Here is a 283,744-nt window from a genome sequence, read left to right on the forward strand (position 1 = left end):
GCCCTTGGGGGTTGAAACAGATTCCCCTCCCTGATCTGAAGAGCAACCCATTCCCCGCCTGGGAAACCACGAAGCCCGGAATCTAAAATTACCCGCCTGTGCGGCTGTGGCTGTGATATGAGCCATTCTGTGGCCTTTCATGTTCCTAGACGGCTGTGCATGACGGGGGAAGTGACGGCTTCCTCCCTGACGTGTCCCAACATCCCCCCCCCCCCACTTTGCCCACCCACAACCCGCAGCGTGATTCTCAAGTCTTCAGAGAAACTGAAAGATTTAAAGGAAAACAGAAGGTGGGGGTGGAGGAGGAGGAAGAGAGCGAGCCAGAATAAACTTCTTTGTGTTGTCATCTGACTGCTGGAGGGGGGGCCCGGGGCAGAGGCTGGGATCCCCAGACATCTGGTAGCCGAGGGGAGATGAGAAAGACCAGGCATAGACAAACTCCGGCCCTCCAGATAATTTGGGACTACAATTCCCATCATCCCTGACCACTGGTCCTGTTAGCTAGGGATGATGGGAGTTGTAGTCCCAAACATCTGGAGGGCTGGAGTTTGCCTATGCCTGAGAAAGACTCTTAGAACTGCAGAGGGCCATCTAGTCCAACCCCTTGCAATGACGGAATCTCGAACCCACAACCCTGAAATTAAAGAGTCTCATGCTCCACTGACTGAGCTATCCCTTTATGTTTTCTTCCAATGGCAGGAGTCTACCCGCCACCCGCTGCCAGAGGTAGCCGGCTCTACTGTCGAGCAAAGGGAGTGTTGTGGTAGGTTTGGGCCCCTGTTAATTGTGGCCCTGAGAGATACAAGCATAATACTGAATCAAGCCAGTGACCCATCTAGTTAGTCTAGCATCCTGTTCTCACAGTGGCCGGCCACATGCCTGCAGCAAGCCCACAAGCAGGCCCTGGGTGCCACAATATTGTCTACACTGACTGGCAGCATCTCTCCAGCACGTTCAAGCAGCGGTCTCTCTCAATCTTACCCGTAAGGTAAAGGTAAAGGGACCCCTGACCATTAGGTCCAATCGTGGCCGACTCTGTGGTCGCGGCGCTGATCTTGCTTTACTGGCCGAGGGAGCCGGCGTACAGCTTCCGGGTCATGTGGCCAGCATGACTAAGCCGCTTCTGGCGAACCAGAGCAGCGCACGGAAACGCCGTTTACCTTCCCACCGGAGCGGGACCTATTTATCTACTTGCACTTTGACGTGCTTTCGAACTGCTAGGTTGGCAGGAGCAGGGACCGAGCAACGGGAGCTCACCCCATCAAGGGGATTCGAACTGCCGACCTTCTAATCGACAAGTCCTAGGCTCTGTGGTTTAACCCGCAGCGCCACCCGCGTCCCTTACAGGAGAGCAAATCCTGAAGCCATCTTGGCTCGAAAACATTTCCTTGACAGAGGGGAAAATATGGGAGAAACTTTCCCTAGCTGTAGTTCTTTCACTTACAAACCCTACAAATCCTGTCTTAAGGGCGTGTTTTGTGTAGGCCTGTGACCTGGATTGAAGAACTAAAGTTATTTACCATCATAAAAAAACGGCCTAGTCTGGCCAGGTAATGCCTTTATCAGGTCTCTCGGCAGACAGGAGAGAAGCCATACTCTCAAATTTCTGTTGTAAACAGCCTTTTTCTGTGATGTATTCGGCTAGTCTTAGTCTTCGGCTAAGGGCAATTTCTGAAGTCTTTAAAGGGCCTTGTACGCCTTTGTTCTGAGCCTCTCGCCTCCTTGCAAGGAGCAGAGGGGGCTCTGTTGCAACAGGGAAATAAAGATCTCCCTTGCTTTTGCTGGATCCTGTCTCCATCCATTCTTCTCCGACCGACAACGGACTTAGGGGACCGAGAAGTCCCTTGATGGGGAGTTAAGGCTGTCAAAGCCAACCCCAATTTTTTCTATAACGCCACCAAAAATCTGGGCCGGTGGAGGAAGAGGTGAATGTATAAAAAGCACAGAGGTTCCCACTCTATCTTCCCCTTGCAGGATCTGTTCTTCTCCGACAGGGCCTAAAATTAGAAATCAGGCGGCAGGGTCGGTTTCTGGGGGCGCAGGGTGGTTTACGTACGCCTCCGACTGTGGCTTGCCTTTCATGCCTCTCCTGAGCCCGCCGTTCTTTCCTCGGCCCCTCTGAAGTGGTTGACACAGGAAAGCTTCCCTTCCACCCGAGGCGGACGCCCCCCTAGAGCGAGAGACGCTAAATCCCTTCAGCCACAGAGTTTGCCTCCTGCCGTGTGGGGTTTTTCAAATCAGTGCACGCCATAAAGGGGAGTCGGCGGCTTCAAGGCCTCCCTCCGCTGTCGGAGGCAGCGAACTGGGAATCAGAAGTGGGTGGGGAAGGAAGGCGCTGCTGCAGTTGGGGGCTGCTTGGGGGCTTCCCACCGGGGGCATCTGGCTGGGCACCGCGAATTGAGGGTGCTGGACTAGGTGGGCCTTTGGCCATAGCGGTCAACTTACAGATTTGAAAATAAGGGACCAGCAGCCTCGAAAATAAGGGATCAGCAGCCAAAATAAGGGATTTTGCTATTGTAAAGAGTTACATACATTGGTAGGAGTGACAGATGCTGTCAATCCGGCATGAGGCGGCTGCGGTACCGCGGTGGCCGCTGAAGCGCAACCCTTCTGCGTCCCTCCCCATCCCCTCCTCTTCCTCCTCCCTCAGGCCGCGCCCTCAGCTGCTGCCACCACTGCTGCCGCCGCCTCCGGGCTTGCGGGCGGCGTGGGCAAGAGTCTCTCTCCCTGCCCCCCTCTCCTGGGCGGGGAAGGACCGATGGAACTCATTGCGCCAGGACGACGGCGTCAGCGCGCTCTCTCTCTCTCGCAGCGGAGGACCCCGAGCCGCTGGTTCCCTCCCAAGCTGGGCAAGCATGAAACCCGGGAAATTTAAGGGACATCATCAATAAGGGACAGCAGCGGGACACGGCGCTGGGATAAGGGACTTTCCCGCCAAATAAGGGACAGTTGACAGCTATGCCTTTGGCTGATCGAGCTGGGGTCTCCTTATGAGTAACAGTGTCCTCGAGCCTTGGCTATGGACCTCCCCAGAGGAATCTGAATGACCACGATCAGAACAAGAGGCTTGACAAGATGGGCCTTTGCTCTCATCCCCCAAGGCTGTTCGAACCATAGGATCATGGAACTGTAGAGTTGGAGGGGACCCTGAGGTTCAATCTAGCCCAGGGGTCAGCAAACTCTTTCAGCAGGGGGCCGGTCCACTGTCCCTCAGACCTTGTGGGGGGCTGGACTATATTTTGGGGGAAAAATATGAACGAATTCCTATGCCCCACAAATAACCCAGAGATGCATTTTAAACAAAAGCACGCATTCTACTCATGTAAAAACACGCTGGTTCCCAGACCGTATTTAGAAGGCAATTGGGCCGGATCCAGCCCCTGGCCCCTAGATTGCCTACCCATGATCTAGTCCAGGGGTCAGCAAACTTTTTCAGCAGGGGGCCAGTCCACTGTCCCTCAGACCTTGTGGGGGGCCGGAGCATAACAGTTTTTCCAGGTCATGTGGCCAGCATGACTAAGCTGCTTCTGGTGAAACCAGAGCAGTGCATTGAAATGCTTTTCCCCGAGGAGGGACAAGGGACCGACTGGTCGTTTCAGTCCCTTCTCCCTCCTGGTTGAAAAGCCCGCAGGAGTCACGCGCGGCTCCTGTGGGCTTTTGCGGGAGGTGGGGGAAGGGGAATTCCGCTACCTCCCGCAAAAGCAGGGAGAAGGTCTTGGAGTAGACCTCCCAGAGCTGCGGGAGTATAATAATATCCCCCCCCCCCGAAAACTAGGTGCGCCCTATGAGCCGGTGCGCCCTATAGGGCGAAAAATACGGTACCTTCCCGCTGGAGCGGTACCTATTTATCTACTTGCACTTTGACATGCTTTCTAACTGCTAGATTGGCAGGAGCAGGGACTGCCAACCTTCTGATTGGCAAGCCTTATGGTTTAGATCACAGCGCCACCCACGTCCCATATATGGTACACACCATATATTTAAAGCACGTTGAAAGCACATCCCCAGCCACCAATCTTGGGAACTGTAGTTTACTCCTAATTGGAGCTACAGTTCCAACACCCTGAACAAACGACATTCCCCAGCATTCTCTGAGCGGGCATGCTTTCAATTTACGGTGTGCAGGCAGCAACAGCGATGCTTTGTCAGACCGCTTCTTCCAATGGTTTATCCAGCTTGTTTGTTTATTTGTTCTTTTTTTGCTTTGTTTACGTCCTGTGTACTAAAAGCAAAGTTGTGGATAGTTAGGCGATGAACGTATACAGACAGCAAATTCAAATAACTGAAGATATTCATTAATTCATTCCATTCATGAATCACTTCCCATAAAACATCTCCATGCGGTCTCACAATAAAAACAGCCATCAAAACAATTATGCCATTTCATATATTAAAAATAATTATAACAATATATTTTTTAAAAACAACAACAACAATTAAAAGCACTTTCATATGTAAAATCAGCTTGAAATCTAGTGTGCCTAGGACTCAGTAATTCTCTGAGAGTCGGGGCAGAATACTGTGATCACCTCCACGTAGTATATACTTATAATAATTATTACTATTATAAAATATTTCCTCCAATAAACTCAAGGTGCGGGTAGTTCTTTTCCCTCCACAACAACCCTGTGAGATAAGTTTGACTGAGAATGAGCAACTGGCTCAAGGTCACACACAGAGAGCTTCAAGGCTGAGTGGGGATTTGAAACCTGTTCTCTCCCAGGTCAGTGGAAGGCTAAACATGTTGTGAATAAATAAATAAACATGGCTTTGGGCATGTGCAGAGTGCATTTTCCTGAGCTCGTGCTGGGTGGCATACAATAAATAAGAAAAGAAAAAGAAAGCAGAACAAAAACCTCAAATATTTACCAAATAAATGGAAAATAAGACATAAAGCCATTGAGTCAAAAGTTCTAGAGATACAAAACAAACAAACTTGGCTCACAATGGATAGCTCCAGTTGCAGATAGGTAGCCGTGTTGGTCTGCCATAGTCAAAACAAAATAAAAAAATTCCTTCCAGTAGCACCTTAAAGACCAACTAAGTTAGTTCTTGGTATGAGCTTTCGTGTGCATGCACACTTCTTCAGATACACACTAATGGATAGCTCCGTCACTGAACTCTTGATCTGAGTTCGAGCTCCACGTTAGGCAAAAGATTCCTGCAGGCAGGCAGGCTCCAAAGTTAAAGTGCAGGGATAGACCCTGATGACATCATTTATGGAAAGGGCTGGGTAAACAGAGAAATCTGAAAGTATCACAAAGATGGTTCTGGAGAAAACTCCCTTGGAAGACTGTTCTGTCACCAGGGAGCCACTCCTGAAAAGGCCCCGTTCTCTGGTTCTCACCAGCCTCACTTCATCCAGCTGGCGGCACTCAGATCAGAGCCTCCCAGGAGGATCTTAAGGTTCAGGGAGGTATATGGTCGCGACTTGCACCCACTGAAACACACTGTACATCCTCAGGATAACTTGCACCTCTCCTTACCCGAACAACACTCTGCATGTGCTCAGGGGACACCTTAAACTGTCCGTACTGAAATGCACTCTGTACATGCTCAGAAGCATGCCCAGTGCTTCTTACTGCTATGTAAGTTCTTGAATCTGTCCCTTTTGAAACGCACCTTCTGCATGTGTCCATTTCTACATTGAAATTTACTCTGCCCCTGCCAAATTTCAGGAAGGAAATTGTACGCAGGGAAACGCACACATCCGTTCTTCCGACTCTGATGATTCTATGAAGGCAGAGTGCACAGCCATCGCAAGCTCCTCTTCCTTTCTCTCCGTTTGCAACACCGATTGTAAGCTCCTCGGGGCAGAGAGCTGCTTTGGTTCCACCATGCCGGAGCAACAGGACAATAAGGCCTGAGCTGCAATCCTGAGAGGTGTGTGCGCTTGGGGGGGGGGAGCAACCGCCAGGGCTGGGCTTTTGCGATCCCTCGGCACGCACCCGAGCCTTGCTGGGCCCAGATCCTGCATCCCTCTTGGAACGGGCTCTCCCCCACTGCTATGGGCCTTGGGCTCAGCCGCTTCAGTGAGATAATGTCTGTGCAAAGGGACCTGTTTGCCTTGGCAAGGGGTCTGTGAGCTTCCTCCAAGCTTTCCGCCCAGCTCAGCTCAAAATGCTCTCCTGCGTGTGGCTGTTTCTGACTCAGGCTGAGAAGGAAGGGAACAGGATTGGGAAGCCAGGAATTTTTCCATGGGGGGGGGGAGGACAAAGCTCCTGGCTGCGCACTGGGTGGGGCGGGAGGGTCTGTTCAGGTGAGGCCAGGTGAGTGTGAAGTGAGGAGGAACACGGTGAGCTCTTCTCCCGCCCGTCAGGCGGCAGCCAAACAGGTTGGGCCTGTGTGACCCCACCCAGTTACTTCCAAGTGGGGGGGGGGCGTTGAGCAGGGATAAGGGAGTCTACACCACCCTGCCCGGCATGGCTGGAGAGTTTCCTTTGCATGGATCTGAGCCTGGGCACTTTGCTGGATCAACCCCCCCTCCCCATCTGCACCCCACCACCAGCTGTGGGGCAGGGTCCGTGGTTCATTCAAAGCACGCCTTGCACTCAGGAGCCTGGGCTTATTTCATATTGCATAATCTAAACGACTGCTGACGCACATTTAATGCACATGGCTTCCCCTGAAAGGAGTTGGGAACTGTAGTTCACCCTTCACAGAAAAGGTCCCAGCACCCTTTAACAAACTACAGTTCCCAGGATCCCATAGCCTTGCACTCTAGAATCATATACAGTGGTACCTCGGGTTAAGAACTTAATTCGTTCCGGAGGTCCGTTCTTAACCTGAAACGGTTCTTAACCTGAAGCACCACTTTAGCTAATGGGGCCTCCTGCTGCCGCTGCGTGATTTCTGTTCTCATCCTGAAGCAAAGTTCTTAACCTAAGGTACTCTTTCTGGGTTAGCAGAGTCTGTAACCTGAAGCGTCTGTAACTCGAGGTACCACTGTAGCAGGCAAATCTTGAAGATGGTTTGTGGATATGACCGCCTTTCCATGTGCCTCTGACCCCCCACCCCCAGTTTTGCAATTTCTTGAAAATCATTCTGGATCTGTTTGGGCCCAAAAAGTTTTGAAGGACTACTTTGAGATAAACATGAACACTATGGTGGAAAAAAGAATTATTTGGGACGCAAGCAAAGCCGTGATGAGGGGGTTCTTGATACAACAGAATGTTGTAAAGAAAAGAACACAAAATGAGAGGAAAGATAAGATCTTGGAGAAAATTAAAGAGTTAGAGAAGAAGTTAAGATCAAATCCGAAGTCACAGCCGATTCTGAGAGAAATTAAACTCCATCAGGCACAATATTCTAAACTGATAAACCAGGAAATAGAGTGGAAGATTAAACTTATGAAACAAAAAACTTTTGAATCGGCAAACAAATGTGGGAAACTGCTGGCTTGGCAGTTGAAGAAGAGACAAAAGTTAAATATAGTCACAAACCTGGAAACTGAAGGAAGAAACATTCAGAACCCCGTGGAGATTAGAAAGTGTTTTCAGAAATATTTCAAAAAATTATACACTCAAGGGCCGCAGGATGAGGTTGAGATTAAACAATTTTTGGAAAAAAATGGACTTAAAAAACTGTCACAAGAAAATAGATCACTCCTGAACAGCAAAATAACACGACAAGAGATCGAACAAGCCATTCAGAACATGAAACTGGGCAAATCTCCAGGGCCAGATGGCCTGACCTCCAAGTATTATAAGACATTAAGAGACTATTTGATACAACCATTGATGGAGGTCAGCAATGAAATTATGGAGGGAAAGAAGGCGCCGGAATCGTGGAAGGAAGCTTTTATCACATTGATACCAAAATCAGAAACTGAAAAGACACAACTCAAGAACTATCGTCCCATCTCCCTTTTAAATGTGGATTACAAAATATTTGCTGACGTTTTGGCAAGCAGACTTAAAAGAGTTTTAAATGAAGTAATTCATAAAGATCAGGCAGGCTTTCTCCCAGGTAGACACATGTTTGCTAACACAAGGAACATTATTGACATTTTAGAACTTTTGCAAACAGACATAAATACAAAAGCAGTGTTAATTTTTATAGATGCGGAGAAGGCCTTTGATAATATCTCTTGGAAATTTATGAAGGGAAATCTAAAAGAAATGGGAGTGGGACGGGGTTTTGAGAATGGAATTGATGCAATATATTCAGAACAAAAGGCAAAACTGATAGTTAACAATGTGGTTACAGAAGAGTTTAAAATTGAAAAAGGAACACGACAAGGCTGCCCAATTTCCCCTCTGTTATTTATTTCAGTTCTGGAGGTGCTCTTGAATATGATCAGAGGGGACCGGTTGGTGCAAGGGATTCAGGTCAAAGCGAAACAATATAAACTTAAAGCTTTTGCAGATGACCTAGTTTTGACTCTGCAGGAGCCAGAACCTAGTACGAAAAGAGTATTGCAATTGATTCAAGACTTTGGTCGGGTGGCGGGATTTAAACTAAATAAACAGAAAACTAAGGTGCTGGGAAAAAATTTGACAGACATAGAGTCAGAAGAGTTTCAGAGAGAAACAGAATTAACTATGGTAAAAAAAGTAAAGTACCTAGGGCTAAACATAACAGCAAAAAATCTGAGTCTATTTAAGGATAATTATGAAAAATGTTGGTCTGAAATTAAGAGAGACTTGGACAGTTGGACAAAATTGAAGCTTTCTTTGTTAGGCCGAATTGCTGCTATTAAGATGAATGTATTGCCAAAGATGTTGTTTTTGTTTCAAACATTGCAAATTGTGGACAAGACGGAGTGCTTCTGGAAGTGGCAGAGAGATATTTCTAAATTTGTCTGGCAGGGCAAAAAGCCCAGAATTAAGTTTAAGATATTAACTGATGCGAAAGAAAGAGGGGGCTTTGCCCTGCCAGACTTAATGCTGTACCATGAAGCCGCAGCTTTCTGCTGGCTAAAAGACTGGCTACTTCTCGAAGACACTGATGTATTGGATCTGGAAGGTTTTAACAATGCTTTTGGTTGGCATGCATACCTATGGTATGACAAAGTTAAGATCAATAAGGCCTTTAAAAACCATATTGTCAGGAAAGCAGTATTCAACGTCTGGACAAAATACAAAGACTTATTGGAAAACAAAACTCCGAGGTGGCTTTCCCCTCTGGAAGCTAAGGCCCGAAAAAGACCCAATATGGAGGCCAAATGGCCAAAATATTGGGAAATATTAGAAAAAGATGGAGACAATTGGAAATTGCAGAGTTTGGAGAAAATGAAGGATAAAGTGCGAGACTGGTTACATTACGCTCAGATTAAAGAAGTCTTTAAAAATGATAAAAAGTTAGGGTTCCAGGTGGAGAAATCGAAGTTGGAAACAGAATTGTTAGAACCAAAGACTAAGGTATTATCAAGAATGTATAACTTGCTGTTAAAATGGAACACACAAGACGAAATGGTTAAATCGGCTATGATAAAGTGGGCACAGGACATTGGGCATAACATTATGTTTGAGGACTGGGAAAGGTTATGGACCACTGGGCTGAACTTCACCGCATGTAATGCTCTGAAGGAAAATGTAATGAAAATGATATACAGATGGTACATGACCCCAGTTAAACTTGCCAAAATATACCATTTGTCTGATAATAAATGTTGGAAATGTAAAGAAAATGAAGGAACATTCTTTCACCTCTGGTGGACTTGCCCTAAGGTGAAGACCTTCTGGGAAATGATATATAATGAGTTGAAAAAGGTATTTAAGTATACCTTCACTAAGAAACCAGAAGCCTTCCTCCTGGGTATTGTCGGCCAGAAGGTGTTAAAGAAGGACCGAACATTTTTTATGTATGCAACAACGGCAGCAAGGATACTCATCGCTAAGAACTGGAAAACTCAAGATCTACCCACACTGGAAGAGTGGCAGATGCAGCTGATGGACTATATGCAATTGGCGGAGATGACTGGCAGAATCCGAGACCTGGGAGAAGAAAGGATTGAAGAAGATTGGAAGAAATTTAAGATTTATTTACAAAAATATTGTAATTTGGTTGAATGTTAAGAAGGATGCTTGATCATAAAATAATTGACCACCACTAAATTAGACTGGAATTTGATGATAAGTAAGATTAAGGAAAATATAAACCTTTTGGAGAATTGCTAGATTATATTTAAATGAGTGGAAATAAGATTGTAAACAAGATGATAATTTGCTTGAAAAAAATTTTCAGCGATGTAAGTGGGAGCAGGAGACGTGAGGAAGTCCAAAGAAGTTATGAGATTTTGTTATGATATAACTAATGTTGTTTATTATTTGTGCATTTCTTTTATAAAAAAAACAAAACCTTAATAAATATATATATATATAAAAAGAAAATCATTCTGGATCTGTTAATACAAAACACATTTGCAGTATGTTCAGAGCCCACAGAGAGGAAAGAATCCAGATATCCTCTTCTCAACTATTTGCTGCCAATCTTCCAGGCTTTGGTGTCCCAGGAGTCTTCTCTCTGCTAGCCCCTCGATCCCCAAAACACAAGGAACCCAATCTCATTTTGCTTCTAATGTGTGTGTGGGGGGGGTCCACCAGATATCCTCCCCTCGCCCCACTCCCTCCATTGTCAACCACTTTTTGGGATATCTTTGGGAGAAGAAAAGGTTGCAGAGTAAACATTACACAAATCCAGAGTGGAGCCCCTAAAACGGTTGGGTGGTATCTGGTACATCTCCTTTTGGCAATTCCTGCAGCCAAGCTGGAGCCAAACGTCTTGATCTGCTTTCCTCTGGACCACATCAGCGATGCTAAGAAGGGATGCTAAGAAGGGCAGCCCAGGACCCCCATACACCCTGCCCACCGCTGGGAGGTCACTTCGTGCTTACAAGTTCCCACTCCCTTCTCAAACTCCTAGGTTGCATGCAGGACTCCAGATTCCAATTGGATGATCCTGGTCAGCTTCCCCTGATCCTTCTTTAACCCTTCACAGACCCAATAGCAGGAGTTCTGCTGCCCAGTTGTTAAACCATGTAATCACGCAGCCTTTCTCAACCTGTGGGTCCCCAGATGATGTTGAACTACAACTCCCATCACCCCTAGCTAGCAAGGCTACAGCTCAGGGATGATGGGAGTTGTAGTTCAACAATATCTGGGGACCCACAGGTTGAGAACAAGTACCCGGAGAACGCGGATCAGACTCTGAGCAAAGAAGTATTTTCAAAATCTCTCAACAGAGTCCCCATCTGCACGTTAATTCATTTGACGCATGTAAAGGTAAAGGTAAAGGTACCCCTGACCATTAGGTCCAGTCGTGACCGACTCTGGGGTTGTGGTGCTCATCTTGCTTTATTGGCCTAGGGAGCCGGCGTACAGCTTCCGGGTCATGTGGCCAGCATGACTAAGCTGCTTCTGGTGAACCAGAGCAGCGCACGCAAACGCCATTTACCTTCCCGCCAGAGCGGTACCTATTTATCTACTTGCACGTTGACGTGCTTTCGAACTGCTAGGTTGGCAGGAGCAGGGACCAAGCAACAGGAGCTCACCCCGTTGTGGGGATTCAAACCACTGACCTTCTGATCGGCAAGTTCTAGGCTCTGTGGTTTAACCCACAGCGCCACTGTAAACAGTCACGGCTTCCCCCAAAGAACCCAGGGAGCTGTAGTTAGTTAGGGGTGCTGAGAGTTGTTAGGAGACCCCCTCTTTCCTTCTCCCCAGGAATTGCAACCCTGCGAGGAGAACAGAAGTCTCCACAAAATTCCCAGCAACCTTTACAGTTCCCAGGATCCTTTGGGGGGAAGCCACACTTTCAAAAGCGGCATCAGAATGCTTTGTAGTGCAGACGGGGCCTAAGTCTCTTGAAGCAGAAATGTAGCCTTTTGGACTTTGAAAGCAAAACCATCCCCTCCAGTTCCAACGGTCCGGCTATGCATACCAATGCTGGCAACCGCCTAATCTCGCCAGTTTGAGTGGGCTCCATAGAGGCCGCTTATTCACTTTCTCGCAGGAGGAATCCAGGGCCTGCGAGCTCGCTTGTTCACCTCTGCCCTTCCCCTCCCTTTTTCCTTTCGTGCCATGCCTTTCTAAAAAGCTGCAAGCTGCGCACAGGGTTATTTCATTATTATTGATTTGCAAGAAGCAGCTCTGGAGAGCCTTTCCAAAGGCCAGGCTAGGTTCTTGCTCCAAAGGAACGGCTGCATAAATACAACAGGAGGGGGGAGCGGTGGGCCTCCACGTGGCCTGTAGATGGTGCTTAGGGCGTGTGCGCGCTTGGGGCTGATCCGGAGCCAGATGGCTTCGCTGCGGGCTGCATCATCCAGGCCAAGCGCTGCGGCGCAGGGGGGGGAGGAGAAGGGGGTGACCAATCCTTCCCCCTCCCCAAATGGGAAGTCGTGTGTGTCCCCCCCCCCCACTTTCCCCTGCCCCACCGCCTGGGGATTAAATCATCCTTTCCGCTTGCAAACTTCTCTTCCGCAGCCTCGGATGATTCAGCTGTTCCTAGGACTCTCCTCAAGTGACCGAAATGACGCCCCCCCCCCAAAAAAAACCCCTACCCAGACCGGATCTCCAGTTTCCCCTCACCCCAAGTTTGCAGAAGCCCGTTAACCCTTGCAAAGATTCCCCGCAAAGGGGATGGAAAGGAGGAGGGGGTGGAAAGCCTTTGCAAAGAACCCAGGCGTCCGGCGGATAAAGGAGGGGGGAAATAAAAAGGAGAGAAAGGGATCGGATGGCTGCCAGCTTTTACGACCTGAAATAACCCTCTCCCCTCACCCAACCCACCCAGGCGCTTAGGAGGCGGGTGCGGAGGGATGAAGGGCGGCGGGTCCCGCCAGTGGGAGGCGAGGGATCTCCCGCTCCGTCCAATGGCGAGGCGGCGCAGGCGGGATCGTCCCCGCTGCCTTGGGAAGAGGAGGGGAAAAATAGGACGCGAGAGGATGAGATGGCGAGGGGAACTGCGCGAGCCAGGTGCGGAGAAGGCGGGGCGCCGGGAGGCTCGGGGGCGGGGCTTGGCGCAGGTGGGGGCGGGGCTTGGCGCAGGTGGGGTGTGGGGGGGGGTTACACGGGCGCGCAATGTCGGGGGTGGGGGGTGGAGAGAGGGAGAGCCGGGGAGGGCTGGCCTCCCTTTCCGGGTTGCGGGAGGCTAAGGTCGCCTGGCGCAGCTGGGTTGCTAAGCTGGAGGGGGGCGGGGGAGGAAGGACAGGTGAGCGGGGGGCGTGGCCAGGGCAGGTGAGTCGGGAGGGGGCGCAGAGAGGCGGAGGGGATCGTGCGCGACACTCCGCCGCCGACACCGGCCAGCGCAGGCACGCGCGCCAGAGAGATCTCGGTACCGATTGAAAAGTGTCCGCGGAGCGTCCCGAGAAACCCGGCCGGGAGGGGGAAATATTGGGGTGAGTCCGATCCTCCGCGGCGGGGCGCCGATCCTCCGGAGATGGGGGTTCTGGGTCTCAAAACTGACCCTCACCAGGAATTTGGAAATCCACCGCCCCCCATTTCTCCTTCGAAACTTTCCCTCTGCTTCCCGGAGATTTAAACGCACACGCGGGGACCCCGAGAGCAGAAATCGAGCCCCACATAACAAGCTGCGTGGGGTGGCTGGGTGGGAGTTTCCTCATGGCTCTTTTTCCTCTCCCCCTCCCCAAATCCTCCCCACTACCCCCCCCATCACCTACTTTCCCCAGATCCCTTCTCTCCCCCCCCCCCACATTTCCCAATAAGAGGTGATGTTAGGACGCAAAAAGGCACGTTGGGGATAAGATCAGGGCAGGCGTGAGCCGTTTCCCTATCCCAGTTTTTTAAAACCTGATTTTGTCGGGGGGGGGGGCGATCTTTTGGAAGTCACGCCCGTTTTCTCTCTCCCTGGCTCCATACCAATGATTGAAGCCGATTGTTTGTATGGGTATTTGTTTCTGTGGATCGAGAGTTATGTTTCTGGGGAGGGGGGCTGTTCCCCTCTTTTGCGGGGGGGGGGGATTACTCCACCATTCCAGGCCTTTTTGAGAGTGGATCAACTCTGCCCCTCCTTTGACAGGTTCCCTGGTTACTCCCCCACCCCCTTCCTTCTTGAGTTTGAAGATTCCCAGCTTGGGGGGGGGGGGCTATTTTTACCAATTGCTAAGCTTGTAGACGTCCAGAGCATTGAAGGATGAACTTAGGGGGTGCTTGGTTCGCAAAGGTTTCCTGGCAACGTGGCTGGTGCCAGGTCTGGGCCTTGGCGACATCAGAGAGGTAGGGATCCTCTCCCCTGTTTATCCTTTGCCCTCTCTGCGCCGTGGGTTGGCACTGCCCTGGCATAAACTGTGCGCATGTTTCTGTGTGTAGTTCCCCCCCCCCATCATATGCCACCTGTACCCCCTGTCACAAAATCTTCTTGTCCAGGCAGGCAGGTATTGACTCCTTGCCAGGGGTGGGAAAGGACGTCGTTCAAATAATGGTGGAGCTGGTTTTAATTGTTGGAGCTGTTAGGTTTGAATAGGGGTAAGACATGACCGTGGCTTGTCGTCGTCCTCGTATGAGCTGGGGATGGTGCTAAGGGCAGGTGGGCATGGTTGGAGGAGAGCGGGCAGTGCCCAGTTGCTGGACTGTAACCTGGGGAGGGACTTTATTAGGACGAGAGCTTCCTTGTTAGCTAGAGTTGCTGTCAGGCTTGTGTCTTACCTTGCGGTTTCTGCAGGATTCCTTGCTTCCGTAGGGTGGACCCCAAATACCTTACCCCACTGAAGCTAAGACCCAGCTATTCTTGTGTGCAAGAAGGAGCAGGGGTAGCATCTGTGGCTTCGGCGCTGCCAGGGAGGGAGGGGCCCAACTGGGATCTCGTCCCATGTGCATCCCCGCTTCCCACTCTCGTACCACCCGCAAGCAGGGAATGGATGGCAATTGAGCAGAAAGCTGTTTTACCCGCTTGGCACACGGACATTGAAAGCAGGCCTTGTCTCAAATGCAGAAGTGCCCTTTGGAATCCAAAGGGTATGATTCTTAAGGTGCCCGTTTTGCTTGGGTGCTGTGTTAATAAGAACTGAGTGGGTGACTTCTTTTTTCTTCCCTTTTCCCTTTGGGCAAACTTTACTACTTGGACTCTGCCCTCCAGGTTACACCCAGCCCCACTGATTACCCTTCCCTCCCTTACAGGGCTGTGTCTAGAGGTGTGCTCACCTTGGCAAGCCTGGCACAGCCTGCGAGTTTCCTACAGGCAACTGTTTGGCCGTTGTGAGAACAGAATCCTGGACTAGATGGGCCATTATGTCTGAGCCGGCAGCCGGCTTCCTCTTCTGTTCTTATTGGGAGCCTTGATTCTTGGGGTGGGACTTTTGCTAGGGATTTTTCCTGACCTTTCGGCTCTCCCCACCCTTTACAAACTTTACAAGTTTGTAAAGTTTAGGGCAAAAGGGGGGGGGGGCTTCATTCCCTCCCTCCTCCACTTTCAGTGGAATGAAATGCAGCTTATGGCCCAGACCTTAAAAAAAGCAATATTATTGGTAGCACTACAAAGAAAGTGCTTCACACATGTTAAATACTTCCTACTTTTAGGAAGTCTGCTTAACATCAAAGTCGATGCGGGAGAGTTACAAGGACGGGGAGAAAAAGAAAGGCAAATGTGATAATTTGAATCAAATAAATATTTTATTTTCAAGTACATATATTTTTTAATGGCTCACCCAGTAAAACTTTCAAATTGATTGTGATATGACAATGGAAGATTCCTTAGTTACATATTTTAAACTAAGGAATCTCCTGTCGCAGCTGTGGTGGTTTCCGAGCCTGACAGAGTTGATCCTTGAAAACAGCCCTTTCCCACTTTTGTTTCTTGCAAATTCAGCCCACAAGAAAGAGACATCGTCCTCTGCCCCTTGACAATAAAACTATTCCATCCGTCTTATTTCAGCGTACAGAATAATATGGCCAAACGGGTCTGATTGATAAGACTGATGAGTATAAGCTATTATGTTCCAATGTAGAAAGGTCCTTTTTGTTGACTGGCAATCTCTCCTAGGCTGGTGGGTCTGGTTAATGACACAGATTAGCAACTGGGAATCCAGAAATTGGAAGTGGTGGTTATTCCTGGAGACTTAACGCAGGGTGTGATCTTGCCTGTGTGGCATCAGAATATTGTGGGGTCTTTGACAGCTGTGTGTGTTTCTGTGGATCCGACGTTCTCTTCTCCCTTATCACAACATCTTAATACTTTTTTTTAACATCATTGAAATATGGATAGCTCAGTGGTAGTGTATCTACTTTGCATGGAGAAGGTATCGGGTTCAGTTCTTTGGCATCTCCACTGCTACCAGTGTTTTCCAAACTTGGGTCCCCAGCTGTTTTTGGACTACAACTCCCATCACCCCCAGCTAGCAGGACCAGTGGTCCGGGGTGATGGGAATTGTAGTCCAAAAAAATAACGGGAGACCCAAGTTTGGGAAACCCTGGTGTACAGAACTGGATGTACCAAAGGCCGTTTGCTATGTTCCTATAAGTCTTTGCTTCTTATGCCGGCTGGGAGGTCCTTCCCCCAGCTAGATTATTTTATCACTCTGATTTTGACTTCTATGTTTATATTATCCTGTCTAAGTATATATATTGTGATTTCTGTTTCACAAATAGGATGCTCTTAATTGTTCTAAATGCTTCAGTTGGACACTGCCCAGAAAACCAGAGAACAAGTGGTGAGCCATATCCAACTAGGTTATACTCAAAGTAGACCCACTGGCCCAATGTTAATCACGTCCATTCGTTTTGCTGTGCCTACTCTGGGTATGATTAAACTTGGATGCAACCCATAACCAGCTGTTCCGTCTCTGCGTTCTGTCCTCCACACCCACACAACACTCACTGCCCCAGACGGGATGTGGGTCACGTCCATACCATAAATTTAAAGCACTCTTATGCCCCTCTTCCCCCCCTGCCCCAAAGGATCCTGGGAACTGTCAAGGGAACTGTAGCTTTGTGAAGGTGAGAACCACAGTTTCTAGGATTGACAGCCAAACCCGCTTCCCTGGGAGCTCTGATAATTGTAGATCTGTGAGGGCAAAGAGGAGGGGTCGCCAAACAACTCTCTGCCCCCCGAGCAAACTACAGTTCCCAAGATTAACAAGCAATCTCCCTTCCCAGGGAACTCTGGGAACTGTAGCTCAGTGACCTAAGGGGACTTCCAGCCCCCTTAGCAAGCTACGGTTTCCCAGGATTCTTTGGGGGAGGCAGCCATGGCTGCTGCTGAAGTAATAATAATAATAATTTATTATTTGTACCCCGCTCATCTGGCACGAGAGTATGGATCGTAAGCTCTTCTCGTGTGTAAAGGTGGACACACAGTTCTTTGCCCACCTGCGTCCCAGAGGGTGACGGTTCCCGGAGGCTGCCTGCGGAGGCTGCGAGGCGAGCCAGCCTCACCCGCCTGTTTGCGCCGACCCACCTCCCTGAGGGCTCTGAACCGGCAGCGCAAGGGTGAGCAAGGTGGGGAGGCAGCTAAGAATACACCTGCGCCATGTCCCCGGGTGTCCTCCTTATGTGCTGGAGGTGGGGGAAGGGGGGGGGGCTCGTGAGGCAACAAAGTGGATTGTAGGTTGGTGTGTGTGTGTGTGTATGGGGAAGAGCAATAAATAGCAGGCAAGGACGTGAGGGCGACTGAGAAGGTAAATGCTCGGATTAAGGCATCCCAAAATTAAACTGAGCCCCCCCCCCCAGCACCTCTTTGGTTTTACCTCTCCCTTCTCAGTTTTGTTTTGTTTGTTTGTTTGGTAAGATTTGTGCACCGATCAATGGTTTTTAAAAAAGAAAAAGCCTCAAAACGGTTTACAGAAACAGTCAAATGATTGAGAAGACCGATTAACGACAATGGTTTAAAACATTACAAAAATTAAATTAGAATGACGGAACGCTGGGTGGTATTCAGCTATGCTTTATCCATTATGCGTGATTAAAGCTCATTAAGTTCAGTGGGTGCTTGTGAGAAAAGCGTAACTGAATGTCACTAGCTTTTTCGTGATGATGGTGTTTTGTGCTGCCTGGTTAGCCTTTCCTCTGAGCACGTGCGGAGTATCAGATACTTATTTGCCTCAGCCACCAGCCTGTTCGTGTGCGAAGATGTGCACCTATAAACACAACTAAGCAGATGAAATTGCCACCAATATATAAGAATACAGTATTCTGTTACCACCAGCTCACTTGCAGGGTATTTTGCTGTAAAGTCCTCAGTTCATTTGCATGCATTAAGTCGTTGAGGGAAATGCAGATTTTAAAATGAACCTCGGAGCATGCGCTGAGTTCCCTTCCTTTATTCTCTGATAAAGAGTGGGTGTCGACTAAGCATGGTTTTGAAACAGCTGTGTTGAAACCCAGTTTTGCAGCTGCATCACTGTTTAAGACTCGCACTTATTATTTTTTTCTAATAAAAAGAAGAAAAAGCTCTGGGTTGTGGGAGGTGGGGGGTTACACTCTGGCCTATTTCTGGCCCTGCTTTTCGCTTGGCTGGGTGGTCTCGTGGGTTGAGTCTTTGGGGACTCCTTTCCTGCTTCTTGCTCCTGCAGCCCGGGCAGAAATTCAACAGGTGCAGCATTCCTCTCCCCACCAACCCATGTCCTTCCTGACAGTTTTGCTTTTTCTCGAAAAAGGTGTAGTATCTGGGTGTAAATATGACTGCAAAAAAAAAAATGAAATTGTAGAAAGACAATTATGAAAAGTTATGGAAGGATATCAAAAGAGATTTGGATAAGGTTGAAATTATCTTTGTTGGGCCGAATTTCAGCGGTTAAGATGAATGTATTGCCTAAGTTGTTATTTTTGAAAGTTTTGCTTTTTCTATCTGTTAAAAGTGTGGGGGGGAGGGTTTGCTGGTGACCCCAAATGCCAGGCAAGGAGGTTGGGGTTTCGGAGGCCCGAGGGACAGTCAGCAGTGCAACAGGGTCAGCCACAACGGCCGCCCGCTCTCCGGCCTGGCTCATGCTCTGCTTTCTGCTCCTGGTTTTGGAGCTGTGGCCTAGTTGGGCTGGCTGCGCCAAACGTGGCCTGGTTGCCGTGGGAGCCTGGGCTGCTGCAGCAGCCAGCCTCCTCAGGGGGCGGCTGATGAAACCACGGAGAAATCTCCCTGCGTGTGCCGCGCCCTGTTCTCTGCTGGAGGTGCCCCCCTCCCTCGCCGCCCCAGGGTGGGGGACGACGCTGCCCCTGAGCTCCTCCGCGCTCCATGGCAACCCTGCGTGGCACACATCCCCGGCCTGGCTGCCGTACCCCAGGCGAGGCCTGTAACAGGAGCCTGGCTTGGCAGGGGGAAACCTGCGACGAGCCGGGCGCGGTGCCAACCGGTTGGCACAGCCGAGCCGAGGGAGGGCCAGGAGGGTTCGCCCACCAACCTTTCCTTTTATTTTTCCTGCAGCTTCCGTGGGAGCACCAAACAGTTTGCGTGCTGCTGCTGCTGCTGGTGCTACCCCCCCCCCGCCCCTGGCACCAGTGCTTGGCACAGAAAAAAGTACCGGTTGCCAGCTTGTGCCACTGCGCTGGTGCCCGGCTGAAGGAGGCGATGGAAAGGCAAGGGGGAGAATCCCATTTGCTAGCTGATATTTGAGGGGGCGCTTGTCTGTGCGCAAAGAAAGTGGGTATCCTCCCAGGCAACAGTTGGTATGACTTGGCGAAGTTCCCCTCCCCGGGGTGGCGGGTGGGGTGGGGTGGGGGGAGAGAGCAGGTGACACGTCGGAAGCAGAAGTGGGTCAGGCCTTGCCGCTGTGCCGGGCAGAGCTCGGCGGGCACTGTTGCCACAACCCTCCTGACTCTTCAGCTGCTCTTCCACCAGCCACATGGGCACCGGATGGGGTAAGAACTGGAGAGGCCAGGGGTTTTTTTGGGGGGGGGGAAGGAGGACTTTCCGCCTTTGGACTGCCCCCCCCAGGGGCTCCCCCGATCACTCTGTCTTAATTTTTAGCCTTTAAACTTTTTAGACGAACCTCTAGTTGCCGTCTCCTCCGGGTTGTTTTTTCTCGTTCCACCTCTGACACACCAAGTGGGGGGATTCGAACTCCGATCCGGGTGGCTTTTCCTGATCATTAGCGTGCAGAGTCAATCATCCCTGGCATGAGAGGTGTAAACGGCTGGGTGGTGGAGTGCCAGGCCGACTGAGGGCGGGGGAACTAAAGGTCTTGCAGATGCTTCTGGACTCCATCTCCCATGTTCCCTGACCCTTGGCCATGCTGGCAGGGGCTGATGGAGAGTTGAAGTCCATCATTTGCTCGTTCCTTATCCCTGCTTCCTCGTCCTCTGTAAATGCATTTGGTATGGGTTCCCTGATTGGCTGGGACATATAAGATGGGGTTGGGAATCTGCGGCCCTCCAAATGTTGGGTGCCACAGGTCCAACCCCCCCCCCCCCGCTGCTACAGATTATTGCACCCCATAGCCTTGTTCTTCAGGGCACGGCTGTGGGCACGGGTGGGGCAGAGAGGGTGTGTATGTGAAAGAGAGAAAGCTTGCAAGGTTCCCTCTCCTTCCCAGGAAACTCGCTGCTCCTTTCGTCTTGGCCTAAATTGCCAAATTAATATTCATACATATACACATATCAGTTAACAGTGATTGCGTGCGAGGCAGTTGGGAGCGGGCGCTATAATTCCCTGGTATTCGAGGACGTGTGCAAAGGCAGTGTAGCGTGGATGTGTGGCTTTTGGGGGCGGAGTGATTGCCTCCCCCTCCCCACACACCAATATTTTGGCATTCACCTGTGGTGCCCTGCTGTGCCCTGGTTCTATGGGCTGTGGGCACCCTTAGGACCGCACTGCAGAGGTGTATAAAACAAAGGAGACATGTGACCCTCCATTTTGTGGCTTTTGGGTGGCAAAGAAGCAGTCATGGCTTCCTCCCCTCAAGATTCTTGGGATCTTGGGAAGGGTGCCAAGAGTTTTTAGGAAACCCATATTTCCCCTCTCAGAGCTACAGTTCCCCGAATGGTTTAGCAATCGGAGTTCTGAGAACTGTAGTTCTGTGAGGGGAATAGAGGGCTTCTAAGAACCCCTTTAAAAAACTACAGTTCCCAGGCTGTGTTAGCAACCAATCAAGCCCCAGGCGCATGTCCAGTTGTGACCACATGGAGATCTCTGGTTGCCGGGTTGGCCACTGGAGAAAGCAAAACGCCCCTTATCTGAAATAATTTCCTTGAAGCTCGCGTTTGTTTTATTCTGGATTGTTTTATTTGATGCATTGTGAGCTCCTTTGAGATTTCTTCCTGAAACTGCAAAGTAGGATAGAAATGAAATGAACGACAACAGTAATAATAAACCCTGTTGTAAAAGAAAATGGCGCCGAGGTCTTCCGCTGTGGCGCCCGCAAGCCAGGTTGATGGTGCTGTTTGGACATTAGATTGTATATGACACTGTTCCCAGGATTCTTTTAAGGGAAGCTACAGTGGTTAAAGCGATGTAATTGTGGTTTAAACTGGACAAAGTGAGAGCGTGGCCTTTGTTGTGGGGTCAGGACTGGGACTCCCTTGCTGGGAAAAGGAGGCTTTGCTAGGGGCCTGGCTGAGTGTGCGCACTGCGCAATTGTGGGTGGCTATAAGCTGTGGCCGTGGGTGGGACTCAGGGTTGGTGTGGGCTGTGGGATTAGCATTGCAATTTTCCCTCTGGCTGGCTCAGCCAGCTTGGAATTGGAGAGAGGGGTGGTGGCGAGGTCAGGTCAGATTTTAACTCTTGTGTGTGAGAGAGTGCCAGGGGGGCAGAATCATGGCCGTTTGGGGGGTGACTTTGTGAGGTGCTGGGGCGACAGTGTAGGTTGGGACGAGGGCTCTGTCTACTTCCCGCTCCACACCAGAAGTTGAGAAAAACATGGGTGCCAAGTGGTTCAAGGTGTTTTGGGTGCTGGTTTGGGGAAAGCCTTAAAAAAACAAACCCCTGTTTGTTTTGGGTGCTGGATTTCAAAAAATGTGGGGCTCTGGGGTGGGGTCCCCCCTCAGTCTTGTTTGGAAAGCACAGCTTGGTTGACTGAGCTCTGTCTCCTATTCCCAGGCTGTGGTTCCTCCTCAGTGTGGAAGGAACTCTTTACATGCTCAGATACACTCTTGGTTGTTATTATTTTTTGTGTCAGAGAGAAGTGCTAACCTGGCATAGAAAAGGGTTCCTTCCTGGCCTAGATTTAGTCCTATATATAGTTGCCCCACCTGGAAGAAACCACTCGAGACTTCCTGTTCCTCCGGACTTTGGAGGAACTTATATGGGGAGAATCTTATAGGGAGGCACTTTTGACCTTATTCCTGTGTCTTGGGTGGGAGTCAGTCTCACCTTTTTTCCTGGCACGAGGTGAATTGCTTGCTAACAGCAGTGTAATGGGCAGAAATCCAACAGGTGAACTTTCCCTATCCCAGGCAAGGACGTGTGGTGATAAGGATAGCTTCACCTGTGGGATGCCTGCCTGAGATGCCACTGTCTCAAAGAGCTCAGGCCTAAAAGAGTTGGCAGTCTTGCAGTGGGACGGTCGCACTTGCCTTGGCACTGCCCACTAGTGATGCCCAAGGGGCATTCTTCAAGTCTAACCTTGAAGAATTGGGGGCACTACCATTCTCTCCCCCCCCCCCCCACAGCAGTAGGTAAATATATATTATTTTTAAGTAGGTTTCCACTAAAAGGTAAAGGGACCCCTGACCATTAGGTCCAGTTGTGACCGACTCTGGGGTTGCGGCGCTCATCTTGCTTTATTGGCCTAGGGAGCCGGCGTACAGCTTCCGGGTCATGTGGCCAGCATGACTAAGCCGCTTCTGGCGAACCAGAGTAGCGCACGGAAACGTTGTTTACCTTCTCGCCGGAGCGGTACCTATTTATCTACTTGCACTTTGATGTGCTTTTGAACTGCTAGGTTGGCAGGAGCAGGGACCAAACAACGAACTGCCGACCTTCTGATCGGCAAGCCCTAGGCTCTGTGGTTTAACTCACAGCACCACCCGTGTCCCTAGGTTTCCACTATTCCCCCCCAAAAAAGAAATGCAAAACAGGGGTGCCCGTTTCTCAAACTATGGTCTGTGGACCATTCTTGGCTCAATAGCTTCATCCAGATGTTTCCATTAACGATTCTTGCTGTTTTTTTAATTGATTTTGATTCCTTTTTTATTACTTCTTATATCGTTTTTTCTCGTTTCACAATGTGGATCTCACGAATTAAAAAATACAATGGGAAACAGCGCATGACAATTGCTACACCAGGCGGGAGAAATCATGGAGTGGTCAGCTGAAAACCCCAGCAATTTTTTCCAGGGGTCTGTTTGGGTGGATGAGGTTAGAGAGGAATGTATTTATATATTTATTTATCTATTTATTTAGCCCATTGCTGTCCTTGGGTGTAGCCAAGGGGGTGTAGGGGCGGCAGCTGCCCCCCTCTAAACCAAGTAAATAAATAGAAGTACTTAACTAACTGACCAATTGCATTTCAGGTATCTCGGTTCTGCCCCCCCAAAACATAAAGCCTGCTTGGCCCACTAAAATAAAGCCAGGCTACGCCTATGTCGCTATCCCAGATTCTTCTCCAAGGAGCTCAAAGTGGTCCCCGCCTCCTCATTTAATCCCCACAACAACCTTGCGAGGCGGATTAGGCTGAGAAGTTCCAGCGTCACACCCAGGGAGCTTCAGGGTCACGTGCGAATTTGAACCTTGGTCCGACACACAAATGTCTGTGTCTGTGAGGTATGTGTGTATGTGTGAAACATCAATCTATTTTTCAGAAACGAACGAATGAGTCACCTTTGAAATCTCCATATCAAACATGTAAACGTTTACTTGCGAAGAAGTGAGAATCCTTTTCCTTTATAGCAGCAAACATTCTGACCCCCCCATATTTATTTGTTTATTCAAATTGATATACATAGTTATGGGTATCCAATTCCAATTCTTCATTGCCTCCCTTGTCCTTTTATAGGAGCCTGTCGTCCCAGCTGACTTTTTTATATTGCAATTTTATGTCGTGAACAGCTCTGAAATCTTACGGGCACAGGGGTGGCGTGCAAATTTTCATCGCAACTGCAATTTTTGTAGTTTCCAGCTGCTCTGTGGAGATGGGGAATTTGGGGGAGCTGCTGAACCTGAGGATATTTTCCCCCTCCACCCCCCGCAACTGCTTCTAAGTCCTCAGACGCTTGTCTTTACTATTCCAGATGTTGATGGACTCCAGCTCCCATAATTCCCTGGGGCTGCTTGGAGTTGGAGTCCAGCAGGGCTGGCTACCTTTGTCCTGCAGAGATGCGCGCGACAACAGAGGCACAGGGTGTTGTTCCGAGCTGCCCCTTTCTGCACACGTCCCAACACCCACTTGGCAGCGGACCCCACCCAGCCGCCTCTCCCGAGTCCCTCGGGGCCAAGTCCCACCCTGTAATGTTCCCTGAATGACTCCACCTTCTTCCTGCTCCCCTCCTTCTCTCTGCAGTCTCCTGGCTCATATGAAACACTTTGCAATCTCTCCCTCCAGCTGTGCCCTGAGCCTGCGGATCGGGGTGGGGGAACCTTTGCCTGGTAGGGCGAACCAGCCAACCTGCTGAAGGGGTTGCATCAAGCGCGCTTCCTACTCAGAGTAGACCCCGCTGAAACCAATGACTAGATTTCAGCGGGGTCTGCTTCGAGCGGGACTTAGCCAAGGTACGACCTCAAGGTGCTAGCTGGTCCCTCAGCCAGAAACCAGGGAAGTGGAGTGTTCCTCTGAGCATGTGCAGAGAGTCCTCTGCTCTTTCTAACTGCCTGCAACAGCAGGACAGCTATAATTTTCCTGGCCTCCTCAGGAATGCAACACTGAAGGTCTTTGTGCACAAGAGGAAGAAAGGGGGAAATAACATTTTTTTTCTCCTTTCTCCACCCCCTGGGGGGGGGGATGGCTTGTGGCCGGTCAAATTTGTCCTTCCTGTTTCCTAGACTTGGGTTCTGTTTCACCAGCTCCTTCCTTTCTCCTCCTCCTCCTCCTCCAGCCATGTCTTCCGTTTTTCTCCTTGTGCGTTTTCCTTTTTTGAGAAGGGTCAGAGGGGGTGACAGCAGAGCATGGCGCGTATCGCTAAAGCTGTGCTGATTTCTATGCCCTTGCAAAACCCTCAAATTATTATTTATTTTAACTTATTAGTTGGGTCCCTCCCCCTTTTCATTACAAAAAACCCCCTCAAAAGTGGCAATAAACAAACAGTGCATGTTAAAACCAGCATAAATCTAAAATGGAAGAAAACTAGAAATTTGTTCATATTTTTAAAAGGCAGGACTAAAACGTCCCACCCCCTGAAGGAGGCCACAGATTAAATGAAAGCCCAAAGGCTTGATGGGAAATAAAAGTTTTTGTCTTATGCCTAAAGATAAGTAATGATGGTGTCAGCCGAGCCTCTCTGGGGAGAGTGTTACAGAAGCAGGGGGCCACCACCAAAAAGGCCCCGTTTTTGTGTTGCCACCCTCCTGAAAGGCCTCAGGTGACGATCTGGGTCAGTCCATTAAAATCTCTGCTCCTCCTAACGACCTCTTTTTAAAAATGTCTCTCTGCAAAACAACCGAAGGTATTCAGATGGTGCCAATATCTCGTTGCTGCTGTCCTGAAGATTGGCAGTGCCCGTCCTTGGCACGCAAACCCAGGAAGCAGTCGATTTTCTGCAAAGAGTTTAGAGGTACCTGGAAGGGTGAGGTGGGGACATGGTTTGAGGAGTAAGCAAGCCTCTTTGCTCGGACAGGCTCTCCTTGCCAGTAATCGTGATTCTGTCCTACCTTACAAGGGTGTTGTAAGGTCGGCTGGGGGCCTGATCAGCCCCGATAGCAGAACGAGGTGGTGAAAATAGGAATAATCCCACAGTAATGGAGACGAGCTGGGAGTGTTGGGGCACAGCAAGTGTGCCACTTCAGGGTGCAGGTATGTGTGTGGGAGTGTGGGGTGCAACTGTGGGATTTCCCATTCTCATTTGCTCCTTGCGCCAGCCCTATAAGGTAGGTCAGACATCGGGTTCCAAGAAGTGATTGCAAGATATGGGAACAGCAGGAAATTACAAGTGGGATGACATGTCCAAATAAAATTATAAGGGAGGAAATGATTAAATGGAAGTCAACAAATGATTGTCTGTGTTTCTGTCTATCGATCCATCTATCTATCTATCTATCTATCTATCTATCTATCTATCTATCTATCATCTATCTACACCCCCCCCCAGATAATAACAGATAAAGGGTCAGAATGTTTGCCCTTTGGAAGGAAATGAATTTAAGCATATTTTCATGTTTTTACAAGCAAACGTTTAAATATTTGGTATTGATGTTTTAGAGATAATTCAAGAGATAATTTAAGAAAAGAAGATGGATATTTACCGTGTGTATCATTGGTTCCAATTTTCCCCCTCTTTGAAAATTGCTGGGGGGGTCTTACTGGACCACTTTGTGATTTTTGTTCCCGTTGTAGCAATTGTAGACGCTGTATGATTCTGAATTTTTATTCTTTCTTCTGTATTGCATTTAACAGCATTACAAAATATAAGAATAAAAAAATACAATATGGATATTTAATGTGATGAAAACGCTGTCTCCTGTCTTTCACGACGTAGCCGAAGAGCACCTAGAACGAAGCGTAGTTTGGGAGCCCCCGGTATAGATTTTTTAAGTCAAGATAAAATACAACGGTGCTTTGTAGGATGGCATCATGTGAGTAATGAAGGCCATATCAGGATGCCTCTTTGAACACTCATGTCTTCCCCCAGAGAATTCTGGGAGCTGTAGTTCGTTAGAGGTGCTGAGAGTTGTTAGGAGACACCCCTATTCCCCTCCCAGAACTACAGTTCCCAAAGTGATTCCGCAATCAGTCCCCCTTCCCAGGGAACTCTGGGAATTGTAGCTCTGGGAGAGGGTGGGGCCAGTTGCAAAAAGTGGGTGGAGCGACTAGCATAGATTTTACCTTTGTGAAATAGTCTTATATTCTTTGCACACAAAGTCCTATACGCCCTGCTCTGTCCTCCATTTCCAAGCAAGGAAGAGGCATATGTCAGAGTTCAAGAACGGCAAAAACCAGCAAGGAGGTTGCGAAGCAAGGCTGGGGAGGGGCGTGGTGTGGGGAAGGAGGTGTATGGGGAGAGTCCGGAGGGCCAGAGAGAAGGCCTGGAGGGCCATCAATGCCCCCTGGGCCTGGGGCTCACTGCTTGACAACTCTTATATTTTACCTGGGACTGCAAAAAGAACTCTCTGTGTGTAGATTGCCCGGCTGACGGACAGTGAGGTCCGTCACTATCTCGGTTGGTAGAGCATGAGACTCTTAATCCCAGGGTTGCGAGTTCGAGTGCCGCGTTGGGCAAAAGATTTCTGCGACGCACTGGGTTGGACGACCCTCGTGGTACCATCTGACGCTACAATTCTGTGCTGGTTCTAAGGCAGTGTTTGCCAGCCTTGGGCCTCCAGCTGTTTTTGGACTACAATTCCCATCATTCCTGCCCGCCGGTCTTGCTAGCTAGGGGTGATGGGATTTGAAGTCCAAAAACAGCTGGAGACCCAAGGCTGGGAAACACCATTCTGAGGCATCTTTTTCTTTAAGTCAGCCCTTTATTCATAACCTTGAGGACGAGAATCTTGTTTTATTTTTATGGGGAGGGCAGCAGCTCATTGCTGTGCGCCAGGTCCCAGCCCCAGGTGGGAAAACGGACCCCCCCACACACACACCTGAAACCCAGAAGAGCTGTTCCAACTGCAGCAGCGCAGACCACCAGTCTTCCGCCGGGTGGGACGGCCATTTGAAATTCCCCCTGGCATGGGGATATTTCTGATCAAAAAGCCCCATAACACAGTGAGGTATTGCAGCGTAAGAATATAAAATGGGGACGGGAGCAGTGGCTTTAGAACCAGGAAAGCGAAGGCAACGGACTCTGTGTCTGGATGAGGCCTGAGTCTAAGGCCAGGGTGGGGTTCTCTCCTCTTAATAACCACTTCTGGTTTGCGACAGAGAACGAGAGCGAGAGAGCGCACTTGCGACAGCAGCTCCCACCCAGGCTGAGTCACGGGCCTCTCCAGGAGGTCTCCCCCCCCCCCATGGTACCACCCTGAACCCTCCTTGCCACACAAGGTGCCTGGGCCTCTCCCTTGCCTGCTTCACCCTCCTTATCTCCCTGCTTGCCTCACCTGGATTTCCAGGAAGTGCAACGACCTGGCTGGTGCAACCAGAGTGGGGGGTGGCAGCTGGGGGAGGGAGGGGGGGACAGCTGCATTGGGCAAAAGGACAGGGAGTGGTTGTACTGCCCGGCTTTCGTAGCTGCTTTAAAAAATGTCTTTTAAAGGATTTTCACTGAGGTGGCAGAGAGGCTGGGGTTGTGGACTGCAAGGACTGTCATTCCCCAGTATGAACCTACGCGGGACCTTGAGATCGTCCTCTGAGACCCTTCTCCATGTTTCTCCTCCATGAGGTGTTCTGAGTGTGGCAACAGGAGAACAGGGCCTTTTTTACAGTGGCTCCCCGTTTAGCGCCAGGCAAAAAACGTTCCTCTTCAACCAGGCCTTGGGTTGATTGACATCCAGTGCCCTTTAAAATGTGTTTGTGGGAAGAGGGATTGTTGGCTTGTTGTTGTTATTAGTTTTGTTATGTGTTTTATGTTGTCATCTTGTAGTTTTATGTTGCAAACCGCTCTGCGATCTTCAGATGAAGGGTGGTTTAGCTCATCATCATTACAGTGGTACCTCTGGTTAAGAATTTAATTTGTTCTGGAGGTCTGTTCTTAACCTGAAACTGTTCTTAACCTGAAGCCGCCGCGCCGCCAGGGCACGATTTCTGTTCTCATCCTGAAGCAAAGTTCTTAACCCGAGGTACTATTTCTGGGTTAGCGGAGTCTGTAACCTGAAGCGTATGTAATCTGAGGTACCACTGTATCATCATAACAACAACAACAATAGAGCCTCCAGCTGCAGGAGTAGTGTACCCCTTCAATAGCAGGTGGCTATGGAAAAAACAGGAAGCTGTTGGCTAGCAGAGAGGAGTGGAGCAGAATGCCGCGGCAAGACTCCTTACGGGGTCTTCGCCACGGGATCACATTCCCCCAGTGCTATACCAGCTGCATTGGCTCCCGGGGGAGTACAGGATCAGGTTTAAGGTGCTGGCTTTAACCTTTAAAGCCCTATATGGCCTAGGACCCTCGGACCTAGGACCCTCGGACCTATGGGACTGCCTCTCCTGGCATGTCCCACGGAGGACCTTATGGTCTTCAAATAAAAGCATCTTGGAGGTCTCAGGCCACAGGGAGGTTAGACTGGCCTCAACCAGAGCCAGGGCCTTTTCCACTGTGGCCCCAGCCTGGTGGAACGTGCTCTCACAAGAGACCAGGGCCCTGCGAGATTTGGCATCTTTCCGCAAGGCCTGCAAGATGGAGCTGTTCCACCAGGCCTTTGGTCAGGGTTCAGTCTGACTCATTTTCTCTTTGTATAAGAACAAGCACGAAGGAGGTTTCCCAGCCTGTTCACAGGTCCTTATAATATCAGTGGAAAACAGTTGGTCCTGTCTAGTATTAACCGCTTTCAGTTTTAACCTGAGGATTATCATTTGTCCAGCTTTAACTTTAATTTATTTGAATTATTTTTGGGGTGCATTTTAATCAATTGACTGCTTGTTTTTATGCATATTGTATTATTTATATGATGTTAGCTGTTCTGAGGCCAGGGAAGGCGGGGTAAAAATAAAAAAATATTATTATTATTGCAGGGATAGTATATACCACCTCCAAGTAGCAGGTGGATGAGAATGAAGCAGCAAGCTGTTGGCTAGCGTTGCTAAATATGGAGCTTCTGGTTGCCAGGGCAGTATACCCCCTGAATAGCAGGCGGGCGAGGATAAAACAGGAGGGGACTGTCGTTGCCCTTTGTGCTTTGGGGCAAAATGTTGAGGCAAAGCCCATGGTGCAGAAGAGAACCTCTGAAAGTTGGATGCCTCAGGCTGACCTTGCAGAACCTCCATGGATGGGGGCAGTCTACCCTGGAACGCCAGCAGGGACAGAAACACAGGCCTCTCCTCTTTCCGCCCCACCCCAGAGACACCTAGACCTGCTTCTGTCAGGAACGGGACTTGGTGGCCCTGATCCCAAGCCTCATTGTTGCACAGAGGGACAGGGAGGTGTGGGGTGTCGCGGTTTGTGGCTATGCGCCGCTAGCCGGTCCTTGAGACGGCCTCAGCCATCCTGTTGCCATCTTAGGCATCGTTGCGCAAGGGAGTTGCAGCGCAAGCGGGCAACCGCCTCTTCTTCCCTTTCCACCGCCGTGGCTGTTTTGGGGGCTACACCCTTGTGTCCTGGGCTCACCCTCTGGGACGAATGCTCAAGCGCATTTGAAGCGCATAGGGAGAGGTCCCTGGGTGCTGGTGGGAGGGAGAAATTGCCTTATATGGAGAGAGTCAGGCCACTGGGGCCTTTCCATATAAAGCAAGATTCTAGTCCTCAGGTTTCTGAATAAAGGGCTGATTTAAACAGGAAGCTGCTTTACTCCAGATCAGGCCGTCGTGCATCAAGCTCGTTATTTGTCTACATTAGCAAAGCAAACACTCTGCAGAGTCGCTGGGGCAGCCCTGCCAGATGGGCGGGGTATCAATAATAAAATTAGTATTAGTATTTTAAAAACCCCGCTGTGGTCCCTTGACTTGATCACATCTCCTTCGAGAAATAGACTTGAAGAGAGCCTGTCATTAGCTTGAGGAACAGGTTCATCTATTCGTTATTTATTCTTTCATTTATACCCCATTATATACTGTATTTTTCGCTCTATAAGACGCACCAGACCACAAGACGCACCTAGTTTTGGGAGGAGGAAAACAAGAAAAAAAATATTCTGAATCTTAGAAGCCAGAACAGCAAGAGGGATCGCTGCGCAGCGAAAGCAGTAATCCCTCTTGCTGTTCTGGCTTCTGTGATAGCTGCGCAGTCTGCATTCGCTCCATAAGACGCACACACATTTCCCCTTACTTTTTAGGAGGGGAAAAAGTGAGTCTTATAGAGCAAAAAATATGGTATTTCTTCCCAGGATCTCAAAGTGGCGGGTGTGGTTCTCTCTTTTCACAACACCCCTGCGAGGTAGCCTTGCCCTGGCCTAGGCCTTACCAAAGGCCGAGTGCCATTCCCTTGCAGCCTAGGGGTATAGTATAGGAACCTTTCATTTTCTTTTTTTTTTAAAGTAGCTCTCCCACTTCTAAATTAACCTTATTTTCAGCCGTTTGGGGCCCCTTATCTCAATGGGCCACACAACGGCCCTCCAGAGCGGACTGGCGCTATCTCTAGGCCGCACTTGGAACGGGAAGGGTGGGAGAGAGCCGAGTCTGTTGGGTGGGAGACGACAATTCGCTTTCGCCCCTGTGCCCTCGTTGGGCATGCTGCCATCTCCTCTGCTCACCCTCCTCCGAATAAACCCATTGAAAGGAACGGGCCTCAGTTAGCCGTGCGCATTCACCTTAATGGGTGCTGACTCTCAAGTAGGACCACCATTGGCTATGGACATTAGGACACCATTTTGGAGCCATCGGGCCTGGAGTCTTGCATGTCCCCACTCTCAAGACATATTGGTGCAGTGGTTAGAGTTCTGGACAAGGACCTGGGAAGAGACCAGGGTTCAAATCCCACCCATGGGAGGGGTGTCAGTCGCTCTCTCTTGCCTATCCCACCTCGCAAGGTTGTTGTGGGAATTAAACCCAGGAGGGGGGAGAGCCACTTACGCCACCTCCTTGGAGGAAAAGGCAGGAAATGAACGTTATCCCTGGGATACCTCAGCTTGGTAGAGCATGAGACTCTTAATCTCAGGGCTGTGGGTTCGAGTCTCACGTTGGGCAAAAAAGGGGGTTGGGCTAGATGACCCTTGGTGTCCCTTCCAACTCGACAGTTCTGTGATTCTGTGAAATGGGCCCAGGGCGTGTTGGTGCCTGGGATCCTGCCCAGAGGCAGTTGTGCCCACCCCATGCCTCTTGCAAAACGGAGCGTGTTTTTCATTTCCCGAGGTGCATGTCGTCCGATGCCCTTCCAGCCTATCCCAGCCCTGTTAGCAATCCCACCCCCCTTTTGCAAGCCCCCACGCAGCAGTTCCTCTTTCATATCAGCTGCTCTTCTTAAGTGGGTAGTAAACGGACAATCTTATTTCCTCGTTCCCTTGCGCTCTCTCTCTCTCTCTTTCGTTCTCTGTTTTCTTCCCCCACCTGGGTGGGTTCTTGTCCAGCTGGCTTGTTCATTTTTTCCTCACCGGGGTTGAGGGGTGGGAGGGAAGCGGTCTGCCTCCCCACGCTGCAGCTGTGGGCGAAAGAAGAATCGGAAGCCTGCCTGGGGAACCCAGGTGTCCGGGCCGAGGCACCTGTTTGGTGGTGAGCAGATTAAGGGACTTCCCTCCCTGCTCCCACCCACAGACTTAGAGACTAAGGGCCCATCTGCACTGAACATTTAAAGCAGGGTCACGGCTTTGCCAAAGGAATCCTGGGAACTGTAGTTTGCAAAAGGGTGCTGAGGCCTGTTAGGACCTACAGTTCCCAGAGTGGTTTGAACAGTCAATCCCTCTTCCTAGGGGACTCTGGGAACGTGTCCAGAGGAGGGCAACCAAAATGGTCAAAGGCCTGGAAACGATGCCTTATGAGGAACGGCTAAGGGAGCTGGGCATGTTTAGCCTGGAGAAGAGGAGGTTAAGGGGTGATAGGATAGCCATGTTCAAATATGTAAAAGGATGTCACATAGAGGAGGGAGAAAGGTTGTTTTCTGCTGCTCCAGAGAAGCGGACACGGAGCAATGGATCCAAACTACAAGAAAGAAGATTCCACCTAAACATTAGGAAGAACTTCCTGACAGTAAGAGCTGTTCGACAGTGGAATTTGCTGCCAAGGAGTGTGGTGGAGTCTCCTTCTTTGGAGGTCTTTAAGCAGAGGCTTGACAACCATATGTCAGGAGTGCTCTGATGGTGTTTCCTGCTTGGCAGGGGGTTGGACTCAATGGCCCTTGTGGTCTCTTCCAATTCTATGATTCTATGATTCTATGATTCTATTCTATGGGAACTGTGGCTCTGTGAGGGGAATGGGTGGTCTCCAAAGAACTCTCAGCACCCATAGCAAACTACAGTTTCCCAGGGGAAGCCACGGCTATTTAAAGTGGTATGGAACTGCTTTAAATGTGTAGTGCAGACGGCGGGTGTAACTTTGTTAGTTTGCTTTCTATCGGACTGAGTTCTGGTCATAGCTGTCAACTTACAGATTTGAAAATAAGGGACCAGCAGCCTCAAAAATAAGGGATCCACAATTACTTTGATAAAATACATATTTTGTTGCGTGCAAATGGCTTTAGATACCTATTAGGTCCATAAATCACCATATAGCATATATTCAACACAAAAAACAGCAACAATTTGTTGTTGACAAAGCACAGCTGGACATAGAAAGGGCCCCATTACCTTCAATAGCTTATTTAAGGGACATCATCAATAAGGGACAGCAGTGGGACATGGTGCTGGGATAAGGGACTGTCCCACCAAATAAGGGACGCTTGACAGCTATGGTTCTGGTTTGTCTGTTTTTTAAAAAACAGATTTGAGGGTTGGCAGAGTCCCAGGGCAAAGTTACCCATAGGCAGCTGACTTATTTGGTCACGGGTGTGTTGTTTCACACACACACACACACACACACACACACACACAGTGTTCGACTGGGACTATGGAGACCCAGGTTCAAATTCTCACCCAGTTGAGGGACTTTGGGCTGACTCCTGACCTACCTCATAGGGTTGTTGTGAAGATAAAACAAGAGTGGGAAGCAGCTCCTGGGAGGAAAGGTGGAATAGAAATGAAAACACACAAAGCCGCTGCTTTTTCCATATCACACACTCACAACCTGCATCTGGTCAGGTACTACCAGCAGACAAACCCGAACTCAGAGCATCTGGTTGGCAATTGTGAGAACAGGATACTAGGCTGGCCTGATCTAGAAGCCTCGCCTTACGTTCTGATAGGGGCATAAACCAGCTCAGATTATTTTGATGGGTGAATAGCCGCAAGAGCCGTCTAGAGCCTCCTGTTTCAGGAGCAGTCTACCTCATTCTCAGTTGCAAGGGAGGAGAGTTGCTATTGAGCTCAAGGTCCTCCTGCTCAACCTCTGTGAGAACAGGATGCTGGGATTAGACGCGGCCTGATCCTGCTGGGCTCTTCTTAGTTTCTTGCGACCTTCCGCAAACCAGATCTGCAGAAGGCTAGGACCAGAGCACCTCCTTTGAGGGGCCTAACTGGAGCCCACTTCCAGTGCCAGGCTGCAAAATGATGTGTTTCTGAGCATGTTCAGAGTTCAAATGCCACATCCCTCCTGTGAGGGGTCTGGGCATTCCTCCCAGGAAGCTCTCGACACGAGCACCTTTACGAAATTACCCACCTAGTACTTGCCAGGACAAGGGAAGGGAGATTTTTATTTTATTTTATTTTATTATTTTATTTTATTTTATTTTATTTTATATTTTATTTTTTATTTTATTTTTTATTTTATTTTTTATTTTATATTTCATTTCATTTCATTTCATTTCATTTCATTTCATTTCATTTTATTTTATTTTATTTTATTTTATTTTATTTTATTTACCTTCCAACAAAATCTTGATTTGACGAAACCAGACAGGGAGCGTCCTCTCCAGAGCATGTCCCTTGCCACTAACCCTGGAGAGTCGCTATCAGTCACTGATGACAGTCCTGAGGTCGATGGACCAGATTCTGACTCGGTAGAAGGCAACCACCTATGTTCTTTTGACTAATGGTCCAAACTTCCTAGGTTCCAGTTTAAATCATCCCTTGATGCAAAACCATGAGGACTAGGAACTTCTAATTTGGCAGAGGGAGTTCCTGGAAAGAACATAAGGACACAGGAAGAGCCCTGCTGGGAAACCAGAGCTCAGTGGCCTTGCATGCAGGAGGTCCTGAGTTCAAGTCCCGGCATCTCCAGGTAGGGCTGAGGACGTCCCCTGCCCGAAACCTTAGACAGATGCTGCCAGTCCATGCAGGCAACACTGAGCTCTATGGACCAGTGGTCTGCCTGTTTATAAGGCAGCCCCGTCCTATATCTGGTGCCAGGCCTGTCTCTCCTTGCCATCTCCCCTGGCGCAGTTCTGTGCCCGCCTTGCCCCATCTGTTCAGGAGGGAAGAAGCCCTTTCTGCTGGCGCCGTTGCTACCCTGCAGGCTGAGTCAAGCCAGCACTTTCGGGGAGGGACCTGGGTGGGGGCGCGGCTTGGCTCAGCAGGGGCAGCGCCCACCTTGCCAGGCCGCTCGGCAGAGCAGGTTGGGGCACGCCGGCTTGGCTCAGCCCCGCCAGGTGACACAACGCGGCTCGGAGAAGTGGGGCAGGAGGCAAGGAAGTAGGGCGAGGAGCGAGGCTGGTGGTGGACACCCTTTCTGGGTCGCTTGGGGCAGGTGGCGTAATGATGTCTCTCCCCCCCCCACCCCACCCCCGTGATTCCCGGCGGGTGGTATTCAGAGGTACGTCGCCGCTCCTGGCAGCAGAGGGAGAGCGTCACCATCGTGGCTGGCAGCTGTCCGTCTCCCGGGATTTGGCCACCAAGTGGGTGGCGATCTCTGCACTTTGTGGCAGGGAGTTCCAGAGGGGAATTCTAAGCAGAACCTCCATATTCCAAGGCAGTGTCTCTCGTTCTTGCTTCTTTCTTGCTTTCCCCCCTCTTGCAGTCCATTTTTCCTCACCCGAGGGAGATTTGGGAGAAAAAAAGGATCACCAGGGTTGTGATTTGAGGCAGGATAAATGAGAGATTCCTTCCCTCTTCTTCTCTCCAAAGATTTGGTTCAACCTTTGTGGAAGGAGGAGGGGACTCTGAAGCATGTGCAGAGTGCACTTTCCACACCGCAAAGCACCCATTTGCTAGCATCTGTTGGTTGGTGCTTGATATAAGTGTCTGTGTGGAGGGGTCATCCTTGCTCGCCTCCACCCCCTCACCTACCCTGGTGTTTCACAGGTGGAAATAGGGTCAAAATCCTTGTTGCCTGAGATTCTTGTTCAGAACATCTGCATGCCCAGCCAGCAACATGTGGCTGAAGGCTCTCTTCCCCTTTCTGTATGCTGTTGACCAGATGTTTTGCTAGACTACAAATCCCATCGTCCTTGACCATTGGCCAGACTGGCTGGGGGCTTATGGGAGTCCAAGAACATTGGTCAAACTACAATTCCCAGCATCCCCGGCCATTGGCCATATTGGCTAGGGGGCTCATGGGAGCTGGAGTCCGAGAACATTGTCGAACTACAACTCCCAGCATCCTTGGGGGCTGATAGGAACTAGAGTCCTCCTGCTAGGCGCCTCCGCTGCGTAGATTTATCCGTCCTACCCTGTTCAAAAAGCCAAGAGGGTCTTTGCTGCCACCTCCTTGAGGGTTTGAAACAAACCAAAACCGCAATTGCCTGCTGCCAAGACGAGCCCGGGCATTGTGCGATGTGACTGGCTGTGCGGTGGCGCTCTTGTGTGTGTGTCTTAACACGCATGTGTCCTGGAGACGAGACCCGCCCGCTTCTAAGATGTTAACTCCCAGAGATCCTGGCAAAGAGTTGCAGCCTTGAAGCAGGGAGTCACACATAGCAAAATCTGAACAGGACACCCCCCCCCCAAAAAAAACCCAGAAAATGATTTTACTTATATATTCATAACATTTAATCCTCCGTCCTTCTCCTCCAAGGAGCTCAAAGCAACGTACAGAATTCCCCCCCTCCCTCCACACTAACCCTGCGAGGTAGGTTAGGCTGGAAGATGGTAACTGGCCCATTGTGACCCCAGTGAGCGTCATGGCCAAGTGTGGATTCGAACCCGGGTCTTTCCCGTCCTTGTCCATCTTAACCATCGCAATCGGGTGTGGGGGAGTGGAGGGCCGCATTCTGTTCTGGGCAGCCTGCCAAGGGCCGTGTGTGCTGGCGGTGGGCGGGGCCAGAGGCAAAAGTGGGCGGGGCAGCAAATATAAATTTTGCCTTTGAGCATGGGGCTAATTTCTACACTTGCTCACTTCTCTCTCCCTCTCTCTCTCTCTCTCTTTCTCTCTCTCTCCAGGCGAGTAAATAAGGCATGTTTTAGTTGACATTCCCGCATTTCAGGGGGTTGGACTAGATGACGCTGAGGACCCTTTCCAATTCTATGATCAGAGCTGAAAGGCACATTCTGGCCAGGCAGAAACACTCAAGCAGTGTGTGAAGCCAAGGACCAGCGGAGGGGGGGGAGTGTTGCCTGGGGAGAGTCCTGAGGGCCAGATAGCGATATCTCGAGGGCCATATTCAACCCCTGAGCCCGGGGCTCCCCACCCCAGAGCTAAGAGGCCTCCACTGACTTTTGTATGCATGTGTCTGTTTGCGAGTTCTACGGCTCACCGCTTCTGCAGCAGCCTCTGGAGTTGGCTGGCCATTAATGGAACCTCCCACTTCAGGGGCAGTCTACCTCCAAGTGCCAGCTACTCAGCGCATGCCAGAAGGAAAGGCGGAGGAGGAGGGCGGCTCTTCCTTTCATATGCCTTTCGGAAGGCTTCGCGGCCTAGGCTTGCCAACTTCCGAAACGGCCTCCGCGGCTGTGCCTTTTTTTGGGAACGGGATGATCTGTAGTCAGGCATGTGTGCTTTGATCCATGCGCCGTGGGACGCCACGCGGTCTCTCTCTCACACGCTGATTTCCACAGATTGAAGCACAGGAGCTGCCCAAGCCATGCCTTCCAGGACAGTTGGCAACCCTGCTTTGTGTTTATACGGACGGAGCACAGAGTCTGCGAGGAGCTTGTGTGTGCATGTGAATGCCAAAGGACTCCCCGCCTCGCTTTTCTTACAAGCTTCTCTTAAATTATCTGCTTGCTGATCAGCCTCAGGTAGCTTCTGTGCTCACCACAACTGCTTTTCCCGCACCTGGGTGGGTGAGTGGGTTTAGAGGCGAGGCCTCCAAACCGGCGCGATTTCCCAATAAATGTCATGAGCAGCCATTTCACATTTTCAGAGGGGTCCCTGCACCTCTTGCCTTGCGTCCAAACGACCCTGCGAGGCAAGCACGTGGCGTTGTCCCCCTCACCCTCAATGGGGGGGGGGGTGGGAAATGCCGAGGGATGCGCACGGCGAGATTCGAACCCGGGACTGTTTCCTGACTTGTAGCCTTCGCTGCACTTGGCTGGCTGCTCGCTGGTGGTGGTTAGTGTGTGTGTGTTTTTCCAGGTGGGTGCCTTTCCGGGGAGCAGGGAAAAAGCAGGGTGAACCCCCCTGCCGGGCTCTCCGTTCGAGGCTGGAGAGCATGGCAAAGGGTTAAGAAGGTTTGAGGGTGGGGTGCTCACAACCTGGGGTGTGGGCGTTTCCTCCTGTTTGAGGTGGGATCCTGCCTGCCTGCCTGCCTGCCTGGCTCAGAACTGTTTGCTCCTTCGAGAGAGTGAGAGAGAGAGAGGGGGAGAGAGGTAAGTGGCGAGGATGAATTGCCAGGGGTGGCTGAGGGATGTGTTTAGGCAAAGGGGGGCTTGGAGAACGGGCGCTCCAGGTGCCAGCCCTCCTGAGATCAGCCTTTGAGGGTTCGCTGGCAGCCTCTCCGCCAGAAATGTGTGCCCGCTTGGCAGGGTTCTACGGAGAGGTTCCAGAACCAAGCAGAACTGGTCGAAGGGCCCTGCAAAAGTGTCGGAGGCTGTAATTTTAGCCCTTTCCGGAAGCTATAGGTGCTGGGTTCGGGTGGTGGCAAAGGGGGGGCCCCTCTCCCTCCCCCTTGCTACCCTCTTGGGGCAGCTTGGCAAGGGGTTTCTGCCCCCCAGCTGTGGGGCCTGGCTGTTTTGAGGCGACGGGGGGCCTCTGCTTTTACGTTCCGAAGATGATGAAATTATGTGTGTTTGTGTGTGTGTTTCAGTATCAAACATAACCTAGGCAAGTGGCTGTTTTTGGCATCCTTTAACCACCCCGTCGTATCTGCAACCAAGCCCCCCAGTGTGTATCCTAGCCCCCCACATTTCCACCACATGCTTTGGGGTCTCTGTGGTTTTTATTCCCTCCCCATTTTGTAATATATGATTTCCGCTTGGGTAGTTTTCCAAAGTGTGTCAGTTGCCGCATCCCCTTGGAATTCTCCCCCCCCCCCCCAGATCGAGTGGGGTGTGTGTGCTGTGCTCTTTCTGTGGGGTGCTTTCCCTTCCTCTATCTCCTGCTGTCAGAGGATTCCTTCAGTAACTGGAATCCATCGTCTCCTTCCATAATTGAAATTTGGCACAAACTGATTCACCCTTGGAGAGGCGTTGGTGGGAGGGGAGGAGAATGAGCTCTGGTAGGACTTTCATATCTCCGGTGTTGTGGCACAGGTTTTGCTTGCTTGCTTCCTTGAAATCCTCTGGATTTAGTTTGACACCTCAGCCATGCTTCTAGTCCTCTGTGTGTGTGTGTTTGCGGGGGAGAAACTGCAGAGATCTGTGAAAAGCTTTTCCGGTGCCATCGTCATGTTTTGCGAGGGGAACTCCGCTTTCTGTAGTTCAGTTTCCTTCTTTCTTTATTAAATGGCAAGTTGGCAGATTTTCTTTTTTAATATACGTAGATTCTATCAGCAAAGTTACTTCAACATAAACCCATTTTGCACAACTCCCGTGTTTCTGTTTCAATTCGTCCTGTTCATCTCCGGTTTCCCACTCCCAACCTCTCCTTGCCCACCGAAAAAGTACCCTATTTTTTGCTCTATAAGACTCACTTTTTCCCTCCTAAAAAGTAAGGGGAAATGTGTGTGCGTCTTATGGAGCGAATGCAGGCTGCGCAGCTATCCCAGAAGCCAGAACAGCAAGAGGGATCGCTGCGCAGCGATCCCTCTTGTTGTTCTGGCTTCTGAAACTCAGAATATTTTTTTTCTTGTTTTCCTCCTTCAAAAACCAGGTGCGTCTTATGGTCTGGTGCGTCTTATAGAGCAAGAAATACGGTAATCTCAAAAATTTATGAAGGGCAACCAGATTACTATTAGGGTGGATGAGTCCAAGTTCAGAATTTTCATATTATTATAATAATTATTAAATTTCTTACCAACCACCACCAGAAAGCAGACAGCCCTTCACCAGCAGGTCCCAGGGGATGTTGCGACCATTTCAAATCTGGTATTAAAAATAGTTTAAACTGATTATAGTCTCAGGAACAGGGTGGGCCTTGAAAGCACACACCTCAGATGTTGTAGGCCAGAGTCGAATCATTGAATTGTGGATTGGAAGGGACCCAAGGGACATCTAGTCCAACCCCCGCAATGCAGGAAGCTCAGCTAAAGATGTGTGCCTTCAGCATCCCCAGAAAGCTGTGCGGTGGAGAAGCCAGGCATACCTCTGTGGGGAGGGAGTCCCGCAACTGAGGGGCTGCCACCGAAAAGGCCCTCTCGTTTGCCACTGCCATCCCAAACAACTGAGGGGGATGGAATTACCAAGGTGCTCCCCCAAGGAGGGTCTGTGGGGAAGGGCGAGGCCTCTCAGATATTTGGAGCCTAAGTTACCTAGGTCTTTGGGTGCTGGCATTTATTAGCACCTTGAATCGGGCCCGGAAACGGAAATTTTCCGGTCGCAGTTGAAATCGGGCCTTAAACGGGCAGTCAGTGCTGATTTCCGCATCTGTGCAAAGATGTTTTTTTACAACTCATCAGAGATGTGGCTGGGAAATGATGTGAAACCCATCCTAGGTTGAAGTTGGGTCTTGTTGTCCCAGGAAAGGTGGTTGGCTAGGGGCTTAATATGCATGCAGGTAGCTACAAATTCTGCTGTCCATCTCTCAGCACTGCGGTTTGCAGGTTGGGAGCCCATTCGTAGTGCTCAGGGGACCAATCCTGTTTTTACCACCCTGAGCACCTGGAAGTGTGCAATGTAGCAAAGCTTGGGGGAAGGAAGAGACATAACCACTTTCCTCCGCTGCTGTGCCGCCCGACCCACGCTGCAAAAGGATGTCGGTTTTTATTTTCTCAAAAGAGGTTTTGTCAGGGTGTAGGAAGCTGCCCTGTACAGAATCGGGTCCTCGGTCCGTCAAGCTCAGTATTGTGATTGCTGACGGGGCAGCTGTGTACCTGTCCTTACCTGCAGCTAGCAACAAAATTATCCAGTTTGTCCAGTCCTCCTTTAAAGCCATCCACGACAGTGGCCACCGTTGCAGGTTTGATCCCTGTCTGGGACAGCTGGATATTCCTGCAATGCAGAGGGTTGGACGAGATGGTCCTCTACAATTCTCAGATTCTGCATGGAGGTTTCTGGGTACCAGGTTTGGCGACCGCAGTTTAAAAACCCCTGCCTTACCTCCATATTGAGTACCATTTCCATTTCGACCTGTTCTTTTCTCCTTGCTTATTGGGACAAGTGAACTGCTGTAAGAGCAAGCTACAGCCAAGTGATGTAATTGAGATCAGCGAGTCGTAGTGTTGGAAGAGGGGCTCCATGGGTCATCTAGCCCAACCCGCTTTGCGAGTGGACATTCTGTTGTGGCGACCTAGATTCAAGGTGCCATTTGGCACCAACTTATATACCCGAGTTTCTAACACTAAACTTGAGCAACTGGTATTCAGAGGCACTGCCTCCAACAGAGGAGGGGAAACACAACCGTTGTGGCTTGCAGCCATCAGTAGCCTTTGCCTCCCTGGATTTGCCTGGCCCCGCGTTTAATGCCATCAAAAGTTAGTGGTCGTTGCTTACCTCCAGTAGGAGCAACGTCAGAGCCTTTGGATCAGCCTACTCTACATGGACTTGCGTAAGACGGCATGCTCCCCCTCTTCCAAATTTCTCCCTGTCTTACCAAAGACCCAGGAACCCATTTGCAATGCATTGGTGCCCCTGATGAGATCTTGGTGCCGTCACAGGTAGCAATAGGGAAACACCTGAGTCGTTCGCCATGTGAGAAGCTGGGGTGAAACATCCGGGAAAGTTTGGACAGGGATAGGAAACTCGACGGGTCCTGCAGTCCCCAAATATTAGCTGTGTGGGCCTGTGGGTGCTTTTGCCCAGTCATTTCCAAACTTGCTTCAAGAAGTGGTGCCCGTGCATTGAGGAGGAATACAGGAAGCTGCAATAGAGTGAGTCCATCTAGCACAGGGTTCCCTGCACTGACTGGCAGCAGCCCTCTAGGATTTCAAGCAGCCCTACTTGGAGACGCAATTGGGGGCTGAACCTGGGACCTTCTGCCTGCAAGGCTCTACGACTGAGCTATGGCACTTCTCCCAAAGGAGGAGGAAGAGGGAGGCCTGTTGTGTCTCTGCATGAGTTCGTGGTTCCGCAAGCTCTCCCATTAGGAGCAGATGATGTATCGATATAGAGTGATACCTTGGTTGTTGGAACTTCATCCGTTCTGGGAGTCTGTTTGACTCCCGAAACTGTTAGAAAATCAAGGCGCTTCCTGCACTCAATCGGAAGCCACGTCAGACATTCGGCTTCTGAAAAATGTTTGCAAACCAGAACACTCACTTCTGGGTTTGCGGCATTCAGGAGCCGATTTGTTCGGGAGCCAAGCCGTTCGACAACCAAGGTACCACAGTATCGTCCCAAACCAGTTTGAAGTCCATATTGTTATATCAGTATCATAGTTTTTGACCTTGCAATACATTGCGAATCATGACGTGTGCATGTGCTTTGGAAAAACCACAGTGTGGGGAAAACCACAAAGCCTAGCTCCGTCCTTATTTCAGGCATTGTGATATATCAGAATATTGTGATGTTTAATAAAGGTAAAGGGAACCCTGACCATTAAGTCCAGTTGTGGACGACTCTGGGGTTGCAGTGCTCATCTCGCTTTACTGGCCAAGGGAGCCGGCGTACAACTTCTGGGTCATGTGGCCAGCATGACTAAGCTGCTTCTGGCAAACCAGAGCAGCGCACGGAAACGCCGTTTACCTTCCCACCGGAGCAGTACCTATTTATCTACTTGCATTTTGACGTGCTTTTGAACTGCTAGGATGGCAGGAGCAGGGACAGAGCAACAGGAGCTCACCCCGTTGCGGGGATTCGAACCGCCGACCTTCTGATCAGCAAGTCCTAGGCTCTGTGGTTTAGACCACAGCGCCACCCGTGTCCCATTGCGATGTTTAGCTGGTGATATATCACGAAGTTGAAAACCAGATACCACCCAGCCCTAAAGAGTATTATGACCTAACCTTAACCCTTGCCTGCCCCTTACTGTCCTCAGCCTCCCTCTTTCTCCCTGGTCCGCCCAGGACCCACTGAAATGGGCTCCTTCGACAGATGACCATTTTGTTTCTTTCACCATTTAAAAACTGAACTTCTCATGGGCAAAATTCAGCGCACCTTGGCTACCGGGACTTTCGGCTTGCTGGGTTTTTGGAATTTGGCAACATGTACTGTCTCTGCATGCCTCCATCTCCTTGGGAAGAGTCTTTCCTCCGAACAGGTCAAAGTGGCTTACATAGTTCCCCCCCACACCTTTTCATCTTCACAACAACCTTGCGAGGTAGGTGAGCCTCAGAGATAACAGACCAAGGTCACCCTGTGAGATTTGTGGCCAAGTGGGCAGGTGGGGATGTGTCCAACTCAAACCCTCCAGTCTTGGTCCAACCCTCTAGCCACTACACCGCACTGCCTCCTGTGGGGAAGGGGGGGGGAGAGAAGCTACGCTTGCATTTTGCCTGCTGGCGTGTTTCGAAGTTGCGACTGGAAAGAAAATAATAATAATAATGGTCTCTGTCTCACTTGGAGACCGAAACAGAAGCACCATTGGCTTCCGTTGTCTCGGAAAGTCGCACTTCAAAGCATCAGCAAACGCAGCGATGGCAATGAAAGGAACTTTTATCTGATTTTCTTTTAAAAATAGACAATCCAAATAGTCAGCGTGGGGTTTTATTTTTTTTAATTCTAAAAAAAACACCCCAGAGACTGTCTCCTAAAGACAGAACTGCCGTCCTTATTCAGGATGCTTTCAGACCTTGTTGGACCACAGCTGCCCTCCATCCCCAGCCAGCAGGACCAATAGTCAGGGGCGATGAAGTTTGGGGGAATCTAGAGGGTTACAGATCCTCCACCCCAGTCTTGGACACATGGCGCAGCCAATCAGGGATCACATGGCCCAGCCAATTAGTGTTAAAGGCATTTACAGAGCTGTAAAGCAAGGTTGGGGAAGCTGGGGGAATGTTCAGATGTTGTTGGGCCACAGCTCCCATCAACCCTAGTCCGCCTGGCCAATGGTCAGGAGGGATGGGAGATGAAATTCAGAAAAAATCTAGCGGGTCACTGCTTCCCTCTTCTCAGGCTGTGAGAGGTGGGGTCCTACAGATCCTGGAAGTGAGGAATTGGAGTCAGGAGGAGGGTTAGAGTGAGAAGGCGGAAGGAGAGAGAAACGGAAGCCTATTCTCTCTCTTTTGTTCTCCCAAATTCATGGAGGATAAAGGCTCTCGATTGGCTACTAGCTGTGCTCCGCCTCCACAGCTAGAGGCAGCAGCGTGTGGCGTGGTTCAACTGTGGAACTCCTTGAGACAGGAGGCAGCAATGGCCACCATCTTGGATGGCTTTAAAAGAGGTTTGGACAAATTCCTGGAGGCGAACGCTACCCGTGGCTACTAGCCATGGTGGTTGTGCTCTGCCGCCACAGTAGGACGCAGCGATTCTTCTGAGTACAGTGGTACCTCGGGTTAAGTACTTAATTCGTTCCGGAGGTCCATTCTTAACCTGAAACTGTTCTTAACCTGAAGCACCACTTTAGCTAATGGGGCCTCCCGCTGCCGCCACACGATTTCTGTTTTCATCCTGAAGCAAAGTTCTAAACCCGAAGTACTATTTCTGGGTTAGCAGAGTCTGTAACCTGAAGCGTCTGTAACCTGAAGCGTATGTAACCCGAGGTACCACTGTACCGACCTGGAAAGCACAAGAGGAAAGGGCCGCTCCTGTGCTCAGGTCATAGCTGTCAACGTTTCCCTTTTTCTAAGGGACATTCCCTTATTCCGAATAGGATTCCTCGCAAGAAAAGGGAAAAGTTGACAGCCATGGCTCAGGTTCTGCTTGCTGGCTCCCCACTGGTTGGCCACTTGAGGAAACAGGAGGCTGGACTAGATAGGTCATTGGCGTTCTTGAGACGCTGAGGACTAGCCTCATGCGCTGTGGCCTTGCAACACAGAAACTTGCTTTCTTCTACTTTCAGCGCCTGATCTGTTCGGACCTGATTCACCACCCACTAGCCAAACTAAACACGCTCTCTCTTTCTCTCTTTCTCGGCCCTGTCCAAGTCTAAGCCAGTGCTCCTTTTCCTGCAAGCTGCAACAACTGTGCTGCTGGACATTTTTAAAAATATGTTCCTGAAGCGTATGACTATTTCAGTCTCTCCCCCCCCCCTTTCTTAAAGAGACCACGTTGTTTAGGGGCTGGGAATCCTCCCACCCATCTGAGCCACTCCCTTCCCCTGGGAACTCGCTAGCAGCAAAGTCACATCAGGGCGGCTGTGTGGTTTTGCGTTGTGTTGTGTGTGTGTGTGTTTTATGGTACGAAAGCCTTGCTCTCTCCTGCTTGCTCCCAGCTCTCTGGCAGGCGGGTTCCTTTCCTTGCCAGGGTCCTCCTGACCCAGGGGAGAGGCTCTGCGTGTACCGGGGGCCGTTCCCAGGACCTGTTTGGGCACGTCCCCTTCCCACCCATCGCCTGCCTGGCACCGCTCGGGAGTGCTGGCGCAAAGGCCGCCCCCCTCCTTCCGTCCTTCGGGGCCGGCTTGCAACAGAGGGATTAATGGGCGTTGGGTAGGAAAAAGTACAGCCGGTTCCTGAGGCTGCCTGCCAGTGCCCAGGTGTTGCCACCCTTGGCTTCCCTGCCCTGCAGTCCGCTTCCTTGACTTAGGCAGATGAGAGTAGCCCAACGCCCATGGCGGGAGCCCAGCGCCACACCCGAGTTGGGAATTTCTGATAAGAGGAGCCTGGTTATCTGAATTAGGCCAGTGACCCAACTCATCGGTCCTTCTGTTCTCTAGATCAGTGTTTCCCAACCTTGGGTCTCCACCTATTTCTGGACTCCAACTCCCATCATCCCTAGCTAGCAAGATCAGTGGTCAGGGGTGATGGGAATTGTAGTCCAAAAAACAGTTGAAGACCCACGGTTGGGAAACACTGCTCTAGATGCCCCACTGGAAAATGGTTGAGTTAGCCTGGCAACCATGCCTCTTTACATTTTATTTTTATTTTCCCCATGCTCAAGCAGGGCTGGATTAACCATTAAGCAAAATAAACTTGATGGTTGTGGACCCTCCTTTCTTAGAGGGTTTTTTTTTAAGCAGAGGTTGGTTGGCCCTCTGTTGTGGATGCTTTCGATCTGAAGATTCCTGCATTGCAGTGAGGTTGGGCTGGAGGACCCTCGGGGTCCCTTCCAACTATCCAATTCTGTGATTCTAAGCATGTGCTGATGGCATCAAGGGAAGGGAGGCACCACAATTTTTTTCCATTTTAACCAAATTAATGGTCACAAACTGCTCAGCTGAGTGTTCGTTTTCTCAGTTGAAGTACATGAAAAAAATCGCAACAGAACAACTTTGCGGCAAAGCGGGCTGGGGTGACTTATGTCTCCTAAGTATTGAAGCAGGCAGGCTACGTAAGGATCTGATCCAATTAGAAAAAGGAGGAAGGTTTTCCAAGTGTAAATAAAGTTGGAAGTACAGTGGTACCTCAGGTTAAGTACTTAATTTGTTCTGGAGGTCCGTTCTTAACCTGAAACTGTTCTTAACCTGAAGACCACTTTAGCTAATGGGGCCTCCTGCTGCCGCTGCGTGATTTCTGTTCTCATCCTGAAGCAAAGTTCTTAACCCAAGGTACTATTTCTGGGTTAGCGGAGTCTGTAACCTGAAACGTATGTAACCTGAGGTACCACTGTATTCAAAACAAGCATTATTTTCCATCTTACTGTAGGTTTTTTTTCGTATCATTTCAAAAAATAAAATTTTATTCTACGGTCTATTATTGTTTATAGTTTAAATTGGATATATATGGGGGGCACCAAAATATTTTAAGTGCTTAGGGGCCTCAATAGGTCTTAATTTGGCTGGAGTCTCCTCCTTCCCCCTCCCTGCTTTTGGTGTGGGGTGGGGTTCAAGCCAGGAGAGAGCTACCTGTGCTGCTATCCTCCAGGTGTGCTAGATGGGCTGGATCCAGCAGGCTGTTTTTACATTGCCGGACTCCAACTCCCATTAGCTGGCACCAGGCAGCACCAATGACCAGGGATGATAGGAGTTGTAGTCCAGCAACATCTAAGGCCCGCAGGTCCTGCATCTCTGCTTCTTAAGCTTGCTAGGAATCTGCCTTGATGCCGCTCAGACTCTTGGTTCATCAGTCCCAGTGCTGGTTCCCCTGTTTGGCGGCAACTCTCTCTGGCAGAAAAGGGTTGTTCCCATCTCGTTCCCTCTCGCTTGCGGGTTTGCCAGAGGGGCATCTGGTTGGCCACTCTGCCATCCTGGGCTGCATGGGCCTTTGGCCTGACTCAGCTGGGCAGAGCCTGTGGCAGATGGGGGCACTAGGGAGGAAGATGGCGACGCAGAACAGCAACTCATGCAGAGCAGCAGCAGGCTGCCTCCTGTAAGAGGCAGGCCCAGGTTCTGGCATTGAGGCATGGCAGGATCAGATGGGAGAAGGTGGAACAGCAAACTCATGCAGAGACACAACAGGGCCCCCTCCTCTTCCTGTAGCTCAGTGGTAGATCTTTTCAAGGCAGAAGGTTCAAGCCCCAGTTGTGTCTCCCCGTAGGGCTGCGAGAGACTCCCTGCCTTAAACCCCAGAGGCCTGCTGCCAGTCAGTGTAGGGAATCCTGCGCTAGGCTGACACCGTCGATGGCGGCTTCCTACGCTCCTCCTCAATGCATAGGCGTCGCTTCTTGAGGCAATTTTGCAACACACAAGTTTGGAAATGAGTAATAGACACATACAGCTAATAACTCGCCCAGCTAATATTTGGGGATTGCAGGAGCTACCGAGCTGCCTTTCGCTGGCCAGTCTTTTCCTGGGCGCTTGCAACACAGGTGGTTCTAAGACGATCCCTCAGACGTCACTGGGATCCCTTGGGGGCAGCGATCCAAGGTGTTTGGGGGTCTTTGGTTTGGGAGGGAGATATTTGGAAGAGGGGCAGTGTGCCATCTGACACAAAGCTTTCCATTTGGCTGCATAAGGTCCCGGGGTCAGTTCTGGGTTTTGGTCATTCAGAAGCCAAAACGTCCGAGAACTAGGCTGCTCAACTTCCAAGGTATGACTGTGATGGAGACCCACTGCAAGTCAGGGTAGCCCACAGACGGGGAGCCTGTGCCCAGACTCCCAGCTCCCCCAACCCCAGCCAGCAGGGCCAGGAGTTGGGGCTGTATGGGGACTCCAGAGGGCTGCAAGGCCCCCCAGCTGTGGGCTAAAGCAGGGATCAGGAACCTTTTTCAGCCGTGGGCCGGTCCACCGGCCCTCAGACCATGTGGTGAGCCGGACTATATTTTGGAGAAAAAAAAGTGAACAAATTCCTATGCTCCACAAATAACCCAGAGATGCATTTTAAATAAAAGCACACATTCTACTCATGTAAAAACACGCTGATTCCTGGACTGTCTGCGGGCCGGATTGAGAAGGCAATTGGGTCGCATCCAGCCCATGGGCCTTAGGTTGCCTACCCTGGGCTAGAGTGTCAGACTCAAAGCACAGAAGGTAAAGGTAAAGGGACCCCTGACCATTAGGTCCAGTCGTGGCCGACTCTGGGGTTGCGGTGCTCATCTCACTTTATTGGCCGAGGGAGCCAGCGTACAGCTTCCGGGTCATGTGGCCAGCATGACTAAGCCGCTTCTGGCGAACCAGAGCAGCGCACGGAAACTTAAGACAGGAACATAATGCAAGCGTCTAACCGTCCCGATCGACTTAAGGAATGTTCTTCTTTGGCAAGATAGCATCCTGATTATTATTTTTTAATGCCTTTGCCATGAGTACTACAATTCTTTAGCTTTCAGCCCCCCTCCCTTGAGCCAGAAGCGGTCTCTTGAGTTTCTTAAGCCGGTCAGGTTCTTGAGCATGTCTAAGCAGCCAAGCCAACCCCCACCTGCAAAAGTGCTTTAAAATCCCAAACTTGTACTCCGTTTGCATCTTAATTCCCTAACGTCCAGCACCCGGAGCTGCCTGCCCGAGTTAGTGAACATTTGGCAAACACGTCTCTTCCGTAATAAGTTGAACCCCCATCGGTTCTGTTAGGTGGTGTTTTGTTTTAAGTTAAAAAGGAGACTTTTGCTTTTTGGCCATCTTACTTTGCGTCCCATCGTAGGAGAAGTTGACGCAGATCTTTGGATCATGTCATGTCGACGACGTCTGTGATGTGCCGATTGGCTAGGATGCCTGAGGTCACACCCCCAACATACATCGGCAACACACCTGTACCACTTCGGCAATCATGGCTTCCACCCCACCAAAGAATCCTGGGATCTGTAGTTTTCCCCCATCACAGAGCTACAATTCCCAGAATCCTTAACAAACCACAGTTCCCAGAATCCTTTGCAGGAAGCCATGCACTTTAGATGCGGCAGTGTCACCTGACTCCCACTGGTAGGAAAAGGCCCTACTTTTCAATCCTCAGCAACTTCAAGGAGGCCTGGGAATCTTCCATCTGATACCCTGAAGAGTCCGTGTGGACAATCGTAAAATCGCAGAGTTGGAATCTCTCCCCCTCTCTATTATACTGCTGAAATAAATCAAATAAAGAAATATGGGTAGATTGGGCAGGGAAACCAGGATTTTTGTGTGTGGAAGGACTGTGAGTTCCACATCCAGACAAGCGCAGAATTATTTCAGTTCTAAGAATACACGCTTGGCTTCAGTTAGTGGATTTGAAACAAAAAACGAAGTAGATCCTGCAAGTCTGAAGTTGTGTGGATGCACAACAAGTATACAGCGGGCAGCAGGGCGTATGCCTTACAAACAACCCAGGGTGTGAGAACCAGGGATTTTATGACTGCACAAGGCTTTGTTGTCTCAGGACGCTCAGGTCCTTTCGTGCTGCTTTAGGATTGGAATTGTTTTTCAAGTTGTTCAATAGTTTGGATGTGTGTGTGCCCTCCGTTACGACATAAAGACAATTAATTATAAGATGCTTTGGAGAGTTCAAAGCTCTCCCTAAACTTATCAGGCCAATCTTGGCTGCAGCCCTGTGAGGTAGGCAGGCTGGCTTGGCTGTCCCCTTTATGGGGCGGCGGAGACTGAGAACAGGGCAGCTTTGCCCCCGAGCCGTGTCATGCGTTGGCTGGTGTGAGATTCAAATCTTGAGACTATCCGACTTGCACCTGAGGTTCCTGAGACTTGAGATCACTTCCACGCTCGGCGCTTTGCTTCTGCCTTAATTAACTTTCCCATACTTGCAAAGCAGAGTGTGAACATTCAGCAACAAAACTTTGGTTTTTCTAAGCTTCTTCCTTGCGTTAAAATTTGGCTCAGGTGTGTGTGTTTGCCAGTGCCTCTTTAGGACTAGCGGCCTAAGGTGCCAGCTGGGCAGGAGCTGGATTTGCTAAATATCCAGTAAATCCCAGGTTCCGGTAGGCAACTGGAACAAAAAACCGAAAACCCAACACAATTCCAAGCTGGACTGAAAAATGTGCAAATTTTAAAACTCTTGACCCCGCCCCTTGTCCCACCTGGCTCCGCCTCTGACCTGATCCTCCATGACCTGCCAAATCCCTCTAGGCTCCGCCTCCGCCATGCCTAGGATTCCGTCCTAGCTGAAAATTCTCCTAGGCCCCGCCTTCACCCCACCAAGCCCCGCCTCCCCATCCAGGCTCCGCCCCTTGCACATCGCTGTTACTTCTGCAGTCTGCTGGTTCTGGGGCTGATGCCCAGGACGGCCGTCACAAATGCAAGGGGAACCGCAGGGCTTAGTGTCTCTTTCGGGGGAATTCTAGCTGATTCAGCTTTTCTCTAACCCCTGTGTGGCAAACAACACTCTCCAAATTCCCCCTTCGCTGCATTCATCCTCCCCCCCCCTTTTGCATCTGGTCACCCTCCATATTCAGGGCTTCCCGTAAATGCGCAAAGCCCCAGCGCCCATAGATGTGCACTTTTGGCCCTGGCCTCCCGGCCCTTATCTCTCAGCATCTCCCCCGAGAGCAGCGGCGGAGGTGGAAAAACCCCTCCTCCAGTCACCGCTGGGATAGCTCAGCCCTGCTGCAACATCCGCCACCCACTTTTTAAATTCTTCTTAAAACGGAGGCAAACAACTGCCTGGAAGCTACATCCCCCCCCCCCTCTCTGCACCCTGGCCAATCCTCAATCATGACATCCTCTAGGCATCGAGGGACTACAACTCCCATCATCCCTGAGCGTAGGCTGTATGTGTGTGGAGGTCAGTGGGAGCTGGGAGCCCCCGTCAGTGAAGACCACCAACCTTAGATGGCTTGAAAAGAGGAGTGGGCCTGTATAACTTAGCAGCCTAGACTGTGGCTGGCTCCCAGTGATAGAAACTCAAGTACAGTGGTGCCTCGGGTTACATACGCTTCAGGTGACATACGTTTCAGGTTACAGACTCCGCTAACCAGTGGCGTAGCGGGGGGGTGCGGGGGGGGGCCGGCCGCACCGGGCGCAACATCTGGGGGGCGCGCTCGCTGCCTCTGGAGTCGCCAAAGAGCCTCGGGCACAGGCTGTAGCAGAGCCCCATGTCTCGCGGAACCGACGAGCTGTGCGCGCGTCCGGGCTGAAGGCGTCCGGCAGGCAGCGGCTCTCAGCGCTTGCCGTGGTCCCCATGCATCAGGGCCACGCATGGCGCGCCAGGCAGCCCCTCCTGACAGCTCCGCCGCCGCCGCTGCAGCTGCAGCTGCTGGGCCATGTTGCATTTTCCTCGCCTCTCTGCCCTCCTCCTCCGGGCAAGCAGCGTTGTTTGGGCGGCAGCGCCAGCGGCAACTCGCCTCAGATCACCTGACACAGACCCGCCGCCGTCGTCGCTGTGGCTACCTTACCGTAAATACCCCAGCCCAGGCAGCAGCAAGACGAAGCTGGCAGCGGCGGCAGGTTAGGGGTTAGGGGCGCAAATTACTTGCCTTGCTCCGGGTGCTGACAACCCACGCTACACCACTGTCGCTAACTCAGAAATAGTACCTCAGGTTAAGAACTTTACCTCAGGATGAGAACAGAAATCGTGTGGTGGCGGCGCAGTGGCAGCAGGAGGCCCCATTAGCTAAAGTGGTGCTTCAGGTTAAGTACAGTTTCAGGTTAAGAACAGGCCTCCGGAACGAATTAAGTACTTAACCCGAGGTACCACTGTATATAAGCTAAGTGCGAAATGGCACCTTGAATCTAGGTTTCGGTAGCCACAACAGAATGTCGATTTGCCACGGGGGGGGGGTTGGACTAGATGACCCCTGGGGTCCCTTCCAACGCTACGATTCCATTATCTCAACTACATTGCTTGCCCTTACAACAATTCACCTTCCCCAGGAGGAGAAGCACGTGCAGGGGAAATGGAAATGGTATTAACTATGGAGCAAGGCAGAGGTTTTTTAAACTGGGGGGGAAATGCAGAGACTACTTCACAAAACAGTGCCCTAAAATACATACCTGGACTTGTTTCGATTAATGTCTGCAGGAGACTTTGTGGATATTTAAGTTAGAATTAGAAAAATCTTAATAATTATTCATAAAGGAAACAGTTTATAAGAAGCAAATAAGGAGTCTAGGTACACGATAAAGGAAGTTTTTTATTTGGTTGTTTGTATTGTTGTATGTTATGCTCATTGTATGTTATGTTCATGTTTAATGAGGGTGGATTTGTGTATTGGGGGGTGGGGGTTTATGTTATGTTGTAAATAAAATTCCAATAAAAAATATTATTATTATTTTTTAAAAAAACCTGTGGTAGCCAACCTGGCACCCAGAAATCTGCATGTGGTCACAACTGGACCTGTGGCAATAGCAAAACGCGCCTGGCGCCTGGCTAATTTCTAACACCGCTGGCTACGGGTTCGGCTCCTTTGTCTGTTCCAGAGGGTTATTTATTGAGCCTCTAAGGGGCTGTTTTGTGTGGACTGGCTAGCCAGCTTGACTTTGAAGTTGGGAACCTTTGGTTCCTTTCATAGCCAGTCTGAAGAAGTAGCCAAACCCAACGGATAAGTTCTGGGTATTTGGCTGGGCATGGCGACGCTGAACCCCGCAGCGGAGGCATTTGCCTTGCCCGCTCTGCTATGCTCCGAGGGGCCCGAAAAGGCCCCTGTAATTTTCCCCCCATCAGATGTTGGAGGGTATCGTTTCTGAAACCTGGGTTCCGAAATCTCTCTCCTGGGTGACGGAGGAGACAGCTTTCGAGTGGTTGAGAGGCCGTGGGTGTGATGAGCCGCCAAGCACGCAATTCTCACAGACCCCCCCTTGGCCTGCCGCAGCAAAAAAATCTTTTGCTGAAAACAGGAAAAGGTGTCAAACCCCAGAGCTCCCACGTCAAAGGTGCAGGGTGGGGGGGACGATGGGGGGAACAGTTGCTCCGTAAAGATCTGGTTTGGGTGTCGCTAGATTTGTTGCCGAATCTTCCCCTTGTACACAGTCTTTCGGCCGACAATGACAGCTTGATCGCACCCAGGGCATTCGCGATGGAAAATTGCCGTCTAGCTCAGCCTTCGAGCCCCACGTTGGACAAAAAAATCCCTGCATTTTGGAACTTTGGACTAAATGACCCCACTCTGTGATTCAGTGATTGTCCACACGGACTTGCAGCAACTGTCCAAGGCAGGCATAGGCAAACTTGGCCCTCCAGATGTTTTGGGACTACAGCTCCCATCATCCCTAGCTAACAGGACCAGTGGTCAAGGATGATGGGAGTTGTAGTCCCAAAACATCTGGAGGGCCGAGTTTGCCTATGCCTGGTCCAGGGTATCAGATAGGAGATTCCCAGGCCTCCTTGAACAGCTGAGGAATGAATGTAGGGCCGACTTCTACCACTGAGTCATGGCCTTTCCCCTAGAAATAAGCTAAGATTCTGGTCCTCATGATTCTAGAAGATAGATTTGAACAGGAACACAGGAAGCTGCCTTACACTGAGTCGTCTAGACCGCTGCCCCATCTAGCTCAGGACTGTCGACACGGGCTGGCAGGGGCTCTCCCGGATTTCAGGTAGGGGACATTCCCAGCCCCACCTGGAAATGCAGGGACTCGAACCCGGGACCTTCTGCATGCAAAGCAGGTGCTCTCCCACTGAGCTGGGGCGCTTCCCACCCACCCCAGGGCTGCTCTCAATACACCTCCATCCTGCATTACAAAAGGGTGCAGTCGCAAGCTCACAGGTGAGACCGGGCTCAGGGCAAGATTGCTTCATTGCCCCAGCCTGAGCCAAATGGCTGCTGTATCAGATCTTGGTGTGTAAACTCTCTGCCATAGGTGGGGAAATGATTCGAGCACAGCAGGTAGCTGGAGTTTATTGTGGGGTAAGGCGGCCTGACGCCCCTCTTTGGGATGGATGTGTAAGGCTAGAATGCCATCGAGCATGCACAGAGTGCCTTTCTCTTGGCACCGACGTCTTGCTGGCATTGCAGGTTTGGGGCCCAAGGACTCTCATTTGAAACAAGGCAAACAAATATAAGAATGTGTGATGGTAAGAATTCTCATTTTGGATGACGAGAGCCTGATCTGAATGCCTGCTCACTCAAGGAATAAGTGGACTTATTCAGACTCAGTTTTCCCCACCTGTAAAATGGAATCGCAGTGCTCTGAGTGGCTGTGATGACTAACCTGGACCATCATTTTAAGATTGTTTCTGAGACAAGCTTTTTTCCTCTGGTTTTTACACCTTTTGGATACTGGCTTGTTCCTTCATCTTTGAAAGCCTAGGTCTTGATTCCTCATATTCCACAGCCTTCCAATCTGGACTACTACTACTATTAATATTATTAGCAGTGAATCCAGAACAACTTGGGCAAAAACATCTGAACACAACATCTCCACATTCTCTAGTTTCCATTTCAAATTTTTCTCCGCCAGTGAGCTGCAAAACGGCATGTTATTTTAAAAATAAACACACTGCAGTTCTGATTTATCTTTAAATCTTGTATCAAATGCACAGTTAAACCAGAATAAATTACCCCAAACCTCTGTCAACCAGGCTATTTGGAACTGAGCTGGATATTCCTGCGTTTGGGCAATTTTTATTTACATTATTTGGGTTGTTAAATGTGTACCCTGCCCTAACCTTTCAAGGGGCCCTACGTACATTATTCTACACCCTGCCCTTTCTGTTACCCACCAACCCTGTAAGGTAGACTAGGCTGAGAGAGGGCATTGACTGGCTCAAGGTCAACCAGTTAGCCTATTGGCCAAGTACGGATTCGAACTCGGATCTTCTAGCTCTCTAACCACTATACAACACTGCCTCTTAAGGCACAAATGCATTTCCTGAGCAGCATTTCCCAAACCTCACATCCTCCAGGTGCAGATGGACTACAACTCCTATCATCCCTGACCATTGACATTGATGGGAGATATTGTCCAGAAGATCTGGATGAAGATTTTGGGGTGCCAAATTCACCGAACAGAAATCATGTTGAAAGTGAAGTTTACTTTATCAGCAGTCAACATTTTATAACAACTGAATGCACATAAATGTAACTGAAAATCAGAATTAAAATACTAGACACTCGGGCAATATTTTCAGGCAATCCTAAGGAGTCTATTAAGGATAGCTGTGCCCAAAAACTTTGCCTCCTGATCAGTGGTTGACTTATAGAACCCTGCAGCTCGGAGGAGGGACCAGGGAGGGACTGTATTATGGGATATATTGAACCTTTCCTCACCTCTTCATAAAAACTATAATAGAGAAGGACGTGCAAAATAGACTCAGCGTTGCTACAGAAGCTGCATCTGTTGTCCAGTGAGGCCACAGCCACACCATGTTAAAAGCCCCATGACGCTGCTTTAAACAGTCATGCTTCCCCCAAAGAATCCTGGGAGCAGTAGTTTGTTACGGGTGCTCTTAGGTGGACCGTGCCCCCCCCCCATTCTCCTCCCAGAGCTACAGTTCCCAGAGTGCTTTAAGAATCAATCCCGCCTCCCAAGAGCTCTGGCATTCACTGAAACACATAAAATTCTAGTCCTCTGGCAGGGGTAGGCAACCTAAGGGCCGGGGGCTGGATGCGACCCCCATTGCCTTCTCAATCCGGCCCACAGACAGTCCAGGAATCAGCGTGTTTTTACATGAGTAGAATGTGTGCTTTTATTTAAAATGCATCTCTGGGTTATTGGTGTGGCATAGGAATTCGTTCAATTCCCCCCCCCCCCAAATATATAGTCCGGCCCCCCACATGGTCTGAGGGACGGTGGAGCGGCCCATGGATGAAAAAGGTTGCTGAGCTCTGATCTATGGGAACAGCTCTCTTGGGAGACGATGGGGGTTGAATTGGAGATGCACTGCTCACCGAACCACATTATGGGAACAGTGTGATGGGGACATGGGGGGGAAATATAATAATGGGAGAATCAGGGTGTTGCACAATTGTCCCCGTGAAATATTAAGCAGATGGTGAGTTTGGGTCATAGATGATGCAGTTTAGTAGTGCATCTAGGTAATGCCAGACTATGACATTCATGGTATTATGGGAATGATTCTTCCTTGGGAACATAGGGGAACTGACTTATACCTTGCCGTTGTCTACACTGACTGGTTGGGGGTTGTGTAGGTGTGCCTGCTTTCTATTTGTTTTGGGCTGGGCGTGGGCATTTTGACTTTTGCTCAGGGGGTGTTCCTTTGAGATGGGTGTATTGCAGTTCCTCCCACTTCTCTATATGTCCCTTCCCCTCAAAACTTTGGGGACCCCCAGTGTTGCACCTCGAAGCTGCCCCGTTTTCTTATCTCAAACCACACTGGGCATGTTGCCTGTGGTTTCTGCAGCGTGGCGACGCTCTTGACATGCTCAGAGGCACTCTCCGTAGCATGTACGGACGATAAAAGTCGGTTGTGCTCACCCTGACTATACAATACTGTAGAGGGGATCCTGGGTACTGAACACGCATTTATTTACATGCCAGTGTGAGGAACCTGTCGCCCTCTAGAAGCCAGCAATAGCCCTCCCTCCCCGCCACAAATTTCTCTAATCCTCTTTTAAAGCCATCCAAGTTGGTGGCCACCTCTGCCTCCTGTGGCAGGGAGTTCTGTAGATTAACTCCGCTGCAGTTAAACTAAAAAGTCCCAAATGCTACCACTCATTTCTGATGCTTTCTCATTTTTGTCCTCTCAAGGGGCTCAGCAGGAGGGTCACCCCCTCTGGCAGTCTTTGCAAGAACCCTGAGAGGTAGGTTAGGCAGAGTGAGGGGAGCCAACCCACACTTTGGGGGTGGTGAACAGAGGATTTGACTTTGCGCTGGCTCTGCCGCAGATACAGAGTTATGCCCTCCTTCTGCCTTTCCTGCTAAAAGCTCCATGCTTTCAATAAACTGCCTAGCAGGCAGCAGTGCACCAGGTGAAGCTTTCCCAGAAATGGCTGCACCGGTTGAATTTCTGCCCGCTGTGCAGTTTTTAGAACCCTCTGCCTGCAAAGCCCTTATAGCTGATTGCGTCTGGACCCTGCCAGTCTCCCCTCAGCTCCCTTCCGAACCCTGATGGCTTCTGCCTGTGCCACAACCACCACCTCTAATCCCAGCCGATTGCTCCTCCTGCTAATCCCTCCTAATCTGATTGGCGTTTGTCAGGGTTTGTCAACCCAGAGGGGCATGATGGCTTAATTGCAGCTCAGCCCGTCCCTCTGCCTCCCACCTGTGCCCGCAGGGGCAGGTGGAGAAGGCCTCGTGGGTAATCTCAGGACTCCTGGGTTCTATTCCCAGCCCTGGGAGGGGAGGGAAATCGAGAGCGGAGGTTTCTGTGTTCTCAGCAGAGGCTTGCTGCCTTGTTTTGTTCCCCCTGCTGTTTCGCAGCAGCAGCCGGGCAGAAATTCCACAGGCAAAGTGCTGTTTGGTCACCTTTCTCTGCAGTGGGAAGGGCCGTGCAGCTGCTCGGTTTGTTTTCCGGCACAGCAGCCAGGCAGAAATCCAACAGGAAAAACACAGCTCTCACCTGATCCCTGCTGCTCAATTTCTGCCCTCTTTCACAGCAGCCAGGCAGAAACTCGTCAGGTGAAGTGCCACACAGACACTGCGTGCAGCAGGTGACCTGTGATTGCTCAGCTTCTGCCTGGCCTTTAGAGCTGTCAGGCAGAAATTCAACAGGAAAAGCTCTTTCTGTCTCTCTCTCTCTCACACACACACACACACACACGCAATATTCACTGTGCAGGGAAGATCGCGTCAATGTCTGCCTGACACCGTGACATATTGCGGGGAAGGGGGCAAAGGCAGTGGCGCTTAGACACGAGGAATGGGAGCACGAGGCTTGGGCTGGGGGGTGGGGAGAGGGCCGGGCGTGCAGTGTGGGAAAGGAGTGGGGCGCTGGGAGAGCCGGGGAGGCTGCTAGCTGGGACTTGGAGAGACCGTGGAGAGAAGACCGAGCAAGGCCTGTCCTGGGCATTTTGCCCCATTGCGCCCCTCCCTGAGGGAAGGCAATCAAAGCCAGTCTCTCTCTCTCTCTCTCTCTCTCTCTCTCTCTCTCTCTTTCTTTCTTTCTCTCTCTCTTGCTCCCCCCTCGCTCCTCCATGCCAGGCAGGGGCTGGCAAAGTTCTGGCTGAGCTGGCATCCCCCCGGGCGTTGCCATGACGCGGACCGCGCCCAGCTCCTGGGTCAGATTGCTCCTCCAGGAAGAAAAACCACGCCTGCCTGGCAGGTCCCCATCCGTCGTTCCCCCCACCCTCCAAGCCTTCCCACCGCCGCTCTCCTCCTCCTCCTCCCCACAGAGCCAGCCTGCCCGCCTGCCCATCCCCTTGCCCGGCCGGTTGAGCCTGCTTGGCAGAGAGGGGAGCGGCTGCCCCTGCTTGGAGCCCGTCCCCTTCCCACCCACCCCTGCCCCGTCGAAGGCAAACACACAGCCCAGCTGGCTGGCACCCAAAGCGGGCAGGGAGCGGCCACAAGGCAGCCCCGTTCCGACTTCCGAGAACAAGGCGAGGCACGACGACGAGTCTCTCTCTCTCCCCCCCCCCCATACCCCACCAGCTTTGCCCAGCTGGCACCCAGGTTATCTGGGCAAAAGGTGGGTGGGAGAACAGGATGCAGCAGGGGAAACATTATTAGAGGGTGCTGGAGGGAGTTTGGAGGACGGCAGATAGGATTATTTTACTTTCCTTTGTATAGCACGTTTTTATCCAAGCAGCCTAAGGTAGCATACGTTGCACTCCCCCCCCCCCGCTTCCCACAACAACCTTGCAAGGCAGGTTAGGCTGTGAAGCAGTGACTGGCTCCGAAGAGCACCCAGTGAGCTTCGTGCCCAATTTGGGATTCGAACCCAGGTCCCTCCTGGGTCCTAGTCTGACGCTCTCGCCACCACTGGCTTTCTCTTAAAAACTGACGTCTTTTCATTGGTATTTGGTAGGGGGCGAGCTAACCTTTTTATTTCAGTTTCTCATTTCTACCACTGTTTGATTTTTTTTTCTCCCCCCCCCCCAATGAAAATTCGTTCAGTGTGAATTTTTCCTACTTTACCCATTTTTCGTACGCAGTTTGCCAGAGAGGCACATTTTCTTTGCAGAGCGTTTCCCCCTAATATAATGGGTAGGGTGTTTTCACAGATACACGCACTAAAAGTACAATTTACCCTTAACGGCGTTTGCGCCATCATCCTTTGCCATACACCAGAAGTTGTTGGACTACAACTCCCATCATCCTTGACCGCTACCTGAGCTGGCTGGGGACAATGGGATTTGTAGTCCAACATCAGCTTGGGGAGGAGCCAAAGCTGAAGAAGTCCATGGCCTAGAATATGCTGGAGAAACTGCATCATAAAATTCAGAGGAGTGCAAATTTCAAAGGCGGGCTGCATTTCAGTTCTTGCATCATTTCGGAAAGTGCAAAAATTACGTAAAGGTAAAGGGACTCCTGATCATTAGGTCCAGTCATGGCCGACTCTGGGGTTGCGGTGCTCATCTCGCTTTATTGGCCGAGGGAGCCGGCGTACAGCTTCCGGGTCATGTGGCCAGCAGGACTAAGCCGCTTCTGGCGAACCAGAGCAGCGCACGGAAACGCCATTTACCTTCCCGCCAGAGTGGTACCTATTTATCTACTTGCACTGGTGTGCTTTTGAAGTGCTAGGTTGGCAGGAGCAGGGACCGAACAACGGGAGCTCACCCCGTCGCGGGGATTTGAACCGCCGACCTTCTGATCGGCAAGCCCTAGGCTCTGTGGTTTAACCCGCAGCGCCACTGCCTTAAAATGTGAACTGGATCGAAATGCTCCCCCTTTCCTGGTGAATTGCACCTGGGACGTCACCTACAGCACTAGGATCTTTATAGTTCTACTGGAAGTTTCTAGACTCCTGTCAGCCCCTGGTCAGCATGACCACAGGTTCAGGGAATGATGGGAGTTAAAGTCCAGCAACTTCTGGAAGGCCACAGGACCCCCTCTCCTGTCCTGGACCATGTCCCAACCTATCAGGGACCCCATATGAAATGATTCCAGCATAGCCTACCCCTGATCCGTACTCTGGCAGTGTTCCTAAGCACATACAACATGCAATCGGAATTTCTACCTGGGAAGCGCCACGCAGCCTTGTTAGGAACATCTAGGGCAGCCAATGCCCTCCAGAGGTTGGCAGCTGTCATTCACAACCTCTGGAGGCCAGCAAGCCTGTCTAGGGAATGGCTTGGCTGAAGAAGCTATGCTGAGAGCCACATTCCCTTCGTGGGGGGGGGGGGCACACGCCAGCGGTGGGCGGTGCCAGAGGTAAAACTGGGCGGAGCAACAGACGTGATTTGCCTGGAGAAAAAGCGCTGTTTTGTGGAGGGAAAGCACGGCACAAAATTGTGTGAGGGCACGGCAACCAAAATGATGGCCGTGCTCTCTCAATAAATAATAATAATAGTAATTTATTATTTATACCCCACCCATCTGGCTGGGTTTCCCCAGCCACTCTGGGCGGCTTCCAACAAAACACTAAAATACAATAACCTATTAAACATTAAAAGCTTCCCTAAACAGGCTGCCTTTAGATGTCATCTAAAAGTTTGGTAGTTATTTTTCTCTTTGACATCTGGTGGGAGGGCATTCCACAGGACGGGTGCCACTACCGAGAAGGCCCTCTGCTTGGTTCCCTGTAACTTGGCTTCTCGCAGAGAGGGAACCGCCTGAAGGCCCTCGGCGCTGGACCTCAGTGTCCGGGCAGAACGATGGAGGTGGAGATGCTCCTTCAGGTCTACTGGACCTTTGAGGCCGTTTAGGGCTTTCAAGGTCAGCACCAACACTTTGAATTGTGCTTGGAAACGTACTGGGAGCCAATGTAGGTCTTTCAAGACCGGTGTTATATGGTCTCGGCGGCTGCTCCCAGTCACCAGTCTAGCTGCCGCATTCTGGATTAGTTGTAGTTTCCGGGTCAAAAAACGGGAAGATAGTACGTCTGGGAAGATGGCGTCCTGGATTTTGCCTTCAAATTGTTGGAAGGTATGGGCTGCTTTCCACCCACCACATTCCCCTCTCTCTCTCTTGCCTAAATCCAGGCCAGCCCGAGACATGATGGGAGTCCAAGGTTGCATCCCAGCCAACAAGGCTGTGAAGGCAGGGTCCGTGAGGGGCGGGGCCTAGGGAGAGAGTTCCAGGGGCCAGACTGAGAGGCCTTAAGGGCCGCCTGAGCCCTCTCCCCCTCCTTCCCCCTGCAGCTTTCGCTCTGGGTCCTCTCTCTCTCTCTCTCTCTCTCTCTCTCTCTGGGCGCCCTGAGAGTGGAGGGTTTGAGGCTCTCAAATGCCATGGGTCGTGGGCGGCAGGAGGGAGCGGCCCTATCTTTCCTAGGAATCTGCCTCTAACCCTGTCTCTATCAGGCCCCTGATCTCTTTTGCACTGTCTGGGGGCGAGGGACTTCCTCCCGCTCTGAGAAGAAGTCAGTGCTGTGCTCTCTCAGAGTCTGCACACTTCCTTTCAGTGTGTGTCTATTCTTTTCTGAGTTTCTTCACGTACGTCTGCCATCTTCCCTGAAGGAGGCCTGGGTTTTATTGCTTTATTTATTTGAAGCTTCTACATTGTCTTCTCCCCGCCTGCCCCCCCCCCCCCAATTCGGTAGAGAATGTAAGACTCTTAATCTCAGGGTGGTGGGTTCCAGTCCCGTGTCGGGCCAAAATATTCCTGCATTGCAGGGGGTTGGTCTAGATGACCCTCTTGATTCCTTCTGCTATTCCGTGATTCTGTGATAAAGGTTCTAGCAGCAGCTTACGTAAGATCAGCTAAGAAAACAACAACTGCAATGCTTGCGCTCTGAAAGACACGGCACAAAAGGAAAAGGCATGTGGAAGGAAGAGGAAAGTGAGCAAAACACAACCCCTTTTTGATTTAGGCTTGGAGGGGAGGCAGGCGGGAAAGGTGAATCCTGTACTAAGAAGGCCTTTCTGCAAACCTCACCTCCGTCTTGGAGGTGCAGCCATTGCAGCCCTCCCTCTTGGCCACAGAGCTCACTGTGGGTGACCTAAGCCCTGCCACTGCTGTTCGGCCTAACCCGTCTCACTGGGTTATATTGGGGATCAGTTTGAGGAGAACCATGTACACCACCTGGGGGAAATGGTGGGGTTTAAATGCAAGAAATGTATAAATGGTAAGAACTGAAAGCGATCATTTCCCGCTTTTAGTTTCTTTAGCACTTTTCCTGGATTGTCAGCTTCCTACAGAGACAACGTGTGCAGTTGGTAAATCTTCAGGCAGCTCAAGAGTGAAATAGTCTCTGATGTTGAATGACAAAATACATAGGATCTTGGCGAGTGATTTAATGAGGAACCTGTGACACCGCCTCATAAACACCTCAACAGACCCGGTTTCGGATTTTCTACAAATTAGCACGCTCTTCAGACCCTATTTAACCAAGCCCAATGCCACTAACTGCACACAGGGAAATCAGCGAGGCTGGTTCAGTGGGCATTGCGAGGAGGCATAGGAAGATCTGCTAAGGGCTATTAGAATCTATCAGAATAAAATTTCCAAAACAAGGGAAATAATGGGAAGGAGCTGAGCAGCATATAAACAGGACTAACTTAACCCTCTGTTAGCCTTTGTAAATGATTGCGAGTTTAAGGAATTGATTGTAACTTGAGGGATTAATTGATCAAAACTTCTCTTCTCAAAATAAATGTTTGCCCGTCTCCAAACACATTGCTTTGAATGGCTTTTAAATACAAAACCTAAATGCTGTCTGTATTGGTTGGTGCTAACATCCCTGCTCTCCCCCCCCCCCCCCCGTCCTTGCAGGTGAGGCAATGGGAAGCCCTGAAGACGACTTGATTGGGATCCCTTTCCCAGAACACAGCAGCGACCTGCTGGGCAGCCTCAACGAGCAGCGCCGGAGGGGGGTTCTCTGCGACGTGACCTTGCGGGCCCAGGGATCGGAGTACCGGACCCACCGGGCCGTGCTGGCAGCCTCCAGCCGCTACTTCCGGCGGCTCTTCGCGGGGCCCGGCATGGGCGTCTGCGAGCTGGATTTCGTGGGGGCCGAGGCGCTGGGCGCCCTGCTGGACTTTGCCTACACTGCCACCCTGACCATCAGCACGGGCAGCCTGGCAGAGGTGCTGCGAGCCGCCCGCCTCCTCGAGATCCCCTGTGTTATCAAGGCCTGTGTCGAGATCCTGCAGGGAAACGGCTTGGAAGCGCCCGTCCCCGATGACGCCGCCCGCGAGCGTGCCCACCGCTACCTGGAGGCCTTTGCCACCCTACCCAACGCCGAGGGCGACCTGCCCGAGCCGCCCGTCTACCCGGCCCCCCGCCGCAGCAAGAAGATCCGCAAATTCCTGCAGGCCAAGGGCTCCCGCCTCAACAACCACCTCGGCGAGCTGTCGCCGTCGCCGTCCCCCTCATCGACGGGGACGCAGGAGCGGCCGAGCCCCCCCAGTCAGGCCTCTCCGGCGCCAGTCCTCACGCACCCCCACGAGGACGAGGTGCTGGCGCCCTCTCGCGCCTTCCCGTACCCGTACGCCCGCGGCCTCTCGCCAGAAGACCTGGGCTCGGATGAAGAGCCCACCGAACACGAAATCATGTCCTACATGCGGGCCCTCAACCCGGAAGGGCCGTCCCTGGGCCTGGACCCCCCGGACAAGCTGGTGCGCAAGCGGCGCTCGCAGATGCCCCAGGAGTGCCCAGTCTGCCACAAGGTCATCCATGGCGCGGGCAAGCTGCCCCGCCACATGCGCACCCACACCGGGGAGAAGCCCTTCGCCTGCGAGGTCTGCGGCGTCCGCTTCACCAGGTGAACCTTTCCCCCCTTTCTTTCGAAACTGGCTCGCTCTGCCCACTGCGGCCTGGCTTGTTGCCAGCAGCAGGATGGGGCAGGTGCGAGAGAACAGACTGTACCACATGGGAGTGTAGGGGTGTGTGAAAATACCACAGCTTCCTTCTTTTGATGTTGGCCATGTTGTTGAAAACACAGCTCCTTGCAAAGGAGGAGGAAAAGGTTCTAGATCAGAGGGCAAGGGGGCTCTTTTTTTTTTTAATAATATTTATTAAGTTTTTACAAAAAAAGATTTACAAAACAAAAACACACAAACAGACAAAAAAAACAAAAAAAAAATTAAAAAGAAAAATTAAAAATCACTCTTTCAAATATCGTACCTCTCATTAACTTATTTTCATGACTTCCTCGCATCTCCCTTTTTTGTATTCCATTTAGAAATTTGTTCAGCAAATTCATACCCTCTTATTTTACCCTTAATTATTTATCCTCACATATTATAACTTCTAATCATATTGCTAGAACCACCTCGTTTCATTCCAACATCATTCACATTCAAAAAATTTGCAATGTTTCTGTAAATAAATTTTAAATTTCTTCCAATCTTCTTCCACCAACTCTTCTCCCTGGTCTCGGATTCTACCAGTCATTTCCGCCATCTCCATGTACTCCATTACTTGCATCTGCCAGTCTTCCAGAGTGGGTACATATTGTGTCTTCCAATGCTTTGCTATGAGAATTCTTGCTGCTGCTGTTGCATACATAAAGAAAGTTCTATCCTTCTTTGGCACCAATTGGCCGACTATGCCCAGGAGAAAAGCCTCTGGTTTCTTAAGGAAAGTGTACTTAAGTACCTTTTTTAGTTCATTATATATCACCTCCCAGAGGGCAATGGGGCTCTTTTGTCCAAGGGCCCCTTTGCTTTGCAGGGAACCTTCTGGGGGCTGGCATGTCCAGGGGTAGACACAGTGAGAGGCATTGAGTGGTGGAGTTAATGGATGCGACTCTGGATCTTTGTTTGGAAGGCTACATCTGAGGGGTTTTTTTTAATATGCACACAACCTGCATCTCTCCATCCAAACATCCCAAATTTCCCGGGAAAAGGGGATTGGTTCTTCAAGCACTCAGGGGGAGGAATGGGGGGGGTGTCTCCTAACAGCTCCATTGGTATAGCATGAGACTCTTAATCTCACGTTGGGCAAAAGACTCCTGCATTTCGGGGGGGGGGTTGGACTAGAGGCAACCCTCGTGGTCTCCCTTCCAACTCTGCAATTCTATGATTCTAAGAACTCTCAGCACTCCTAGCAAACTACACTTCCCATGGTTCTTTGGGGGAAGCCACAGCTGTTTAAAGTGGTATCATAGTGCTTTAAATGGCTAGTGCAGTTGATGGGGCAAAACCTTATCACTCCCATTTCTGCTGATAAGCTGGCCCCAGATTCCTTCCTTTTTGTTTGTAAATGGGCCATTGGTCACCCTACGAGAAGACCCATTGAAATTGCTGGGCTTAAGTGACTCAGGTCCACGGCTTCTACTGAATCCAGCCCAGTGTTTTTTTTAAGCTGTGCTGGCTTGGTTTTATTAGAATTATAGAATTTGTAGAGTTGGAAAGGGTCACGAGGGATATCTGGTCCAATTCCCTACAGTGCTGGAATAATTTTGCACAACATGGGGCTCAAACCCACACCATCTGAGCTATCCCAGATGTCTTACTTGGTCCCGCCCCCCGCCCCCCCGAGCTGTGCAGAAGGCGGGACAGAAGTTTAAAATAAACAGTACCTTTTAACCCTGCACAAAGTGGTGCTCCCTCTCCTAGAACTGTCAGCAGCGAAGAGACAGGCAGCGAGGACTGTTCCATCTGTAGCACTCAAGGGAGCCTGCCTATAGCCAAACTTCAAAGAGGCTTTTCTTTTCCTAGAGCTCCCTCTAGAGGCCATTCTGCATTTATCTAACTGAGCAATTACTGCGGGGGGGGGGGGGCTTTTTTGTACCCCATTTGCCACCAGCCCCTGCTAGCAAGGCCAATGCTTAGGCATTGCGATTTTTGCATAGCGCACAGACACACAAATCATGATTTGCAATATATCATATCTGATGAAAATAGGGACGCATTATTATTATTATTATTATTATTATTATTATTATTATTTACTATTTATACCCCACCCATCTGACAATGATGCCCCAACCACTCTGGGCGACATATATGAATCCATAATAAAACATTAAACATTTTAACTATACAGGTCTGCTTTTACATGGCCTGGGGGGTGGATAACTCCATATCCTCTTTTAACATTTCTCCAGTGAAAATAGGGACTTCCTAAGGAAAAGCAGGAATAAATCAGAAACCAGGATGGCTTCTTGTAAATCTGGGACTGTCCCTGGAAAATAGGGTCTGATATATTGCCAGGTCAAAAATTATGAAACAGTATCACAATGTGGACTTCAAACCAGTTTCGGACAATAAATCGCCCAGCCTTAATTCTGTGTGGTCCGCTGGGTTCCTCTCCGTTTCATAAGGACTAGTTGTCCTCTTGTTTGAAATTGAGGTTGCCCACAAGCAAGGAAGATGCTGCCGGGCTGCGGGCAGAGGTTTCCCTATGCTCTTGCTGACGCAAATCTCCTGTCTCCCCTCCTTTCTCCCTCGCAGGAACGACAAGCTCAAGATCCACATGCGGAAGCACACGGGAGAGCGCCCCTACTCCTGTCCGCACTGCACGGCCCGCTTCCTGCACAGCTACGACCTGAAGAACCACCTGCACCTGCACACGGGCGCCCGTCCCTACGAGTGCTGCCTATGCCACAAGGCCTTCGCCAAAGACGACCACCTGCAGCGCCACCTCAAGGGCCAGAACTGCCTGGAGGTGCGCACCAGGCGCCGGCGCCGTGGTCCCGAGCCCGAGCCCAACTCCTTGCCCGCCGCGGGGACGCCCTTGGCCGACCACGACTTAGCCAACGGGCTGACGGATGAGCAGTGCCTCTCGCTCGCCCGCGGCTACTGGGATCCGTCCCGAGCCCAGCAAGCCCTCTCTCCTCACATCAAAGAAGAGGAGGACGAGGAGGAGGAGGAGGAGGAAGGCCGCGAGGAGGGGATGGCGACGGACGACGGGCCGGCGGTGGAGGCAGAGGCAGAAACGGCATAGGGCCCCCCTTCCCCGAGACTAGGCCTCAGGCCTTCTTTGCTTTGGCTGTTGCCACGGCGACTCCGGGGACTAGGCCGTGGTCCAGGCCAAGATGCACTATTTCCCCACCCTTTCTGTTGCCGCGGCAACGGAGACGAGATGCACTATGACCCGCCCCTCCCTGGCGCACTGATTTGGTGCCTTTAGCGACCCCTCAAAGGGGTACGGGGCAGTTATGAACCAAAGCAGGTGGGGTTGGGGTGGTGGGAGGGCAGAAAAGCAAGGGAGAGGGTTCATATGCTCAGGATCAATGAAATAAGCAATTAAATAGGGGTAGTGCTATTTGGGGGGGGTGGCGTGGGAGAGAATCCTGATTTTTTTTCCTAAGAAAACAAGAGAATTATATAACTTTGGGAAGGGGGGAGTGGTTGGTGGCCCCCAGACCCTGCACTTTTGGGGGGTGCTCTGACCCCCATGTTAGGGAGGCTAGGAGGGGATGACTAGATTTATTTATTTTTCTTAAGGCAAAGATGTCAGGTTGAGGAGCTTTTGAGGAGTGTGCCAGGTTTCCTGGGTTTGATCCCTGCCTCTGGCTTTCCAGAGAATTTTATTTCTGAGGAGGCAGAAGAGAGAAAAGAAGATCTTTCTATTATTCCGGGCCCTGAGACTGGCAGCTGCTTTTTGAGAGAGGGGGGTGAGTGGGAGGTCCACAACCTTTCCTTTGCATCGAGGGGAAAGGAAAGCAGGGGGTGTTTTTCCCACACCACCCGAGGGCAGTGCCTGCACCCTATATCGACAGCACCTCCTTTTTTGCACAGAGAGCCCCGCTCGGCCCTTGACGCTTCCTGGTGGCGTCCTTGCACAGTGCAGTGGGCTGGTCCCAGCAGCAACCCGTCGTCATCCCCAGATTCATTTGGGGTAGGAAGATGCCCCCAAAACGAGTCTTCTGACCCACATTCCCATAGCTCTTCCACACCAAGACCTTAACTCCTTGCAAGAAAATAGGTTTTAGCACTTGGCGGAGGACGGACCATCAACTTGGGGTTACCCCCCAAAAAAAACCTCCCCACAGAAGTTTCATTCCACAGCAACAGGTGTCCGGTGGACTTTTGCACAAATAGGCAATGACCCCGTTGTGTTGACACCCCCTACCCCACTTTAATTTTCCTCCTCCACCATTGCACTAGGGTTTTTGCCTGCGATTTGAGGGCGGGGAGGGTTCGGACTGGCACACTCCTCAATGGTGGTTAGGGGTCAGGTCTAACTTGTTGCCCCTCACCCCCATTTGCACATTCCTTAGATTTCCAGGGGCCCCCCCCCTCATCTTTCTGGAGGGGGCAAAACAGCCGGTGGGTTGGGTTGGAGAGAGGCGGCATTTGGGGAGCGCAGGGAAAAGTCCGTCCCTAGAGTATTAGCACAGAGTTTAATCTATATTTAAGAGATGATGTAATATATTATTCCCCCCCTCCCCAAACTCTGATTTCCCTTCCACCCCCAACCCTGTCTCAATTTCCCCCCACCCTCCCCGCAGGTGTTTTTGGGGGGAGCCTCCCGTCAGGTGAAAAGAGGGAGGGCAGGTCTCTGATGAGAGCCCCATGTTGTCTTCCCTGACTTTTTTTTTTAAAAAAGTGCCTGTATGTTTAAACTTGAATTTCTAGCTACTTGAAGTGCAAAAAAACCCCGCTTGTTCCACCTTACCCTGCAATACCTCAGCTACACCTCACCCTGGCTTCCCTGTCTTGAAGACCCCCCTCCTCTTAGACTCTTCCTGCAGCAGCGATTTGGTGATGGGGGGGGGGGACGACAGCTGGAGATGAATGAAAATACCACCCTCCTCATTGCCTTTCTCTGGGAGCGCTAGCAAAAATGTGCATATTTTCCTGGATGGCTGTGGGGGCGGGTATGTGGAAAAGACGGATGGGGTGTTCACCTCCCCGCCATTTCATTTGGTGTTGTTTTTTTTAATTATTATTAATGTGCTGGTATTCCCGGTGTCCGTTGAGGCTGCTTGACAATAAAAGAGGAAAGCAGGGGAAATTTTGGGCTTGCGTTGGTGTGTGTAGGGGGCGTGGGGCCTTGCCTTCATGGACAAAAATTCTCCCAGAAAAGGTTTGAGCGAGGTGGCTTGTATTACCTGCTGCGTGCGATATGAGGGTTTACATTACCTGTGCCAGGAGGTGCCACTAGGCTGGCTGACACATTGTGCGTGTGGTGTTTTTTTTCTTAAAAACAATGTTTAGGGGTACAGTGGTACCTCGGGTTACATACGCTTCAGGTTACATTCGCTTCAGGTTACAGAATCCGCTAACCCAGAAACAGTGCTTCAGGTTAAGAACTTTGCTTCAGGATGAGAACAGAAATCTCACGCGGCAGTGGGAGGCCCCATTAGCTAAAGTGGTGCTTCAGGTAAAGAACAGTTTCAGGTTAAGAACGGACCTCCGGAACGAATTAAGTACTTAACCCGAGGTACCACTGTACTCTCATTTTGACTCAAGTAAATCACCATTTTATAGTTCAAATTGGGGAAAATAAATACAGTAAATGGATGAAAGTACACAGATTCGCAAAATGTTTAGGGGTATGCATACCCTTACATCCCCCCAGAAAAAAGCCCCTACTGTGTGTGTGTGTATACACATGTCTTACATAAATTCCTGCACTGGACGGGAAAATATGCTGCAAGCAAAACTCCTCCTTCCTCTACTGAGGGGTGACCATGTTTTTGGGCTGTGGCTTCCACATGGGGGTGTGGGAGAGGGTAATAATTATATCCACATAGCACCTCCAGCAAAACGCCGCAGGGTTTGCAGGATCCAGAGGGGAGGATGCTAAGCGGTGGATTCAAATGGCAAGAAACAAGATTCTGACCAAACCTTAGGAAGAACTTCTTTGACAGTGGGATGGAGCACCTTGGAGGCTGGACCAGGGGTCAGCAAAGTTTTTCAGCAGGGGGCCGGTCCACTGTCCCTCACACCTTGTGGGGGGCCGGACTATATTTTTTGGGGGAAATGAACGAATTCCTATGCCCCACAAATAACCCAGAGATGCATTTTAAAGAAAAGGGCACATTCTACTCATGTAAAAACACACTTGATTCCCGGATCGTCCGCAGGCAGGATTTAGAAGGCGATTGAGCTGGATCCGGCCCCCCGGCCTTAGCTTGCCTACCCATGTGGTGGACTCTCTGTCGGACGTTTTCAAACAGAGCCTGGACAGCCATCTGTCAGATTCTTTAGCCACGATTCCTGCACTGTGCGGCCACTGAGAATGCTCAGTCCTCACTGGACTGATTTTAGGGTATTCCCCCACGTCCCTTAGGCTTTTCCTAAATACCTCTTGGGTGTGTGTGACATTTTGGCAAACCTCAGGATTCCCCTCTGCAGCCCCGGACCGATTCCCTCCTGCTTGCGGGTGGGTGGTGCAGTTCTGGCTGCGTAAGGACCAGCACAGCCTGGCTGTATATTGAAAATAGAAGGCACTGATACCTAATTTATTGCCATACATACTGCCTCTCTTTAAGGGAGGTGGCAGAGCCTCATTCTCTGTCTCGCTCCCTACTTTTTGGTGGCAGACCTCTTCTCGCTTTTCACCTCCTCCAGCTCCTCGCCGCTGCTGGTCTCCACTTCCTTCTGGTAGCCGAAATCGAGGCTGCTGGAAGGCGGGGAGAAAGGGATGGGTGATATAGGAGATCTCATTTAATTTTAAGTGGTTTCATAGCCTCACTTTTCCCGCTTGCCTGAGGTGCTCGAAGCTGCTCACAAAGGGACATCTTAAAAATGAGACAATCTTGGCAGAATAATTTTAAGAAATAGACAAAAGACAAGGGAGAAGATGAGGGTTTTTTTAACTCTTTGGGTCAAGGTTTGCCTCTCACACCACCTTGGGGGGGGCATGTGGGGGGCAGAGCCAGAGGCACATTGGGCGGAGCATTCCAGTTGTGCAGATGTTAGAGGCTGCTACAAATATGCACACAACTTCCCCCATGACATCCAACAACACCTGGAAGGGCCGAAGTTCTCCATCCCTGGGGTATTCTCTGCTGTTACGAGCTGTCCGGCAGGCAAGAATTCAACAGGTGCAGTTGCAGCCTCGGCATGCCACCATGGCTGGGTCACAGTGCTGCCGGTTGACTCTGTGTGTGTCCCACAGCTGCTAAGGGCACAAAACAGTGTTTGGGATGAACAATGGTGGCTCTGTTTTGGGTACAGAAGGTCCCAAGTTCATTCCTGGCACCTCCGAGCCAGGCTAGGATAGACTCCTTATCTGAACCCCTGAAAAGCCACTGCTTGCCAGTGCAGGGCCTTCCGAGCTAGATGAAGCAACGGTCGTTTGGCTCTGCAGAAGGCAGCTTCCTGTGTTACTGTTTTGATCAGCCCCGAACCCTGAGGACTGGGTTCTTCGTTTTATTTCTAGAGACAGGGCCCCAGAGCTCCAGCTCATGCGAGCTCCCAGGTGCCAGCCCCCCAGTGGGCTGCAAGAGAACTGCTGCCAGTCAGTGTAGACCAGGAGTCAGCAAACTTTTTTCAGCAGGGGGCCGGTCCACTGTCCCTCAGACCTTGGGGGGGGGGGGCAGACTTTATTTTGAAGAGGGGGAAAAATGAACGAATTCCTATGCCCCACAAATAACCCAGAGATGCATTTTAAATAAAAACACACATTCTACTCATGTAAAAACACGCTGATTCCCAGTCCATCTGTGGGCAGGATTTAGAAGGCAATTGGGCCGGATCCAGCCCCTGGACCTTAGTTTGCCTACCCATGATCTAGTCCAGGGGTCAACAAACTTTTTCAGCAGGGGGCCGGTCCACTGTCCCTCAGACCTTGTAGGGGGCCAGACTATATTTTGAAAAAAAATATGAACGAATTTCTATGCTCTACAAATCACCCAGAGATGCATTTTAAATAAAAGGGCACATTCTACTCATGTAAAAGCACCAGGCAGGCCCCACCAATAACCCAGAGGTGCATTTTAAATAAAAGCACACATTCTACTCATGTAAAATCACGCTGGTTCCCGGACCATCCGTGGGCCAGATTTAGAAGGCAATTGGGCCGGATCTGGCCCCCGGACCTTAGTTTGCCTACCCATGGTGCAGACAGTATTGAGCAAACAATGTGGTAAGGTACCTTCCCGCGATGCCCTGTCCTCACCTGGATGTTGACCCTGAGGAGCCGTCTTCCTCAGAGCTGCTAGATGTGTCATCCTCGGCATCTTCTTCGCTGCTACTGCTGCTCCCTTCCTGCTCCTTTAGCTGCTCCAGGATCTTCTTGGCCAGTTCGGGGGGTAAGCGGCGGCAGCCCCCGCGCCCTTTCACGGCCCGCTCGATCCGCGCCCTCAGCAGTCGCCGCTGCTTCTGGCGTTCCTTGTCCGGCGACCCGCTGAGCGCCTGCACTGCCTTGGTCCACAGAGCCATGGCCTCTTCGTCACTGGAATCCCTGGATGAAAGCGAAGGGCTCTGTGGCTCAGTGAGTGGAGCACCTGCGCTGCATGCAGGGGGGGGGTTTCAGGTTTGACCCCCTGGCATCTCTGGGGAAGACACCCTGCCTCAAAGTCTCAAGAGCCAATACTGGCCAAGAGGGACCTCACTTGATGTGAGGTGACTTTCTATGATGGGCAGGTATTTTTTTATTTTTTTTTATTTATCACTTATTTTTACATCCATATCTAAAAATGAGAGGGAGCTCAAGGCGGCATACACTCCTCAGTAGCTCAGTCGGTAGAGCATGAGACTCACAACCTCAGAATTGTGGGTTTGAGCCCCACGTTGGGCGAAAGATTCCTGGATTGCCAGGGGTTGGATTAGGTGACCCTCATGGACCCAACTCTGCGATTCTACAATTCTATGAGGTAGGTTAGGCTGAGAGGCTGTGACAGGCCCGGGTCACCCAGGAAACATCCTGGCAGAGTGGGGATTTGAACCCTGGTCTCCCAGGTCCCAGTAGCGTAGCGATGGTTGCCAGTACCTGGGGCAAGGCAAGTATTGCGCCCCGTAACCCGTGCTTCCTGTCAGGGCCAGATGGCAGCAGCAGAGAAGGGTCTTCCCTGTGGGGAGAAGGAAGCTGGGGAGAGGTCAGAGACTGTTTATTTTATTGTTATTATTAGTTTCATGAAAATTTTACACTGCTTGATTTTATAAAAAAAATCAATATGGTTTTTTTTTCTTTTGAAATTTTGCCGCCCCCAATTTTGCACCCAGGGCAACAGCCCCACTGCCCCCCCCCACACTACTCCACTGCCAGACCCTACCCCAGTGCTCTAACCACTACGCCACAGTTCCTTTGCCCTGGTTTCAGCACCAACGAACTAAGCTCTAAATCATTTCATCACTCTTCTCTGCCTGCATGCATGGGCGCTGCAGGAGAGGCGCTGTAGAATTAGCTTCTAGAGAGGCTGGCATTATTTACTAGGGCGCCCCCAAAGTGAGGGCAATGGAAACACAAGTTTCTCACTCACACCTCCTCGTCCATGTCTCCCTGGTAGGTTAAGGGCGCCATGCAGATGGAGCACATGTTGTCCAGGAGTTTGTAGCAGTCCGGACAGTAGATACCTGCGGAGAAGGAATGGGGAGAGTCACCCCTGACAGTGGTGCTGATAATGCCAAGGTTGCAGGTTCGATCCCTGTATGGGACATCTGCGTATTCCTGCATTGCAGGGGGTTGGACTAGATGATCCTCAGGGTCCCTTCCAATTCTATGATTCTATGTGGCGTAAAAGGAGCCAGGCTGGGATACCTTTATCAACCCTCTGAGTGGGCGGGGCCAGAGACAAAGGTAGGAGGAGCAATGGCAGAGTGGGAGGAGCAATATAAGGTGGTTCAATTTCCACACATCCCTCTCTGTACTCTTACCCAGGCAAAATCATGTATAATGAGATAAGAATCCAATGTCTTTGTTCAGACCAGGTCTCTCCATGGTTTTAAGTTTGGTAATAAGTTGCAATTCAGCAGCTTCTCTTTCCAATCTGTTTCTGAAATTCCTTTGTAATAGAACAGCTACTTTGAGATCTTGTATAGAATGTGCTGGGAGATTGAAGTGTTCTCCTACTGGTTTCTCTGTCTTGTGATTCCTGATGTCAGATTTATGTCCGTTTATTCTTTGGCGTAAGGTTTGGCCCGTTTGTCCAATATAGAGAGCTGAAGGAGGGTGTGAAGGCAAGGCAAGGCAAGTGAGGGGTGTGGCCTGGAGAGAAGGGGTGTGTCCAAGGATGCGGGTGTGGTCTAGGGAGAGTCCTGAGGGTCAGGCAGACCGGCTTGGAGGGCCGCATTTGGCCTCCTGGATTGTGTTTTCCCACCACTGCCGTACAGATTTTCTGGGGGAGAATCCCAAGGGTTACATACGGAAACTTTTTCAGCTCAAGACATGGGCGTAGCCCGCTGCCACGCTACACCCCCCCCCCTGCCACAGCCAAAATCAAGTAAATAAATAAAAATACTTAACTAAAAGTGGACAGAGCAAAGGGTATAAATTTCACCGGTTACAACAAGCTAGTTCCTACCCTCACTGCCACGCACCCCGCCCGGCTCTCTAGTCTCCGTCCAAGCAAGTGAGAAACAGGATCAGAGTTCAAGGACACAGTCTGGCCAGGCAAGAACATGCAAGGAGGGTCAGGAATGGGCTTGGTGAAGGCTGTGGCCTGGGAGCGCTCCAGATAAAAAGGCTTGGAGCATAGCTGTCAACTTTCAGATTTGAAAATAAGAGATCACAAAGTCTACGGGATATCTAACAATCTGAGATAGCAGCGGGAAGCAGCAGGAAACGGCACTGGAATAAGGGAATTTCCCGCAAAAAAAGGGAAGGTTGACGGCTATGGCTTGGAGGCCTGCATCAGCCCTCTGGGCCTGAATCTGCCCCCGCCTGCGGCAGCCGCCAGTAGCTGCATCCTGCACAATAGGATTTACCCCGCCCTCCTTTTACAGCCTTTCTGGGCCTCGCCTTTGCCCCACAGCCTCCCTCGCCCCGCCCTGGCTTCCAACCTCGGCATCCCTGCGTACTGCAGGTGACAAAGTCCTCGCTGTCCGTGTCCTTGCGGATCTTCCCACAGCCCATGCAGTAGGACTCGTGGACCCCCAGTTTCTTGACCAGCCACGAGCACAGCCGAGACCTGCGGAGGAGACCCATGAGGGATGCCTCTATCACACACACACACAAACACAATGCACTGTAGGTCAAGATTCTGCAAAAGCACCACCAGTCTCTGCTTTTATCTGTGTGCAGGTGAAACGTCGTTGTTTTGATATATATACCACCCTTATTCAAACATCCCAGCTGCTACTGGCCACAGCTTCCTCAACCCAATTAGTACCACCTGTCCTTTACCAGAAGGTCCCTGAGCAGGTTACAGCAGTATAAAATAAAGCATTAAAATCAGTGTGAAACAAATCAGAATCACAACTAGAGTGTGTCCTGAAAATATAATTCTCAAGTGTAGGATGATGGATGGATAGGTTTTATTTCCTGTGCCCTGGCCAGAAGGAAAAGGATATCGGATGGAGAGTATTTCTGATGACGACGACAGAATTGTTTGTCCAGTGTTTTTGACTGCAGCTCCCATCAGCCCCTGCCGGCACGACCATGATAGACTACAACTCTTTCCTTCCACTGTCAGGAAAAGGTTTGGGGGCTTACTTAGCTGCGAGGACCAACAAAATGTTGGTGTGGCCCCCGTCTGCGGAGCGATTCCTCACGGCCTTTAACACGGCTTGGGCCAGTCCCGTCCTTCGTGTCAAGATGGTGTTGTAGAGATAACAGGTGCGCTCCTAAAGGATCGTTGCGGGGAAATAATATCACTGGGTTGAGCGGGAGAGCAGGTGCCCAGGGAATTAGTTGGGGTGAAGGCTGCATGCAGAAAAAACCGGATTTGAGGTGGTCAGGTGGCTCAGGGGGGTGTTGTGGTTAGAATCATAGCGTTGCAAGCGACCCCCCCCCCCAAGCATCATCTAGTGCAGGCATGTTCAAAGTCCATTTTGGGGGCCTAATCCGGCCCACCGGTCGGCTTAATCTGGCCCTTGTGGCTTTTATTTCCTGGGGTAAAATCCTAAAAACCCTCAACAACTTTGGTCGGCCCCATGGCCCTTCACTTCATCAAATCTGGCCCACTTTGAAAAAAGTTTGGACACCACTGATCTAGTGTAACCCCTCCAATGCAGGAATTTCAACTACGGTGGTACCTTGGGTTACATACGCTTCAGGTTACATACGCTTCAGGTTACAGACTCCGCTAACCCAGAAATAGTACCTTGGGTTAAGAACTTTGCTTCAGGATGAGAACATAAATTGCTAGTAGCGGCGCGGCGGCAGCGGGAGGCCCCATTAGCTAAAATGGGGTTTCAGTTTCAGGTTAAGAACGGACCTCCGGAACGAATTAAGTACTTAACCTGAGGTACCACTGTAAAGGTAAGGTAAAGGATCCCTAACCATTAAGTCTAGTCGCGGACGACTCTGGGATTGCGGCACTCATCTCACTTTACTGACCGAGGGAGCTGGCGTACAGCTTCTGGGTCACGTGGCCAGCATGACTAAGCCGCTTCTGGTGAACCAGAGCAGCGCACCGAAATGCCGTTTACCTTCCCACCGGAGCAGTACCTATTTATCTACTTGCACTTTGACGTGCTTTCGAACTGCTAGGTGGGCAGGAGCAGGGACCGAGGAACCGGCGCTCACCCCGTCGCAGGGATTCGAACCGCCAACCTTCTGATCGGCAAGCCCTGGGCTCAGTGGTTTAGACCAGTGTTTCCCAACCTTGGGTCTCCAGCTGCTGTTGGACTACGATTCCCATCATCCCTGACCATTGGTCTTGCTAGCAAGGGATGATGGGAGTTGTAGTCCAAAAACAGCTGGAGACCCAAGGTTGGGAAACACTGGTTTAGACCACCCGCTTATTAGCCTACCTGAAGCTAAATTCCTCCCCGATCCAAGGGGTGTGTGTGTGTGTGTGTGTGTGTGTGTGTGTAGAGTCACTCACCTGTTCACGGGAGGGATAGTACCAAGCACACACGACCCGCCGCAGACGCTGTATGTAGGTGCCGAAGATGGCGATGAAGAAACAGACGCCGTACATGAGACCTGGGAGACGGGGGGTTAGGAGGTTTGAAGAAGCAACACCACTTAATTATCTGCCTACTTGGCGCATTTAGATCCATCCTCCCCCCACCCCCAGGAACTTGATGTGGCGTGCATGGTTCTCGTCAGTTAATCCCCACAACAACCCTGCGAGGCGGGTTAGGCTGAGAGGCAGCGACTGCCCCAAGGTCCCCCAGTGAACTTCATGGCCAAGAAGGGATTTGAACCCTGGTCTCTCCCCCCCTCCCCGGTCCTAGCCCGACACTCTAACCACTGCCCCACACTCTTCTATCACACTGAGAATCCTGGGAACCGTAGTTTGTTAAGCCCCCTTGCCGGAAGGAGGCTTACAAGGCGCCATCCAACCATCTCAGGGACTCCACTCCAGATTTGTGCAGGGTTTGCTCCTGAGCCTTCTCCCCCCCCCAAAAAAAATATCCCACAAGGCAGCAAAGGTTTGGGATCAGTGTCAGGAGTGCGTGCAGAAGCCAGGCCCTGTGACCTGTAGGGCTTTGCAGGGCCGGGGCCTTCCTAAGTTTGTTCTGAAGAGGCAAGGCGCGGCCGCACAGGTGAGGCCGATTGGTAACTCACAGCACCAGGTGGCAAGAGCCGGGAAGGGATATAAGGTCAGCACAGTGGTGCCTCGCAAGACGAAATTAATTCGTTCCGTGAGTTGCTTCGTCTTGCGATTTTTTCGTCTTGTGGAGCGCGGATTCCCCGGGTATTAACAGCTTTAAGAAAAAGGAAGCCAACCTGCAAGACGTTTTCATCTTGCGAAGCAAGCCCATAGGGAAATTCGTCTTGCGAAGCAACTCAAGAAACGAAAAACCCTTTCGTCTTGCGCGTTTTTCGTCTAGCGAGGCATTCGTTTTGCGGGGCACCGCTGCATTTCCCTTCGGCTCTTTGCCACAGCAACATGTTCACTGCCTTGCTGCGTTTGGTTCCTTGACTCCTTGCTTCTTGATCCTCGGACCCCTGACTTCGTGACTCCTTGCTTCTTGATCTTCGGACCTTTGGCTTCTTGACTCCTGGCTCTCTGACCCTCGGACTCTTGGCTTCCGGACTCCTGTTCCTGCTCCCGCCCCGCCATCTTGCCCCCAGTCCCGATGTCCCCAGCTGGGACAATTGCTCGCCCGTGAACCGGACCATGACAATCAGAGTTTTCCTTCTCCTAGGTGGGCTCCCTTCCCAGGTGGATGAGCCCCACCTGCCCCTCACCTGCCCCTCTACAGCAGGTGCAGAAATCACCTTCTTGACCGCTGGGCCCACTCCTGGTTTTGTTCACTCAATCCTTCAGAGCCTGTCTTCACACGCAGGGGCATTCCCTAACTCACCCAGGGTTTGTGACCCATTGGCTCCCTCCACTTGGTTCAGCCTGTCAGTCGAAACTGTTCCCTGGGGTGTGGCCGCCCTCTCATGCTGACAGCTTCTAGGAGCCACAGGTGAAAGCTGGGTGCAGGGTGGGGATCCAAGGTGGACAAACTAGCCCAGAAGGAGTCCCCCGCCAGAGGTATTATCCTCTCCCCTAACACCCCGTTGCACTGTGGTACCCTTGCGGAACTTTTCCTGCACTGTGCAATTCCAGAAAGAGCCACAAGAGGCTGGTGCAGAGCTTTGTGCTTTTAATGGGCAATTCCATGGACCACAGCAGTGCAGGGAATCTCCCTCTCCTCCACTTTGCCACTTATTATTAAATTTTATTTATACCCTGCCCTCCCCAGCCAAGACTGGGCTCAGGGCAGCTAACACCGCTATAAAAGCAATTGATTGAAATACAACTTTAAAAACAAGATTAAAATGCAACATTAAAATGCAGGCTCATTTCAGTAGGAACTCAAATCAAAAACTTTTTGGGGGATGACGTCAAGCCTTCACCAACTTCACTGTTATGAAGTTCCTGGCACACTTTCTTCTGAGCGATGCAGCTTAGACATCTGTATCCCTCATCTAGTTTCTTCCCTGACGCTGGCGACCAAGTCTACCTTGCAGCTGGACTTGTGGCCGCAAAATCCCATCGGGACCTTTCAAGTCCGCCTTTCACCAACCTGGCTGGCACCCTCCAGGTGTTTTGGACTACAACTCCCCATCAGCCCTGGGCAGTGTGGCTGTTGACTGATGGAAGTTGTAGTCCACAATGGCCCGGCTGCCTGGGGCCAATGGGAGATGTAGTTCAAAACATCTTGAGGGCGCCAGGTGGTGAAGGTTGCTCCAGCCCACAACCTTAAGGCTTCCCCTCCCACAACCAGTCATGGTGTGGCTCTGCCTGTCACTGTCTCTGGTGCCACCTACTGCTGGCCTCCCCGTGCCCTCTCAGTGCCCATCAGCAATCACACGACAGCAGAGGTTCTCAACTTTCTGGGGTCCACGGCTCCCTTGACCAGCTACATTCTTTCTGTGGCACCCCTGTGGAAAGCCCCGTTGTGGCGCCCCTTGCCTGCAGAGCTGGCAGACTCTTAAAGGTAAAGGTAAACCCCTGACCATTAGGTCCAGTTGCGGACGACTCGGGGGTTGTGGCGCTCATCTCGCTTTATTGGCCAAGGGAGCCAGTGTACAGCTTTCGGGTCATGTGGCCAGCATGACTAAGCCGCTTCTGGCGAACCAGAGCAGAGCACGGAAACGCCGTTTACCTTCCCGCCGGAGCGGTACCTATTTAGCTAGTTGGATTTTTTGGTGTGCTTTTGAACTGCTAGGTTGGCAGGAGCAGGGACCGAGCAACGGGAGCTCACCCCGTCACGGGGATTTGAACCGCCGACCTTCCGATCGGCAAGTCCTAGGCTCTGTGGTTTAACTCACAGCGCCACCCTTACCCTTTTTCAAATACCCTCCCTTGTGCAGTGTTCCCTCAGCCTCCTCTCCTCTCCCCTCTCTTTGGGAGTCCTTTGGGCAGCCACAGCCACTGCCCCTGGTCTCTGAGCTGCCTCCCCACCCCAAAGAAAGGTGCCTCCTCACACTGCCCCACAGGGGCCTGGGAAGCACCCCCTGGCCAGCCCCAGAGGCAACATTCGCCTGGGGAGCTGGTAGCCAGGGCCGCTGTAACTAACAGCTGTGCAAGCCTTGGGGAGGCAGAGAGTATCAGAAGAGGGAGGGAAGGGAAGAAAAAGGGTCAGAGGCCAGCGTTGCCTGCGGCACCCCTGACCATCATTCAACAGGTGCCATGGCACACTGGTTGGAAAGACAGAGGCAGGAATGAAAGCAAAAGGGGTGCCTTGTCCTGCCCATCCGATAGGCTCCCTGGAAGCATCCAATGGGATGGCACTTCCAGGAAGAAGATGGGGACAAAGCTAGTTACAGGTAGGTAGCCATGTTGGTCTGCCGTAGTCGAAACAAAACAAAACAAAACAAATAATAAAAAATAAATCCTTTCCCGTAGCACCTTAAAGGTAAAGGGACCCCTCACCATTAGGTCCAGTCGTGGCCGACTCTGGGGTTGCGGCACTCATCTTGTATTATTGGCCAAGGTCATGTGGCCAGCATGACTAAGCCACTTCTGGTGAACCAGAGCAGCACACAGAAACGCCGTTTACCTTCATGCCAGAGTGGTACCTATTTATCTACTTGCACTTTGATGTGCTTTCGAACTGCTAGGTTTGGCATTAGCAGGGACCGAGCAATGGGAGCCCACCCCGTCGCGGGGATTCGAACCACCGACCTTCTGATCGGCAAGCCCTAGGCTCTGTGGGTTAACCCACAGTGCCACCTGCACACCTTAGAGACCAACTAAGTTAGTTATTGCTATGAGCTTTCATGTGCATGCACACTTCTTCAGATACACTGAAACAGAAGTCACCAGACCCTTCTATATAGTGAGAGGGTGGCTCTGGCTTGACCTAGTGTTGGACCTCTAGCCCTACCAGTCCCCAAAGGCAGCACCAGCCCCCACCGGGGAGGAAGCCTTTCCCAGTCCCCCCCAGTTACCAATGGTGATGTAGCCGTCGTAATCGGGCTCTGCCGGGCGCAGGCGACATTTCCGGGACAGCACGCTGACGTTGCCCCTCTGCAGGACCTCAAAGGCCGAGACCATGTCGCGGTACATCTCGCCGGTGTAGCCCGTCCCATTGACACTGACGGTCATCGTCACGGGGGCTGCGGGGAGACGCGGCTCAGGCCCTGATCTGAACAGTAGCTATTATGTCTGAATCCCAATCTCCACCCATAATTGGTGCAAAAACAGATCCACCTTTGTACTCTTTTGGCAGGCTGCACAACAGACCACCATCCCACCAGTTCTGTTACCTCTTGCAACGATTTCTCCATGCAGCAGATACCTCACCAAGTCCAACAGCCAGAAGACCGAAAAGTCCGCGATGATTAGCAGGACAGCAAGGGTCAGTTGGCGAAAGAGGGAGACGATGGCCAGCGTGTAGCGGAGTTGCTCTTTGCGGGGCAATATGAGCGAGGCTGCAGAGGAAGAAGCAATAGTGGCTGGGTGGACTCAGGGCCACATTCACACCATTTAAAGCACTACGGTGTGAGGAGATTTCACCCCTCCCATATCCAAGAATCTCCTGACGAGTCTGCTGATTCTCCAGAGAGGAGGAGCAGTATTCTGCTTTCTACTTATTCAGCTCCAGCACCAAGTCAGTCAGTGTGTCGGAGAGAGAGACTGAGTGTTAGAGATCGTGTGTAGAGATAAGGTTGCTGCTAAGAGCAGCTGCAGACACTCAGTGCAGCATTCATTTATGCTTAGACCTATTTAGCTCTGTATATAGTTTTGTATTATAGTTATAGTTATAGAATAAAAGAAGATATTCTACAGAGCTGCTCTCCGAGTCGTGTATACACTGCCAGACTCTGCCATACTCTGCTGTGCGACGACTGTATTGTGGAAGTGAATCCGGTGCTCACAACTCTAAGCTGTGAGTCCACAGCACTTTGACCTGGTGGTTTCTGGAAGTGCTACCCAGCTCACCTAGCCCAGTCGGGGTTGAAGTGCATGAGTCCAGTTGGTGACACTGGCTCAAGGGCGATGCTGACACGGTGCCCCTTTAAACCACCATCCTTCCCCCCAAGGAATTCTGGGAGCTGTAGTCTGTCCGGGGTACTGAGAATGATTAGGAGACTTCCCTATTCCCCTCACTGAGCTAAACTTTGGAAATTGACATTGTGTGTAGCAACCTTAACACACTACATTTCCCATGATTATTGGGGGTGGAGCTATGCTGTTTAAGGTGGTATGGTACTGCTTTAAATGTACAGTCATACCTTGGGATATGAACGCTGCAGGTTGTGCGTTTTCAGGTTGCAGACCACACTGAACCCGGAAGTACCGGAACGGGTTACTTCCGGGTTCTGACGCTCGCGCATACACAGAAACATGAAATGACATCACATGCATGCACAGAAGCGGCGAATAGCGTCATGCGCGTGCGCAGACACAGTGCTTCAGGTTGCAAACGTTGTGGGTTGCAAACATGCCTCCCGCATGGATCATGTTCGCAACCCGAGGTATGATTGTACAGTGCAGACATGCCCTTGGTGTGTAATGCATTAATAGCAGTAGTAATACTAATACTAATACTAATAATAATAATAATAATAATAATAATACCCTGCCCATCTGGTTCAGTTGCCCCAGCCACTCTGGGTGGCTTCCAACACATATAAAAACATAATGAAATGTCAAACATTAAAAACTTCCCGATACGGGGCGGCCTTCAGACGTCTTCTAAAAGTTGTGTAGTTCTCCTATTTATCTGATGGAAGGGCATTCCACAGGGAAGGCGCCACTACTGAGAAGGCCCTCTGCCTGGTTCCCTGCAGCATACATATGCATGTTTCCACCCAACACCTCTCATTTTAGTGAATAATTTCCGGAGGCCAGAACATCCAAGCTGGGTCTTTCTAGAGCTGCTGCCTTACTTGGGCGGATGTACTTGGTACACTCCTTTGCAGACAATGGCAGGACGGTGGGCTTCTTGTTCTTCCTCCGCATTGCATCCATCTCCAGGAATGGCTTGGTGATGAAGATGTTGTCAAAACTGTCCTCGTGCAAATAATGCTTCCGGTACAGCAGAGCCCTGTTGAAGTCAATAAACAGACATTTCCGCGTTGCTTTCACATGAGAAAGGCTGATAGCTCAGCAAGTATAAGAAGATTGCTGCTGGATCAGGCGAATGGCCCATCTAGCCCAACACCGTGCTCTCACAGTGGGACCCGAGCACAAAAACACTCTGTTCTCCTGCAGTTTGCAGCACATGGTCTAAATGTCCTTGTGGCGATCACACAGGGTCCCCGGACATTTAACAGTCTATTGATCCCTGTGCCACCACTGTGCTCGCTTCCCCGCTGCCACCAGCCCATTAAAGGTAAAGGTAAAGGGACCCCTGACCATTAGGTCCAGTCGTGGCCGACTCTGGGGTTGCGGTGCTCATCTCGCTTTATTGGCCGAGGGAGCCGGCGTAAAGCTTCCGGGTCATGTGGCCAGCATGACTAAGCCGCTTCTGGTGAACCAGAGCAGCACACAGAAACGCCGTTTACCTTCCCACCGGAGCGGTACCTATTTAGCTAGTTGGACTTTTTGGTGTGCTTTTGAACTGCTAGGTTGGCAGGAGCAGGGACCGAGCAACGGGAGCTCACCCCGTCGCGGGGATTCGAACCGCCGACCTTCTGATCAGCAAGTCCTAGGCTATGTGGTTTAACCCACAGCGCCACCTGTTTCCCCTACCAACCCGTTACTCTCGGGTAAAACACTGAGTCCAAACAGTTGTTAAAATTCAACCAAATAAACAAGTTTATTTTATAAGTATTAACAAGTTTATGGTTTCTCAGATAATATTCTTCTCAGTTTCTTAACTTTAGTTTCTTTGCCGGCCTATACCTTCCTAATACCTTCTGACTGATTATCTCAACTGTTTGACTGACTCCTCTTAACAGATTCTCTCACATCAGACTAGCCCAGCCCACAGACTTATCCTCTCCCTCTCTTCTCTAACACCAGACTGACTTCTTAACAACTCTAACTCCTCCCCTTGGGTTCCTATTGGTTAGTCATTTTACAATTAGTTAACCCTTTCCTTATGAACCCAGTATGATGTCACACACCTAGGAGGGCAAACGCCACAGTCCTCCCAACCAATCAGGGATCACATATCAAATTGAACTTAACAGTGGTGTTTAGCCAAATGGAACTTATAGAGGTGAACCTCCAGAGGTTGTTGGACTCCATCTCCCCTCAGCCCCAGCTATTAAAGCCAATGGTGAGGGATGATGGGAGTTGTAGTCTACCACCGCCTGGTTCCTTAGCCCTGCCTTAGGAATGGCATAGAAGCTCCTCGCTCCTCTTGGCCTCCTTGCTTTGACTCACTTGACGTAGAGGTACAGAATGACCAAGGTAGACATATAGCCAAAAAGCCCTACAGCCTCCTTCGCAGGCTGCAGGCGCTTGGAGACATCCTCCATGATGTCAAAGGCGACTTGGGACAGGCTCTTGCTGGCATTGACGGTCACGTCGTAGTGGTGCACAGCTGTGATGTTGAACTCGAACTCGTGTCGCACGCGGTTCAGCACAGCCACGATCGCTGGTGGTGCATATTGGGGGAGAGGGGAGGGCAGGGTGTGAGAACAAGGGTGGCTACGTCTATACTACAACTCTAGCGCAGGCTTGAATCGCTTTGTTAAAAGGTCGCGTTTTGGTGACTCTCAGAGCCACAAGACTGTTAAGTATAATTGTTTAATCGCATAGTGAAATTGAGAATGCCTGTATGTATATTGCCAAGGGTTTAACATTGGAATATTCCACTGAAGCATACTGAAGCTCCCTGAGCTCTAACAGGTTGATTAACTGCTGGTGTTCTCTGCTATCTTTATCACGAGTGTTTAACCTTAGATCATGTGAGGGGTATTTGATTGCAAATCACCACTTTGAAGGTAGTTGCCTGTTAATCTTTCTCTGGAAAGCATATGAATATGCATATGCTTTATACTCCTTTCTGGGTGTATTATTGATCGTTTTTGACCCAGTCTTGAAGGAGTTATGGTTAGTAAAGCTTTAAATCATATTTCTAGGTCTGGGCAATTTTTATTCCAAAAGGAGTCAGTTTTTATGCATCCAATTGTGTCATGGCACGCAGGGATGATGGAAATTATAGTCTCAAAACATCTGGAGGGCCGAGTTTGCCTATGCCTATGCCTGGTCTGAGTTTTGGTTTTAGTTTTCCTTTGCCCTCCCTGTGCCTTTTACCTTATGTGTCTTTTTTTAAGATTGCAAGCTTAGGAGTAGGGATTGCCTTGCTTTGATTGTATGTAGGCTGCTCTGTAAGCCTTTTGGGGTACCAAATGCTATGTATAAGTAAAGGTGTCCACTTAAAAACTTTGGGGAAGCCCTGCTGGATCAGACCTGAACTGGACAGGTGTTTTATCCCCCAACCTTTCTCCACACTCACGCTCAACAACCTTGTGGCGCAGGAACGGTGCTATGTACTGTGGGATTATGCAGAAGAGCAGGAGGACTGTGAGGAAAAAGACAAGACCATTAGGAGGGCAGGGCACAGTGGTCTAGCTCTCAGCCGCACACACATTCATTGGCTGGCCTCAGTCACAGCAATATTGATACTCCTAAGCATTAATATAGTAATTCAGTGAGGTCAAAGCATGTAATTATCTCATTCACCCACATACAACAGCCCTCTAAGGTAGGCTTGTATTGCTATTCCTTCTTTTGTCAGCTAATCAGGGCCTGAAAAGCAAATGAACTGCAGCAACCATGTATCTTGCCAGCACATAACACAGCCATAACACACCAGTCTCCCCCACCCCAATAGCTCCCAACAATATATTATTAAATGGCTGATTTCTGCGAATCTCTCTGGATACAGCTATACAGCTGCAAACATAACATTTTAAGTGTGTTTTAAGTGCATTATACAAATGTGACACTAGATGGCGATGGTGAGCTATTGGCAAATTCAATATATATTTTTAATTTTTAATTTTTTTTTAAGCATTTTCACAGCATGTGTCTAGATTCCACCTCTGTCTGGCCTGGTCAGACACCGGGGCTGAGCTCTGGCGGTGTTTGAGGCTGGGGCCATGCAGATATTGTGAACAAGCACCTGAGTCATGCTAGCTATTTGCCACAGACACCAGAAGTCAAGGTTCACACTAGGATGACGAAGGGGTCAGAGGTTGCACAAAGCAGTGACATGGCTCATGAGAGGTCAAGGGTAACGTTAAGCAGGTGGACGAGGGGCTCAGAGGCCGTTTCATGGACTTTGATTAAGGCTGGGGGTCACAGTAGGCAGAAACGAAGCTGACCAGAGGTCAGGGGTCATCCTAAATAGTGACCAGGCTTGTAGGAGCTAGAGGAGCTATGCCATGTCTATCATGAATAAGGATAGTTTGTGCTGGTTAGGTCACAAACATTGACTAGACTAATGGGGAGTCATGCTAAGCAGTGAAAAGTCGAAAGAGGTCATAGGTCAGGGGTTATGCTAAGCGGAAACTAAGTGAACCAGGGGTCAGAGGTCAGGAGTCACACTGGGCAAGGACTCAGCTAACAAGCGGCCATAGGTCATGCTAAACAGCGATTAGCCTAGCAAGAGGACAGAGGTCACAGTAAGCAGTTGTGTTGGCCTGGGACTCGGGCTCGAACTCGGAACCAGAGGAGTCTCAGTCCGCACCTGATCCTTTGCCTCAGGCGGCAGCTGAACCTAGTCTGGGGCCTGATCCTGAAGAGTCCCAGTCTGCACAGGTTCCCCTGCAACAAGCACCAGCTGGGCCGAGTCAGGGGCCTGAGCCTGCCCTGGCTCCAGATGCAGGAATGACCTCGTTGCCTCCAGCTAGGCCATCACTTACAGCTGTTCCACTACCAGTTGGGTCAGGGGAGGCTGGGGCGGCCTCTGGGTCTAGTAACCCACCGACGTCTCCCGAGCTGCAGAGACCGAGGTCTGAGAGAAGGAGAGACCTGAGTACTTGCAGGAGGAGGAGTACGCCTTTGGGAGAGACAGGGAGGTGAGTCGCCGGGGGGTCAGGACCGGCCGTTACCCCGACCATAGCTGTCAAGTGTCCCTTATTTGGCGGGAGAGTCCCTTATCCCAGCGCCATGTCCCACTGCTGTCCCTTATTGATGATGTCCCTTAAATAAGCTACTGAAGGTAATGGGGCCCTTTCTATGCTGTCCTTTGTCAACAACAAATTGTTGCTGTTTTTTTCTGTTGAATATATGCTACATGGTAATTTATGGACCTAACAGGTATCTAAAGCCATTTGCACGCAACAAAATATGTATTTTCTCAAAGGAATTGTTGATCCCTTATTTTGGCTGCTGATCCCTTATTTTCGAGGCTGCTGGTCCCTTATTTTCAAATCTGTAAGTTGACAGCTATGACCCCGACAGAGATAAAAGGCTGCTGGAGATAAAAGGCTCCCCCAGGTTGCGGGAGTAACATTGCTGTTTGCCAGAACCTGCCTGTGACCCTGTGCCTGACCTAGCCTGGCTTCCTGCCTTGGCCCTGTTCGACTGACGCCTTGCGGAACTCTTGCATTTGGGACCGTTACTCGGGTTAACCCTGGGCCCAGCACAGCAGTGACTAGGTTGACGAGAGATCAGGGGTCATGCTAAGCAGTGACTAAGCCAGCGAAGGGTCAGAGGTTTGGGGATGAAGGGCTGGAGACAAGGGAATCCCACTGACCACTGCACTAGTGTCAGAGGTCAAGTGCAACCATCGGAGGGGCGGCAGGAGGGTCAAGGGGTCAAAGTTCACGCTCACTATTAGCCAGGCCGCAGAGGTACTTGAAGAGCAGGACGACGGAGCAGAGGAAGTAGAGGAAGGGGACTGCCCGCTCGCACGTGTCCTTGGCGTTGTCAAAGAGACGGGTGCACTTCCGGTAGGGGGTCCCCATCTCCTCGTTGCAGACCTCGCCCAGGTTGAGGAGGAAGTACCACACGTTGCGCAGGCAGTGAGCTGCACGGAAGGAAGGGGCAGAAGAGAAAAGGGTGAATTTGACCGTCTGGAGCACGTGCAGAGCGCAGCAGCTAGGCTGCTTGTGGCTGCCGGTCAATAACACCCTGCTGGCAGAATTTGAACTCGCGGCGAGTCTTCCGCTGGGCCACGTTCAAGGTATAATATGTCCTTCTCCAGCTCAGGACCAGGTTATTTGAGAGACGGCCTTATCCCTTATGCATCACCACGGTTTCGGCAGGGTCTCCCCTGCAAATCTCAAAGATTTCAGAAATCCACTATCTCAGAGCAGGGCTTTTAGGGGGCCTGTACCCGTTCTGTGGAACAGTATCCCTGTCCAGACTAGCTGCACTTCCTGGAAACAACTGAATATATTTTTGTCCTGGCAGGTTTTTCCACCTGGATAAATGGGTCTTTACCACACTTTGCTTGTCTGTTTTCAATTCTGCTTGCGGAAAGCTCTCCCCAGAGAGACCAGCATGACACCATTTTAGGCCCTGGGGAAAACCAATCTTCTTTCACCAGGCCTTTAGCTTTTAATTTGTAGGCTGTTTTAAACTGTTTTTAATATTGCGTTTTAATGTTGTAACTCATACCTTAGGGTCAAGGGCAGCTAATTAATAAATAATAATTATCTGTGGCCTCCTTGACTGGATGGGGTGTTTTATTCCTGCCTTCTTAAAAGAGTATTGTGCTTTAGGTTTTTCTCTTCCTTTGTGCTAGCTTTAATGGATGTGTTTGTTTGTTTATATACCATAGGTTGCTTTGAGTTATAGATGCATTTATTATTATTATTATTATTATTATTATTATTATTATTATTATTAAATTTATTGGTTGGTTTTTCTTCTTTTTACCAAGGTAACTCAAAGCGACTTCTGATATATAAACAAACGAACACATAGTATTATTACATTTAGTTTTTATTACCTGTAAATTGGTTTGGAAGGTGATTAGTAATTCAAAGATGATGAGGATGATAATTGTAATAATGACAGTGTAGCAGGAACCCCCCCCCCCATCATTCAGTTTGTACAAACTTCACACACTCACACTCACACACTACATACGCTACGCTTCTGTTATAAATTCATAGAAAATCAACCATACATCGGATTTACACTGTTCTACTTTTATTTTACTCCATGAAGGAAGGACTTCAAAATGGGGAAGGTTTGATACAGGGCAGCCATAATCCCTTCACCATCCCAGCACATCCACAGGAGCCCTGCCCAGTTGCTAGTGACTAGTGGGGTGCCACAGGGTTCTGTCTTGGGCCTGGTCTTATTCAACATCTTTATCAACGACTTGGATGATGGACTCAAGGGCATCCTGATCAAATTTGCAGATGACACCAAACTGGGAGGGGTGGCTAACACCCCAGAGGACAGGATCACACTTCAAAACGACCTTGACAGATTAGAGAACTGGGCCAAAACAAACAAGATGAATTTTAACAGGGAGAAATGTAAAGTATTGCACTTGGGCAAAAAAAATGAGAGGCACAAATACAAGATGGGTGACACCTGGCTTGAGAGCAGTACATGTGAAAAGGATCTAGGAGTCTTGGTTGACCACAAACTTGACATGAGCCAACAGTGTGACGCGGCAGCTAAAAAAGCCAATGCAATTCTGGGCTGCATCAATAGGAGTATAGCATCTAGATCAAGGGAAGTAATAGTGCCACTGTATTCTGCTCTGGTCAGACCTCACCTGGAGTACTGTGTCCAGTTCTGGGCACCACAGTTCAAGAAGGACACTGACAAACTGGAACGTGTCCAGAGGAGGGCAACCAAAATGGTCAAAGGCCTGGAAACGATGCCTTATGAGGAACGGCTAAGGGAGCTGGGCATGTTTAGCCTGGAGAAGAGGAGGTTAAGGGGTGATATGATAGCCATGTTCAAATATATAAAAGGATGTCACATAGAGGAGGGAGAAAGGTTGTTTTCTGCTGCTCCAGAGAAGCGGACACGGAGCAATGGTTCCAAACTACAAGAAAAAAGATTCCACCTAAACATTAGGAAGAACTTCCTGACAGTGAGAGCTGTTCGACAGTGGAATTTGCTGCCAAGGAGTGTGGTGGAGTCTCCTTCTTTGGAGGTCTTTAAGCAGAGGCTTGACAACCATATGTCAGGAGTGCTCTGATGGTGTTTCCTGCTTGGCAGGGGGTTGGACTTGATGGCCCTTGTGGTCTCTTCCAACTCTATGATTCTATGATTCTATGATTCTATGATTCTATGATTCTATGCCAACCCTGATGGTCCTAGACAGAAGACAATCAAGATCACAAAGAACTTGCATATGGGAGTGGATTCAGCATGGACTGGAACAAAGGACAATGATCAGATCTTCCCTCTGGGGGCAGGAAACTGCAAACTCCCCTTTGTCTCCTAGAAGTGACTCATGGGCAGGGGGAGAGAAGGGAACCAGCCAGGTGACAGGACACTCAGGTTACCACCACAACTCCTCCCTCAACCCCTCCTTTCTGTAATGTATGCATGATGTTTCTGGGGGTGGGCTTGACCTAGAGGATGGGAATTTCAAAAGTTTTTATAAGGTCTTGCACACCATTTTTCTGTGTCTTTCCTCTCACCTGCAAGTGAGGGGAGCACCCTGTTGCAACAGTCAATAAAGGCCAAGCCTACAGGCTGCTGATTTGCTCCAATTTACTCTGGTTGGTGTCTTTACTTTTTGTCCAAGGGAGCCCTCGGATTTTTCTGGTAACAACAGACAGTCTCTGTGGGTAAACTAACTGTCTTGTGGTAGGTTGGAGTTAGCCAAAAGCTCTCTTCTCATTTGATCCCACGGGTGACGCCATAGTAAACCCAGCCAGATGGGCAGGGTATAAATAATAAATTATTATTATAGGGTGAAACCCGTTTAGTCCATCTCCTTGGCTTCTCGCATCCCCCCTCCATCCCAACCCATTCTGCGCCCCTGCAAACTCACCCACGTGCCGTACGGAGTCCATGACAGATCGGAAAAGCTTTCGGACGCGGTCCCCAACCACTTTTGCCTTCTGAGCTATGTCCTTGATTTTTCGTAGCGCATCTAGGCAGAAGATGTTGGGGGAGAGAGAAAGCCCATCTTAAATATGGTCGGTGTCTATTAAGAACCAAGAACAGTGCCAGGACTGAAGGAGTAGGCAGTGTTGGTGCCATTCTAAAGTTGCTAGACTCCAACTCCCATCAGCTGGGGCTGCCAGATTTCAGAAAGTAAAATTCCTGCGCTTTTGGGGGGGAAACCTAACCCAAAAATAGTGATTCTAAGCTTTTTGAGCTGTTTCCGCTGCTTTTTCCATCATGTTAGAAGAAGAAGAGGAGTTTGGATTTGATATCCCGGCTTTCACTCCCCTTCAGGAGTCTCAAAGCGGCTAACATTCTCCTTTCCCTTCCTCCCCCACAACAAACACTCTGTGGGGTGAGTGGGGCTGAGAGACTTCCGAGAAGTGTGACTGGCCCAAGGTCACCCAGCAGCTGCATGTGGAGGAGCGGAGACGCGAACCCGGTTCCCCAGATTACGTGACTACCACTCTTAACCACTACACCACACTGGCTCTCATATATATCCAGGTTTTGCCAATTCAGCAAAATTCCCCCCGCCATTTTTACACCCAAAAACCAAGATGTGTCAGGAATTTTCCTGATATATGGCAAGCCTACATCAGCCCATGTTAGGACGGTTAATGGTTAATGAGGATGTTTGGCGTGGAGAAAGTAGATAGGCTGCCTCATCAACACCGTTGGGCACCCAAGGGAGCTGAATGTTTGGAAATTGGGGACAGATAAATGGATGTCCACACAGCACAGAAACTAAGGAATATGCTCCAAAAGGAGGCAGTGATGGCAACCAACTTAGAAGGCTTTAAAAGTGGATTCAGCAAAATCACGGAGGCTAGCAACTGCTACCAGCCACAGTAGAGATGTTCTGCTCCAATATCAGAGGCATTCATGTGCCTCTGAATTACCAGTTTGGTGCTGCTGCACTCTGTCCGGCTTTGGGTTTTACCAGATGCATCTGAGGGTTGTTTGTTTGATTGTGTGTCTGACCGTTAACCAGAAGGTTGGTGGTTCGAGCCCATGTAGGGATGTCTGTGGGCAAGATTCCTGCACTGCAAAGGGGTTGGCCCAGATGCCACTTTCAACTGTACAATTTTGTGATTCTACAATTCATTTATATTTTGTTATTTGTTTATTTATTGGATTTATATACCACCCTTCATCACAAGATCTCAGAGCAGATGGCAAGATCTTTTCCCCAGAAACTTGTGCAAAATCGCATGCTAGTGGGCGATGTCAGAGACATAAAGTGGGTGGGGCCATGGAGGTAAATATTGCCTTTGCAGAGCGCAAGTAAAGCAAGCAAGAGGCATTCTTCCTCTTCAAGGGAGCATGTCAGGAAAAAACATTTGATGGGGGTGTGAAGTTGGGCTGCTGAAGGGCGTGGTCTGGGGGAAGAAGGCGTGGCCTGGGCTAGTGAGGGGGCAGGGCCTAGGGAGAGGAGGCGTGGCCTGGGCTGGTGAGGGGGCAGGGCCTAGGGAGAGGAGGCGTGGCCTGGGGAGAATTCAGAGTACAGTGGTACCTTGGGTTACATACGCTTCAGGTTACATACGCTTCAGGTTACAGACTCCGCTAACCCAGAAATAGTACCTCGGGTTAAGAACTTTGCTTCAGGATGAGAACAGAAATCATGCCCTGGTGGCACGGCATCAGCGGGAGGCCCCATTAGCTAAAGTGGTGCTTCAGGTTAAGAACAGTTTCAGGTTAAGAACAGACCTCCAGAACGAATTAAGTACTTAACCCGAGGTACCACTGTAACAGACAGAGAGACCCAGAGGGCCCCATTCAACTCCTGTGGACAGAGGTCTTCCGACCCCTGCCTTTCAAAAAATACACTTCCAGCCAGGGATATAAGTGCAAGGCTGGTGCAAGCAGAGCAGCAACAAAACCCCGTTGTCTCACTGATCAGGGGCTCGCGGGCCCTCTGCAGCATTTCTGCCGTCTGGTTGAGGGCGAGCTCGGCGCCACACGACACAGCATCAGCACACCGGGTGAAGTTGCGGATGATGTTGGCGAAGGGGCCCTCCATGGCCAAGCCGAATGCCAGGATCAACAGCATGGTCTTGCCTTCTTCTGTAGGGGGCGACAGAGATGGGAGACGGAATAGAAAAGCGTCAGGGGCTGAGTGGGGTCCCTCTCAGGGAAGTCTTTCTCCTCCTGCCCCATAACTGCAGCTGTATGTCGCCAGCCAGTTCTTAGGCCCTGCCAACAGCGCTGAGTGAGGCGCTTCAACAAAATGTTGCAGTGCGGAGTGTGGCTGTTTGCAGCTGTCTCCTCTCAGGCCTACCTGAAGATGCCAGGCATTGAAACTGGCAGATGCTCTCCCAGCGACATAGCTGTTAACTTACAGATTTGAAAATAAGGGACCAGCAGCCTCGAAAATAAAGGATCAGCAGCCAAAATAAGGGATTTTCCGAGCACAGGTATGTTCAACTTCTGAGCCCCTCCGAGCCAAAGGCAGAAAGCCCAGTCAGCAGCCAAACGAAGCCTCAAGCGGTGGTTCCCACAGCGCAGCAACCCAGCAAAGGGGATGCAGCAAGGAAAACCACCGTCACCTCTCCGCTGGGAAGCGCTGAGCAAAGACGAGTCCCCAGGCAACACGGCCGATTTGATCGGCACAAGGCATGCAAGCTCCACCCCCCAGTCGTTCTTAGACTCCTTATTGGGTGAGCAACGCAGCCAAGCAACACAGTTGGAGCCTCCCTCCTCCCTGGCCGGCAGGGAGGGAGGGAGGGAGAGGAGCTGCTTCCTTTGAAACCCGGGAAATTTAAGGGACATCATCAATAAGGGACAGCAGCGGGACATGGCGCTGGGATAAGGGAGTTTCCCGCCAAATAAGGGACGGTTGACAGCTATGCCCAGCGAGCTACAGCCCTTGTTCTCTCAAGTAACCAGTATTAGGGGTAGGAATAGCCCCCAAAGAATAGCAGCTTTCACCGTGGGTCGTTCTTCAAAATAGTGGATTCTGTCTGTCTCACAATGCCACTTCCTGCCCCCTGCCTCCAATTCTGTCTGGGGACTGTATTATTTTCACTTGTCTTGGGTTTTTCCACACTTACTTGAGAAGATCTGGGGCAGCATGAGGAGGACGGTGACACGAACTTTGCATGAGAAGGCCATGCCAAGGCCAAGCCCAAGGGCCAGGGTGATGGTCGACAGAAGGCAGTACCAGATGTTGTACCCCTGCACGAAAATGACCATTGCCCCATAGGCTGTGGCGAGGACCATGCCCAAGGCAAAGCCACCCACACTACGGGTCACTGACCGGCCCAGGGTGTCCTCGACCACCCGCGGGACTGGTGGCTTCTTTCTCTTCCTTTTTCGACCCCCACGCGGTGAGAAAATAGACAGGAGACCCATGGCGGTGATGGCTTCAAGGAGGCTACCCAACAGAGTACTGCATGGACCCGAGCAGGGGGTGCTCCGTGGTCTCCGTGTCTGCAATGGGTTTGGAAGTGTGTCTGGTAAAATCACAAACCAAGAGAAACCTGTGTTAAAAACTTATGGGGTGGTAAGATATTTGGAATGGGGGAGCCAGGAAAGGAGAAAGTCTCCAGTCAATGTGTTATCGTCCCAACAACAATTATACCAACGTTCCTATTACAGGTCTGAAAAACCAGTACACTTGAGATTCCACTAGGCTCCACACATGACCTGTCAGATTCTGTCCCTAGCCCCACCCACATTCTACAGTAGCTCCTCCCATCCCTTGCTGGATCCTCTCTTGACTCCACCCTAGCCACACCCACATTATGTACTAGCTCCATCCATCATCTGCTGGATCCTCCATTGACTCCACCCTAGCCACGCCCACATTCCACACTAGCTCCTCCCACCACTCCCTGCATTCTCTGTTGACTCCACTTTAGCCCCACCCACATTCCACACTAGCTCCTCCCAAACCTCCTTGCCAAATTCGGCCCCAACCTTGCCCCTAGCTCCATCCACTTTCTGCCCTGGCTCCTCCCATCACTTGCTAAAAACTCTTATTTTCAGATTCTACTGCAAGTCTGTCCCTATCCATTTATTTAAGCCCTGCCCTGATTTTGGGTGACTCCCCCTAGCCCAGCCTCCCAGCATTACACAGAGGATATGAAATTTGTGAAATCAGTGTTTGACAACTTAAATCAGAGGGACAAGCCAGGAATTGCTCTAGAACTTCAGAGGATATCCTTCGAAAGGGCATTGCTAATAATAATAATAATATTAATAATAATTTTATTATTTATACCCCGCCCATCTGGCTGGGTTTCCCCAACCGCTCTGGTCGGAATAAAACTTCAGAATAAAACAGAATAAAGAAGAAAACAGAATAAAACTTCAAATGTTAAAAACTTCCCTAAACAGGGCTGCCTTCAAATGTCTTCTAAAAGTCAGATAGTTGTTTATTTCCTTGACATCTGATGGGAGGGCGTCACTACTGAGAAGGCCCTCTGCCTGGTTCCCTGTGGTTTCGCTTCTTGCAGTGAGGGAATTGGCAGAAGGCCCTTGGCGCTGGGCCTCAGTGTCCGGGCTGGACAATGGGGGTGGAGACACTCCTTCAGGTATACTGGGCCGAGGCTGTTTAGGGCTTTAAATGTCAGCACCAACACTTTGAATTGTGCTTGAAAACCTACTGGGAGCCAATGTAGGTCTTTTAAGGACTGGTGTAATATGGTTTTGGCGGCCACTCCCAGTTACCAGTCTGGCTGCCGCATTTACCCAGCTTAATCAACTCAAATCAATTCTGCTCTTGCAACTTAATCAACATTGCTTCTGTTCATCCAATGATCTCAATAGATCACCCAGCAGAGCTGAAATTCTGAGAGAGAAGACAGTGCATCTTCCCTGTCCCTTGTAAACACACTTTGAACGGCAACGTAGAACCCAGATTGTGATGACACAATTCTCACGGAAGGGGTCAGGCTGTGTTTAGAGCTGTTCCGCTTCAGGTTACTTGTTGGTGTGTGTTGAGGGAGGGGTTTTCCCTTCAATGGAATGCTCATCTGCACAAATAGGATAAAAGAATCCCTGCACTTAGAAATCTAGCCTTTCAGGAAGAAGGCTAGGCTAGTGGGACTTTCTGCAGCTACAGCTGTTGATAGATGACAGTGGAGGGAGATGCCTGTTGGAGTTAATTACTGTGCACAAGGTTCTTGCATATAATTAACAAACAACAACAGCACTGGTGAATCCGTGCTTTGGAGGTCTTGGTTTTTTTAAGAAATACAACGTCCTGCTCCTTTTTTGCGTCAGGAGACATGAGCTATGGGGCACTCAGACGACAAAGGAAAGTACCAAAGAGTGAAGAAGCAGAAGGGCCGGAGGCAAAAGTCCCCCAACACCAGTGAGTCTCCCCCTTTGAGCCCTTGCTCTTGACTCAAGCCTTGGAGGAGAGGTGGGGTATCCATACCCAAGGGTCAAAACATTGTCCTCCAAGCCTCCTTGTCCGGCCCTTAGTGACTCTGCCCTGGCCACACTCCCTCTCCCCCCAGGACATGCCCTTCACTGGGTCTGACAGTGGAGGAAGAACATAGGAACCAGGGCTAGTAGCTGTTGGCAGACTTCTCCTCTATTAATTTGTCCGATCCTCTTTTAAACCTGTCTAAATTGGTGGCCATCCCGGCCTCCTGCGGAAGTGAGTTCCATAGTTTTAACTCTGCGCTGTGTGAAGAAGTCTTTTCTGTTATCTTTTTTTTTAAATAATATTTATTAAAGTTTTAAATGTTACAAAAAGAGAAAGAGATAACTCCAAGTTAAACAAAAACTTGACAACACATCACAATAATGAAAGAAGAGAAGAGAATTTTTTATATATATAAAACAGAAAAACAGAAAAATAGAAACAATTACAAAACACAACGAACCTTCCCATAACTTATCTTTCATTTGCTTGTTTCCTTGACCTCCTCGCACCTCCCTTTTTTGTATTCTAGTTCAGTTAGCTATTTCAGCAAATCCTTTCCATCTTTCCCAATTTTTATCCTATAATTTATCTTAATATAATGTAACTTTACCTTTCCTCCTTTCATCCATTAACAATCTATTTTTACTTAATCCTTTATAATATTTCTGCTAAAGCCACATAACTTCATTCCAGTCTCCTTCTAACATTCCTTAATTTTACAATGTTTCTGTAGATAAACTTTAAATTTCTTCCAATCTTCTGAAGTCTTTTCTGTTATCTGTCCCGAATCTTCCAACATTCAGCTTCATTGTATGTCCATGAGTTCCAGCGTTCTATCCACTCTCTCCGCGCCAAGCGTAGTTTTATAAACTTCTCTTGCAGCTCTGAAATGCGCTCTCAGCTTCCTGCTGCCTCGCTTCTGCATCACGTTCCTTTGGAGCCAGCCGGACGAATTCTGGGCTGCCAAGTTTTTCCTGGGGGCTGGAATCGGGAGCTTGTATGCTCTGGGTGAGTCCACTTTGATCCAGTAAGGGCTGGAAATGTGAATGTAGACGGAGGTAGAAATATATAAATGCATTTTGAATTGGTCTCGGCCAACGTCAGGTCCCAAACTATCAGGGTCCCATGAAACTGGAGGAGCTCACAGTGTTTTGGAAGCAGGTGGATAGTCCATAAGAGGCAAATGTTGCATTCTAGAGAAGCAAAGAAGGGCAAGAACTCAGAGCACCTGCTTTGCTTGCAGAAGGTCCCATGTTCAATCTCTGACATCATCTGAGACCTCTGGGTATAGGGCAGTACAGTATATATATTCAGTAAAAAAAATAATAATCTCCAGATAGGGCTGAGGGAGATACCCTGTTTGAAACCCTGGAGAGCTGCTGCCACACAAGGTAGACAGTATTTGGTTACATGGGCCTAACTCAGTATATGGTAGCTTTGTTTGTTGCTATTTAAGTCACCCCTTTATCCAGAACCATGAGGACTGGTATCTTTATAATCAAGGCCATAGCTCAGAGGTAGAGCACTAAAACCCTGCTTGGCACAGACAGGACTGATCTAGATAGAACAGTTGCTCCTGTGCTCCCTTTAAAAATCACCTCCTTTATTCAAAAAACCATGAGGACTGGACTCTTAACTTGATTTACCACAGTAGCAGAGCATGAAGTATCAACATTCCTAAGTTCCAGTTACAGGTAGGTAGCCGTGTTGGTCTGCCATAGTCAAAACAAAATAAAAAAATTCCTTCCAGTAGCACCTTAAAGACCAACTAAGTTAGTTCTTGGTATGAGCTTTCGTGTGCATGCACACTTCTTCAGATACACTGTGTATCTGAAGAAGTGTGCATGCACACGAAAGCTCATACCAAGAACTAACTTAGTTGGTCTTTAAGGTGCTACTGGAAGGAATTTTTTTATTTTGTTTCATCATTCCTAAGGTAGATGGACCAGTGCTCTGACTTGGTATTGTAGCCTTATGAGGCTTTGCCCTCAGGTGGGAAAAAGTATTGCACCCGGGAAAGGGAAAATGGGAGTCAACAGACACTCAATGAATAGTTTTGGAGAAAAAGCTTTATTTCTACCATCCATGAACTGGTAGAAGGAGCAAGTGTGATAGTTCACAAACAAGCACGGGTTCACAGTCATTTGCACAGAGCATATATTCCCCTTCCAGTTCCCTCCCCTTTCTCCTCCTCTTCAGGAATCCTGCCCCATGTTGAGTTTCCTGAGCATGAACAGAAAGCTCCTGTCTTTGGGAAAGGGGGGTTAGAAGCCAAGGGGGTCGGGGAGCCTTGTGGTTCAGCATGTTCAAGATGTTGCAACTGAATGAGATAAAAGTCAGTTCTCAGACTTGCTCTGACAGAGCCTATTCATTAGCTTTTTGAAGCCTTCTTGTACTGATAAAAGTAACAGTTTGCCTATGCACAGCATCTTGGAGAAAAAGCAGAGGAAAACTTTAGCTGTGGATTTTTAGAAGACAAAAGGAATTTTGGACAGTTTTGAGGTCTGGGGTGATTATTGAGCGGGGGGTGACTTCGGGTCTAGGTGGGGTCACCTGTCCTCACCTCCTTCAGTATGAGGAAGATTACTGCCTCCTATCAGACAAGCATATTCTGAGGCTAGGAGTTTATAGGGCCCAGGGGGCTGGGACAGACCCTTGCAGATTGTCAGCTGTGGGGATACTCAGCTCAACAACTTTGGGCAAAACTGGATTTTCACTTTTTGAAATATGGCAAGTGCCATGGCTGTTGGAAGCAGTCTCATAATGCTTTAAATGCATGGTGTGAGTGTGGCCAACGGTGGAGGATGGTAGGACCAAAATAAAGATGGTTTCCAAGGGTGGGGGGGGGGTCAGAAAATATGATGCACCATTCGTTCAAGGGATAGAAGCAAGAGGAGGGCTGCCATGTGTTTTCCTAGACACATATGGGAATTGGGGTTCCAAAATGGCGTCTGGGCAAATTTTTGCTGAATCGGCAAAATGTCTGGGGAAACTCGGCTGCATGTCAAGTAGGGCGATGTTTTTTTTTTATTATTACAGTGGTACCTCGGGCTAAGAATTTAATTCGTTCTGGAGGTCTGTTCTTAACCTGAAACTGTTCTTAACCTGAGGTACCACTTTAGCTAATGGGGCCTCCTGCTGCCGCCGCGCAATTTCTGTTCTCATCCTGAAACAAAGTTCTTAACCCACGGTACTATTTCTGGGTTAGCAGAGTCTGTAACCTGAAGAGTCTGTTACCCGAGGTACCACTGTATTACAAAAATGCTTTAAAAAAATAAAAAAAAAATCAGGATTTTCACTTTGGGGACCCTAAACAAGAGAGGTCCCTGTCTTGATTTCCAGGCCTTTCTAGGATGCTGATTCTCCCCATGACCATCTCCGAAGAGCACAAGATCGACCTGATGTGTGGCATGGCTGGTGAGGAGGGACGGCGGAGGCTCTGGGGAGAAAGAGGAGGTGCCATGGCAGTGGAAGGATTCGTAAAGGGTTTGGGCAACGAAGGGCCCGCCATCTTGGGAGACCTGTTAGCAGGAGGGCCCAGTGCCCTTTAGCTTTCTGCAAATACCCCTGTAACCCAAAACCTCCGTGCAAACAACCGAAACCATGAATGGTCTTACACTGGAAGAGGCTTATCTAGTGCCAGGAAGTTGTGGCAATCAGTGGGCATATTTGGAGATTTTAGAAATTTCCGTGGGGGCCGTGGCATGGCTCAAAAGGGCCGCCACAGACGGGGTGTGTGGCGTATACCCTGTTTCCCCAGGCCTGGGGTTCATGTTTGCAAGGCCTATGCTGTCCCTGCGGTTGTCATCTTTTCCAACTGTTTTTGGTTTTGAATTTTGAGTTGTTGTACCCCTGCCCGTGGGACCTGCTGGTCAAGGGCAGGTAATAAATTCAATGATACTAATGCACAATGTTTCCCACTGGGACGTGGCATGACACAAAATGGCTGCCACAGGGCGTGTGGCATGGGCATAGCCAGGGTTTTTGTTGGGGGGGGCAGCCAAAGTTCTTGAGCTTTTTTAAGGAGACACCCCCCCAAGTTATTGAACCTTTTGGGGGGAAATCATGGGTAAATATATACCCCAAAAAGAGGATATTACATGGGACAGGCTTTGGTTGGGGGGACAGGCTTCTCCAGGGGGCATAACCTCAGTTGACTGAGTACTTTCAATGGTTTTCAAATAAATGTGAATATCTGGGGTGTGTGTATATGTTTTCAGGGCCCACTGTTCCCGTTATTGTAATCTGCTTTTACTTTTACTTTTTTAATTGCTGTACCTCTCCTGGGATCTGCTGGTAAAGGGCAGGTGATAAATTTAAGATAAATAAATGAACATGCCATGGGGGGTGTTGAAATTCCAAAAGTGGTTTAAACAACCCACCTTTCTTCAGAAGTGCAATGTGTATGCAATTAAATCAAGCTAGTTCCTCCCCAGTGCTGATAAGAGCATGGGGCAGCCCCACAGCATAAAAACTGACTGTCTCCCCCATCTCCCTCCCCTAGGTGTGGCTGCCCTGGGCTGGGGCACGTCCCCACACTTCCGCTGTGCCAGCCTCTTGGTGGTACCCAAATTCCTGGGGAAAGAAGGACGGATTTACATCCTCACCTATGTCTTGGCAAGGGTCTTCGATGGTACAATAAATACTCATATCTATGACTGCATGAGAGAAATGTGTAAAATTAAGCTTGCTATATGGAAAAAGTGAATGGAGAATGTTTTTTCTCCTTCTCTCGTAACACTATAAAACTTGGGGATATCCAATGGTACACAGTGTGTACAGTACGGTGGCACCTCGGTTTATGAACTTAATCTGTTCCGGAAGTCCGTTCTTAAACCAAAACCATTCTTAAACTGAGGCGCGCTTTCCCTAATGAGGCCTCCTGCCATCAGTGCCCTTCTATCATTTGGCTTCCATTCTTAGACTGAGGTAAAGTTCGCAAACTGGGACACCACTTCCAGTTTAGCAGAGTTCATAAACCGAATTATTCGTAAACCGAGGTGCCACTGTATATTTTATGGAAAGTACTCCCACAACAGGCAGTGACAGGTATTAACTTTAAAAGAAACTCTTAATCTTAGGTTTGTGGGTTTCAACCCCCATATTCCTGCATTGCAGGGGGTTGGGCTAGATTGATTGTTGTTTTCAATGCATTTTGTACTGAATATGTTTTAATACGCCTCTATCCAGCATGATAATGTGTGCGCGCTTGCGTGTATATAATACGACTTACTATATAATAAGGTTGTAAGGATGTCGTCATGCTGCAGTTTGTGTGGCTGCTGATAGTATGCAAAAAAAAAGAGAATGTATGGGGTGAATGTGACCAATAAAGATTATTAACAGGGGCAAGTTTGACCATCCCTAGTTTTTCTTTCTGGCTGAACCAGAGGGCTACCCACAGAGGCTGTGGTAAGCAGCCTAACTTCTGGTGCCAACTATGCTGCCATTGCCAAGAATGCCACAGCAGAGGCCTCTGCCCTATTCCTGGATAGTTTGGCGCAAAGGGTGCCACTCCTTTTTCTTTCATGATGTTTGTCTCCCTCCTTCTGCCATACACCCTCCTCCCCACCAGGTCCGGTGGCAAATACCCGGCACAACCTGGGCGAAGTGGTGCGTTCCATCAGCTGCACTGTGGAGATGCAGATTGACAATGCCAAGCGTGCCTGGAAGATTTCGCTGTCCCCTCTACGCAAGATTCTCAAGGACATGGTGGTGAGAAGCAGTATACTAGGTCGGCCAGTGGGGTGGGGTGGGGGGTTGGCAGTACTGCTAGTGCCCCCCAAAGGTCCCTGGGCATTCAGCATGGGAGCTTCTGGCAGGGAGAAACCCTGGTGTGATTGATTAATAATGTTATTATCTATTAAATTTGTATACCGTCCTTCATCCGAAGATCTCAGGGCGCTTTGCAGTACAAAAATGCAAGTTAAAAATGCAAAACTCACCATAAAAACAAGGACAGAACAGAACTATAATCCCACCCCCTCCCACAAATACTTTTAAAAGGATATACAGTGGTACCTCGGGTTACATACGCTTCATGTTACATACGCTTCAGGTTACAGACTCCGCTAACTCAGAAATATTACCTCGGGTTAAGAACTTTGCTTCAGGATGAGAACAGGAATCGTGCAGCAGCGGAGCAGCAGCAGCAGGAGGCCCCCGTTAGCTAAAGTGGTGCTTCAGGTTAAGAACAGTTTCAGGTTAAGAACAGACCTCCAGAATGAATTAAGTTCTCAACCTGAGGTACCACTGTGGGAGGTTAGTCAGCCAAAGGCCTGGTTGTAGAGGAAGCTTTTCCCCTGGCGAAATAGAATGAAGTCGCCAGATGAACATCCCTCGGGGAGAGCAATTCCACAAACAGGGAGCCACTGCGGAGAAGGCCCTTTTTGTGTTTCCACCCTCCAGACCTCACGTGGAAGGAGGCGCACAAAGAACGGCCTAAAGGATGTTCTCTGGGTCCAAGACAGTTTATATGGGGAGAGGTGGTCCTTGAGGTATTGCGGTCTTGAGACGTTTAAGCCGTTTAAGGAGTCTAGGCAGAGGCTGAAGAAAGCAGCTCAACACAGAGGGGATAGTTTTCTAGGAATGGCTTGGCTTTGCAAGCTGGGATGCTGTTAGTTCTCTTGGAGCATCTGCCTGGCCATTGGGTGTTGCTGGACTCCAATCAGCCGCAGCCAGCATGGGATGATGGGAGGTGTAGTTCAACAATGTTCTTGTACTCCCAACTCCTATCAGCCCCAGCCAGCATAACCAATTGCCAGGAATAATGGGATATGTGGTCTGGCAACACCTGGGGGGCCACATATCCCCTCTTCCCTAGATTACATGGACCACTGGTCCCATCCATCAGGGTCCACTTCCTGTGGTCATGCGAAGTGAGAATGGTGGAATGGGAGCCCTGGAATTGGCCCATCGTGGTAGCTGTCCCTGCTGCTTGGGAAAAATATATATGAATCAATCTTTTCCATCTGTGGGGCTGCCATCTCTAGTCCACCCTCTAGCCCCCCCCCCTGTTTTCTGCTTCAGAAGAGCGGCAAGACCCTGAGGTCCGAAACCAGGGACGTCTCACGTTCCTTCTCAGAGCTGAACGAGCAGGTGGCCAGCGAGGCAGGCCTTGGGGTTCGCTCGGTGAGGTCGGCAGTGCACAAAGCCAACCCTTCCACACAGGAGATCTACGAGGCCAAGACCCGAATGCGCTGCACCCGTAAGCATATGGGAAAGGGACACATGGGATTGTGAGCATGGATTATTCAAAGGGTGGGCATGAGGATCGCATATCTGGTCAGCATCACTTTTGCTTCTGTTCACCATCCATCAGTTCTGTCCCATTTCCACCTTTGTCAGAGCTTTATTTTATTTTTTTAATGTATTTAAACCCACATTTGGCACTGCATTCAAACCTGCATTTAATATCACATTCACACCATCCATTTAAATCACTCGTAATCCACTTCAGCAGTCAGAGCTTTCCCCAAATGTCTCTTTAACCAGCGGTTCTCAACCTGTGGGTCCCCAGATGTTGTTGGACTACAACTCCCATCATCCCTGAGCCCTGGCCTTGCTAGCTAGGGATGATGGGAGTTGTAGTCCAACAACATCTGGGGACCCACAAGTTGAGAACTGCTGCAAGCCGTCTTTGTTCATTCATTTCAATGGGGCTACTGTAAGTAAAACTTAGTTGATGCCAAGCAGAAAATATAAAAATACAGAGCATTAAAAAGTTGACAACATCAAATAAAAAATAGAAGTGGACACCAAGGAAGTTATTCCTGATAAATTCTAATCTTTTCCTTATATTTTGGAGAGGGTGTATTATAGTTGGTACATCCACCCATGAGGGGTGGGATTGATTGATTGATTGATTGATTGATTGATTGATTAATTGATTGATTACATTGTACCCAAGGAGCTCAAGGTGGCCTATATAGTTCTCCTCCTAGTCATTTTACCCTGAGATGTAGGTTCAGCTGAGAGTGAAATTACTCAGATTACCGATCGGCAGATATGTCCATCTTTGACTTTTCTTCTACTAAATAGGACTCTCCTTCCTTGGAAGTTTTTAAGCAGAGGTTTCATGGACATCTGTCACTGTTGACACTTTCTTTTCTCCCCTTCTAGAAATTATAGACCAAGCCATCAAACGCTGCCAGAGCTGGTTTGCAGTTAAGCATGCATCTTGCATGCGGACAATTGCCGTGCCCTTCATCAACCACCTGCTTTGCATTCCTATGAAGTTCAGCTTCCTCTGCCACTTTGCCAAGAGTGAGTTCCAGCCAAGGACAAGAGAAGAGAAGCCGCCGTGAGGCCATTGCTTGTAGGGACTGCTTGTTGTGTGGCTGACGGGCTGTTTTTAAGCCTCTTGATAACGGCTCTGCTACCTGGGCTGAACTACAGTTCCCAGGGATCTTTGGTGGGCAGGGGAAGCCATGCAGAACCTCCCTAAACCAAGCTTGGGCCTAGCACACCTTGTGAACCAGACCGGCGTGTCGGACTCAAATCCCGATCCAATCCCATCCTGTGAGTCCCCACCTGCCACCAGCAGTGGTACATTCCCTCCTCCACCTGCCCGTCTGAAGTGGTACATCCCTGCTGAGCACCTAACTCTCGTTCAGAAATGCAGCTTCGCTCTCCAGCTGCTTTCTTCCTCCTCTTCCTCTGCAGTTATGCACACTTGGTGCCATGACAAGATTCCTGTGGAAGGGAACTTTGGCCAAACCTACGATCGGGTTAACGATTCCGTGGATAGTTTAAACCAGGACTTCACAGCCAGTTTAGCGGTCAAGGTGAGTATGGCAAGGGCGATAGGGGTCTAGCAAAGTTTACAGATCAATTAAAAAACAAACAATTAAAAAAATAAACAAGCAAACCCCAGGCATTTAACAACAACAACAACAACAACAACAACAACAACAACAACAACAACAACAACACTACGCCACCCATCTGGCTAGGTTGCCCCAGCCACTCGGCAAGCTCCTAAAAAAATATCAAACAGACAATAAAATGACAAATGTTAAAGATTTCCCTATACAGGGCTGCCTTCAGCTGTCTTCTGAATCTCATATAATACCGTATTTTTCACCCTATAGGACGCACCGTCCCATAAGGCGCACCTAGTTTTTTTGGGGGGGAAATAAAGGGGAAAAAATTATTCCCCCCCCCAGGCGTGGGGCTGGGGCGGGGGAGGCCCGAGCTTCCCCCGCCCCAGCCCCCAAACAGGCAGCTCTCTGCAAGCCGTGGGAGCCCAGCGCTGGCTCCCGCCGCTTGCAGAGAGGTCTGCGAAACCTGGATGCGCTGAGCTCAGCGCGCGCAGGCTTCTGCATGCAGGCAACTCTCCGCAAGCAGCGGGAGCGCTCCCGCTGCTTGCGGAGAGGTCCGCGAAGCCTGCAGAGCTAGAGGGGTTGGTGCGCACCGACCCCTCTTGCTCGCCAGGCTTCAGCGAAAGCCTGCATTCACCCCATAGGACGCACACACATTTCCCCTTCATTTTTGGAGGGGAAAAAGTGCGTCCTATAGGGCGAAAAATACAGTACTTTATATCCTTGACATCTGACGGGAGGGTGTTCTACAGGGAGCGCACCACTACCGAGAAAGCCCTCTGCTGGTTCACTGTAACCTCACTTCTCGCAGGGAGGGAACTGCCAGAAGGCCCTCAGAACTGGACTTCAGTGTCCGGACTGAATGATGGGGGCGGAGACGCTCCTTTGGGTATACTGGGCTAGGGCTGTTTAGGGCTTTAAAGGTCAGCACCAACACTTTGAATTGTGCTCAGAAATGTACCGGCAACCAGCGTAGATCTTTTGGGACCAGCGTTTAGGACATTCCTTTCCTTTCTTCTCCCCCACCCTCCCCACATCCAGGAAGAACACCAGACCATGCTGGTCGGTGCCAACCTCTCCCACAGACACCTGGTGGATGAAGTCAACGAAGAGGTGGCCAAGCAGGGCGAGCGCCTGAGCACCTCCATGTCTGTGCTTCGGGTCCTCCTCTCCTGCATGTTCATCATCGTCTTTGCCTCGTGAGTTGGGCTGGGGGTGTGGCAGCTCCTGGGTGGGGGCAGGGAACCTATTTGGGTTGTGCCTGAGGCAAGCCTGAGGCCCTTGGCAACCTTCATGGATTTTGTTGGACTACATTCCCAGCACGTCTGACCATCGGCCATGCTGGCTGGAGCTGATGGGGGCCTTAGTCCCTGTAAACATCTTGAGGGCTGCAGGGCCTTTACCCCTGTTGTAGAAGCAGGAGCCAATAAATACAGAAACTATGCCTCTGCCCTGCCTACCGACCTTCCTAAGTCTCTGGGTGAGCCTTTGACACCTGGCTTTTCATTGACTGCAGCATGAAAACGTGTTCTGCCATTATTCTGTGCGTGAAAATAAAATAAGCCAAGGAAGAGGAATCTGTGGCCTTCTGGGTGTTGCTGGTCTGTACAGTGGTACCTCGGGTTACATACGCTTCAGGTTACAGATGCTTCAGGTTACAGACTTCACTAACCCAGAAATAGTACCTTGGGTTAAGAACTTTGCTTCAGGTTGAGAACGGAAATCGTGCAGCAGTGGTGCAGCAGCAGCAGGAGGCCCCATTAGCTAAAGTGGTGCTTCAGGTTAAGAACAGTTTCAGGTTAAGAACAGACCTCCAGAACGAATTAAGTTCTTAACCCGAGGTACCACTGTAGCCCTCGTCATCCCTGATGGGAGTTCTAGTACCAACAAACAACTGGAGGGCTGCAGGGGCCCCATCCCTCTTCACACCTCTGCAAGAGCATATAACATGATCCTTGATTGGTTGGGATGTGTGCCGAAGACGGGTGGAGAACCCGTGGCCCCCAGAAGCTGCTTGATTAGAATTGTCCTGCCCTGCCCATTGGCCACACTGGCAGGGAGGACTGGTGGAAGTTGGAGTCCCAACAGCATCCAGAAGGCGTCAAGTTCCCCTCTTGTGCAAGAGGAATGATTGTCTTGTTCCACATCTGCTGTGGGACTGTAATAAGCAGGTGTGCGATGGGGATGGATTTTGAATTTCTACTGGTGGTGGGTTGGACACCAAAGCTGACAACCAGCAGCAGCCCTGACCCAGAGCTTTGCAGCCTTCGGCAGCTGTGATCTGAATGTTGAGGACTAGTTGCATGCTGTGTCATTGGTTGTTGTATTTTTAACGAAGAGGCCTTGGCAGGAGCTTTTGCAGTGGGAGTGGAGCTCGGTGGTTTAGGCAGACAAGGTTGGAGTGCCTCCCCACCTCTTGCCAGATTATTTTTCAGCCCCATCTCCATCCTCCTTTCCCTCAGGGCGTTCTCCTACACAAACAGTTACACGCAGGACATCCGCTTCGACAATCTTTACATATCCCGCTACTTCCGGCAGATAGATGCCCGACGTCGGAAGCAGGTAGGAGCGGCCAGAGTTCGCGGCTTGGCTAGATGGCCGGGTGGTGACGGTCAGCAGTCACAGAGAGAGGGGGTTGTGGTTGCAGGCGGCAGAGGTCAAAGGGCATTCGGGGGAAGGAAGCAGAGCCCCTGCGGAGTTCTCAGACCCATGAAGGATACGTCCCTCAGCAGCCTTTTAGTCACAAGAGCTGAAGTGGAACCTCCACATCCAGAGAGAGTCTACCTCTGGATGTAATTTGCTGGGTGATGACAACAGGCAACAGGGTGATGACAACTCTTCCCCACTCCTACTGCCTCCTTCCGCCCTGTGAACCCTGCAGAAGAAGCGGACACTTCTGCCCTTGCGGCGTGCCGAGCAAAGCAGTCTCATCGACCCCCTCCGCCTCGCTTTCCAGCCGCCTGAGACCAAAAATATGGTAAGTGGATAGGCTTTGGGGGCAGAGACCTACGGAGATGGGGTGGTGGGAGTTAGAGGGAGGCATCCAGGTAGGATACCGAAGGATTGGGATCCTGCTATGCTTTAATAATTGTGAGCTGTGTATCCAGTGCCAGCCTTACTCAGAGTAGGTGCATGGAAGTCAATGACATGACTCACTTAGGTCCATTAATGTCAGTGGGTCTATTCTTAGTAGGGATCGCAGGATCTGTACATTTCAATTCTCTTAGGCCGCATTCGCAGCATACCTTTGAAACACGACGATACCACTTTGAACAGCCATGGCTTCTCTCCCAAAGCATTCTGGGAGCTGTAGTTTGTCAAGGGTGCTGATAACTGCCAGAAGACCCTTGTATTCCCCCCACACAGCTTCAGTTCTCCTCCTGGGGTTGGCCCTGTAAGTTTTCCTACCCCCGCACCTCCACTGCTGTTTTCATGCCAACTTCAGATTTATTAATAAGGCAACCAAATGATGGTTGTAGCCAAGCAGAATCATACTAACATAAAAATATTCATAGGAATTATATAAAACAAAAACGTGACCTATACAATATATCATTATGCGTTTTTGGGTACCAGACTCCCCTAAATTTCTGGATCCAGTAGATGTTAGAATTTAACCAACTCCTGAACCCCTGGATCCAGCAAGGGTTAAAATATAACCCCGGCCAGTTTCCTGATGAGATAATTGCCTGGGAGATGAGCCATTAAGAAAACAAAAGGAAAGTAATGGGCCGTTAAGAAAGCGATTAAGATGGCTCTGTGCCAGACGCAGATGAGTGGGGCCCCTCCTTCAGTTCAGAGCTCGTTAGAAGAATGAAAACCAGGGTTTGGAGTTTTAGCATAGGCTGGAATGTGATTGGGAGAAAAAAGGTTTCAGTTTGGTAAAGGCGGCAAGCTAGAGAGAGGGTCAGAGCCATGTTTGATGTCTGTTGAAATCCAGGGCTGCAGCTATGGGGGAAACAAGACCCTCTTGGGACCAGGTTGTATATATGTGTAAATAAACCATATATCATAGAGATGCCACAGTCTGCACTGTGCCTCTTTTCCAAAGGGAAACACAGGTGATGTGTAAGTTGTGCCTGAAACCCCTCGAATCTTGCACTGCCCAGACATGTACAATATAAAGCAGTCATAAAAATCTAGAATCTTATATCTCGTGGGAGACCACATAACCTTGTCCAAGTTCAGCAGCTTTCCCTGTGAGCTCTATATGTCCAGTGGTGCCCTCTTCCCTTGGAGAGGCAGCGGTGGAATAGTGGTTAGAGTGCCGGGCTAAGACCAGGGTTCAAATCGCCCACTCCGCCATGAATCTCACTGGGTGTGACCTTCAGCCAGTCACTGTGTCTCAGCCCAACCTATCTCACGGGGTTGTTTTGCAGATAAAACAGGGAGGAAGAGAAATGGGGAGGAAGGCAAAAACGTTCCTTTTTAATCAGGCCTTTGGTTGATCTTATTGACACCCAACACTCTTTTAGAATATGGCTTTTTGGGGGGGGGGGTTAATTAGGTTACTGCTTTTGGTTTGATTTTGTATGTTGTGGTCTTGTTGTGAACCACGCTGAAACCTGCAGGTATAGGGCAGGCTATAAGTTGAATTAATAATAATAATAATAATAATAATAATAATAATAATAATAATAATAAAATATTAAATGTGCACCTCACCTTGAGCTCCTGGGGTGGTGGGGAAAGGTGGAATATAAATGTAAACAAGTACCGTATTTTTTGCTCTGTAAGACTCACTTTTTCCCTCCTAAAAAGTAAGGGGAAATGTGTGTGCGTCTTATGGAGCGAATGCAGGTTGCGCAGCTATCCCAGAAGCCAGAACAGCAAGAGGGATCGCTGCTTTCGCTGTGCAGAGATCCCTCTTGCTGTTCTGGTCTCTGGGATTCAGAATATTTTTTTTCTTGTTTTCCTCCTCCAAAAACTAGGTGCGTCTTGTGGTCTGGCGTGTCTTATAGAGCGAAAAATACGGTGAATAGATTTAGCTGTTATTAATTGTTGCCCATGCTGGACAACAAGTTCTTTAACCTGACTCATTATTGCTGGGGGTAGCCTCTTCCTCCTGTGATTTCTCTGAACTTTTTTCGCATAGATGTTTTATGCTGTTTACTGTAAAACACGGGCGATGTCCTCTATCCGGGGGCTGATCAGCCCCATATGTGTCACTGACCCACACTTATTCCTCCCACGCACACACCCTGCTTCTTTCCAGATGTCAGAATTACTGGGCTGTTTGCCAGCATCGCTCTTTGTGATAATTGCCTGCGTCCTTGACTTCCTGCTGTATACCATATTCAGCACCATCAAACACCACTCCTTTGTGGAGTATTCTTTCCGCAGTAAGTTATATGACCCCGGAAGGGAGGTTCCCCCTTTCCCCTCCTCTCCAGCCCTGCCTTAAACATCAGCTGGATATTTAGAAAACATCAAACGGGCAAATATTTATTAATTTCCTTTATTTTAGTACAAGGGTGGGAGAACCGTTCTTGTGCTATAAGGCAAACCTGCGGTGACCCAAGAATGGGCATTCTTCACTGCTGCCGCCTCTATGCTGAACCATGAAATCAAATAGCATTGGTTACGTTTCATCCCACCTCTTATCTCAGTTATCTGAAATAAAACAGCAAATTGCACAACGTACGCTGCTTTTATGCATATGCAATAACGAAAGAAACGAATCAAATGCTTATAACAGAATGTATCATAAGTTCATTGCAACACACAACAGGATCTGATTTCCTTGCCTTACTTTGATCTGTGTTGGTGGGACACCCCCTACTTTTATGCTTTAAAAGAAATACCATTCTAGCTTTTTGGGGGGGTCTTGCTCAGCTATTGCCCTGAGCACATAAAGGTAAAGGGACCCCTGTTCATTAGGTCCAGTCGTGGCTGACTCTGGGGTTGCAGCGCTCATCTTGCTTTATTGGCCGAAGGAGCTGGTGTACAGCTTCTGGGTCATGTGGCCAGCATGACTAAGCCGCTTCTGGCGAACCAGAGCAGCGCACAGAAATGCCGTTTACCTTCCCTCCGGAGCGGTACCTATTTATCCACTTGCACTTTGACGTGCTTTCGAACTGCTAGATAGGCAGGAGCAGGGACCGAGCAACGGGAGCTCACCCCGTCGCGGGGATTCGAACCACTGACCTTCTGATCAGCAAGCCCTAGGCTCTGTGGTTTAACCCACAGCGCCACCCGCGTCCCTTGCCCTGAGCACATGCCTGTATGGCAATCCAGCACCACTCCCAGACACCAGCAAGATGGCGCAGAGTCATTTTAAGAGCAGGAAGTTTTTATGAGCGCAGCATTTGTTGTTGGAAAAGCGGAATAAAAATCAACATTGCAATGTGCTCTACGTGGGTCTGCTGTCAAAGGCGACTTGGAAACTTCAGTTGCTCCAGAAGGCAGCAACCAGATTCCTGGCTGGGGTTCCATTTAGATCTCGTATAACCCCTGCACCAGTTGCCAGTTTGTTTCTGGGTCCAGTTCAAGGCAGTGGCATAGCATGGGGGCGGCAGCACAGGACACAAAATTCTTAGGGTCACAAAATTTCAGCACCTGGTGCTGCCTCCATACAGCTGCGCGCTTCTGTCACTGGGCTCTGTTGAAAATGGCTTCTCCGTGTGAAGCAGGAAGTGACCTCTCCAGACAGCAAAACTTCTTCTTCTTTTTCCCTGTGGCTGCAATCTCCTGGGTGACACAGATGCCATTGGGCAGTTGAATGCGCATGTGTACTCCATCTGTTCCCCTCTCTCCCACACCCTCCCTGCCTTGCCCCGGACGCCTGCTACCCATGCTATGCCACTGGTTCAATGTGTTCATGTTGATGTTCAAAACCCGATATGGCTCACGCCCCAAATACCTTGAACAGACTGCCTTCTTCCCTCGGGTGCTGTGATAGACAGAGGGGCCCCTCTTGGTCGTTCCTCCACCTGCAGAGCCCTGGGTGGTGGTGGGCTGCAAGGGGGCTGGCTCTCTGGTGGCCCCCAAAACTCCCTCCACACAGGCACATGTCTCACGCCTTCATTATGTGGCTTCTGGCAAATGTTCAGGACGCCCCTTTTCACCCCGGCATTTGACACAGTGGTGCCCCGCAAGACGAATGCCTCGCAAGACGAAAAACTCGCTAGACGAAAGAGTTTTCCGTTTTTTGAGTCGTTCCGCAAGACGAATTTCCCTATGGGCTATGGGCTTCGCAAGATGAAACGTCTTGCGAGTTCTTGCGAGTTTGTTTCCTTTTTCTTAAAGCTGCTAAGCCGCTAATAGCTACTAAGCCGCTAAGCCGTTAATAGCCGCTAAGCCGCTAATAGCCATGCTTCGCAAGACGAAGAAACTGCAAGACGAAGAGACTCGTGGAACGGATTAATTTCGTCTTGTGAGGCACCACTGTACTATTTTTGTGGTTGCAAGTTGTTTTAACTTTCTTTTTTTAAAAACATTGTGTTTTAATGGGATGGCTGGGGTAAAGAGCGGGTGATAGCTAACTAGCTAAATCCCTTCTCCTGCCCCTCTCTGCAGGCAGCCACCACTTGGAAGTCATAGTCGGAGGGAACACCATGATGGCCCGTCTCCTGCGCAGCACCATCGGGGCCCTGAACACCTCCTCGGAGATGGTGATGGAGACAAACAACCTGCGTAAGTTGGGGAGGAGTCCAGGCAAGGGCGCCGTGCAGAGGATGGAGACCGTAAGATTGGGGGTGGAGGGTATTTTCTGTGCAGTTTTCCTGGAAGTGGGGAGGGATAAGGCCCCACGGTCCAGGGGTTAGCCTCCAGAGCAGCTGCCAATAGTAATAGTAGTAGTAGTAGTAGTAGTAGTAGTAATAATAATAATAATAATAATAATAATAATAATTTTATTTATACTCCGCCCTCCCCAGCCAAGACTGGGCTCAGGGCGACTAACACCAGGTATAAAAACAGTTGATTAAAATACAACTTAAAAACAAGATTAAGCACAACATTAAAATGCAGCCTCATTTCAGTAGAAATGAGTGCTATGCATATGGGTTTAATATCTAGCGGCAGGTGGGCCCTGAGAGCAGGGCCAGATTTAGGTTTGATGAGGCCCTAAGCTACTGAAGGTAATGGGGCCCTTTATATGTCCAGCTGTCCTTTGTCAGCAACAAATAGTCACTCTTTTTTGTGTTGAATATATGCTATATAGTAATTTATGGACCTAATAGGTATCGAAAGCCATTTGCGCATGTTGCCATGCAACCAGTCCATGCAGAATGTAGGCACCCTATATATAGAAATAAGCAAACCAGTGATATTTTAGGGAGCAGGCTAGCAGGCGGGGCCCATCACTTACATCCTAGGAGCCTACACAACACAAAACACTTTTGCTGCATATAGGTTTTATTCTATTTGTTTTTTATCTTATATTTTGGAAATGTATGGTACATCCAGTTTTTTTCTTAATTTTTTGGGGGGGCCCCCCAAGAGAGTGGGGCCCTAAGCTCTAGCTTGTTTAGCTTATACGTAAACCCAGCGCGGCCTGAGAGGCCTGTCCACTTTGGCCCTTGGCCCTGCCCAGCGAAAAGTTTCCCAGAAGGCAATGCGGCCTTTGGGCTGAGAGAGGCTCCCTGCATGCCTCCACTCGGGATTGAACAAGACCATGGCTGTTGCGTTCTGTCAAAGGTTGCCCCTCTGGCCCATCTCTCTCTTTCTCTCTCCCTCAGACTGCTTGCCGGAAGCGCATGGAATGAGCAAGGAGCAGTATGTGAGCTGCGTCACACCGCTGGGCGCCCTGATCCTGCTGTGCTTCGCGCAGGTCTACGTCTTCCGCATCCGCCGCGTCATCGCCGCCTTCTTCTTCCCCAAGGTTGGGACGCCAGGCCCCAGATTAAATGCACACACCCACACCCACACACACCCTGCCCAACACGAGAAATGTTCTCCGTTGCACTGTGAGGGCAACCAGCAATGTCAGATTTATGTATAAGACACAAGCTATAGCTTAGGGCCCCACACTCTTAGGGCCCCCTAAAAAAATTTAAAGGGAAAATAAAACCTGGGTGTACATTTCCAAAATATAAGATAAAAAACAAATAAGATAAAACCTAACTACAGCAACAGTGTTTTGTGTTGTGTAGGCTCCTATGATGTAAGTAATGGGCCCCGCCTGCTAGCCTGCTCCCTAAAATATCACTGGTTTGTTCATTTCTATATACAGTGGTACCTTGGTTCTCAAACTTAATCTGTTCCGGAAGTCTGTTCCAAAACCAAAGCGTCCCAAAACCAAGGCACGCTTTCCCATAGAAAGTAATGCAAAACGGATTAATCTGTTCCAGACTTTTAAAAACAACCCCTAAAACAGTGACAATTTGTTGTTGACAAAGGATAGCTGGACATATAAAGAGCCCCATTACCTTCAGTAGCTTAGGGCCTCATTAAACCGAAATCTGGCCCTGGCTACCAGGGTGGGTGACGTCCATTTGCGGCCAGAATGGCCGGACAGCATAATAACAACGCTCTCTCTCCAGCCTCACGTTCTCCCTGCCACCCTCTCTCTCTCTCTCTCTCTCTCTCAGAGGGAGAAGAAGCGCATTCTCTTCCTCTACAACGAGATGCTCCGGCAGAGGATGGCTTTCATCATCGTGCAGCGGAAGCGCATCATCCTGCGGGTGCGGCAACGCAAAAGACTGGTGAGTGGAAGAACACAGGTAGCTTCGCTGAATTGTAGAGTCGGGAGGGAGCCCCAGGGGTCATCTAGTCCAGCCCCCTGCACTGCAGGCATCGCAGCAGAAGAATCCAAGACAGACAGCCGTCCAACCTCTGCTTCAAAATGTCCAAGGAAGGAGAGTCCTTCCCTGGAAGTCCGTTCCACCGTTGAACGGCTCTTGCTGCCAGAAAGTTCTTCCTGATGTTTAGTCGGAATCTCCTTTCCTGCAGTTCGAAGCCAATTGGTTCGGGTCCTCCCTCCCAGAGCAGCAGAAAACAAGTTTGCTCCATCTTCCATGCGACAATCCTTTAGATATGGCTCCCATGTCACCCATTGTGCTTTATAAAGACTAGGACTAGCTGTCTGAGAAACAGTTTCTATCCAAATGCGATTTTGGTTTTAAACGCAGTGTAAGGTAATCTTTAGGGACGCGGGTGGCGCTGTGGGTAAAACCTCAGCGCCTAGGGCTTGCCGATTGCATGGTCGGCGGTTTGAATCCCCACGGTGGGGTGAGCTCCTGAAATATACTCAGAGTCGCAAAGTGATTTCATGCTCTTTATTCAGCTCATAGTGGTGAGGAGGAATGAATGAATGTCCCCTCAAAGTATCTGCTTTATATACATTATTTACACAATGGGCTGCACATGATTGGCTAATTCCAGGATTCTACTGTAGGCCAATCAGGTTGTGGATTCACTTCTATCTGGAGCATGATTGGGTGGTTCCTGCTAACCAATCATACTGCTGCATTGTTCTAGGACCAATCAGACTGCTGCATTCTGAATCCTATTGTTCTAGGACCAATCAGACTGCTGCCTTTTGGAGCCTATTGTTCTAGGACCAATCAGACTGCTGCAGTTTGGATCCTATTCAACTCAGTACATAACACCCCTCCCCTCTAAGTTCCAGTCCTGCCCGGAAGGTCGCATTCATAGTCCTCAAGGTACGCCGGTGGCCTACGTGTGCGTTGCGGCCTGGGGTGTTCCCTGGTCCGGGGTTCAGGTTCTGGCTCGTGTTCCAAGGATGGGGCTGTTTGGTCTGGCGCAACCGGCTCGCTCAGTCGTGGTTCTGGTTCCGGTGTCCTTTCGGCCTCGCGGGTCCTCTCTGTATTTACTGATTCTGCCTCTCCTGCTTGCCCCTGCTGCTCTATGGGCCTCACTGCCCCACTGTTCCCTTGGGACTCCTCTGACCTGTCCTCCTCCTCCTGGTTTTCTCCCGGGAATCGTCGCCGTATCTGGTCGCAGTGGCGGCGCCAGCATTGCCCCCCATCTGTTAGCACCTCGTACGACACGGGGCCCGTGACCCTGGTGACTGTGGCAGGCACCCATGCAGGGCCTGCCCCAAAATTCTTTGCGTACACTGGGTCCTGGGCCTCGAAGGTCCGGGGGTTCCTGCCTTCCCCCACCACTACCTCATCCTGAGCTCTATCGGGGTGAAGGCGGTCCAATCTGATTGCAAGGCGCCGACCCATTAGTAGTTCAGCGGGGCTCCGGCCAGTCGTTGAGCTGGGGGTGCTGTGCTGTGCTAGAAGGAATGTGGCAAGGCGGTACTCCCAATCCCCTTGCGTCATGCGGCGAAGGGTGTCCTTGGTGGTCCGCACCATGCGTTCTGCTTGGCCATTGGTGGCAGGGTGGAATGGCGCCGAACGGATGTGGCGGATGGCGTTCTGCACTGTGAAGGTTTGAAATTCTCCTGATGTAAATGCAGTCCCGTTGTCTGAGACGAGAGTGTCAGGGAGCCCGTGGGTTGCAAACAGCCTGCGTAGTACCCGGATGGCTGCGGACGTAGAAGTGGACGGTACCAGTGCGACTTCCAGCCATTTGGTGTAGGAGTCCACCACTATGAAGAATGTTTTCCCCTGAAAGGGGCCAGCGAAGTCCACATGCAGGCGTGACCATGGTGCTCGGGCGGACTCCCAGGACTGGACTGGGGCCCTTGGGGGATCTGGGCGGGATTCCTGGCAGGCCTGGCAGTGTTTGACCCAGGCCTCTATCTCTCCGTCGATCCCCGCCACCACACATAACTCCTGGCAAGGGCCTTCATTCTTACTACCCCTGGGTGTGTCTCGTGTAGGGCTGTGAGGACCCTTTTGCGGAGGGGCTGGGGAACAACGACCCTGCTTCCCCATAACAGGCACCCCTTGTGGGCTGACAGTTCATGTTTGCGGGTTGTGTAGCCGGCGAATTCTGGCCCGGGGCTGCGGCTGGGCCATCCCCTCCACACCCAGTCCAGGACCCGGGAGATGACCCTATCTTTCTTGGAATGGTGTGCAACTTCTTGTGCCTGAATGGGGCGGTCAGGAAGCAGCTCCAGGCTCATAACCTCTTGTGCAGGTGCTGGGTCGGGGCCTGTTTCCGGTAGTGGTAGCCTGCTGAGGGCGTCTGCATGGCCCATCGCCTTTCCAGGGCGGTGAATCAGTGCATACTGGTAGCTGGCAAGGAAAATTGACCACCTGAGGACGCGAGGAGACAGCACTTGGGGGGTCTGCTTTTCGGGGGCAAACAAGCCAAGCAACGGCTTGTGGTCAGTCACCACGGTGAAGGGCCGCCCGTACAAGAAATCATGGAATTTTTTTACTCCCTTCACGATTGCCAGACCCTCCTTGTCGATTTGCGAGTAGTTCCGCTCGGTTTCGTTGAGTGTCTGGGAAAAGTATGCTACCGGTACCTCTCTTCCATCCGGGAGTTGGTGTCCCAGGACAGCGCCGATGCCATAGGGCGAGGCGTCGCATGCTAGCACCACCGGCAGCCTCTCGTCGAAGTGTGCCAAGACCGAGTTTGAGACAAGCAAGTCCTTGACTGCCTGGAATGCGGCCTCCTGGCGCTGGCCCCACACCCAAGGGGCCCGCTTGTCCAGGAGTCTGTGTAGGGGCTCCGCTACCGCCGCCTTGTGGGGAAGGAAGGAATGGTAAAAGTTCAATAATCCCAAGAAGGCCTGAAGTTCAGTCTTGTTCTTGGGCGCTGGGGCATCACAAATGGCCCGTACCTTGTCCCCAGTCGGGTGAACCCCTTCTGCATCCACCATAAATCCCAGAAAGTCCACTTGAGGCACTCCTAGTAGACATTTTTCCCGCTTCACCTTGAGACCCGCCATCTGGAAACGGTGCAGAACAGTGCGGAGGCGGTCCTCAAACTCCTCTGGTGTGGGCCCGGCAATCAACACATCATCAAAGAAGGGGGTGACACCAGGAATCCCTTTAAGGAGAGAGTCCATTAGATTCTGGAATATGCCTGGTGCCACGCTGACCCCGAATTGCAGCCGCTTTACCCTGAACGCTCCTCTGTGCGTCACAATCGTCTGTGCCTCTGCTGTGGCCTCATCTACTGGCAGCTGTTGATATGCTTGGGCCAAGTCCAGCTTGCCAAAAATTTTCGACCCAGCCAGGGTGGCAAGGACATGGCTGACCACTGGCACTGGGTATGCATGGGCCATGAGGGCCTTGTTTATGGTACATTTGTAGTCTGCGCAGATGCGGACCGAACCATTAGGCTTGACGGGTGTGACGATTGGGGTTTCCCAGGGGGCATTAGGCACCGGCTCCAGCACTCCTTGCTCCACGAGTCGGTCCAATTCCTCGTCTATACGGGGTTTCAGGGCGAATGGGACCCGGCGGGCCTTGAGCCTGACTGGTCGTACTGCGGGGTCAAGCTGTAGAGCAATGGGGGGGCCCGTATACTGTCCCAATTTCCCATCGAAAACCCCCGGAAACTCCTTGCATATGGCGTCCACGTCCACTTGTAAGCTCATGTGGTTCACCCCGGTGATGGCTAGTCCCAGTGGTCCAAACCATGCCAACCCCAGTAAGCTAATGTAGGGGCCCTTGACCACAAGCAAGTCCAGTTGCCGCGTCCGCCCTCGGTATTGCACCCTGAAGGTCCCCACCCCCATTGTGGGGACCTTACGTTTCTGGAAGTCCCGGAGGGTGAATGGGGCCGGCCTGAGTTTGGGACCCCCAGTAGGACACAGTTTCCTTAAGGTCCTTGCCGAGATTATGGATAGAGTTGAACCCGTGTCAAGCTCCATGCGGCATGGGGCCCCCTCTATCTGTACCTCTACATAAATTTTCTCTACGTTGGGGTGGGGCAACTGGTATACCTGGAAGTCTGTGAGCTCCGTCGAGTTGCCTTGGTGCGTTGGGCCCCGGGACCTGGGGCTCTTGGATTGGTCATCTGATGCCTGGCTTCGGGTGGGCCGAGCCCGACACACCCGGGCGATGTGTCCCAATTTTCTGCACTGCCTGCACTCTGCGTTGCGGAAACGGCAGGTCCTCCTCTCGTGACTTTCTCCACAGCTTGCGCAGTTCCCTCCTTCTCGTCGAGGCAGCTGTGGTATGTGGGCTGCTTGAGTGCGCTGCTGTACTCGGTGCACCTCCTCCCTGTCGGATCCCGAGTCGTTGGTGAGGTCTTCGTGGTGGACCCTCGGTTGGGACGGCTGGCTCAGCCGTGCCTCTTGCGTCGACCTCTCAGCAGCTTCCGTTGCCAGGGCCTCCTCCAGAGCGACCTGGAACGTTAGGTTCTTCTTAGCGTAGAGGCGTCGTTGCAGCTTCTCATCCTTCAGGCCACCGACGAGGCGGTCACGAAGCATGTTCTCCAGCTCTGAGAAGTTGCAGAACCGGGCAGCTTGGCGGAGAGAGGTCACAAACCCAGTTATGGTTTCCCCAGGGGCTTGCCGCTTTGCGTAGAAGGCATTTCGACGAGCCACCACTGAGGGCTGTGGCGAAAAGTGCCCCTTCAGCTGTTCCATTATTGTTTTGTATGGAACAGTAGCGACGTCTTCAGGCGCAAGGAGAGCCCGGGCGATTTCAAATGTCTCCTCTCCGCAGACGCTGAAGAATATTGCCCTCTTCTTGGCGTCTTCTTCATCGGTGACCCCTTTGGCTTCTAGGAGGAAGGTGAAACGGGAGGCGTACGCTTCCCAGTCTCCAGATGCTGGGTTGAATGGCGAGAAGCTGCTGTCAGTTGCCATTCTGAGTTCCTTGTGTCCCGGAGCTGAAGCCTGGATACACGGTGCGAGGCAGCGGTGCGGCAGGTGGCGGTGCTGCGGTGCTGTGTGTGGCAGTCAGCTCAGCGGGATCCCATCCTCGTCGCCAGTGAAATATACTCAGAGTCGCAAAGTGATTTCATGCTCTTTATTCAGCTCATAGTGGTGAGGAGGAATGAATGAATGTCCCCTCAAAGTATCTGCTTTATATACATTATTTACACAATGGGCTGCACATGATTGGCTAATTCCAGGATTCTACTGTAGGCCAATCAGGTTGTGGATTCACTTCTATCTGGAGCATGATTGGGTGGTTCCTGCTAACCAATCATACTGCTGCATTGTTCTAGGACCAATCAGACTGCTGCATTCTGAATCCTATTGTTCTAGGACCAATCAGACTGCTGCCTTTTGGAGCCTATTGTTCTAGGACCAATCAGACTGCTGCAGTTTGGATCCTATTCAACTCAGTACATAACAGCTCCCGTCGTTTGGTCCCAGCTCCTGCCCACCTAGCAGTTCAAAAGCACCCCTAAGTGCAAGTAGATAAATAGGTACCACTTTATAGCGGGAAGGTAAACGGCGTTTCCGTGCACTGCTCTGGTTCGCCAGAAGCGGCTTTGTCATGCTGGCCACACGACCCGGAAGCTGTACGCCGGCTCCCTCGGCCAATAAAGCGAGATGAGCACTGCAACCCCAGAGTTGGTCATGACTGGACCTAATGGTCAGGGGTCCCTTTACCTTTACCTTTAAGGTGGTCTTTATGTGAGTATATTGTATTCAATTATGGGGTATCAGAGTTTCTAGGGGCTAACCAGGCTGGGATAGCAGGCTTGTGGGTTTTTGAATTTCTGATGCAGATTTTTTCAATTTCGTTGTTCTTTATGGGACAATGACAATAAAGATTATCGTATTGTATTGTACTCCAGGTTAAACATACCCAACTCTATCTGCCATTCCTCATATTATCTCATTTCTTCTTTATTTCAATGTGCTATTGAATAACATGTTTTTGATTGAATAAAAGGAAGGATTTTCCCCAAACATGCTTGCTCCCAGTGTGGATTTGCTTGTGAGCACCTGTTCTCTGCCCCCAGTGCATCTAGAGCACGAGTGTTTGGGCAGTTCTGTGCAATCCATTAAATCTCTGCCCGAAGGCAACACCCTGCCCCCGTTTCCTGCCCACTTGAGCCCCCTACCTTTCCACCTCCCCTGCTGCACGGGGACCTCAGGGCAAGGCTTCCTGTTGGCTCAGCTGACGGGCCTCCGCCCATTCCCTCCCACTGGGGACCACTGAGTAAACCTGCAGCCTAGCCGGGCGCTTTTAAGCACCTGATGATTTAGTAGGGCAAGGGTCAGATAGTTTCATTCTAGGAGCTTGGCTGAAAAACAAGGCACATTCAGGCTCCGCGGCTATACGAAATGCTGGTTCAATTGAACCCGGGCCAATCTCTCTACCTGCAGGGGAAGGGAGGGGTGACATTCTTATTTTTTAGAGCATTTGCACCCCACTTTTCAGCCCTAGAACGGCTTACCTACAAGCAGTTGAAACAAGATTGTCCCTGCCTGCAGGCCTACAATCTAAAAACAAGACACACAAAGGAAAAGGCGCAGGGAGGGAAGAAGGGGAAAGGAAACTCAACATGGATTGTACTGCTTCAGATTGGGGGGGGGGGGAGAGAATGCCATTTTAAATGGCTCTGGAATCTGGATCCTAAAAAGAGACTGTCAAATGCCAACGTTTTGAAACGGGTTGTTCTATTTTTATTCTGGTGAAGGTTGTTGGTTTTGTTATGTAATTTAATGTTGATATCCCCAGCACCCTCTCGACTTGGATATATTTCCAATCAGCAGTCTCCTTTCTTCCCCAGGTGTTTGTTGAAGGATTCTAAGAAACACACCCCAAAAAGTCTGTGCTGTTCTGAAACTGGTGGTTAAAATCAGGGCCATTTTGAAAGGTTCAGTTGGCCATCTTGATTCAAAATGGCGCCCAGTTGTATCCAAACAGAGATGAAGACTCACTTCTTTGATCGCAGGAACTGCCGTATGAAATCCTTAGCAAGGATATTGTTATAATAATATTAATATTAATATTTTTTTATTTATACCCCAGCCTTCTGGTTGCGTTTCCCCAGCCACTCTGGGCGGCTTCCAACAAAGTATTAAAATACAGTAGTCTGTTAAACATTAAAAGCTTCCCTTAAGAGGGATGCCTTCAGATGTCTTCTGAATGTCAAGATGTCTTCCGGATGTTAAGAGGCATCTGGAAACATGTGGCAAACAACTTTCCCTTCAGTGGAAATTCCTGCATTGCATGGGGTTGGACTAGATGACCGTTGGTGATAATAAATGTTGGAAATGTAAAGAGACTGAAGGAACATTTTTTCACCTTTGGTGGACGTGCCCAAGGATTAAGGCTTTCTGGGAGATGATTTATAAAGAAATGAAAAAGGTATTTAAATATACTTTCCTGAAGAAACCAGAGGCCGTTCTCCTGGGCATGGTCGGCCAACTGGTGCCAAAGGAGGACAGAACTTTTTTTATGTATGCCACAGCAGCAGCAAGAATACTTATCGCAAAGTATTGGAAGACACAAGATTTACCCACCCTGGAAGATTGGCAGATGAAAGTAATGGATTATATGGAATTGGCGGAAATGACTGGCAGAATCCAAGACCAGGGAGAAGAGTTGGTGGAAGAAGATTGGAAGAAATTCAAAGATTACTTACAGAAACATTGTAAAATTATTGAATGTTAAAATGATGTTGGAATGAAACGAAGTGGTCTTAGCAATAAGGTTAAAAGGAATATGTAAAAAGGGATGGATATTAGATGAAAATTCAAAATTATAATATGTGAAGACAAAGAATTAAGAGAAAATAGAGAGAGTATGGATTTGCTGAATTAAATATTTGAATTGGAATACAAAAAAGGGAGGTGTGAGGAAGTCATGAAAATAAGTAAATGAACTGTAAGATAGAAAGAGGGATTTGTTTTTAATTGTTTTTGTTTTTCTTAGTGTTTGTATTTTTTGTGTCTTCTTTTTACTATTTTTGTAACTTTCTTGTGGAAACTTTAATAAATATTATTTTTTAAAAAAATAGATGACCGTTGGGGTCCCTTCCAACTCTGCAACTCTGGTTCTATGATATAACATAAGCATATAGCTCCCTTTCTTGCTGGGGCTGAGCACCTCCCTCCCTTCTCTCCTCCCACTGCAGGAGAAGCCCTTCTTGGACAGGCTGGGCCGCTGGCTCCCGTTCCTCCAGCGGTTTCTCCGCAAGTACTGCATCCTCTGCGGCCTGCCCCAATCCAGCAACTCCAAATTGTGCCCAGACCCCGAGTGCGGGACCCTCTACTGCCGGATGTGCTGGCAGGACATGGGGCGGGTCTGCTTTGCCTGCAGCCCCGAAGATCTCCTGTCCTCCGACGACAGCAGCGAGGACCAGACGGGCTACGCAGATTGAGGCAGTCAAAATGGCACCCTCCCCGCTTTTTTTGTTATTAAATGATTGGTTTGGTTGTTCATTTTCCTAATCTTGGTTTTTCTTTTTTGAAATAATTTTCATTCGATTTTACAAATATAAAATTATAACTATACAGTGGTACCTTGGGTTACAGAAGCTTCAGGTTACAGACTCCGCTAATCCAGAAATAGTGCTTCAGGTTAAGAACTTTGCTTCAGGATGAGAACAGAAATCATGCTCCGGCGGCGCGGCGGCAGCAGGAGGCCCCATTACCTAAAGTGGTACTTCAGGTTAAGAACAGTTTCAGGTTAAGAACGGACCTCCGGAATGAATTAAGTTCTTAACCTGAGGTACCACTGTAATAGGGACGAATCTCTAGACTTCCCACCTTCCCCTCCATGGGTCCTATTATTAAACCTTTTCTTCTGCATCTTTTTCAATAGTCCATATTTTATATAACTCCATTACCTCCATAGTACTTGCTACGTACATTGCAAGTGTTATTGCAATCCTGCTAATGTTTTCATCTGCTTACAGCGGTCTCCAAGATAAATTATAATTTTTTCTCATCCTGGGTTAAAGTTTGGTCTTCTTGGTTCCTGAGATTTCCTGTCAGTTTCGCCATTTCGGCATAGTCCAACAGTTTAATTTGCCATTCTTCTCTGGTAGGGACTTTCTCTTCTTTCCATCTCTGGGCTAATAGCATCCGTGTGGCTGTCATACATAAAAAGTCTTTTTTTTTTGCTCCCTTGGAATTTCAGCACCTACAATTTCTAAGCCTCTGGGTTGTGGTTTTGGTTTTTAATAAAAGTTAATCTGAACATTTTTTTCAATTCATTATATATCATTTCCCAGAATGCTTTTATTACCTTACAAGACCCCCACATAGGATAAAAGGTGCCTTCTTTTTCTTTACATTTCCCGCAGATATTTGTACCTATCTTAGACATTTTTGCTAACTTACTGGGAGTCAAATACCATTGGTACATCATTTTCATAGTTTTCTTTCAATGTACAGCACACCGAGAATTTCAAATCAACCCTAACCTTTCCCAATCTGAAAGTTGGATATTATGCCCTAATCTCAATTTTTCTTAACACAAGGTGGGAACCTCCAGCCTGCGGGCTGAATGTGGCCCTCCAGACTACTCTGTTTTGACCTCTGGATTCTCCCCAGGCCACGCCTCTTTGCAGGCCACATGACCCAGAAAGCTGTCTGTGGACAAATGCCGGCTCCCTTGGCCTGAAAGCGAGATGAGTGCTGCAACCCCAGTCGCCTTTGACTGGGCTTAACTGTCCAGGGGTCCTTTACCTATGATTTTTAATATTTATTTAGGCCCTAAAAAGACCCAATATGGAGGCCAAATGGCCAAAATATTGGGAAATATTAGAAAAAGATGGAGACAATTGGAAATTGCAGAGTTTGGAGAAAATGAAGGATAAGGTGCGAGACTGGTTACATTATGCTCAGATTAAAGAAGTTTTTAAAAATGATAAAAAGTTAGGGTTCCAGGTGGAGAAATCGAAGTTAGAAACTGAATTGTTAGAACCAAAGACTAAGGTACTATCTAGAATGTATAACTTGCTGTTAAAATGGAATACACAAGACGAAATGGTTAAATCGGCTATGATAAAATGGGCACAGGACATTGGGCATAACATTATGTTTGAGGACTGGGAAAGGTTGTGGACCACTGGGCTGAACTTCACCGCATGTAATGCTCTGAAGGAAAATGTTATGAAAATGATATATAGATGGTACATGACCCCAGTTAAACTTGCTAAAATATACCATTCGTCTGATAATAAATGTTGGAAATGTAAAGAAAATGAAGGAACATTCTTTCACCTCTGGTGGACATGCCCTAAGGTGAAGGTCTTCTGGGAAATGATATATAATGAACTGAAAAAGGTATTTAAGTATACCTTCACAAAGAAACCAGAGGCCTTCCTCCTGGGTATTGTCGGCCAGAAGGTCTTAAAGAAGGATCGAACATTTTTCATGTATGCAACAACGGCAGCAAGGATTCTTATCGCAAAAAACTGGAAAACTCAAGATCTACCCACACTGGAAGAGTGGCAGATGCAGCTGATGGACTATATGCAACTGGCCGAGATGACCGGCAGAATCCGTGATCTGGGAGAAGAGAAGATGGAGGAAGACTGGGAGAAATTCAAAATGTATTTACAAAAACATTGTAATTTGGTTGAATCTTAAGAAGGATGCTGGATTATAAAAAACTGCTCACCACTAAATTAGATTTAAATTTGATGATAAGTGAGACTAAAGAAAATATAAAATTTGTTGGAAGAAGTGCTAGATTATATTTGAATGAATGGACATGAGATTGAAAACAAGTTGATAATTTGTGTGGAAAAATTTTTAACGATGCAAATGGGAGCGGGAGACGTGAGGGAGTCCAAAGAAGTGATGAAATTGTTATGACAGAAATAAGATTGTGTATTATGTGTGCATTTATATTTAAAAACCTTAATAAATATTTATTAAAAAAAAAAAAGATTTTTAATATTTATTTATTTAATGTATTTATTTCAAAGATTTATATACTGCTTGCCCATCATAAAGCCCTCGAAGCAATTTACAAAAAGAATGAAAGAATAAAATAACCAGTAAAAATAAAAAGTTTTTTTTAAAAAAACCAGTAAGCTAAAAAAAACCCAGATTTTAAAAATCGGCCAACATTCTACATATCTGGGTAGGTTTGCTTAAACAGAAATGTTTTTAGCAGGTGCCGGGAAAGACCTGACATCAATAGGCAGGGAGTTCCAAAGGGTAACTTCTTACAAATGTGGGACGCCGACTATGCGGGTGTTATGCGCGGATTGCAACAGGGCCAGTCCTGCAGATTGGAGCAGCGGAGTAGGCGTGTTTGGGGTAAGGCGATTTCGCAAGGAAGATGATGATATTTTTTTATTGTTGTTGTTGTTGTTATTATTCTGTTTGGCAACTCCTGTCAGGTCCAAAATGCCATGCCTCGCCCTTCCCTCTGGAGCAGGGAAATCCCGAAGCTCTCCACCGCCCCCTTCCCCGCTGCTGCCAATCCCTTTTCGGAAGCGGCGCCGCTTCCCAGCCTCGGAGCCCCTTCTTCGGCCGGGCGGAGATGCTGGCGCCTCGCCCGCCCGGTGCGCCCTCCTTGGGCGCGTCCCGGCCCTGCGCCAGCCGGGGAGGAGGGCGGGCGCGCCGCGGCTTCTCGGGCCGGGCTTTGGCAACGCGCAGCCGGGCGGAGGCTGAAGGTCGCTTGGGCAGGAAGTTCCCGTTCTCGGGCGGGCCCAGCAGCTGCGCTGCAATGCGAGGCGGGAGGAGGCGGCGGCGGGGCCGAGGAGGAGGCGGCCCCTGATCCGTCGCAGTCCGGCCCCGGGGAGGGATTTAGCCGGAGCCTTGGCTGCTGCTCCGGAGCCAAGCTGCTCCCCTTCCTGGCCGCCCCGATCTCCGGCTGCTCTCCAAGCGAGCGCCCCGAAAGCGTCTCCAAGGGCGCACGGACCTCTCCAAGGAGCCGGCGGTTGTTGCGCGCTAGGGCGCACCGTCGGGGCGCCTCTTCCCGCGGCTCCCCGGCGGCTGCGAGAGACGCATGGCGCTGCTTTGGGGGGTCGGCGTACTTCTGGCTTCCTGCGCTCCCTTCGGGCTTGGCGGCTTTCTCCCCGGAGCGACGCCGGAGCAGCGCGAAGGCACTTCGAGAGCACGGAAGGACGGTGAGTCAGAGAGGCGTATGCCGCTTACCCCTTTCCCCGCCGCCCCTTGGGGCCGCCTTCACACGTTACTTCTTCCCAAGCGCTACTTCTTCACACGTTTCTTCTTCCCACACTGGCTGCCTAGCAGCAGCAGCAGCTCTCAGTAAAGGTGCTTTTATTGCCAAGCTTACCTGGAGATGTTGGGGATTTAACCTGGAGCCTTTTGCATGCAGAGCAGGTGCTCACAATAATAAATCAGGCCAGCATTATTGCGTGTTGCAGAGAAAACAGCAGCTTGTCAGTAGTGAGATGGGAGAGGTAGGAGCGGAATTTCCTGATGAGTCAAGTTGCAGTTCTATTCATATCTGCAAAGAAGTCATTCCCGTTGGATTTGACGGTAAGTGGCGTTAGAATTGCAGCCTCTCTCTTCTAAGCTGTTATACTAGGGTGGGGAAACCTGTGTATCTCTCTCCAAATGTTTTTGGACTCCAGGTCCCATCATCCCATGCTGGCTGGAGCTGATGGGAGCTGGAGCCTGACATCATATGGAGGGCCGCATCCTTTGGACCTCTGTAAATCCATTTTTATGTGATCCCTGATTGGTTAGGACATGATTGGTCCAGGACAGGAGTGGAAAACCTGTAGACCTGCAGATGTTGCTGGACTACAGCTCCCATCATCCCTGACCGTGGGTGCCATGCAATGTGCATGATCCTGGCATGCCCAGCACCTTCATAGGAAATTTTGAGGGTGCTCGGGCACTCAGTGCCCCAGGGAGTTGGCACCTATGCCCCTGACCGTTGGCCAAACTGGCTGGGACTGATGTGAGCCAGACAACATCTGGAGTGTGACAATTTCCCCATCTCTGCCTGTGGTTTAGTTTATCCCACCATGGAGCCATTGGCCAACCCTCTTCATTGGAGGCAGACAAGATGAAGGTGCCCCTAAGCATGTTCAGAGGGCATTTGCATTCAAAGGTAAAGGTAAAGGGACCCCTGACCAGTGGCGTAGCATGGGGGGTGCAGGGGGGGGCCGGCCGCACCGGGCGCAACATCTGGGGGTTAGGGTTAGGGGGCACAAATCCACGGGTTAGGGGGCGCAAATTACTTGCCCCGGGTGCTGACAACCCACACTACGCCACTGCCCCTGACCATTAGGTCCAGTCGTGGCCTACTCTGGGGTTGCGGTGCTCATCTCGCTTTATTGGCCGAGGGAGCTGTCATACAGCTTCCAGGTCGTGGCCAGCATGACTAAGCCGCTTCTGGCAAACCAGAGCAGTGCACAGAAACACCGTTTACCTTCCCGCCGGAGTGGTACCTATTTATCTACTTGCACTTTGACGTGCTTTTGAACTGCTAGGATGGCAGGAGCAGGGACTGAGCAACGGGAGCTCACCCCGTCACGGGAATTCGAACTGCCAACCTTCTGATCGGCAAGTCCTATGCTCTGTGGTTTAACCCACAGCGCCACCCGCGTCCCTGGTATTTGCATTGCCACGCAGTAAATAGACCCATATCAAATATTAGAGGGGAAATTTCCAAAATGGAGGGGGAGGGGAGTTGCTGCTAACAGATTTTAACCCCCCCCCCCTTTACAAATTAAGCACTGAGTCGTTTAGGCATGTTTTCATCGCATTCAATGGGATTGCTCTCAAGTAAGTATGACAGTAGGATTGCAGCCCTTAACTGCCCTGCCTTATAAAATAATTGAAGTGAACGCTATAGACAGGTGCCTCTTTGAAACCGTGTCTTGCTCATCTAGAAAGCTGGGGTTGGCGCTGTTTTCTAACTGCACCCTTGGTTGTGAGAGTCTGGGCTTCCTGTATGGTGTGTGGTGTACTCTTGCCCTCTGAATCAGCAGCCGAAAGAGGCAGTTTTTGCCATAGTTCAGTGGCGGAGCAGCTGCATTGCACACAGGAGGTCTCAGGTTTCATCCCTGGCATCTCCAGGTAGGGCTGCGAGAGACTCCCTCTCTGAAAACCCTGCAGAGCTGCTGCCAGTCAGTGTAGACAGTACTGAGCTTTGATGGGCCTGACTCGGAAGAAGGCAGCTGCCTATATTCCTAGGTTCTCTCCCCACCTTGGGTGGAGGTTGCTGATAGCTGGAGAAGGCAGGTGAGGAGGATTTGGGGGGTGGAAGGGACGCGGGTGGCGCTGTGGGATAAACCACAGAATCTAGGACTTGCCGATCAGAAGGTCGGCGGTTCAAATCCCCGCGATGGGGTGAGCTCCTGTTGCTTGGTCCCTGCTCCTGCCAACCTAGCAGTTTGAAAGCATGCCAGTGCAAGTAGATAAATAGGTACCACTCCGGCAGGAAGGTAAATGGCGTTTCCGTGCGCTGCTCTGGTTCCCCAGAAGCGGCTCAGTCATGCTGGCTACATGACCCGGAAGCTGTACGCCGGCTCCCTCGGCCAATAAAGCGAGATGAGCGCTGCAACCCCAGAGTCGGTTACGACTGGACCTAATGGTCAGCGGTCTCTTTCCCTTTCCCTTTCCCTCCATTTTTTAACAGTGGTTTGAGATGGAGAAATCAGCAGGTGTACTTTCCATGACATTGAACGTAATACGATCACCTGTTCACTGCTGCAGGTCAAATTGCTGTTAAAGGCGCAGCTGCAGAAGTTGGCAACGCTAGACCAAACATCCATGAGTTTGTTTTCCAACAGGTTTATGAAGCCAAGAGCCCTCTCCCCATCATTAATCTCTCTAGCCTGTCCTTGGTTTCTTCAGACACAGTTGGGACTACAACTCCCATCCTCTGACCATGGGCAATGATGGCTGGGAATGATGGGGGTTGTAGTCCCAGCAACATCTGGGGACCAAGGTTGGGTGTGGCTGCTCTGTCGGCAGGTAGGCTGCCTCTGAACCTGGATGCTCCGTTATCTGCTATCCTCGTTATAGTTACCTGTTTGAGAGTTGGCAGCCCTGGTCCTCCGCTTCCAAAACAATGGGGGATTGAGAAGTTTAGGATGAAGGGAGGTTAAAGGCTGCTTTTCAGAATTTATGCCTAGGGATATAAAGGGGATTTTGTGGGATCGGAGCAAAACTCCCATCTCTAGACCATTATCTGTCTGTTCTCCCAACAGTGGGTGGCCAGTCAGATTCCTCTGGAAAACTCCAAGATCGAAGGCAGTAGCACGGCCCTATCCTGTGTGATAGAGCTGCTACCAAGCCAGGATAAGCGATTCTGAGAGTGATCTGGATTAAGGCAGCTTCCTAGGATCCTAAAAAGCAGAGCTCGAGAACTTGCGGTCTTCCAGGTGGTCCTGAACTCCACCTCCCATCTTCCCTGACTCGTGGGCCATTGCTAGCTGGGGCTGATGGGAGTCGGAGTCCAGCAACGTCAGGAAGGCTGTGGGTTCCCCATCCCTGCTTCACACCTCTGTTAAGTGCACTTAACCTGTGATCCCCAATTGGTTGGGACGTGTGAAGGACAAAGGGAACCAGTGACCCTCTTAAAGGTGTTGGACTGCAACTCCCATCATCCCTGACCATTGGCTGCACTGGCTGATGGGAGTTGGAGTCCAACCAACCTCTATGGTTTGGGCAGCTAAGAAATCGGGGGGGGGGGCTGGACTGGACTGGTAGAAGTTTTTACTGTACTCCTTAAAATCTACTCAACCCCCTGGAAGTGATGGGGGGGGCATTGTGTGTCTGCACACTCAGCTTCTAGTGCCTCTCCAATAACAACGCTCCGTTTACGTTACTGTGCACTCCTTGATTGGATGCAATCTTCCAAGAGGATCCTCACTCTGGCTTTCAACTTATCCTAAGTGCTGCACAGAAATCCATGTGGTTTCTCCTTGGCCACCTGCTAAATTTTTAAACTGGTACCTCCACAATGGATTTTGGCTTTGCCCTTCTTGAGCTCCTGGGCTGCATTGTCTTCCAAGCAACCTTCTGGGGGCCAGATGTCAAAGTGAGCAGAGGAATACGGGCTTCCATCTGGCTAGCAGCCCCTGTGAGAACAGGATGTGGGCCTTTAGCCTGATCCAGCTGGGCCCTTCTGATGTGCTTTTCACGGCACCGTAGGGTTGGAAGGGAACCCTGAGGGTCATCTAGTCCAACCCCCCTGCAATGCAGGAATATGCACCTGTCCCTTACCGGGATTGAACCTGCAGCCTTGGCATTGTCAGGAGGACTATGCTCTCACCAGCTGAACTATTTTATGAACCTTCACTCAGATGGTCTTCACAGTTCTTAAATGGTGTAGCAAACAGGCGGTAGCTCATTGGTAGAGCGCTTGCTTTGCATGCAGAAGGTGCCAGGTTCTGTTCCCAGGATCTCCAGGTAGGGTGGGATGAGGCACTTGTCTGAAATCCCAATTGAGCTGCTGCCAGCCCGTGCACGCAATACTTGGCTAGAAGGACCAACGTTCTGACTCTGAAGAAGGCGGCTTCTGAGGTTCCTGTTCCAATCAGTCATACGTTTTGAATGATGGGGGCTGGGGTCCTGCGTTATTTCTAGGGGGAAGCCCAGAACTCAGTGGCAGAGTACATGCAGAATTATAAGGTTCAGCTCCCGGTATCTGGAAGTGACTCTTGTCTGAAATCCCAGAGAGCTGCTGCCAGCCAGTGTAGACAATACTGCTCTTGATGGGCTGAATCTGCATAAGGCAGCTTCATAGATGGTAGGAAGGAGCTTAGTCCACCCAAATTCCTGGAATGCTGCTGCAGGCCAGTGTGATCAATCCTGATGTTGACGGACCAAAGATTGATTTAGAAAAACGTTTCCTTTTATCTGTGCACGAACATGTCAGGTCAAACAGCAACCAGATGTACCTTTACCAGGGAATGAGCCCCATCGAACAGAGGCAGGGGGTGGTTCTGAGTAAACATGCATGGGCTTGTAATGTTAGTCACCTTTTCTGTGCACCCCCCCCCCACTCCCTGCTTTCAGCTCACCACCCTCCCCTTTCCAGCACCATTTAAGCCCTTAAGCCTGTTGGAGCGAAGGCTCATTTGCTGCACATCTCAATGCACTTTGTCGAGTGATTCAGCAGAACCCCACAAAGAAAGGAAGTCCTTTCTTTAGTTCCTTGGAAAGGGGGGGGGGGAGAAGTCTATTGTGACATAATCTTGCTTGTATTTCAGCTCTAAGGCTGAATTCTACTCGTACAAAAGAATAATAATAATACTAAAAAACCTGTGCACAACACCACACAGGTTTCTAGTCCATAAGATCTTCAAAGTCTGGTGAGGGACTCAGAAGGTAGGGCAGATCAAGGGGACCTGTGGCCCCCTCCAAAGGTCAGACTGCCAGCACTCAAAGTGCTGTATAGGGCTCTGCCTCCCATCAGCCTCTCAGCCAGTATGACTAGTGGTTAGAGATGGTGGGAGTTGGGGAGCCCAGCAATATCTGGAGGGCCGAGGTTCTGTCCACAACTGTTTCCATGCCTTTCAGAAGCTGAACCAATTAGGCCTTGCAACTGTTTATAACAGTGTCCATTTGCATTATTCATTGAGGTGACGGCATCGCGAGCTTTCTCCATGGGGAATCCGGACTTTCCAATATACCGATTTAATACATGGCTGGGCATGAAAGCTGGTGGGGGGAAAAGGGCTTTCAACTGGATGGAGCAGAGAGGGAAGGGAGGCGGCGAATGCTTTGGTTTTTTGGCATTCCGTGTTGCACTGGAGAAGAAATCTGTTTCCGTTTGCATTTAAAGGAGAACTTGTTATATCTGCAGTTCCCGGAACAATCTGCAAACCAGAACACCCTCCTTTGAAATGTGCAGTTCTTCAAATTTTGCAATTCTGTATTCCAGCTGAGTGAGGGGGTCTTCAAATACATATACCAGGCCGTTGTGTGCGTCAAAATGTATGCATTAGTCAAAAAAGCATGCAGCAGTGCATTGTGTCTAGGAAAAGGTTATTTTGCAAAAATAATAGTTGAAATTGCATACCAAAAAAACGGGCATGAGAAATTAGCACTAAAATCAACAAGAATGAAAACTTCCAGACACTTTTAATGTGATATGCCACCCTTTTATCATGTATGCAGCGAAACCGTAATTTTCAAGCCTGACAAATCTGGAACTGGACTTGCTAATCTGATAACGCTGGTCCTCTTGTTGCTTTAACCCGTGTGCTATGGGATTCATTCTACGTGCCTATTTTGTAGTTTCGTTTTTCACCTGTTGTTAAATCCCTGTGGTTTTATATGCGTTATATAGTGAAACGAAACCTGGGGGGGGGGGGGAGAAAGTGACGCTGAAAAGCTGGTGAATTTTCACGAGGGCTTGGAAAAAAAACTAATCGTAGCTTGGAGCGGTGAGCCAAATTTAAGATTGCAGGAAAACACGAAACTGAGAGTAACCCCTTGCCCATTCCCAATTTCAGATGTCGGGACCCAACGGCCATGGGATGACAGGACCTGTTCGTGGCCCATCTCGCCAACGATCCTGTGGGGCGGGCAGCCCGTCAGCCTGAAGGAGGCGGCGTTGGTGAGTTTCCATGCCGGCTTTCCAGCTGGAGAGAGATCTGTTAACCGGGAGAAAGCTGGAGGCGGTCGGAAAGGGGGCAGTGGAGCAGCTGCGGTGACGCCGTGACCTCGAGCTGAGCTGGCCAAATGAGCTCATCGCGTTCTGCAACCGGTGCCACTCGCCTCCCCCTCTCCCCAAGCCTTCAGCCTGCCCTCCCAATCCTTTGCTTGACCCACAGATGCTGGGAGCCTCCAAGCATTTCCGGGTATTGCTCCTGGGCAGGAAACGCTGGGTGGGGATGGCCAGGGTGGGGGGAGAGAAGCAGACACCCCTGTGCAACATGCTCGGTCACACACAAGCCCCGCTCCCCTTCACGCCTGCAGGAGGACAATGAGCTAAGCTGGGCGAGGTGCTTCCTGCCATCAAGGGGACGAAGGGAGCTTTTTTTTTCCTGCCCTAGGTTTGGCCTTGGTGAAAGGGGCACTTTTGGAAAGAGTTCAGCTTGCATGCAGAGATCTGGCCCAAGAGGGTGGTCTCAGCCACTTGCTCTGGCTCACAGCGATACCCTTTCTTACTTACTAAGCAGGGGCAGGTGAGATCTGTCCACACAGAAAACATGATGGGTTCTCTGTTGCCTTCTACCAACCATCACCTCTCTCCTTTTCAGGGGTCTCAGGGCTTCCCGGCTCGGCTGAGGGTTGCGCTGGAGGTCGAGGGAGATCGCCTCCTCCTGGACTTGGTACAGAATCGGTGAGTTCAGGTTTGCATCATGGACAGAAGTGACAAGCGCCTTCTAACCAGAAATCTCTAGCTTTGCCCCTGGAATTACAGTGGTACCTCGGGTTACATACGCTTCAGGTTACATGCGCTTCAGGTTACAGACTCCGCTAACCCAGAAATAGTACCTCGGGTTCAGAACTTTGCTTCAGGATAAGAACAGAAATCGTGCTCCGGCGGCAGCAGGAGGCCCCATTAGCTAAAGTGGTGCTTCAGGTTAAGAACAGTTTCAGGTTAAGAACGGACCTCCAGAACGAATTAAGTACTTAACCCGAGGTATCACTGTAACAGACAGAGAGACCCAGAGGGCCCCATTCAACTCCTGTGGACAGAGGTTTAGAACAGTTTCAGGTTCACAACGGACCTCCGGAACGAATTAAGTACGTAACCAGAGGTACCACTGTATTTTGGCTCCTGCTTCGATACTCCGCAGCCACCATCACATTATTAAAACAACCCACAGGAAATAAAGCAGGGCGCCATGTCCACCATTTTATCCTAACCCCCTCCCTGAATCTTAGTGTAATCCAGTGGTTCTTCAAGGGTGTCGCGCAGAGGATGGCAAGTGTGGCAGGGAGCTGTGAGGAGAATCCAAGAAACGTTTAAACATTTCAGTGTAGTACAGGCGACGGCTGTTTTTCTGGTCCAATATGTGTGTGACAGCACATCCACACATCGCAACAAACCCAGAAGTGGCAGGAAAAAGGGGCTTGGGCGGGCTTTTGTATGCTCCGTCGACACGTGCAAGGGTCAGGAACGTAACCCCCGTGCAAAACGGCCGTTGCCTGTATAGTATCAATAAATATATTTATTTGCAGAATATGGCTAGATATCTTCTCAAACTGAGAGCAAAGAGTATCAAGCAACGTTGAGGACAATCCCAGTTGCAACCTTTTTGTTTTCCGTTGCATTTCTTACCGTTGAAAAATTCAGTGTGGCACAAGCAAATGTTTATTCTGAAAGTGTGGCCTAGAGAAAAGAGTTTGAGAGCTGCAGTAACCCAAGATCCCTGCAGGATCAGGCCAAAGGGCCATCTAAGCTCAGTCTGATCTGCTTGTGGGCTTCCAGGATTTCAGAGAAAGAGATATTCCCAGCCCTGTATGAAGATGCTACAGTGGTACCTTGGGTTACAGACGCTTCAGGTTACAGACTCCGCTAACCCAGAAATAGTACCTCAGGTTAAGGACTTTGCTTCAGGATGAGAACAGAAATCCCACAGGAGGCTGCATTAGTGCTTCAGGTTAAGAACAGTTTCAGGTTAAGAACGGACCTCCAGAATGAATTAAGTTCTTAACCTGAGGTACCACTGTATTGGAGATTGAACCCAAGACCTGCATGCAAGGCAGGTTCTCTGCTAGGGTCCCTCGCCTAAAAATCAATTAAGCTTCCAGTCCTCGTGGTTCTGATTCAAGGGGCAAATTTTAAAAAGGAGCTTTGCTGCCATCTTTTCCCTGCAACCTTTCTGCGTCCTCCAAATCCACAGTCTGTCCCTGCTGATTTGTATGTCTTCCATCGTAGGGAGCTGCTGGCAGGCACCCAAGGACTCGTCTATTACCTTTCCAGCGGGGAGAGGGCGACGCATCCGACGAGCACAGAGGTGGGCATCTGTTTTTCTGGCTCTGCGCAGCCCATTCCTCTGCTGGCACCCATCCCCACCGAAATCCAGGGCCTGGGGAATGTTTATTCCTGGGCCCACCTCCTCTGCCAGCTGGGACTCTGCCACGATGCAGAAGTTTCAGCAGAGGTGCCAGCTCCAGGGCTGGAGAAGCAGGCTGGGATCTGAGTGGGCAGCGATTGGCCAGGAAAGAGAGATTGGGGTCATAGCAGCAGAGAGGGTTCAAGGGGAAAAGGTCCAGCCTGTGGGCGGAAACTCTGAAAAAGGTGGATTTCACGTTGGGGAAAAGCTAGCTGCCTCAGGCCTTTCACAGTCTAACCACACTGTGTACCAAAACAAAATAAAAAAATTCCTTCCAGTAGCACCTTAAAGACCAACTGAGTTAGTTCTAGGTATGAGCTTTCGTGTGCATGCACACTTCTTCAGATACGATATCTGTAACACACTGTGTACCGTTCTGGTTGTTGTATTCTCAAAAAGCTTAAAGACCTTACTTGGAAAATAAATACAACCCAGGTGGTTAAGAAAGCCCAACAGAGACTCCATCTCCTCAGAGTCTTGCGGAAGAACAATGTCAATCAACATTTGATGATCTCCTTCTACCGGTCAACAATAGCAACAATAGAAAGTGTCCTTTCATACTGCATCACAGTGTGGTACGCTGGTTTGACATCATCCGATAGGAAGTGCCTACAGAGGGTGGTGAATACAGCACAAGATATTATGGGCTGTCCCGTGAATCCACTGGATGAAATAGCGGAAGAACGTTGCCTCAGGAGAGTGAGGAAAATTCTCAGGGGTGATTCACACCCTGGCCAGCACTTTCTTGATCTCCTGCCCTCAGGCAGAAGTTATAGAAGCCTGATTAGTCGCACCAACAGGGTAAAGAACAGCTTCTGTCTGTGGGCTGTTAGGCTGCTGAATGAAAAGATAACAACAGGGCAACTGACTTTTGGGTTTGGTGTGTGTGTGTCAGTAAACGAGGGGAATTAAGACTAAGAGAGCTGAGTGGGGGAGTGTTCAAGTAATCTCACTGTATACAAATCACTGTACAAGTGACAATAAAGTATTTCAACTGTGGAGCTAGGAAGGGTTAAGTTAAGGGTTATATTGAAAGCACTTTAAGCTACCATGTTTCCCCCAAAGAATTCTGGAAGCTGTAGTTTGTGAAGGGCACTGAGAGTTGTTAGGAGAACCCTGATTCCCTTACAGAGAACTACAGTCCCCAGAGTTTCCTATGAAGAAGAGGGATTGGTTGTTAAACCGCTCTGGGAATTGCAGCTCCTTCAGGGGAGTAGGGAGGCCACCTGACAATGCTCAGCACCCTTAGCAAACTCCAGCTCCCAGAATTTTCTGGGGGAAGCCATAGAACGGCATCACAGTGCTTTACAACATACGGCATAGATTTTTATAGACTTGGTCATCGGGTCTAACTCCCGGCAGTGCAGGAATCCTTTACTCGACGCAGGGCTCGAACCCACGGCCCTGAGATGAAGAATCTCTTGCTCTGCCGACTGAGCTATCCCAGGTCATGTGGCCCCAGTGGTCAAGGGGATGGGGCAAATCTTCTGTGAGAAAAGCAGAGGGCAGGGCTATAACGCCAAACCTGGGAGGCTGTGCTTATTCTCCCTGCTTTCTCTGTCTTCCAGGGCAATTGCTGCTATCGAGGCAAGATCCAGGGCTACCGAGACTCCTGGGCCAATGTCTGCGTTTGCTCTGGGCTAAGGTATGAGGAGAGGCTGGATGAGGCGAAGCTCTGTGGGAGGACGGAGGGATCACCCCTGAGCAGATTCCTTTCACTCTTGCGGTTTTCCGTGGGCAAAAATGTGGTTGACTGTTTATTTTCTTTCCGCCCTGCCAGTGGTCTGCTGGTTGTGTCCAGCGACAGGAGCTACAGCGTGGAGTCCAGCGCAGAAGAGGATCTGCGTACGAGGGCCTACAGACTTGAGTCGGTCAGGCAAGAGACGGGGGAATGCGTGCTGGTCTCTCTGTCCCGGGGACAGTTCCGCCCGCGGCCACAGCCCGAGCGCAGCTGGCTACAAAGGGTACGTTTTGAACATCTGGGCCAGAGCATCAGCCCAGCCGGCCCTGTGCTGCTTATTCTGAGCGGCAGTAGCAATCCAGGTGCTTAACATTGTTTTTCGCCCCGTCTCCCAGGCGAAGCGAGAGGCAGAGCCTGAACGTGGATTCGTGGAGCTAGTGATGGTGGCCGACCAGGCAGAGGTGAGACGATGCTCGATGCTCGTACCGCCCCCCCCAGCCCCCCATGGCAAAGCCCTTAACACAAACGTAAACACATTCCTCGTAGCTTCCCAGAGAGAAAGCACAGTGGTGTCTCTTCTAAAACGGATCGCAAATGTGCAGTTTTACCCAGTGAGGGACATTTCCCAATGGGCCGATTCCTCAAGTTGCCAGATCTCAACGAGGAGAGGTTTCCCTGTTTCTCCTCGTTCCCTCACTGTCCCCATCGGAAACCAATTCCCAGAGAAATCTGCACTGAATGTTTCCGATGGTTAAATCTGTTGTCGTTTGGTAAATCGATTAGAGCCGTGGTACACAGAAAGGAGTAAGTCTGGTAAGATGATTGGTTGAAAGTAGCCCCTGAAGGGAGGAATCTGCACAATTGCAGGAGTGAGGCCTTGTCACCATATAAAACACATGTCCTCAGAGAACTGGACTGGTTGTTGATTTGCTGCCAGCTCAAGTTCAAGCTATAAAGCCCTTAACAATTGGGGCCAGTTTACCTGTAAGATCACGTTGCTCCAGACGTGCCCACTTGTATAACTGACACGGCTACAAGTGCCACGTAATACCCACTCCACATCTGTAAAAAATTGATCTTACAGGCACTTTGGAACTCCCTGCCTCTTGACATCAAGCAGGCACTTTCGCCGTACTCTTCTCAGAGCCTGCTAAAAACATTTCTGCTTAAGACATGCCTACCCAAACACCTAGAGATTTTGGATGTATATTTTACCCTGTTTATTGCGGGTTTTATTTCTGTCCTTCAAATCATTGCTTTTAGCTGATGATTCCATCATTTTATTCTCTCCGTAAACTAATTTGAGGTGGGTGGTTGTTATTGTTTTGTTTTTAAATAAAGCGGTGTGTAAATCTTAAAACAAGGGTTGGCAACCTGCGGCCCATGGGCCACAAGCAGCCTATGGGGGTCGTTTAAATGTCCCACGAACCGAGCCGCCCGCTTGGCGAGTCCCCATGCCGACACAGCGCGGAGCAGGGACTCGCTTCCATGGCGCCGGAAATCACATCTGCACAGATGCAATCTGGCCCATGGAGCAATCTCCGTGGGAGTGAACCAGCCCAGGTGAGGTAAACCTTGCTGACCCCTGTCTTAAAAAATAAATAAAAATATGGGAATTCTGATGAAGATATCATGCAGTAGAAAAAGGTTTGAGTAAGAACGCTGCGGAGGTGAGGGTAGGGAAGTCAACTTATGAAGGAATGCAATTATTTGATTTGAAGGTTATTGTGAAAATGTTTTGAAAACTTAAAAAAACTTTGACAACCAAGGTGCCATTGTATTTAAATACAGGAATTCCATAGCGAACCCAAACCTGTTCAGGCACACCTGGGCTTTAAACATGTGGTACAGGACAGGGCCTTAACTTTGTCGTGCAGGAAATCTGAGGTTTTTCTTTGTATTTGCACACTTCCCACCTTCTGTCCAGAGAAGCAGGAGGCATGATCAGAGTTCATGCACACCTTGCTGCCAGGCAGAAGTGTTTGAGGAGGGGCGTGGCCTGGGGAGAGTTCCGAGGGCCAGGCAGAGAGATGCAGAGAGCTGAGCTCGGCCCCCAGTGTCTCAAGTCCCTTCCCACCACCTCCGCTTCTGTTTCCTTTTCAGTTCGAGCTGAACCCCGACCTTAACTGGACACAAACACGGATGCTGGAGATCGCCAGCCACATGGACGGGGTGAGTGGCTGCCCTAGGTGGATGTGGGTGGTGCACATGGGAATTGTAGTTTGACGACATCCTTGGACTCCAGCTCCCATCAGCCAGCATGGCTGATTGTCAGGGATGATGGGAGTTGTAGTCCAAATCCTCTTCCAGGTTAGGGGAGGTTGGCTAGGCAATTTTGTGTTGGGTTGGCTAATGGTCTCCCCTGATGCCAGGCAGCTTCATATATATTGGGGAACTGTCTTTGCTTTTGCTTTTTAAAAGGCATTTCTCCAAATACTTCAGTGTTTACCTCGCACGGAGAGTAATTTTGGGGAGAGCTCGGCAGGAAATTTGCAGTTTAAGACCCAAGAACCTTGAGAGTTGCCGATTCCTTCAGCTCTGCCTTCTGGTCTGAGGTCTTTTTAAAATATATATATATATATATATATTCCAATTTTAAAGATTACAAAAAAGACAAACAACCAAGAAAAAAAAGAAAAGAAAAAACACACAAATGCAACCTTTACATAACTTTCTTTCCTTTGCTTATTTCCTTGACCTCCTCACACCTCCCTTTTTTGTATTCTAGTTCAATTAGATATTTCAGCAAATCCTTTCCATCTTTGTTATTATCCTAAAAAATTTATCTTGATATACTATATTTTTACATTCTCCTCTTTCACTAATTACCAATCCATTTTTACTTAATCCTTTATATCATTTCTGCTAAGACCACAAAACTTCATTCCAACATCCTTCTAACATTCCTTAATTTTCTGTAAAATTACAGAAATATTGGGCTGAGGTCTTCTGAGGGGACACTTCGATGGCCGATGCTCCTGAGGGCCGGCTGGACTTTGCCAGGGGCAGAGCCTTTTGTATGGCAGGGTGGAAATCCCTTCCACTAGAGTTTCGACAGGAATAATCCCTGCTTGGTATTTGGATTTCTTCTGAAAAAGAAACATCCTGGATTATTCAGACAGGGCCTTTCAAATGTGCAATTCTTTGCCAGGCAGCTTTGACTGATGTGCTTGACGATCTTGTTCTTTTTAGTCTTGCAAAATTTATAATTATTTAAATGAAGGAATGAAGGAATAAAAGCACTCACCCCTTTTTCCCTCTTGCCCTCTGACCTTTTTCTTTCCTTTCCTTTTTCTTCTTTTAAAAACCCACTTTCTCCCATTTTCTTCCCCTCCTCTGCCCAGTTTTACCGGACGGTGGGTCTGCGGGTGGCTCTCGTCGGCCTGGAAGTCTGGAACAAGGGGAACCGCGTTTCTGTGGACGGTTCCCCCCGGGCAGTTCTGGAGCGGCTCCTGCGTTGGAGGCAGGAGGAACTGCTTCCTCGGATCCCACACGACAGCGTCCAGCTTATCATGTAAGGAGCCTGAGGGTTAGCCGCCCTGAACCCAGTCTTGGCCGGGGAGGGCAGGATACAAATAAATTATGATGATGATGATGATGATGATGATGATGATGATGATGATGATGGGCTCCAGAGAATCCCTAGCAGGGGAGTGTAGGGGGGTGGACTGGTGAAGTGAGGTGCTTATAGACGGAGGAGCCTGGGTCTTCGTTTGGTGCATTCTGGGTACTTGCCTCCCGGAGGAGTGCCAGCTGCTTGGCCTGGGTTCCGGGTGCTGTGTGTTTGGCCAGGCAGGGGGTGTGGCCTGCACTTTTGATGGGCAGGGATTGACACTAACCAGCCCTGTGGGCGGGGCCTGCACTACTGATGGGCAGGGATAGACACTACTGGGACTGTGGGCGGGGCCTGGAAGCATGATGGGCGGAAAGTAATGGACTTATATGGAATTGGCGGAAATGACTGGCAGAATCCGAGACCAGGGAGAAGAGTTGGTGGAAGAAGATTGGAAGAAATTTAAAGATTATCTACAGAAACACTGTAAAATTATTGAATGCTAAAATGACGTTGGAATGAAATGAAGCGGTTTTAGTAATAAGGTTAAAAGGGAGTATGTAAAAATGGATTAAGAAATAAGATAAAACAAAGAGGGTAAGGATTTGCTGAATTAACTATCTGAATTGAAATACAAAAAAGGGAGGTGTGAGGAAGTCATGAAAATAAGTAAATGAATTGTAAGATATAGAAAGAGGGATTTATTTTTAACTGTTTTTATCTTTTCTGTAATTTGTATTTTTTGTTTTTTTTGTTTTATCATTTTTGTAACCTTTTTTTTTCTTTTTTATTGAAATTGTTAATAAATATTATTTTTTTAAAAAAGGAAGCATGATGGGCGGAGCTATCCCAAGCCTGCCCACTTTGTGCCTGCCCACTCAGCTGTGGCAGGATTCCCAATGTGTACTTGGCTCTGTCTTGTGTAAAACCTTATCTCTTCCCCCCCCCCACGCCCCATTTTGGTGATCTTTCTCTTGCCCTGCCCCATAGGGGATCTCCATTCACCGGGGGCTCAATAGGAACGGCCACGCAGGGTTCGATTTGCTCCCATCGCTCCGGCGGGGTCAGCATGGTGAGTACTTGTGCCCCTTTCTTTCTCAGAGGCCCGGGTAGCGGCATGTTTCTGGATAGCCCAGGTAAGCGGGTGCCTGTTGCGGGTGCCTGGTTGCATGGAACCAGGGAGTATCAGGGTTCTGCATTTGTGTAGACGTTTGACCTAGAGTTTGCATCTTTATGTTCATTTGTTAAATGTTGCAGAGCTTTTTGTTCCAGCCAGATTTAATATCCTCCCGACCCAAGTGCTTTGGGGCAGCGATGCTGGCGCTCCTCTTTCCTTAAGGGTATTATGGTCTGTAATAATCAGGAGCTGGGATCTGTAGACAGCTGTCCTTCTGTTTAAGTGACTTAGGCAGGAGACAATTGGCCTTTTGCTGGCCAAACTTCTGGGAAGGTCAGTTCAGTTTTATGTTAGATATTTAATGGAAGAAAAACCCCAAGGTATCACTTGCAGTGATTAAATTTCTGCCAGTAACACTGGGAGCAAGAAACATCTCGCCACCTGAAACTTTAAGGACCTTTTTTCAGGGACTAATGTGCAATTATTGTAGCTGTATATGATGGTTCTTACATTGTGCAGTACTTTACAATCTGTTTTGCTCCAAGATTGTTTCGTATGGTGTGTTTCTCTTGGCCTATTGACCATAATAAATTGATTGATGGATGGATATGCTTTTGGGTTTTGGGTTGAATCATGGAGAAGTGGAACAAAACAGAAAAGGTCACAGTCCTGATCCGCTTAGCAGTAGTAGTATTCTGGGAAGAATAGTATAAAAGGAAAAACAAAGAATAAATGAAGTATATAATTTTTTAAAATATAAATAATTAGGTATTCAGCTTTTAAACGCCTGCTGAAAACTTTTCTGTTTCATCAAGCTTATGCTTGACAAGACACCTTTCCGCAACATTTATCTGATTCTATTTCATTATATGCTTTTTATGTCGTTTTACATATATAAGGTAACCTTCCGTAGTTTGCACATCAAATTTTTTTTTTTTACTTGTTCATTGAACTACAGAAAGGGAAGAGAGAACGGGGAGAAAAACAAGTACATAATCGAGATGAACAAATCTCTTTCTAGTCTCTCCACACAATGCTCTTTCCAATAGACCACAAAACAGTTCCATCTCTCCCCATTGATTATATATCCCACCTCATGTGTTTTCTCTTTTTCTGGATTATATCTGTTGTTTTATCCATCACTGCCACCTCCACACATTCCTGAAGAGATGGTGAATCTGTTGTCCTTGCATTTCCTTTCCCACAGGGTTTTTTGTGGCCCTTAACTAAGGATCTTTATTCTTTATGAGTTAGCGGTATACTGTATATGCAAGTGTTTTTATGAATGAATAAAGGAGGAGTTGTTGTTTAGTCGTTTAGTTGTGTCCGACTCTTCATGTCCCCCTGGACCAGAGCACGCCAGGCACTCCTGTCTTCCACTGCCTCCCGCAGTTTGGTCAAACTCATGCTGGTAGCTTTGAGAACACTGTCCAACCATCTCGTCCTCTGTCGTCCCCTTCTCCTTGTGCCCTCCATCTTTCCCAACATCAGGGTCTTTTTCAGGGAGTCTTCTCTTCTCATGAGGTGGCCAAAGTATTGGAGTCTCAGCTTTAGGATCTGTCCTTCCAGTGAGCACTCAGGGCTGATTTCCTTAAGAATGGATAGGTTTGATCTTCTTGCAGTCCATGGGACTCTCAAGAGTCTCCTCCAGCACCTCCAGGTCGCGAAGAGTCAGACACGACAAAACAACTAAACAACAACAAAAGGAGAAGTGCGAATTAGGTTGGCTTGCTCAAAAGTGCGAACCAAAGGGAGTCGCAGAGCAATCTCCAGCAGTCTTTTCTCCTCTTCCAGGACCACTCGGTCAGCCCCTTGATGATCGCCTCGACTCTTTCGCACCAGCTAGGCCACAACCTGGGCCTTGACCACGATGGCGCTGGCTGCAGCTGTGACGGCTCTGGCCCTAACTTTCCCCCTGGTCGCAGCTGCATCATGGAGCCACTGACGGGGTGAGCCTCTGCACGCGTGTGGGGTTTTCCCCCCCGGGTGGCTGGTTGGACTGCTGAAATGCAGTGGGTTCGAGGACACCCCGCCACTGACCGTTTCCCTCTTCTCTGCCAGCCTCATGCCCGGTTTAACCTTCAGCAGCTGCAGCCACCGGAAGCTCCAGCAGATCTTGCAGAGCGACCGCGTGTGGTGCCTCCTTGACGTGCCGGATCCGGGGCGCCTGGTGGATTCTCGCTGTGGGAACTTCCTTGTGGAGGACAAGGAGGAGTGCGATTGCGGCCTCCTGGTGGTACGAAGGGCACCTCTCTCCCCATCTTCCTCCTCCTCTCCTTTTTAAATTTTTTTTTAATTTATACCTACCCATCTGGCTGGGTTTCCCTGCCACTCTGGGCGGCTCCCATCAACATCAAGCATTAAATAATCAAACATTAAAAACTTCCCTAAACAGGACTACCTTCAGATGTCTTCTAAACATCACATAGTTGTTTATTTCCTTGACATCTGATGGGAGGGCGTTCCACAGGGAGGGCACCACTACCGAGAAGGCCCTCCGCCTGGTTCCCTGTAACTTCTCACAGTGAGGGAGCCGCCAGAAGGCCCTCGGAGCTGGACCTCAGTGTCTGGGCTGAGCGATGGGGTTTGAGACGCTCCTTCAGGTATATGGGGTGAGGCTGTTTAGGGCTTTAAAGGTCACCTTTGCCCCATGCAGCTTCCAGATGCCCTTGCTGTGTAGTAGTAGTAGTAATAATAATAATAATAATAATAATAATAATAATAATAATAATACAGTGGTGCCCCGCAAGACGAACGCCTCGCAAGACAGAAAACCCACTAGACAAAAGGGTTTTCTGTTTTGGAGGCACTTCGCAAAACAAATTTCCCTATGGGCTTGCTTCGCAAGACGAAAATGTCTTGCGAGTTCCTGCAGGTTTTTTCCCCTTTCCCCCCCTTTTCCTAAGCCGCTAAGCCGCTTATCAGCTGATCCGCTGATAAGCCGCTTAACAGCTGATCGCCAAAAGCCGCTAAACCGCAAATAGCGCTAATCCGCTAAGCTGTCAATGGGCTTGCTTCGCAAGACGAAAAAACCGCTATACGAAGAGCCTCATGGAACGGATTAATTTCGTCTTGCGAGGCACCACTGTAATAATAAAAATAAAAATAAAAATAAAAATAAAAATAAAAATAAAAATAAAAATAAAAATAAAAATAAAAATAAAAATAAAAATAAAAATAAAAATAAGTTTTATTATTTGTACCCCATCTATCTGACTGGGTTGCTCCATTTATGAGGAGGGGGGATGTGTTCTGAGGCACGGCACACTGAGGTTAAGTCCTCTCAGGTATGACTCATCCATATAGAGCCGCCTTGAGCCTGGCTTCAGTTGGGGAGGGCGGGATATAAATAAAATTATTATTATTATTATTATTATTATTATTATTATTATTATTATTGGCCTTAGCACAGAAGCCTAGGCCAAAAAGGGTCCCCTTGAAGTAGAGAGTTCTCCTTTGTAATTGAGGGAGAAAGCTGGAGTTGGTATGAAGGATGCATCCTCTACGTTTTGCTGAGAGCCTGCTTTGGCTTTACTCATCTCACTGCAGCCCAGTACAGTGGTTCCTCGCAAGACGAAAAGAATCCGTTCCGCGATTCTCTTCGTCTAGCGGTTTTTTCGTCTTGCGAAGCAAGCCCATTGACGGATTAGCGGATTAGCACTATTAGCGGTTTAGCGGCTTTTAGCTGCTTTTAGCGGCTTATCGGTTTAGCGGATAAGCGGCTTAGCGGCTTAGAAAAAGGGGGGGAAAGGAGAAAAAAACCCACAGGAAATCTCAAGACATTTTCGTCTTGCGAAGCAAGCCCATAGGAAATTCGTTTTGCGAAGCACCTCCAAAACGGAAAACTCTTTTGTCTAGCGAGTTTTCCGTCTTGCGAGGCATTCTTCTTGCGGGGCACCACTGTATAGTTGTGCATGTTAAGCCTAAGCGAGGATCTGGAGCAGCCCAGTTGGTTTTTCACTGAACTTATGCCTTTCTCCTTTTTCAGGAGTGTACAGACCCATGTTGCAATGCGAGCTCATGCAAGCTGATGCCCGGAGCCCAGTGCGCCACGGGGGGAGCCTGTTGCCACGAATGCAAGGTAAGTTGTCGGAGCAGAGGAGTGGGGAGCGAACATCTGCCGGTGGTTTCTCAGCCCTGCCTCGAAGGGGTGTTGCGTTCTCATTCACACAAGCCCTCTGATAATTTGGCTTTTAAGTGAAAGTGCACAGTTGCATGTTCCACCTAAAGGTTTGTATATGTCATTGACCTGTGCGGGAGACCTGCTGGCCTGTGACTGACAAGGCATGTTGGCCCCAAGTCTCTCTTGGGCCCCCTTTTGAGCCCCCAACTCTGATCTTGCAATAGTTATCTGAGGCCCTTCTCTGGGTGCCCCCTCCCTGAGAGGTCCCATGGGTGGCAACACGAGAGCAGGGCCTTTTCAGTGGTGGCTCCCTGGTTGCAGAATGCTCTCCCCAGAGAGGCCTGCCTGGTGACATCAATACATACATTTAGACCCCAGACAAAAACATTTATTTTCCACCAGGCCTTCAGCTTTTAATCTCGGTAGCCTCTTTGTGTGCGTGCGATGTTCTAACCCTGCTTTTTAAAAATGTGAATGTGTTCCAGATTTTTCTCTTTTGTGTGGCAGTTTTAATATGAATATTATTTGATTGATGTTGTATGTTGTTTGAGTTGCTTTTTTGTGGCAAATAAGTTTTATGAATTACAATATTTTTTTTGGGGGGGGGTTGCAGCACACAACTCTTAACAGGCGCTTTTGTGATTTGTCTACCTCCTTGATGGCCAGAAACTTGATTTATTGCACTAATTTATTTATTATACTGCTTAATGTCGCAATAGGCTTCCAAGGAGTTTGCAAGTATTAAAATCAGTTACAATGAGAAATAGCATTTTCGTGTTCCTAGCTTAATAATAATAATAATAAATGTAAATAAATATACAGTAATAAGAGTACATTCATTTGAAAAAAGGAATAGACAACAGGATAGACAGGCAGTCCAAAGTGTTGGTATATATATGATTTTGGAATAGTTTTTTGCCCTTGTTTCCCCCCCCCTTTTCCTTTTAGTATATAAACTTTGTATACATGTTGAAAACTATAGTATAATAAGCCTTGTGATGTATTATGATAATGTTTACCAATGTAACATAAGAACTTTAATACAGTGGTGCCCCGCAAGACGAATGCCTCGCAAGACGGAAAACCTGCTAGACGAAAGGGTTTTCCGTTTTGGAGGCGCTTCGCAAAACGAATTTCCCTATGGGCTTGCTTCGCAAGACGAAAATGTCTTGCGAGTTCCTGCGGGGTTTTTTTCTCCCCCCCCCCTTTTTCTAAGCCGCTAAGCTGCTTATCAGCTGATCCGCTAAACTGATAAGCGGCCAAAAGCCGCTAAGCCACTAATAGCGCTAATCCGCTAAGCTGTCAATGGGCTTGCTTCGCAAGACGAAAAAACCGCTATACGAAGAGACTCATGGAACAGATTAATTTCGTCTTGCGAGGCACCACTGTAAATAAATAACATAATAATAATAATAATAATAATAATAATAATAATAATAATAATATTGTATACCGCCCTTCATCCACAGATCTCAGGGCAGTTCACCACATAACTCTGATTCTGAGTTCTCTGTGAAGGGGGATTGATTGTTAAATTGCTTTGGGAGAGGGGTGAGGGGGGGTCTCCCGACACCTCTCAGCCCCCTTAACTAATTATTTGGGTGGAAACCATGACTATTCATAGCGCTTTAAATGTTGGTTGCAGCTGGGGCCAGAGGAGTGGCGCACCCCCTCCTCCTTGCAGGCTCTGCCAACACCTGTGTCCCTCTTCCTACCGTCTTCAGCCTATACAGCCTAGGACCCTCGTACCTATGGGACCGCCTCTCCTGGTATGTCCCACAGAGGACCTTACAGTCTTAAAATAAAAACATCTTGGAGATCCCAGGCCACAGGGAGATTAGGCTGGCCTCAAGCAGAGCCAGGGCTTTTTCGGCCGTGGCCCCGATCTGGTGGAACGCTCTGTCACAAGAGACTAGGGCCCTGCGGGACTTGACCTCTTTCCGCAGGGCCTGCAAGACAGAGCTGTTCCACCAGGCCTTTGGCCAAGGCTCAGTCTGACCACTCATAGAACTTTAGCCTAATGGTTGCCATTAATTTGATTTTGAATTGATTTTAGAATGAATTGATTTTAGAATATACAGTGGTACCTCGGGTTACATACACTTCAGGTTACATACGCTTCAGGTTACAGACTCCGCTAATCCAGAAATAGTACCTCGGGTTCAGAACTTTGCTTCAGGATGAGAACAGAAATCGTGCTCCGGCGGCGTTGTGGCAGCAGGAGGCCCCATTAGCTAAAATGGTTCAGAACTTTGCTTCAGGATGAGAACAGAAATCGCGGTGTGGCAGCAGAAGGAGGCCCCATTAGCTAAAGTGGTGCTTCAGGTTAAGAACAGTTTCAGGTTAAGAATGGACCTCCGGAACGAATTAAGTACTTAACCCGAGGTACCACTGTATTTCAATTAATTGATTGTGATTTTATGTAAACTCTGTTATTTTTACTGTGTTAGCCGCTCTGAGCCTGGCTTCGGTTGGGGAGGGCGGGATAAAAATAAATTATTATTATTATTATTATTCGTCCTTCGACAGCTCCGCAGCGCAGGATTTCTCTGCCGGGAAGCCCAGAACGAATGTGACCTCCCCGAATACTGCGATGGTACCTCCCCGCGTTGCCGGGCCAACGTCCACAAGCAAGATGGGACGCCGTGTGGGGACGAGAAGGCCGTCTGCTATGGCGGGGTCTGCCCCAGTTACTTGAGCCAGTGCCAAGAACTTTGGGGCCCAGGTGAGCTGGTGTTTGGGGCTGTGTGCAGGGAGGAGATTTTTTCCAAGGGTGGGTTGGGGCAAGCTCCCGAGAAGGCCTGTTCTGCTTCTTGGCCTCATCCGCACCATGCATTCAAAGCATGCTTACACCACTTTAAAATCCATAATTCAGAACAGTTTAGAACTTATGAAGGGCCTCCTGGATGAGGCCAATGGCCCATCTAATAGCCAGTATCCTGTTCTCACAGTGATCAACTGGGGAAACTGCAGGCAGGATCCGAGCACACCAGCTCTCTCCCATTTTTCAGGGCTGGAGTCTATTGCAGGTCAGCACAAAGAAGCAGAGCCGGTTGTCAGCGTAGTTAACTTTTTATCCAAGGAAACAAACATCCAACTCTTCAACCCTTCCCAGTAGGCCTTGGCCCGCCGTGGAGCATTTGCCAGGGCTGAAGGTCCCTGGATGTTTCCCAAGTGTTCTCTAACTACCTCTGCGCACTTCTGTTCCGCTTCCCTCATTATTCTCACGGGATCACAGATTTGGAAGGCACCCTGAGGATCATCTAGCCTAGCCTAGTGCAGGACTGTGTCCCATACGGGAATCGAACCTGCAACCTTGGCATTGCCAGCACCAAGCTCCAACCAGCTGAGCTATCTAGCTATACGATAGGTTCCTCTGTGTTAAATAACCACACATACACAATTTTTAGTGAACGTTCCCTCGTAGTTGCTAACAAATATTTACAGTGGCACCTCGGGTTACATCCGCTTCAGGTTACAGACTCCGCTAACCCAGAAATAGTACCTCGGGTTCAGAACTTTGCTTCAGGATGAGAAGATAAATCGTGCTCTGGTGGCACGGCGGCAGCGGAAGGCCCCATTAAAGTGGTGCTTCAGGTTATGAACAGTTTCAGGTTAAGAACGGACCTCCAGAACGAATTAAGTACTTAACCCGAGGTACCACTGTATATGGTTCTTTTGCCTGTTAATTTTTCCATTTGTTCTCAAGCCGTGACTATCAAAATGGCAGCATGCTGCTGCTGCTGCTGTCGTTGGCTGTCCTGACTATCTCTCTCTCTCTCCCCGGCAGGTTCGGTCCCTGTCTCGGACACCTGTGTGGCCTCTTTGAATGGCAGAGGTGACCTGGAAGGGCATTGTGGTCAGCAAGCCGATGGTTCCTATTTGCCATGTTCAGAGAAGTGAGTGCTTTCCCTGTAAGGATGGGGGCCAGTGAGGGGGTGTGGCCTATTTGGAAGGGGCGTGGCCTGATAAGAGTTCCAAGGACAGATCAAGCTGCCGGGGGGGGGGGCAGGGCAGATTCTGTCCCCCAGGCCTGAGGCTCACCACCCCTTGTACAGGCAGACAAGACTAGCTTCCCTGATTTTAGGCAGGTTTATCTTTCCTAGTTCTACCTGGAAATGCAGCAGGACAGACCCAAAGCACTTTTAAAAATTGTAGTAATAATGTAAGCTCAAAGGTATTGATGAACAAAAGCAGAATTGAAGTTACCAAACATGGGAGCAGTATAGAGGTTGTATTTTCCAAATAGAGAGGAGATAATAAAAATACAGTGGTGCCTCAGGTTACATACGCTTCAGGTTACATACGCTTCAGGTTACAGACTCCTCTAACCCAGAAATAGTACCTTGGGTTAAGAACTTTGCTTCAGGATGAGAACAGAAATCGTGCTCCGGCGGCGTTGTGGCAGCAGGAGGCCCCATTAGCTAAAATGGTGCTTCAGGTTAAGAACAGTTTCAGGTTAAGAACAGACCTCCAGAACGAATTAAGTTCTTAACCTGAGGTACCACTGTAAAAGCAACAAAAGACATTATGGAAGCCTTCCTTGAAAGGGAGAGAGTTTTCTTACATCTGAGTTTGATAGGTAAGAAATGAAATCCCATCTGAATGGTGTAGAAATGTCCCGAGTCTTCCTTACCCATAGAAACACATGCGATATAGGAGTTATTTTCCCTGCAATGGCCGAAGCCCCCATATTATTGTACCGCGGTGACACTAGAAGTCTTGCTTCATTTCCTTGAAAAAACTTGAGGGCTGGAGACTTGATGTGGAGAGAGTAAAGAGTAACCAGTGTGTCAAAGACTTGTAATCCCTTTCTGCCAGGGACGCCTTGTGCGGGCGGCTGCAGTGCCAACCCAGCAGCACCAGTGCTAGAAAGCAGAACAGAACGACCAGGGCTCCCGAATGCCCACATCACACCCCGACTCCTGTTGATGACATCCTGGATCTGGCCATGGTGTTGCCCGGCACAGGCTGTGGGGCTGGCAAGGTGAGTGGGCATCGTGCGGACGCAGGGGGTGTATCTTGTTAGGTCCCCCTCCTCTGTGAGCTGCTGCTTGGAACACAATCCTCCTCTGAGATGGTCAATTTGTTATTTCTAGGACATATAGGACATAACATAAAATTTGAAGATTGGCAAAAATTGTGGAGAATAGATTTAAAATTTACAGACTGTTCTCTTTTGAAAGAAAAGTATATGAAAATGATGTATAGATGGTATATAACACCAGTACAGATTGCAAGAATGTACAAAACTGGGTCAAATGTATGCTGGAAGTGTAAAGGAAAAAGAAGGGACTTTTTACCATATGTGGTGGGAATGTAGAGAAATTAAAAAATTTTGGGAAATGATATATAATGAGTTGAAGAAAGTGTTTAAATTAACATTTGTAAAAAAAACCAGAAGCATTTTTGTTAGGGATTGTAGGAAAGACCTGCCAAGGAAAATAAAGAAATTATTTATGTATGCGACAACGGCGGCAAGAGTCTTAATAGCACAAGGATGGAAGAATGAGGAAATCCTGACAAAAGAACAGTGGCAAGAAAAATTGATGGATTATGCAGAATTGGCGAAATTGACATGCAAACTGCGAGACAAGGACAACTGTGACTTTAAAGAAGAGTGGGAACTTTTTACAAACTACTTAAAAAAACCCAGCAAAATGAATTGGACTCCTTGGCAGGTTTTGAATAAACATACACAAATTTATTGAAAACAAAACAAATTCCTTCCAGTAGCACCTTAAAGACCAACTAAGTCAGTTCTTGGTATGAGCTTTCGTGTGCATGCACACTTCTTCAGATACATGTGTATCTGAAGAAGTGTGCATGCACACGAAAGCTCATACCAAGAACTGACTTAGTTGGTCTTTAAGGTGCTACCGGAAGGAATTTGTTTTGTTTTGACTATGGCAGACCAACACGGCTACCTATCTGTAACAAATTTATTGATTAACATAATAGACAGATCATTTAAGGATCTTTACAATTTTACAATATGCAGAGAATAACATGTGTTGAAAAATCAGAGAGAGGAGCTGAGGGAAGTCTGGTGGGAGAGGGAGGGAGGGTTTCTCTTGGGGAGAGGAGAGGGAAAAATGGGGGGGGGGAATGAAGAGGATATGTTTTGATAATTTGCTATGTTGAAATTCTTAATAAAAGCTATTTTTAAAAAAATATTGTTCCTTCTCTGGTTGCAGGTGTGTGTTGACCAACGGTGTCAAGATCTTTCCTCGCTCAAGCTGCCATCGTGTCAGTGCAACAGCCATGGGGTAAGTGGAAGGACTTGGGGGGCAGAGCCGTAGTGGTCCGGGGTTGCAGGGTTTGCATGGGTCTGTCAAAGACCCATTACAATTTCTGCAGCCCAATCCCCGCCTCCAGCATCCTAGAGCCAACCAATCAGCATGAAAGTAGAGCTTTTTAGCCACTGAGAAGAAGTCTTCTCACCCTTTGTGCTGACTGGAGCCAATCGGAGCGAAGGGAGGGGAGTCGGCCTCTGAGGATGGGCTCCCAGGGTCACTGTGGGGAAAAGGTGCTCAGGAAGAACACCTAGCGGGAGTTTGTTCTGTACATGCTCCAAAGCTAAGCATTTAGGAACACATTGAAATCACAAGGCGCTTCACTTTCGAGAGAAAGTAGTGGGACTTTCAGGGAAAACGCAACTTAAGTTATTCTAAAAGAAGATATCGGAGCACTCCAAATTATTTGCCCATGAATGTGCACAGAAAATAGTAGATCTGGCTGAAAGGCCACACAGGGAGGTTTTCACTGAGTGTTGCAATGTCTCGGCCCAGTACAGTCGTACAGTGGTACCTTGGGTTAAGAACGTAATTTGTTCCGGAGGTCCGTTCTTAACCTGAAACTGTTCTTAACCTGAAGTACCACATTAGCTAATGGGGCCACCGTGCTGCCGCCACACGATTTCTGTCCTCATTTTGAAGCCATGTTCTTAACCCGAGGTACTATTTCTGGGTTAGCGGAGTCTGTAACCTGAAGCATCTGTAACCTGAGGTACCACTGTACCTTGGTTTTTAAACAGCTTAGATCTCGAATGTTTTGGCTACCGAACGTCGCAAATCCAGAAGTGACTGTTCCAGTTTGCGAACTATTTTTGGAAGCCGAACGTCCGACGGGGCTTCCGCAGCTTCCGATTGGCTGCAGGAGCTTCCTGCATCCAATCAGAAGCTGCGCTTTGGTTTTTGAACGTTTTGGGAGTTGAACGGACTTCTGGAATGGATTCCGTTTGACTTCCAAGGTACGACTTTATACCTGTAGGAGCGTCTCCATCCTCATCGTTCAGCCTGGACACTGAAGTCCAGCTCCGAGGGTTTTTTGGCAGTTCCCTCACTGTGAGAAGTGAAGCTACAGGGAACCAGGCAGAGGGCCTTCTTGGCAGTGGCGCCCGCCCTGTGGAACCCCCTCCCATAAGATGCCAAGGAGATAAATAACTATATGACTTTTAGAAGACATCTGAAGGAGGCCCTGTATTGGGAAGTTTTTAGTGTGTGATGTTTTCCTGTGTTTTTATTCTATTGGAAACTGCCCAGAGTAGAATTGTAAGATTATTGTACAATCTTGATAAAGGGTGTGGCAGTGATTATCGTGAAGGCACCCTGCGCCTCTGAACCTGCCACTACTCTACTGTATGGGAGGAGGGGAGTTAGAAGCCAGGAATCTCTCCCCCCCCCATTCCTCTCATAGAATTACAATTCCCAGAGTTCCTTGCGATGACAGATTGCTAAACCCCTCTGGGAATTGTAGCTCTGTAAGGGGAATGGGGTGTGTGTTGCCTAACAACTCTCAGTCCCCTTAACAAACTACAGTTTCCCGAGATGCTTTGGGGGAAGCCGTGACCCATTTAAAGTGGTATGATACTGATTTAACTGTTTTGCATGGATGAAGGCTGAGTTTCAGCAGCCCCGTCTCCCATAGAGGCGGATTGGGGCCCCTTGATGGATGCCCATGGGCCACAATGTGGGGAAATAAAGAAAGCGCTCTGGCCTTTTCCGATTCTGCCAAGTCACCTCCTTCTGTGGGTCCTTCTCCCCTGTTTGCAGGTATGTAACAGCAAAGGACACTGCCATTGTCAGTCTGGCTGGGCCCCTCCGAACTGCCTGAGCAGTGGGTCGGGCGGCAGCATAGACAGCGGGTCGGCTGCTATGGAGTCAAGTAAGTAGCCGTGGGGCCCAGTGGGCTGGGATAAGTGCTGCAATTCTCAACGAGGCTGAACGGTCAATTGTAGCTCTCTGGGAGGAATAATAATAATAATAATAACAATAATAATAATAATAATTTTTATTTATACCCCGCCCTCCCCAGCCAAGGCTGGGCTCAGGGCGGCTAACAAGCAATAATAAAAACGAGTTGAATGAATACAACTTAGAAACAAGATTAAAATACAACATTAAAATATTGAAATATTAAAATGCAGCCTCATCTCAGGAGGAGAAAGGAAAAAGGAAAAAGAAAGAGGGGGAGGGAATCAAATTGGCTCCAAGCCAAAGGCCAGGCGGAACAACTCTGTCTTACAGGCCCTGCGGAAAGAAATCAGATCCTGCAGGGCCCTGGTCTCGTGAGGCAGAGCGTTCCACCAGACCGGAGCCAGTGTTGAATAGGGGTTGCTCCTAACAACTCTTGTCACCCTTATCAAACCCTGGATCCCGGGGATCTTTGGGACAAGCCATGACTGTTTCAAGTGGCATCACAGTGCTTTAAATGCGACTCGACAAACTTCTTGCATCAAAATCTTTGAAAACGCCTCCAGCTATTTTTCTAGCCGCTAGCTTCCATTGCTGCCATTGATAACCTGCTTTCAGGTCTTGCTTTTGGGCTTCCCCTATGGACATCCAGCTGACCACTGGGAGAACAGGATCCTGAAGCAGGTGACCGTTTGGCCTGATCCAGCAGCCATGCTGTTTTTATGTTCCTATCTGACACCCGTTCTGGGCCTGTTGACAACTCAGTTGGCTCAAGAAAGGCATGGTTAGCCAGGAGTCTTATTTCTATTACTTACTTCTATTTTATTTTATTACTTATATCTACCTAATCATCATTATTTAAATCATATTCATGTGTTGAAACACATGTTTTCAAAGCCTCTTCTGGAAGCCGTAAACGTTGCGAGGCAAGGCAATTTTGAAAATAAAACATCAGTAACAGCCATGGAAAATACCATAAAAGGAGGCAGACAATTGCTCTTCTGCTTTCTTTTACAACAGTGATTTCCCAAAAGTGCTGTAGCCCGAGGCTGGCTTTTTTCCTTTCCTCTTCCAAATTAAAAAACTTGAAGGTGCACATAATTCTTAGACCCAGAAAGCGGGTCCCAGTGAAAGGTCACACAGCCTTGAAGGACACTCATGCATATACAAACCAGCCACATAGTCATTATATCTCCCTAGCATCCCTTCTAGACATCCCTTTTATCTTGCATTCCTGACAATTTGTGCTCCTGATGGCATCAGGATGGTTTTGTATGCGATCCTGCTTTTGATACCCTTTGCGTCTCTTTTCTGTCCCGCTTTTGTTATGTTCTAATAGCACGAGACTCCCCCCTCCAGGCGGCAATAATGTTGATAACATTGTGGAAGCATTGCAGAACTGCTCGTAAAAGCAGGGTGACGTGGGGGACAGTTAAAATTCCGCCAAGAATGTGTGCTTTTTTCGTCAATGAGAAGAACCTAAGGAGATCCAAGCAGGCTCGCCTCGCGTTCTTAACGTTGCAGAACACAGCTGCAAAGCACAGCAGCCCAGGGTTGTTCCGAGCCAAGTCCTACAGAGAGTAGACTCCTTTAAATAACTCTGTCTAAATTGGTCGCGTTGTGGGTTTACTCTTGGGACTAGCACTGGATGCAAACCCCAGTCTGGAGGAACCCCCTAGTGCAGCAGTTCTCAACCTGTGGGTCCCCGGATGTTGTTGGACTACAACTCCTATCATCCCTGAGCTCTGGCCCTGCTAGCTAGGGGTGATGGGAGTTGTAGTTCAACAACATCTGGGGACCCACAGGTTGAGAAAGGCTGCCCTAGTGCATCATTGCAAGAGGAGATCAGTATCCAGGCCAGATTCTTGGGAAAGAGAACAGCCATAAGATCCTAGGAAGAGTGGATGAGGCCAGGGCCTATCCTGTTCTCACAGTGGCCCATTGGATGCCTGCAGGAAAACCACAGGCAGGGCATAAAGGAAAGAGCCCACTGTTGCTCGTAGGAACTTAAGAACAGCCATGCAACTGGATCAGGCCAAAGGAGGGCCATCTGATCCAGCATCTTGCCCTCACAGTGGCCGACCAAATGCCTGTGGGTCGCAGGACCCGAGTGCGAGAGCAGCTCCCTCCATTTGTGACTCCCAGGAACTCCCAGTATTCAGAGGGACATCCAGCCTCTGACAGCAGAAACAGAGCAATAGCCGTGGTGGCTAGCAGCCACGCATAGCCACCGACAGCTTTGCCCTCCAGAGATTCATCTAATCCTCTTTCAAAGCCACCCAAGTCGGTGGCCATCCCCGCCTCATGTGGCAGAGAGTTCCATAGTTTAACTGCGTGAAGAAAGACTTTCTGTTGCTCTGTCCCGAATCTTCCAACATTCAGCACCCATGGACCCAGCTCTCGTATGTTGAGAGAGGGAGAACAACTGTCTCCACCCACGCATAATTTTATAGATTCCCATCGTGTCACGTCTTTTCTCTCAGCTTAAAGAAGTCCCAAACGCCACAGGAGAGTTGCTTCAAGCCTATTGGGAAGGGAGGATTAAACCCCCAGCCCCTCTCCTTCTGCCGGGTGGGTGGATAGCTCCGTCTTGTATATAACAGCGTAGGGTGTTCAGAGCTGGTGACTGAGTTGGGAACAAGGTCTCTTTTGTTAATGGGAACACAGCGGGGGTGGGGAATATACAGCCTGGCATGCGGCATTGTGGACGTGCATCTGCCTGGCACTGAATAACACACTGTCTCCCCCCCCCCCTCTCCTTCCCAGGGGGCAGCACCACCTCGACCGCCTTAGTGCTGACGGCCCTCTTGCTCGTCTTGGTCCTCTGCCTCGGGATTTGCTGCACCAAGCGCGTCGGCCTCCACAAACGCCTCTGGCAGATCGGCAAGGGCACCAGCTGCCAGTACAGGTAATGGACGGCACACCCTCCTTGCCCTTTGATCCCTGCCCTGCTTTCCACCGGTGTCCCCGCGAAATGACTCCTCCACTTTTCCTCCAACATCCCCCCCAAATGGCTGCCCTAGCAAAGATAAGAACCTACCTTCCTCCCTCCGTCCCGTTAAAGGCCAAAATGTGCCACCCAGGCGGATCAAAGCCGTCATGCCAGGATCTCCTTTCCGGTGCTGGTTTTAACTTCAGGACCACAATATCTTTCATAGCTCCTCTTCCGATATGACCCTATCTGGATTCTGCCCCCTCTTCCACCTTGGTTTTCATCTGAGTCATTTTTCCAGGTCTCCTCACTCTGGAGGAGTTATGGAGGGTGGTGGTCAAGGAACAGGGCCTTTTCAGTTGTCTGTGGAGTCCTCTTTCCAGCTAAGGTCTGCCTGCTGCTGCCATCGTTCCTCTTTTATTGGCATCAGGCTGAAATGCCCCTCTCCTTCCAGGTCTCTTAGTGGAGCGTGATCTGTTGGCCGGTGGCCTCCATGGTGGGAATATAATCTTGCTGCAGAAATGTTTTTAGTGGGTTTCCTTATGAGCCATCTGCAATGGCTCTATCGGAATGTATGACTTTTATGATTTGTTTTTTTTAAAAATGTTGCTTGGAGACTTGTCTGCAGCAAGCAATGGAGAAGTCAAATGCAGTGGTACCTTGGGTTAAGTACTTAATTCGTTCCGGAGGTCCGTTCTTAACCTGAAACTGTTCTTAACCTGAAGCACCACTTTAGCTAATGGGGCCTCCTGCTGCTGCCGCACCGCCAGACCACAATTTCTGTTCTCATCCTGAAGCAAAGTTATTAACCCGAGGTACTATTTGTGGGTTAACGGAGTCTGTAACCTGAAAGGTATGTACTGTAACCTGAAGCATATGTAACCCGAGGTACCACTGTAACTGTTTGTGGAGATGGGTTGTATCCCGTTTTAGCCCTAGTCGGAGTAGACCCGCTGAAATTATTTGTTTATTATTTTTTTATCCCACCATTCCTCCTTCCCCCCATTTTATGCTTGCAACAACCCTGCGAGGTAACTTAAACTGAGAGACACCATTCCTCCTTCCCACCATTCCTCCTTCCCCCCATTTTATCTTTGCAACAACCCTGCGAGGTAGCTTAAACTGAGAGACAGTGTCTGGCCCGAGGTCACCCAGTGAGCTTCACAACTGGGCGCAGGATTTGAACCCTGATCTCCCAGGTCTTCGTCCCATACTCTAACCACTACACGACCACAGGCTCCTTAACCAACATGACTAACTTAGGTCCATTAATTTCAATGGGCTTACTCTAAGCAGAGCGCAATAGGATGCCACCCAGTAATGATAATTCCTGCCCTAACCTCCATCTGATTCCTCACACTGTGTGGACACCTGGCTATTTCTCTCCCCACACGCCCATTCCGTGCCCCACAAAGGGACCTCTGTCCTCCCCTCTCCCCAATGTCACACACTGCTGTGGAACCCTAACTCTGCTCCCCTCACCCTGCAGCACTGAGACAGAGTCCCGGGTGCGATTCATCCGCCCAGCTGAACAAAGAGGGTAATACGGCTGATCCTGCAACAGCTGAGCTTTGATGTCATTTTTGGGTGTGAATGAAATGGTGGAGGCTCCCCCCCTTCCTATCTGGTGCTGGTTTGGTGCTTTGCCTGGGTTTGGTGCTTCTATACAAATATACCGTATTTTTCGCCCTATAGGACACACTTTTTCCCTCCAAAAATGAAGGGGAAATGTATGTGCGTCCTATGGGGCGAATGCAGGCTTTCACTGAAGCCTAGAGAGCGAGAGGGGTCGGTGCGCCCTATGGGGCGAAAAATATGTTATTTCTCTTGCGCGCGCTCTTCTCTCCTTTGGGGCGAAATCCAAGTCCCTGGGGCTGCTTGTGGACTCTAGAAGCTTTTTCATCCCAAGGGCCGCATTCCCTTCTGGATGACCTATTGGGGGCCGCAATTCAGCGCTGGGCGGAGCCAGAGGCAAAAGTGTGTTGGTCTCTCTCTCTGTGTGTGTATATGTGTGTGTTGGCCTGTAATATGTCCCCTAAGACCGAGGCCTCAGCCTTCCTGTTCTCCCCTATCAGGATCACGCACCCGGAGCCTCGGACTTACAGCCAAGCCCCCCCAGGGCGCCCCCGGCCCCCACAGTTCAGGCAGAACACTGAGCTCCAGCTCATGCCGACTTCCAAGGTAAGTGATGGGTTTCCACCTTCGTATGTGGATGGCGCCTGGCTGTGCCACCTGTGATCGCTGCATTTCTTTCATTTACTAATTCGTTAGATTATTACAATGTCATCTTACGGTTCAAACCCCTTACTCACAGCCCCTCCAAGGGTCCCTATTTTTTCAGGGACGTTCCTGATTTGGAGATGCCATCCCGGTTTCTGATTCGATCCCGGAATGTCCCACATTTCCTTAGGACGTCCCTATTTTCATCGGAGAAATGTTGGAGGGTATGGAGTTATCTGACCCTCCAAGCCAGGGGTCAGCAAACTTTTTCAGCAGGGGGCCGGTCCACTGTCCCTCAGACCTTGTAGGGGGCCGGACTATATCTTGACGAAAAAAATGAACGAAGTCCTATGCCCCACAAATAACCCAGAGATGCATTTTCAATAAAAGCACACATTCTGCTCATGTAAAAACACGCTGATTCCTGGACCATCCATGGGCTGGACTTAGAAGGCGATTGGGCCAGATCTGGCCCCCCGGGCCTTAGGTTGCCTACCCATGCTCCAAGCCGTCTGAAGGCAATCCTGTATAGGGAAGTTTAAAAAAAAAAATGTTTAATGTTGTCTTATGTTTTTATATATGTTGAAAGCTGCCCAGAGTGGCTGGGGCAAACCAGTCAGGTGGGCAGGCTATAAATAGTAAAATTATATCATTATGGAATGGGACGTCCCTATTTTCATCAGAGAAATGTTGGAGGGTGTGTACTTGTAATAATGAGATACCAGAAGAATTTGGAGGGGTGCTGCTTTGACAGTGGTACAATAAAGTCTGGCAAATAAGCACTTGGGGTTTTTTTTGGCAGGGGGTGGAATTGACTAACTAAACTTGGCCCAAGGTTTGAAGCACAAAGACCTTTTTGCCACGAATCAATACACCTTTTAGGGACGCGGGTGGCGCTCCTAGGTAGAGCCTAGGACTTGCTGATCAGAAGGTTGACAGTTCAAATCCCCGCGACAGGGTGAGCTCCCGTTGCTCGGTCCCAGCTCCTGCCAACCTAGCAGTTCGAAAGCATGTCAAAGTGCAAGTAGATAAATAGGTACTGCTCCGGCGGGAAGGTAAACGGCGTTTCTGTGCGCTGCTCTGGTTCGCCAGAAGCGGCTTAGTCCTGCTGGCCACATGACCCAGAAGCTGTCTGCGGACAAACGCCGGCTCCCTTGGCCCATAGAGCGAGATGAGCGCCGCAACCCGAGTCGGTCACAACTGGACCTAATGGTCAGGGGTACCTTTACCTTTACCTTTAATACACCTTTTTATGCACGTGGCTAAAAATTAATAGAGGGCTCCCCTAACACTATAAAACCTTGTGGTTAATGCAAACTGCGTATCGCCTTCCATACTAATGGGTAGGAACGTATGTTCTTCGGATGTTATTTTGGATGTAAGGCCTAAACTTCCATCTTCAGAGCTAGGGTGGGATATTTTATTTATTTGTTGCATTTATACCTCCACCTTTTTCTTCGGGGAGCCCAGGGTGTGGAGTACATGATTCTCACCCTTCATTATTTAACCCCCCCCCCATAACCCTGCGAGGTAGGCTAGGCTGGGAGGCAGTGGCCCAGGGTCACCCAGTGAGCTTCCTGGCTGAGTGGGGATATGAACCCACGTCCTAGACCAACACACAGCTCACAACCACCACACCATGCAGGCTCTCGGCTACGTGTGTATGATGTAGTTATATGATAATTGCATTTTTGTTGGATGAGAGGAAGCTGTTTTAGTGCCGCAAAAAGAACTTGGAAAGAAAAGGGAAAATTTTAGCGTGTGTTTTTAGCAACAACCCCCACTCCAAAAAATATATATATATACAGGAGGTAGGTTTTAAAATTACTGAACTGAAGCACTCTCTCCCTCCCCCCCCCCCGTAGCAACAATTTTATTTTATTTTAGCATTAACAAAAATTACCTCTCCCAGTTCTTCTTTATTGTATTTATTACATTTTGTTTTTAAAAATTAATTTATTCAATACGATGGATCCAAACTGGGGAGTGGGCTGTTGTGCAGAGTCTGAAGAAAAGCAGAATCTCATAGACTTCTTTTACGCATAATCTCCACACACCCAGTTGTCAAATTTTGTTTCCTGGTGATAACTTGTTAAGTTGTACTTTTCAGCCTTACGGACATTGCAAACTTTTAATTCCAAGGTTGCAGATAAAACGTTTAGTAAATTTGTGTGTGCATGTTTACATCTATACAGATAGATATCTATATCTGTCTAGATCAGTTACAGGTTGCTCTGAAGTTTTCACTGATTATATTCAGTCCGTTTGTGTGTTGGTTGCCATGGTAACTATAGGCTTGGGGCCTGTCTCCTAGGCTGCTGCTATTGGTCATGGATGGTGGTGGGGCTGTTGGGCTGTTGCCACGGGTGATTGGCTGAATAGTTGCTGACAGGTGGCGGGGCTTAGAAACTGTTGCTATGGCTGGCTGTGGTAGTGGTCAGTTACTGTTGGGAGGCGGGGCTTACAGATCATTCAATCCTGTTATATCCTGAGTGTTACCTTGGTTTTTTGTGGGTTTGGGGTTTTTTTTGGGGGGGGGGGAATTAGTGGGAAAACAAAAGCACCAAAAGCACCTTTGCACCAAAAGAGATAAGTTCCCTTCCACCCTGCTAGCCTGGAAGCATTTGATGCTAAATGTAATATTTTAATATAAACTCAGCTGCATACACTGAAGACTAATTTTAATCATGAAGTGCCATCTTAGTTTGAAGGGCTTAATTCTCCAGGCCTACCATCCAAATGCTGAGTAATGAGTTAAAAAACGGAAAAAAAAGTTGGGTGGGGGGCTTTGCAATGGAGTATGCTGGTAGAGGGCTGGTAGAGGGCGTGGAATGGAGTGTCCCAGAAGCAGAGGTGTGGCTGGCTGGCTGGCTGGGAGCCTGAACAGGAGCGCTTTCTTAGGAGCTGGGGATGTGCTGCAACATTTCTGTTGCTGCACAACCCCTTTGTTTAATTTTTAAGTCGGAAGAGGGGGCCCGGCGCGTCCATAATGGAGCTGAATAGCCCACAGGTCCCTCTCTCCCTGTAAACACGGCCCTGAATAAAAGGCAAACCTTCAGAATGGAACAATTTCCCCAGAAAAAGGGGGAGGTGTTGCCCGGTGAGACTATATGGTATAGTGAAAGAACAAGTAGAAGTGTAGATAGGACTGGCTAAGGAGAAAGTCCCACAGCACCCTCAAGTGGCTGGAGGGTGTTACTACAGCTTCTGCTACCTCCTTACTGGAAAGGTGGGACTCTGACTTCCATCAGCGCCGGAGTCCAGTGATGATGGGAGTCGTAGTCCATCCACATTTGGAGGGCCGCAGCTTCCTATAATTCACCAAAATCCTGTGCCAGATTTGTAGAAACCTGGTTCTAAGCCAGAATAGATGTGACTCAATTAGGTTCATTAATTTGAGTGGGTTTGTTCTGAGTAGAAACATGGCTGGATATGACTTCTAAATGCTTATTTTTTTTAATTCCTGAGGCTCAGTGGGATTCTTTAAAATGCAACTAGGAGAAGACCCCCTTCCTTAATTTTGGAACGCCCTTTAGTTTCTCCTTCCTAAGCCTCCCAAACCAGGCTCAGGCTGGCTGGTGGCAGTTTAACCCAGTGGAGCTCAAGGCGCTCTGTACATGCTCTGGGACACCCCTTTCTTCTTACTCACGCGAGGTGTTCGCGGCAGAGCCTCTGCAACATGTTCTGGGACCAATCTAAGACTCAGAATTAAATTCCTAAATGGACGAGAAATTTTGGGGTGCCTGTTTCTCTCTCTGTCTGTCTCTCTTTTCTCCTTGCATGGTTGCATTTGCATGAATGTGTGTGCCTCTCATGTACCCCTAGCCATGCATGCCACAGGCCGGAATGATAACACCCTCTCTCTCTTCTCTCTCTCTCTCTATCAATCTCTCTCTTTCTCTTTCTCTCTATCTCTTCCAATCTGCTCTCTGGTTTCCTTGTGGCGCTGCCTTCCGTCTCTCTGCAGCCTGCTGCCCCCGATGACTCTCGACCTGACCCACCATCCAAGCCTCTTCCGCCTGACCCGATCCCAAAGGGTCAACAGGTAACGGAGCGGGAGGAAGGAGGGGGCAGGGGCGGCTTGTCCCTTGACCCCATTGCATGGTCTCCTGCGACGGGAGGAAAAGTTGTCGGTCAATGGCAGGGCCTCAGTGTTTTGTGTGCAGGTGTCCCAGATTCAATCCCCGATGGCATTGCCAGCTAAGTGTTGCCTGAAACCTGGGAGAGAGGCTGCCAGTCTGTGTGGACAGTGCTGAGCTAGATAGATACAATGGACTAACTTTGGTATTTAAAAAAACAACCGCTTCCTGGCTTCCTCTTTAAATCGGAGCTGCATGCAGAACTATGGGGACTAACCACCCTACTAAAAAAGTTAGCCAACAAACTTAAGCTAGCATGGGGTGGAAAAGCAAAAGAGGATGCCTCCCCCCTCCCCGGTGTGACTCCCCTTTATTACATGCACAGCACAAGACAGTGACCTATCCCCCCCCCCCCGCCAAGCATACGAATCAATATGACTAATTTGACCCATCAACACGGCTCCCTTCACCAACAAACGACACTGCAACCAGCTGAACACAACGAACCAAGCTCTGGGCCCTCCAGTCTCTCGCAGTGCCAATGAAAATAAATAGATAGGATAGATAGACCTACCTGCGTGACGGTGGCACAAAATCCCTGCCCAAACACTGCAATAGAACGAAAGGTCATTATTCTCCCTATTTCTCTCCCCCCCCTCTCTTTCCCCCCATCTGCACAGTGTCTGACAACAGTGTCTCATACTGAATGTCAACAAACCGTGAAAAAGTCCCTGTGAATTCTGTGAACCACCCTAAGACCTTCGGGTACAGGGCGGTATATAAATTCTAACAACAATAATAATTAGAAAGTGGAGGTACTATATGTACTTTTCCTTGTTTGTTCTGTAGCACAAGAAAATCTGCACTAAAAAAATAATTTAAACAAGAAAAGAACCATGAGGACAAGAATCCAGCAAAATCCAACCACAGGTTTCCTCATCCCTAGTCTAAGCTGACTGGCAGGGCCCCTCCAGGTTTTCAGACAAGAGAGCCTTTTCCAGCCCTACCTTGAGAGATGGCGGAGGCTGAAACGGAGTCCTTCTGCATGCTCTGTTTCTGAGTTGCGGCCAAACCTTAAAAACATGTAAGCTTCCGGTCCTCATGGTTCTGAACAAATACAAACATAGGAAGCTGCCTGCTGCTGAGTAAGGCCTAGCGGTGGCTCTCCAGGGTCTTTATCCAGCCCTGCTTGGAGATTCTGGGGAATGGACCTGGGACCCTCTGGGGGCAAGCAGACGCTCTACCTCTCATCTACATCCCTTCCCTTAAACCAGATCTGCCTGCCCTTAGTAAACAGCAAGGCCCTCCCATGCTTCTTCCAGAGCTGCTTCCCCAGCATACAACCCCCCCAATCTTCTTCTTCTTCGTCTTCTTCACCCGAGCATGTCTTGTCTGTTGCTGTACCTCCTCTTTCTGCCCAGGCCTCGGTCCAGGACAGGCCAGCGCCTCCAATGCGCCCATTGCCTGCTGACCCCATTCCTAAAGATGCTCAGGTAACTGGCAGCATGGTGCCATTCCTGGTGGTGGTGTGTGGCTTTTTTTTGAGAGGGAGGAGGGTGGTCTCTTTGGGCAGGGTGGAAGGTGGATGGGAGTTAATGGGAAGGTCTCAGTTCAGGCTGGGGAAATGCCCTCCCCCAGTTCCCCTCCGAAAACAAGGAGCGATCCCTCTTCTCCATACACCGAATACAGTGGTGCCCCGCAAGACGAACGCCTCGCAAGACGGAAAACCCGCTAGACGAAAGGGTTTTCCGTTTTGGAGGCGCTTCACAAAACGAATTTCCCTATGGGCTTGCTTCGCAAGACGAAAATGTCTTGCGAGTTCCTGCGGGTTTCCCCCCTTTCCCCCCCCTTTTCCTAAGCCGCTAAGCCGCTTATCAGCTGATCCGCTGATAAGCCGCTTAACAGCTGATCGCTAAAAGCCGCTAAACCGCTAATAGCGCTAATCCACTAAGCTGTCAATCGGCTTGCTTCGCAAGACGAAAAAACCGCTAGACGAAGAGCCTCACGGAACGGATTAATTTCGTCTTGCGAGGCACCACTGTATTGATAAATTCCATCCGAAATCCATTTCCAAGGATGAATCCCAGTTGTCTGGGAAATTCCAGGCATATGCCAGCCCTAATCCTCCCCAGCCGATGGGGAAGAATTTTTATCCCATAATTTTTACCTTACCTGGCTCTCATCCTGGTTTGGGCCAAGCAGAAAGCTGCTGGAGATGGTCCTGGTGTTTTTTTGTGCTGCTTGCGCTTCTTGGAGCAGAGCAGTGCGATGTCGTACCCAAGGCATTCTGGGAAGTGCCGAGAAAAAAGCACACCAAGAACTCAGGCCAATGTAAGTTTCAATAGTGGGAGTGGTCCCTATCATAAATCAATAGTCAATAGTAACAAAAACTAATCCATTCAAAAGTATGTATTCTGACAAGGGTTACAGACTCAAATAGAGATTACAAACTCTAACAGAGATTACAAACTCAAACTCATAAAAATATGTATAACACAATAATTCATTACAGAATTAGAGATAAGAGTTTATGAGTAGAGATAAGTTCATGTTAGTCCAGATTCGTCGTGGAGGTCTCAGTTTCAATCATTGAGCAGAAGTCAGAAGTCAATTATGGATTAGAAACCAGGACAGGGCCCTGTTTCGATGTATTCACCTTCATCAGCTGGAAGTATCAAATATTACATGAAAAGACGTTTAAATTCTCAATTCTCATAAATTATAATTTGTAAAACAGTATTATATAATATTTGGTTCCTTACCTAATTTTTAAAGGGTCGTGTAAGTTTGAAGGTTTTCGGATAAATATATCCTGTTATTTTCTACGTTTCTCAAGGATAACAGCTGAAAATAATCAATATTAATAATAGTTACCGTATTTTTCGCCCTATAGGACGCACTTTTCCCCTTCCAAAAATGAAGGGGAAATCTGGGTGCGTCCTATGGGGCGAATGCAGGCTTTCGCTGAAGCTTGGAGGGCGAGAGGGGTCGATGCGCACCGACCCCTCTCCCTCTCCAGGCTTCAGGAAGACATCCGCAGGGAGTTCCCGCAGGGCTGTCTAGGCTGCGGATAGCAGCCTGCTTCCCGGAGCGTCGGGCGCCCTGAAAGCAGAGCGCCCGGCGCTTCGGGAACACACCCACAGCCTAGGCAGCCCTGTGGGAGTTCTCCGCAGGGCTCCCCACGCTGCGGATAGTAGCCTGCCGCCCGGCAGGCGGGGCGCCCTGAAGCAGAGCGCCCCGTGCGCCGGGCAGACATCCGCAGCGTGGGGAGCCCTGCAGGAGTTCCCCGCAGGGTTCCCCACACTGCGGATAGCAGCCTGCCGCCTGAGGCAGACATCGGCCAGCCCCACAAGCTCGGGGAACAGCAGGTAGGCGCAGCGCCGTTCCTCGACCTGGTTCGGTTTCCCCGACCTGCTTTTGGGGGGGAAATAAAGGAAAAATTTTTTTCCTTTATTTCCCCCCCAAAAAACTAGGTGCGTCCTATGGGATGGAGCGTCCTATGGGTCGAAAAATACAGTACATGTGTTGTATCAAATTAAAAACTCTAAGGTTACTATTGACTATTGATTTGCGAGTAGGGACCACTCCCACTATTGAAACTTACATTGGCCTGAGTTCTTGGGGTGCTTTTTTCTTGGTATATTTAATAACAAGAACTCCAACTTATTCTGGGAAGTGTGGCCGATGGGCTGTAAGTGAGATGCAGCCTTCTTTAGCATCTCATGTGATACTGGAACCTTGTGGCCATCCAGGGACACCGAATGTTGAGAGGTTTGGAGCAGACAAAAGGAAAGACTGTGGAACTCACTCCCACAAGAGGCAGAGAGGGCAGCCGACATGGGTGGCTTTGAAAGAGGATTAGACAGATGGATAGACAAGAAAGCTGTTCTGCTCAAAGAGCTACAATTCCCAGAGTTTCCCCAGGAAGAGGGATTAATTGTTAAACCATCCGCAGAATTGTAGCTCTGTGAGGCGAGTGGGGAGGTCCCTTAACCACTCTCGGCACCCAGAACGAACTACAACTCCCAGAATTCTTTGAGAGAAGCCATGGCTGTTTAATAGGCTATCCCCGTGCTTTAAATGTATGGTGCATATTAAAGATATGTAACCACTTGAAAGAAACAATTAGGCCTAGGATTAAAATGGACTTAAATTTATAAATAAGAAAATGTACGATAAGGAAAGCTATGTAATATGATTAGGACTGTGATATGATTTTTTGAAACTCTGATATTGGAAACTGCTACATATAATTACTAAGAAATTCGGATGGAAGAGATTCGAGGAAGTCAAATACTATGTTTATGAAGATGAATGGTACTTAATTTTAATTAATAAGTGGTAATATGTTGTATGTATCTTTTTTCTTTTTTCTCTATTTCTCCTATTTTTTGTTTGTTTTTATTATTGTTAATCTTTTTTTTTTTTTACTATGTTTATCTACTGAAAATAATAAATATTATTTGGGGGGGGGGAATGTATGGTGTGAATATGGCCTGAGGCAAATTTTAGGCATGGGACACAACAACCAGTCGGTGGTGTTTGAAACCCAGGGTACCACTTTGAACAGCCATGGCTGTCATTGTCATTCTGTCATGACAGAAAGACCAAGAGGAAAACGACAGAAAGACTAAAAGACAAAGACAACAGAGACTTTGAAAAAGATTGGGAACCCTTCATATTATATTTGCAGAAACAAAGAAAGGCAATAGACTTGATGGCAGGATTTAAATAAACATTCACTTTATTAGTACCAGAAAATGTTTAGAAGACAGTGAAATAAGGTGATGTAGTTAATTTTATTTTCATGTTTATAGGTTTGATGTTATGTTATTAATAACCTTTTCTGTTGAGAGGTAGCAAAGGGGATGAAAATAGAAACAAACCAGAAACGCAAGTTTGGGGGAAGTCTTGGAGGGGAGGGAGGGAGGAATATATAGTAAACGTTAAGAATTTGAGATGTATGTAATGAATGAAAATGAAAAATGAATAAAACTTTATTTTAAAAAAAGGACAGCCATGGCTTTCCCCAAGGAATTCTGGGAGCTGTTTTCTTGTCAAGGGTGCTGAGAGTTGCTAGCAGGCCCTTTTATTCCCTGCCTAGAGTGGGGTAACAATCCCTTTTCCCAGGGAAAAGAAGTGAAACTTGTAACGGTGCAGAGCTCGACACTATTCAGCTGCCGAGGCCCACAAGTGAAGTGAGGCCCACAGAGCTCATTTACGTAGTTCCACTCTCTGAGCATAATTTAGCTTGACACCAGCCATGGAAATATATCGTATTTTTTGCTCTTTAAGACTCACTTTTTCCCTCCTAAAAAGTAAGGGGAAATGTGTGTGCATCTTATGGAGCGAATGCAGGCTGCGCAGCTATCCCAGAAGCCAGAACAGCAAGAGGGATTGCTGCTTTCACTGCGCAGCGATCCCTCTTGCTGTTCTGGCTTCTGAGATTCAGAATATTTTTTTTCTTGTTTTCCTCCTCCAAAAACTAGGTGCATCTTGTGGTCTGGTGCGTCTTATAGAGCGAAAAATACGGTAGATATATTCGTTTAAGGGGCATCTGGTTGGCTACTGTGGGAACAGGATGCTGGGCTGGATGGGCCGTGGGCCGGATCCAGTCTCCTTACGTACTTAAGTTGACGTCAAAGCAAGCGGAAAAATGAGAGAACCCCTGGCCATTTTGTAAGGTTAACTGAAGGGAGCGGCAGCCCCCTCGCAAAGATGTCAGGAAAAATTGCTTATGCACACATGTTATTTTTGCATTGTGTGTGTGGTGTCGCACCCACGCAATTAATGAAGAGTCTAAAAATAAATATTCTGCACCTCTCTGGCCTCCGCCCCCTTGCTAGCGTGAGGTGGTGCGCAAGCGTTTGAGCACGCGTCGCAACCCGCCCCCCCTAATTCAGGCTCCTTCTGTTTTCCTCTTAGCCCCCTGCCAAGCCTCCGCCACCCCAGAAACCGCTCCCTTCGGATCCCCCCCGGGCCGAACTCTGTGCTGTTCCCAACTATGACCCTCGGGTCCAGATGCTGCCATCGAGGTGAGTGGAAGAACGGGAGGCGGCTGGGGTGGGAGAGGCCGAGAGGGAGGTGGCTGCTTCTTTTCCAGCTGCGGGGAATTGGAGGAGAGGGGTGGTGGGCAAGACAAGCTGCTTAAACCAGGGCCTCCCAAACTTGGGTCTCCAGCTGGTTTTGGACTACAGTTCCCATCATCCCTGACCACCGGTCCTGCTAGCTAGGGATGATGGGGGTTGTAGTCCAACAATAGCTGGAGACCCAAGTTTGGGAAGCCCTGCCTTTCAACGGTGCTGCGGGTGGTTTTAGATGTTCTCAATACCGTATTTACTCAAATGTAATGTGCACTTTTTTGGCCAAATTACGTTGCGAAAATTGGGGTGAGCATTAGATTTGATGGCGCATTAAAGGTAAAGGTAAAGGGACCCCTGACCATAAGGTCCAGTCGTGACCGACTCTGGGGTTGCGGCGTTCATCTCGCTTTACAGGCCGAGAGAGCCGGCGTTTGTCCTGAGACAGCTTCTGGGTCATGTGGACAGCATGACTAAGCCGCTTCTGGCGAACCAGAGCAGTGCACGGAAATGCCATTTACTTTCCCGCTGGAGCGGTACCTATTTATCTACTTGCACTTTGTGCTTTCAAACTGCTAGGTTGGCAGGAGCTGGGACCAAACAACGGGAGCTCACCCCATCACAGGGATTTGTCCTAGGCTCTGTGGTTTAACCCACAGCGCCACCCACGTTCCTGATGGCGCATTAGATTTGCATAAATGCGGCAATAATGGTTCATTTCATAGTCACCTCATACCCAATGTTGCTTGGGAATTCTATTATTATTATTATTATTATTATTATTATTATTATTTATTAGGATTCATATACCACCCTTCATTGAAAGATCTCAGGGCAGTTCACAAAATAAAAATACAAGATAAAAGCACAAATAAATAGTTAGAAACACACACAAAAATAATCCCTCCCCCCCAAAAAATGCAGTGCAATTTTGAATGGTGCAGCGATTCAAAATGGCGTCCAATTGTATGTGCTGGCCAGTGGTCAGGGATGTTGTAATTTAACGTTATTGGATTCCGGCTCCCATCAGCCCCCAGTCATCACGGGCAATGATCAGGGATGATGGGAGTTGTAGTCCGGTGACATCTGGAAGGCTCCCTAGCCCTGCTCTAGTGAAGTTAATTAAAAAAAGAACTTGTTATGACACGTATGCCTCAGCGCGAACCTTTCCTTCTTTCTCTGCTTCCCACACAGGCCAGCTCCTCCTCCTCCTCCCATGGTGTCCGGCCCGTCATTACACATCCACAATATCTAACCCGGGCCAGGCCAGGCCCACGGACTCTTCCTACGGCGCCCCTCTCTGGCCAAAACGGGCGATGAGGACGACAACCCCAGCCCCTTCCTGGCACTCGCTTCGCTGGCTGCTTCGGATTTACAGGAGGGCGGCTTTGCACCCTTGCGAAGGCAGGGCTGTGTTTCGTTTTGTTTCCCCGCCTTTGCCCAGAAGTCGCACTCCTAGCTTGGCTGGAAACCTCCGTCATTTTGGCACCATTTTGGCTCAAAAGTCCCTGCTTTTGGTTTCGGAACCTGGACACAAGGAACTCTGGGGGGAAAGGGAACAAGTCTTTGCACTGGTGAAAAAGGAGGGCGAAGGTGTGTGTATGTGTGAGATAGAGAGAGAACTGTGTGTGTGTGTGTGTGTGTGTGTGTGTGTGTGGGATGTCATTCCCTAAGGGAATCCTCCCCTCACGAATCTTGCCTGGAAATCGCCCGTTTCTTTTCTTCGTAATAAAAACGGACTGGTTCCACTTATTTTTTTCAGCGCCTCTTTATCCAGGCTGGGACTGACCACCAGGGAAGGCCTGCCTCAGGCTCCATCTGAAGGTGCCACCATCTTTTAGCAAATGTACCCGCAGGGCAGGGGAGTTGTCACCTTGTCCCGTTCCGTCGGAGCAGCTGTGGTGTTGGGTACTTGGGTCACAAATCACCAGTTTGTGTTAGGATGCCGAACAGCCAGGGTCTCTCTCGCACTGTGCCATGTAAGCAAAGAAAAAAAGTGGTGGTGTTTTTTTTAAAGGGGGTGTTTGGGAAGTGGTAGGAGATCTGGTGCCCCAGCAGAAAAGAGCCTGAGTCCCACAGTCCCATCTCCTAAAAAACGCCTCTGCATCCCTGGTTGCTGTTGTCTTACAGTGGTACCTCTGGATGCGAACGGGATCCGTTCTGGAGCAAATTCAACCTGTGATTCGCTGCTTCCGCACATGCGTGTGACGTCATTTTGATTCGTCTGTGCATGCGCAAGCGGCAAAACCCGGAAGGAACGCGTTCCGTTACTTCCAGGTCGCCGCGGAGCGTAACCTGAAAACGCTCAACCTGAAGCATATTCAACCCGAGGTATGGCTGTACTTAAGAACATAAGAAGAGCCATACTGGATCAGACCAACGCCCACCTAGTCCAGCATCCTGTTCTCACAGTGGCCAACCGATGCTTCAGTGGGAAACTGGCAAGCAGGACCCAAGCACGATTGTAGAGGCAAAGCGTAGCCATCCATAGCCTTGTCCTCCACCATTAATTGGTCTAATCCTCTTCTAAAACCATCCAAGCTGGTGGCCATCACTGCCTCTTGTGGCAAGGAGTTCCACAGTTAAACTGGTTGCTGCATAAAGAAGTCGTTTGTTTTGTCTGTCTTGAATCTTCCAGTGGAACTGAATGTTGGATGCCCAGAAGTTCTAGTGTTAGGAGAGAGGGAGGAAAGCATTTTTTTAATCCACTTTCTCCATGAAATGCATAATTGTATAAACTTCTATCATGTCACCTGTTACGTGCCACGAAAAACTCCCAAATGCCATAACCTTTCCGCGTTGCCTTTGGCGCAGCCTTGGCGACCTGCCTGCTTTATATGGAGCTGTAGTGAGAAATTTTATTTTGCATTCAGAATTCATTTTGCGTTCAGTTTTCTTTGGGGGAATGTGTCCAAATAATTATTCTTGCACATCAAGCGGCTGATTAATCGTAAGCCTGTTTTGGTGAACCATTTTCTTCTTGCAGTGAGGCTGTTCTCTGAGAGGCAGGTTGGGGTTTTCCCCCCCTTTTTGACAAAAAATTGGTCATTCACCAAGACTCTCCTTTTGTCCTGGGAAGCTGAAAGACACTTCTTGCCATCTGCTGATGCACATGAGGAATCATTTGGACACGTTCCCCAAATAATATTGTTTAAAAAACCTTTCCCAAGGACTAACTTGTACATATTTGCAAAAGGCTTAAGAGCAGAAACGGATCTGTAGCCGATTGTTCTGTAGTTTTCATCGCCCATTGTCCTTTCGTATTACGTTTGTTTCTTTGGAGAGTGCATTAGTATATTTTCGTATTTGTGGGTCTTGCCTTATGGTTGCGTTTGTCTTGGCACAAGGCATCGTGCTTTTCTGGAACCCAAGAGCCTTGTTCAAATAGGAATTGCGGGTCTCACTTTGCGGGCCAGAGCTTTGGGTGGTCTAGCTTGGACATAACACATAGCTATCTGTGAATTTCTGGTATGAAGTGCCAAATTATATTTATTTATTTATTCATTTTGTAAAATTTTACACCACTTAATGGGGGCGGGGGAAGTGGAACCTTCAGAGCAGTTTATGAAAAGAAAGCGATGAAATTGTCAATAAGAAACAATAGAAAGCAACTGTTCTGAATGTACAAAAAAATAATTAAAATCAGCAATAAGCTAAAAACCGGGTTAAAACATATGCCAAGTGTTGGCTTGTCTGAACAAAAAATATTTCAGCAAGCGCCAAAAAGAGTACAGTCGTACCTTGGAAGCTGAACGTCTTGGGAGTTGAATGTTTTGGCTCCCGAATACTGCAAACCCGGAAGTGAGTGCTCTGGTTTGCGAACGTTCTTTGGATCCTGAATGTCGGACGGGGCTTTCTGCAGCCAATCGGAAGTTGCGCCTTGATTTCCAAATGTTTTGGAAGTTGAATGGACTTCTGGAACGGCTTCTGTTCAGCTTCCGACGTACCGCTGTACAGGGAAGATGCCTGCGTGATATCAATCAGCGGGGAGTTCCAAAGTTAACTGGTGCCACACTGAAAGATCAATTGCTTACAAACGCAAAATTGGGTTTTATGCGGGACCTGTAGCAGCGCCAGTTCCGCAGATAGAAGTGGCATAGTTTGTGTTATGGGGTAAACTGGTCCCAGGTTGGTAAGGGCTTTTTATACTGATAGGAATGTGTTGAATTCAGCCCAGTAGCAAGTCAGCAGCCGGTGCAGATCTCTTAAGCACAGGAGTTAGACGCTGACAGCGGTCCCTGTCAGCAATTGTGCTGCAGCATTCTGCGCTAGCTGCTGCTTCTGGATCCAGCGCAAGGGAAGCCCCACATAGGGTGCATTGCAGCAATCTGGTCTTGAATTAACCAGCGTGCATGAGCTGGTGCGACCAAGCTTTTATTTGCCCATCCCATAGCTCCGTGGTGTTGTCAAGAAAGCAACCTGTTTTGTGGACTCAGGACCCAGGCTCAGGTGGATGGAGCAGGGGGGAAGTTGATGAAGTCCGGGGGGAATTTCTCCCCAGGGTCTCCTTCCCACATGTCTCCAGGTGATGCCTGTGTTATTGATGCGTTTCTGGTAAAGGTGAGGCCTTTGGGGAGAGGAGGTGAAAGAGCTCTGCTCCGAATCAGGTGTATGTGATCATATTTAGGCATGCTGTGGTCCCATGGCAAGGCGAGGCTGCTCATGTTTAGATAAAGTGTTCCCAGATTTGAGTTGATTGTGAGATACGCAGTGTTGGAGTTTGATAAGACTCAATTGTCTTGATAGGAAAGGGAGACTCTTTAGGTCTTGTTCTTGTTTATTATTATTCATTCATTTAACAAGATTTAGACATTTATTTTACGATTCTGTGATTCTAAGATTTACATATTGCCCGATCAATGAAATCCTCTTGAGCGGTTTATGTAAAGCAAAAGTTAAAAGATTCAGCTACAAACCAAACAACAAAAGCCAGTTGATGTAAAATTTACCAAAATACCAGCCATCTATCTATAGAGCATAGGAACCGTTTGGCTGCTGGATCAGGCCATGGGTCCATTTAGTCCAGTGTCTGTTTTTGCCGTAAACAGCCAGAAAACAAGAGTTGGAGAAAATGATACTGACAGATTAATCCATCCATAGATATTTTGGACCCTTGACTCCTATCATCCCTGACCATTGTGCATGCTGGCAGGGGTTGATAAGGAGTCTGAGTCCTGCAAATGCCTGAAGGAGGCACAAAGTTGGATCGAGAAGCCCACCATCTTTCCCCCCCAATCTCAGAATGCCCACCTCTGTTTTACCTTGGATAATTCTCTGTCCCCAATTCTGTGTCCTCTACTTTTTGGCAAGCAAGTTGTGGTTGCTTTGCTATACCACTAGGTGGCAGCCCAGCCTAGGAGTCCATCACCCCCCAGCTAAAGTTCTAAATAGCCATACAGTTGCCTGGTTTGTTCCTAGAGAGTTTGAGAGTGGGCAGTGCAAGTAGTAGCAGAGGCTTCTGTTGCAAGGACCTCTGTTGGGGCGTAATGTGTACGTAAGCTTTGATGGTAACACTGAGTTCTTTGCTTGGGGAGAGAAAAGGGGTAAAAACCAACACGGTGCAGCCATATCATCCTCCACAAAATTGCCTAATCTTTTTTTTAATTAAAAAAAGAAACACATTTGTATTAACAGACTTTCCATAAATAATCAAGGTACAACGAGTGTCTTCGAACCGTAGAATACAGGCCAATTACAGTCGTTCTGAGACATTTTTGTTGTAGGCATTGAGGGGTTGAGGGGGGGAGAGGGAGGAGAAAATAGAGAAAAGAAGAAGAAGAAGAGGGGTGGTGAGGAAGACAGTAAACCTTCCTTCTTTACTTAGTATATGAGTGCATCGCGTAGATAGGTGCCCCTTATCCTCTTTAAAAGCCATCTAAGTCAGTGGCCGTCACTGTGGCAGTGAGTTCCGCAGTTAAATAGGCCCTGTTTTTATAAACTTCTGCCATGCCACCTCTTCCCTGCTTTTTCTTTAAACTCAAGGGCTCCCAAGGGTTGCCACCCTACCTCGCAGGGGAGTCACGTCCGTGAGCTAGCTCCCACCCCCCTCTATCCTCCAACCAAGCCAGCAAAAGGCATAACCCCAGGCGAGCATGGTCACTTAAGGAGAGGGAGCAAGGCAGAGCCACAGAGGGGTGTGGCTTGAGGGGAAAGGGGCGTGGCCTGGGGAGAGTTCCGAGGGCCGGACAGAGAGCCCTGGAGGGCCTGAGACTCCTTCACCCTTGTCTTAGGCTGCTGCTGTTGGAGGTGGCGTCTTCCTGGCTGCCATCGCCGCTGAGTTTCACCTCCCGGGACACACATCCTGTGGCGAAACTTGGAGGTTGAGTCACGGGACGTGCAAGAGTTTCGGAAAGGGACTTGGCAAGGGGGGGTCGCTCCGCCACGCAACCCCTGCGTGAGCTTCGGCTGAAATTGAAATCGCTGGGGATCGGGGCCTGTCACCCGCACTGCAATGGCATGCTGACCTTGCACTTTGGCACAAGTTGTGTGTGTGTGTGTGTTACGTGTGTGTGTGTGTCCCACGGTTCAAGCACCTTCTCTCCCCCCCCCCCCCCGTGAGAACAAAGGTTCTCTTGTCCTGCCCGGCCACGCGGATCCATGTTTATGGGGCTTCCCAACCCTGTAATTTCACCAGGTACGTGACTCTCAACAGGAGCCCCCGGCTGCCAGTCCACATCATGTGCTGGCTAGCTTGGGAAGGAGGCACGGCTGGCACTGGAAAGGCGCTGCTGAAGCCTCTGGATTTGGGATGGGGTGGGTATATTGGGGGGATGGAGGGAGGGAAAGGTTGCCCATCAAAAAGGCTTGTGTGTGTGCGTTGGTAATGGAGCACGCCGCGTTTCGCACCCGGCTCCTTAGCCTCCTTACGTGATCTCCACCTGGGAAAACTATCAAAAGCGTTGTTTTTTTTAATGACAGGGCATCCTCCAGCACCTGGAATTTCTATGGGCCGCCGGGCTGTGTTCCAGGTCCTGCGGGACGTGCCGATCATAATCGATCCCAACTTTGAACTGCCAAAAGAAATATGGAAGAGGCTGGCAGAGCACGAGCCTCTTCATCGCAGGGTTGTGGGTTTGAGGCCCATGCTGGGCAAAAAGATTCCTGCCTTATAGGGGCTTCAGCTCATAGGGAAATAATACAATCCTGCTGGACTAGATCCTGTTCTCACACTGGCCAGCCAGATGACCCAAGAGGAAACACCCTTTTCTTTCTGCAAAAGGCGACATTGTGAAGTTGCAACTGTGCAACACACAAACTCCTGTCCTCCATCCAAAAAATCAAGCACTGTCTTCACACTTGAAAGACACCTTCTACCTTGGCTTAAAAGCACTTGAAGAAGTCCAGGTAAAGGTTGTGGCATGGGTGCGCGGAAGTCTGAGAGTCTAGATAGCTTACAAGGCTGGAGTCCTCCCCCACGCCCACTCTGGCAACCCAATACACTTGTCTTGGGGAAATCCTACAAGAAGGATATGGAGATTCTAAGTCAGGGGTAGGCAACCTAAGGCCAGGGGCCAGATCCGGCCCAATCACCTTCTAAATCTGGCCCATGGACTGTCCAGGAATCAGTGTGTTTTTACATGAGTAGAATGTGTCCTTTTATTTAAAATGCATCTCTGGGTCATTTGTGGGGCCTGTCTGGTGTTTTTACACGAGTAGAATGTGTCCTTTTATTTAAAATGCATCTGGGTTATTTGTGGGGCATAGGAATTCGTTCATATTTCCCCCCCAAATATAGTCCGGCCCACCACATGGTCTGAGGAACCCCCTATTCTAAGCCCACGCCTGCTGTTTTCTCCATTCAGCGACTGGGAAGTGGCAGAGAATCTGCTCTGAGTACAGAAGGTCCCAGCTTCAATCTCTAGCAGCTCCAGGTCTGGCTGGGAACGTCTCCTGCCTGCAACCCTCGAGAGCCGCTGCCAGCCAGTGTAGGCATAACAAAACGTCTTGCATATACCGTATTTTTCGCTCTATAAGACGCACCAGACCACAAGACGCACCTAGTTTTTGGAGGAGAAAAACAAGAAAAAAAATAATTCTGAATCTCAGAAGTCAGAACAGCAAGAGGGATCGCTGCGCAGTGAAAGCAGCAATCCCTCTTGCTGTTCTGGCTTCTGGGATAGCTGCGCAGCCTGCATTCGCTCCATAAGACGCACACACATTTCCCCTTACTTTTTAGGAGGGGAAAAGTGAGTCTTATAGAGCAAAAAATACGGTATATGGAGATAGACTGCGTGTCACCCTGGAGGTTCAGTTTGCTCCTAATGGACAGATCCAGGGAGGTAGTCTTCTCCTGCTCCAGATGAAATAAAGAACCTACATGGAGGATTATAACCGAACACTATAATTTATGTCCTGGTGCACAGCTGTGAACCTTCATTTGCTGCTGGGCTCTGACCAGCACGGCCAGTGATCAGGGTCTGCGGCTGATGCGAGCTGGAGTCCAAAGTAATCTGGGGAGGTGGGCAATAGGTGCTCCATCTTTGCCATAACTCCTAATGAGAGTATATTTCTTTCTTGCTTTGTGAATATAGATAACTCACCTCTTATGCAGGGGTTCTGTTCCGGGGGTCCACACCTAAGTGCAAAAACTCATAAAGGTAGGAATCCCATAGAACAGCTGATCCCCTCAAGGAAACCCCACATGGGTAGGTGGGAATAACCCATGGAGAGTGGTGAATGGTGAATTCCCCCCCCCTTTTAAATTTATTTTTGCTCCCCATTTCCTTATTTATTTCCCACCACCCATGCAAACCTGCGATCGCGTGGGCAAAATCAGTGAGTTACCTATATATAAGACAGGGGAGGGGGGCACGAGTTATGCGTTGCAGGGAGAGGTTCAGAAAAAGGGGAGCAAAATGATCAAGAATAATAATAATACAGTACAATTTTATTTATATCCCGCCCTCCCCAGCCGAAGCCAGGCTCAGAGTGGCTAACAACAGTAAAAGTAACACAGTTTACATAAAATCACAATCTGTTAATTGAAATACATTCTAAAATCAATTCATTCAAGGAGCAACTCCTTCCCTGTTAGAAAAAGTTGCAGCATTTGAGACTTTTTAATTGAGAGAAAAGGCAAATAAGTCACAACACGATCAACGTTTATAAAATGATGCCTGGTGATCGCAAGCATAGACATTTGCTGTTGAGCTCAGGACCAGCTTGTGAGCTTCCTGTGAGAATGGGATGCTGGATTAGATGGGCCCTGGGCCTCATCCAGTAGGCTCTTCTTACTTTTTTATGGGAGGAAGGAGACCCCAACCTGGCTGCCCCAGTAACAGAATATGGGGTTACTGCATCCTATAATGGAGTCGAGGAAGAAGGGAAAAGAACACACACACACACACACACACGACTCTGTTATTGCTGAGAGTTTGGGCCTGTGGAAGAGAAAAGAAACTTTAATCAGACTAAACACTTCAATATGTTGTGTTCAGGACCAGTCTCAAAACCACTCCAAATTTTCTGCTTGGCCTGGAGGATTAATTACGCATGAGAGCTGGTGATGATAAAATGATGATTTGATGAGGAGGACAATTGGGTTGGTGGGGGGGGGGGCTGGAAAGGTGTCCCTGCGGCCTGGTTTATGGAAGTTTATGCACATGGTTTATGTGTCTGAAGGTCCTGGGCTGCCCAGACGACAAAACCCCCATCTCAGTGTCACTGAGGTGGCCCCGAGGAAAGCAGAGCAAGACGTTTGGCACCAGCTTGGCTGCAAGAATTGCAGGAAGGAGGCGTACAAGGCGCCATCCAACTGTCTTAGGGACTCCAGATTTGTGTAGGGTTTACTCCTGAGCCTTTTCTTCTCCTGAGATATCCTACAAGGGAGCAGGTATGGATTCCACCCCCCCCCGGGGTTTACTCCCAAAGCCTTACTCATGAATCCGTATAGCCGCAAAGGCAGCAAAGGTTTAGAACCAGAATTTTCCTTCTCCTCCTAGATGGTGTCCCTTCCCAGGTTGACGAGCCCCATCTGCCCAGGTGAGATAGATGCATTATGATTTAAATAAGGGATGGAGGAATAAGAAGGACCCCAATTGGATCAGGCCAATAGCCCATCCCGTTCAGTGTCCTCTTCTCACAGCCCTTCGTCTTTGGGGTGGTTCTGGCTTCTGAGGTTGCCAGAGGGTTTTGGAGCACACCACAGGTCCTCATCCTCAAGGTCCGTACAGTAAAAGCTATGGTTTTCCCAGTAGTGATGTATGGAAGTGAGAGCTGGACCATAAAGAAGGCTGATCGCTGAGCTGAAGAATGGATGCTTTTGAATTATGGTGCTGGAGGAGACTCTTGAGAGTCCCATGGAGTGCAAGAAGATCAAACCTCTCCATTCTGAAGGAAATCAGCCCTGAGGGCTCACTGGAAGGACAGATCCTGAAGCTGAGGCTCCAAGACTTTGGCCACCTCATGAGAAGAGAAGACTCCCTGGAAAAGACCCTGATGTTGGGAAAGATGGAGGGCGCAAGGAGAAGGGGAGGACAGAGGACGAGATGGTTGGACAGTGTTCTCGAAGCTACCAGCATGAGTTTGACCAAACTGGGGAAGCAGTGGAAGGCAGGAGTGCCTGGCGTGCTCTGGTCCAGGGGGTCACGAAGAGTCGGATTAAACAACAACAACAAGTGTAGCAACAAATGCATAAATAATCCCCGTTTTCGGAGTGGTCCTGGCTTCTGAGGTTGCCAGAGGGAGCACACAACAGATCCTCGTCCTGCGCCGCCTTCTGGGCATAGGAGCCAAACTCCTAGGGAAGAGACCACTTCGCCCCCCCCCTAAAATATCTGAGGGTTCCGGGGGGCCCCAAGTTGATGGGCATTGCCATAGAAATGGTGCTCGTGTGCCACGTCTTTGTGATCGATTACCTGCCCCGCCATTTAGTTTTTCCAAGTTGGCACCCCTGCATATTTGTGTGAGGGGGGGGGTGATGTCCCGAAATCGCGTTCTCCCCCCCCCCCCGCAACCATCCAACCCCCCCCCCCAAAAAGGAGTGCCACGCTCGTGAATATCTGCCCGTCGAGCACGAAAGCACCGGAGCAGGGGCGAGCCGGCAACGTTGGCAACCCCTCCCACCCATTCATCCATCCAGACTTCCGCCGGGTGAATGAAGCGAGAGATAGAGAGAGAGAGAGAGAGAGAGAGAGAGAAAAGGGGCTTTTTCTCGAAGCGGCGCGGGCCTCGAGGGGTTAACTCCGAACTTCCCTCCTCTCCCGCCCCCCTCCCGCCTTTCTTTCTTCTTTTCATTCTTCCTTTGCTCCGAGTTGCTACTATCCGCGCCGAGCCCCGGCCTCTGATTGGTGGGAAGTTAGAGCTGGCCGCGATTGGGGGCGTGGCCGCGGCGGCAGCAGCAGCAGCACTTTCTCCCCCGCTCGCTTCCCCTCCCCGCGCTCGGCTCAGTGCGTCCAGTTGCCCCGACGGGGGGCTCGGCAGGGGCGGCGGCGGAGCGATGCGCCCGGCGGGGGCGCTGCCCTGGGGGCTGCTGCTGGTGCTTTGGGGGGCCCTGCTGGGCCGGCAGGTGCGGGGCCTCCGCCACACCGTCTACTGGAACGCCAGCAACCCCAGGTAACCACCGAAAGTATTTGAAAAAGAAAAAAGAAAAAGATGGGGAGGGAGGGATCCAGTGGATCTGGGGCGGGGATCTGGGGCGATCCCCCTTTAGGCCTCACCTGCGCCCCGATCCCTCCCAGAAACGCACCCGCCTGCCCCACCTCCAGGCCCCTGCGACCCTCGGGGGCCTTTGCCGCCGTGCGCCCCCTCCTCCCACAAATCCTCAAGTTTTCTGGATCTTCGCTTGCGGTTTGTTGGACGGGACTCTTTTTTTTCTGTTGTTCGACTGGGGAGAAAGGTGCCGATTCCCTACTTTGTTCCTTCTTGCCTCTTACACCCCCCCCTCCCCAAAATTAAATGGGGTTCAGGTCCTGCAAGGCTTCGCCGGCCCTTCTTAAACTCGTTCTCCCCCGGGCAGGATTTGGTTAAAGAGGCCGGTGGGATGGGACGTGGGGGGGGGGAGACAGAAAGGGGTGAGGGGCTTGCCTCTCCTCCCCCACCTCCCCTTTCCGAGCTGGCGCGCTCAGCATCTCTTTGTCTGGCGGCCTCCCAGGTGCCGCCCCCCTTTCCCCCATCTCCCTCCATGAAAAATTCGCCTCTTCTCCCCTTCCCCGCCCCCCCCCCAGCTGGCCGGTGTTGCTCATCCAGTTAATGTGGGGAGGAAGGGGGTGTCTCCCCCTTGAACTACCTGGCAGGAGAGTCTTGCCAGGCTAAAAAAACCCCCACATTTTCTTAGGTTGGCGTGGCATTGGTGGCAGAGTTTGGCTGGGCTGGCGGAACCTCTTTAGGCCTGGCTGCTGCCTTGGCCTCTGTTTTTTCTCTCTCCCCAGAGAGTCTTGCCCGGTCTTGTGCCCTACAGGTGCCCGGAGGCTTGGGTGCCTGTCCTTGCTTGTTGGGCCTCTCTTGTGGGTGATGTTTGCCCTTGCTCCTGCCGACAGTTGCTTGGGGGGGGGGGGAGAAAGAGCTTTCTGGGGTCCCAGTGGCAAAAGTGACCCCTAACAGCCATTCACTATCCGGGGGGCTCTGCCATGCTATAGGTTCATTCCGCCTCTTTCCCCCAGCCTGGGGTAGTTTAAGGCTCTTAGCTCAGTCAGGAGAGCATGAGTTGTGTGGGTTCAAGCCCCATGTTGGGCAAAAGATTCCTGCATTGCAGAGGGTTGGACTAGATGACCCTTGGGCCCCTTCCAGCTCTACAGTTCTATGATTCTGCAAACACCCTCTCTGCTGCCTGAAACCCTAGGTTGCTGCTGCCAGTCATTGTAGATAGTATTGCCTTGGATGGAGCAAGGATCCGACTAGGAGTAACCCAGCTTCCTCTGCTCCTAGCGCTTTATTTGGAACAATGAGGGCTGGAATCTTGATTTATTTTTAGGGGACGGGCCAGAGCTCTGTCTTTGAGCCCGTGCTTTGCCTGCAAAGGTTCTCAGGTTCAGTCCTCAGCATCTCTAGGTAGGGCTGGGAAAAGGTACCCTCCCCCTTTGCCCTAAATCCCCGGTGAGCCTCTGCCAGTCAGTGCAGGCAATACTGAGCTAAGTACAACAATGGCCTGACTTCACAGAAGGGCGTTTCCTATGTTCTTGTTTTTAAAACCTTGAGGACTGGGGTCTTTATTTTATGGCAAGGGCTCGTAGGCCTGGAGTCTAGCGGCAAAGCATCTATCTGGTTGGCATTCAGAAGGTGCCAGATTCAGTCCCTGGTATCTTCAGGTCGGGCTGGAAATATCCCTTGCCCGAAACCCTGGAAAGCCACTGCCAGCCAGTGTGGACAATACTGACCTAGATGGACCAACTTCTTCCAATCCCACGAATGAGAAAGGGGAAGAGCCGACTCTGGATGTCCCTAAGGAATGGTAGCCATGTCACATTTTTCCTGGAGAAAGAGAGAAGCAACAAATTGAAAAAACAAATACAGTGGTACCTCGGGTTAAGTACTTAATTTGTTCCGAAGGTCCGTTCTTAACCTGAAACTGTTCTTAACCTGAGGTACCACTTTAGCTAATGGGGCCTCCCGCTGCCGCTGCGTCACCGGAGCACGATTTCTGTTCTCATCCTGAAGCAAAGTTCTTAACCTGAGGTACTATTTCTGGGTTAGCGGAGTCTGTAACCTGAAGCGTATGTAACCTGAAGCGTATGTAACCTGAGGTAAAACTGTAAATAAAAACTGAGATTGGAAAAGGCTAGCTCACTTTCAAATCTGGCTTTTCAACGCATTTGAGTTCCCTTTCCAAAGCAATGCTAACTCTTTCTGGAAGGCCTCCCCTTTGCTTTTCTGCTGTGCACTCTGCACATGCACAGGAACCATTTCTGTCTGCCTGCCTGCCATCGATCCCAGGGGCGAGCTTGGGCCTTGTGAACGAGGCGCCTCAGCTCAGCACAATTTTAAGCACTCTGTGTTGTGTGGCAATGCCCAGGCCCTGGTACTAATCTCCTTTTCTCTCTCTCTCTCTCTCCCTTTTACTGTTGTCAAGCTTATCCTCCTTTTTCCTTCCTCGGTGGGGCCCACCCGGGGAGGCAGAGGGGGCGAGTCGGGGTGAGTCTGGCTGGCGGGGTGGGGGGGACGGGACACGGAGAAGGAGGGTGGGAGCTCAGAGTTACACGGGAACATTCCTGCTTGTTTTGTTTTCCCTGGCGTGGGAGAGTCAGGTTAGTTGGCGCTTGGGTCTCAGGCCTAGCCAGAGCGGCCTTGGGAGTGCCATGGAGGGGGGAGCTGGCGGGCGGCCCAATCGGAATTATAAATCCCGTGGAAGGATGGCAGGGTGAGAGGGAGCTCCGAACGCAGTTTGGGAGGCTGGGAAAGGCACACCCCCCCCGGACCGTGCCAGCTTGTGCAATCTGGATCTGTACTTTTATTCCTCCCCCCCACCATATCACTCATTTTCGCAAGAATGGGAGTCACAATTCAAAGTGTTGGTGCTGACCTTTAAAGCCCTAAACGGCCTCAGTCCAGTATATCTGAAGGAGTGTCTCCACCCCCATCGTTCTGCCCGGACACTGAGGTCCAGCGCCGAGGGCCTTCTGGCGGTTCCCTCATTGTGAGAAACCAAGTTACAGGGAACCAGGCAGAGGGCCTTCTCGGTGGTGGCACCCGCCCTGTGGAACGCCCTCCCACCAGATGTCAAAGAGAACAGCTACCACCAGACTTTTAGAAGACATCTGAAGGCAGCCCTGTTTAGGGAAGCTTTTAATGTTTGATGTATTACGGTATTTTAATATTTTGTTGGAAGCCGCCCAGAGTGGCTGGGGAAGCCCAGCCAGATGGGCGGGGTATAAATAATAAATCATCATCATCATCATCATCATCATCAACCTAAGTCTGGCCTGTATTGCTAGAGTATTACGAATACCAGAAGGCTGCCCCGCCCCCTTTGCTGGATCAGGCCGAAGGCCTTATCTCACCCAGCATCCTGTTCCCACATTGGCCTGCCAGATGAGAAGACTGGAGGCGGCAGTCCTCCCTCCCTGGTGCTCCTAAGGGGAGCCCTGCAGGATCAGGCCCATCCAGGCCCGCATCCTGTCCTCCCACTGGCCGTTCACGGGCAGGGCGTGAACCAGTGCTAGAAACTTGGGTTTGTAAGCTAGGCGCCACCTTCAACCTAGGTTGTGGTTGCCATAACGGGACGTCTGTTCGCCGGGGGATTGGGCTAGAAGCTAGATGACCCGTGGGATCCCTTCCAACGCTCACGATGCTGTGACCTCAACTACATTGCTTGCCCTTGTGACGCTTCGCTGGTCCCAGTGTGCAAGGAGGACAAAGGCAAATGGGAAACGGAATTAGCTATAGACTAAGGCAGAGGCTTTTAAACTTGGTTGCCAACCTGACGCCCAGAAATCCTTGTCTGAAACCCTGGGAAACTGCCTCTGGCCAGTGTACACCAGGGTTTCCCAAACTTTAGTTTCCAGCTGTTTTTTTCAACTACAACTCCCATCATCCCCAGCTATCAGGACCAGTGGTCAGGGATGGTGGGAACTGTAGTCCAAAAAAAAAACCAAAAACAGCCAGAGGCCCAAGTTGGGGGAAACCCTGGTGTAGACAGTACTGAACTGGGTGGACCTAATGCTCTGACTCAGGATGAGGCCACTTTCTAACTCGTCTAGATGTTTGAGCCTTTAACACAGAACCATGAGGACTAGAATCTTGAGTAAATTTTAGAAGAAAAGAGGGCCCAAGCTTGATCCCTGGCATGTCCAGGTAGGGCTGGGAGAGAGAGCTGTGCCTGAACTGATAGCTCAAGTCAGTAGAGCATGCGTAGGCAAACTAAGGCCCGGTGGCCGGATCCGGCCCAATCGCCTTCTCAATCTGGCCTGCGGACGGTCCAGGAATCAGCATGTTTTTACATGAGTAGAATGTGTGCTTTTATTTAAAATGCATCTCTGGGTTATTTGTGGGGCATAGGAATTCGTTCATTATTATTATTTTTTGAAAATATAGTCCGGCCCCCCACAAGGTCTGAGGGGCAGTGGACCGGCCCCCTGCTGAAAAAGTTTGCTGACCCCTGCAGTAGAGCATGAGGCTCTAAATCTCATGGCCATGGGTTCAAGCACCACGTTGTGTCAGAGATTCCTGGGACTAGATGGCCCTTCTGTTTTTGTTTTTTTTTTATAGTAATTTTTATTAACAATTTTTTGTTTAAATCACAATGCCAATAAAACAATACAATATAACATCTCTTAACATAGATCTTTTCACTTCTTTGGACTCCCTCGCATCTCCCGCTCCTGCGTTCCTGTTTATAAAATTTTATTCAACAAATTTATCCCCTTATTTCTAATCTTAATATCTAATTTTCCAATGTTACATCTTCCAGATTTTTATCTTTTCTTAAATTTAGCTTATCTTCATAATTCACTTCGTCTAACTCAATGGTGCCAAGTTGTTTATACTCTAGCATCCTTCTTAACATTCATACAATTTGCAATATTTTTGTAAATAAATCTTGAATTTCTTCCAATCTTCTTCCACCGTCTCCTCTCCCAGGTCTCGGATTCTGCCAGTCATCTCAGCCAGTTCCATGTAGTCTATCAGTTGCATCTGCCATTCTTCCAGTGTGGGTAGGTCTTGGGTTTTCCAATGCCTGGCGACAAGTATCCTTGCTGCTGTTGTTGCATACCTAGATGGCCCTTCTGGTCCCTTCTGATTCTATGAAATCCTGCAGAGCTGCTGCCAGTCAGTGTAGACAGTATGGAGCTAGTCAGTGTTCTGACTCTGTGTGGCAGCTTCCTGGCTGATTCAGCATCCTGGTTTCTGCAGTGATTCTCTGGGAAGCCCCTGGGGGGGCAAAAACGAACTTAAACGGGGCAGAAAGCCTCCTTGCTTGTTGGAAGCGGGTATTGAGAGGCACTCTGTCTCTGATCCTGGGGTAGTTCTCAGCCATCCTGTCTCGTAGCCATCGATATAGACTTCTCCTCCGAGGATTTTGCCTAATCCCCTTTTAAAGCCGTCAAAGTTGGTGGCTTTCACCACATCTTGGGATAGCTAATGCCGTAGCTTAACTCTGAGCCATGCGAAGAAGAAGCATTTCCTTTCGTCTGTCCAGAATCTATCTCTGCCCTCTCTCCCCCGCCCAGATGTATATGTATATATATATTATCCACGGCTTGTATCAAAACTAAATTGTACTCTTTGAGAGTAGAACCATTGGAAACGACTGGGCCTGAGTTAGGTCACCATCCATTTGAAGCCCTGTGGCGCCAGTCATGGCTTCCTGCAAAGGATTCTGGGAGCTGTAATTTGTTCAGGGTGCTGAGAGGAGCTACAGTGGTACCTCAGGTTACATACGCTTCAGGTTACAGACTCCGTTAACCCAGAAATAGTGCTTCAGGTTAAGAACTTTGCTTCAGGATGAGAACAGAAATTGTGCTCCGGCAGCGCGGCGGCAGTGGGAGGCCCCATTAGCTAAAGTGGTGCTTCAGGTTAAGAACAGTTTCAGGTTAAGTACAGACCTCCGGAACGAATTAAGTACTTAACCTGAGGTACCACTGTATTACCATCTCATCTCTCTGCGGTACTTTATCTTAAAGTTTTACGGGTCTATACACTTATCGCATTTATAAATTTTAAATTTATTATTGTACAATGTTTTGATTGTTTGTTTTCCTTCTGGGGCTGTACCCCCAAGTGTGTTTTATAAGCTGGTCTTCGACCATAATAAATTATCTATCTATCTGTCTATCTATCTATCTATCTATCTATCTATCTATCTATCTATCTATCTACTATATTACCAGAGCTACAAATCCCAGAGTGCTTTCGCCGTCAAGGAGCTCAGGGAATAGTAGCTCAGGGAAACGTGTTTCCTAACAACTCTCATAATGAACCTTAACAAAATACAGTACCGATGATTTTTTTTAAATTTTATTTTTTAACAGGTAGGAGAACCATGACTTTTTTACAAATGGTATGGTAGCGCTTTAAGTGTGAGGAGTGAATGTGGCCTTTGGGATGTGTAAGATTTATTTTTAACCCCTTGCACTTAGAAATGTAGTGTGTCAGGCAGAAACTTCCAAGACTGCCCTTTCCCCTGAGATGCTAGTTTTCTAAGGACTGTACCGGGATAGTTTTGTACCAAAGAATGTTCAATCAGGCGCACGTCCCACCTTCCCAGCCTGAAATGACACTGCTCCTATCCCAGACCATCACCCACATACCTGGAGATAAGCCCCACCAAACTCGCTGAACTTCCTTCTGAGTAACTGTTCTAACAGGTACAGCTCGAAACTCTTGGATGTAAATTTGTAATGTGCAGGTTTGAAGTTTGGGCGAAGCTAATTTGACTGGCTTTTTGCCTCAGTGGAGCCTACTTGTTTTGGAGTAGGGGTGGCGCTGTGGGTTAAACCACAGAGCCTAGGACTTGCCGATCAGAAGGTCGGCGGTTCGAATCCCCGTATCGGGGTGAGCTCCCGTTGCTCAGTCCCTGCTCCTGCCAACCTAGCAGTTCGAAAGCACAAAGTGCAAGTAGATAAATAGGTACCGCTCCGGCGGGAAGATAAACGGCGTTTCTGTGCGCTGCTCTGGTTCACCAGAAGCGGCTTAGTCATGCTGGCCACATGATCCGGAAGCCATATGCCGGCTCCCTCAGCCAATAAAGCGAGATGAGCGCTGCAACCCCAGAGTCGTCCACGACTGGACCTAATGGTCAGGGGTACCTTTACCTTTACTACCTCTAGAAGCTTTCTGAAAGCCTCTGGTTGGCTGCTTTGGGGATTGAAATTGCTGGCGTTGAATGGAGTCTCCTTGTGTTTCTTTTGCATTTGGAGTTTTGGATGTTAACATTTGCCTGCCTGCCTAAGAAAGCAGTGACTAAAATTTGCTGATCCGTTTACATTCCAGGAGATTCCTTGCTTTGGTGAGATTCTGTGCACGTTCCCTTGGGAACCCGTGCTTACTTGGGAGTAAGTCCTGTTTAATTCAGTGTGACTTACTCCAGAATTACTCCTTCAGACCAAGAATTCTTGGGCTGCAAGCCGCAGCCTATTTCAGTTTTAGACTCACTATATACATTTGGACCCTAGGCAGAGGCTTTGAGAATTCATTGTTGGAGATTTGTGTGTGTGTTTTTTAAACTATTTCTTTATTCTTAAGAAAGGAATATAAATCTGCAAACTGTGGATTGCCTCGAGATTTAATTATCCTTAGAGCAGATCCGTTGGGACTAACTGACGTTCTATCGCAAGTGTAGCCAGAGTGGTGCCCTTCTGATATAGTCAGACTTCAACTCATAGGGGAAAAAGACAGTCCTGCTGGATCAGGCCAGTGGCCCATCTAGTCTGGCATCCTGTTCCCATAGTTGCCAACCAGATGTCTGTGGAAAACCACCGAGCAGGATTCAGGATGGTTGCCGTCACTTCCTCTTGTGGCAGTGAGTTCCACAGTTTAACTATGTACCATGTAAAAAAGTCGTTTCTTTTATCTGTCCCAAAGCTTTGGAGGTCCATAAGTTCTAGTGTTGGGGGAGAGGGAGAAAAGCTCTTCACTTTCCCTGTGCTGAGCATAATTATAGAAATTATCAAGTTGTGGTCCAGCAAATAACTGGAGGGCCCTATGCATGCTACCTCTGTATGGGCTTATTCTAGGCTTGAATTTAGGTCGCATCCAGCCCAATGATCCCAGCTGAGGTGGTGTGGTTGGGCTGCAGTCCTTTTCACACTTACTTGGGAGTAAGACCCATTAAACTCAGTGAGATTTAGTTCTGAGCAGAGCTAAGAAGTGGAAGGGATCATCCAGAACATTTTTGTAGAAAACTTGAACTTTTTTGGGGGGGGTGTGAAAGTGCAATATTGATATATATACATTTTTTATATTCTTTTTATGGGTGTAGGTTTCCTTTTTAAGCTTTGAATGAAAAGGTAGGAGAGACAGTATATAAATTTATGGTGGTTTTTTGCAAGCAGATTTGCAGAGGGGGAATTCCAAAAGAAAATTCCCTCTGTTTCTCGTGCCTTTTTACTCCACTTCAGTCTCCATTGCCCCTGTTGATACATCTTCATCTTTCAAAACAGCCAGCTATTTGCTCGTGAGGCTTTAATGTTGAAGAACCCTTCAGTTGAGATTGTGTTTGTGTGTGCTAAAAATACAGCTCACTGCTGCGAGAGACGGTACATCTTGCTGCCTTCAAGAATGCCGCTCTGGCCAGCTATGTCAATGGTCTGGAGGACCAAAAGTAGTTGCGTTCTGGGTCTCTTCCGAAAAACTTATCTGCCCTTTCTCACTGCCTCTCCCCCTGCCACAAAGAAAATCCCTTTCAACTCTCACGTGCACCCTCTCTGAAACACAGCCTCAAACCCTGGTCCCCTCCAAACTACTACTACTACTACTAAATTTTTATTATTTATACCCAACCCATCTGGTTGGGTTTCCCCAGCCGCTCTGGGCGGTTCCAACAAAATATTTAAAATATAATAAAGCATCAAACATTAAAAGCTTCCCTAAACAGGGCTGCCTTCAGATGTCTTCTAAAAGTCAGACAGTTGTTTATTTCCTTGACATCTGATGGGTGGGCGTTCCACAGGGTGGGCGCCACTACCAAGAAGGCCCTACGCCTGGTTCCCTGTAACTTTGCTTCTTGCAGTGAGGGAACCACCAGAAGGCCCTCAGCGCTGGATCTCAGTGTCTGGGCTGAACGATGGGGGTGGAGACGCTCTTTCAGGTATACAGGACCGGGGCCGTTTAGGGCTTTCAAGGTCAGCACCAACACTTTGAATTGTGCTCGGAAACGTACTGGGAGCCAATGTAGGTCTCTCAGGACCAGTGTTATGTGTTCTCGGCGGCCACTCCCAGTCACCAGTCTAGCTGCCGCATTCTGGATTAGTTGTAGTTTCCGGGTCACCTTCAAAGGTAGCCCCACGTAAAGCGCATTGCAGTAGTCCAAGCGGGAGATAACTAGAGCATGCACCACTCTGGCAAGACAGTCCGCGGGCAGGTAGGGTCTCAGCCTGCGTACCCGGTGGAGCTGTTAGACAGCTGCCCCGGACACAAAATTGACCTGCGCCTCCATGGACAGCTGTGAGTCCAGAATGACTCCCAGGCTGTGCACCTGATCCTTCAGGGGCACAGTTACCCCGTTCTGGGCCAGGGAGTCCTCCACACCTGCCCGCCCCCTGGCCCCCCAAAACAGTACTTCTGTCTTATCAGGATTCAACCTCAATGTTAGCCGCCATCCATCCTCCAGCCGCCTCCGGACACTTCACCGCCTTCACTGGTTTCGATTTGAAAGAGAGGTAGAGCTGGGTATCATCCGCATACTGATGAACACCAAGCCCAAACCCCCTGATTATCTCTCCCAGCGGCTTCATATAGATGTTAAAAAGCATGGGGGAGAGGACGCAACCCTGAGGCACCCCACAAGTGAGAGCCCAGGGGTCTGAACACTCATCCCCCCAACACCACTTTCTGAACACGGCCCAGAAGGAAGGAGCAGAACCACTGTATAACAGTGCCCCCAGCTCCCAACCCCTCTAGACTAGGGGTCAGCAAACTTTTTCAGCAGGGGGCCGGTCAACTGTCCCTCAAACCTTGTGGGGGGGGGGACTACATTTTTGGGGAGAAATGAACGAATTCCTATGCCCCACAAATAGCCCAGAGATGCATTTTAAAGAAAAGCACACATTCTACTCATGTAAAAAAACCAGGCAGGCCCCACAAATAACCCAGAGATGCATTTAAAATAAAAGGGCACATTCTACTCATGTAAAAACATGCTGATTCCCGGACCGTCTGCAGGCCGTATTTAGAAGGCGATTGGCCGGATCTGGTCCCTGGGCCCTAGTTTGCCTACCCATGCTAGACGGTCCAAACAGCAAGGCCAATGATCAAGGGTGATAGGGTTTGGAGTAGACAAACAATGTCTGGCGGGCACCATGCCCACTTGCATACATGTGCAGACCCTGGTGCTTTGAAGAATTCACAGCAGCCGTGCGCTTGTATGCGTGCACCCATGCTCTTTGAAGCAAACACGCACACTCTTACACACTTCTCTTCGTACGCACAAACAAACACACTTTCTCACCTACATTCTTCTTCTCTGTCCACCCACCAATCATGTACATGTCTATTTTTGGTGGTTTCTATGGGGTGAGTGAATGTGGCAACCCTCCCCTCCTTGCGCTCCCTCACCCCACCAACATCTAGGTTGAGGATTCTGGATAAGAAACAAACAGCACGTCCTGTTTTGCAAACTCAGTTCTCACGTCTATTTTAAAAGGGGCCTATTATTTGCCCGCTTCCGAACTTTGTACCCACTTTTGCAAAACCCTCGCAGCCTTGGCTCCGCTCTTAATCTGGGCTTTGAGCGCTCTTCTGTTTAGTTATTGTGAGGTGGCTGCTGCTGCTGCTGTTTTACAAAGCTTCTCATGCAGGTAAAACAACAACAACTCCAGAGGTGCCGTTAACCTGGCGAGGGCAAAAGCGTAACTCTGCCTCCCCCCCCCAAAAAAAAACCCCTGGCTCTAAAGCTGCAGAACTCTGGAATAAATACTAGACAAGGTTCTCTGCTTCCCCCAAGCCTCAGACGGCTGAGATTTGGGGGAAAGTTTCCCCGTATCTGACAATTTGACACCTCGGCTGTCTTGCATCTCGCCAAACATTAGTAGCTGCGGATCCTAGCCAGACTTTTTGGGCTGCAGGGCAGTGGGGCAAGCTTTTTGCTGTCAAACTACATTCCCTTGTGGGTTGTCTCTGTGGCGTGATGGACCCATGCCAGCAGCAGGCAGGCCTGAAGTCAGTGGGGGAGGCCCAGACCCCAAACTGGGGTTCCCTTTCCCTCTGTTTCTGTTCCTCCTTTCTCTCTCTTTGCCTCGGCCCAGTTAAAGCACATAGCTGCTCCCCAAAGAATCCTGGGAATGGTGGTTTTTAAAGGGTGCTGGGAACTATAGCTCTGTAAACTACAGTTCCCATGATTCTTGGGTGGGAGAGGGTGTGACAACCTCCTCCCTCTCCTCCTCTTCATCTGGCAGGGTTTGAAACAGACAGTTCTTAGGAATATGCAGTGGTGCCTCAGGTTACATACACTTCATGTTACAGACTCTACTAACCCAGAAATAGTACCTCAGGTTAAGAACTTTGCTTCAGGATGAGAACAGAAATTGCGCGGCGGCAGCAGGAGGCCCATTAGCTAAAGTAGCACCTCAGGTTAAAAACAGTTTCAGGTTAAGAACGGACCTCCGGAACGCATTAAGTACTTAACCCGAGGTACCACTGTAAAAAGAAGCTGCCTTCTACTGAAAGTCAGACCGCTGATCTATCTAGCTCTGTGCCGTCTACACTGACCGGCAGCAGCTGCCCTCCTGGGTTTCAAACAGGAGACTTTCCACTGGGGTTTAACACGGGGAACTTCTGGTGCAAAGCAAACCTAGAGAACTCATTGCTTCCCAAAGGTCTTTTGGAATTAGCTACAGACCCACCGGTTGCCCGTCCATGCTTTTTAGATAGAACATCTTACATGTGGATGGTTTTTGCATTGCTCCTTGGCTTACGTGGGAGTAAGTCCCATTGCAGTTAGTGGGCCTTTCCTCCAAGTTAAAATACACCAGCAGTTGTAGACCTGAGTTGCTCGGGGATGATAAGAAACCCTAAGATATCAGTGCAGTTTGGGAAGAGTCGGCCTGCCATCTTGATTCAAAATGGTGCCCAACTGTATCAGCACATATAGAAAAACTCAGTCCTGGATCTCAAAGACCGTTGTGCAAATTTTGGATCCGCTCTCATAAGAGGTTTCTGAGTGCAAAGCGGACAGCCAACCTCCGAACTCACACCACTGATAGGATCCACCCTGGATATTAGGATCCTCCTGGGGTGTGGGGACAGTTGGGTGACTAAATTTCCAATAATCGAAACAAGTAACACAGACCTAGCTTGTTTTGAATGTCTGTGGGTGCTCTTGACTAATTGGTGAAAATCAAGGTTGCGTAGACTTTAAAAATAAATAAATCTGGCTATATAAATATTTGACTCTGTGTGAAGTTTGTCCTCTCCACACCCTGCTTACTTAGCAGTTCACAGTTGAGTCAAACGAGATGCGGGCTGTTCCGTTGGTGGGGTGTGTGTGTTTTTCTCTAAGGCTGCTACCAGATCCAAATTTAATCAGAGTTGCGGTGATAGGACAGGGTCCTTTTTGTTGAAGCTCCGAAGTCCCCCAGTTGCTTTTCCATCTGTTGGGGAAAAGATACTGATGTCCTCTATCTTTTCCCTATAGTGGGAGAAAAGCAAATGGGGGTGATTATCCCCCCCCCCTTCAAAAAAGCTGGGAAATTGTCAACACCTCCTCCCACTGGGTCTGTTCCTCCAATCATAAGAAGGACCCAGTGGATCGGGCCAAGAGCACATCTAGGCCAGCATCCTGTTGCACAGTGGATCAGTGCATTTGGCTGTTAACCAGAAGGTTGGTGGTTCGAACCCACCCAGGGATGGCTGTGAGCAGGATTCCTGCAGTGAAGAGGGCTGGATCCCTTCCAAGTCTACAGTTTTGTGATTTCTAAGCGTGACCCAAGCACAAGAAGAGCAACCGGTGTTCGGAAACATTCCTGCTTCCATCCATGGAGGCAGCAGAGAATACGCTGGTAGCCATTGATAGCTGTGATCTAGGGCTGCCCAATACAGTGGAACCTTGGTTTTCGAATGTAATCCGTTCCGGATCACTGTTCGACTTCCAAAACATTTGAAAACCAAAAACTGAACATGGAAGCCTCAATTAAGTAGGGAAACTCAAAATGGAAGCCGCATCAGATGTTTGGGTTCTGAAAAACGTTTGCCAATATATCTGCAAAAAAAGTTCTGCAAAAATTTTATAATCCACATTAAGCAGGGATATGGGGCGGTAATTCTTAAGTTGTGTTTTTTCAGACACAGTTTTCGGTATAAGTGTGATGTAAGCTTCCTCTGAAAAACGTTTGAAAACTGGAACATTTACTTCCCGGTTCTCAGTGTTCGGGAGCCGAAACAGAAACGTTCGAGAACCGAGGTTTGACTGTACCTGGTTTTCAACATCACAATATATCACCAGCTAAACATTGTGCTGTGTCGATATATCACAATGTCTGAAATAAGGATAGAGCTGGTTTTCAACTTTGTGATATATTACCAGCTAAACATTGCAATAAACTGATTTATCACCATGTCTGATACGAGAATAGTGAAGTCTTTTAATGTTTAATTATGTTTTTATATATGTTGGAGGCCAACCAGAGTGGCTGGGGCAACTCAGTTAGATGGGTGAGGGAGGTATAAATGATTAAAAAAAGTAACAAGTACAATAATAATTAGCTAGCTTCACGGTTCTTCCCATGTTATGATTTTTGCATAGCACACACACAAGCAAACATCATGATTCGCGTTATATTGCCAGGTGAAAAATTATGAAAGCAATATCATTTTATGGACTTCAAACCGGTTTGGCTATTCAAGTTGTTGACCATCACTTTTAACTCTTTGCTGCGTTAAGAATCCAGTTCAGAAACTTCAGCAATAAAGCGAAAACAGAAGCTGCCAAGAGTCAACCCGCGTGTTTTCCCGCAACTCGCCCACTCGAGCCCTTAATTCCTCCAGGACAGCAAGCAGTATCTAATCTCATCGATCTTCACAAGAGTAAAATAGGTCATTGGTGCTCCTAATTAATGAGCGGCGATCCTTGCCTTTTCCAGGATCTCCACCCTGGCCATTTCCGATCCGTCCGGTTTTTTGCGCAATCGGTGCACAACGGCAGCAGCGCACTCCCCACGCATCAAGGAGTTGTGGTTTTCTTGTGGGGATTCCTCGTTCGCCACATGGCCAGCCTGCAATATTTTGGACGCAGGGGTGGGGTTAAATGCCATTCCAGCCCGTTCAGATGTCATATCCGCTCTCAGTAATGATTTGCTATGTACCCGGGCCTGTACTTAACAGCAGGGGAAAGTTGGAAGCTACAGTGGTACCTCGGGTTAAATACTTAATTCGTTCCGGAGGTCTGTACTTAACCTGAAACTGTTCTGTACTTAACCTGAAACTGTTCTTAACCTGAAACTGTTCTTAACCTGGAGCACCACTTTAGCTAATGGGGCCTCCCACTGCCGCCAGAGCACGATTTCTGTTCTCATCCTAAAGCAAAGTTCTTAACCCAAGGTACTATTTCTGGGTTAGCAGAGTCTGTAACCTGAAGCATATGTAACCTGAAGCATATGTAACCCGAGGCACCACTGTATTCTTGAATACTCAAATTCCACTTGTGTTTTTTATTGTTGTTGTTAAAGGTTGTGAAGAGTGACATCTATGGCGCAACCGTATTTTGGAATACTGTATACTGTTCTGATCACCTTACCTCAAAAAGGATAATCTTAGGGTTGCCATATGTCTGGAATTTCCCGGACATTCCTGGAATACTGTAGTCGGAAGGGTTGTCTCGGCAGAAATTGTTCTTGCCGATTTCTGAAAAAAAAAAAAAAAAAAAGAGCTAAAAAATGGCAAAAACACCAGGCCTTGTGGAAATCCACCCAAGCAGAATGGAGGAAGTTTCAGGACAGATTCCTCTTCTATGGAACTCACTTCCACAAGAGGCAGTGACGATGACTGATTTTGATGGCTTTAAAAGGGGACTGGGCAAAATTCACAGAGGAAAATGCTATCAAAGGCTATTAGCCACGATGTCTACGTTCTGTCTGCGGCTGGGCGATACCCGCTTTCCAACATCGCGATGTATCACCATGGCGATAAAGCGTTGCATTGTGGTGTTGAAAGGGAAGGAGCATTCTCGGACTTCCGGGTTAGCGCGAACGGCTAATGGCGGATTCCCTCCGAGCTCCGGAGGGAATCGGCTCTACTGAGGACGGGTCTTGCCGTGCCGGCGACACGGGGACCCTCAGAAACCGCAGGCGCGGAAGCCTGCGGACTTGGTGACTCGGTGGGCACCTTAAGCGCCCTCCCCGACCCACGAAGAGCCTTTTTAAAGGCTGCGGAGAGGGTACGGAGAGTGGCGTGGTGCTGAGAGTAGACCGCTACCTCAGTGGAGCGAAGCCGCAAGCCATGGCCGGAGAGCGCTGACTTTCTTCCCAAAATTTGGACTGGATAACAAAGGACCCGTGAGTAGTGGAATTTGGACTTTAAAAATTTTATCCTGTGAATTCGGCACGATCGGGGGATGTGTTAAAGGGAAGTCCGCACCCCCTCTACTTATAGACGATTTAAAGCAAGGAACGGAGAATTAAGGCGGAATGAATACTGTTTTGATGATTTAAAAGTTTTTCACAAATTTGATAGAAGAAGACTTTGTGCTGGAGAGAAAGGGAATTTTGGAACTTTGTGTGTAATCCTCCCCAAAAACCCGGGAGTGTCCTATTTGGGTGCCGGAGGAAGAAGTGAAAGGAGTTTGACAGCTGTCAAACGGGCGGACAAAGTAAAGAATTTTGTTATTTAACAACTCTTGGAATTAAAGCTGATACATTTGGACTGAGGCGATTGGAAACAAAGTATTGATAATAACAAAGTAACAGATTATTGGAAAAGGACTACTAAATAACTGAAAGCCCCCTAGGGGGAATTAGTGACATTACAATGGCTGCAGAGGGAAAATTACTGGCGGAGATAGAAAAAATGTTCTTTCTCGTGGGAATCCTGCAGGAGCAGAGTATGGCTCTGAGTAAAGTTTTTATGACCTTGAATTCTGAAACAAACAACTCTGCTGAATGCACAAAGGAGACGCATGATAAAAACTGCAGCTGAGAAGGAAGAGATGCCTTTGGAATTGACAGAGAAGAAAGAAGGAGTTCAGACACTACAAGTGGAAAATATCAACCAGGAATCTGCATTGTTAGAGTATGAGCAAGAAGACCTTTGGATTACAAACCTGCGAAAGATGAGAAAGAAGAAGAGAGAAGTCCCTGGAGTACTTGGAATATTAAAACTAAAAAGAATAAAGCAACATGATTGGGACTTTCCTCTTGAGTATGGAAAACTAGATGGTCTTTCGCAGCAAACACTCTTTAACATTCTGGATGAAAGAAAATATGATGTGACTCTGACTGAACTCCTTCGGGGTCTTAGGACCAACAAAGAGGACTACCAACATAGTTGGCAGAGAGGGACTGACAGAGAATCAGACGCCTCGGACGTGAGGAATCCGGGCTAAGAACTTTTTTTTTTTTTTGGACATTTGTCTGGGAAGGGACAGAAACCGGGGCGGGGGGGGGGGGAGAGAATAGAACTATAAAATGTTATGTTTTGTTTTACTTGGTCAATGTGACCTATAATTAATATAATAAAGGGAAAATTTGTGGAGGGGAAGTTAGATCGACCTTAAAAAAAAAGAAATTAATGATTGTAAGAGAATTGGATAAGTTGAATATAGATAAACAAAAAGAATTTAATTTTTAAAAACAATATGATTATCTTTAAGAGGTTAGGTAAGAACTTGCTGAATTAATTTTGGAACTGGGATGTAAGAGGAGGGGGTGGGGGGAAGTCAATGAAAGTGGGTAAAGAAAATTAGGGTATGTAATTGTATTTGTGTGTTTGTGTGTTCTTGTCTTTGTGTGTGTGTTTGTTGTTATAAAATGTAAAAACCCAATAAAAATTATTTAAAAAAAAAAAAAGAAAGGGAAGGAGCATTCTCGAGGCACCGAGGTGCAACGGCTGCCGCCACCAGCTCCTGGCGCAGGGCGGAAGGCAAGGCCCACCTGCGATTTACCACCAGGTGAAGGCGCCATTGTGCTGGCCCTCAAACCGGTTCTGGACGATGTACTGATGAATAAGATCTGTCACGTTGAAGAGACATGTCTTCTTCCTGTTTTTGTTTGTTTCAGGCGTTTGCATATTCGTTTCAGATTAATCTGTTTGGCTGTGCGGTGCTGTAATAACGGGAGGCCCTTATGTGGCAGGATATTAAAACGGGGAGTCAAACCTGAGGAAACGAAATCAACTCCTGTCAAAAGCATCCACCGCCCAAAGAAGCCCAAACTCAAATGTAATAAGAGCTTGACAAAACAGGTCAATCCAAATGATAAACTGGGAATGATGTTGTTGTTTAATGTGTTTTTAAAAACGCCGTTTATCTGTTTCGAAACAGGAGCAAAGTTTGCTACAGGGCCTGAGTCGCTGGCTTGCTGGAACTGTTGTCAGCCGCTCTGGGATGGATATAAATAAATTATTATTATTATTATTATTATTATTATTATTATTATTATTATTAGGTGGTCTTTTGAGTGGCTGGACTACAGCTTCCATGGGACCCAGCCACCATGGTGGAATAGCCCCAGGAGGTGATAGGAGTTGTAGTCTAGCCACTGGAAGGCCACAGCCCTGCCTGAAAAGACCACAGGACTTTGGTTAGGATATTCCAGGAAAACCAGTGGCTCAGGAGCTGGGGGTGATGGGAGTTGTAGTCCAGCAACATCTGGAGGGGCATCACAGGCATGTGGTTTGAAACAGGGCGGGTGAGACGGCCTCCCGCCTGCCTAAGGATTTATTCTTTATTTTATCACGCCCTCCAAGGAGCAGCATACATGGCTCTCCCCATTTTACCCTCGCAGCAACCCTGTGGGGTAGGCTAGGCTCAGAGGCAGCGACCGATCCTCGCACCCAGTGAGCTTCGTGACAGCGTGGGGGATTTGAACCCCGGCCTCTGCCGTGAAGCGCGCTGGGTGACCGCAGACCCATCATGGTGTCTCAGCCTATCCCGCCTTGTAGGGTTGGGCTGAGGAGAGCGGGCAAAGGAGCAGTTCAAGAACGGATGGGAGCCAGGAGGAGCTCTGGTTGTGGCTCCTGGTATTGTTTTGGTTTCTTCACCCAAGTGGCCATGCCAGTGTCACCCTGAGGCATTGTGGGAAATTTAAAATGGTGTCACCCAAGGTGTGCTTGAAACCTTTCTTTAAAAAAAAATAAAAAATAAATTATCAGTTTTTAAACATCATTTTCAACAATTTTTAAACATACTTTTATGTCTTATACAATTTTTTGACTTCCATCAATCAAATTTTCCATTCTTTTCACTTAATATACATTTCTTACTTTCACTATTACATTTAAATCTCATAACTAATATCTCTCTTCTTTGCAATATTTCATATGTTTTGCCTTACAAAACTTCTTGTAGTCCTACTAGCGTAATTTGTTGATTACAGTTGCTCTTCAAATAGTTTGTATATTTCTTCCAATCTTCTGTAAATCTCTGGTCCCGCAGGTTTCGAGTCCTTCCTGTCATTTTATCCAATTCTGCGTAGTCCATTAATTTTGTCTGCCATTCTTATTTTGTCAGTGAAACCTTTCTTTTTGAGGGGCAACTAGGGCAGGCCTTAGCAGGCAGCTCTGGCAAATGACCAAAGGGGTTGGTGTGCTGTTGCCAGGGCTGAGGAGCTTTTCTAGGAGAGGCCGGGAGGTTCTGGCCTGCTGTGGTTTCCTTGTCACAGGCGGCCATGTGCTTTTTGGATGCAGATTGGGAGTGCTGAGTATCCCTTCATACCCCTCAGTTTGGTCCATGCCTTGAGTTCGAGTTCTGACACTTTGGGTTCATGCCTTGAGTTCGAGTTCTGACACTTTGGGTTCCTTCAGGCAAACATGAAATGTAGCAACTTTTCCTTTAGGGAAAGATGCTTTGTGGTCACCGACAGAGCACCCAGGATTCAATCCCTGGCATCTCCGGAAAGGGCTGGGAACGTCCTCAACAGCTGTTGCCAGTCCGTGTAGACAATGTTGAGCTGGTATAACGCAGCTTCACCTGTTGCTTTTAAAAATCAGCCCTTTGTTTAGCACCATGAGGACTAGAATCTTGCTTTGTTTCATGCGGATGGACCATAGCTCAGGTGCAGAGCATCTGCCTTGCATACTGTAAAGGTCCCAGGTTCAAATCCTGGTGTCTCCAGCTAGAGCCGTGGAAACTCCTGCCACAAATCCTGGAGGGCAGCTGCTAGCCAGAGCTAGACGCACCAAAGTTCTGATTCCTAGGTTCCTGAGGCTGCCTGTGAACGTGTTTTTTTTGACATACCGAAGCCATCCCCGCCAAACATGCCCGTTCCTGGTGGCGCATTGCAAGGGGGTCATGCGCCCATGCGTGGGTTTTGGCTGCCACATTCCCCGACGATGCATCACTCCTAGTCGGGGGTCCTTTGTCTTGGGGCTGGGCTGTCGGCCCGTTGCCCTGGGGGCTCCCCGCTGACCCTTTTTGCTTCCAGTCACGTGAATTAATCGGAGCTGACATCTGCTTGTTTAGCAGAGCTGGGCAGCTGGATCAAAGCAGTGGGTGGGGGGCGCCTGCAAAGGCTGTGCCCCCTCACTTTTTGGGGGGTGCTTTTGGAGAGAGTCCTTTCCTGTACATCATCAAACCTTGGGCTTTATACTAGGATGAAGAAAAGTCCGTGAGGGCTGGATTTGTGTGTTAAGAGAGAAACTTCTTCAGGATTGCTAGGTGCAGGTTTCTGTTGTTGAAGAGTCTTCTACAGACAAATGGTTTTGGTCAAGAATGCGAAAGAAACAGGATGGCACTGCTGCGATTGGGGGGAAAAAAGGGAGGTAAAATATACCACAGGATTAAGATAAAATCTGTGAGGCAAGCTCAGAAAGAACTTGCAGCAATATAGTCCAGAAATCCCTCACAACTCCCCTGAGAGTGATAGCACCATTTTGCAGAATGAGGGTGCCCGCTGCCCCCCTGTGTGACTCCCTGCTCTAGCCTAAGATCCTTCTGAGGCAGGCAATGCTTTCTCAGTGCTGAAATCAGATGTGTCTGGCTTGTTTAGTCATGCCCAATGCTGCTATAAAGTACTTGCCCTCGGGGGAGGGTGCTGGTTGCCCCTCTGCACGAGTGCCCGCTATGCTTTTTGGCTGCTTTCAGTCAGGCACTGCTAAAGCGATGGAGTAATTCTACCACATTTCAGTGTTGGATGGGAGGTAAACCTGTTGAAGGAGGTGGGGGGGGGGAGATTACAGGCACGTTCTTTCCACGAGTGGGTGTTTTCTGCCTCATGGGAGCTGTGAATTATATTTAATTAACTTTGGGAAAATCCCAGCATTTTCCCTCAGGGACTTTTCGAACATGTAAACCACAACAAACCTGTGAAATGCTTTCTTTTTCGGAACGGGCGAAATGCTTTTTTTGCAATGCTCAGAGTGCGCCGTCTGAAGACATTTATGTAAGGCAGGAGTGGAGGGAACAGTGTTGAACTACAACGCCCATCATCCTTGACCATTGGGCCCCCAATCTAAGAGGCACCTCTGTGCCTAGAGCAGGAGTGGGGAACCTTGCCCCCCCCCCCGGTTGTTGTTGCACTCAGACTCCCATCAGCTCCAGCCAGCATGGCCAACAGTGGGGGATGATGGGAGTTGTAGTCCAGCAACGCCAGGAGAGAGACAGATTCCCATCCCTGCTGCAGACCTAATGCAACACTCAAACCCAAGATTTCTGCAGCCTGAGCCAGATGTTGTTGTCCTCCGACTCCCATCAGTCCCACAGCCAGAATGGCCCAGTGGTCAGGGGCAGTGAGAGTTGTAGTTCAGGTTGCTGGCCTTTGATGTGGAAACTTGAGGAGTCATCGGCCACACCTTAAATAAGGGCCTGGGAGCAAACTGGATGCCAACGCGGATTAGGAAAGGCTTGGCATTCGTGTTCTCAGCATCCGGTCTTAGCTCAAAGGAGAGTCGTGGTGTTCTCCAACTGATGGAATTTCTGACGTGTCTCCAAAGAACTCTCTGATAATCTTCTCCGTCTTCTGCAGCTCCCCTGGCTTCTGTTCACTGCATGCTTTTGGCCTATTTTGGCCATGAGAACTAGAAACTTACTTGCTGTTGGGCATTGTTTTGTTTTTAAAGAAAGCTGATTCTTAGGGATCTTCCTTTTGCACCTTTTACCTTTTCTGCTGTCGTTGCTGTTTTTTAGATGCCAGGCTCGTTTTAATCCGGGTTCTTCTCCTTCCAGAAAGTGCCCCATCTAGGAAGGGGCACAGAAAAAATACATATTCTCTCCATCTTGCCCTTAAGACTCTACCCAGGCCACATCTCTCATTGACTTTGTTTTGGCCACTCTTTAGTGCTTTTGCCTGGCTGGAATGTGTCCTCAAACCCTGGTCATGCCTCTTCCTTGCCAGGATGTAGGAAACAGAGGGGCATGGGCAAGTCTGTTCATAGCAACTCACCAGCCTACTGCCCAAAGGTTTACCGCTGTTGCTCCTTCGGCTTTTGAGCATGTCCCGCCCAACCCTGCCACACTGCCCCCAGAAAGTTGCCCTGCAGGGAATGCGGCCCTTTGGCTCAAAACTCCTCCCTATCCCCTGATCGCTTTGGCGGCTGACTGATTTGCTTCTCCCCATTCGCAGATTCCTTGAAGAAGACTATGCCGTCCAGGTCTCCATCAACGATTACCTGGATATCTACTGCCCGCACTACGAGCAGCCGCTGGCAGTGGGGAGTCCGGAATCCTTCACTTTGCTCATGGTGGACATTGAGGGCTACCGGGGCTGCTACGAGACGCCGGGAGCCTTCAAACGCTGGGAATGCAACCGGCCCTATGCTCCTTACGGACCGGTCCGCTTCTCGGAGAAAATCCAGAGGTTCACCCCTTTCTCGCTGGGCTTCGAGTTTCAGCTGGGCCATGACTACTACTATATCTGTGAGTTGGGCCTTTGGCAGGCAAGGATGGGATGGTTCTGAGTCGACTTGAGGGCCAAATTGTACAAGGTTTTCTCTGAGAGAGAGTTATGAATGGGATTTAGTGCTGCACCAAACTTTTTTTTAAAAAATAATTTTTTATTTGATTTTCAATAATCTATATAAAAGCCCATTCCAAATCCGAATGTCAAAATTACTCTGAATCTCCTGACTCCCCCCCCCCAAAAAAAAAAATCCCTTCCATGGGCCCTATTGATCCTATTTTCAACTGCATATCACATTTTTTAATCTTTCTAAATTATCCATACATACTGTTACATTACAACTGTGTTTTAAAAAGATCTTGTCTTCTTGGTCCCTGAGCTTCCCAGTTAATTTTGCCATTTCGGCAAACTTAATTTACAAGTTTTGGGCTGGGTTTTGCAACAGAAGATAGGGTGAAGCAGCATTTCTGTGTGTGTAAGGTTTTTTTTTTGGGGGGAGGTTTTTTAAAAAATGTATTTATTTGTATTCAAATGTATTTCTTGATTTAGTAAATTTATATCACGCTCTTGATCCAAAGGCCACACAGAGGGTTTAAGATATGGTGTGTTTATCTGTTGCATTTATATCCCACCTTTTTCTCCAGGGAGCTCAAGGTGACACCAGTATTCAGAAATAATAGCCCTGTTTGGACAGTGGCTAAGCTTTGGGTGCTCCTCTGAACTCTTTCTGATAATCTGTGAACTTAACCTCACCCATTCGTTGCTATGGCATCTGTGACTGAGCCCTAACCCTGCCCTTGACCGCCTATGTGGTGTGGTGGTTAGAGGGCCGGACTGGGGCCTGGGAGACCTGGGTTCAAACTTCCATTTGGTCACAAACTCATTGAGCGACTCTGAGGCCATTTCTCTCTCTCTGCCTCACTGGGTTTTTGCAAGGATTAAATGGAGGGGGGGCAGCGACACCTTGTTCCCTTCCTTGAGCTCCTTGGAAGAACATGAGGAGAGCTGGATCAGGCCAATGGCCCATCTAGGCCAGCATCCTGTCTGTGCTGGTCCAGGGGGGAGGTTACCGTGGGGCAAGGTCCAGGACCTGAGTTGAGGGTCGGCAGACAGTCCTCCTCGGGCGAAGCGGGGTCCACAGCGAGAAGCCGGGCAAGGACAGGAACTCTGGGGGAAACAGGACTGGATGCTGGCTGAAACAGCTCATCAACGACGTTGCTCCCGCAACCTGGGACCGGGCTGACCGGCCTTTATCTTCTCTGAGGCCAGGGGCGGTCCCGGCCCCCAGGAGACCCGCCTCTCCTGGCCTTAAGGCGAGCACTTCTCCTGGGAGAAACCAGTTCCCTTCACCTCTCTTCCCTGAGCCTCTGCAGCTCAGGAGAGGCTGAAGGGTTACTGGGCCCAGGGGGAGACTCACCTGCGGGCACTGAGTCCTCAACCACCTCTGGAGCCAGAGTGGAATCACCTGGTGCCTGCTCCTGAGGATCCGGCACAGGTGCAGGCGCTTCAGAATCAAGGCCCTGCCCCAGTTCAGCCGGCCCTGGAGGCGGGGACTCCTGTGCAGGCTGGGATTCCTCCGGTTCAGCCTCTGAATCGGATTCCCAGGCCATCACACTGTCCAACCAGATGCCTCTGAGGAACCTGCAAGCAGGATTTGAACACAGGAGCCCTCTCGCATCTTGTGGTTTCCAGCAAATGGTATTCAGAGGCCTCCAACTGCAGAGGCAGAGCTAAGCCATTGCAGCCAGTAACCATTGACAGCTTTCTCCTCCGTGAATTTGTCCAGTCCTCTTCTAAAACTATCCAAATTGGTGGCCATTATTGCCTTCTGTGGGGGCGAGTTCCGTCGTTTAACCATGTGCTTCCCCCAAAGGGTTATGTGGGCTGTAGTTTGGTGCTGGAAGGTTTGACTTTCTTGCATTCTAACCCCACTCTGTCTCTCTTATCTCTGGGTCCTTTCCCTCCCCATAGCTATCCCCACCGCAGAGAGTCCCGGACGCTGTTTGAAACTGCGGGTTTCAGTTTGCTGCAAGACAACCAGTGAGTCCTTCTATTGTCTGTCCATCTTGTTCAGGCAGGGATGTGGGGAATAATAGGCATCAGCAGGGATTCCCCTGCCGCCACCCCCCCCCCCCCGGTACAGAGAACCAAGTAAATAATCCAGACAGAGAAATTAACTGACCTATGAACACCTGAATTGTTCAGCAATCACTTCTCCAATAAGGACCAGGAGAAAATTCTGAAAAGCCAACCTGGAGATCAGGGATAGGAAAACCTCAAGCCAAATGTGGCCCTCAAGACCTCACTCTCTGGCCCCTAAGACTCTCCCTAAGCCACACCCCTTCACTGGCCCAACCCTCCCTGAATGTTTTTGCCTGGCTGGAATATGCCCTTGAACTCTGTGTGTAGAAACTAGTCTAGTCCAAGGTAAAAATTTGCATATATTGCCCCCGCCTCCTTTTCCATGTGGCCCTGTCCACGACTGGTGTGTGGCCCCCGGAAGCTTGTCCAGAACAGAATGTGGCCCTCTATCTCTGCAGGTTTCCCTGCCCCTGATTTAGATAATGGGTGTTCCACTTTAGCTAGATCTGCTTTCCTTAAATGTATATATATCGAGGGGGAAACTCGTCAAGGACCGAGAGAGGAAGTTTGGTCCTGTCTGCGCCTTCTGAACTGACCCGTTCATTTTTATTCTAGCCGTAGAACCTGTGACGGAGGGTCCCAAATCTCAACCACGTGGGAGAGGCAGCTCCGAGGGTGAGTGGCGCTCGGGCAAGGGGGTGGCAGCAAGGCGGTTTGTTGCATTTAAAGCACAGGGGGGGGGGGAGTGCATGATTTTAAAAAGGCATCCTCAGTGTGCCTTGTGCTTTACTGAGGAATATGACAAACAGGACAGTTCTCTTCCTCAAGGAGTTTACAATCACACATTTCTGTCAAAACAAAACAAATTCCTTCCAGTAGCACCCAGTAGCAGACCAACACGGCTACCTATCTGTAACTGGAACTATGGAACACATTTCTGTGTCCTTGACAAAGACAGAGGAGGTGATAGGAAGGCAGCCGAAATGTACACTGACTGAGTAGATCTAGCTTCAATCCAGTCAGCGATTACAGCAAAAAGGTTGCCAACTGACCCTTAAAAAACAGCCTGACCGCTCTTGTGCCTTGAGCAAAATAGTGGTAGCTCCCAACTGGCCAGCGAAGCTTTTATGTATTATTATTTGTTTCATTTATATCTCACCTTTTCCCCCAAGGAGCTCAAGGTGGCATATTTATGAATCTTCCCCTTCCCCATTTTATCCTCACAACAGCCCTGTGAGGTAGGTTAGGCTGAGAGGCAAGCATGGCTGGTTGGGGATTTGAACCCTGGCCTCCGAGGTCCTAGACAAACACTCTTGACTTTTACACCACACCGCGAACACAGAGCGGGAACTTATCCCCTCAGGCAAAGAGTGTGTGCGGCATGTCTCAAGCTGGTGTTAATAGGTGTTGTTAAAACTTACAGGAAAGTTGGCAACCCACTCAGGTGTTCTGCCAAAGAGTTTACAGACGCGGAAGACAGTTTTGAGGAAGGAGGGTGGTGGGGAAGACGGGGGGGGGGGGGGAGAGAGAGAGAGAGAGAGAGAAGATTAGCACCAAATATTCCAAGATTTGGCAAATCACCTTTTTGGGGAAATAAAATATTGCACAAGCTGGAGGTTTTCAAGGGCCAAAAAGGCTTGAGATGGCCTCCTTGGCATTTGATCCAATTTTATTTTATATACAATCACCAAGGCTCCAGGTACCCACAGGTCTATGCGATTGTCTCGATCTACCGCTGTCTGAAGTTATTCTTTATCTCCCTTTTTGAAATAAAAACATGTACCTGTTTTGATTCAGACCACGGAGCCTTTTGCAATTATTGGCCGCACACCCTTTTCCTCTTGGCATGTGTTATTATTGACGCAGTAAATCACCTCTGTATGCTATGCTTTTTTATTGGCAATTGTGACAGTGTACCTTTTTTTAAACAACTAATGTTTCTTCATTTCTTGAAACCTGTTTGTTATTAGAGTTCAGTTTTAAGAAAACTGGGGGAGAAAGGAAAAGGAAATTAGAACTAGGCAGGACTTTGAGGGTGGAATTGCAGGGATAAGGGGTAGCGAGGGACTCACATCATCCCTGACCATCAGGCAATTGCAGCTGGGGATGGTGGGAGTTGGTATCTGAAAACATCTGGGGATTCATGAGTTCCCGCTTTATACCTTTGTAAGTGCATTTAATATGGTCCCTGATTGGTTGGGCCGTTGGTTGGGCCGAAGGCTCTCCACATCTCTGCCTATTTGGTACCTACTGGTACCTCCCATCATCCAGCCAAGGGCCTTCTGGCACTTCCCTCACTGTGAAAAGTGAAGCCACGGGGAACCAGGCAGAGGGCCTTCTCGGTGGTGGCACCCACCCTGTGGAACACTCTCCCATCAGATGCCAAGGAAATAAAAAACTGCAGTGGAACCTTGGTTGTCAAACGTTTCGGAAGCCGAACATTTCAGAACCCAAACGCCAACAACCCTGAAGTGAATGCTTCCATTTTCGAACGCACCTCTCCATTTTTAAAAAAGGAATCTGCCAACCGGCAATTGCGCCTCGGTTGTCGAACATTTCGGAAGTCGAACGGTCTTCCGGAACGGATTACATTTGACAACTGAGGTTCTACTGTATCTGACTTTTAGAAGACATTTCAAGGGAACTCTGTATAGGGAAGTTTTTAATGTTTGATGCCTTATTGTGTTCTTAATACAGTGGTGCCCCGCAAGACGAATGCCTCGCAAGACGGAAAACCCGCTAGACGAAAGGGTTTTCCGTTTTGGAGGTGCTTCGCAAGACGAATTTCCCTATGGGCTTGCTTCGCAAGACGAAAATGTCTTGCGAGTTCCTGCGGGTTTTTTCCCCTTCTTTCTCCCTTTTCCTAAGCCGCTAAGCCGCTTATCAGCTGATCCGCTGATAAGCCGCTTAACAGCTGATCTCTAAAAGCCGCTAAACCGCTAATAGCGCTAATCCGCTAAACTGTCAATGGGCTTGCTTCGCAAGAGGAAAAAACCGCTATACAAAGAGCCTCACGGAATGGATTAATTTCGTCTTGCGAGGCACCACTGTATTTTGCTGGGAGCTGCCAAGAGTGGTTGAGGCAACCCAGTCAAATGGTCATAACACACAACAACAACAACAACAACAACAACAACAACAACAACAACAACAACAACAACAACTGCTCGTTTTTTTCTCTGTCCTCCCCACACAGATGCCGCTGTAGCCCCCGGACGTAGCTCTGCCCCTTCCTGGTCCAGTGGGGCCTGCTTGGGGCTGGCCCTCTTACCCTTCCTGTGGCTCTGACCCCACCCCCGCCCCCAGGGCCAGGGACTCTTAAGAGGCTCCAGGCTGGGGTGAGGAGCGAGGGCGGCGCTTGGTCCTCCTCGTCCCCCACTCGCAAGGATGCTGGATTCCTCACTTGGCACTTTAGAACTCAGAGGCGATGTACTGGTGGGCCTCCTTCACAGCCGGACCCCTTGCTCCCCAGAGATGAGCTGAATTCCCAGATGCTGCGTCAACCCAGCCAAAAGGGGGCAGGACGCCCCCATAAGTCTCAGTATACCCACCCCCTTCTCCGTTTGGATCCACTGAAGCAAGAGGAAGACCTTTGGCCTGGAGGTAAGGCTTGGAGCAGGCAAGGTGGTGGTGGGCCAAGGGTTAAACCTTTTGGCTAGACTACTACAATGCTTTCTATCTGGGGCTGCCCTTGATGTTGGTCCAGAAGCTGCAACTGGTGCAATATGCGTCAGCTCAACTGCTCCCTGGGAAAGGATACCGGCAATGCATTACCCCACTGTTGAAAGAATCGCCCTGGCTGCAAATTGGTGATGAGGCTAAATTCAATGTGCTGGTTCTGGTGCAGAAAGCCATCTATAGCATGGGACCAGGATGTCTGAAAGATCGTCTTGCCCCTTATATAATCAATGGATCACTGTGCTTTCCAAGTGAAGGCCGCCTGTAGATATCATCTTATTAGGAGGTCTTTCCCCAACTCTTTGGAATTCCCTCCCAGTGAATATTAGGCACTGTTGTCTTATCGGCACCTTCTGAAGACTTTCTTGTTATAGATACAGTGGTACCTCGGGTTAAGTACTTAATTCGTTCTGGAGGTCCGTTCTTAACCTGAAACTGTTCTTAACCTGAAGCACCACTTTAGCTAATGGGGCCTCCTGCTGCTGCCGTGCCGCCAGAGCACAATTTCTGTTCTCATCCTGAAACAAAGTTCTTAACCTGAAGCACTATTTCTGGCTCAGCGGAGTCTGTAACCTGAAGCGTATGTAACCTGAGGTACCCCTTTATAAAGATCCTAGCCTGCATCTGTATTGGAATTGTTTGCAATGTTTTTGTTTTGTTTTGTTTTATCCCTTGCTGCTTACCGCCCTGGGCTCCTTTGGGAGGAAGGGTAGGAGAGAAATCATCTAAAGAAATAAGAGTTTAAATAAAGCCATAACAGTAGGACCATGAAGGATATTGACTCTGGCCCCCTCATTAATGCAGGATCTACAATGCAGGCTACAGCTACAGCATGGATGGGAGATCCTGTAGCCTTCCCAGAGGATGCTGGACTCTGACTCCCAGCAGTTCCAGCATAGCCAGTCGGCAGGGATGTTGGGAGCCCAGCAACCTCGGGGTATGCCAGATGTTCCCCACACTTGAATTGGAACCATGAGGACTGGAATCTTACTTTTTTTCTGGAAGAACTGAGGTAGCTCAGTGCATTTGCTTTGCAGGGTTTCTGGGTAGAGAGACCTGCCTGAAACCCTGGAGGGTTTCTGCCAGTCAGCAGACAGTATTGAGCTGGGCAGTCCACCATCCTTGACCGATGGCCATGCTGGCTGGGGCTGATGGGAGTTGGAGTCCAGCAATCTCTGGTTGCCTCTCCTTGATATACAGTGGACACAGGTTGCGAACGTGATCTTTGTGGGAAGCATGTTCGCAATGCACTGCGTCTGCGCACGCGCGGGTTGCGATTTGGCGCTTATGCGCAAAGCACGATTTAGCACTTCTGTGCAAGCGCCGAAACCCGGAAGTAACCCGTTCTGGTACTTCTGGGTTTGGCGCGGTATGCAACCCAAAATCGCGCCTATAACCCGAGGTATGACTGTACAGAGTTCCTTAAGAGGTGAACAAAAAGAGTAGGATTTCAGAGTTTGGAGGTCTTGAGAGGCCATCTCTCCTGACCTCATGCTTGGCACAGGGATCTCACAACGTTCAACATCCTTGACGGCCGTCCACCCACCCTCTGCTTAAATAAATCCAGGGAAGACGAGTGTGCTGGTCTCGGGGGCTAACCGAGAGGCAAGGTCCAAGTTCAGTCCGAGGTCAGGGGTCCAGTATGGAGGTTGTCTGTCAAAGGCGAGGCGGGGTCCTAGGCAGGGAGTCGGGTGAGGTCAGGAACTCCGGCAGAAGAGCAGGACAGGAACAGGCTACCAACAATGTTGCTCCCGCAACCTGGGACTGGGGCTGGCCGGCTTTTATCTGCCCCGAGGCATAGGGCAGCCCCGGTCCACAGGTGACTCGCCTCTCCTGGCCTGGAGGCGAGCACTCCTCCTGCGGGAACTTAGATCCGTCCGCCTCTCTGCCCTGAGCCTCTGCAGCTCAGGAGAGGCTGGAGGGTTACCGGACCCAGAGGCAAACTCAGCTTCCCCTGACGGGGCTGAGAGTGGAACACCTGCAGGTAATGGGTCCTCCATCACCTCAGGAGCCAGAGCAGACTCAGCTGGTGCCTGCACCTGAGGATCCAGCACAGGTGAGGACCCTTCAGGCTCAAGCGCCAGCCCTGGCTCAGCAGGTTCTGGAGGGGGGGACTCCTGTGCAGGCTGGGATTCCTCAGATTCAGCCTCTGAGTCTGAATCCTAGCCCGTCACAGCAAGCTTGCCGCTTCTGGAGTTGGCCTGCTCAACTGTCCGACATCTCTTGCACATTAGGACATTTAACTCGTTTATTTCGACTGTTTAGATACAGCTTAACTGCAACTGCCTTAGGGTGGCGCACAGGTAACTCAACAACATGATAAACATTTATCCAAAAGGCAGCTTAAAACTGTAAGATCAGAATTCGGTTAAAATGCTTGCTGGGTTTTGTTTTGTTTTTTGAAATTAAAGAGGCTTCAGGAAGGTCAACTGGGGAAGGAGGCCTGTCTGATCTGAGCCGGGAGGGTGTTCCATAGAACGAGGGTCCACAATATGGAACGCTCAGCTCCTGATGGATGCAAACTGTGCATATGAGCCATAGAGGCCTGCGAATAGAGGCTCCTCAAAGACCTCCATGATTGGGCAGGGATATAAGGATTTTGGGGGAATGGCTTCACGGGTCGATTCTCCTCCCCTGCCCTGGGGGCTTTTCCCTCCCTAAATATTTTTTTGGTATACAGTGGTGCTTCAGTTTACATACGCTTCAGCTTACAGACTCTGCTAAGCCAGAAATAATGCTTCAGGTTAAGTACTATGCTTCAGGATGAAAACGGAAATCGTGCTCTGGCGGGGCTGCAGGAGCAGGAGGGCCCCATTAGCTAAAGTGGTGCTTCAGGTTAAGAACAGTTTCAGGTTAAGTATGGACCTCCGGAACGAATTAAGTACTTAACCTGAGGTACCACTGTACCTGCAAGGACTGAGGTTCCACCCCATGCCTCTTGGCAATCTGTCCCTCTTCTTGTTCGACGGTGCTGTTTTGACTGTGTGTAGGGACCAGCGCTAACCTCTGAACTTTGGAAATAGCCAGTGGGTCGGTGGGGTGGGGGGAGATAAAGTGAGATTAAAACAAGTGGACAACAAACAGCCACAGAACTGCTGAGCTACTGGCAACAGGACATTGGGAGGGAAGGGACAAGGCAGAAAATTACAGAACAAATCACATAATCTGCGGAGGCGGTTCAAAATCAAATAACAGAACCATGAAAATGTCAGAAGCCAATATGAAAGACCGGGAGGAGGCGTGACCATTCGTGTCAGCAAAGGGCACTAAAAACATGGGTAGTGTCTGTGTATCGGCCGCAGCTCAGGGACAGAGCAGCTGCTTTGAATGCTGAAGGTCCCCGGGTCGTTCCCCAGGTGGGGCTGAGAATTGGCCCCTGCCCGGAAACCTGGAGAGCCGCTGCCAGTCAGTGTAGACAGTATGGAGCTAGATAGACTCTTGGTGTAAGGAAGCAATCATATTTTTGTCAACCTGCTGGTGACAGTCAGATAAATTGAATTTGAGGGGGCAAATCTCTGGTCGTGTGCTAATGTGGGGAGCTAAACAGAGCACCCATGTTCAGACGCAGTCTATCTCCCAGGCAACAGAAGGAATGGTCTGACCCAGCCTTCTTAATGTCTGTACATTCCTCAGTAATAATAATAATAATAATAATAATAATAATAATAATAATAATAATAAAATAATTTATTTATATCCTGCCCTCCCCAGCCAGAGCCGGGCTCAGGGCAGCTAACAACAATAAAACAGTGCAACATTCTAAAAACATTTCATTATAAAAAATAATTAAAATCAGATTGATGGCAACCATAAGCTTAAGTTCTGTAAAGATTGCCAAAGGAGGGAGTCAGGCTGCACCCTGACCAAAGGCCTGGTGGAACAGCTCTGTCTTGCAGGCCCTGCGGAAAGATGTCAAATCCCGCAGGGCCCTAGTCTCTTGTGACAGAGCGTTCCACCAGATTGGAGCCACAGCCGAAAAAGCCCTGGCTCTGCTTGAGGCCAGCCTAACCTCTCTGTTGCCTGGGACCTTCAGGATGTTTTTATTTGAAGACATACCAGGAGAGGCGGTCCCGTAGGTACAAGGGTCCTAGGCCATATAGGGCTTTAAAGGTCAAAACCAGCACCTTAAACCTGATCCTGTACTCCACCGGGAGCCAGTGCAGCTGGTATAGCACCGGGTGAATGTGATCCTTCAGCAAGGACCCTGTAAGGAGAGGAAGGGAGAGGAAGGAACTCTGCACATGCTTCAAGGCAGCGTTTGGGTTAATGGTCATGTCACGTGTTCTGGGGGAGGGGTCGGTCTGAAGCCAGGTTGTGGGGAAAGGGCTTGGTAGTTGAGCCCCCCTGGTCTGCCTCTTAACAGGATCTCTCTTGTTCCCTTCCCTACAGGAGTTGATTCTCCACGGTGACATTCCTGCCGGAGGTCAGGTTGACCGTTTCTGGTGACTGCGGTGCTGTCAGAACAGGGATTTTCCAGCTCGCCAAAAAGACTCAGATTTGGTTTTTGGGGAAAGTGGCATGGAATTGGGGGAGTGGGGAGTGGGGGAGAAACTGAAATATCTCTTCTGCAGCGCAGCAAAGGACTCGCAATATTTGTGTCCAGGACTGTTGATATGCCAAAGATGGGGAGAGACACTTTGCAGTCCGTGACACTCGAAGCTCAGCTGCTTTAAAAAAGGGGGGGCATCGACTTCTCGCCCCTGTTTTATGTCTCTGTCAAGCTCGGCTTCTCTCTCTCCCCTGCCCGGAAGCAAAAAACTGGACTGTGTCAGCCCACCCCCGCCGCCGCCTCCCCCCACCTTGTGTTCTCGGCGAGAACGGCCATGATGACACCTGCGCTTTTGTCTTCTATGAAGACGCTTCCTCGGTGTCACCAATTCCTGGTTTACGACTTCTTCATTTTAAATATGTTGGGGTCGTCCCCCCCGCCATTAATTGTCAGTGACTGAGCCAAATGATAAAATTGTTTCGGAAACTCGGCCCCCTTTCTTTCTATCCCCGGGACGTATCTCCCTGTTCCTCCACCCCCACCGAAGAGTCGGAAGGGGCATTGGGGGAAACCTAGGATATCGGGGTGGCAGGGCTGGGAGAGCTGTGTGGCTGGTGGGATGTGGAAGTCTTCGGCTGCTGGGTTGGGGATGCAGGAGCAGCAGCTGAGATTTCGTATGGGGGGGGGCAGGGAACCTCAGGCCCATGAGCTGGATGCGGCCCTTTGGGGGCCGTCTCCCTCTGGCCCTCAGAACTCTCCCCGGCCCATGCCCCTCAGTGCCCTGGCATCACAGCCTCTTTTGGGTGCTTTTGCCTGAACTGAATGTCCCTTGGACTCTGATCACGCCCCTCGGTTGCAGGATAGAGAAGGTTTTGTGTCGGTGTGTGCTAAAAGCAGTCTACTGTACAAAGGCACAATTAGCATTTGTTGCGCCACCCTCTTTGGCTACTGGCCCGCCCACCATGCGGCCCCCCAAAAAAGTTTCCTAGAAAGGAATGTGGCCCCTAGGGCTGATAAATATTCCCCACCCCTGTTGTACAGGGGCTGCTTTCAGAAAGTCAGTGGGTGCGTTAGGCAAGAGATCTGAAGTTGCGTCCCTTCGGTTTTAGGCTGGGGAAGGGTGAATTGGTGAGGGTGTTTCTCCCCCTCGGATGCTGGCGGGTGCGTAAAATGGTGGCAGTAGGAAGCTTAAGGGCTCTTTTGTCATGAAATCCACCATTTTTTCCTTCCAGTTGTAGCCAGACCTCTTCCCCACTCCTGTCCAGTAGCCTTAAAAAAATGGAATTAGCAAACAGAGGTCATCTGAAGGGGACTGGACTGTCTGTAACCTGAGGAGGAAGGGGCATAGCTCAGTCGCAGAACATCTCCTTTGTGTGCAGAAGGTCCCAGGTTCAATCCCCAGCGTCTTCAGGTAAGGCTGGGATTGTCCCCCAATCCAGGGCCGGCCCTACGATGAGGCAGATTGAGGCAGCTGCCTCAGGTGGCAGGTGCTGGGAGGGGACATAGCTGCAAGTGCCATGTGGTCTGTTGCCCTCAATTGCAGTGGAAGACGCTTTTTTCTCACCAGCGTCAGAGTAAGATTCAACTCCCAATCAAACTAGCTTCTGTATGTGCCTTGGGGGAGGGCGCCATTTTGTTTTTCGCCTCAGGCAGCAAAATGTCTTGAGCCAGCCCTGGTCCCTACTGTCTGAAACCCTGGAGGCCGCTGCTGCTCAATGCAGGCTTACCGAGCTAGACCCAATGGTTTAGCTCGGTATCAGTGGCAGTGGTGATTGCAGATGGTTCTCTGCTGGATTGGGGACCCTAAAACATTGCTGGACTCCGGCTCCCATCAGCCAGTGGCCAAGAGTGGTGGGTGCTGGAGTCCAGCCATATCTGAAGGTACTGAACTACAACACTTCCATTGCAGGGTGTTGGACTGGATGGCCTTAGGGGATCCCTTCCAAGTTTACAATTCTGCGATTCTATGACTACCATCTGCCCTAGCCAGCATGGCTGGTGTTTCAGAGATTACGGGAGTTGTAGTTCAGCAATTTATGGAGTACCAGTTGGCGGTGGTGCGAAGGCTGTTGCGTGCAGGGCCTGCCTCTGTCCCAGCAGCGATTGCAGGGGGTCTTGCGAGAGGACGCCCCCTCCTTTAAGGCAGGCACTAACGATGCCAACTTCTGAAATCAGGCCCAGAACTCTGTGCGGGGCAGAAAAAAGAGGTCTCTGGCATCTCTTTGCTCCGTTTGGCTCCCTTTTGTTCTCTTCCGCCTCTTCTCCCCCAGCCTCTCGGTACCGCGACCTTACAGGCGGGTGGGATTAATTGCAGTGTTTGATATTGAGATGTCAGGAAATGTCACGATGGAAGTTTTAATTACGGACCGCCTGCCAGCAATTAGTGTAGACGCTGCGGCGAGCTGGGCCCGGTGGGGGAACGGCGCCGGCACCGTGGCAACGGGTGACCCAGCCCATGCCAATCGGTTCCATGTGCCGCCTCGCAGGGGCAGTGGGGAGGTCCCAGCTTCTGGGGGGGGGCAATGGAAAGCCCACTTTTTGGGGGCGAAAGGCTCTGCACTGCCCGCTGGTCAGACGCAACGAGGCAGCCCACCTGTGGTGGCAGATTTCGAACGTGAACTAAGAGTGGAAGCCAGGCAGGTCTGACCCACGGGGGCCCATCCACCGGGAAGATCTCCTGCACAAATCCCAGTTGACGTGAACATGTGCCATTATGCATATGCTGGTATTGTGCATCTTTTTCTTTTATGAGAACGACCATATTGTTGCAAAGAATTGCTTTTGGACAGAACTTAGCTTAACCCTCCAAAGCTGAGCAAGCTTTCAAGTTCATTATTTTATTATTATTTATTAAAGTTGAATACCGCCGTAGATCTCAGGGCGGTTCACAACATAAAAATGCCATTTATCAGCAACATGGGGCCCTGTTGAGTTTCAGGGGCTTCTGTGACCTGTGTAGCCCCGTCTTCCATGCATGGTGAGCGAAATTAGTAGGAAATTAGGTTCCCATCTGCATGATGTGCCCTATGTCTGCTCTGGGGTGTGGTGTTTAGCCCATGGGGAAGGGCCGTAACTCTCTGGTGGAGCTTCTGCCGAAGGCATCATTCGCAATGGTCTGATTATGAGGCAACTTTCTATTTAAATCAGCCCTTTTTATTCAAAACCATGAGGACTAGACTCTTAACCATTGTATTTAAGAAAAGGGCCATAGGTCAGCTGTAGAGCACATGTCTTGCATGCTGAAGGCCCCAACTTTGATCCCCAGTATCTCCAGGTAGATGTGGGGTCTCTCCCCTGCCTGAAACCCTGGAGCACCGCTGCCAGTCAGTGCTGACAGTACTAAGCCAGATGTGTCCTGGTGGCCTGACTTCTTCCTGAACAGGCAGCTTCCTGTTCCTGTACGCAGGTTGCATAATCCATTTTCCCTTTCTTTCCGCAGAATTCGAACCCCTCCCACCCCTCGGCCAAACGTTAATAATTTACTTAATCCTGTGAACACGCATCTCGGAGCCGATATCCATCCCGCCAACCTGTAACGCAGGTGATTTTACCGCTTCCCCAATAGCGCATTAATTCTATTGCCTGATCAGCTCTCCCCGCCAGGAAGCTTCCCCTGATTTTTTAACCGGGATCGATTTCCCGAGCGCTTCTTGCCTGCTGATCCTCAATTGGATTGGGGAGGGGGCTGGAGAGGCCGTTTGCGCCCACGCACGGCACAAAAGCGGCCAGCCGCCAGCCGCATTCGCCTCTCCCTTCTCGCCGCAGACAGCCGTGCCCCCACCCTCCCCGGCTCGCACGCTTGTAGGATTTATCCCTCCTCGCCCCCCCTCCCCCGGCGCCTTCGGCACAGCGCGGTATAACTCTGGCTGACGTTAACGGCCCCTGCACCAACGCCACGCCTAAACGAGGCAATTAGAACCCCCGCCGCAAATCAAGGCTGCAGAATTAGTGTCGGCCGTAAAACGGCGGCAGGTGGCATCGCTAGGAGCCCGGGCAATTGCCGGCAGAAGCCTGCAAATCAACGAGAGGGGCCTGCGCTGCACAAATGTGGGCGCGGGGGGGACAGATATGTGTGTGTGGTTTTTCCTTCCTTTCTCTTTTTACTGCCCCCTGATTAGAAAACCGGATCCCCCATAAACCTGCTTCGTGGGGAAAAGGTCAGCGGGAGAGGAATAAGGACCGCAATGTCCTCGTCCTCTAGGGGGCGCTGGGGGCTACAGTAATAGCAGTATTAATAATAATAATAATAATAATAATAATTTATTTGTACCCCGCCCATCTGGCTGGGTTTCCCCAGCCACTCTGGGCAGCTTCCACAAAGTCCAAAAATACACTAAGATGTCACACATTAAAAACTTCCCTGAACAGGGCTGCCTTAAGATGTCTTCTGAATGTCAGGTAGTTGTTTATCTCTTTGACATCTGATGGGAGGGCGTTCCACAGGGCGGGCGCCACTACCAAGAAGGCCCTCTGCCTGGTTCCCATAGTTTGCTTCTCGCAGTGAGGGAACCGCCAGAAGGCCCTCAGCGCTGGACCTCAGCGTCTGGGCAGAATGATGGGGGTGGAGACCCTCCTTCAGGTATACTGGACCGAGGCTGTTTAGGGCTTTAAAGGTCAGCACCAACAGTTTGAATTGTGCTCGGAAACGTACTGGGAGCCAATGTAGGTCTTTCAAGACCAGTGTTACGTGGTCTCGACGGCTGCCCCCATCACCAGTCTAGCTGCCGCATTCTGGATTAGTTGTAGTTTCCAGGTCACCTTCAAAGATAGCCCCACATAGAGCGCATTGCAGTAGTCCAAGCATGAGATAACCAGAGCATGCACCACTCTGGCAAGGCAATCTGTGGGCAGGTAGGGTCTCAGCCTGCGTACCAGGTGGAGCTGGTAGACAGCTGCCCTGGAAACAGAATTAACCTGCTGTGCCTCCATGGACAGCTGTGAGTCCAAATGACTCCCAGTAAATGATGGCAGCCCCATTCAGTCCAATGGAGCCCTGGGCAAGAGAATTTCAGTGTTTCCTGGCTGCTTTCTTGGTAAGATTGGACGCAGCTTATCTAGCCTGTGGGTTCAATGCCCAGAGGCATCTCCTAGCTGCTCCCTGAAAGCTTTGGAGAGACGCTGCCAGCCAGTGCAGACAGTATTGACAATGGTCTGACTCAATCCTGTCTTCCTGTTGTGCTGGACCCTGCCACGCTTTCCCTCTCCCCCCCCCCCCGTATCGGTTCTGCCTGCAGTGGAGCGTGGCAGCCTAAGCATCGGATGCGTGCTCCGGGGGCGCAGGAGAAGGGAGGGTGCGTTGTCGAGTGTTGTGCAGCTGCAGCAGCCAAGGCCTGCCACGGCATGTTGATTTCACGGACCTTTATGTACAAATGCGGCTCGGTTTCCTCTGATCCTGCTCCAAGCGGCTTTGGAGGAGCTTGGCTGCCGCCGCAAGTCGTCCCCGTTCCCAGCTGCCCACCCTGCCGAAGATGCAACAGGTGACGCCAGGCCAGCATCTGGCCCGTCAGGTCCCCGGCAAACACCTGCCAATCAAAGAAGCACTAGGAAAGTCCCATCTCCACAGCTGGGCCACGTGGAGGATAAGAGAGCAATTGCGAGAGGGCTCTTGTGCTGGGATCAGTGCCAGATTTACGTATAAGCTAGACAAGCTATAGCTCAGGGCCCCACTCTTTTGGGGGCCCCCAACAAATTTAAAGGGGAAAAAACTGGATGTACATTTCCAAAATATAAGATAAAAAACAATTAATTTGGTAAAATACGTATTTTGTTATGTGCAAATGGCTTTAGATACCTATTAGGTCCATAAATTATTATATAGCATATATTCAACACAAAAAACAGTGACAATTTGTTGTTGACAAAGGACAGCTGGACATATAAAGGGCCCCATTACCTTCAGTAGCTTAGGGCCTCATCAGACCTAAATCTGGCCCTGGCCATGATCCTGCTAGTGGGGTTCTCTGAGGGGCTGTCTGCTTGGCCACTGTGGGAACAGAATGCTGGACAAGATGGGCCCTTGGCCAGGAGGATATAAATCATAGGGGTGCTTCCGTGGCCCCCTGGGTTTTCCTCCTGGCCCCAAAGTTCCTCCCCATTTCATTTCCCCACCATGCAATATAGCAGGGATGAAGACCGTATTCCCCCTGCACAATCCAGCCTCCACAGTGTTGTTGGGCTACAGCTTTCGCCATCTGTGACCATTGGGCATGCTGGCTGAGGGTGAAGGGAGCTAGAAGCCAGCAACATCCAGAGGTTCCCCCATGCCTGTAATAAACTAGACTTGCCAGGAGTCAGGGGTGGGGGAACGTTGCATGCCAAGGGCTGCATTTCCTTGTGGGTAATTCTTGGGGAGCTGGGAGTGGTGCATGGGGGGTCTTCCTCTCTCTGCCCCCCTTCCATTCACTTTCTTTCTGACACCCTTTCCTTTCTCTCTCACACATTCACCTTTTCCTCTCTCACCCCCCTGGGCTTCCCCCAAAAGGTTAGAGCTGATCACTTGCAGAAGAGTCCCCGCTTCCTTCCACTACCCCATTGGTTTTGTGTCTCACTTCCCGTCGACGTGAAATTATTTGATACCCCCACCTTTACTCTGACGAGCACGATGCGACATACAGTAGTACCTCAGTTCTCGAACGTAATCCGTTCCGGAAGACCATTCGAGTTCCGAAACGTTCGAAAACAGGCGCGAAGGGCTGTCTGCAAATTGAGTTGAGAAAATTGAAAAAATACGCAGCGGAAGCCGTTCGACTTCTGAGGCGCACTCGAAAACGGAAGCATTTACTTCCGGGTTTTCAGTGTTCGGGTTCTGAAATGTTTGTCAACAGAGACATTTGAGAACCAAGGTATAGTATATGATTCTCTCGCCGTTTTTCCCTGCTCTCACAAGAACCTTGTGAAGTAGTTTAGGCCGAGCGACCAGGTGACTGGCCCAAGTTCACACAGCAAGCTTCGTATCTGAAGAGGAGGGAGGAATTTGAACTCAGGTCTCTGTCAGATTCTTAGTATAGCATCTCACATTAGGCTGAGGCCCTTGGGCCCTAAGTTGCCCACCTCTGGGTGGTGCAAGGCTCTGACTGAGAGCATAAATTATTGGGTACAACTCACCCAACACCAGCCTGTCCTGCGCTCTTCCTATAGGGCACAGCCAATGCTACGCTTCCAGATTTCTGTTCTCACTTGGTGTGCTATTCAAAAGAAAAAAGGGGGAAAGATGATCATATTTGAACATCCCTGCCCTGAAAGGTAAGTTTGACACATATTCCAAGTACTTTGGCCAATCAACAACCCATTGCCACCCGTTCAAATACCAAATGATACCCTGAGGCAGGCGGTATCTCTTTTTATCAGGCATGTTTACATGCTGTGATTATTAGCAGGTGAAGCTGTTAACCAGGATAATTTTCCAGTTCCTGTGTATCAAATTGTTCTTAGGCCACATTCACACGATATGTGCACAGAATTAGGATACCACTTTAGACAATCATGGCTTCGGCCCAAAGAATCCTGGGAATCAGTGTCTTTTTACATGAGTGGAATGTGTCCTTTTATTTAAAATGTATTTCTGGGTTGTTTGCGGGGCACAGGAATTTGTTCTTTTTTTTCTCTTTCCCCAAAATACAGTGGTACCTCAGGTTAAGTACTTAATTCCTTCCGGAGGTCCGTTCTTAACCTGAAACTGTTTTTAACCTGAAGCACCACTTTAGCTAATGGGGCCTCCTGCTGCTGCCGCGCTGCCGGAGCCTGATTTCTGTTCTCATCCTGAAGCAAAGTTCTTAACCTGAAGCACTATTTCTGGGTTAGCGGAGTCTGTAACCTGAAGCGTATGTAATCTGAGGTACCACTGTATAGTCTGGCCCCCCACAAGGTCTGAGGGACAGTAGACCGGCCCCCTGCTGAAAAAGTTTGCTGACCCCTGTTCTAGAGCGATTCCAGCATCTCTGATATGGTACAAACTTTCCATCAAGGTGCTCTGGGAAGCTTTGAACAGGCAGCACTCCCAATCCAGCCACAGATTTCCGCTCCCTAGTGCTGCTGCTGGTCAGCCAAGGGAACTGCAGGTGGCTTGAGAAGGAAGTGCCAGCATCACAGCCCAGAATCCTCTGGTTCCTAGGGGTCAGGTGACCAAGGGTGGCCAATCCCGTGCCACGGACTGCTATAAATTTCCACGGCTTGCTGCTCTGACCTCAGTTCAGGGTGCTTTGGTGTTTGGAGGAGGTTGTTATGAGGGTCTCTCAGAGCGGCCCTCTGTTAAGCTTCCTCTCGGCCTATCCTGGCCTGCAATATCCTTTTAGCCTTACTGGAATTGCCTTACTCTCTGCTCTTTGCTTTTCCTCCAATGGTTGGAACCTGATTCTGCTCAGGTCCTGGGACACTTGCCAGTGCAACTGGCAAAACCTGAGACTGTCCAGGAGGGCGGAGCCTGTGGCAGGGGAGGAGCTTGGTTGCGGAAGGGGTGGAGCCTGAAAGACCTGAGGGCGGAGCTCCTAGCAAACTGTTTCAATGCAAGCAACAGGTAGCTTGGGTTGCTATATTTTGAAGAGCAGAAAAAGAGGACATGTTTGCTGACTTCTGCTTTTAACTATGGATCGCTATGACAAGACTCATTTTACATACCCATGGAAAAGTGGTCATGTCCTGGAAAAAGAGGACATATGGCAATCCTAGCAGGGATGCATAAATTTGTCAGTTTGGGTGGCTCTCAGTTTCTCAGTCTTCAGTTCGCCACATTTCTAGGTAAGTGCTTTTTTTGTTTTTTTTAAAGATGTTGCAAAATTCATTATGGGTGGCATCATGTCTCACTCAGAGTAAACCCGTTGAAACCAGAAGGGTTTAACAATCAATCCCTCTTCCTAGGAACTCTGGGAATTGTGGCTCCACGGGGAGAATTGGGTGTGTGTGTGTTTGCGTCTCGTAACAAGTTTCAGCACTCTTAACTAACTACATTTCCCTTATTTTGGGGGGGGGGAGCCATAACTGTTTAAAAATTTACTTTGCTTATTTCATATAATTTACGTACCGTTTGATGGTTAAGATGTGGTGCCAGGCCTTTTTTTCAGCTGGAACTCAGTTCCGGCACCTCTCAGGTGGGCACTATTGCCAGTCTAAGAGAACAAGAGGTCATGGTGAGTTCCGGCACCTCTTTTTCTAGAAAAATAGCAGTGGTGCTACATTTAGTGCTTTAAATATATGGTGTGAGTGCGGCTTTAAAGACCCCCTTCACCCACCACCCCTCATAAAACCATCAGTCCCAGAGCTGGTGGGTAGAGGAAGGCCTTAGTACATTTAGGGAATTTCTGGACTGGATGGTCTGACTGTATAAGGCAGCTTCCTCTGTTCCTGTGGACACTGGTTTAACTAAATCAGCTTTCAAGGTTCATATTTAAATTAATAATAATAATTTTTATTTATACCCCGCCCTCCCCAGCCAAGGCTGGGCTCAGGGCGGCTAACAAGCAATAATAAAAACAAATTGAATGAATACAACTTAAAAACAAAATTAAAATACAACATTAAAATATTGAAACCTCATCGCAGGAGGAGAAAGGAAAAGAAAAAAGAAAGAGAGGGAGGGAGGGAATCAAATTGGCTCCAAGCCAAAGGCCAGGTGGAACAACTCTGTCTTACAGGCCCTGCGGAAAGAAATCAGATCCTGAGACAGAGCGTTCCACCAGGCCGGAGCCAGTGTTGAAAAGGCCCTGGCTCTGGTTGAGGCTAATCTAACTTCCTTGGCGCCCGGGACCTCTAGGGTTTTGCTATTTATGGACCTTGAGGCTCTCTGTGGGGCATACCGGGAGAGGCGGTCCCGTAGGTACGAGGGTCCTAGGCCGTGAAAAAGGTAAAGGACCTTTGGACGGTTAAGTCCAGTCAAAGGCAACTATGGGGTTGCGGTGCTCATCTCACTTCAGGCCGAGGGAGCCGGCGTTTGTCCACAGACAGCTTTCTGGGTCATGTGGCCAACATTGATGTGGTGCTCATCAATGGTTCCTCTTCATCCTGGAGAAGAGTGACTAGTGGGGTGCCACAGGGTTCTGTCTTATTCAACATCTTTATCAACTACTTGGATGATGGACTCAAGGGCATCCTGATCAAATTTGCAGATGACACCAAAATGGGAGGGGTGGCTAACACCCCAGAGGACAGGATCACACTTCAAAACAACCTTGACAGATTAGAAAACTGGGCCAAAACAAACAAGATGAATTTTAACAGGGAGATATGTAAAGTATTGCACTTGGGCAAAAAAAATGAGAGGCACAAATACAAGATGGGTGACACCTGGCTTGAGAGCAGTACATGTGAAAAGGATCTAGGAGTCTTGGTTGACCACAAACTTGACATGAGCCAACAGTGTGACGCGGCAGCTAAAAAAGCCAATGCAATTCTGGGCTGCATCAATAGGAGTATAGCATCTAGATCAAGGGAAGTAATAGTGCCACTGTATTCTGCTCTGGTCAGACCTCACCTGGAGTACTGTGTCCAGTTCTGGGCACCACAGTTCAAGAAGGACACTGACAAACTGGAACGTGTCCAGAGGAGGGCAACCAAAATGGACAAAGGCCTGGAAACGATGCCTTATGAGGAACGGCTAAGGGAGCTGGGCATGTTTAGCCTGGAGAAGAGGAGGTTAAGGGGTGCTATGATAGCCATGTTCAAATATATAAAAGGATGTCACATAGAGGAGGGAGAAAGGTTGTTTTCTGCTGCTCCAGAGAAGCGGACACGGAGCAATGGATCCAAACTACAAGAAAGAAGATTCCACCTAAACATTAGGAAGAACTTCCTGACAGTAAGAGCTGTTCGACAGTGGAATTTGCTGCCAAGGAGTGTGGTGGAGTCTCCTTCTTTGGAGGTCTTTAAGCAGAGGCTTGACAACCATATGTCAGGAGTGCTCTGATGGTGTTTCCTGCTTGGCAGGGGGTTGGACTCGATGGCCCTTGTGGTCTCTTCCAACTCTATGATTCTATGATTAAACCGCTTCAGGCGCAACGGGACACCGTGACGGAAACCAGAGCACACGGAAACGCCGTTTGCCTTCCTGCCACAGCGGTACTCATTTATCTACTTGCACTGGTGTGCTTTCAGACTGCTAGGTTGGCAGGAGCTGGAACAGAGCAACGGGAGCTCACCACTGTCGCGGGGATTTGAACCACCAGCCTTCTGATTGGCAAGCCCAAGAGGCTCAGGGTTTAGACCACAGCGCCACCTGCATCCCCATGTCTATTTCTAGGGAAAGGGCTGTAGGCCTGTCGCCCACTGGCAGAACACCTGCTTTGCATGCAGAAAGTCCCAGGTTCAGTCCTTTGTGTCCTTCAGACTCCTCGTCTGAAACCTGGGAGAGCTGCTGCCCATCAGCACAGACAATACAGTGGTACCTCTGGTTAAGAACTTAATTCGTCCCGGAGGTCCGTTCTTAACCTGAAACAGTTCTTAACCTGAAGCACCACTTTAGCTAATGGGGCCTCCAGCTGCCGCCGCGCTGCGCCACACAATTTCTGTTCTCATCCTGAAGCAAAGTTCTTAACCTGAGGTAATATTTCTGGGTTAGCGGAGTCTGTAACCTGAAGCGTCTGTAACCTGTAACTGTACAAAACAAGATGGACCAAGACAGCTTCCTATTTAAATCAGAACCTTGAGGACTAGCCCCTTACTTGGTTTTAAGGGGAAGACCATAGCTCAGTGCTAGAGCATTTGCTTCGCGTGCTGACGGCGCCAGGTTCAATCCTTGGCCTCTAGGTAGGGCTGTGGAAATGACTCCCCCATTTGAAACCCTGGAGAGACGCTGCCAGTCGATGCAGACAACACTGAGCTGGGCGGACTGACTCACCAGAAGGCGGCTTCCCAGGTTGTTCCCATCTTGGCATGTTTGTGGCTGGATGCCTGGTTTCCTCTTCCCAGAGCTCTGAGCCACCGCTGCTGGCACTGTTGCCTGCCACTTATGCCTTCCGCTGCAGCGAGCGAGAGTCACGTCCGAGGAGAGTTTTTATGGTTTTGCCTGCAAGCTGCACAGCTGGGCTGACGTAGCCCCAGCAGCAGCAGCAGCAGCACCTCCTCCTCCTTGCTCTTCCCCCGAGCCTCCTATGCAAGGTTGCTGCCTGGCCTGGATTTTTCCTTTTTTGCCAGGTGAAACTCGCCAGCCACCGTATACTGTAAGGCACAAGAGACTCAATTTCAGGAACCGGCACAGGGTTTTAAAATAGGGAAATAGTAAATCCAGATTTATTTATTTTTTCAGGAGCAGGAGAGCAGGTGTGGATAATCTTTTCTGGCCTGAGGGCTGCATTTTCTTCGGGGGGGGGCACATAGGGGCAGAGGGGAAAGCGGGCATGGCAATGGGGGTAAATCTTAGCTTCGTTCAGTGAGCTAGTTTCTATAAATGCACGTCCCTCTCTGATCTCCATCCAGGCAAATAAGAAGCATGATCGTAGTTCAAGGGCACAGTCCATCCAGGCAGAAACACTCAGAGAAGCTGTGAAGCGGGGCTGGTGAAGGGGAAGGCCTGGGGGAGAGTCCTGAGGGCCAGGTTGAAAGGTTCGGAGAGCCACATTTCAGGTTCCCCACCTGTGCTAAAGAGTATCATGTCTAAAATATGGTAACCAAGGGCTCAGGCTTAGCTAATAATTTCTTCTGGTTGGTTGCAACCCCTGGATATACAGTGGTATAACTTAATTCGTTCCGGAGGTCTGTTCTTAACCTGAGGTACCACTTTAGCTATTGCAGCCTCACGCCGCTGCCACACGATTTCTGTTCTCAACCTGAGGTGAAATTCTTAACCCGAGGTACTACTTCCAGGTTAGTGGAGTCTGTAACCCGAAGTGTTTGTAAAACTAGATGTTTGTACGTGCTTGTCCCAAAGCTGAATAATAATAACAATAACAATAATAATAATAATAATAATAATTTTATTTATATGCCACCCATCTGACTTGGGTTGCCTGAGCCACTCCCAACCAAGAGCACTCTGCCCATGTTCGGAAGACCTTCAGCAAGATCCCAAGGTGCATAAATTAAAACCTGGTTTGGGAGGCAAACTCAAGGATGTAAGAGCCTGCCGGATTAGACCAACGTCCAACTTAGTCCAGCCTCCTGTTCTCACAGTGTACAACCAAATGCCTGAGGGAAATCGACAAACAGGACCTGAGGACAAGAGCGCTCTCCCCTCCTGTGGTTTCCGGAAACTGATATTCAGAAGAATTACCTGTATTTTTCGCTCTATAACACGCACCAGACCATAACACGCACATAGTTTTTAGAGGAGGAAAACAAGAAAAAAAATATTCTAAACGAAACAGTGGATATATTATTTTTGTGGTTCATGCTGTGGCCACAGACATGTGATCTGACAGTGAGTTTGGAGTAGCCCAATGCAAAAATCCTGAGGATCCATGTGGATCCATGCTTTGTAACCACGTTTTTGCACCACTGCGGCCCCAGGCAACAGTGGGTGCGTGATTTTTTTGGTGCAAGATGTAGCCATGGACATGCTATGTGATCTGATGGTGAATTTGGGGTGACCCAGTGCAAAAATCCTGAGGGTGCTTTGTAACCACGTTTTAAGTGGGGAAGGAAGGAAAAGCACTCAAGGGACAAGGAGCACGCGTGGGGTGGGTGGAGAAGGATGCTGCTAATAATGAAGAAGAGGGGTATAAGGGAAGAAGGCTCCTCTCCCCTCCCGCTTTGCTCCTTTAAGGAAGCAGGCTCTCTGTCCCTCTCTCCTCCCCACTCCTGCTCCTCTTCTCCTGCTTTGCTGTTTCAAAGCGAGCCACGGAGGAGGGAAGGAAGGGGAACCATGGATCCTCTGCTCACGACTGCAGCAGATCCCCCCCGCCACCCACAGGCATTCGCTCCATAACACGCACAGACATTTCCCCTTACTTTCTAGGAGGAAAAAAGTGAGTGTTATGGTGCAAAAAATACGGTATTTCTTCTGACCGTGGAGGCAGACCACAGCCTTCAATAGCCTTTCTCTCCATTCCTTGCATGATTTTAGAAAACTCCACCATGTCACCTCTTACTTGCCTTCTCTCTAAACTAAAATATCCCACTTGAAATCTTGACGTTGAAGAAGAGGTTCGGGGCCTCAGCTCTGGTCAAGATCCAACTTTGTTGTAATGTTGTTGGTTTTTTTGTCTCCAACAAGAGTGTGTATTTGGGGGCAATCCTCCCTGTCGCATCTTTCTATTGGGTGGTGAGAGTCACGGGTGGCATTCCTGCCTTAATGTGCAGATTTGAAAGCAGGGTTGCACACAGCTCTTGGCCTCGTGGAGACGGACAGGCAGTGTGCCAGCCATGGATCGTGCCCTTTTCAGACACTGGGCATGCCTCCCTGATCTTGCCATCCTGGAGAAGCAAGATTCTTCTAGTACAAAAGTGGCTCCCAAGCTACCTTTTGGCTTGTAAGGTCCAAAGCCAGAAGCTGCAGGCCAACTGGCGCTGGAGGAAGCCAGCAAATTTCAGGAAAGACTTGGAGGTCTGGCAACCCAGCCAATACAGTGGTACCTTGGGTTAAGTACTTAATACGTTCCAGAGGTCTATTCTTAACCTGAAACTGTTCTTAACCTGAAGCACCACTTTAGCTAATGGGGCCTCCTGCTGCTGTTGCGCCGTGGCGTGATTTCTGTTCTCATCCTGAAGCAAAGTACTTAAGCCGAGGTACTATTTCTGGGTTAGCGGAGTCTGTAACCTGAAGTGTATGTAACCTGAGGTACCACTGTAATGGCTCTTGCTTACCTGGAAGGAGTGTGCATATGTAAAAACCTCTGTTTTTTGCATGGCTGCCTATAGCAAAGATTAAGAGGTGGTGCTGTTGCTCTGCCTACTTTTTGATTTGCCCTGCTCACCCCGGCATGTGGCCCCTGGAAGGTTGTCTGTGAAGGAATTGGACCACAAAAAAAGGCTTCCTTGCCCCAGGTCAGTTAACCGCTCTCCCTGTTAGGTGAGCTTCACCAGTTGAGTTCCTGTCTGGCACCCAACTGTTAAAAAGGGCCAGGAATATTCCTAGGGAGATTTTTTAAAAAAACAGGTAGGGAATCTTTCTCTTTCTCCCCCCCCCCCCCCTCATCGGCTGCGGATGAGAAATGGCCTCAATAAAAGCTAATTGACGGCGGCTCCTGGCAAATCGAATTCTTCGGCCCCCGAATCAGGAAGATGGCTGCTTGCCCCCACCAGCCCGCGGCCGCCCAAATTGAATCTATTAAAGGTAAATTACGCCATGATGCTCCCTCCCTGCTCCCCACTGCTTCCTCCCCTCCGTCTCGCCTTTTTCTCTCTGCCTCGGGGCTTCCTCTTAATGCCACCCTGGGGAGACGTCTGGCCCAGAATCTGTAAATGAGACAGAAAGGGAAGGCAGGTTGGGGAGGAAAAGAAGGGGAAGGCGATTGTGGCATGTGTGTGTGTGTGTGTGTGTGTGTGTGTGTGTGTGTGTGGTGGGAGTACTCTCACAAAGGGCTCCCTGTGCTGTGAAGCAGCCACCCACAAGCCTCTGGGCACGAAGGCAGACCCTTGTTTTTCATCCTTATCTCCTTCTGCTAGTACTTCTGGGGTAGACTGCTTCTTCCTCTGGAGGCTCTATTCAGGGACAGCAACTAAAAAGTCTCTCTGTGTGTGTGTGTGTGTGTGTGTGTAAGTAAGTAAGTAAGTAAGTATAAGAGAGAGAGAAAGAAAGAAAGAAAGAAAGAAAGAAAGAAAGAAAGAAAGAAAGAAAGAAAGACGGTTACGGTGGTACCTCGGGTTACATAGGCTTCAGGTTACATACGCTTCAGGTTACAGACTCCGCTAAGCCAGAAATATTACCTCAGGTTAAGAACTTTGCTTCAGGATGAGAACAGAAATTGTGCTCCGGGGGTGCGGTGGCAGCAGGAGGCCCCATTAGCTAAAGTGGTGCTTCAGGTTAAGAACAGTTTCAGGTTAAGTACGGACCTCCGGAATGAATTAAGTGCTTAACCCGAGGTACCACTGTACAAGCAGGGAGCAAAAGCAACAGCTCTTCCCCACTTATTCATCCCATCACCTGCTGTTCGGAGATAAACTGCCCCTATACATGGAGGTTTAGCTATTGGGCCTTTTACAGCTGTTGGTGCATTTATTTATGTACTTTGTCATCAGCTTATTTATTTGATTTCACCTTTAAGACCCGCTCCTTGTAAAATGTCTCTTGGTTATTTTGCGGTACCCTTCCCTACAAAAAAAACACCAACGATAAAAACAGTTACACACAATTTCCATATATAAGAGCAAATTCTCCCATGTAAAACTAAACTTCACATCCGATACATACATATAGCATTTATATGGCCCTTCTCTTGCAACAGACGCGGGAAGGTGAAATAAAGGAACGGCAAAATTTAGTGTGGTCTTTAAAAGCGTCTTCCTAAGTAATATGCACACAGCGTATAGTTAGGAGTTTGCTGCAACTTGCATGGGCTTTTCAAGAGGACTGGACAAGATCATGGGTGGAAATGTGCCTCTGGGTACCAGTTTCGGGGAGTAAGAAGTGTGGAGAGTTGTTGCTGTGCTCAGGTGCTGCTTGTGGGCTTCCCATTAGGGCAACTGGTCAGCTACTGGGAGAACAGGAAGCTGGACTGGATGGGCCTGATCCTGGAAGCTCTTCTTAACGTTCTTATGAATAACAATGAGAGAGGAGCGCATTTCTTTATGCCCTTCTTGTCCTTTGCTTTGGCATGATCCATCTGCATGTTCCAATGGGTTTACAGTGACGGAGGGTTCTCGTAGAATCGGAGAGTTGGAAAGGATTCTGCGGATCATCTAGTCCAGGCCCCTGCAGCTGTCCCTTGAACCCGCAACCTTGGCGCTGCCAGCACCGTATTCTAATATGGTTTATTTGAGCAGTGGTGGGCATGAGGGTGCCAACGTATTAGGGGAATTGCTTTGGGGGCAGGAAGCCTGCATCAGGCAAAACTCTGTTAAAAAAAAGACTGGGAAAATGGGAGGCAAGAGAAACCGAAATGGACATACAGTGGTACCTTGGAAGTCAAATAGAATCCATTCCGGAAGTCCATTCAACTTCCAAAAAGTTCAGGAACCAAGGCGCGGTTTCCGATTGGCTACAGGAAGCTGCTGCAGCCAATCGGAAGTCACGTCGGGACGTTCGGGTTCTAAAGAACATTTGCAGACCGGAACAATACCTTCTGGTTTTCGATCATTTGGGAGCCAAAACGTTTGACTCCCAAGGTGTTTGAAAACCAAGGTATTTGCTCATTCCCTTCTGGGAACGCACCAGCAGTTTGGAACACTCCTTCCATCACCATGGGTCAACTTTGGCAAGCAGGTGAGGTCCACCCACCTGCCAATCACCCAATATTGTCATTTGGCCCACAGTGGAATGGGGAAATGGCCCAAAGGTCCCCCACCGTCACATCATCAGAATGCTGCAAAAGTCTTGCACGAGGTGGGGAATAAAATTAAGCTGTCCTTGCTTCCCACAGTGGGCCGTCCAGATTCCTCTGCAAAGCCCACAAGCAGGAAATGAGCCCAGTAAACCCTCCCCTCCTTTGCCCCCCAAGAGCTGATATGCGGAGATAGACTTCGTTTGAACAGGGAGGCTCTGTGGCTAAGATTAATATTATTATTGATAATAAATTTATTGCCTGCCCTTCATCAGCAGGTTAAAACAGATTACGGTCACACTTCCTGAAAATGTTCACTCTCGTTTCAAAGGCCAGGGAAGAGAGGTGTGCCGAAAGCTGTATGGTTATGGTGCCAGGCGGACCTCTCTGGGGAGGGAATTCCACAACTGAGGGGCTGCCACAGAGAAGGCCCTGTCCTGAGCTGCCACCACCCACCAAGCTTCTGAGGGAGGTGAAACTACCAAGAGGGCCACCCTCTACTGATCTCCTGCCTCCTGTAGGGCAGCAGCGGCCTCTCGGATAGTTGGGGCCTGAGTCCTCTAGGGCTTTGAATACTAGCAGGAGCACCTTAAATTGGCTCTGGAAACAAACTGACAACCATGGCTCACCCCAAGGAATCCTGGGAGATGTAGTTTCAGAGGCCCCAGTTGTGAGAACACCCATAATTCCTTGGACTGGCCCTGGAAATGGCAAACCCAGCCAGTAATTTAGCCTCTGCCTTTTGGACCCATTGACGTTTCCAAGTTGTCTCAAGGGAAGACCTCTCATCATCGCCACATTTTTTAAAAAGCCATTTGAAGCCGGGCCCTTTGCCTCCTGGTCTGCGTCGATCCCAGCAGACGGATACCCTGCGTGCATATTTATGTCAAGCGTATCGCCGGGCCCCTTTTTCATATCTGTGTCAGCAAGCGCGCCCGCCTCATCTCCCCCTCGTCTTCCCTTCCTCTCGATTCCACCCTACTCCTGACAGCTCCGTTAATCTCCCTCATTTTCTCTGGCCGCTGGGAGACTCTGACATTTCTAAGGCATTAGGCCTGGCCGTGCGTTTTCCCCCAGACCAGCTGCGCTGTGGTAACCTGCCCCGTCTTCGCTCCCTCATTAGAGAGGCGCACTGGGGCTAATCGCTACATCATGCTCAAATCAGTGGTGCAGGGAGCTCCTGTTTGGGCGCGAACAGGGAGCGGATTCGAAACACACCAACGGGCAGAGGGCAGATTTTGGGATTCTGACAAGCCTCCTGACCCTGGCCTCTTTGTACCACTGGGTTGAGTTGAAGTCCGGCTTTGGGCTTTTAGAAGGGCATCAATCCTGTCGTGACAAGCTTTCACAGTGCTCAGATTTAATTTTTTCGCATTTATTACACCCCACCATCCTCCAAGGAGCTCAAGGGGGTGAAAACGGCTCTCTCCTATCCTTACAACGACCCTGTGGGGTAGATTAACAGGAGAAGCCTTCATTGGCCTGAGATCACTTAACGGGTTTTGCAACTGAGCAGGTATTTGATCCCTGGTCTCCTAGGTCCTATGGACGCGGGTGGCGCTGTGGGTTAAACCACAGAGCCTAGGACTTGCTGATCAGAAGGTTGACGGTTCAAATCCCCGCGACGGGGTGAGCTCCCGTTGCTCGGTCCCTGCTCCTGCCAACCTAGCAGTTTGAAAGCACGTCAAAGTGCAAGTAGATAAATAGGTACCGCTCTGGCGGGAAGGTAAACGGCGTTTCTGTGCGCTGCTCTGATTCGCCAGAAGCGGCTTAGTCCTGCTGGCCACATGACCCGGAAGCTGTACGCCGGCTCCCTCGGCCAATAAAGCGAGATGAGCGCCGCAACCCCAGAGTCGGCCACAACTGGACCTAATGGTCGGGGATCCCTTTACCCTTTACCTCCTTGATCCTAGTCCCAATGTTCTCATCCATTCAGATAGACTGCTCCTGCCCAAAGTTGTTTGATAACAAAAAAGAGGCTTTTCTTGTACCTCCTTGGTTTTCTTTTTTCTTCTTACTTCTTCTCACTCCATAACTATTCAGATGTGATTTGCTGTGCTAGGCTCCAGGAGCAAGGGCCATTGAGCATCTGGGCCAGCCTTTCCTTCCGCCTCCTCACTTAACCTCCTGCCCTGACTAAGCCTCTGACTTTACATCTGTCATGAAATGATGCCTCATTATTTCATGCCCTAGTGGGAGAGGAGGGTGCCTCTGTGCTGAGGCGAGGTGGAATACAGGGTGAGGCTCAGGCTTGGGTACCAGGCAGACAAAGGCAAGCATAGGAGAGTTGAGGCCAGTGTGGTGCAGTGGTTAGAGCATCGGACCAGGACCTGCAGGAGACCAGGGTTTAAATCCTTACTCGGCCATGGAGCTCCCTGGGTGACTTTGGGCCAGTCATCCACCTTCAGACCGACCAACCTCACAGGGTTGTTGTGAAGGTGAAATGCGTAGGAAGAGGGTTTACGTCTTGGAATCCGGTTTTCAATGCTGGCGTTTTGCTCTGAAACGCTAGGGGAACCAACCTCTACCCTCTGAGTATGTACAGAGTGGTCGTCCCGTCCCCCCACTGATCACCACCGCCAAACCTCACACACCTGGGATCAGGGCTAGGACTTTGAAGCCGGATGAGAAGTATTTTGACCAGATCTGTGCTGCACAAGCCTCTTTAATTTCTCGTTTGGCAAACCCAGAATCCCAGACCCACATTTTGAGGCTGTTCTAAAGCAGCCGTTTGCCCTCCCTCCAGCCTCAGGGCAAATTTTGACACTCATCTTTACAATATTTCTCTCTCTCCCCCCCCCCCCCCAATTTAAATAGGATCCTTTTCAGCTCTGATTGGAATTGGTTTCAGGCCTCCTGATTTCTAGCCATCAATATTTGATTTTATTTTTACTTAGGCTCCAGCCTTGCAGCCAAGATCGGTTCCCAAAGCAACTTATAACAATTAAAATCCAATATTAGAGATTTCTGTTAGGGACCAGAAGGAGCTGCAGGTGGATCTTGGTAGGGTGTGTGTGTGTGCGTGCGTGCGTGCGTGAGGGCTCTGTGTGTGTGTGTGTGCGTGCATGAGGGCTGGCGGATGGTAAGGACGCCAATTCACAGTTGCATCTCTTCTGCTGATTTGTGGGGTCTTCTGGCAGCTAATAATACCATAGTCCAAGTTCTTGGTCCCTTTCCTCACAGGAAAGAAACAGAAGGCGCCACAGGTGGGCCTGAGAGCCAGCGTACTGGGGACAGTTTTAAATTTAGGGAGAGCCTGCCTGAGTTATGCACATTGCACTATGGAGTAGGTATATAAGAAGCCGCTGTTTCCCCTTCCTCCCTGTGCTCATTGCATCCAGCGCTGCCACCCATTCTGCTGCAGTTCACCTTCTGCCAAAAACCCAGTTACTCGCCTCTTTCTTTACGTTACTCCGCAGAGGAAACCCAGTGCAAATGGGGCGGGGAGTAATCTACCTGCATATCATTTGTGGGCCGAAAGCAAAGACAACAGCAAATACAGGTTTTATCCGCTCACTGGTGTCTGTTCCAGACATGGCATAGTGGTTAGAATGTTGGAATAGGATCTGGGAGGTAAAGATAAAGGGACCCCTGACCATTTAGGTTCAGTCGTGGCGACTCTGGGGTTGCGGTGCTCATCTCACTTTACTGGCCGAGGGAGCCGGCGTACAGCTTCCGGGTCATGTGGCCAGCATGACTAAGCCACTTCTGGCGAACCAGAGCAGCGCGCGGAAACACTGTTTACCTCCCCACTGGAGTGGTACCTATTTATCTACTTGCACTTTGACGTGCTTTCGAACTGCTAGGTTGGCAGGAGCAGAGACCGAGCAACGGGAGCTCACCCCGTTGCCGGGATTCGAACCGCCGACTTTCTGATCGGCAAGTCCTAGGCTCTGCGGTTTAACACACAGCGCCACCTGCGTCCCTGGATCTGGGAGACCAGGGTTCAAATCCCCGTTCAGCCATGAAGCTCACTGAGTGTGACTTTGGCCCAACCGCAATCTCTCAGCCTAACCCACCTCGCAGGGCTGTTGTGGATCAAACAGAGAGAAAGAGAAACATGTGTGCCAACTTCAGCTCCTTGGAAGAGAATTGGAGTGTAAATGCAATAAATGAATAAGCAGCTTCCTATCGTACCCTTCACTGAATGAGGATGACAGCATCTTGTTTTTATAACTGTTTTTCTCTGTGTGTGGTTGGAGCACAGCCAGTGATCAGCGAACGATGGGAATTTCCCCCCAAAAAATCTTCCCCTAATTGAATTTTAACGTAACACAAGAGGAGCAGTACAGGATCAGGCCAGTGACCGCATCTGTTCCGCCATCCTGTTCTTACTGTGGCCACCCAGATGCTTGTGGGAAATCCTGAGGCAGGATTCGAACACAAGAGCACTCTTCTCTCCTGAGGTTCCCATCAACTGGAAACATGATTGCCTCTGACCATGGAGACATAGCACAGCCATCCTGGCTGGTAGCCCTTGGTAGCCCGTTTCTCTATTGATTAGTCCAATCCTCTTTTAATCTATGGCTAAATATCAGGAAGAACTTTCAGACCATCAGAGCTGGTCTCTCCCTCGGGAGATTGTAGACTCTTCTTCCTTGGAGGTTTTTAAGCAGAGGTTGGATGGCCATCTGTCATGGACGCTTTAGCTGAGATTCCCGCAGGGCCAGTGTGAGAACAGGATGCTGGATGAAGCTGCACGATGGGCCTGATCCAGCAAGCACTCATTACGTTCCTACATATTTCCGTGCCAGCAAAAGGCTAGAGCATGAGTAGGCAAGCTAAGGCCCAGGGGCCGGATCCAGCCCAATCGCCTTCTAAATCTGGCCTGCAGTCGGTCTGGGAATCAGCATGTTTTTACATGAGTAGAATGTGTCCTTTTCTTTTAAAATGCATCTCTGGGTTATTTGTGGGGCATAGGAATTCGTTCATTTCCACCCCAAAATATAGTCCGGCCCCCCACAAGGTCTGAGGGACAGTGGACTGAAAAAGCTTGCTGACCCCTGGGCTAGAGCATAGGTATTTTTTAAAATCTCAGCTCTGCGTGGAGTTAATGTACCACGTCGGCTTGCATGCAAGCGCAGCCGAGATGGTGCTTTATATTCTGCGGCCCTGTCCAGGCAAGGGCCCGGGCCTCTGCTGCTTGACCCTTCACCCCCTGCCCCACCTTGCGGCGGCAAATGGTGCCCGGGCCCACCTCCCTGCTGCAGCTCCTTGACCTAGAAAGAGCAGGCCGCTTTGGTACATCATGAGGGGGCTGCCAGGATTAGGTGCTGAGTCAGCCAGATTTCTTCTTCCGTTTGGCTCGCTGCTCCCTGTGGTGTGTGTGAGGGAGGGAGGCACACGGAGGGAGGGAGAGGGATGAATTAAAGTCAGTGTCATTGAAGTTTGGCGCATGCATAAGAACCAAAGTACATGGATATAATAAAGAGAGGCTTTGTTTTGTTCCGCTCCTGAGATGACTGCCCCAGGCTTTAAAAGGGGATGGCAGGCACTTGCGGAAGAGGAAGGGAACCCTGTGCAGAATGTGTGTGCGCATAGGAAAGGGAGCCTCCCTGTTCAGGTGCAGCCTACCTTCTGAATAGGGACGCGAGTGGCGCTGTGGGTTAAACCACAGAGCCTAGGACTTGCCGATCAGAAGGTCGGCGGTTCGAATCCCCGCAAAGGGGTGAGCTCCCGTTGCTCGGTCCCTGCTCCTGCCAACCTAGCAGTTCGAAAGCACGTCAAAATGCAAGTAGATAAATAGGTACTGCTCTGGCGGGAAGGTAAATGGTGTTTCCATGCGCTGCTCTGGTTCTCCAGAAGCGGCTTAGTCATGCTGGCCACATGACCCAGAAGCTGTACACCGGCTCCCTCGGCCAATAAAGTGAGATGAGCGCCGCAACTCCAGAGTCCGTCACAACTGGACCTAATGGTCAGGGGCCCCTTTACCTTTACCTTACCTTCTGAATAAGCAGGGGGTGGGGACCCAAAGGCTGCCTCCTTAGTGCTTGAAGACAGAAAAGATCACGGGCAAGTTCATGGAGAATTAAGTCCGGCGACTGCTGCCAGCCATTGCAGGTAACTGAAAACAGCTGATAACAGGTGCAGTCTATAAGATGGGATGGCCGTCACAGGCTTTAAAAGGGAATAGGGGCAATTTGCAGAGGAGGAGAGCTGTATGGGAAGCTAGGAGGGAGGACCCCTCCCATTTTAGGGGCCGTCTACCCTGGTAGGAGGCTTCCTTCTTAGTGCTTTCAAAAGAAAAAAGAAAAAAGGAGAGTGGAGTAGGATTGCAGATAAATTCATGCTAGCAACAGTTGTGAGTTGCAATAGCTGTTTGGAACCCCCCACAGGCAGTGATAGCTGCTGGTCACCAACAGCAAAGGGGAGAGGCTTGTGGCTTCCATGCTTAATTGTGGGCTTCCCAGAGTCACCTGGCTGAACACTGGCAAAATCAGAATGCCAGAATACATGGCTGGTTTTGGTCCAATCCCAAGCACAGCTGCCACATAGGCATGGGAGCAGTGATGTCGTGGTCACAGGAGTGGGCCAAAGACCCCTTACTATTTCTGCAACAGGGTCCCTGCCTCCAGCATCCTACAGGCACCAAAGCAGCATGAAAGGGGAGCTTTTAGGACAATTTTCACCCTTTGTGTTGATTGGAGGCAATCAGAGTGAAAGGAGGCGAGTTGTCCACGGAGGGTGGGCTCCCAGGGTTACTCGGGAGAAGGTGTGTGTGGGAAGAACACCAAGGAGGAGATCTTGTTCTTTTTGCTCCAAAGTTAAGTATTTAGGAAGTCTGAAACCACAAGGTGCATCAGTTTCAAGAGACTGAGTTTTGTTAACATCCAATGGAACATCACTGAAAAGGCAACTTAAGATAACGGAGCTCTCAAAATGCTTTGTGCATGCACCGTAAGTCGTAGATCTAGCTGAGAGGCAACGTGTGGAGATCTGCATTGATCATTGCACTGCATCCCTAATTATTATCATTGTATAATTGTACGAATATTGTATAATCGCAGAAAGTTGTATAATCTTAGGAAATGAGGTGGCTGCGAGGAGGTGGGGTGGCTGCGACCATCACAAAGGGACCGTGCCCTTCTGAATTTGCCACCACGGGAGAGGGTGCCTTTGAGCCGTGCGAGGGACTTTCCTCCCTGTCACTCATCTGTCCCAGAGCCTGCTTTCCTTTCTTCCCTTCCGCAACGACGCACCGGACAATGGGCCGATCGGTTTGGGTCCCTTCTCTTAAGCCGCGTGCATACCCAAGCGCGCGAAACAGTGCGCTTCTTTTCCGAGCGGCCTTTTGTCCCACGGATTATTGTCGTTTCACAATCGCATTTTCCCCTGCCCGCCTCCCCAAACCCACAAAAGTCCCCCTGTATTTCTACAGCTTTTCAACTCTCTTTCTCAGGCTGCCGGGAAGTGGGGGGGGGGTGCGGAGAGAGATTCCCTACACTTTAGTGTTTTGCACAAGGCCGGGCATGGTTGTCGGGGCGCATTTTCCGCCAGCCCCCTGAGGCGCTTTGCCCGCGGGCCCGGAACAGGCCTCACAGTCGAGTGCTTAATGCCGCATGTCGGGGGGGCCTCTATCTGGCCGACACGCCGCGAGATGGGAGCTGGCAGGCGAACAAGAGGCTGCCGGCCGCTGCGGAGTGGCAGAGAGACCTTGACGGACATGGGGCTTAAGCCCTGCAGCGGGTCTTGGCGGGAGCAGGCCCTCGGCCCCTTTGTGGGGAAGCCTTCCTCAAAGGCTGGGCCTTCAATAGGTGAAGGTCAGGGGGTGGGGGGAGAGAACAGAGGAGCCCAGCTGGATCCGGCCAAGCGCTCTGTTCTCACAGTGGCTCACCAGAGGCCTCAGCGGGAAGGCCGCAAACCGTGGCACTCCCCTCTTGCGGTTCCCAGCAACTGGGGTTCAGAGGGGTGCCGCCTTCATAGAATCAGAGAACTGTAGAGTTGGAAGGGACCACGAGGGTCCTCTAGTCCAGCCCCCTGCAATGCAGGAATCTTTTGCTCAAACTAACGACTCTGAGATTAACAGTCTTGTGCCCTACCGACTGAGCTACCCCAGCTCTATCATTTGCTGTTTTATATGAAACTCAAAAGGGACTATTCTAAGCTGCACCTGTCTGTTCCAGCAGAGACCTCTCCTGGTTTCCGTTTTTTTTGGTGAAGCTAGCACTAAGCTTGGGCAGAATTCACAAAACTGCTGGCTAGGTATTTCAAAGCTCAAAATAACATTTCAAAGTTCTTTTCCCTGGAGGATGTGGGAAGAGAAGGGATGAGGAAGGTAGGCTTTTTGATACGGTCACTTTCTCCAAAATAAATATTTGGGAATTGCCAAGTGTCTCAAGTGTTAAAAAGGTAAAGGGACCCCGGACCATTAGGTCCAGTTGCGGACAACTCTGGGGTTGCAGCGCTCATCTCGCTTTATTGGCCAAGGGAGCCGGCGTACAGCTTCCGGGTCATGTGGCCAGCATGACTAAGCCGCTTCTGGCAAACCAGAGCAGCGCACAGAAATGCTGTTTACCTTCCCGCCGGAGCGGTACCTATTTATCTACTTGCAGTTTGACGTGCTTTCGAACTGCTAGGTTGGCAGAAGCAGGGACCGAGCAACGGGAGCTCACCCCATTGCGTGGATTCAAACCGCCGACCTCCTGATCGGCAAGTCCTAGGCTCTGTGGTTTAACCCACAGCGCCACCCACATCCCTGTCTCAAGTGTTACCCTTTGCAAATTAATCTGAATATCTCGATGGGTTTGTACCCAAGTCTCCAGTTTTCCTACAAACGCCTTTGACGTAGCCATTGTGGCCGTAGAGAGCCTTCTCCTCCGTGGATTTGCCTGATCCCCCTTTCAAAGCCATCCAAGCTGGGAAGTGCAAACCAGGTCAGTTTGCTTAATAAAATAAAGGGAAAAGAACAGACAGAACCAAATCCCCAAGCATGCCTTGATGCAGCAGGTTTCTAGGCCTCCACAGAGAATGCAGACATGCCTGTGGATGTACTTTGCCGTAGCGTGCCGGCTCCCCTGCAAGGAAGTCTGTGTGGTGCCGAATCCTCTAAACGTGGGTTAATTGGACGGAGGACTTGAGCTTAGGGATTATTAAGGAACGAGGAATTCCTTTCCTCCATTCCCTCCCCCTCCGCCAGCATCCCCTGGCGGTTGTGAGATCGGAGTTTGTGTGTGAGGAAAAAACGTAGGCTATGTACACATTGGTGGCTTAAAACGCAGCGAGGTTGCATGATGACTGTCTTCCATCTCCACTGTCAAAGTACCATGATGACTGTCTTCCATCTCCACTGTCAAAGGCAGTAACAATGTGCCTCTGAATAAAAGTTGCTGGGAATCAGAAGTGGGAAGAGTTGCTGGCGCACTCAGGCCCTGGGCTGCCCACTGGGGCGTCTGGCTGGCCGCTGTGAGAACAGGCCGCTGGACTTAGAAGACCCCCTCTGGCCTGATCCAGCAGGACTCTTCTCATGGTCTTATGAGGGCCTCAGACTTTAGCCCCATCAGTTCCAATAGGGAAGAGCATGTGACAAAGGTGGGAGCCTCCTTGGGGAATTGGGTGCTTCTGTGTTGCCATGCCAACGGGCCCTAGTAGGGCATAGGTATAGGTAAAGGTAAAGAGACCCCTGACCATTAGGTCCAGTCGTGGCCAACTCTGGGGTTGCGGCGCTCACCTTGCTTTATTGGCCGAGGGAGCCGGCGTACAGCTTCCGGGTCATGTGGCCAGCATGACTAAGCCGCTTCTGGCGAACCAGAGCAGCGCACGGAAACACCGTTTACCTTCCTGCCGGAGCGGTACCTATTTATCTACTTGCACTTCGTGCTTTCGAACTGCTAGGTTGGCAGGAGCAGGGACCGAGCAACGGGAGCTCACCCCATCGCGGGGATTCAAACCACCGACCTTCCAATCGGCAAGTCCTAGGTTCTGTGGTTTAACCCACAGTGCCACCCACGTCCCTGTAGGGCATATCACCCACAAAAGAGAGGTTGATAGTTGTACAGAGACCCTGATATGTGTGTGTGTTGGTGGAGAATAGTGGTAGGTTGTTGTTTTTGTTTTTAGTTTTTTAATCGAAAGGAGGAAGGCTAAGCTTAAAAGAAATTGTTTTCTGTTGCCCCTTCCTCACCCGTTATTCACCAGGAAGTGAACAGGATCATGAATGTATTGCCAAAAATGTTGTTTTTGTTTCAAACATTACAGATTATGGACAAGACGGAGTGCTTCCGGAAGTGGCAGCGAGATATCTCTAAATTTGTCTGGCAGGGCAAAAAGCCCAGAATTAAGTTTAAGATATTAACTGATGCGAAAGAAAGAGGGGGCTTTGCCCTGCCAGACCTAAAGTTGTATTATGAAGCCGCAGCTTTCTGCTGGCTAAAAGACTGGCTACTTCTCGAAGACACTGATGTACTGGATCTGGAAGGTTTTAACAATGCTTTTGGTTGGCATGCATACTTATGGTATGACAAGGTTAAGATCAAGAAGGCCTTTAAGAACCATATTGTCAGGAAAGCAGTATTTAATGTCTGGACAAAATACAAAGACTTATTGGAAAACAAAACTCCAAGGTGGCTTTCACCTCTGGAAGCTAAGGCCCGAAAAAGACCCAATATGGAGGCCAAATGGCCAAAATACTGGGAAATATTAGAAAAAGATGGAGACAATTGGAAATTGCAGAGTTTGGAGAAAATGAAGGATAAAGTGCGAGACTGGTTACATTATGCTCAGATTAAAGAAGTTTTTAAAAATGACAAAAAGTTAGGGTTCCAGGTGGAGAAATCGAAATTGGAAACAGAATTGTTAGAACCAAAGACTAAGGTACTTTCAAGAATGTATAACTTGCTGTTAAAATGGAATACACAAGATGAAATGGTTAAATCAGCTATGATAAGGTGGGCACAGGACATTGGGTATAATATTATGTTTGAGGACTGGGAAAGGTTGTGGACCACTGGGTTGAACTTCACTGCATGTAATGCTTTGAAGGAAAATGTAATGAAGATGATATATAGATGGTACATGACCCCAGTTAAACTTGCCAAGATATACCATTTGTCTGATAATAAATGTTGGAAATGTAAAGAAAATGAAGGAACATTCTTTCACCTCTGGTGGACCTGCCCTAGGGTGAAGGCCTTCTGGGAAATGATATATAATGAGCTGAAAAAGGTATTTAAATATACCTTCACCAAGAAACCAGAGGCCTTCCTTCTGGGCATTGTCGGCCAGAAGGTGTTAAAGAAGGACCGAACATTTTTTATGTATGCAACAACGGCAGCAAGGATACTCATTGCTAAGAATTGGAAAACTCAAGAACTACCCACACTGGAAGAGTGGCAGATGCAACTGATGGACTATATGGAACTAGCCGAGATGACTGGCAGAATCCGAGACCTGGGAGAGGAGAGGGTCGAAGAAGATTGGAAGAAATTCAAGATTTATTTAAAAAAACACTGTAATTTGGTTGAATGTTAAGAAAGGATGCTAGATCATAAATAATTGTGCACCACTAAATTAGAAGGAATTAAGATGATAAGTAAATTTGAGGAAAAATTATAAACCTATTGGAGAATTTATAGATTATATTTAAATGAATTTGACACAAGAGTGTAAACAAGATGATAAATTGCTGGCAAGAATTGACAATGATGCAAATGGGAGCGGGAGGCGTGAGGGAGTCCAAAGATGTCAAGAAAAGATGTTATGATATATGTTATACTGTTCTTTATTTTTGCATTTATGTTTAAAAACCCAAATAAAATATATATTTTTTTTTTAAAAAAAGGAAGTGAACAGGATCTGCCAGGGAGATGGGGGACGTGGAAGCTTATGATTGTAGGTTGGGCATCCTCGGAACCACTGAGGATTAAAATGGAAAGATGTTAGACTCAGAACGTTATTTTTAAAGCACACAAGGCTGGGGGTGGAAAGGCTGGACGAACCTGTCGATTTCATTTTCTCTGTTTTTCATATTTCCAGGCTTAAATCCACTTCTTCCCATTTCAACCTCAGCTTGATACAGTGGTACCTCGGGTTACAGACGCTTCAGGTTACAGACTCTGCTAACCCAGAAATAGTACCTTGGGTTAAGAACTTTGCTTCCGGATGAGAACAGAAATCGTGCTCCGGTGGCACAGCGGCAGCCGGAGGCCCCATTAGCTAAAGTGGTGCTTCAGGTTAAGAACAGTTTCAGGTTAAGAATGGACCTCTGGAACAAATTAAGTACTTAACCCGAGGTACCACTGTATTTAGTTTTAAAGCCCTTGTGAACATTCACCATATTTCTAACTGCAAATTTCTCCCAGTCGGAACATTTTCATATACCCTTACGGATTTTTGCAACATATATTCCCCCTAACGCGATGCATTTTTATATGCTTTTTGATGCATGCTTTACCCCAGTCTGTGCATTCCCCCCCCCCCATTACTCAGCAGGAGAACTGCATTACAAAATTCAAAGATACATTGGTAAGCCCACAAGAAGGGCCCTTCTGCATCAGGCAGAGCATAGCTCATTGTGGCTGGTAGCCATTGAAAGCTCTCTCTCCTCCAAGAATCTGTCTAATCCTCTTTTAAAGCCATCCACATTGGAGGCCATTGCTGCCTCCAGTGGGAGAGAGTTCCATAGTTTAACTATGAGCCGCGTGAAGCAGTTTCTTTTCTCTGTCCTGAATTTTCTAACATTCAGCCTCCTGGAATGTCCACTCGTTCTGGTGTCCTGAGAGAGAAGAACTTTGCTCCATAACAATAATAATTTTATGATTTATACCCCACCCTTCTGGCTGGGTTCCCCAAGCCACTCTGGGCAGCTTCCAACCCGTATAAAACCACAATAAAACGTCAAACGTTAAGAACTTCCCGACACAGGGCTGCCTTTGAATGTATTCTGAAAGTTGTGTAGTTATTTTTCTACGTGGAAAAAGTTTTATGAACTTCAATCATGTCGCCTCTTACTGAATTTCTTCCACTAGCAGGGGAACAAATGGGAAGACAGGGCAGGAAAAATGTATTATGCGGAACGGGTGACCTGTTGGTGCCTACGAGGCATTTGAAGCCATGTCTAGCAGGCTCCCCTGATTCCTCAGCACGTTTCTGTCTGGCCTCCCCTCACCGAAGCCCCCCTGTCTCCTGTCTCCGTTTTCTAAGCCTGATGGACGGTAATCCTGCTGCTGTGCCAGGCTGGACGTGCCGGGCTGTCCAGTGTGGCTGCAGGGCCGCATCCAGCTGCATCTTCTTCTGCCACTCGCATGCTAAACCCCTTTCATTGCCCCCAAGGGGGAGACAAAAATCTCTGCGGCGCTTTCGAGGCTGCCTGGTTTATTGCTGTGCGCCTGCTTTCGTAGGCAAAAGTTTTTTCTCTCTCCCAGTTTTTGTTAGAGGCGTGAAATGGTCTGTGCGAGGGAGGCGATTCAGCAGAAATTGGCCTCTTATTTCTCTCTCTTCCCCCCTCCACCCGGAAAAAAAACCCCGGCATTAGCTTTTCAACTTTACACCAACCTGGTTTTTATTGCGGGCTGAACCCCTCCTCTCCGCTGCCAGCTCTTCCTGAAATAAATTTTGGATGCTCCCTTTCTTGAATCACTGCAGCAGGGCCAATGAGAGCGTTGGATGCCTGGGAAGAGAGATGCTTGTGAAACTAATTCACGTATTGTAGGCAAGGAACATTAAGGAGCTGGTGTTGTGCCGCCAAGCTATGATCTTTCTCTCAAAATTAAAGTAAGATTCCAGTCCTCATGGTACTCAATACAGTGGTACTTTGGGTTACATATGCTTCAGGTTACAGACTCTGCTAACCCAGAAATAGTACCTTGGGTTAAGAACTTTGCTTCAGGATGAGAACAGAAATCGTGCTCCGGCAACGTGGCAGCAGCTGGAGGCCCCATTAGCTAAAGTGGTGCTTCAGATTAAGAATGGGCCTCCAGAATGAATTACCGTATTTTTTGCTCTATAAGACTCACTTTTTCCCTCCTAAAAAGTAAGGGGAAATGTGTGTGCGTCTTATGGAGCGAATGCAGGCTGCGCAGCTATCCCAGAAGCCAGAACAGCAAGAGGGATTGCTGCTTTCACTGTGCAGCGATCCTTCTTGCTGTTCTGGCTTCTGAGATTCAGAATTTTTTTCCTCTTGTTTTGCTTCTCCAAAAACTAGGTGCATCTTGTGGTCTGGTGCGTCTTATAGAGCGAAAAATACGGTAACTACTTAACCCAAGGTACCACTGTATATAGGAATACAGGAAGCAGCTGCCTTATGCCTAGACAGACCATTGGTCTGCCTAGCTCAATACTGTCTACACTGACTGGCAGCAGTGGCTGGCCAGGGTTTCTGGCTGGATTCTCTCCTAGCTCTTCCCTGGAGTTGCCAGGGATTGAACCTGGGACCTCCTGCTTGCAAAGGCTGCAGCCCCTCCCTTAATTTGTACTTTGGGTAAACTTGGGGACCTCGCTGTCACAAGAAGTAAGGTTGCTGATAAAGAATGTTATGTACTGAAGTTCTCACCCTGGGCCAGCAGGGGGATACTGTAGATAGTTATGCAAATAAGGGATTGAAAGTGACATTCAGTGATTGGATAGTTTTAGAAAGTTGTTACAGTAACGTTGTACTGGAGCTCTATATAAGCAGGCTGGCTGAACCCTTCAGTTCAGTTCTGTTCTGGCCTGTGAATAAATAAGAGCTGTTTGAAGAATCGCTGTGTCGTCTGATATGTTCACCCACAACTTAACAAAGCGATTACAGTGGTGCCCCGCAAGACGAATGCCTCGCAAGACGAAAAACCCACTAGACGAAAGGGTTTTCCGTTTTTCGAGGCGCTTCGCAAGACGAATTTCCCTATGGGCTTGCTTCGCAAGACGAAAATGTCTTGCGAGTCTTGCGAGTTTTTTCCCTCCCCCCCTTTTTCTAAGTTGCTAAGCCGCTAATAGCCGCTAAGCCGCTAATAGCCGCTAAGCCGCTAATAGCCGCTAATAGCACTAATCCGCTAAGCTGCTAATAGGGGTGCTTCGCAAGACGAAAAAACCGCTAGACGAAGAGACTCGCGGAACGGATTATTTTTGTCTTGTGAGGCACCACTGTATTTGACAATCTCCCAACAGCTATTGACTGTAACAGATCTACAGAGCAGGGTTGGGGAAGCTCAGACCCAAATCTGTATCTTGGTTTAAGCCTCTCTGTCTGGGGCTCGGGGCTCTCTTGCACTGCACCCCAGCTGCACCCCTTCTCTGCAGACCACGAGCATCACTGTTTCTGCTTCCTGCCCTCCTTGAGGGTTTTTTGCGTGGCTGAAATGTGTTCATGATGTCATAGAATTGTAGGGTTGGAAGGGACCACAAGGGTCATTTAGCCCAGTGGTTCCCAAACTTTTTTTGTGGGGAGGGCACCCCCTTGGTTCCATAAATTCACCTCCAACGCCCCCTATTCAGAATAGCACTTTGCACGACTCACTAAGATGATAACACAATAACACTAAGATGAAAACAATTTAATTGTGCATTTATTCAAATTAAAACTATTTAACTTAACTAGGGCTGGATCCAGACACATCAAATAAGCGTTTCAGGAAAACGTGTTGTAAACTTGGAAGAGAAATCGCCTTGGCAAAAATGGAGCTCCGCAGCGCCATCTGGTGTCACAGTGCTATAATGCATATACAACACATATAAAACTCTTTTTCTTTACCACTCTAGCTGAGTCCTAAGTCAGGAAAACTGATGAACTACCATCTTTTCAAAGACTGACAGTCATTTACATTTCCAGCACCCCCCACTGCCCCAAAGGGGTAGTACCGCCCCACTTTAGGAACCACTGATCTAATACAAGCCCCTGCCATGCTTTTAATCTCACCCAATTTGAGATTAAAAGTCTCATGTTCTTCCAACTGAGCCAGGGCTCTTGCTTGCTTGAACGGAGGATAGAAAGGGTGTGTCTAGCCTTCTGTAACAATGGTAAAATTCACTGTTTGTTGCTCCACCCACTTAACCTCTGGCTCCGCCCACCATTAGCATATGGCCCTTGGAAGGTTACCTTGAATAGGATGCGGCCCTCGGGCTAAAAGAAACGAAAGAAGGTTCCTCTTTCCTGGGGTACAGTAGGCGGCATCCAGCTAAATTCTACGTAGAGTAGACCCATTGAGATTAATGGACCTCAGTTCGTCATGCTGATCGATTTCAATAGGTGTAATCGGAACCGAGATACAGCCCCGCGCTAATTGCCATACATTACACAGCAACATTGACTATGGAAGCAACTCTCAGGTGTTGAGCATAGATCCATCTTGAAAGATTTCTGATGGCGGCTGGGCAGATCAATCCTGGGGGCGGGGGGCTGGTGAGGCTTTGCCTTTATACAGTATGAACAGTGTCCTTATAACTCTCGTCTGCTGGGGATTTACTGTCAATTGATTTCCTCCAGGATCTCCTCCGCCCCCAACTTCTAATCTAGCATTTTGGAGAAAGGACAAACACTTTTCCCTCTGGAAGATTTGTAATTTTTATAAAACCTCAGGCGTGCGCCTGCCTTTGTTGCGAATGTGGCAGTGCAGGAAATACGCACTATGTTTGTTTTTTTACAGAACAGCACAAAGATGTGGGTAGAAGGAGAAGGGTCCCTGCCCTGATGATCTTACAATATGAAATGTCAACACTGGAGGAGGAGCAGAAGCTAGGGGGACAAGGCACCTTCTTAGAACATTGTCTTTTGTTCAGAGAAGCCTAACCAAACAGACAGAAGTTATGGTGTTGTTGTTGTTTAGTCATTTAGTCATGTCCGACTCTTCGTGACTCCCTGGACCAGAGCACGCCAGGCACTCCTGTCTTCCACTGCCTCCCTCAGTTTGGTCAAACTCATGCTGGTAGCTTCGAGAACACTGTCCAACCATCTCGTCCTCTGTCCTCCCCTTCTCCTTGTGCCCTCCATCTTTCCCAACATCAGGGTCTTTTCCAGGGAGTCTTCTCTTCTCATGAGGTGGCCAAAGTATTGGAGCCTCCGCTTCAGGATCTGTCCTTCCAGTGAGCACTCAGGGCTGATTTCCTTAAGAATGGATAGGTTTGATCTTCTTGCAGTTCATGGGAAGTTATGGTGGCTTTTTATTTATTTCCAAAAATGTATACACTGCTTGATTGTAAATGGTTTACAAAGTAAAACTTTGTAAACTTCAAAATGGTTTACAAAGTAAAAGATAAAACAATAAGAATAATTTAAGCAACAATAATTTAAGACATTCAAAAATTTAAAATAACAATAGGCTAAAAACCTATTAAAACACTCACCAGCTTTCTAAGCTTCTGGGTAAAGGTAAAGGTAAAGGTAAAGGTAAAGGTAAAGGTAAAGGGACCCCTGACCATTAGGTCTAGTCGTGACCGACTCTGGGGTTGCAGCGCTCATCTCGCTTTATTGGCCGAGCTTCTGGGTAGGCTTGTCTAAACAAAAATGTTTTTAGCTGGCGCCGAAAATAATACAGTGAAGGCACCTGCTTGATATCGATAGGCAGCCAAAGGCTCAAGCTCTTGCAAAGGCAGAATGGGTGTTGTGTGGCATCTATAACTGCGCCAGTTCTGTTGATCAAAGCAGTCAGGTGGGGATATATGGGCCAAGAGAGTTTTGCAGGGAAACTGGTCCAGGTTGTGAAAGGGTTTTGTATACGGAGAGCAGCATCTTGAACCTGGCCTGATAGCAAATTGGCAATCCAGGGCACATCTCTGAGCACAGATGTTACGTGCTGACAAGGCCTCACTCCCGTCAGTGATCGTTCTGCAGCACCCTGGCTCTTGACACCTGAGATGAGTATTTTTAGGACCAGCCTTATTTCTGTGATTGCAAGCTGTTCCAAACTGTTTTTAGCATTGTGTTTTTAATTGTTGTAACCTGCCCTGAGACCTTGGGATGAAAAGAAAGATGATGTTGAAAATAATGATAATTATAATAATGATGATGATTCTTAGCTACTGTTGATTTCAACCCATCTTTTCAATATTTTGAAATGCCTGTTTTTAACACTTTTTAAACGGGGAATCTGGTGAGAAAGTGTGGCCTAAGGAGGGTCATTGCAGGCTGCAACTGGTCCCAACCCCTGAGATCCCCCACCCCTGCTGTAAACAATTTTATTTTATTTTTACTTATTGAGTCAACAAAACTGCTTAACTGTATATGCCACTTGATTGTAGTTAAACCTCTAAGTGGCTTATGAGAAGTATTAAAATTATCAATCAGAAAAGACTATTCATAGTGTTGGTGCTGACCTTTAAAGCCCTAAACGGCCTTGGTCCAGTGTACCCGAAGGATCGTCTCCACCCCCATCATTCAACCCAAGGGTCTTCTGGCAGTTCCCTCACTGTAAGAATTGAGGTTACAGGGAACCAGGCAGAGAGCCTTCTTGGTAGTGGCGACCGACCTGTGGAACGCCCTCCCGTCAGATGTCAAGGAGATAAATAACTATCTGACTTTTAGAAGACAGCTGAAAGCAGTCCTGTTTAGAGATTTTTTTATGTTTGATCTTTTATTGTGCTTTTAATATTCTATTGGGAGCCGCCTAGAGTGGCTGGGGAAACCCAGCTAGATGGGCAGGGTATAAATATATTATTATTATTATTATTATTATTATTATTATTATTATTATTATTTTATTGGAAGACCCTCGAGGTACCTTCCAATCTACTTCTGTGAAACTTGGCAACATGTTACTTGTCTGGATAGGCTTGTCTGAACAAAAAATGTTTAAAGCAGGCGTTGGAGAGAGTTTAGCAAAGGCGCTTCCCTGGTGTCAACAGGCAGGGAGTTCCAAAGTGATTGATTTCGTATCGCTGTGGGACAACTATCGTATGGCCTCCGTAGCAGTGCCTGTTCCACAGCCCAAAGCGGTCGAGTGAGCACGAACAGAGTGCCTTGCAGCTATCCACCCAGACGCCACCAATGCCTTTGAGCTGCTACGATGCTCTTTTAATGGGTGATTTGGGTTTAACGCAATCTCGCAAGCGCTGTCTTCCTGGAGGCTCGGTCCCCAGTTTCTCAACACTTCCCCTTTCCGAACGGAGGCTCGTGCCTTGACCAGCCCGTCGTCGGACAGGATGCAGAGTGGAAGCGAAGGGCAGATGTGGCCTGGAGGAGAAAGCTGCCGTGAGCCGCCTTCAAAGGACTTCGCCCCAGGGCAGCCACCACAGGCCAGAGCTGGGGGTAAAGGGAATGGAAAGCAAGAAGGCAACTTCCTTTCTCTCTGCCTCTCTCCAGAAGAGTCCAAGCAGCCAGAGAGGGAGTGTGCAAGAGACCAGCTCTGAATCAAAAGGCAGGGCACAGGCTTCTTCCGTCCCTGGCTTCTGAAGCAATCCCACTCCTATCCAACACTTAAGATACACTGGCAACCACAATGCCTGCAGCAGGTGATATTGACCGGAGCGGGTCAATAGCTCCCTCTTCTTCAAGTGAAGCGCCCTGGGTTATTGTTGGAGGGTGAGAATAAGCAGTGGAGGAGGAATTGGGGGGGGGGGGGAGGATTTTGCCGTTGTGTTACTATAAAATATATATTTGCCGACTTTTTTAAAAGGGTGTTTCAGATGAGATTCCACTTCATGAGCTGCCTTGCAGGCAGTTTTATAACGTTTTTATATGGGGAAAACCCATAGCTCAGTGATAGAGCATCTGCCCCAGATTCAGTCTCCAATGACATCTTCAAGTAGGTTCTGGAAGAGATCACTGCCTGGAATCCTGGAGAGCTGCTGTCTGTCAGTGCATAAGTAAAGGTAAAGGGACCCCTGACCATTAGGTCCAGTCGTGGCCGAGGGAGCCGGCATACAGCTTCCGGGTCATGTGGCCAGCATGACTAAGCCGCTTCTGGCGAACCAGAGCAGCGCACGGAAATGCCGTTTACCTTCCCGCTGGAGTGGTACCTATTTATCTACTTGCACTTTGACGTTCTTTCAAACTGCTAGGATGGCAGGAGCAGGGACCGAGCAACGGGAGCTCACCCCGTTGCGGGGATTCGAACCGCCGACCTTCTGATCGGCAAGTCCTAGGCTCTGTGGTTTAACCCACAGCGCCACTCGTGTCCCTTCCGCCAGTGCATACCCTTCGACATTTCTCCAATGAAAATAGGGACGTCCCATTCCATAATGATAATTTTACCATTTATACCCCACACATCTTATTGGGTTGCCCCAGCCACTCTGGACAGCTTCCAACATATATAAAAACATAAAACATTTTTCTAAAAAACCTTCCCTACACATGATTGCCTTCAGCCAGCTCGAGGGTTGGATAATGTCATACCATACAACGTTTCTCCAATGAAAGTAGGGACATCCTAAGGAAAAACAGGACATTCCAGGATCACATCATAAACTGGGACGGCTTCTCTAAATTAGGGATGTCCCTGGAAAACAGGGACACTTCAAGGATCTGTCAGTGTATACAGTACTGAACCAGATGGACCAAGGTCCTGACACTCCGCATAAGGCTGCTTCCTGTGTTCCTAGACAACAACCCTGCGAGGTATGCAAGGCTGAGAATTTCAAGGTCACCACCCAGCAAACTTCACAACCTCTGAGCGTCGAAATTTGAACCCACGTCCCAGCCCGACTCTCTAACCGCTAGGCTACCGCTGGCTCTCTAGTGTGCTTATGTGGAAACTACCCAGGCAGTGACATAGGAAGGGGGGCGGAGGGGATGGCCCGCCCCGGGTCCCACTCTGCGAGGGGTGACAAGATGGCCTCTGCCTCCCCCCAGCTGTAGAGCGGTCAAGGGCGCCCGCAGTCTGTATGGGCGCCACCGCTCTCGTGCACTGTCCGTGCGGGCATCCGTATGGGCTGCCTCTCGCATGGTGACTGTACAGTCACCGTACACAAGTGGCATCCATACGGACTGCGTATATGCGGCATCCCGTATGGTTGCCACACATGCGCAGTTCGTACGGGATGCCGCTCGCACGGCAGCCTCTATGGTCACCATGCAAGCTGCAGCCTGTACGGTTGCGTGTGAGCAGCAGCCCGTACGGACTGCGCATGCACCGGATGACGCACATGCGCAGTCCATACGGACTGCACCGTCCCGGGTGCCAGAGAGGGTTCCTCCGCCACTGTACCCAGAAGGACGGGGGGGGAGCATAGCCCATCATTTTCTTCTGTCACAATTCCTCCCCCCCCCAAAAAAAACCCCACCCCACCCACCCTCTGAGACTCCTGCATTGCAAAGGGGTTGGCCTAGATGACCTTTGGGTCCCTTCCAACTCTACAATTCTGTGATTCCATATCATTACAAAAGCATCAAGCGCCAGTTTCTCCGGGTCCCTTTTTAGGACTTGGCTAATCGCTAAAATAATGTTGCTGTGATTAACAAAACAGATGTGTGTCCCCCTCCTTACTATTTGTATGGCAAAACGTTCCAGCTTCATCAGTTGCTCTGATAAAAACTCATGCTGTTTCCAAGCCGGCAGTTCCAGAGCTTTGAGGACGGCATGCTCAGAAAGGCTTTGTTTGCTGAAATGAAGCGATGCTATCCTGTAGGTTGGGGCCCTTCCATGTTAATGTGCCCAGCGTGTACATCCTGAAGGTTTCGCTGCGGGCCTCTCTGCGGCAATTACTGATAAGCCTGGCGGGGCTGTCCTTGAACCCAGAACCTTCTCCTCAGCACTTTTAGCAGCACCTTGCCCTAGGGATTGGGGTGGCAGAGTCTATCAGGCCACATTCATGCCATATACAGCGAAGCCACGTTGAACAGTCGCGGTTTCCGCCAAAGATTTCTGGGAGCTGTAGTTCATTAAGTGCGTCAAGGGAGTTACAGTTCCCAGAGCCCGCCGTGAATAAGGTTTATTTGTTAAACCACTGTGGAGGTTGTCGCTCTGGGTGGGGAATAGGGGCCTCCTCACAACACTCAGCACCCTTAACCAACCACAACTCCCAGAATTCCTCAGGGGAAACCATGACCGTTCAGGGTGCCGAGAGTTGCTAGGAGATGCTCTTCCTCTCACAGAGCTGTAGAGTGGCTATCAATCCCTCCTCTCAGAGAACTCTGGGAATTATAGCTCTGTGAAGGGATTTTTTGGGGTGTGGTGGTTATCTCCTAACAACACTCAGCACCCTCAACGAACTGCAGCTACCAGAATTCTTTGGAGGAAGCCATTTCTGCTTTAAGTGGTCTCATGTACAGTGTAATTGTGGCCTCAGTTTGTCATCATTTCCACTCTAGTTTGCCTTTTCAAAATAACACTCGTCAAAACACATCAAGATATCCGTGCAAATTTCTCCTGATATAAACAGTTCTGTATGCAGATTTGGCCAGTATACGTGTTTTTGAAATGCAAATCTCCTAATGTAACACATATTTCTATGTTCACTAGTACATGCATGTTACTCATGCTTCGCCCTAGTACATGCATTTATGTACACATTATTTGGCTTGCTAGCTAGACAACTGCATGGCAGAATTAGGAGGGATGAAATCCAAAGGGTGGCTGAGGTTCTGGTTCTCGGATTATTTTGGAAATTGCAAATTAGGAAGGTGTGCGGTTAAATGTAGCCCCTACACCCCCCCCCTCAATATCTGGAGCCAACACTGTACTTGACCCCTCTGATCTGCAGCCCTTTCCTATTTTGCAGAGTTGAATCTGAAAAGGGGGGGGGGGGGAGAGAATGCAGTTTATCCAAGATTGAGATTCAAACCCAGAACTTCCCAATTCGAAGCTCAACTACTTAGTCAAAATAGGCCGCAAACACACCATATATCTATGTCCATTGCTTCCCCCAAAGAACCCTAGGAACAATTGGAGTGCTACAGTTCCCAGCGCCCTTAACACACTACAGTTCCCAGGGTTCTTATTGGTGTGATTTAAATGCGCTTTGAATGCATGGTGCTTGCGCAATCATGCACTACCCCATAACTTAAGAGACGCATTGGCTTTTTCTTTCAGGGGACCAAGGTTGGATAATTAGGTTAGAAAAATGTTAGGATGATTCAGGAATGATAAAAAAGAAATATCTGCTTCTGTAAAAAGGAATGAGGAAGAAGAAGAAGAGCAGACATATACTTTTTGGTGTAATGTTTTTATTTCTATGGACCCCCACCCCACCCCTCGCAAGCATTGTAAGAAGGAAGGAAGGAAAGAAGGGGGTCTCCCGAGACCCACTCTTCTCTCCACCGCTCCTCCCCACCCCTCCTTCCCTGGGTTTAATTGGCTTTAATCACAGCCATGTCACCGGGTGAGTAATCGCAGGGTAATTACCCACTGGCACTGGGACAATCTGTGAATAAGCCCCTCAAAGCAGAGCCTGCCTCACAGGGGATTAGGGAAAATAATTACTTGGATCAAATGATAGCAGGGGGTTAACCCCTTCCCTGGCGCAACTTCTGCCTGCCTCCTCAAGTCATCTCTGACTTGGGCAGTGGGCCTCCTTCCCTAGCACCTGTGTGTCTTTAAGGAGGCAGAAATCCAACAGGTGCTGCATTAGCTGCAGCACAACCAGGGAACAACGGCCTGCTAGGGTGGCGTTTTTGTCCCGTAACTGCAGCCTTCTTCAACCTGCTGAAGAGCCAGAATGGTCAGGGGTGATGATGGGAGTTGTAGTCCAGCTACATCTGGATGGCCACCAGTTCCCGCACCCCTCTACCAGGCACATGTCCCAGCCAATCAGGGATCACACATTAAATGCACTTACAGATCTCAAGGTATCAAAAGACCTTTCTGCGTTGGTTTGTCCATTGAAATTCAAGGACATGACTATATAGGAACTTAGGAAGCTACCCTATTTTCTTAGTCCCATGAGGACTGGAATTTTACTTTAATAAATAGGAATATAGGAAGCTGTCTCAAACTGGATCAAGCCATTGATCCATCTAGTTCAATATTGTCTTCACTGGCCAGCTGTGGTTCCCCAGGGTTTTAGGCAGGGAAGGGGATACCCCCAGCCCTACCTGGAGATGCTGAGGATTAAACCTGGGACGTTCTACATGCTAAACAGGTGTTCCTTCCCTGAGCTACTATGAAATGAGATCTGGAGGAATCTGTAGCCCTCCAGATGTTTTGGAACTACAACTCCCATCAGCCCCAGCAAGCGTGGCCAACAGCCAGGGATGATGGGGGCTGTAGTTCAGCCATGTCCGGAGGGCCAAAGGTTCCCCAAGCCCTGCCTGAAATTATCTGTTAATATCAGTGGGCCTACTCTGAGAGTGTAGTTTGGTTGGGGTGCAATGCAAAGTTCTGGCTGGTTTGTGATTTTCAACAACACACAAACACACACACCATTTCTCAGCCAGGTCCGGCAAGCTCAAGGCCAGACGCTTGAGCAGCAAGAAACGGGATCGATGGTGTGAATAATTTAGAGGGGGCTGTTGGGGAGTTGGTGGGGGGGCAGATGGACACATCCCAGTGACAGATTCACAGGCCCCAAAGGGGCCGGGTCAGCAACGCATTTATGGAGCAGATCCCCCACCCATCCATTCCGCAATATGCTGACTTTAAAATGCAGACTTCCAGAAACACTACTGGCCCCATACTCCCTGTGTTTACTCCAAAGTAACCAGCTGTCTTTTCTTTACTTTATTTACTAAAAATGTCTGTCCTGCCGTTCCCTCCCTCCAAAATGCAAACCAGAAAGCAGGGGGGGAAACCAATACAGTTAAAAAAATAAATAAACGTAAAAAGTTTTAAGGACAGTCTCATATCCTCACAGCTAATAATTTCGAGGGAAGATGCAGGACTCGGCAGTGGCTCACATGGATGGCTGTAAAAAAGGACTGGACCAAATAGTGGAGAGTTATAAGGTGACCAGTGGCTGCTAGCCACAATGGCTATGTTTCGCTTTCCTGGTTGAAGGCAGTGACGTTGTTTCTGAATACCAGTTGCTGAAAAACGGAGGAAGGGAGAGTACATAAGTGCGTACCCACCAACATTTTGGGAGAGCAAATTGGGATACACATACCCTGCACCATTCGCTGCCCCCATTGTGTGCCCGCTGGCACCTGCCACTGCTGCCCAACCACCCCCTCCTTTGCTCATCTCCTCCTCCTCCCCTGTAGCCTTCTGTGGTGGCATGCGCAGCCTCCCAGATGTGCTTTGGCATGGCCCTTTGGCAATCCCCAAAGTGAAGGTAAAGGGACCCCTGACCATTAGGTGCAGTCATGGCTGACTCTGAGGTTGCGGCGCTCATCTCGCTTTATTGGCCGAGGGAGCCGGCGTACAGCTTCCGGGTCATGTGGCCAGCATCACTAAGCCGCTTCTGGCGAACCAGAGCAGCACATGGAAACGCCGTTTACTTTCCCGCCGGAGCGGTACCTATTTATCTACTTGCACTGCATGCTTTCGAACTGCTAGGTTGGCAGGAGCAGGGACCGAGCAACGGAAGCTCACCCTGTCGCGGGGATTCGAACCGCCAACCTTCCAATCAGCAAGTCCTAGGTTCTGTGGTTTAACCCACAGCGCCATCCGCGTCACAACCCCCAAAGTACCACCCTAGAATTGTCAACAGGTTCATACCAGAGCGCCTTCTGGTCCCAGCGGTCTGGCACTCATCAGCACAGTTGGACATGACCCTGCTGGCTCAGGCCCAGGTGCCTGTCTTAAACAGGACATTCCAGGATCCAAACAGAAGCCAGGATGATCTGGGATGTCCCAGTTAAAATGGGGCAGTTGTGGGGTATGAGGGTACTTTTCTACTCAGGTCCTGATTCCCAAAAGGCACCTTGTTGGCCACTATGGGATCAGGATGCAGGACTAGGTGGGCTTTTGGCCTGATCCAGCACCTGGCCTCTTCTGCTGTTCTTTAGGGTCCCTGCTCCAGACTGATGGGCTTTCTGTTTTTCTGCGGGTGAATCCTGCACTGTGTCATTGATGCAATCATACCACATTAGCTGCGGGTTGCTAATAGACCATCCAGACATCAGTTGGCTTTATCGGTTGACATTATTATCTTCTAGAAGCGTACCTAACCCAGCACCACAACGACGAGACGAAAAAAATAAATCGGAATGTTTGTGGCATAGAAAGATTCAGGTTTTTAGCAGGAAGTTATGGGGCACGCGGGTGGCGCTGTGGGTTAAACCACAGAGCCTAGGGCTTGCCGATTAGAAGGTAGGCAGTTCGAATCCCCATGATGGGGTGAGCTCCCATTGCTTGGTCCCTGTTCCTGCCCACCTAGCAGTTCGAAAGCACAAAGTGCAAATAGATAAGTAGGTACCGCCCTTGTGGGAAGGTAAACGGCGTTTCTATGCGCTGCTCTGGTTCGCCAGAAGTGGCTTAGTCATGCTGGCCACATGACCCAGAAGCTGTATGCTGGCTCCCTCGGCCAATAAAGTGAGATGAGTGCCGCAACCCCAGAGTCGGTCACGCCTGGACCTAATGGTCAGGGGTCTCTTTACCTATGGGGCATGCCCAGATTAGAAAGGTAGCAGTCTGCCAGCCCTGGAACATTTTCAGGTGCAAACAGTATTGAATGTGAGATCATGTCTAAGCACCTTGATAGCATCATGAACACAAGTCCTCATAAGTGCACCCTTCCTTCCTTCCTTCCTTCCTTCCTTCCTTCCTTCCTTCCTTCCTTCCTTCCTTCTCTTTAGCAAATTTAACAGTGGAACAGGATGTCTGGATTGGTCCAAGCGTTACAGGAATATTCTTATGCTCTTATGAGTGACTAAGGGTACATCTGGTTGGCCACTGTGTGAAAACGAGATGCTGGACTAGATGGGTCATGGGCCTGATCCAGAAGGGCTTTTCTGGTGTCCCAGCAGTTACAGACACCTTCTTTAAGCAGGGGAAATTTGCTCCACGGAGGAGAAGGGAGGGTCATGGGTTGAAGGACAGAGACCTTGTCAGCCCCAAAGACCCAGTGGAACAGACTCCCTTAGAAGGTAGTGGACTTCATTGGAGATTCTGAAAGAGATGTTGGGAGGCCCTCTGCCAGGGATTTTTAAGCTGTGATTCCTGCATTGTGGGGGTTGGGCTAGATGACCCGCTGGGTCCCCTCCAACTCTGTGGCCCAGCTAGCCCAGCAGCCCTGTCCGTTGCCGCAGCCAACCGTATTCCACTTGGAAAGCTGGAGTGGAGCATGAACACAGCAGGCCTCCTCTGCCTCTTTGCTCTTGCCCCACCCAGCAATGGCTGTTCGGTGGTAGACTGCCCCTGACCTGGAGGTTCTGTTTTAGCTGCGTTGGCCATCGGCTGCTGGTCGACCCAGGAAACTGGGGTTGTAGGGTGATGTCAAGGCCCCTAAATTTCTCTCTCTCTCTCTTGGGGCCAGATTTGATCTCGTTGCGTCCCCCCCACCCAATGCACTGTCCCAGAATTCCAGTTTGCCAGCACGAAGCATCGGGCTCCTGCCTCGGTTTTCTGCGACAGAGTCTTTGCAAGCGCCGCCCCTGAACCCAGCGGAGCCATATTTCAGCATTACCGTAGCGCAGCGCCAGGGCTCATCCGTTCCCATCCCCCAATTATTTATTGCCTCATTTTCTCCTTGGCGCCGCCGGCTGCTGAGGGAACGAACCAGCCATTCCCCCCCCCCCGCCTGCCTGCCTTGCCTGCTCTCCCCATGGCCCCCGAAATTGCTAGATGGAATGAGCTGAAAGAGAGCAGGGAGGAGAAGAAGGAGGCAAGGTGAAGGAGCTGGCTAAGGTGGCCATGTATTTTGAGGCCCATGGCCATGCAGGAGCAGGTGGCCCAATTGAGTGAGTGATCCTCTGCCTGGCTGGCATTTGCCCCGTGGCGTGTGGAAGACCCCAGTTTCAGTCCTGGGGAGCTGCTGCCAGTCAGTACAGACAACACACCGCTAGATGGGCTAGTGGCCTGACTGCATCCAAGACAGCTTTCTGTTTGGGGGAAGGGACGAAGCTGAGTGGTCAGCTGTCTGCTCTGCATCCTTGTGGTGTGGAGATGCAAACAAGGCCAGCAAGGGGCGTGGCCTGGGGGAGAGGGCCGAGAGCCAGATGGAAAGACCCAGAGGGCCACATGTGGTCCCTGGACACCTGAGATTCCCCACCCTTGGTTTAAATTCACTAGGGAGGGAGAGAAGTAACAGAGGGAGAAGTTAGGATCTTGGGGGCTGAATGTCAGAAGACGTACCTGTGGTGCCCTTTGAAGAAAAAGAAGAAGAGTTTGGATTTGATATCCCGCTTTATCACTACCCTAAGGAGTCTCAAAGCGGCTAACAATCTCCTTTCCCTTCCTCCCCCACAACAAACACTCTGTGAAGTGAGTGGGGCTGAGAGACTTCAGAGAAGTGTGACTGGCCCAAGGTCACCCAGCAGCTGCATGTGGAGGAGCAGAGACTCGAACCCGGTTCCCCAGCTTATGAGTCCACCGCTCTGAACCACTACACCACACTGGCTCTCACTGGCTTTGGGCTGCAGGTGACTGGGGAGCTGATCGGCCTGCATGCCGGCATTGCCCGATGGGACGGGGGTTGCCAAGTGGCAGGGGGGAAACCAGGCTGGGCTGCTCTGGCGGCTTTCAACAACAGCTGGATGTGCAGAAAATGAACGAGGACTGCAAGCTGAACATTATTGCTTGCTCAGGTCCGCGGATGAAGTTAGCGTTACAGTCTTCCTCCCACGATGCAGCCCAGGCTGGTCCACACTGCACTTGCCCAGTGCTTGGGGCGAACGAGCTCAGTTGAAGGAACAGGCTGTGCTTCATTGGCAGGGCCTCTGCTTTGCATGCAGTCTATCCCAGGCATCTCCAGTTAGAGGCTGTGAGTGTCCCCCCCCCCAGCCTGATGGAGAGCTTCTGCCAGTCAGCGCAGACAATACAGAGCCAGATGGACCAGTGGTCTGACTCCATAGAACATAGCCTCCAACTTTTCTTCGATAAAAATAGGGACATCCTATTCCAACATCACCATATTTGTACCCCAGCCATCCGACTGGGTTGCCCCAGCCACTCTGGGCAGCTTCCAACATACAGTGGTACCTCGGGTTAAGTACTTAATCCGTTCCGGAGGTCCGTTCTTAACCTGAAACTGTTCTTAACCTGAAGCACCACTTTAGCTAATGGGGCCTCCTGCTGCCGCCACACCACCAGAGCATGATTTCTGTTCTTATCCTGAAGCAAAGTTCTTAACCTGAAGCACTATTTCTGGCTTAGTGGAGTGTGTAACCTGAAGCGTATGTAACCTGAAGCGTATGTAAACCGAAGTACCACTGTATATAAAAACATAATAAAATATTATACATTTTTTTAAAAAAACTTCCCTATACAGGTGAAGCCTCCAGATGTCTTCTAAAGGTTGTATAGTTACTTATCTCCTTGGCTTGGAGTGTCACATAATTCCATACCCTGCAACATTTCTCCGATGAAAATAGGGACGTCCTAAGGAAAAGCGTGACCTTCTGGGATCCAATCAGAAACTGGGATGGCTTCTGTAAATCCGGGACCGTCCCTGGAAAATAGGGACACTTGCAGGGTCTGGTATAAAGTATCTCCCTATGTTTCCTATCAGCTACTATTTCTAAATGCATCTATACCCAGAAATTAGCATACACAAATCAGCACCCTCTCCTCCTCCACATGCAGTGGTGTAGCAGCTCTGGGCTGCAGGGGGTCAGAGTCCCATTTTTACTTCTGCAGCAGGGTCCCTGCCTCCGGCGTCCTCCAGCTGCCCAGCCAGCATGGAAGGGGGCCGTTTAGCCTCTGAAGAAGAATCTTATCAGACTTTGTGCTGATTGGAATCAATCCAAATGCAAGCAGGTGAGTCAGCCCTTGAGGGTGGGCTCTCCAGGTCACTCTGGAAAAGGTGTGTGGGAAGAAAGGCGTGGAGATGTTCTGTATGTTCCATAGCCAAGCGTTTAAGAACACAGAAAACTCAAGGTGCTTCAGTTTCAAGAGAACGGTGTGTAAGTTCTGCTATGAGACAACGGAGCCACACGGAAAACACAACTTAAGTCGCTCTGAAATAAGATACTGGAGCACTCCAAATCCTTTGCACTTGCATGTGCATGGAAAATTGTAGATCTGGCTGAGAGGCAACACATGGAGATCTGTATCGATCGCTGCAAATCCTCCCCGTTATTGTACAATTATGAGATTGTTGTGTAATCTTAGAAGGGGCCTTGCTGCGATGGGTGTTGGCGCCTGTGACGATCACAAAGAGACTCTGCACCTACGGAGTGTGTGCATTTGACAGGTCTGAATGATCGGTGTGATAAACTTCGGCACATCGCCTTGCTGGAGAAACTCTCTCGGAAGCCACAGGTGATGAGGGGGCAATGGGAAAGAGATCAATTTGTGGCCATTTGGTTTCCCTTTATTGAATTTACAAATGCATGAGAGCATGGCAGGGTGGTCCCGATGATATATAAATCAGTGCGGATATCCTGAAGCCCGTGGGGAAATCTTTAATCTTTAACATTTCCGTATATGCTGGTCAGAAACGTTGGGGGGAAAATAGTATCCGAAAGCCACTGCCTGAATATTCAAATACTTCTATGGACAACTTATTAATTTGACATTTCATTAAATCTTCATATTTCATATTGCACCTTGATTGGGGTCTGGATCCTGATTCTCTCTTGGTGGGTGGCATTTTTGGAAGTTTGTTTGTTTGCAGTACAGTGGTACCTCAGGTTACATACGCTTCAGGTTACAGACTACACTAACTCAGAAATAGTACCTCGAGTTAAGAACTTTGCTTTAGGATGAGAACAGAAATCGTGCTCCGGAGGCCCCATTAGCTAAAGTGGTGCTTCAGGTTAAGAACAGTTTCAGGTTAAGAACAGACCTCCAGAATGAATTAAGTACTTAACCCGAGGTACCACTGTAATAGGGACGCGGGTGGTGCTGTGGGTTAAATCACAGAGCCTAGGACTTGCCGATCAGAAGGTTGGCGGTTCGAATCCCCGTGACGGGGTGAGCTCCCGTTGCTCGGTCCCTGCTCCTGCCAACCTAGCAGTTCGAAAGCACATCAAAGTACAAGTAGATAGATAGGTACCACTCTGGTGGGAAGGTAAACGGCGTTTCCATGCGCTGCTCTGGTTCGGCAGAAGCGGCTTAGTCACACTGGCCACATGACCCGGAAGCTGTATGCCAGCTCCCTCGGCAATAAAGCAAGATGAGCGCCGCAACCCCAGAGTCCGTCATGACTGGACCTAATGGTCAGGGGTCCCTTTACCTTTACCTTTACCACTGTAATACCTTTTGATTGTACAATGGTTTTCTTTTTTTGTAATACATAAGCAAAAACTCAATAATGCTCTATATTTAGAAAAGAAGGGGCATGGCTGTGAGCGGGGTCTTCCTGTGACCATCAGGAAGGGACCCCTACACCACTGAGTGGGTATGCATGTGTGATTGACAGGCACCTGGGCAGCCTAGGAAAGGAAACATTAGCAGGTCTCTCCAATCCAGCCTTTCGACCACTGTTGTCAGCCCGTTAAGCGACATGAATCCGATTGGGGAATGGCAGGCGCCATCAATATCCTGGCCCCGCCACAATTAATCACCGGCTAATTAGCAGCGAGGGCTCCGATCCCAGACAGAGCTGGGAGGGAATCAAGACAGGAAAAAGTAAGAGGGAAACCAAACAAACCCAGAGGCACCTGTTTGTATTTCCTGTCGGGAATTACTTGGATTGCTGATAGGTTGGCCTTCTTCTGGGCGCTCACAGTTTCTGACAGGGAAGGGTGTGCGCGCATGTATATAAAGAGCTCACGCTGCCCTGAGGTTCACGAGGACACGGCAAAGTGCATTTATTGTTTGTTATGGCCCACATCCAGGGCAGCTCAATTCAGACAAGAGATTGCAGTGAAAGTAATTAAGGGTTGTACCCGACACTTGACCTGCTCAGAACCAGACGCATTGAAATTAATAGATATAGCTAACTGAAAGATTGTATCTTCCTATACAAACCTGCCTGGGTGCTAAGATCTTCAGGTGAGCTCCTTCTCTGGTTCCCATTGACACCAGAAGAATGGAAGTTGGCAATGAGAGAGAGAGAGAGAGAGAGAGAGAGAGAGAGAGAGAGAGAGAGAGACTTTTCCGTGGCTGCTCCAAAATTGTGGAATTACCAAGAGAGATCAAATTGGCTATGCTTCCACCACTGACATTGGCTATCAAATTGGCTGGCCTTCTGCTTTTGGTTATCCTTCCGCCACCAGGCCAACCATCCTGTTCAGACAGGCCTTTGGAAACTAAGGTGCCGGCAGTGCTGGCCACTGGGCTGCTTTCAGGGCAAACCGTATTTTAATTGTAGGTTCTGATTGTGTTCTGTTGTGTTTTCACTATTCTTTTTAACTTGTTTGGGGTTTTTTTGGTGTGTTTTTGTATTCTAGAACGATGTTTTTAAATGCTGGAAGCCAACTTGAATCCCAGTTTGGGGAAAGGCGAGCTATAAACAGAACCATAGAATTGTAGAGATGGAAGGGACCCCAGGGGTCATCTAGACCAACCCCCCCTCTGTGCAGGAATACTTCCTGCAGCCATCCCTGGGTGGGCTCGAACCACCAACCTTCTGGTTAACAGCCAGGTGCACTGACCCATTGTGCCGCCAACTAAAAACAGTTGAATAAATCTATTTTATTTTGTTTGATCCACTGATTTCGATGGATTGACTCTTGAGTATAACTTAGTTGGGGACAACACTATACAGTAGTGAACATATCGTACATTTGAAGCACATTCTCCCTCCCATCCCCAAAGAATCCTGGGATCTGTAGCTTGCCCTTCACAGAGCTGCATTTACAGGTAGGGGAAAGTTTTCCCGTCTGAAACAATGGAGAGCTGCTGCCAGCCAGTGCTGGCAACATTGATCTAGATGGGTCAACATGTCAGTTTCCTCTGTTCCTTCCCATGTTCCTCCTGTTGAATTTCTGCCTGCTGGGCTGCTTTCCCGGCACCCACGAGTTCTCACCAGCCCTTGCCAAGAAACCTGCACCATGTAAATTTATTTCCCCGGTTAATTTTTAGCCCAGAGTGATGTTTCCTACAGGAATGCACTGGCTACGGATTCCTTGGCAATTGGAAGGGAAAAAGTGGTTTGCCAGGAAGGGGGGGGGGGGGACCTTAACAGTCAGGAAAGCTTCCCATGAGCTTTGATTTGTTGCTGCTGCTATCTGACTCTCCAGATCAGCAATTGACATCCATTGAGCAACTGAATGGTGCAACTTGCCCCTGGGGCCAAAAACACTGCTTGGCTTTGCCCACTGACTCATTCAGACATGAGACCTGGGCAGAGGACATTGTTAACCCCTACCTCCCTGGGGGCTTTAGCTGAGTTGTGCTCTTTGAAGGCGGGACTGGGGGAACCTGTGGCTTGGCTCCATCTCCCATCAGCCCTCCAGCCAGAATTGCCAATGACCGGGATAGATGGGGGATGGAGCCCAGCAGCATCCAGGAGGGCCACATTCCTGGGTCATTCCTAGCCAGGTCTCAGCTTGTATTAAAATCAGCAAAAGCTGGAGATCGGGGATTATTTATGCATTTGTTGCTACACTTACGTACGTGTAAAAAAAACCCCCTAATAATCCAGTCATCTCCCTTTTTGTTTTTTATGATTTCTAGCTTCGGTCTTCTTCTGTTAACTCGACCTATACTCATGTTTTGATCGGTTTTTCTGATCTCCTCTACTCAGACTTAATGAGGATATACACAGGAAGGTGATGGGTGGATGATGAAGGACCCTGCGTGAGAGGCAGGGAAGGGAAGGTCTCCCAGGGTGGGAGGCTGGGAGAAGGAAGGGAAGCACCAAGGTGAGAGCTGGGAGGGTCCAGTACCTTTTGTGGGGGACAAGGGTTAAGAGGTAACTCTGTCAGATGGCTCTGTGTGTTTGTGTGCACCACTTTTCTCTTTGTTTCCCTTCATTTAACAAAGAAAATGCAGGCAAACCGCCATTTACGCGTGTTCAGTAGGTGCACATTTGCACATTGAACTGAACCTGGAAGTGACCCCAAAAGGGGCGGAATGGGGTGTTTTGAAGGCTTTTCCAACGGTGTTTCAAATACAGTGGTACCACTGGTTAAGAACTTAATTCGTTCTGGAGGTCTGTTCTTAAGCTGAAACTGTTCTTAACCTGAGGTACCACTTTAGCTAATGGGGCCTCCCACTGCCGCCGCACGATTTCTGTTCTCATCCTGAAGCAAAGTTCTTAACCCGAGGTGCTATTTCTCGGTTAGCGGAGTCTGTAACCTGAAGCATCTGTAACCTGAAAGTGTCTGTAACCCGAGGTACCACTGTATACGTGATTTCACTTAAATGAAACGCAACTCCCGTGTAAATGGAGATTTGCCTGCATTTTCTTTTATCTATCCTGAATGTTCAGACATTCAGCCTCATTGGGTGGCCACGATTTCTGCTACAATGGTACCTTGGTTTTCAAACATAATCCGTTCTGGAAGACTGTTTGACCTCCGAAATATTCGAAAACCGAGGCACAAAGGGTGGTCTGCCAATTCAATAGAGAAAATTGTGAAAAACAACAGATACACGCAGTGGAAGTCTGTGGCGCATTTGAAAACAAGCATTTACTTCCCGGTTTTTGGCGTTCGAAAACTGAAATGTTCAGAAATGGAGATGTCCGAAAATTGAGGTACTACTGTGTTACGTGAGAGGGAAAACAACTTTATTCGTTCTCTCCACGCCACACATCATTTTCTTAACTTCTTTCACGGTGTCTGCTGCTCGGCCTTTTCTCTAAGAGTCCCAAACGCTGCAGCCTTCCTTCACGTGGAATCCACTCCATTTTTATTGTTTGGTGTGTTTTGAAATCCACCGTTTTAAAACGGCCTTTTATCTGTGGCATGGTTTTCCCAGGAGTGATGTATGGAAGTGAGAGCTGGACCGTAAAGAAGGCTGATGGCCGAAGAATGGATGCTTTTGAACAGGCCAGACCTTACGCCAAAGAATAAACGGACATAAATCGGACATCAGGAATCACAAGACAGAGAAACCAGTAGGAGAACATTTCAATCTCCCAGGACATTCTATACAGGATCTCAAGGTAGCTGTTTTACTACAGAGGAATTTCAGAAATAGACTGGAAAGAGAAGCTGCTGAATTACAACTTATCACCAAACTCAAAACCATGGAAAAACCTGGTCTGAACAAAGACCTTGGATTCTTATCTCATTATACATGACAAAGCCATTTTTCACCTTTTCACCCCTTGCTTTTTCCTGTAAGACCTATTGCAGTCGTTAAGAGTCGTCAACAGGCTCATCACAGCTATCTGCCAATCACCCATTCCCACCACCCTTCTGAGTAATACCCCTCCCCCCTTCTCACTATATAGAAGGGTCTGGAAACTTCTGTTTCAGTGTATCTGAAGAAGTGTGCATGCACACGAAAGCTCATACCAAGAACTGACTTAGTTGGTCTTTAAGGTGCTACTGGAAGGAATTTGTTTTGTTTTGACTATGGCAGACCAACACGGCTACCTATCTGTAACTGGTGCTGGAGGAGACTCTTGAGAGTCCCATGGACTGCAAGAAGATCAAACCTCTCCATTCTTAGGGAAATCAGCCCTGAGTGCTCCCTGGAAGGACAGATCCTGAAGCTGAGACTCCAATACTTTGGCCACCTCATGAGAAGAGAAGACTCCCTGGAAAAGACCCTGATGTTGGGAAAGATGGAGGGCACAAGGAGAAAGGGACGACAGAGGACGAGATGGTTGGACAGTGTTCTCAAAGCTGCCAACATGAGTTTGACCAAACTGCGGGAGGCAGTGGAAGACAGGAGTGCCTGACGTGCTCTGGTCCATAGGGTCACGAAGAGTCGGACACGACTGAATGGCTAAACAACAACAGCATCTGTAGCATGCTGCTAGTTGCTTGGGAAGCCCTTTTATTTTCTACGAAGAGGCTAGCAAAGGTGGCTATAACCAGCCTCCCTCCCTGCTTGACTTCCCACATGCAGAAAACGCCTCTCTTCCTCCTTCCCCTAGCAAGCAAGAATCTCTGCCCGCGTGCCAGGCGAGGCAGGGCCAAAGGTCGGCTCCCTTAGGTAGCCTGCAGAGAGCCTTGCCAGCCGCCTCCCTGCCGCCGTCTGCCGTCTAGCCGCTCCCTCCAGATCCGTGGTTTCACCGGGGCTCCTTCTCCATCTCTCTTCACACCTCGGCTGGCATTTCCTTGGATCTCTCTCTTTCTCTTTCTCTTTCTGCCGGCAGCCTGGCAGAGGCAAAGAGCGGGTTAAGGCACACAGCACACACCCACCCACCCCGCAAATCCCCCCAGGAGGATGCACTACTCAGACAGGCAGCAAGGGAGGCATCTTATCACCTTCTTTCCCTGACTTGCGGCCTCCGCAGAAAAAGCACAAGTTAGCTGCAACATTCGTTACTTTTATTATGACATTCATCTCCCACTTTCTTTTCTTTTTTTTAATCCACACAGCTCAGGCTGGCACCCGTGATTCTCTTCCTCTCCTTTTCGCCCTCCCAACAGCCCTGAGAGGTAGGGTAGGCCGTAAGACTGGACACCCGGTGGACTTCATGGCTGAGCAGGGATTTGAACCCAGGTCCTAGTCCAGCCTTCTAACCACCGCAGCGTGTCTTCTAGGCTAGGTGGACCCATAAAGGTGGAAGTGTAGCCTGCCAGACAGAGGGTTATGGTGGCCTTGGAGCAGTCCCTACCTCTGGGCTTAGCCTACCTTAGAGGGTTGCTCTGTGGATTAAAATAAAGGGAGAAGAACCCTGCCTGCCACCTAGAATTCCTTGGAGGGCAGGTGGGGTATAAAAACACTTGTTTTCACGCCCCCACCCCACACTTGAAAAACCATTCAGTCTGGTCCAGAATCTAAAATTATCTGAATGTACTGCTGAGGCTGCCACCTCCTTCCCCCCCCTTGCCTCCCCCCCCCCAACCCACTGGCTCCATACACCAAGACCATGGATTTGGAGTTGCAAGGAGAATGGGAAGTAGCTGGATCCCATTCAAATGCAGATCCTGAGGATTGCAGGGCTATTGAAATCCAAAGGTGGCCCCAATGTGGGGAGGGGGCTTAATCCTCAGCCCCCCAGCCTACCCTGCTTTCCATAATCCCCTTTGAGTTAGTGGTCTGGAGACTGGAAGGGGAGGAGTAAAGCCCCCGCCCCCTTCCCCAATACTCTTGTTTCCCTCCACATAATATAGAGTCTATATATCCCCATTGCTCTCCCCCCCCCTTAATCTCCATCCATGTGTGAATCATTTCAGAAGAGGATGGAGGAGCGAGGGAGAATCTGAATCTGAGAGGTGTTCTGTGCTGTATAGAGTAGGAAGTTGCCTTATACTGAGTCCGACCATTGGTCTGTCTATTTCAGTACTGTCTGCACTGACTGGCAGCAGCTCTCCAGGCTTTCAGGCAAGTGAACTCTCAAGGGAAGTAGGGTCAGAGCCAGGGGAGTGTTGCTGGGATGGCGATGACTGGCCAGAGGGAGCAGGCTGGGAGGAGGAAGTGTCCGAAGATGAAGAGGGAACGGGGTTTAGTGAGCAGGAAGATGCAGTGGCAGAGAGCAGTTCAGACTCAGAGGTAGAAGCGGAGGCTGGAGAGGAGGTGGTGGTCAGGCTGCTGAAGAAGCCAGGGAGTCTCCCCCTCCTGCTGTGTGACCAGCTCCTCTTCCCTCCGGGTCTCCCAGAACCAGAAGAGGCATGAAGAGGGTGAAGCAAAGAGTGACAAGACGAAGGAGTCTCAGGCTGCTGGAAAAGGGCCCTGGGGAGGAGCCTTAGAAAGTGGTGGAAGTTGGGGATTTTCCATCCTCACAACCGCCTCACTGGGGCAAGACCTGCCAGGAAGAGTTGCTGTGCTCACTAGGAGGCCTATGCTGTTTTGCTTCTTTGAATAAAGAGCTAACTTCACAAACAACCTTGTGAGTTATCGCCGACTTGCTCCCGACTCCTGCCTTGACATCCAGAAGCAGCTCTTCTTGTGCTCTCTCCTGTTCTTCTCAGCGGCTCCTTCTGCCTAATAAAAAGCAAGACGCTAGTCCTCATGGTTCTGAATAAAAAGGCTGATTTAAATAGGAATCTGGGAGGCTGTTTCATGCCAAGTTATGCCATGGGTCAAAGGAACATAGGAAGAAGCTGCCTTATCCTGGGTCTGACTCTTGGTCCACCTGGCTGAATAGCTAGAATGCGAGAGTTAAAGTTAGCCAATCCAAGGGTGGAGCCACAGGGCGATCTGTTGGCTCTGGGGTGGGGCTAATGCAATACCTGGCGATTTGCAGGTGAAGCCTCTTAGAACCCACCTGGAGGCTTAACACCCTTGAATGTCCTCCTTCCCACAAGCAATTTTTCCCGTTTGGGGCTTGCAAAGCATCATAGCCAGCTGGCAACCCCATGGACGCCCTGGGGACAGGTGGTCCGTATTGCCACCGTCTTCAGTGCAGCCCCCCGGACGTCGCAGGGAGGGCGGGGAAGCGTAGCGGGCTCAGCACTGGCGAGACGTTGACTCAACCCGACGAGCCATGAGGGCCTCATTCAATTTTAATAGGCACCGTGGCGCTAAAAAAGGAAACAGGAAATGGAACAATGGGCAGGGGAAGGGAGAAAGGCGTCCAGCCCCGAACCGTGGGATCTGGGTGAACTGGGGTGGGTGGGGACGCAGTGCTCTCCATCGGTCACCCTCTTCTGAAGCTGGGCGGTGGGTTTTGCAGTTCAGAGATACACAGTCCTAGCATTTCTGAGTTCGTGGTGGGGATTCAGACCGGCAGCATGACAGAACAAGGCCTATCCACTGTGGTAGAGTGTCGGGCTAGGACCTGGGAGGGACCAGGGTTCAAATTCTGCCTTGGCCTTGACGCTCACTGGGCGTGACCTTGGGCCAGCCTACCTTCCAGTGTTGCCTTGTGGATTAAATGAGGAGAGGGAGTAAAATTATGTATGGCGCTTTAAGCTCCTTGAAGAAAAAGCTGGATAGAAATGCAATCAATTGAACAACGGACTGATCAATCAATTGATCAATGGGCTGATCAATCAATTGATCAATGGACTGATCAATCAATTGATCAATGTTCTGCAGGAATGCCAAGCGATTCTCGGAGTTCTCAGAGTGTTTTAACAATCTGTCTTCTAGGGAAATCTGGGAATTGCAGCTTTAGGAATAGGGGCCTCCTACCAACAACTTTCTGCACCCTTAACAAACTACAGTTCCCAGGATTTTTCGGGGAAAGCCATGGCGGTTTAAAGTGGTATGATACTGCTTTAAATGTAAGGTGTGGATGTGACCCCAATGGGTTTTTAAAAGTCAGCATAAGCACCATACATTTAAATCGCACACTCCATGAAAAGAATCTTGGGAACAGTAGTTAAGGGTGCTGGGAATTGTAGCGTTCTAAGGGGGAACTACAGTTCTCAGGAGTATTCAGAGTGGGGAATGTGTTTTAAATATATGGTATAGACGCAGCTGAAATCAAAAGCTGACATGTGGACATTTAACATCCTGAACATGAGCTGCCAACTGCAAGCATGTTTTCAACTTTCTTTTGGGGCTCTCTGGTGCTCACATATTTCAGTGGAGAGACTACTGTTGCCAGAGGTGCGATGGCATTTGGACTGGGGCGCTGCTGGTGGGGCTCAGCCTGGTCTACTCAGTTACTCTTATTTTGTGGTTATCAGTGTTTTATTTGCATTAGGTTGAAAGAAAACAATAGAACTGTTTAGAAAATTAAAACCCAGTTTTGTTTGGGATGTTTTATTTGAATCAAAATGATGAACATTTAGAAAATTAGGTTTCGCTTTGTTTTTAAAAATGTGCTTTTTAATTCAAAGACATATACCATTAAGCAGAGTGTGGCTGCACATATATACCATACATTTAAAGCACACACCTCCAAGAATCCTGGGAACTGCGGTTTGTCTAAGGGTGCTGAGAATTGTAGCTCTGTGGGGGTCAAAACCACAGTTCCCAGGCCTCTTTCGGGAGGGAGATGTGCTTTAAATGTAGGGCGTGCATTAAAACACCCCCTCCTCCCCAAGGATCCGGGGAACTGCGGTTTGTTACGTGTGCTAAGAAATATTGCTTTGTTGGGGGGTAAACTACAGTTCCCAGAGTCCTTGGAGGTGCTTTAAACGTCCTTTAAAAGTACGGCATGTTCAACAGACTCCAGGTTTTCGTCCTACATTTGTTTGACATGTTTCTCCGGTCACGGCGCTTAAGGGGCAACAGCTGGATCGCGAGGAGCCGCGGTTTGACTTCCACATCTCGGGTGCCACGCGTAGCACCTTGGGCGTGCCTCACCCCCCTTTTACGTGGACTAGGTTTCCATTGCCGGGGGCCCCCGGAGGGGGTGACGGTTTCATGCCAGGCCTGTTTGCCAAGGCCTCTTTCCCCGCGACGCTCCCGCCTGCTCCTTGCAAGCTCGCTCCGTGTTTATTTATTTAATGAATAATTTATCCCGCTCTCTGCTCGGCAATCTCCATTATCACGCGCCCCCCCCTCGCCCACCGCCCGCTCCAGCTGCAATGCACCCCCAACCCACCCACACCCCCCTTTGCTCTTGCCTCCACCGCCCTGTGCAATGATTTATTGAACACTGTCTATGCACTACCCTGCGAGCTGTTCTGTCACAGGAAGCCACGGTTAAATATTAACCAGGGCAGGAGGAGGCAGTTCACACACACAAAGATGCAAACACACACACACACACACACACACACACACACACCGCAGGCCTCCTCCTTATGCCCCTTGGAAACATGCCGGCCAGAGGTTCCCCAACCCTGAAGTAGGGGTACTGTGCCATGCTTCTTTTTCTGATCGAAAACCGGGACGCTTGTCTTCCGGGATGCGCTCCCGGGGTAAGTCGTGCGGCCCGCGCCACAGTCTCGTCCGCCGAAAAGTGCTTTTCTTCGGGCGCATCTCGCATGGTGCCCCAAAAACGCATGCTTCTTGGTGCCGTGCAAGATGGCGGCTTTTCCCAGACAGGAGCATGCAAGATCGCGGCAGCCAAAATGGCCGCCTCCGCCTCACGCGAAGAAAGGGGATGTCCCGTTTTCTCCGGGCCACTTTGCAGGTATGGGGTATCCGAGTCCAGGGTCCAGGCCCTGCCGCATGAGGGAGAGATTCAGGCCACGTTCACACCCTACATTTAAAGCGTGGTGATTCCAGTCATGGCTTCCCCCGGAGAATCCTGGGAGACGGTTGTTTGTTAAGGGTGCCGTTGTGCAGAGACCCCGATTCCCCTCACAGACGGACCAACTCTCAATGCCCTTGACAAACAACAGCTCCCAGAATCCTTTGGGGGAAGCCATGACTGCTTCAAGTGACATAGTAAAGGTAAAGGGACTCCTGACCATTAGGTCCAGTCATGGACGACTCTGGTGTTGCGGCGCTCATTTCGCTTTATTGGCCGAGGGAGCCGGTGTACAGCTTCCGGGTCATGTGGCCAGCATGACTAAGCCACCTCTGGCGAACCAGAGCAGCGCACGGAAACGCCGTTTACCTAACCACCGGAGTGGTACCTATTTATCTACTTGCACTTTGACGTGCTTTCGAACTGCTAGGTTGGCAGGAGCAGGGACCGAGCAACGAGAGCTCACCCCGTCACGGGGATTCAAACCGCTGACCTTCTGATCGGCAAGTCCTAGGCTCTGTGGTTTAACCCACAGCGCCACCCGCGTCCCTTTCAATGACATGATACAGCTTTAAATGTGTGATGCGAATGTGGCCTCAGAGAGCCCGGCTTGCAGGAGTTTTTCTCTGAGGCAAGATTTGGACGCAGGTCCTCCTCAATCTTTCCACCACATCTAGGCACCTGGTCCTTTTGGTGATGTGTTCCATTGTGCTGCCAAAACCCCTTTGGGAAGCGTCTGGCTGCCCCTGCTCTGGCGTCCCAGGGCCGAACTCTGCCGAGTGCCAGCAGCTTGGCACCCATTGGCGGACCACCCCACCCCCTCCCCATTTTGTTGTTGTTGTTGTAAGCTTGGCGTTCTCCCAGAGCCAGCACGTGGAAACGGAGCCGCCTGCCACCGGCTTGGGGAAATGAATCAGAGCCGAAAAAGCGACAAAAACAACCACCCCCTCGCTCTCAGCAGCCAAATTCGAGCGATGGCATTTGCTCCCCCCTTGGTCAGCAAAGAAATGGGCATGGGTGGTTCCCCCGGGACCTGGCAAGGGGAGGCTTTGGGGGATGGTAGGGATCAGGAATCTGTTTGTGCCACCTTCCTACCCATGAGGAACGGCTGCTGGTCAGTGGCAGAACATCTGCTTGGCATGCAGAAGGACCCAGGTTCAGTCTCCAGCACCTCCAGAACCCGGCCGCCCTGGAAGAAACTGGCATGTCTCCCAAAATTGCCAAAATCGCCTTTATGTGCCTTGTGCTGCATGGACCTAGGAATGCAGGCTGCTTCATTCCACAGAGCTGTAGGAAGAGCCAACCTAGGAAGCTGCCTTCTGCTGAGTCAGACCACTGGTCCAGCTAGCTCTCTATTGCAAACACTGACTGGCAGCAGCAACACTCCAGGTTTTTCAGGCAGGGAATGTCCTCAGCTTTATCAAGAGATAGGCACACAGGAAGCCACTGTATCCTGATTTAGCCCACTGGTCCATCTAGCTTAGTATTGTCTGCACTGACTGGCAGATGCTCTCCAGGGTTCTAGGCAGCGTTCTCTCCCAGCCATACCTGGAGATGCTGGCGATTGAACCTGAGACCTTCTGCTCGCAAAGCAGAAGCCCAAAGGAGCATCTCCACCCCCATCAGTTACCGTGGGTCCAATTCCGAGGGCCTTCTGGTGGTTCCCTTACTGTGAGAAGTGAAGCTACAGGCAACCAGGCAGAGGGCCTTCTCAGTAATGACACTAGTCTGGTTGAATGCCCTCCCATCAGGTGTCAAGGAAATAAATAATCACACAACTATCTGAAGGCAGTCCTGTTTGGGGAAGTTTTTAATGTTTGATGTTTTATTGTGCTTTTACGTTTGTTGGAAGCCACCTAGAGTGGCTGGAGCAACCCAGTCAGATGTGCAGGGTACTACTACTACTACTAGTAATAATAATAATAATAATAATAATAATGTACTGTCACTGATCCAAGGCCCATGAATGCGCTCGTGATGCAGGCTCCGTGTTGGGCCTGGTGTTCCCCTTCCACACGACGGCGGTGTGTTTATAACGGCATGTGGAGGTGTGTGTGCCTTTTATGTGTGTTTTCATCCGCAAGACAACGCTGTGTAGGGGGAGTTATTTCCATACATCGGCGGATGGGGGGAGGGAGAGAGAAATTCCCACTGCTGCGCAAGGGTGGCACAGAGTGGCAGAAGGTGGTGGCTGGCACAAAGAGGCAGACAGAAAGCCAACACATTTGCAGCTCCCTGCCACAGAGCTTCAGCTGTGAATCCCATTCCTCTCTCTCTCTCTCCCTCTTTCTCTCTCTCTCTTCTCTCCCCCCCCCCCCAATTGCCTATAACGAACTCATCCACCGTTGTCGTTGGCACTGCCCGTTCTCGCTGTCGGCACTGCTTGTGCCGTCAACCTGCCACGGTTCCTGACGGCTGCGCTGTGGGCGGGAGATCGCAAGGGGGGTGCGGTGGGGGTTCTGCAGGCAGCATGCCTCAATCTTGTCTCTGGTGATGTGCCAAGAGGAAGGGTGCCAGCCTCGCCGCTGCCGGAGCGCCCGTCAGTCACATCGCTCCACCGCGGTGGTAAATGGTGTACCCTGGCGGGCATGCTGAATAAGAACCAGGGAGGTGGGGGAAATGTTCTGTATCGTTCGTGCAAGCGTGCTTTCCAAAGGGGGCACAAACCAGCAGTTGTGTTGTGTGTGCATATCTGTGTGTACAATATGTTGGCGAGGCTTGTTTTCTGCAAAGTTGTGCAAGTTCCTGGCTGCCGTGGGTTATGCTCCTGGCTGCTATGGGATCATGTGCCCCGCTCACTCCAAATCGAAACTGGTGGAAGCCTCTCCCATCCCAATATTCTGTTCCATATATACACATCTGTGTAGGACTCTGTTCTGGAATCCTGACCTGTGAGGTCTGTCTGGCTATCCCTCCATCTATCTATCAATCACCTATCGAAAGTATTTAGTTAAACTACCACGATAACTGCAGATAGTGACAGCAGCCACGAAATTAAAAGACGCCTGCTTCTTGGGAGAAAAGCAATGACAAACCTAGACAGCATCTTAAAAAGCAGAGACATCACCTTGCCGACAAAGGTCCGTATAGTTAAAGCTATGGTTTTCCCAGTAGTGATATATGGAAGTGAGAGCTGGACCATCAAGAAGGCTGATGGCCGAAGAATTGATGCTTTTGAATTACGGTGCTGGAGGAGACTCTTGAGAGTCCCATGGACTGCAAGAAGATCAAACCGATCCATTCTGAAGGAAATCGGCCCTGAGTGCTCACTGGAAGGACAGATCCTGAAGTTGAGGCTCCAATACTTTGAGAAGAGAAGACTCCCTGGAAAAGACCCTGATGTTGGGAAAGATGGAGGGCACAAGGAGAAGGGGATGACAGAGGACGAGATGGTTGGACAGTGTTCTCGAAGCTGTGAACATGAGTTTTACCAAACTGCGGGAGGCAGTGGAAGACAGAAGTGCCTGGCGTGCTCTGGTCCAGGGGGTCACAAAGAGTCGGACACGACTAAACAACAACAACAACAAAACCACCAACCTGGATTAAAAGAGGATTAGACAAATCCAGATTCATGGAGGAGAGGGCAATCGACTACAACTAGCCACAGTGGCTGTTCTCAATCTCCGTGTCTGGAGGAAGCAATGCTTTCTGAATATCAGTTGCGAGGAACCTCAAGAGAGGAGAATTGTCTTGTGCTCAGATACTGCCTGATGGTTTCCCACAGGCACCTGGTTTAGCCACTTTGAGAACGGGATGCTGGAGTAGATGGGTCACAGGCCTGATCCAGCAGGGCTTTTCTTACGTCCCTTTTTTACGGCGTTCCTGTCCCACATATTTCTCTGGGGAGCTCGAGGTGGCATACGTGGCTCCCCCCCTCCTCATTTAATCCCCGCAACAACCCTGTGAGGTAGGTTAGGCTGGGAAGCAAGCAGCGAGTGGCACAAAGTTCAACCCAGTGAGTTTCATGGCGGAATAGGGTTTCGAACCCAGGACTCGCAGGTCCTAGAGTGACACTCACCACACTGTCTTCCAGTCAAATGCTCCACTTTCTCTGCTTTTCTAGTATTCATTGCTGTCTGCCTGTGTGCCAAATTTGGTGGCGGGTCTTCTCCCCTCCCTCCCCCCTTTTAGGCAGAAACTTTTTTAGGGGTCAGGAGGTCTTGGAATATACGGTATTCACTTTTTTTTTTAGCTTTTACGTGCCTTAGCTCTTTTGGGGTACCCTTTGGCTGTGTACATACCATACATTTAAAGCACATAACTTCCAGTGCCCACCCACCCCAAAATCCTTGGAACTGTAATTTCTTAAAGGCGCTGGGAGATGTAGCTCTGTGGGGGGAGGGGGGCATACTACAGTTCCCAGGATTCTTTTTGGGGGTGAATCCGTGCTTTGAAATTGTTATGTACTGAATTTCTCACCCTGGCCAGCAGGGGGATACTGTAGATAGTTATGCAAATGAAGGATCGAAAGTGACGTTCAGTGATTGGATAGTTTTAGAAAGTTGCTACAGTAATGTTGTACTGGAGCTCTATATAAGCAGGCTGACTGAGCCCTTCAGTTCAGAACAAAATAAAAAAATTCCTTCCAGTAGCATCTTAAAGAAGTGTGCATGCACACGAAAGCTCATACCTAGAACTAACTTAGTTGGTCTTTAAGGTGCTACTGGAAGGAATTTTTTTATTTTGTTTTGACTATGGCAGACCAACACGGCTACCTATCTGTAACCCTTCAGTTCAGTTCAGTTCTGTTCTGGCCTCTGAATAAACAAGAGCTGTTTGAAGAATCGCTGTGTCGTCTGATATGTTCACCCACAACTTAACTGAAATGTCCTTTAAATGCAAGCCCCAGCATTTTGAGGGAGCTATATACAGATAATCCTGTTTTCAGACTGTTTTGTAATAATTGGGGTGTCCCAGACTATCTGTCTGCCAAGATTCAATTTACTAGGTGATGTTCGAAGCTCCTTGATAATCCTGGAGTCTGCATGATGCCTGTTCCCAGGTGCCTGTTCTCCCTACTTCAGATCTGTTATATAAGCCGGTTCCTGACCTTCCAGTGTGGGGCAGTGGTTAGAGTTCAAGGCGAAGACTGGGAGGATCCGAGTTCGAATCAGCCACGAAGCTCATGGAGTGAGCTTGGGCCATTCGCTATCTCTCACCCAAATTTCTTCCACTTGGGTTGTTCTGTGGGTAGAAATGGTGCGGCTGAAATGGTGCAGCCCCCTCCCCCAAGACATGCGCAGATCAGTGACTGGCAAACCTTGCAACAATCTTGCAAACGACAACCTTGCAATGTCGGCCAGAATCATGAGTTGCGTCGTGCTGGAGAGGGGCGGGTGGAGGCTGTGTAAATAATTATTTTGGCTACTGCAACAGTGTCTGTGGCAGAGGTGAGACTCAAAAGAGCTGAATCTCTAGGGGGCTGGATTAAGGGGGAAACAGACCTCTTCTCAGTCTTCCCTCTGTAACTGTCTCAAAGGTTCCTAAGCCCCAGACTGTTAGTATTATTAATTAAATTTATATACCGCCTTTCGACAGAAGTTCCCAGGGTGCTTCACCACATAGAACGCAAATGTCACTACACAGCATAATATCAATACAACATAAAGATCAGAACACTTGTATAATTACAATTGTAGTAATAAGATTTACAGAACAAAATACAGATTCCCCTAACGGCAGTGACATTAAAAACACCCTGCTTTATTCGCCATGGCATGTGGCTGTAGAAACTCGGTCGGCATACCTGTTTCAGATCCAGAAAAAGTGAGGAGGTTAAAAGCGCAGTGCCTCTGAGCATGCGCAGGGTGTTTCATGGCCTCCAGCTGGAGCTTAACTCCAACTGTTGCTGGACTCCTGACTCCTCTGAGCCAGCCTGGCCAAGGATGATGGGAGCTGGATTTCAGCAACATCTGGAGGGCCACAGTGTTCCCCACCCCTGTCCTTTACCCGTGTCCCAACCAACCAGGGTTCACAGATTCAGTGCGCTTATGGAGGTGTAAAGCATGAGTTGGGAAGCTTGTGGCCCTCCAGGTATTGGACTTCCAACATCCATCTTCCCTGACTGTTGGCTATACTGGCTGGGTAAGTTCATTTCATATGTGATCCCTGATTGGTTGGGGCATGTGCCTAGGACAGGGGTGGGGAACCTGTGTCCCTCCCAATGTTGCTGAACTACAACTCCCATCCTCCCTGGAACTATTGGTCATGCTGGCTGGGGCTGACAGGGGTTGGAGTCTAAGAATATCTGGAGGTCCATGGTTTCCCCATTAGGGCTGGGTGATATATTGTCCAAAACCAGTTTGAAGTCCATATCAGGATATTGCTTTCATAATTTTGATATGTGAAGCCAGCCAATGCCTCTACATAGCTCTGTTCTTATTTAAGACATCGTGATATATCAGTATATCACAATGTTTAGCCGGTGATAAACTGAGATGTTGAAAACCAGTTATCTCCCAGCCCCACTCTTTGCCTCTACATAGTTTCATCCTTATTCCAGACATTGTGATATGTTGGTATATCATGATGTTTAGCTGGTGATATATTGTGATGTTGAAAACCAGATATCGCCCAGCCCTCCTCCCCACCCTTGCTTTGCACCTCTGCAAGTGCATAATATGGGATCCCTAATTGGTTGGGATATGGGTCTAGGACAGGGGTGTGGTGGGAGGGGAACCCTGCAGCCCTCCCAGCTGTTGCTGAACTTCCAAACATGCATCAGGCTGAGCAGCCAGCATGGCTCAATGGTCACGGGTCGCAGGAGGTGGGAATCCAGCAGCACTTGGAGGCTTTGACAGCCCTGCTTGCGGTGTCAGCACCCGAAGGGTTAATGGCCAGCTGCCTCCATCACACACACTCTCTCTCTCTCACTCACACAGAGCCTCTGGGACTGCTGTTCTCTCCTTGCCCCCTCCCCTTGTACCTTCCACCCCTCCTCTTTCTCTACCCACCACCCTGCCCGCTCCAACCATCAGCCCAGTCGTTCAGAGCTTGTTTTTTTCCATGTTGTATTTTCTACACTTCACTTCCTCAGATGAATAATTAATTGAAGCTTTTTTTGGTCTTTCCGCGTTTGTTTCGCCAGCCTCCTCCCTTCCCACAACTCCCCACCCCCCACCCTTCCCAGCTGGGGCTACTGACAGGCATCTAAACAGCCTCTCTCCCCCCACTCACTTCCAGCCATCCATGCATAGACACAAACACACGACCCACCTTTCTGCAGGCGGGCAGAGGTGAGCAGCCCTTCCCCAACCATGCCTGGTGCACGCCTACGCATGCGTTGGTGGGTGAGCATGCATGCACATTTTGCTGCTCAGTAGCTCTAAGCCCAGGCCTGTGGGGAACCTGTGGCCCTCCCAACTCCCATCAGCCAGCACGGCCAGCAGTTGGAGTTGATGCAGGTTTCCCACAAACATTTGCTTGGCCACAGTGAGGACAGGGTGCTGGGATAGATGGGCCTTTGCTTGATCCAGCAGGGATGCTCATATGGGCGCTGAAGCCCATCAACATCTGGAGGGCGCCAGGTTCCCCACCCCTGTCCTTGACACGTGTCCCAACCAATCAGGGATCACATATGAAATGCACTTTGTTGTTGTTTAGTCATTTAGTCGTGTCCGACTCCTCGTGACCTCCTGGACAAGAGCACGCCAGGCACTCCTGTCTTCCACTGCCTCCCACAGTTTGGTCAAACTCATGTTTGTAGCTTCGAGAACACTGTCCAACCATCTCGCCCTCTGCCGCCCCCTTCTCCTTGTGCCCTCCATCTTTCCCAACAGCAGGGTCTTTTCCAGGGAGTCTTCTCTTCTCATGAGGTGGCCAAAGTATTGGTGCCTCAGCTTCAGGATCTGTCCTTCCAGTGAGCACTCGGGGCTGATTTCCTTCAGAATGGAGAGGTTTGATCTTCTTGCAGTCCATGGGACTCTCAAGAGTCTCCTCCAGCACCATAATTCAAAAATGAAATGCACTTAGAGAGGTATAAAGCAGGGATGGGGAGCCCGTGGCCCTCCAGATGTTCAGGGGACTACCATCAGCCAGCACACCCAATTCAAACAAACAAAGAATTATTGCAATTTTGAAATCAGTGCTTAAAATCCGTGGAAGGCTCAGTCCACCATCTTAATTCAAAATGGTGCCCAGTTGTATCCAAAGAAAGACAAAAACCTGCTGCTTGATCTCAGGAACCATCACGGAAAATCAGGTGGCGATATTGTAAGATATCGTAAATGCAGAACGAACAAACAGTGTTCCAAAAATACAGATTGTTATTGTGGCTTTTGTTGCACCATCTATATACATGGCGCTATACCAAATAAATAAGTAAAGAAGTGAGAGACAGTTCTCTGTCCTGAGGCACTTACAGTCTAGGAAACCTCACAACGGGAGACAGCAGAGGAAGGGGAAATGAATCTGCAATGATTTCTGTTCTGAGGGTTGTTTTCTTTCCATAGTGAACAAGGTCTAGGGCTGGGGTTTCCCAGCTTTTTTAGGCATGTGGATTGCATCTGGATTCCAGGGCCGGGCAATACCTGGTTTTCAACATCATGATGTTTCACCAGCTAAACATCACGATACAGTGGTACCTCAGGTAAAGTACTTAATTCGTTCCGGAGGTCCGTACTTAACCTGAAACTGTTCTTAACCTAAAGTACCACTTTAGCTAATGGGGCCTCCTGCTGCCGCCGTGCCACCAGAGCACGATTTCTGTTCTCATCCTGAAGCAAAGTTCTTAACCCGAGGTAATATTTCTGGGTTAGCAGAGTCTGTAACCTGAAGCAAATGTAACCCGAGGTACCACTGTATACAGATATGTCCCGATGTCTGAAATAAAGATGGAGCCATGTAGAAATGTTGGCTGGCTTCACGGTTTTTCCCACATTGTGATTTTTGCATAGTGCACGCACACCCCATGATTCACAAAATATTGCCAGGTCAAAAATTACATCACAACTATACCCCCGCCTAAGTTATGTTCTGATGTGATTAAAAACACACACTCACACTCACAGAACCAAGAATGGATTTTTATGTTCTAATAAGTGGCAGGGGCTATGGAGGTAGATAAGTACAAAGTCAGCTCTCCACATCTGACGGTTGCCGAAGGCGGATTGCAGATTCCACCTCTCTGCTTTCTGAGCCTCTAAATGTCTGCCTCGACTTATCCCACGGTTGTCACTCATCCAGAGAGGGAGAAGAAGTAAAGCACTGCGTAAGGCAGGTGGGGGAAGCTTTGGCCATCACAGATGTTGCGGAAATATAGCTCCCATCATCATGCTGTTTTCAGCTGTCGGGAGTTGTAGTTCAGTAGCATCTTCTTGACACTTGTCCCAACCAGTCAGAGATCACATACATTTAGAGCAGTGTTTCTCAAACTAGGGTCCCCAGGTGTTGTTGGACTACAACTCCCATCATCTCTAGCTACCGGGACCAGTGGTCAGGAAGGATGGGAATTGTAGTCCAAAAACAGCTGGGGACCCAAGTTTGAGAAACACTGATTTAGAGGAAAGGCCACAGCTCAGTGGTGGAGCACCTGCTCTGTGTGCAGAACGTCCCAGATCCCAGCGTTTTCCAGGCTGAGAATTCAAACCCGAGAGAGTTGCTGCCGGTCAGTGTTGCCAGTACTGAGTCAGACAGGCCAATGGCTCTGACTCTGTATCAGGCAGCTTCCTCTGTTCCCCTTCAAACCAGCTCTCTATTTTGAACAGGGAGGACTAAGATTTTACATTAAGAACCTGCCCTCTGCCCTCTTTCCTGCTGAGTGACCTGACACTCAAATACAAGGGTGGGAGCACCCTTGAGTCCTTGCACTGTGAAAAAGAAAAACTCCCTCCTCCCTTTCATACAACGCTGTCTAAGGAGTGTGATAATGAGATGGTTTTTCTAAAGGGGCGTGCCAGGCAGTGATAATTCCGCGAATAGAGAGGAAATTCATTCCAAAGGTTGCTACTCATCTCAGCAGACATGGCCCTGGCGTTTCTCGGGCAGGGCACCAGCCTGGAAGGAGAGGCAGAATAGAAGGAGAATAAAGCTCATTTAAGCCAGGAAGGGAAGGCACCTTTTGGACCTGGGGTAGGGACCCTCCAGGCAACTTGGTTTGGCCCTTGAAACTGTCCACAATGGCAAACTGTCAACACACTCCTGGGCTGACCTGAAGTCTCCAGGTTTGCCTCACTCCCCTCCAGGTGGCAGGGAGAGGGTTTGAATCTCCAGGTGGGCAAGAGTGCCTTTAATGATTATTTCTTATCAAGAAGACTATGCGTGGAGCTGGCAAGCTTGGGTTGCAAATTGTTGCATAGACTCTTGGGGTGGGGTGTCCTGCTCTACTCCGCTCCTTCTTCCCCTCTCCCAATTAACCTCCGTCTCCAGGACTCAGTGGAGGGAGGAAGCACAGAGGAAGAATAATCAGAGCCCTCCACAATACTTCACCAGGGGCCACCCCTAGGTCTCAGGTTTGGGCTCTGAAATCTCAGGGTCTGGGATACTCCTGGCTTGGCCATCCTTGCCCACAAGCTGCCCCCTGTGTTTTTGCCTGGCTGGCTTCTGAGCATGCCTCTTGCTTCTAAGGATGGTGGTTAGAGAAGTGGGGGGTTGAGCACATGCGTAGAAACCAGCCTGCTGAAAGGTGGTAGCATTGGCCTTTGTTGTTCCGCCCACTTTTGCCCCTGGCTCCTCCCACTACAGACCTGTGGCCCCTGGAAGGCTGCCCAGAAGGGAACATGTTGCTGGATTCCATCTCCCAGCAGCCAGCATGGCCAATGGTCAGGGAAGATAGGAGCCATAGACTTCACAGCATTCAGAGGGGGAAAAGGCCCTCATCCTGGGCCTCCTGCCTGGAAGCTACTCTGGTGGCTCTCCGGATATTGTTGGGTTACAGTTCCCATCAGCCCCTGGACAGCACGACCACTGGTCATGGATGATGGCAGTTGTAGTCCAGCAATGTTTTTGGACTCCAGCTTTCATCAACCCCCAAACAGCACAACCAATGGTCAAGACTGACGGCAGTTGTTGTCTTAACAGCATCTAGAGGGCAATAGGGTCCCCCTCCCTGTTCTCCTGCCTAGAAGCTACTCTAGATATCATTGGACTGCAGCTCCCATCTGTCACGATCCGGTCTGCGGGCGATCAAAGTCCCAGCTGAGGACATCGGGACCGGGGGCAAGATGGCGGGGTGGGAGCAGGAACGAGAGTCCAGAAGCCAGGGGTCCGAGGGTCAGGAAGCAGGGAGTCACAAAGTCAAGGGTCCGAGGGTCAAGAAGTAGGGAGTCAGGAAGCCAAGGTCCGAGGATCAGGAAGCAAGAAGCCAAACACAGCGAGGCAGGGAGTGTGTTGCTGTGGCAAAGAGTCAAAGGGAAATGCTGACCCTATATCCCTTCCTGGCTCTTGCCACCAGGTGCAGTGAGTTACCAAGCAGCCTCACCTGTGCGGCCGCACCTTGCCTCTCCAAAACAAACTTAGGAAGGCCCCAGTCCTGCGAAGCCCTACTGGTCATAGGGCCTGGCTCCCGCACGCACTCCTGACACCATCAACCCCCAGGCAGCACAGCCGCTGGTCAGGGACGATGGGCATTGTAGTCCTGAGACATCCAGAGGGCCACAGATTTCCCCTGCTTCAGGGAAGTGGCCTGTGCTTTGTTGCTTTG

The 283,744-nt window shown here is 49.5% G+C and overlaps 5 protein-coding genes and 2 long non-coding RNA genes across 24 annotated transcripts; 4 read left to right on the forward strand and 3 right to left on the reverse strand.

Moving 5' to 3' along the window:
• The first annotated feature begins 12,795 nt into the window (after positions 1–12,795).
• Positions 12,796–69,154, forward strand: ZBTB7B (zinc finger and BTB domain containing 7B). 7 transcript variants are annotated; one of them, XM_081841080.1, is made up of 3 exons: positions 12,796–12,914; positions 63,020–64,010; positions 66,646–69,154. In XM_081841080.1, exons 1-3 carry the CDS (start codon positions 12,812–12,814, stop codon positions 67,136–67,138), a joined length of 1,587 nt encoding a protein of 528 aa, XP_081697206.1. In that variant the 5' UTR covers positions 12,796–12,811; the 3' UTR covers positions 67,139–69,154. The 7 variants fall into 7 exon arrangements, with proteins under 7 accessions (XP_081697206.1, XP_081697208.1, XP_081697207.1 ...); XM_081841082.1 differs by lacking the exon at positions 12,796–12,914 and adding an exon at positions 13,184–13,336; XM_081841081.1 differs by lacking the exon at positions 12,796–12,914 and adding an exon at positions 19,596–19,739.
• On the reverse strand, positions 15,547–20,839 carry LOC309330182. The gene is made up of 2 exons (XR_014151352.1): positions 19,871–20,839; positions 15,547–18,028 (listed from the first exon to the last, which is right to left on the reverse strand). It is a non-coding gene; the product is annotated as an uncharacterized lncRNA (long non-coding RNA).
• Positions 69,155–70,573: 1,419 nt separating the features above from the next.
• DCST2 (DC-STAMP domain containing 2) lies at positions 70,574–95,914 on the reverse strand. 5 transcript variants are annotated; one of them, XM_081840942.1, is made up of 15 exons: positions 95,750–95,914; positions 93,036–93,206; positions 91,024–91,125; positions 87,883–88,077; positions 85,558–85,623; positions 84,480–84,693; positions 83,036–83,193; positions 81,410–81,574; positions 81,092–81,259; positions 77,079–77,179; positions 75,743–75,873; positions 75,091–75,218; positions 73,572–73,665; positions 72,269–72,553; positions 70,574–70,768 (listed from the first exon to the last, which is right to left on the reverse strand). In XM_081840942.1, exons 2-15 carry the CDS (start codon positions 93,190–93,192, stop codon positions 70,672–70,674), a joined length of 2,061 nt encoding a protein of 686 aa, XP_081697068.1. In that variant the 5' UTR covers positions 93,193–93,206; positions 95,750–95,914; the 3' UTR covers positions 70,574–70,671. The 5 variants fall into 5 exon arrangements, with proteins under 5 accessions (XP_081697068.1, XP_081697066.1, XP_081697065.1 ...); XM_081840940.1 differs by lacking the exon at positions 95,750–95,914 and adding an exon at positions 94,193–94,842 and having other exon boundaries at positions 70,574–70,765; XM_081840939.1 differs by lacking the exon at positions 95,750–95,914 and adding an exon at positions 94,193–94,839.
• Positions 95,915–96,305: 391 nt separating this feature from the next.
• On the forward strand, positions 96,306–123,515 carry DCST1 (DC-STAMP domain containing 1). Of its 3 annotated transcripts, none has more exons than XM_081840969.1 (16): positions 96,306–96,459; positions 97,402–97,527; positions 99,862–99,975; positions 101,024–101,152; positions 102,095–102,234; positions 103,549–103,726; positions 104,641–104,784; positions 105,184–105,305; positions 106,383–106,540; positions 107,804–107,903; positions 108,223–108,318; positions 110,557–110,683; positions 112,860–112,976; positions 114,023–114,165; positions 114,875–114,988; positions 123,207–123,515. In XM_081840969.1, the coding sequence occupies exons 1-16, from the start codon at positions 96,381–96,383 to the stop codon at positions 123,450–123,452; spliced, it is 2,133 nt and encodes a 710-aa protein (XP_081697095.1). In that variant the 5' UTR covers positions 96,306–96,380; the 3' UTR covers positions 123,453–123,515. The 3 variants fall into 3 exon arrangements, with proteins under 3 accessions (XP_081697095.1, XP_081697096.1, XP_081697097.1); XM_081840970.1 differs by having other exon boundaries at positions 99,862–99,936; XM_081840971.1 differs by lacking the exon at positions 114,023–114,165.
• A 2,600-nt stretch (positions 123,516–126,115) lies between these two features.
• ADAM15 (ADAM metallopeptidase domain 15) lies at positions 126,116–171,769 on the forward strand. Of its 6 annotated transcripts, none has more exons than XM_081840909.1 (25): positions 126,116–126,348; positions 133,482–133,585; positions 134,232–134,314; positions 135,860–135,938; positions 137,606–137,682; positions 137,818–138,001; positions 138,114–138,179; positions 139,822–139,890; positions 141,063–141,232; positions 142,262–142,343; positions 144,183–144,337; positions 144,450–144,624; positions 146,377–146,469; positions 149,041–149,236; positions 150,302–150,410; positions 151,333–151,498; positions 152,709–152,780; positions 154,566–154,677; positions 157,473–157,614; positions 159,128–159,178; positions 159,714–159,819; positions 163,826–163,903; positions 165,359–165,430; positions 169,863–169,972; positions 171,212–171,769. In XM_081840909.1, exons 1-25 carry the CDS (start codon positions 126,261–126,263, stop codon positions 171,270–171,272), a joined length of 2,700 nt encoding a protein of 899 aa, XP_081697035.1. In that variant the 5' UTR covers positions 126,116–126,260; the 3' UTR covers positions 171,273–171,769. The 6 variants fall into 6 exon arrangements, with proteins under 6 accessions (XP_081697035.1, XP_081697037.1, XP_081697038.1 ...); XM_081840908.1 differs by lacking the exon at positions 126,116–126,348 and adding an exon at positions 126,742–127,163; XM_081840911.1 differs by lacking the exons at positions 126,116–126,348; positions 163,826–163,903 and adding an exon at positions 126,738–127,163.
• A 9,649-nt stretch (positions 171,770–181,418) lies between these two features.
• EFNA4 (ephrin A4) lies at positions 181,419–214,324 on the forward strand. The gene is made up of 6 exons (XM_081841421.1): positions 181,419–181,570; positions 203,314–203,606; positions 205,561–205,629; positions 206,287–206,346; positions 208,868–209,274; positions 213,739–214,324. Exons 1-5 carry the CDS (start codon positions 181,455–181,457, stop codon positions 208,957–208,959), a joined length of 630 nt encoding a protein of 209 aa, XP_081697547.1. The 5' UTR covers positions 181,419–181,454; the 3' UTR covers positions 208,960–209,274; positions 213,739–214,324.
• On the reverse strand, positions 194,997–199,786 carry LOC309330201. The gene is made up of 3 exons (XR_014151371.1): positions 199,532–199,786; positions 196,338–196,444; positions 194,997–195,816 (listed from the first exon to the last, which is right to left on the reverse strand). It is a non-coding gene; the product is annotated as an uncharacterized lncRNA (long non-coding RNA).
• Positions 214,325–283,744: the final 69,420 nt, after the last annotated feature.

Source organism: Podarcis erhardii (genome assembly GCF_964252035.2).
Source record: "Podarcis erhardii genome assembly, chromosome: 15".
Taxonomy (NCBI): domain Eukaryota; kingdom Metazoa; phylum Chordata; class Lepidosauria; order Squamata; family Lacertidae; genus Podarcis; species Podarcis erhardii.

Excerpts from the sequence above, each read along its gene's own strand:
- ZBTB7B (XM_081841080.1), top strand. The coding sequence starts at position 12,812 with ATGGCGAGGCGGCGCAGGCGGGATCGTCCCCGCTGCCTTGGGAAGAGG. Across the intron at positions 12,915-63,019 it reads AGGGGAACTGCGCGAGCCAG|GTGAGGCAATGGGAAGCCCT; the intron begins GTGCGGAGAAGG and ends CCGTCCTTGCAG. Across the intron at positions 64,011-66,645 it reads TGCGGCGTCCGCTTCACCAG|GAACGACAAGCTCAAGATCC; the intron begins GTGAACCTTTCC and ends TCTCCCTCGCAG.
- DCST2 (XM_081840939.1), bottom strand. The coding sequence starts at position 94,493 with ATGGGTCTCCTGTCTATTTTCTCACCGCGTGGGGGTCGAAAAAGGAAG. Across the intron at positions 91,126-93,035 it reads GGCCCGCGAGCCCCTGATCA|ATGCGCTACGAAAAATCAAG; the intron begins GTGAGACAACGG and ends TCTTCTGCCTAG. Across the intron at positions 84,694-85,557 it reads GCGCCACAAGGTTGTTGAGC|CGATCGTGGCTGTGCTGAAC; the intron begins GTGAGTGTGGAG and ends ATGCACCACCAG.
- DCST1 (XM_081840969.1), top strand. The coding sequence starts at position 96,381 with ATGGGGCACTCAGACGACAAAGGAAAGTACCAAAGAGTGAAGAAGCAG. Across the intron at positions 103,727-104,640 it reads GACCCGAATGCGCTGCACCC|AAATTATAGACCAAGCCATC; the intron begins GTAAGCATATGG and ends CTCCCCTTCTAG. Across the intron at positions 112,977-114,022 it reads GATGGAGACAAACAACCTGC|ACTGCTTGCCGGAAGCGCAT; the intron begins GTAAGTTGGGGA and ends TCTCTCCCTCAG.
- ADAM15 (XM_081840908.1), top strand. The coding sequence starts at position 127,043 with ATGGCGCTGCTTTGGGGGGTCGGCGTACTTCTGGCTTCCTGCGCTCCC. Across the intron at positions 134,315-135,859 it reads CTGGACTTGGTACAGAATCG|GGAGCTGCTGGCAGGCACCC; the intron begins GTGAGTTCAGGT and ends CTTCCATCGTAG. Across the intron at positions 159,820-163,825 it reads AGCTCATGCCGACTTCCAAG|CCTGCTGCCCCCGATGACTC; the intron begins GTAAGTGATGGG and ends GTCTCTCTGCAG.
- EFNA4 (XM_081841421.1), top strand. The coding sequence starts at position 181,455 with ATGCGCCCGGCGGGGGCGCTGCCCTGGGGGCTGCTGCTGGTGCTTTGG. Across the intron at positions 203,607-205,560 it reads CCATGACTACTACTATATCT|CTATCCCCACCGCAGAGAGT; the intron begins GTGAGTTGGGCC and ends CCCTCCCCATAG. Across the intron at positions 205,630-206,286 it reads AGTTTGCTGCAAGACAACCA|CCGTAGAACCTGTGACGGAG; the intron begins GTGAGTCCTTCT and ends TTTTTATTCTAG.